This window comes from Phyllobates terribilis, unplaced genomic scaffold (genome assembly GCF_046119375.1).
Source record: "Phyllobates terribilis strain yellow unplaced genomic scaffold, ASM4611937v1 Scaffold_14__1_contigs__length_39327217, whole genome shotgun sequence".
Lineage (NCBI taxonomy): Eukaryota > Metazoa > Chordata > Amphibia > Anura > Dendrobatidae > Phyllobates > Phyllobates terribilis.
Genome location: NW_027362774.1, coordinates 14040739 through 14321883, shown reverse-complemented (window position 1 = coordinate 14321883; position 281145 = coordinate 14040739). Strand labels below are relative to the sequence as shown.

At 48.8% G+C, this 281145-nt stretch overlaps 1 protein-coding gene and 1 long non-coding RNA gene across 4 annotated transcripts; one reads left to right on the top strand and one right to left on the bottom strand.

Moving 5' to 3' along the window:
* Positions 1-41436: 41436 nt before the first annotated feature.
* On the top strand, positions 41437-152758 carry LOC141175770 (fatty acyl-CoA hydrolase precursor, medium chain-like). 3 transcript variants are annotated; one of them, XM_073659707.1, is made up of 14 exons: positions 41437-41524; positions 89297-89425; positions 123224-123428; positions 123520-123658; positions 134524-134657; positions 136193-136346; positions 138656-138769; positions 138858-138953; positions 140183-140323; positions 151238-151315; positions 151402-151549; positions 151837-151986; positions 152240-152312; positions 152404-152758. In XM_073659707.1, the coding sequence occupies exons 2-14, from the start codon at positions 89365-89367 to the stop codon at positions 152567-152569; spliced, it is 1659 nt and encodes a 552-aa protein (XP_073515808.1). In that variant the 5' UTR covers positions 41437-41524; positions 89297-89364; the 3' UTR covers positions 152570-152758. The 3 variants fall into 3 exon arrangements, with proteins under 3 accessions (XP_073515808.1, XP_073515806.1, XP_073515807.1); XM_073659705.1 differs by lacking the exon at positions 41437-41524 and adding an exon at positions 88899-88971; XM_073659706.1 differs by lacking the exons at positions 41437-41524; positions 89297-89425 and adding an exon at positions 100571-100706.
* LOC141175771 (uncharacterized) lies at positions 140932-151064 on the bottom strand. Its single transcript, XR_012253057.1, has 3 exons — positions 150908-151064; positions 149080-149423; positions 140932-142491 (listed from the first exon to the last, which is right to left on the bottom strand). It is a non-coding gene; the product is annotated as an uncharacterized lncRNA (long non-coding RNA).
* Positions 152759-281145: the final 128387 nt, after the last annotated feature.

Here is a 281145-nt window from a genome sequence, read left to right as displayed (position 1 = left end):
TTTTCTGCATCTAGCTGTGAAAAAATATTTGGCCTTCTAGCAATGTGTGGGACTTTCTCTATTAGTCCATCTATACTGACCTCCATCAGGTTGCAAACTGAATATATATTTTTTCTGCATCTACCTCTGAAAAAATATTGGGCTTCTAGCTGTGTGTGGGACTTGTTCTATTAATCCATCTATACAGACCTCCATCAGGTTGCAAACTGAATATATTTTTTTTCTGCATCTACCTCTGAAAAAATATGTGGCCTTCTAGCAGTGTGTGGGACTTGTTCTATTAGTCCATCTATACTGACCTCCATCAGGTTGCAAACTGAATATAATTTTTTTCTGCATCTAGCTCTGAAAAAATAGTTGGCCTTCTAGCAGTGTGTGGGACTTTCTCTATTAGTCCATCTATACTGACCTCCATCAGGTTGCAAATTAAAAATAATTTTTATCTGTATCTAGCTCTGAAAAAATATTTGGCCTTCTAGCAGTGTGTGGGACTTTCTCTATTAGTCCATCTATACTGACCTCCATCAGGTTGCAAATTAAAAATAATTTTTATCTGCATCTACCTCTGAAAAAATATTTGGGCTTCTAGCTGTGTGTGGGACTTGTTCTATTAGTCCATCTATACTGACCTCCATCAGGTTGCAAACTGAATATAATTTTTTTCTGCATCTAGCTCTGGAAAAATATTTGGCCTTCTAGCAGTGTGTGGGACTTTCTCTATTAGTCCATCTATACTGACCTCCATCAGATTGCAAATTAAAAATAATTTTTATCTGCATCTAGCTCTGAAAAAATATTTGGCCTTCTAGCAGTGTGTGGGACTTTCTCTATTAGTCCATCTATACTGACCTCCATCAGGTTGCAAACTGAATATATTTTTTTTCTGCATCTACCTCTGAAAAAATATTGGGCTTCTAGCTGTGTGTGGGACTTGTTCTATTAATCCATCTATACAGACCTCCATCAGGTTGCAAACTGAATATAATTTTTTTCTGCATCTAGCTCTGAAAAAATAGTTGGCCTTCTAGCAGTGTGTGGGACTTTCTCTATTAGTTCATCTATACTGACCTCCATCAGGTTGCAAATTAAAAATAATTTTTATCTGCATCTAGCTCTGAAAAAATATTTGGCCTTCTAGCAGTGTGTGGGACTTTCTCTATTAGTCCATCTATACTGACCTCCATCAGGTTGCAAATTAAAAATAATTTTTATCTGCATCTACCTCTGAAAAAATATTTGGGCTTCTAGCTGTGTGTGGGACTTGTTCTATTAGTCCATCTATACTGACCTCCATCAGGTTGCAAACTGAATATAATTTTTTTCTGCATCTAGCTCTGAAAAAATATTTGGCCTTCTAGCAGTGTGTGGGACTTTCTCTATTAGTCCATCTATACTGACCTCCATCAGGTTGCAAATTAAAAATTATTTTTATCTGCATCTAGCTCTGAAAAAATATTTGGCCTTCTAGCAGTGTGTGGGACTTTCTCTATTAGTCCATCTATACTGACCTCCATCAGGTTGCAAATTAAAAATAATTTTTATCTGCATCTAGCTCTGAAAAAATATTTGGCCTTCTAGCAGTGTGTGGGACTTTCTCTATTAGTCCATCTATACTGACCTCCATCAGGTTGCAAATTAAAAATAATTTTTATCTGCATCTACCTCTGAAAAAATATTTGGGCTTCTAGCTGTGTGTGGGACTTGTTCTATTAGTCCATCTATACTGACCTCCATCAGGTTGCAAACTGAATATAATTTTTTTCTGCATCTAGCTCTGAAAAAATATTTGGCCTTCTAGCAGTGTGTGGGACTTTCTCTATTAGTCCATCTATACTAACCTCCATCAGGTTGCAAATTCAAATTAATTTTTTGTCTGCATCTAGCTCTGAAAAAATATTTGGCCTTCTAGCAGTGTGTGGGAATTTCTCTATTAGTTCATCTATACTGACCTCCATCAGGTTGCAAACTGAATATATTTTTTTTCTGCATCTACCTCTGAAAAAATATTTGGGCTTCTAGCTGTGTGTGGGACTTGTTCTATTTGTCCATCTATACTGACCTCCATCAGGTTGCAAATCGAATATAATTTTTTTCTCCATCTAACCCAGCCAATAGTTTTGGCCTAATACCACAGTTTGGCCACTCAGCTCTGCTCGGTTCCCATCCATTGTTTTTTTGTTCAAACAACTCCAGAGTTGTGAATTAGTTAACCACCAAAATGAGTGGAAAAAGGCCTGCTGCTGGTGGAAAGGGGAATAGGCGTGTTGGGAAGGGGAAAAAAGGTTGTGTCCGTGGGGTAGGTGTTAAAGCAACAGTAACATCTGCAGAAGAAAGACCATCTTCCAGCCAAACTAAAATGTCTACTTCTTTTAGCGGACAATGTGATAAGATCCCTTTCTTACGGCCACGCCAATCGCTACAAATTCCAGATGAGGCACAAAAACAGCAGGTGCTTCAACGGATATCAAGTGCTCCTTTAAGTGGGCTCTCCTCCACATCAACTTCAACATCACAAATACTCCAGTCCTCAAAGGTGTCACCCCAATCGCACTTGCTTCCTCACAGCTCCCAAATCTCCAGCTGCCCGTCTGAGTATGAGGTAGAACAGATGGTTGAGTCTGCAGAGCTGTTTACTCATACTATAGCCTGGGAATCAGAGGTCGACTCCAGCGCTTCTGTGAATCCAGACGAGGAAATGATCTGCACTGATGCCCAGAATCTTTATGAGTCCGATCCAGGACCAGACGCAGAAGGTTCTGACCATAATGTAGACCCTCATACACAAACTGTAACTCCTGTTGGTGGAGACAATGAGGAAGACGATGATGAGACTCAAATACCTGATTGGAGCGACAACTTTAGTTTTTTGTCAGGGCAGGAACAGGTTGGCTCTGAGGACGACGGGTATGATAACGCACAGGGTGATGATGATGAGGTTGGAGATCCCACTTACTGTCAACCCACAGTCAGCCAAGAGATGAGGTCAGCAGAGGAGGTGGAGGAAGATGCTAGTGACGACGAGGTCAGGTTGCGCCTTCCTGGACAGAGACGTAGTACTGGAAGCACGTCAACAACTGCATCCTCAAACACAACTCTGCCTCTCACCACAAGTCGTGGTGGCTCTTCAGGTCGCATGGGTGCTAAGCCTTGCATAGCCTGGGCATTTTTTCAGATCGATAAAGATGACCCAACTCGTGTTATCTGTAACATTTGTCAGCAAAAGCTAAGTAGAGGCCAAAAAATACATAGTTTGAGTACTTCATGCATGAACCGGCACATGGACATGAAGCATAAGTTGCAGTGGGAAGCTCAGTGTGCTACAATGCGGCCTAGCCGGCCGGGCCAACCACCGTCTGCCATATCTTGTGCATCCGCGGCCTCTTCATCCTCTGTGACTGGGGGACAGCAGTCACACCTGTTTTGGGGCGCAGACCTGCCACCTCTTTACCCGCAACAGCCAGCGTGATTGGCAGGTCATCATTTTCTTTGGAGGTGGTAACACCAGCTGGTGTTGAGCGCTGTCCGACATCGATAGCACCACCTTTGGATCAAGGCAACCTAACATGTCCGCCTGCATCTTCCTCACAGACCGGCAGTTTGCCGGGGACACCCTTATCAACCCCGTCTAAGCACAATAGCCAGCCCTCGGTCCCTCAGATGTGGACAAGTAAAAGACCATTTCCTCCTAGCCATGAGAAAGCTAAGAGGTTGAATTTCACCATCTGCAAGCTCTTGGCTACAGAAATGCTGCCTTTCCGCCTGGTGGACACAGAGGATTTTCGAGACCTTATGTCCGTCGCAGTGCCCCAGTACCAGATGCCCAGTCGGCACTACTTCTCAAAGAAAGGTGTGCCTGCGCTCCACCAGCATGTCGCACACAACATCACCGCTTCTTTGAGAAACTCTGTGTGTGACAGGGTGCATTTCACCACAGACACTTGTACGAGTAGGCATGGACAGGGGCGTTACATGTCGCTGACTGGGCACTGGGTAACTATGGTGACAGCAGGACAAGGGGCTGCTGTCCAAGTCTTGCCGTCCCCACGAGTTGTGCGTCAATCCTCTTTATGTCAAAGTTCCTCCACTGCTTCTGCCTCTTCAACCTCCTCTCGGTCTTCCACCTGCACCCAAAGCCTGTCTGGTCATGCCACAAGCTTTCTAACTGCGCAGAAGGGATCCTGCACACCTCCTTACTATGCTGGCAGTAGGGCTCAACGTCATCAGGCGGTTTTTACTTTGAAATGTCTGGGAAATGTGAGTCACACAGCTGAGGAGTTGTGGTCAGCTCTGGAGAACCAATTTCATGAATGGTTGTCTCCACTGGACCTGAAACCAGGGAAGGCCGTGTGCGACAATGCTGCAAACCTGGGTGCGGCCCTTCGCCGGGGCAATGTCACACACGTGCCTTGTATGGCTCACGTGTTGAACCTGGTTGTCCAGCAATTTTTAGCCCACTATCCCAGACTAGATGGCCTTCTGCAGAGGGCACGGTCGCTGTGTGCTCACTTCCGCCGTTCGCATCCCGCAGCTCAGCGACTTACATCTCTACAGAAGTCGTTGGGCCTGCCACTTCACCGGCTAAAATGCGATGTGCCTACCCGGTGGAATTCAACTCTGCACATGTTGCAGCGACTGTGGCAGCACCGACAAGCCCTGGTGCAATACGTTCTGACGTATAGCCTGGGCCAACGAGATCCAGAGATGGGGCAAATCACGCTGGAGGAGTGGTCTCAGATCAGGGACCTATGCACCCTTCTGCACAGTTTTGAAATGGCGACGAAGATGTTTAGTGCTGACGATGCCATTATCAGCATGACTATTCCAGTGATTTACATGCTGGAGCACATGTTAAACAGAATTCGGAGTCAGGTGGTGGCACAAGAGGAGGTGGAGGAAGTAGAGGAGGACGAGTTGTATGCGGAAGGGCTAACATCTGCAAGGTCCAGACGGTCGGCAGTACCAAGGCGGCAGGCATGTGAGGGTGGGGGAGATGGTTTTACCAGGGCGCATGGTAGCAGCCAAACTAGTGAGGAAGGTGCAGGAGCCCAGGAAGAAGTGGAGGACGAACTGATGGAAGACTCATCAGATGAGGGAGACCTTGATCACATTTCTGTTGTGCGAGGTTGGGGGGAGAGGACAGAGGAAGGAAGCATGATTGTTACCTCGCCACCAACACAACAGGGAGTTGGTGCTCCTGGATGCGCAACACACATGAGTGCCTTCTTGCTGCACTACCTGCAACATGACCCTCGAATTGTGAGAATTAGAAATAATCCTGACTACTGGGTTGCCACACTGTTAGATCCCCGGTACAAAAGTAAATTTGCCGAAATTATTCCTGCCATAGAAAGGGATGCACGCATGCAGGAGTATCAGCAGAGACTGTTGCAGAATCTTACATGTGCTTTTCCACAAAACACCAGTGGTGCACGTAGTGAATCTCACAGTTCCAACTTGCCAACCGTGGGACCGTCAAGTGTTCAGCACTCAAACCATAACAGAACCACAGTATCTGCTGGAAGCATCAATTTTGCGGAATCATTTCACCACTTTTTTAGCCCAACCTTTGCAAGGCCACAGGAGACAAGAAGTCTGACACATAGTCAACGCCTAGAGACGATGGTACAGGAGTATCTCCAAGTAAACATTGAAGCCACGACTGTGTCACTGGACCCTTGCTCTTTTTGGGCTTCCAATCTGGATAAATGGCCGGAGCTAGCCACTTACGCCTTGGAGATCTTGTCATGCCCCGCAGCCAGCGTTCTGTCTGAACGTGTGTTCAGCGCTGCTGGTGGTGTGCTGACAGATAAGCGCACGCGGCTCTCCACTGATAATGTAGACAGACTCACGTTCATAAAGATGAACAAATCATGGATCCGAAACGACTTTTCTACCCCTGTGTCATCCTGGGGAGAGTAAAAGCTTGATGATTGGTTAAAATCACCCTACCAACCGTTTTAAGCTTTCAAATTACTAATCATGTTTATCTGTATCTTGGCTGGAAAATAATTTGGGCTTTGTAGCAGTGTGCAGCACTGATTCTATTAGGCCATCTATAATAAGCTCCACCAGATTTAAAATTACTAATCATGTTTATCTGTATCTTGGCTGGAAAATAATTTGGGCTTTGTAGCACTGTGCAGCACTGATCCTATTAGGCCATCTATACTAAGCTCCACCAGATTTAAAATTAATAATAATTTTTAGCTGCATCTAGCCCGGAAAATAATTTTGGGGCTCCGAGATGCGCAAGACACATAAGTGCCTTCTTGCTGCACTACCTGCAACATGACCCTCATATTGTCAGAATTTGAAGTAATCATGACTACTGGGTTGCCACACTCTTAGATCCCCCAAACTTTTCGATCAACCTTTTCATTTTAATAAAGACCAAAAAAATGGTCATTTTTGAAATTATAAGCATTAGCAGGTTATTAGAAACTGAAATCAAACAGTTTTCAACTCAAAACTTTATTCTAGGTGATGTTACATTTTCACATAGGACCCCTTGTTCGAAAGGAGCTTCTGAACTCTCTCGTTCATTGAATTTGTCAGGTTTTGGATGGTTTCTGCTTCAATTGTTTTGCATGAGGACAGAATACCCTCCCAGAGGTGTTGCTTAGATGTGAACTGCCTCCCGCCATCATAGACACTCCTTTTGATGATGCTCCAGAGGTTCTGAATGGGGTAGAGGTCAGGGGAGCATAGGGGTCACACCATAAGTTTGTCCCCTTTTATGCCCATATCAGCCAGAGATGCAGATGTTTTATGTGCAGCATGAGATGGTGCATTATCATGCAAAAAAATGATCTTGCTGTGAAATACACGGTTCTTCTTCTTGAACCATGGCAGGAAGTGCTGTTTGAGAAAATCCACATACATTATGGAGTTCATCTTTAGCGCCTTCAGGGATCCTAAAGGGACCGACAATCTCTCTCCCCATGATTCCAGCCCAAAACATTACTCCACCTCCTCCTTGTTGGCGCTGTAGCCGTGTTTGCGTGGGGTGTCCATCAACCAGCCATCCTCCACTCCATCCATCTGGACCATCGAGCGCTGCATGGCACTCATCCGTGAACAAAACAGTTTTGAAATCAGTCTTCATGTAATGTTTAGCCCACTGGAGCCGTTTCTGCTTGTGTGAAGTGGATAGAGGAGGTCGACAGGATGGTGTATGCACAGCTGCAAACCTCTGAAGGACCCTGCATCTTGTTGTTCGGGGGACGTTGGAGGCACCAGCAGCTTCAAAAACTTGTCTGCTGCTATGACAAGGCTTTTTTGCCGCTGCTCTTTTAACCTGACGTAATTGCCTGTAGGAAAGAGTCCTCAATTTGCCCTTATCAGCACGCACACGTGTGTACTGTGAATCAGCTACATACTTCTTGATTGCCAAGACACTTCATCCTGATCATCGCACAATGTTGATTGTAGTCATGCCTTGACCTAAACACTCCACAATTTGTTGCTTCTCAGCAGCCGACACATCCCTTTTCTTTCCCATTTTGGCAGAAAATGTAGGCTGCTTAATAATGTGAGAGAGCCTTCTTAAGTAGTCTTGCCTTTCATTGGACACACCTGCCAAACTAATTAGCACAGGTGTCTGCAATTGCTTACAGTGATATAAAGAGCCCTGACACACATCACCATCAATGAGTTTAACTGACAAACAAACAAATTCTTCCCTTATCACTCCTAAACACTTTTTGCATAATAATTTGGAACACAGTGTACATGTGCTTTTCCACAAAACACCAGTGGTTCACGTAGTGAATCTTACAGTTCTAACTTGCCAACCATGGTCTGTATGGAGTTGTTCAATAAAGTGCCCAAAATTAAGATAACATAGATGGGAGAGGTCTCTATGAATAGGAATTCCTAAGTATTTGATACCCTGTGAGGGCCAGGCAAAGGGAAAGTTGGACTGGATGGAATCCTATATGGATTTGGGGAGGGAGACATCGAGGGCCTCAGACTTCGCTGCATTGATTTTAAAATTTGACCATGTAACAAAGTGATCTATTTCAGCCATAACAGCATGGATGGATATATGTGATTGAGTGATATATACTAGGACATCATCAGCAAATAGAGAGCACTTGTACTCGGTGCCTCCCACCTCAATCCACCTAATATTGGGGTTATGGCGAATTGATGAGAGCAGGTGCTCCGTCACTAGGATGTATAAGAGAGAGGACAGAGGACATCCCTGCCTTGTCCCATTGGTGATTGTGAAAGGTGATGAAAATGTTCTGATGCACCCCCTGGGCCTTGGGACACCCGGAGCCGGACCCTTTTTGGTGGATGCTGGTGGTTGTAGTCTTCGTGGCGGCGACCCGGTTCCATGGCTCAGGGCGGTCAAACCAGTGGCGGAACTATTTATGTGGTTTTGATGTTTAAATGTCCGACTACGCCACCCGTGGATTGCGGTCAGAGTGAACCGCCGCTGCAGGGCAGACCGCTGAGGCTGGTGTTGTGGGTGCAGCAGAGCGTAGCATAACTCCACACGGGAGGAGTATAGCCTCAGGGCAGTGTATGCAGAGGATGGGGGTGATGGTGCAGGGCAGCAGCAGTAACGACACGGAGTCAGTGATGCAGTTCAGGGCCTTTACTCACAGTTCTTATTATCCAGACCACGTCTGCAGGTAACGGCTGCCCACGTCGTACTGTGCTCACCAGGTGAGGGGCTCAGACAACTCCCAGATAACTTTGGAGCGCTTCACAGGACCCCCTTTGTGTGTCCTTTGTCTGGCCTTTCTTACCAACCCTTCTGTCCGGCTGCCTCGGGCCTCCTCTTGGTAAACTTGGCGCCAGTTTCCCTGACCCTATGTGGTGCCTTCCTAGCGGGTGTAGCGAGGGGCTGCGCCACATAAAATGTCAGAGCCTCCGGTTTCTAGCTGAGGGTCGTTTCCTGCCTCCACTAGTTTCGGGGACCGGTCTCCCCCTTTGGCCTGACCCCTCCACGCAGGTGGATTCGGGCGTGCGGTGGCGACTCGCCCGTCCGCACCCCTGGGATCCCTTCATTCCTCGTTCCTGGTGCCTTCTCCGCTCCTCTTCCTTCCTTCTACCTCTTCCAGGCCTGGGCCTCTGTTACTAGGCCTGCCTCCGGAGCAGAGCTCATGCAGAGCCCCTGCTCCCTGCCACTTCTGCTCAGACTTCTCTGCACTGAACTAAGATGGTGCCCACCTTTTATACTCCCTTCTCAATGCACCCAGGAACTGCTTCCTCCCTGCTCCTGCACTACAGGGTTCCCCTTCCTCAGTGTTCCCTCCCCCCACTCCAGCCAGGGACAGGGACTGTCGTGCCCATCTCAGAGGCATATTGGTCGCCCTGCCCCACGGCAATGTGGTGTAATGCATGCAGGTGTCGGGTCCTGATCCACACTCCATCCTTACCTGAGAGTGAGATATCACACCTCTGGGTGAGGTGCAATACCTCTGTAGCAACCGAGCCCTCAGGGTGCTACAGTTCCATTTATCTTCAGCCTAGGTGACGTATTGTGATACAGGGCCGTGATTTTGGCTATAAAAGGGTCCCCTAGACCCCTACCCCAAGCTTTTTAAGAGAATCATATATGGCGTGCCAGGAGACTCTATGGAATGCTTTCTCAGCATCCAACGAGAGTATCTAATTACAAATTTTTAACTGCATCTAGCCCAGGAAATACTTTGTGCCTAGTAGCAGTGTCTGCTAGTCAGCGGATTATCCCGGCTGTTAAGCAAGCTACACCACCTGTAGTTTGGACACTTAATTTTTTCAAAGGAAATGCTTCGGGACCACGGGATACTCAGTGAAGAGCATCAGAAGGCACCCCAAGGCATAGGGGCTGGGACTGGCAGTAGGTTGCCTTGCGGTGGACAGCCGAGCTCGATCCTTATAAAAGCTTTTTAACTGCAGCAGCTTTAGTGGACGCTACTGGAGCTGGAATTACGCGGCTGCTGGCATGAGACTTGCCCTCCAATAGATCCTTGTAAATGGATTTAAAGTGTATTCATTCAAATTAGAGAGACAATTTAAATTAAAAAGCTTAGAGCTGCCTCCACCACAGGGGGGCTCGCTCGACCCACCAGCGGACAGGCACCAGTATTGGGAGAGGGGGGCTGGCCGTCAGGGTTCACCGCGGCTCTGGCACAAACCCGGCGACACGGAGGTGGCACGGGCAGGAGCGGACTGAACGTGTCGGCTTCTCACTTTTTGGATTTTAGAAGGGCATGACATGCCTATATTTGTGTCTCCCCCTCCTTTTACTCCTCCACCTCTTTTCTTTTCGCATGACTATATGTTCTTGTCACTTTTCCATGTGTTAGTTGTGTCTTCTGAGCAGTTTGGCAGCTTTTGGACACCTTTGAAGGTGTTTTCTATGTGTTTCTATGTGTTTTTGTTTGCCTGCCATTGGTTTTAATGGTGTTCGAAGGTGTTCGACGAACAGTTCGACGAACAGTTCGGCGAACACACGGGTGTTCGACGAACCGAACCGAACTCGAACACTACGGGGGTGGCTCAACACTATCAGAGAGCAGTGAAGACGCAGCACGTCTGTTGCTGTTCTGAGGGCCCCGAGTGTGGCCGAGGCAAGGAGAGAGGAGTTAAGGGGGCAGAGGAGCATCTGAGGCTCACCCCAAGACACAATCCGGACACCGGGTCTGCGCCTATGACGCGCCCCGTGGGCCTGTGCTGTGCAGGGGGATACCCGGAGCCGGATCGCTGGGGGTTGTAGTTCTCCGTGGCGGTGACCCATCCGTGCCCAGGGCGGTCAAACCAGTGGCAGTCTTAAGTAATAACAATGTCCGACTACGCCACCCGTGGATTGCGGTCAGTGGGGACCGCCGCTGCGCTGCAGACCGCTGAGGCTGATGTAATTTGCGCAGCCGAGTATGGAATAACTCCCCACGGGAGAAGTATTGCCTCAAGGCAGCTAGTGTGGATGATGGGAGTGATGGTGTGAGCGTCCCAGTAGTAATGGTGCTGGTGCGGCGATGAAACACAGAGACGTGTGGTGCAGTTCAGGGTCTTTACTGATGGTATAAAGCAGACCCTCCCGAGAGTACTGGTTAGCAGTAGGGGCCTGGTCAGTCTGTGAGCAAGCAGGATCTCTCCTGGCCAGGTGGAGTTGTAGGCCTCCCCGACTATCTGCACTCTTTCCTGGCTACCTTGCTCTATTCGGGTAGAAGTAGCCCACGTCCCTGAGTATACCGTGTGGTGCTCACCCGTATGGCCGGTGACTTGGGGCCTTCCTTTAGCCTCCGCTTCACGATGGCGGTGCTGGTCCCTTGCTTGTGACCGTGTCTTCGGGTTTCTAAGGCCAGAGGACATGGAATCCCCTGCCGGTTGGATTCTGCTGCTGGACCTGGATGTCCCCACAGCCTCGGACTCTGTGTCCGGGTTTAGTGTTTTCAGCCAAGGCGAGCTTTCTAGCTTCCAGCCTCTGGCACTCACTCCTGCTCCTACAGAGCTCCTGTTGTAACTCTCCCTGTGTCTGGAACTTCACTCCAGGCTCTGACTGCTCTGCTTGTTCTACAGGCTCTGTCTGACTTAATCCCGCCCCAGACCCAGTTTATAAGGGCAGATTCCTCCCCTCCCAGGTCTGGGTGGGCCGTGTTGCATGCTTAGGGCTCCTGACCAGAGAAACCTCCCACTTGCTCTCAGACATAATATTTCTATTACTGGGGTAACCAGACCCCTGGGGTGCCACATTCCCCACTTGTAAATTTTAGTACTCTGGGACTAAACACATTTTTTAAAGAAACATAAATGCAGGGTATAACAATAACACAATAACATATTTACAAGAAGCTTTAGTTCTTTAAAGGTCACGGCGTGTCCGCAACCGGGTGTCCATATCACCCAAGGTGAAGTTTTAAGCGAAGTAGGGGACCTGTCCAAAGCAAACCCCTTGCGTTGGCCCTGGGCGTGGCTGCAAGGCTGAAGCTAGCTACTTTGGGCCGCAAGTAGGCCACGCCAGATAGGTTTTCTCTTCCGCGGCCGTCTTCGCAAGAGGCACCAAGGTGCAACTATCTGCAAGAATTGTTCCGGTTATCCAGTGTCCATAACCTGTTAGTCCAAATAAATCTGCAGGGTAACTGAGAGACATAGTTAATAACAGGCAACAAACATAAACCATAAACAGTTAAACAGATAAATTCACAGTGCATTAGTTTAGATTTTCCAGCGAGCGGGCGTCTGACCTCTAGTGACTCTAGTGGACCTACGGAGCTCACTAACTGGTCCTGCACTACAGGGTGTAGGAGGTGTTATGGGCAAGCTGGGCAGCAGTCTGCGTACTCTTTGGCTCACTAGGGGCACGGCAGGCTCACTACTAGCAGAGGGTTGATTCTCCTGCGCTGCTGGTGTGGACTCTTCTGCCTCCTGGGACGGCTGCTCTTCCAGCTCTACCTGGTCTTCTGTAGGCACTTGAGGGGCTGGCTGGAGAAAGGTGAGGACGGGCACCACGATAGCGTTGTTTACTTGTGTCCAGGACCGGGGAAAGTCTCCGAGTACGGTGGTGATCATTTCCTCCTTTTCCTCTACGGGTTGAGGGTCTTCCTGATCTTCATCCGTGCTTTGCAACTTCTCGGGGCACTTTTTCAGGTGGTCTCTGGAGACAGTGGCTGTGGTCTCTCCTCCATCCTTGCTGATGACGTACACCTTTGGATTATTGTGGCTTGAGGGCAGTACGGTGTATGGGTCCTTTTCCCACTGGTCGTCCAACTTATGGAGCCGCCTTTTTCTTTTCAAGACCTGCTCTCCGGGTACCAGGGGAACAGCGGGAGCATGTTGGTTATAAGTCCTCTCCTGCCTTTCTCTTGATTGTCAGAGACTTTGCTCGAAGCTCTCCTGTTCTTTCCGGTACTGCTGCTGCCGTTCTGTATCCCAGTCTGTCTCTGGCGAGGTGTCCTCGGGTATCAGGACTCCCATATCCAGGTCGACAGGCAGCTTACCAGGTCTTGCTCGCATTAGGTAAGCCGGGGTACAGTTGGTGGAACCTACCGGGATGTGGTTATACAGGTCCACCAGATCGGGCAGTTTCTCAGGCCACAGACTGCGTTCTTCCAGGGGCAATGTTTTTAGCAGATCTATCACCACCTGGTTCATTTTCTCGCAGAGTCCATTGGTTTGGGGGTGATAGGGTGTTGTTCTTATCTTCTTGCAGCCATACAGGTTGCAGAACTCCTGGAAGCCCTCTGCTTCGAAGGCTGGTCCTTGGTCCGTCAGCACTTGGTCCGGGTACCCGTGTGGGCGGCAGAAGTGCAGCTGGAAGGCTCTAGCTGCTGTTTGTGCTGTTAAGTCTTTGACGGGGACCACCACTAGGAATCGGGAGTAGTGATCCACGATGGTTAGGGCGTAGACATACCCGCTTCTGCTTGGAGCCAGTTTAACATGGTCCAGAGCGACCAGTTCCAGCGGCTGCTTGGTGATGATGGGCTGCAGGGGAGTCCTCTGGCTGGCACGGTCCCTTCTTCTTAGATTGCACGGGCCACAGTCTCTACACCACCTCTCAATGGCTCCTCTCATGCCTATCCAGTAGAACCGTTCACGCAGCAGGAACTCCAGCTTCTTCCATCCGAAGTGCCCTGCCCCATTGTGGTAGGCCTCCAGCACCATAGCTGCGTCCCGTCTCGGTACCACAACCTGCCAGATCAGTTCATGTGTCCGGGAATTGACCATTCTGCGGCACAACTTCTCCTTGTAGAGAAACAGTCTGCTCTTTTCCGTCCACAGTTGCTTGGTCTCTTTCGGAGCGTCTGGGTCCAGGCGGGCGTCAGCCTGGGTCAGCATCTCCTTCACCAGACGGACTGCGGGGTCACTGTCTTGCGTCTCCGCCCAGTTGTAGTGGGGTAAGGGGTTGAACGTAGCGGATCGCTGGCCCCTCACACGGTGGGAATACTGGGTAATCCCATGACGGTGGAACGCAGGGAGTTCGATCACTTCCAATTCTTCTGGATCCTCCCCTTCGTCCGGTAGGTTTGGCATCCTGGACAGGGCGTCCGCGTTGGTATTAGAGCGTCCTGCCCGGTATTTGATTGTGAACTCAAAATTGGACAGGCGGGCCATCCATCTCTGCTCCAGGGCACCCAGTCGTGCAGTGTCCAAGTGTGTCAACGGGTTGTTGTCCGTGTACACGGTGAACCTGGAAGAGGCAAGGTAATGCTTAAAACGTTCGGTTACTGCCCACACCACTGCCAGGAACTCTAGCTTGAACGAGCTGTAATTCTCAGGGCTTCTTTCTGTGGGTCGCAGTTTTCGGCTGGCGTAAGCAATTACCCGTTCTCTCCCCTGCTGGATCTGGGACAGTACGGCTCCTAGCCCGATGTTGCTTGCGTCCGTGTGGAGGATAAAGGGCTGGCTGTAATCAGGGTAAGCCAGGATTTCATCCCCCGTGAGGGCCATCTTCAGCTGGCGGAAGGACTCCTCTTCCAGCTTTTCCCATTTGAAGGGTGGCTTCTGGTTTTTGGCCTTCCTGGACTGGCCTATCAGGAGGTTCTGCATAGGAGCTGCCTTCTTGGTAAAACCGGGAATGAATCTTCGGTAGTAGCCTACCAACCCAAGGAACTGCCGCACTTCCTTTATGCTGGATGGTCTTGGCCAGTCCTTAATCACGGTGATCTTGTCAGGGTCGGGGGCTACTCCGTCAGCACTCACCACGTGTCCCAGGTACTGTACCTTTGGCTTCAGTAGATGACACTTCGAGGGTTTTACCTTTAGGCCATAGTTTGCCAGGGCTTCAAACACTTCTGCCAGGTGTTCCAGATGGTCCTCATAGGTCTTGGAATAGACGATGACATCGTCCAGGTATAATAGGACCGTCTCGAAGTTCCGGTGTCCCAGACAGCATTCCATCAACCGTTGGAAGGTTCCTGGTGCGTTGCAGACCCTGAACGGCATACAGTTAAATTCGCTGAGTCCCATCGGGGTGGTGAATGCGGTCTTCTCCCGGTCCGCCTCTGCTACAGGAACCTGCCAGTACCCGCTAGTGAGGTCCAAAGTAGAGAAGAAGTTAGCAGATTTTAATGCAGCTAAGGACTCCTCTATCCTTGGTAACGGGTACGCATCTTTGTGTGTGATACGGTTGACCTTCCTGTAGTCTACACACATTCTCATGGTGTTGTCTTTCTTTTTCACTAAGACTAGTGGAGCTGCCCAGGGGCTACAGCTGTCCCTAATTACCCCAGCCTCCTTCATGTCTTTTAGCATCCCCTTGGCGTGTTGATAGTGTGCAGGGGGTACGGGTCGATATCTCTCCTTTATGGGAGGATGGTCTCCCGTGGGGATGTGATGTTCTACCCCCTTTACTCGCCCGAAGTCCAGCGGGAGTTTACTAAACACTCTCTCATACTCTTGAACCACCCGATAGACTCCCTGTTTTTGGTGTGAGGGAGTGGAGTCAGTATCCAAATGCAGTTGCTGACACCAGTCCTCCATTGGTTTCTTAGAGCCGTTACCTTCCTCTGGTTGAGATGGAGGCAAGGGTTCCACGGCCTGTACAGAGTTCTGGTTGATGGTGAACAATTTGGCTAGCGTGACATACCGGGGCAGGTATACTTCTCTCTCCCCGATATTTATGATGCGGACGGGCACCCTCCCATGACGTACATCGACCACCCCCCGTGCTGTCAAAATAGTGGGCCTACTGTCTGAGTAGACGGGTTCTACCATTGCTTGGTAGTCTCTACCTCTTAGACCAATAGCTGCCCGGCACCAAATCATCATCTCACTTTTTGGGGGCATGGCAATAGGGAACGGTTCACACATTCTCACGCTACCTATCTCACCACCAGATAGTTCCACCTGTTGCCGTTTCATCAGTGCCCGGATCTCTTTTTGGAGCACACGCTGCTGGCTGGAACTGGCGTTCTTGGCAACCTGCTGCAAAATAAGAATCACCTCTGCAAGACAGTTTTAGATTACATTAGTACCTAGGGTTATTTTTGGGTGACTCTTGCGACGGTCAATGTCCACAATGATCAGTCCTTGTGCCGGCAGTTCAACTTTACCGACCTTGATGGTCACTTCCTTAAATCCTATCTGTGGCACGGGCTGACCATTGCTGGCTATAATGCTCAGGTCGTCATCTGGGTAGCGGGTTATGTCCGAGTCATTCCAGTACCGCTTAAAGAGCACGTACGGGATGGTGGTGACCTGTGACCCGGTGTCTAGTAGGGCACTCATAGGAATGCCGTCCAGTACCACAGGCAAGACCGGACGTCCCCCTACGTATTTGTCACGCCAGTTTGATGGGCCTGATGATCTTAAGCCTGGGGGTTGGCCCTCTACCCCAGGTTGTGCCCGTTTAAATGACAGTACCTTGCCATATATCCAGGTTGATTGCAGCGGCGGCAGATGGGTCGTCCGTCCTCGTTGTATCTGTCGCTGGGTCTTCCTCTGGCCGGTGGGGTCCTCCTCAGTCGGCGCCACGGGACGTCCTCCGGTCCGGATGCCAGCTGGATCTTTCCTGGAGAAGAGACCTGTAAATACTGCACAGTTCTGGTTAGCGTGGCAACGCTCTTAGTCAGCTCTTGGACCTGATGGTGCAGGTCTGTAGCCGGGTTATTGTTCAAAGCCTGCGCATCAGCTCCCACAGGCCCTGCAGACAAGGGCGCCGCGTCCTGGTGATAAGTGATAGCAGGGCGCCTGTGGGTCACAGCGCCACCTGGTGCCGGTTCTCAGAGCACCCGGATGGCTCTGTCCTTGAACTGTGCAAAGTCCAGGTCAGGGTCCTGTAAGGCCATTGCCCGCAACTGGGTTTGGTGGGCATTGCACAGTAGACCCTCAATAAATTGTTCGGTCAACAGCTTGTCTTCATTTCCCACGCTGTCAGGGTCTGCCTGCTTAATGGCTCTCAGGGCCTCTTGTAGGTTTAGGGCATAGTCTCTTATACTTTCATGTGCCCGCTGTTTGCACCCGTAAAATCTTAGCTTTATTTCGGCTGAGGTTCGGGTATCAAATGAGTCTTTCAGCCGGGCTAGTATCTCTCTGACAGTCCTCTTCTTCCCAGGTGACCAGGACTTTACCTCCCTTTGGGCTGCCCCGATTAACTGGGCCACCAGGATGCTCACTTTTTGCTCTTCTGTGAGGGGGTATACCTGGAAGAGGCTATCCAGTTTTTCCCTAAAATCACTCAGGGTATGTGACTCCCCTGAGTACTGGGGTAGCCAGGTTGCCCCCGGGATATAGGGCATGGTGAATGGCATGACCGCAGCAGCGGTTGCGCTGGCGGTGGCTGTGGCAGTGAAGCTCCCCTCGGTGTCCGACATCCTTCTTCCCCCCTAGTGAACCGTGGCCTACCTTGTGATGCTCTTCTTCCGTAGGCCGCGGCTCCGCAGTCGATCATCGGGGTTGAGGACCTGGCGTCTCGCTCCGATGACGTCAGCGTCACTCTTCCTCCCTTCCAGGACCTTACGCAGCGTCGGAGCGTGGGGCGGAGCGTAGGGCGGAGCTTCGGATCTCGCGCGCTTTCGGCGTCCACGCCCCTCTTCTTCCCGTGCGGCGTCCCAAAGTTGGCGTCCAAAGGCGGGATGCAGCTGCGGATGGCGGGAAGACGGCAGAAGATGGCGGGAAACGGTCCAAGATGGTGTCCAATGGCGGGAAACGACTCCGGACGGCGGGAAACTTCACCACAGGTAAGTTCAAAAGTCTTTTTCAGGCACGCAGTACCCGGTGGTTGCAGGCACGAAATCCTGCCGACTACGCCAAAGTTGACGCGCCCCCTGGGCCTGTGCTGTGCAGGGGGATACCCGGAGCCGGATCGCTGGGGGTTGTATTTCTCCGTGGCGGTGACCCGGTCCGTGCCCAGGGCGGTCAAACCAGTGGCAGTCTTAAGTAATAACAATGTCCGACTACGCCACCCGTGGATTGCGGTCAGTGGGGACCGCCGCTGCGCTGCAGACCGCTGAGGCTGATGTAATTTGCGCAGCCGAGTATGGAATAGTATTGCCTCAACTCAGCTAGTGTGGATGATGGGAGTGATGGTGTGAGCGTCCCAGTAGTAATGGTGCTGGTGCGGCGATGAAACACAGAGACGTGTGGTGCAGTTCAGGGTCTTTACTGATGGTATAAAGCAGACCCTCCCGGGAGTACTGGTTAGCAGTAGGGGCCTGGTCAGTCTGTGAGCAAGCAGGATCTCCCCTAGCCAGGTGGAGTTGTAGGCCTCCCCGACTATCTGCACTCTTTCCTGGCTACCTTGCTCTATGCGGGTAGAAGTAGCCCACGTCCCTGAGTATACCGTGTGGTGCTCACCCGTATGGACGGTGACTTGGGGCCTTCCGTTAGCCTCCGCTTCACGATGGCGGTGCTGGTCCCTTGCTTGTGACCGTGCCTTCGGGTTTCTAAGGCCAGAGGACATGGAATCCCCTGCCGGTTGGATTCTGCTGCTGGACCTGGATGTCCCCACAGCCTCGGACTCCGTGTCCGGGTTTAGTGTCTTCAGCCAAGGCGAGCTTTCTAGCTTCCAGCCTCTGGCACTCACTCCTGCTCCTACAGAGCTCCTGTTGTAACTCTCCCTGTGTCTGGAACTTCACTCCAGGCTCTGACTGCTCTGCTTGTTCTGTAGGCTCTGTCTGACTTAATCCCGCCCCAGACCCAGTTTATAAGGGCAGATTCCTCCCCTCCCAGGTCTGGGTGGGCCGTGTTGCATGCTTAGGGCTCCTGACCAGAGAAACCTCCCACTTGCTCTCAGACATAATATTTCTATTACTGTGGTAACCAGACCCCTGGGGTGCCACACCTACAGTGTCCTCTGTACCCAGTAGGGACTACAAGCATACCAGGAGGCTTCCAGACCCCCTGGTCATCCTGAAGCTACCATCAAATACAGGACTAGGAACCATGAAGGCCCCAGCATCCAGGGACAGTGGTTGCCAGAGAAAAGTCCTACTACCAAGCGGTCAGGTGAGAGAGCAACACAACACAGAAGCTAAGCTAAGTTCCAGGCTGGCCAGAAGCTTAGAGAGAGGAAGACACGGATCAGGAGGCCTTATACCCGCTCACTGGGGAGAAGTCCAGAAGTGCACCCTTCCTGGACCATACCTGCCGTTACACCAGTAAAGGTACTGAAGCGAATCCCCTGTGTGCGTGTCCGTCATTCCCCCAGACCCGACCGGGCTATCTCTCACCTGCATCCCATCCATCAACCCTGCCCCAGGGGCTCGCTCCGCCTGTGGGGAGCAGAAACATCCCAGCTGCCATCCCATCACCCCCGGAGGTCTGCAGCAGCGCCGGTAGCCATTACCGGAAACCACAGGTGGCGTCACGAGACAAACTGTACACTAAAATCCCTTTTAAAGAGTGGTTACCAAGGAGGTAAAGGCCCGGGTACCGAGTCTCCCCCATATCCCCCTGGGCGAGTCATCTCTTCTTGGCGTCACGAACAGGATTTCGTGCCCGTTGCCACTGGGTACTGTGTGCCGTATTTGAACTGTGTTCGAACTGTGGTGAACATTGCTGCCATTACTGCGTCGCCGCGCGGGAAGAAGAGGGGCGTAACCGCGGGAACCAGAGAGGCGTGACTGTTGGAAGCGCGCGAAACTTAAGCCCCACATTGCGCTCTGTCGCAGCACCAGGAAGCGTCAGGTCCTGGAAGGAGACCGTCATCTGCGGAGCTGTGGCCTACCCAAAAAAGGAAAAGAAGGTAGGCTACGGTTTACTAGGGGGGCACAACCATGGCCGACGGCCAGCAAGATGCCGGAGCACCGGTTAACGCTCTCGATGCTCAACTTGCACCCGGCTCTGCTCAGGCCGGAGCGGCTGCCCCACCAGCAGGGGTCGTGACTCCCTTGATACCAATAGCCCTGCCGTATATCCCCGGAGTGAAATGGCTTCCCCAGTATGACGGCAAACCAGACACCCTGTCTGGATTCAAAAGGAAAATATGCGGTGTACTGGACATGTACTCAATGACTAGTAAACAGAGAGCCGCTGTTGTGTTGGGACAATTGACTGGTGCCGCAGAGAGGCAAGTTGAAACCTGGCCAGCCGCAGACCAGGAATCAGTATCCATAATAGTTAAGAGACTGCAAACTGTCTTTGAAAACCTCACTGAGACAGATCTTCGGATGAGGTTCTACCACTGTACCCAGAAACCTGAGGACAGTATCCGGGACTATGCCTGGTGTTTACAAGAGGTACTGCGGGCCCTGAAACAGGTTAGTCCAGCCAGCATACATGATGACAACAAAATGCTGACAGAACAATTCATCCAGGGGTTAAGGTCCCAGGAGGAGAGCAGAACTGTATGGGCGTGGGCCTTAGATCATCCAAATGTCACCTTTGACACCCTGAAGGACATGGCTATTAAGGGCCTTCAACCCCTGGAAACATCAAGTACTGCTATCCAGCGTTACCAGGGTGGGTCCACCCCAATGGCCACAGCACTCACTGCCCCTTCATTAGCGGCTGAGACGAAAGTGCAAACAGCGCCCCATAGCTGGACAGCCTGCGCTCTGAAGTGCGTCAGCTAAGTAAAACCCTGACCACTGTCCTGAGCGCCCTGCAGCTACAGACGGAGTCCGAGCCGGAGGGAAGGATCCTACTCGCCGACAGTCCGGAGGATGTCCCCTGGATGAGGAGAAGAAGAAGGACAACGCCACCCCGTGGGAGGACCAACGACCAATGTCGCCCTCCATGAGAATTCATCTGCTACCGCTGCCACAAGGCAGACCACACCGCACGGATCTGTCCTTTAAACGGGCAAACCCTGGGGCCAAGGGCCGACAACCAGGAGTAGATCAACCAGGCCCATCAAGCTGGTACGACCAGTTTGTAGGAGGAAGGCCTTTCCCGTCCATAGTGCTGGACGGCATAGCAACACCTGCACTACTGGACACCGGCTCACAGGTAACCATCATACCTGATGTCCTCTATAAGAGGTTGTAACGGGTCTGGGAGGCGGAACCTCTGAGCAACTATACAAGGGGGCGGTCCTTGTAAGGAAGCGGGTGGCTCCCAGGGAAGACGGGCAGGTAGTCACGGCAAGTGACAGGGACAGTCTCTGGGTAAAAGGGCAGGTAGTCACGGCAAGTGACAGGGACAGTCTCTGGATAGAAGGGCAGGTAGTCACGGCAAGTGACAGGGACAGTCTCTGGGTAGAAGGACGGGTACTCACGGCAAGTGACAGGGACAGTCTCTGGGTAGAAGGACAGCAGGCAGGTGACTGGTGAGCGCTCCCAGGTGAGCGGGCGAGAGTCTCTGGACAGGCAGGTGGTCACGGCAAGTGACGGCAGAGCCTCCAGGTAGGCTAGCAGGCAGGTAGCAGGTGAGCGCTCCCAGGTGAGCAGGCAACAGTCTCTGGACAGGCAGGTGGTCACGGCAAGTGACGGCGGAGCCTCCAGGTAGGCTAGCAGGCAGGTAGCAGATGAGCGCTCCCAGGTGAGCAGACAAGAGTCTCTGGACAGGCAGGTGGTCACGGCAAGTGACGGCGGAGCCTCCAGGCAGGCTAGCAGGCAGGTAGCAGATGAGCGCTCCCAGGTGAGCGGACAAGAGTCTCTGGACAGGCAGGTGGTCACGGCAAGTGACGGCGGAGCCTCCAGGCAGGCTAGCAGGCAGGTAGCAGATGAGCGCTCCCAGGTGAGCGGGCAGGCTGATCCATAGACAGACTGACAGGTGTCGGAAGGCAGACCGTCGGACCGCAGGCTTGCAAGCAGGTAAACGGATATCAGGCAGGTATCAAGCAGGAATCTGACAGGTGACTGGCAGGTAACTGGTAACGGGACCTGAGGGCTGAAGCAGAGTGAAGGCTTTGCAACAACATTGCTCGGGCACCTCCATTTTGGAGGAGGTGCCTTATATATGGTGAGGTCCTCCGGCCATTGGCCGGGGACTCCTTAGGACGGCGCGCGCAGCCCCTTTAAGAGAGGGGGAGCGCGCGTGCGCGCGCCCTAAGCACAGTGGCCGGGAAGCAGCGCGCGCTGCCAGCAGAGCGGGAGGAGGACGCCGGGCACGGAGTGGAGAGGTGAGGGGAACAGCGTCCCTGCCTAGCAGGAGGCAGGGATGCCGACGCTACAGAGGTACTGGTCCATAGATGAACTCCACCCGCCAGACCCAAACCTCTCTATGTATGCCTCTAACGGCCTTCCTCTATAACTAGTAGGGGTTAAAGACGTGACAGTGAAGGTGGGGAGAGTGGAACTAAAGGACCAAGGACTGATTGTCATAGAATCTAACCCTGGTGATACAAATCCATATATGATACTTGGTACAAATATTGTTGGTAACTGTTTGGGAGAAGTGTTGTTTTTACTCCAACAGATTGCTGACACTGCCAAACCAGGCCAGAGGAGGGCGCTCCAGAGAGAGATTCGAGCCCTCCTGTACCAGCAACAGGTAAAACGAACAGGTGGTGAGATTGGTAATGTGCGGGTGACAGACCCGATACCCTTTGCGACTCCCCCAATGAGTGAGATGTTGATTTGGTGTAGGGCAGCAATAGGTCTCAAGGGACAGAACTACCAGGCGGTAGTGGAGCCCATCAATTCAGAGCACAGACACTCCTAACTGCTAGAGGGGTAGTTCATGTGCGCTATGGGAGGGTGCCCGTACGTCTCCTAAATTGTGGGGAGTAGGAAGTTAAATTGCCAAGATACGCCACTGTTGCCAGATTGTATATTGTGGATAATGATGCCATACACACAGTGGAGTTCTTGACCCCACCAGATACAGTGGAGGACAATGACTCCGAAGCTCAGCTGGAGGATTGGTGTCAACAGCTCCATATTGGAACTGACGCCACTCCTGTCCATTAGAAACATGGTGTTTACAGGCTGGTTCAGGAATATGAACAAGTGTTTAGTAAGCACCCACTTGATTTTGGAAGGGTTAAAGGGGTACAACACCACATACCCACCGGTAACCATCTACCCATTAAGGAGCGTTACCGATCCATACCACCAGCACATTATCAGAAAGCCAAGGAAATGTTGCATGACATGAAGAAGGCAGGGGTAATAAGGGATAGCTGTAGCCCCTGGGCAGCTCCCCTGGTCCTGGTCAGAAAGAAGGACAGTAGCATGAGGATGTGTGTAGATTATAGACAAATTAATCGAATAACACATAAAGATGCATACCCTTTGCCCCGTATAGAGGAATCCCTGGCTGCATTAAAATCTGCCAATTATTTCTCTATATTGGATCTCACTAGCAGGTACTGGCAAGTCTCTGTTGCTGAGGAAGACCGGGAGAAGACAGCCTTCACCACCCCGATGGGATTGTGTGAATTCAACAGTATGCCGTTCGGACTCTGCAACGCACCCGGAACGTTCCAGAGGTTGATGGAGTGTTGCTTGGGACTCCGGAACTTTGAGACAGTGCTGCTGTACCTGGATGACGTTATCGTGTACTCGAGGACATATGAAGACCATCTGAAGCACCTGGCGGAGGTATTTGAGGCATTGTCCCGGTATGGCATGAAACTAAAACCTTCTAAGTGCCACCTGCTCAAACAGAAGGTTCAGTACCTGGGACACATGGTCAGCTCAGAGGGAGTAGCACCAGACCCGTAAAAGGTCACTGCCATCCAGAAGTGGCTTGAACCAAGGAACATCAAAGAGGTACGTCAATTTCTGGGACTGGTCGGGTACTACAGGAAGTTCATTAAGGACTATACCAAAAAGGCAGCACCTCTACAAGATCTCCTGGTAGGACAGTCCAAAAGAGGTAAAAATCCCCCATTCCAGTGGGGCAAAGAGCAGACTGAGTCCTTTGCATTAATGAAGGAAGTCCTAACTGGTGAGGAAATCCTGGCTTATCCCGACTACAGCCAACCTTTCCTGTTGTACACCAACGCCAGCAACGAGGGACTGGGAGCTGTGTTGTCCCAGAAGCAAAACGGCAGAGAGAAGGTAATTGCCTATGCCAGTAGGAAGCTTCGCCCTACTGAGAGGAACCCGGTGAATTTCAGTTCCTTCAAGCTGGATTTCCAGGCCTTGGTCTGGGCTATCACTGAAAGATTCAAGCATTACCTAGCCTCAACCAAGTTCACAGCCTTTACCGACAATAACCCCTTGACACACCTGGACACAGCCAGGTTGGGAGCCATGGAACAGCGTTGGGTGGCCAGATTGTCGAATTATAAGTTCACAATCAAGTACCAGGCAGGTCACAAGAACACCAATGCTGATGCCCTGTCAAGAATGCCCCACCAGTCAGACACCGAGGATGAAGTGGATGACATAGAAGAAATTGAATTACCTATTTTCCACAGAAGCGGAGTGGTCCACGAGCAACACGCCTTGAGAAGACGTTATGGTAGGACGCTGAATCCTCTACCTCATCACAGTTGGAAGGAGACCCAGGACAGTGACTCAGTTGTCAGCCTCATCAAAGGACTGATAACCCAGGAAGGTTCTCACCTGGAGAAGGATGCTCCTCCACAAGCCAAACACCTGTGGAATGAGAGAAGCCGGCTGTTCATCTACAGAGAAAAGCTGTGCAGAAGGTATGTCAACCCCAGAACCCATGAAATGGTGTGGCAGATTGTTGTACCCTGGACGGATATCCAGATGGTGTTAGAGGCCTACCATGACCAAGCAGGTCATTTTGGAAACCCTGCTGAAGGACAGATTCTATTGGGTTGGAATGCGGCGTTCAATAGAAAGGTGGTGCCGGAATTGTGGGCCCTGTAGCCTCAGAAGGAAAGACTACGCCAGCCAGAAAGCACCCTTGCAGTCCATCAAGACAACCCAACCCCTGGAGATTGTCGCTCTGGATCACGTCAAACTGTCACCCAGCTGATCAGGCTATTCCTATGCCCTGACCATGGTGGATCACTATTCCCGGTTCCTGGTGGTAGCCCCTGTCAAGGATCTGACAGCAGAAACTGCAGCAAGAACGTTCCAAGCCTACTTCTGCAGACCTCATGGTATTTGCGAGAAAATGAATAACATCATTATAGACCTGCTAAAAACCCTACCTTTGGAAGAAATGAACCAGTGGCCAGAAAAACTACCTGACCTAGTGGACCTGTATAACCACATACCCGTGAGTTCTACAAATTGTACCCCAGTGTACCTCATGAGAGCAAGACCTGGAAAATTGCCCATGGACCTGGAGCTCGGAGTGGTAGAACCTGCTGCAGATACGTCCACTGAAGATTGGGACACAAGTCGGCAAGAGCAGTACAGGAAAGTACAGGCCTGTGTCGAACAAAGCCTAAACAAAGTCAGGGAAAGACAAGAAGACCAGTATAACAAGCATGCACCAGCAGAACCCTTGGCACCCGGAGAAATAGTGCTAAAGCGGAAAAGAAGAGGTCACAAGCTCGATGACCAGTGGGAAAGAGAGCCCTACACTGTGTTAAATTCCAAATTCGACAACACCAAAACCTGCCTGATCAGCAAGGATGGAGGTAAAACAACCGCAACAGTCTCAAGAGACCACTTGAAATTGTGCCCAGGTCTCCTGAAGACACCGGAGGAAGAAGCACCTCTTATAATACCGGAGAAACCCAAGGAAGATGTACTTCATACAGTTCTAGGAGACTTCCCTGCGGACTGGCCTCAACTTGATGGAGCAGTTATTATACCAGTAATACACTTCTGTCAGCCACCAGAAGAACCTCCACCACAAGAAGAACCTGTGAGCGCCCTGGAAGAACCCGCTCAGGAACAGGAAGAGTCCCCAGTAAGAGGAGGATCACCCGTTGAGGCAGAGCCAGTCCCATAGAGGGATTAAGGCAGTTTTATAATCTACCAGCACGTACACCTGCTAGGTTAACAGAGAGTACATGTACAGACACCAGTATCACCCCAGTGCTACGAAGGTCCACACACAGCACACAAGGCCAAATCCCTGCCAGGTATAGGGAATAAGTACAAAGTCCCTACATTGTAAATAGTTACCCAGTTGGGTAATGCCTACTGTTATTTATTTGTGTGAACTGAAAATAATGTGTTCATTTAGTTACCCGTAAGGGTATAGAGACTTGTAGGCTGAGGACTGTGAGCAGCCAAAAACTTTCCGTTGTAAATAGTTGCACTTATCAAAGTGCCCCCTTATTTGTTTCATAAAAAGACCACAGAACAAAAACCCGTTTGGCGTGGCCGAAGACGTGGTCCAACACCTGGATCACTTACAGTGGTGGCCAAAAGTATTGGCACCCCTGCAATTCTGTCAGATAATACTCAGTTTCTTCCTGAAAATGATTGCAATCACAAATTCTTTGGTATTATTATCTTCATTTAATTTGTCTTCAATGAAAAAACACAAAAAGAATTGTCCTAAAGCCAAATTGGATACAATTCCACACCAAACCTAAAAAAGGGGGTGGACAAAAGTATTGGCACTGTTTGAAAAATCATGTGATGCTTCTGTAATTGGTGTAATTAACAGCACCTGTAACTTACCTGTGGCACCTAACAGGTGTTGGCAATAACTAAATCACACTTGCAGCCAGTTAACATGGATTAAAGTTGACTCAACCTCTGTCCTGTGTCCTTGTGTGTACCACATTGAGCATGGAGAAAAGAAAGAAGACCAAAGAACTGTCTGAGGACTTGAGAAACCAAATTGTGAGGAAGCATGAGCAATCTCAAGGCTACAAGTCCATCTCCAAAGACCTGAATGTTCCTGTGTCTTCCGTGCGCAGTGTCATCAAGAAGTGTAAAGCCCATGGCACTGTGGCTAACCTCCCTAGATGTGGACGGAAAAGAAAAATTGAGGAGAGATTTCAATGCAAGATTGTGCGGATGGTGGATAAAGAACCTCGACTAACATCCAAACAAGTTCAAGCTGCCCTGCAGTCCGAGGTTACAACAGTGTCAACCCGTACTATCCGTCGGCGTCTGAATGAAAAGGGACTGTATGGTAGGATACCCAGGAAGACCCCACTTCTTACCCCGAGACATAAAAAAGCCAGGCTGGAGTTTGCCAAAACTTACCTGAGAAAGCCTAAAACGTTTTGGAAGAATGATCTCTGGTCAGATGAGACAAAAGTAGAGCTTTTTGGGAAAAAGCATCAACATAGAGTGTACAGGAAAAAAAAAGAGGCATTCAAAGAAAAGAACACGGTCCCTACAGTCAAACATGGCAGAGGTTCCCTGATGTTTTGGGGTTGCTTTTCTGCCTCTGGCACTGGACTGCTTGACCGTGTGCATGGCATTATGAAGTCTGAAGACTACCAACAAATTTTACAGCATAATGTAGGGCCCAGTGTGAGAAAACTGGGTCTCCCTCAGAGGTCATGGGTCTTCCAGCAGGACAATGACCCAAAACACAGTTCCAAAAGCACTATAAAATGGTTTGAGAGAAAGCACTGGAGATTTCTAAGGTGGCCAGCAATGAGTCCATACCTGAATCCCATAGAACACCTGTGGAGAGATCTCAAAATGGCAGTTTGGAGAAGGCACCCTTCAAATATCAGGGACCAGGAGCAGTTTGCCAAAGAAGAATGGTCTACAATTCCAGCAGAGCATTGTAAGAAACTCATTGATGGTTACCGGAAGCGGTTGTTCGCAGTTATTTTGGCTAAAGGTTGTGCAACCAAGTATTAGGCTGAGGGTGCCAATACTTTTGTCTGGCTCATTTTTGGAGTTTTGTGTGAAATGATCAATGATTTGATTTTTGCTTCATTCTCTTTTGTGTTTTTTCCTTGCAAGCGAATTAAATGAAGAGAATAATACCAAAGAATTTGTGATTGCAATCATTTTCAGGAAGAAACTGAGTATTATCTGACAGAATTGCAGGGGTGCCAATACTTTTGGCCACCACTGTATGCCCTGTAGCCACGCCCAGGGCCTACGTTGAGGGTTTTCAGACGGGTCCCTCATGCTCCTCTTGTTACACCTTCATCAGTGAAATGGACACCTGGTGACGGGACTTACTGTAACATTGTTATTGTTATTATTATTGTTACTGTTGTTACCTGTTTAAAATGCTTCAGTCCAGGAGTACTGAGTTGTACTAGGGGTGAATGTGGCACCCTGCTATACTACAGGTACCACAGGACCCAAAAGGGTGCATGGATGGACTTCTCCACAAGAGGCCCTCACTACAAACAGACACCTCCACCCTTCTACCTCATACCACCAGAGGGAGCCCTGTTAGGGATATATATATGGAGGGTGGAGCCAGGCAGTTGAGTTCAATAGTTAGTCAGTCAGAAAGCAGTGAAGACACAGCACGTCTGCTGCTGTTCTGAGGGCCCCGAGGGTGGCCGAGGCAAGGAGAGAGGAGTTAAGGGGGCAGAGGAGCATCTGAAGCTCACCCCAAGACACAATCCGGACACCGGGTCCGCGCCTACAGGGTCCTCTATACCCAGTAGGGACTACAAGCATACCAGGAGGCTTCCAGACCCCCTGGTCATCCTGATGCGTCCAGGGATAGTGGTTGCCAGAGAAAAGTCCTACTACCAAGCTGTCAGGTGAGAGAGCAACACAACACAGAAGCTAGGCTAAGTTCCAGGCTGGCCAGAAGCTTAGAGAGAGGAAGACACGGATCAGGAGGCCTTATACCCGCTCACTGGGGAGAAGTCCAGAAGTGCACCCTTCCTAGCAAGTACCCTGGACCATACCTGCCGTTACACCAGTAAAGGTACTGAAGTGAATCCCCTGTGTGCGTGTCCGTCATTCCCCCTGACCCGACCAGGCTATCTCTCACCTGCATCCCATCCATCAACCCTGCCCCGGGGGCTCGCTCCGCCTGTGGGGAGCAGAAACATCCCAGCTGCCATCCCATCACACCCGGAGGTCTGCAGCAGCCCCGGTAGCCATTACCGGAAACCACAGGTGGCGTCACGAGACAAACTGTACACTAAAACCCCTTTTAAAGAGTGACCCCAGGGTACGGGCCCGGGAGCCGACTGCCGTAACATCCCAAGGATGTAAAGGCCCGGGTACCGAGTCTCCCCCATATCCCCCTGGGTGAGTCACTTACATCCTCCGCGGCTGCTGCACTGTGACGTCTCAGGTCAGAGGGCGTGGTGTCGTCTTTACACCGCGCTCTCTCCTGAGCAGTCACAGTGCAGAGCAGGATGACGCCGGCGATGCTGGAGTCCGGAGCAGCGGCAGCAGGTGAGATGTGAGGTGAGTATTTGATTTTTTTTTATTGTATGGAGGCCTGTAGGGAGGGGGGTGGGTGACATACTGCATAGGGCATTATATGGGGTGGTTGTGTGACATCCTGCATGGGGCAGTATAAGGGAGGGGGGTGTGTGACATCCTGTATGAGGAATTATAAGGGGGGTGTGACATCCTGCTTGGGGCATTATATGGGGGGGGTGACATCCTGCATGGGGCATTATAAGGGAGGAGGGTGTGTGACATCCTGCAAGGGCCATTATAAGGGAGGGGGGGATGTGACATCCTGCATGGGGCATTATAAGGGAGGGGGGTGACATCCTGCATGGGGCATTATAAGGGAGGGGGGGTGAAATCCTGCATGGGGCATTATAAGGAAGGGGGGGTTGTCATCCTGCATGGGGCATTATAAGGGGGGGTGACATCCTACAGGGGGCATTATATTGGGGGAACAGCCTGCGTGGGGCATTATGTGGGGGGAACAGCCTGCATGGGGAATTATGTGTGGGGAACAGCCTGTGTGGGGCATTATGTGAGGGGAACAGCCTGCGTGGGGCATTATGTGGGGGGAACAGCCTGTATGAGGCATTATGTGTGGGGAACAGCCTGCATGGAGTGTTATATGGGGGCCAGTATTCTGTATGGAGCGTTATATGGGGGCCACTATCCTGCATGGAGCGTTATATGGGGGCCAGTATCCTGCATGGAGCGTTATATGGGGGCCAGTATTCTGTATGGAGCGTTATATGGGGGCCAGTATCCTGCATGGAGCGTTATATGGGGGCCAGTATCCTGCATGGAGCGTTATATGGGGGCCAGTATTCTGTATGGAGCATTATATGGGGGCCAGTATCTTGTATGGAGCGTTATATGGGAGCCAGTATTCTGTATGGAGCATTATATGGGGGCCAGTATTCTGTATGGAGCGTTATATGGGGGCCAGTATCCTGTATGGAGCGTTATATGGGGACCAGTATCCTGTATGGAGCATTTTATGGGGGCCAGTATCCTGTATGGAGCGTTATATGGGGTCCATTATACTGTATGGAGGACTGCACTGTGTGGAGAGATTCGCTGGTTTCTGAGCTATTGTAGAATTTACAATAGATATCGCTCATGTATTGTAAGAAGTGAAATCTTTGCATTGTACTATATATATATATATTTCTCCGCGGTATCTGTGCATCATGAATCCTGGTATGTGTTAAAGGGGCCCACTGAGACTCTGTCGCTCGGGGCCCACAAAAACCTGGAGCCGGCCCTGCCGCACACACACTTAGATCACTGGCGGTCGCGGCCAGCGAAAGTTCCCTCTGCGGCCGGCCGCAGGTGACTGCTCTGCTCTGCACACGGCGACCGGAACTGCTCAGTGTCACTGCATGGGGTCCGGCCGGGATTACCTTTAATGCACGCTGAGTGACACAGCACGCCACATGTCACCTGATCAGGGTCCTGACTCCTGAGGCGTGCTGACGTAGCACGCTGCCTGCCTCCCCTGTTTCCTGTATCTGAGAATCCCGCCGGAGCAGAGCGCTTGTCCTGTTACTGTGGACCGGCTGCCAGTGACTGTGGCAGCCAGGCAGTGTAAATTACACAATACACTCACTCACTGTGTAATTATTGAAATTTGGAAGGGCCTGGGCCTTGGGAATAGGAACCGGTCCGGACCTGGAGAAAGGACTGGTGGTTAAAGACATTGAAGTGGCTTCACTTTTTGAGGAGGCTAATATTTTTTTCCCTGCAACAAGGCACGCACTCTTCATTTTAAGTGCTTTCCAGTCCACCACAGCTACTGTTGAACGATCTTTCAGTACCCTTCGAAGGGTAAAGACCTGGCTCAGAAGTACAATGGGAGAGGACAGACTGACTGGATTGTGTTTGATGAGCGTCCATCGGAAATTCTTCAAGGAAAATCAGGACTGGATTGAAACTAAAGTTTTGAACATGTTTTCTTCAAACCCAAGAAAAATTATATTAGTATAAGACATGTAATTAGAATAAAAATCAAAAAAATTTGCAAGCAAATAATTGTAATAACTAATAAAGCACTTCTATAATTACATATAAGTTTCTTAAAATTTTCATTTCATTCACCTTTTTCGTTTTAAAATTTTACAACCTGAACGAACATGGCTTGCCCCCCCCCCCCCCCCCCTAGTTTTGATCCTGGGTATGCCCATGCAAATGAGACTGAAAAGCTATAGTAGAGCTGAAGCCTCTGTCACTCCAGCTCTATTCCCCGCTCAGCGCCGCCTCCTCCAGTTTGACTGACGGCTCCTTTGCCTGAAGTCATAAAGCATAGAGGATGCGACACTGGGTGGCAAATAGAGCTGGAGTGACAGAGGCTTCAGATCTACCATAGCTCTTCAGTCTCATTTGCATACAAAGTCAAACGCTGATTTCTCAGTAACTAAGGAGCGGACCGGCCATGTATTGCCGGCCTTGTCTTTGAAAGCTACATGAAACTATAAATAGTTTGGGGTGCGAAATCCTGCTGACCGATTCCTTTTAACAACATTAGCAATGTTTTAAGACTACAAGCCCCAGCTGGCTTGTACCTCGATGGTATTTTGCAACTTTTAGAGCCGGTATAATGAACATTATATCGGCACACAAATCCTGGAAGTGGTCACAAATCTCCACTGGATCATTGGTGTTACCAAAATACTAGTCCACGATGTGAGGAAAGGCCTCTGGCCTCAAACTCCAAAAAATTGACAGTAAATATACAAAAAAAAAAATAGAAAAATTTTCATAGAAAACTAACTGGATAAAGAGAATATAAATGCGCCTTGTCCAGCTTATCTCACCAGTAGACGAAGATTTTGGAGGTTCTTCACCGCAGACTCCCGCGTCATTCCATCTTGTATGTCCGTTATGTTAAATAGCAAAATACAAAGATATATCTTGCATCATAACATAGAAATCACTTTCAAAATGCCACCAAACTGATAAACTTTCATGAATGTTCCTATGTTCTTACATGCAGTACGTTTATAAAATTTCATTCACTGGAGCAGAAGTTTGTGCTCTAGAGCTTTCACTGTTACTGTAACTTAATTAAGGCTGCAGCCATTTAAAAGGAGGTGAAAGACATATAGCTGAAGCCTAAGCAAACGAACGCTGCCATCGTGACCGGAGAGTTTAAGAGAGCAAACAGGAACTAGAAAATGTGTGTGTGTTGCTGGGAAGGAAGCAGAAGCAAGAGACACAAGGTCCTGTGACAAGCAGATATATATAAAGACCCTGCTGACAGGGCAGAGGAGAAGTCATCGGCTGAATCTGTGTCAGGTCAGGCGTGCAGTGCTCGCTGAACTGGATTACAGTCACATCCAAGAGAGTTGAGAACAGCAGGATGAGATCTCCGGCCCAGACAAAGAAGAAGCCTGGTTAAAGGCAGGAGGCCTAATTAAAGGAACAGATGATCTTGTGATCGGTTAAAGACAGGAGGCCTCCTTAAAGATACAGACGGTCAGGTGAGCAAGAAGAGCACGAAGCCTTCTTAACCCCTTTATCCCCGAAGGCTTTTTTCACCTTACTAACCTGGCCAATTTTTACAATTCTAACTACTGTCACTTTATGAGGTAAGAGCTCTTGAACGCTTCAACGGATCCCCCTGATTCTGAGATTGTTTTTTTGCCACATATTGTACTTCATGATAGTGGTAACATTTCTTCAATATGACTTTGCGTTACTTTATGAAAAATTGGAAATTTTACAATTTTCAAACTTTGAATTTTCATGCCTTTAAATCAGAGAGTTATGTCACGCAAATTAGTTAATAAATAACATTTCCCACATGTCTACTTTACATCACCACAATTTTGGAACCCAAATTTTTTTTTGGTAGGAAGTTATAAGGGTTAAAAGTTGACCAGCGATTTCTCATTTTTACAACAAAATTTACAAAACCATTTTTGTAGGGACCACATCACATTTGAAGTGACTTTGAGGGGCCTTTATGACAGAAAATACCCAAAAATGACACCATTCTAAAAACTGCACCACTCAAGGTGCTCAAAACCACATTCAAGAAGTTTATTAACCCTTCAGGTGCTTCACAGGAATTTTTGGAATGTGGAAGAAAAAAATGAACATTTAACTTTTTTCCCAAAAATGTTACTTTAGACCCAATTTTTTTTAATTTTGCAAGGGTAACAGGAAAAAATGGACCACAAAATTAATTTGTTGTGCAATTTCTCTTGAGTACGTCAATACCCCATATGTGGAGGAAAACCACTGTTTGTGCACACAGCAGGGCTCAGAAGGGAAGGAGCACCATTTGACTTCTTGAATGTAAAATTTGCTTGAATATTTAGCAGGTGCCATGTCGCGTTTGGGGAACCCCTGATGTGCCTAAACAGTAGAAGCCCCCCACAAATTACATACTTTTCGAAACTAGACCCCTCAGGGAACTTATCTAGATGTGTGGTGAGCACCTTGAACCCCCAGGTGCTTCACAGAAGTTTATAACCGTCAAAATAAAAAAATACAACTTTTTCCATAAAAATGATCTTGCCTCCTCAATTTTTTTATTTTCACAAGGGTAAAGTGAAAAAATGGACCCCAAAAATTGCTGTGCAGTTTTGTCCCGAGTACGCTGATGCCCCACATGTGGGGAACAACCACTGTTTGGGTGCACCACAAGGTTCAGAAGGGAAGGAGCACTGTGTGACTTTTCAAACTCAAAATTGGCTCGAATGAAGAGCGGACACCATGTCGCATTAAGAGAGCCCCTGATGTGCCTATACAGTGGAAACCCCCCACAAGTGACCCCATTTTGGAAAATAGACACCTCAGGGAACTTATCTAGATGTGTGGTGAGTATCTTCAACCCCCAGGTGCATCACAGAAGTTTATAACATTGAGCCGTAAAAACAAAATTTTCCCATTTTTTCCACAAAAATGTGTTCTTCAGTCCCCGATTTTGCATTTTCATAAGGGTAACAGGAGAAATAGCACCATACCATTTGTTATTCAATTTCTCCTGAGTAAGCAGGTACCCCATATGTGGGGGACCACCACTGTTTGGGCGCACGGCATGACTCAGAAGGGAGTACCGTTTGAATGTAACAGTTGCTTGAATAATTAGCAGACGCAATGTCGCATTTGGGGAGCCCCTGATGCGCCTAAACAGTGGAAGCCGCCCACAAGTGACCCAATTTTGGAAACTAGACCCATCAGGGATTTTATCAAGGAGTATAGTGAACATTTTGAACCCAGAGGTACGACACAGAATTTGAGAACATTAGGTCATCATATTGAATATGAAAAAACAAGGGGAAAGGGAAAGGGAAAACGTATGTCCGCTCACCATGTAATAGCCAGACTCATCCAGTCCCAGCGAAGTCTTGCAGCGGAGACGCCCAGGTCATGGGCTACCAAGGTATCATATTGAATATGTTATCATTAGTCTGGAATGCAAGTGCTCGCTACTTGAGTTTGCATCAGGTACTCGGGTATGCCTCATCTCGAGTCCCCACCCCACATGTTTCACGGTTGTTAGACACCCAAAAAAAACATGCGGGGATTACTAGTGTATGGCAGGCAATCCCTGTGTGTTGTTTTTGGGTGTAGAACAGCCACGAAACATGCAGGGCGGGAACTCGAGCATGTCACTTGAGCACACGCGATACTTGGTGCATACCTGAGCACCCGATGCAAACTCCAGTATCGAGCACTTGTACTCAACACTAGTTGCCATATCGTCATCATTTTTTTCTTTACTTTTAAAAAAATCCCAACCCCAACACAACCCTGATCCTAAACCGTAACCCCAACCCTAATACAACCCTAACCTTAACACAACCCTAACCCCAACACAACCCTAACCCTATCCCGAGGGATCCATTAATTATAATGAGGCAGCAGAGTTACTCTGGACTCCGTCTGGCCTCTGTTTAGCGGTGTAATTTTTTTCAGAGGTTCAAAAAACTGTGGCTGACGGCACTTTTATGCACGCCTAATAAAAAGACAGACACCATGGGATCACAGACCAGACAGCGTCCATGGTGCCTCCATCTGCCTCATTACAGGGAATCTTCCACCAGGGATTCCGTCAGAATCACGTATTTCAGAGATTTACATGGAAACCGCGGTGCAAGCGCTCAGCGCAGAGCGCAGGATAAATGTGAGCAGAGCCTTACTGCGATCTTTGGGAGGCAGAATGAACAAATCAGCAGCAGGTGAAGAATTGGTTTTATTTATTTTTTACGCCTTTCCTCGTGCGGTATAAGTGATTAGACGACTTTATTCTTTGGGTCGGTGCGATTACAGTGATACTAGACTTCATATCGGGTTTTGACAGCTGTCACACACTAAAAGACGCATTTTTTCGCAAAGATTAGTTTTTTACATCGCCATATTTTGAGAGCTATAATTTTTCCATATTTCGGCAGACAGAGTCATGTGACGGCTTGTTTTTTGCAGAACAAATTGACGTTTTTCTTGTTACATTTTTTGATCACTTTCTATTCTGGTTTTTGTGAGGCAGAATAAATAAAAACCAACAATTCAGGAATTATTTATTTTTTTTACGCTGTTCTGTGTGTGGTAAAATTAATAAGGCAGCTTTATACTTCGGGTCAGTACGTTTACACTTTATTCCACTTTTTGTTGGGCGATATGATGATGAAACAATGTTTTTTGCCTTTTTTTTTTTTTTTTTTTTACTGTGTTCACTAAATGGGTTAACTAGTGGGACAGTTTTATATGTCAGGTCGTTCCCAACACGGCAATACCAAATTTTGTAGGAATGGTGTAAATAAGCACCCAGGCAGGCGCATCACTGGAATCACGAGAAGTAAATGCCGCTGTCAGAGATTACTCGCTACATTTAAGTGATTAAACAGCAGTGATCGGAGTGAGCTCTGATCTGTGCTGTTAGATGAAGGTGCTGGCTGTACCACACAGCCGGCATCTGTCTGCTCCTGAGCCGCTCTATGCACTCGTACGACCGCCAGGACTTACAATACCCATTATGCCCAATCTATATGGTCCGGATTACCTCCATAACGATCCCGGCAGAGGAATAACTATGACATTAAAAAAGGAAGCAACTCCAACAACAGAGGAGAGAAAAGCTTAATATACAGGAAAAGAAATGGAAAACTAAAAGAAATTGATTTGGATATTAAACATTGTCCATGTAGTTCCCCGGGCTGCGATACTGTTGTAGTCAGACACGACACCTACCATTTTTTTGGAAATAATATAAATTTCTTCCTCTGATTTCTTCATCAGACAGACAGACATACTTTATGGGGGCAATAAAAGAGAAATCTTGGACTTCAGCAGGAGGAAGATTGCTATGTAAAGGCTGGAAAGTTGTGAGATCTACAAGTTTGGTCGGGTACCAGAACCCGAACTACCATGAGTGCGCTCATCCCTAGTTATAAACTCTCTCATCAGAAGGAGCTCACGTATGGATTAAGGGAAAAAACCCTTAGTAGAAGTAATTTAATTTGGCTGCTTTACTGATGACTCCTTTGGCTGAAGTTACACATCAGTCGAACAGGAGGAGGCGGCGCTGAGCAGAAATAGAGCTGGAGTGACAGAGGCTTCTGATCTACAAATAGCTTTTCATCCTCACTTGCAGGAACAACGTGTATTGCTGTAATTGCCTTAGAGAGCTAGATGCGCATATAAGTAGTCTGGTGGAAGGAATCTTGCTGACAGATTCTGGTACTCTTCTTCCGCTACCTATCCCTGGTAGGCAGGGACACACTTGTCCATGGATTTTATTACTGACCTACCAGTTTTTGCAGGCATAACGGTGGTTTTGGTGGTTGTAGATAGGTTCAGTAAAATGGTTCACTTCGTCGCATTACCTGCACTTCCAAATGTCAAGACACTTGCTCAGGCGTTCATAAATGAGATCGTGAAGCTTCACGGGGTTCCCTCTGATGTGGTGTCAGATCGGGGGACCTAGTTTGTTTCTAAGTTCTGGAAGGCATTCTGGTCTCGACTGGGGGTGCAGCTGTCCTTTTCCTCTGCCTTCCACCCTCAATTAAATGGACAGACCGAGCGTGTCAATCAGACTTTGGAAACCTACCACAGGTGTTTCGTCTCCAAAAATCAGGAGGATTGGGCATCCTACTTACCGCTAGCAGAATTTGCCGTTAATAATCATCGTCAAGAATCCACTGGCAGGTCACCGTTCTTCGGTGCATATGGTTATTGTGTGACGCTGGAAGCCCTACCCTGGGAGATGGGGGACTCGGAGCCGGGTCCTATGTTGTCGATGGGGTGCAGCCGTGGCCCGGACCCGCTCCGTGCCCAGGGCCGTCACATTAAAAAGGGTGGTACGGGCTTATCCAGGTTGAGTGGCTGATGTCGACTACGCCACCTGTGGTACCTGGTGAAGGCCACCAGCGCTGCTGCAGTCTCCTGAGGCGGGATGTTGTGGCAGCCGGCGTTGATACTACTCCCCACAGGCGGAGCAGGGCCTCAGGGCAGAGGGACAGGATGGAGGGGGTGGTAGTGTAGGAGGTCTGGTGCTGCGTAATGCGGTATAGAATAAAGAGTCCGGAGGCCATAGGGGTTAACTTCCAGGGTTTTTACTCATGGTGGAGATTGCAGTTGAAAGGCTTCTCCCTGCTCCACGCGGAGTTCTGAGGTCACCAGAGACGGGGGGGTCCGACAACCTCCGAGTAAGTCAAGTGTTCAATGAGGACCCCGCACCAGACTTCAGACCGGGTCCTTTCCTGTCTGTATGTGTGTAGATAGGCCGGGTCTCCCTCTGGACTTCGCTCAGAAAAAGGGTACGGGTGGCAGCTCCGCTCCTTCCGTTACCCGGTGGGATCCTCAGGGCCTACCGGACTTCCCTGACCAGGACGTAGAGTGGCAAGGTCAGGTGTCGGGGGCCGGTACCCCTCTTGCAGCCGGAATCCCACTGAATAGATCAGGTTGGCGAGGACAGGTGGCGTATACCGCTCCGTCTGCATCCCCCTGGGATCCATTTGTCGTGGAGCTACACTCCTGAGGTTCGGGCCTTCTTGGTCATGGTCCTTGACCGGGTTGAGACATTCATTATCTGCAACCTGCCCCTCGACCCAAGGCCAGGGTACGAGGGCCGTGTCTCCATCTGCTGCAGGTCCACACAGGATCCACGTTCAGGGAGGGAGATCACAATCAAAGAACCCAGAGCCAAGATGGCTGTGTATTATATATCAAATTTAAAGTGTCACTAAAATGTGAATTCTCCACCCTCACCCACTAGTTGGTTCCCCTATCTCTTGGTTCCCCAGTCTCCCAACTTCCAGTAGGGGCAGCCCCTAGTGCCTACTAGCCCCCTCTGATGGGAGAAGTGTGGTTTTGGATGTGGAGGTGGGGTCCTGACCATCGCACTGTTCTTACCTCAAAGGAGGAACACTACACCCCATTAAAGAGGTGCAGCATCCCTGTGGCGGTCGAACCCTCAGGGGCGCCACATTATCATCCACAGTTTGGTACCTTCAGTGGGGGAGGAGCTTCAGGAGTTCCTGAGGAGGAACGGTTTGCATCTTCGCTCTCCTCGATATGGCAGGGTGTGCTGAGTAATTTAAAGATCATGGGAGACAGGTATAAACGTATGGCTGATAGAAAACGCTAGCCAGGTCCGGACCTGAATGTGAATGACTTTCTGTGGTTGTGTACCAGGAATATGAGATTGAAAGTTCCTTCTTGGAAGGTGGAACCTAGGTTTATTTGTCCCTATAAAATAACTTCTTCATTAACCCAGCAGCGTTTCGTCATGAACTTCCTCAGTCCCTTAAGGTCCACAGATTGTTCCACAGGTCCTTACTCAAAAGGTATGTGGAACCTCTTGAGCCCTCACCTCTACCACCACCCCATGTAATGGTTGATGGTAACCTGGAGTTCCAGATTTCGAGGATTGTAGATTCTTGTCTCCAAAGTCGTTCTCTACAACACTTTGTGCGCTGGAAAGCTTATGGTCAAGAGGAGACGATGTGGGTTTCTGCATCAGAGGTGAACGCTTCCAGATTGGTTCATTCATTTCACCCTTCTTATCCTGAGAAACCCAGTCCTGAGTGTCCGGAGGCCACTCGTAGATGGGAGGGTACTGTCACAGGTGTGTCAGAAGTGACAGACAGTCGCCCTGCAGTTGGTTGCAGGAGATCTCTACTTTTGTCATTACAGACATCTTCTTAGAGGCTGGCTGTCTCTAGGACCCAGCAGCTACCTTCCTCTGGCTTATTAACTCCCTGAATTGGATGTATAAATACCTGCTGTGTACAGAGGGAGGTGCCGGCGATATTAATTACTCCTTGTGAGACTTCAGCAAGAGCAGTACTTCCTCCTCTCTGGTGTTTGAGGACATGTGCGCATTTGTCTGGAGTCGTCTATAAGCTAAGCGATTTCCCCTGTTTGTCCTTCCTTTTTGTCTTTTGAGTTCAGTTGAGATCGATTAGTGCTCATCTCCTCCCTTCCCTAGCCTGAGTCTAATGCCCGGGAAAGTCAGGGCGAGGCACGCATGCGGCGACTAGTTAAGAGCCAATACAGGGACGTTAGGGGAGATGGGGTGACGCAAGACCAGACTAGGAGGTCTCCACTCCCCCCTTTCCCTAGTTTCTGGGCTCCCTTTCCCTCTTCCCTCTGTGTTGCACTAAATCTTTCCCACACCTTGCGTGACACCCACACTGCTCTTCTCTATAATGTCTCCCCCCACAATGTCCTTCTCCATAATGTCCCCCACACACTGCCCCTTTCCATTATATCCTCCCATTCTGCACTCCTCCATAATGTCCTCCTCACCCTGTCCCTCTCCATAATACCCTCCTCACACTGTCCCTCTCCATAATACCCTCCTCACACTGTCCCTCTCCATAATACCCTCCCCGCACTGCCATCCTCTATAATGTGCCCCCCCACACTGTCCCTCTCCAAAATATTCCCTATACTGCCCCTCTCATTATGTCACCCCACACCGCCCTTCTCATTAAGTCACCCCACACTGCCCTTCTTCATAATGTTCCCTAACCTGTCCCTCTCCATAATTTCCCCCCACACAGCCTCTCTCTATAACATCCTCCCTATATTGTCCCTCTCCATAATTTTCCTTCCACACTGTCCCTCTCCATAATATCCCCCCACACAGTGCCTCTCCATAATATCCCCCTCACACTGACCTTCTCCATAATTGTATTAGGTAAAATGGTCAAAACCAGAACATTTTCAGTGGGGTTTTTATAAATGGTCATACTCACTGCTGAACACAGACAGAAGAGGCCTCTGTAGAAGGACAAAGTAAGGGCCTTTGCAGCCCAAAGGCTCATTATAATGCACAATGTCACCTGCTTTGGAGGTGGAAATGGGCCTTCTTAAATTTTTGGGCCCTGGTGCAGCTGCATAGGTTGCTGGTGGTAATGCAACCGCGGACCTCCTCTCTCGTTGATATGTACGCCCCTGGTCATATTAGTGAAGTCTGAGGTCAGACCAGTAACCTCAATTAATACTCCTCTTAACTTGAGTTGTGTTATGGTCAAATCAGTTAAATTTCAGTTACATTCCTAGTTGGGGGTAGCGAGATTTAAAAATTGGTAAAAGCTCCTAATTGGAGTTGTATGCGGGAGAAAACAGAGAAATCGTAGTTATGCTCCCTGGTGGAGATGTAGGATGGTGAAAACTTTTAGGTAAAGTAGTATGGAAGTCATGTGAAGGAAGCCAAAAAAAAAAAAAAAGAGAATTTTTCACCATACCTGGCCTTATCCCTTAAGGGGAACTCCAGAGGCTTTTGTGTTAGTGATGGTGTTCCCACTATTTGGGTGCTAAGACGAGAGATTGTGTTCTCCGGGTGCCTGATGCCTTAAGCATTTATGTATGCACTAGATGGTGGCGCCGGTCATCTCCCGGCTGCATCACCGCTGACCTCCGTGCGGCAGATGAGCCGCTAACGGCCGCCATCTTTTTCTGAAATCCCGCGTCGCTGATTGGCCGCGGCCGGACCAATCAGCGACGCGGGATTTCCTGGACAGAAGGACAGAGAGACGGGATAAGACGATTATATATATTAGATGGGTGAAGTATGTCTTCAGATTGAGAAATTGTATTTCTGTGGTTAGGGGGATCTAGATGTCTCTTGCAGAACCTGAGTTTGGTAACTAAATAAGGTTCTTCCACCCAAGATTCTAGGTTCCTTCCTCCGGGAACTTTGGATACTTAAGAAGCTTTTGTCTGTGTTGAATGAACTGATCTCTCTGCTTTTCAGTCTTCAATCGGTGCTTTTCCTTAAATATCAGGGGGGTGAACTTCAGATTTTCAGAGTTTTTCTCTTTTGAGAAAATTATCACAAGCGGTGGTCTCTCCCTAGGGGAACATTTCTATTCTAGCCTCTCATGGGTCCTGTCATGAGTGAAAGAAACAAAATGGAAAAATTACTTTCTCCAGAACCCATGAGGGCACCCTTCCAATTCCCTCCTTTTGGCTTATGATTTGTTTGTCGTATCTGGAGGAGATTGCGCGAGTAGCCTTTTACTTTCGCTCTGGGCTTCCTGTCCAGCTGACGGGTTCTGGAAAATAACATTATCGTAAGTAATTTTTCCCTATTGTATCTAAATTATAAAAACATATCTTATGTCTAATAATGGTAAATTAAATCCAACCCAAAATGTTGTCTTATTTGTAACAAAAAAAGTCCAAGGAACTTCCTTGCTAAGTAACGGCCTTCTACATCTCCCCCTCTTACACCTTCATTAACCTTTTCTATGTCCTATAAGATCATCAGTTTTCACTGCGTGAACCTGAGCAAAGTGTCCGGAAACCACAGAGATGTTATTCCATTATTTTTTTTTCACAGTCAGATATATGTCTACATATCCTGTTTTTTTAGGGTACAACCCACATACAACGGACTAAATATATCACAATATTACTACTAGAGTTAATATACTTTTTTATTGGATACTAGATGGTGGCCCGATTCTAACGCATCGGGTATTCTAGCATATGTCTCCCGACCCTCCTTTATAATGCCCCATGCAGGAAGTCACATCCCCCGTATATAATACCCCATGCATATAATACCCCATGCAGGATGTCACATCCCCCGTATATAATACCCCATGCAGGATTTCACATCCCCCCTATATAATGCCCCATGCAGGAAGTCACATCCCACTATAGTGCCCCATGCAGGATGTCACATCCCACTATAGTGCCCCATGCAGGATGTCACATCCCCCCTATATAATACCCCATGCAGGATGTCACATCCCCCCTATATAATGCCCCATGCAGGATGTCACCTCTCCCCCATATAATGCCCCATGTAGGATGTCACCTCTCCTCCCATATAATGACCCATGCAGGATGTCACCTCTCCCCCCATATAATGCCCCATGCAGGCTGTCACATCCCCCTATATAATACCCCATGCAGGATGTCACATCCCCCCTATTTAATGCCCCATGCAGGATGTCACCTCTCCCCCATATAATGCCCCATGTAGGATGTCACCTCTCCCCCCATATAATGACCCATGCAGGATGTCACCTCTCCCCCCATATAATGCCCCATGCAGGCTGTCACATCCCCCCTATATAATACCCCATGCAGGATGTCACATCCCCCCATAGTGCCCCATGCAGGTCCCCTATGGCCCCATACAAAAAAAATCCAATACTCACCTCACTGCTTCTCTGGACTCCAGCGTAGCTGGCATATTCCCGCTGTGCGCTGTGACTGGTCAGGAGAGAGCGCGGTGTAAAGACGTCAGCGCGGTGTAAAGACGTCACCGCGCCCTCTGACCTGAGACGTCACAGAGCTGCAGCGGAAGACACAGGAGCTGCTGCACAGGCACGGGGAGGGGTAAGTATGACGCCGGGTGCCGGGGTCCAGATCGAGGGATGGGAGGAGAGGGGAGGGGAGGGGAGAGGAGTGGAGGGGAGGGGAGGGGAGAGGAGGGGAGGGGTAAGTATGACGCCGGGTGCCGGGGTCCTGATCGAGCGGGGGGGGGAATGGGAGGAGAGGAGAGGGGAGAGGAGGGGAGGGGAGGGGTAAGTATGACGCCTGGTGCCGGGGTCCTGATCGAGCGGGGGGAGGGACGGGAGGAGAGGGGAGGGGAGAGGAGAGGAGGGGAGAGGAGGGGAAAGGAGGGGAGGGTAGGGGCGTCACACTTGTCCTCGGGAGATAAGCGGCCGTAGCCGCTGATCTTCCGACGATAGCCGCATGTAGGTCAGCGGCGCCTGCGGTCGGGGGACTTATGATGCGAGCAGCCGGCTGCATCTCCCGGCTGCATAGCCGCTGACCTCCGTGCCACACATGAGCCGCTAATGGCCGCCATGTTTTTCTGAAATGCCGCGTCGCTGATTGGCCGCGGCCGGACCAATCAGCGATCCGGGATTTTCAGGACAGACAGACAGAAAGACAGACAGACAGACGGGATAAGACAATTATATAGATAGATGTAAAACCTGTATTTAAAGATCTGAATAACGTTAAAACTATCACCATAATTTGCAAATATTCTGGCCACATTTATGACACTGCAAGGAATTGTTCCCCTACTCTTGACTACTAAAGAAACTGGGAGACAATTTCTGCGACAAATTAAGAACTTTTTTGTTTTAATCATCGTAACCCCTTTTGCATTGAAAAATATATTTGCTTTATTTCATTAAACTCCAAACAATAGGTTAATGGAAACAATGTTATAATATTTTAGCAAAACTACTCTCTCCCCATTGTAACATATCAGATCTATTGTTTTGTTCACCTTTCCTAATTGCTTTATCTATAGGCCAATTTGTTCCTTGAACCTCATGTACACCTTGCTGTATTCATCGTCCCAATCTTTAAGATTGGAGAAATTCCTTTTTTGTCCATGAAATTTGGATGGCAGGGCGATGCATACAGCATGATGTTGCCAGAAACTGGATTCCTAAGACTTGTAGTGATCATGTTTCCTGGAATTTCATCAATCATTATGTTTAAATCTAAAAATTGTATTTATTTGTTTGATTCCATAGTGAAATGCAAATTGATTAATTATTATTAAAATATTCCAATAGATCTGGAAAGGAGGCCACACTGCCTGACCAAATGATAATGTCATCGATGTAACGGCCATTCCACACCATTCTTCCCAACAGGGGATAACCAGAAAGTAAAACATAATGAAACAAAAAAACAAACCATAATATATTTGATCCCATTGAAGTCCCCATCTTCTGTAAACAAAACTGTTTGTCAAACATTAAAAAAATGATAGATTTGAAGATCCAACGTAAAGATTAGATTAAACAAAAGAATAGTGGATATACTGTATCGAGGTGTCTTGGTGTAAGGAATATTATGCACTTTATTCTCAAAGCATTTTTCACAGTACAAACAAACCATATCCCCCACTCAAATTTTCAACTTTAGTGCCTAAACACTCCCAGACACAGTAGGGCTGGTTCTTTTCATCACTGCAAAAGTATTTGCTTTGGGCAACCTGACAGCATTTTATCAATTGTTACTGATCTTTATCACATACATGCTACAAAATCAGAACCAGTTGTAAGTCAATGTGCAGTTTTCAATTTAATCCACTAGATGGTGAAAAATGACTTGTAGGGTCATACATGGTGTATACTGACCGCCCCCTCTGTGTGATTGTAGGGTCATACATGGTGTATACTGACCGCCCCCTCTGTGTGATTGTAGGGTCATACATGGTGTATACTGACCGCCCGCTCCCTGTGATTGTAGGGTCATACATGGTGTATACTGACCGACCGCTGTGTGTGATTATAGTGTCATACATGGTGTATACTGACAGCCCGCTGTGTGTGATTGTAGGGTCATACATGGTGTATACTGACCGCCAGCTGTGTGTGATTGCAGGGTCATACATGGTGTATACTGACCGCCCCCTCTGTGTGATTGTAGGGTCATACATGGTGTATACTGACCGCCCGCTCTGTGTGATTGTAGGGTCATACATGGTGTATACTGACCGCCCGCTGTGTGTGATTGTAGGGTCATACATGGTGTATACTGACCGCCCGCTCTGTGTGATTGTAGGGTCATACATGGTGTATACTGACCGCCCCCTCTGTGTGATTGTAGGGTCATACATGGTGTATACTGACCACCCGCTCCGTGTGATTGTAGGGTCATACACGGTGTATACTGACCGCCCGCTGTGTGTGATTGTAGGGTCATACATGGTGTATACTGACCGCCCGCTGTGTGATTGTAGGGTCAGACATGGTGTATACTGACCGCCTGCTGTGTGTGATTCTAGGGTCATACATGGTGTATACTGACCCCCCGCTGTGTGTGATTGTAGGGTCATACATGGTGTATACTGACCGCACGCTCTGTATAATTGTAGGGTCATACATGGTGCATACTGACCGCCCGCTGTGTGTGATTGTAGGGTCAGACATGGTGTATACTGATCGCCCGCTGTGTGTGATTCTACGGTCATGCATGGTGTATACTGACCGCCCGCTGTGTGTGATTGTAGGGTCAGACATGGTGTATACAGACCCCCCGCTGTGTGTGATTGTAGGGTCATACATGGTGTATACTGACCGCCCGCTGTGTGATTGTAGGGTCATACATGGTGTATACTAACCGCCTGCTGTGTGTGATTGTAGGGTCAGACATGGTGTATACTGACCGCCCGCTGTGTGATTGTAGGGTCATACATGGTGTATACTAACCGCCTGCTGTGTGTGATTATAGGGTCATACATGGTGTATACTGATCGCCCGCTGTGTGTGATTCTAGGGTCATACATGGTGTATACTGACCGCCCGCTGTGTGTGATTGTAGGGTCATACATGGTGTATACTGACCGCCCGCTGTGTGTGATTGTAGGGTCATACATGGTGTATACTGACCGCCCGCTGTGTGTGATTGTAGGGTCATACATGGTGTATACTGACCGCCTGCTCTGTGTGATTGTAGGGTCATACATGGTGTATACTGACCGCCCTCTGTGTGTGATTGTAGGGTCATACATGGTGTATACTGACCGCCCGCTGTGTGTGATTGCAGGGTCAGGCATGGTGTGTACGGACCGCCCGCTCTGTATGATTGTAGGGTCAGACATGGTGTATACTGACCGCCCTCTGTGTGTGATTGTAGGGTCATACATGGTGTATACTGACCGCCCGCTGTGTGTGATTGTAGGGTCATACATGGTGTATACTGACCGCCCACTGTGTGATTGTAGGGTCATACATGGTGTATACTGACCGCCCGCTGTGTGTGATTGTACGGTCATACATGGTGCATACTGACCGCCCGCTGTGTGTTTGTAGGGTCATACATGGTGTATACTGACCGCCCGCTGTGTGTGATTGTAGAGTCATACATGGTGTATACTGACCGCTCGCTCTGTGTGAATGTAGGGTCATACATGGTGTATACTGACCGCCCGCTGTGTGTGATTGTAGGGTCATACATGGTGTATACTGACCGCCTGCTGTGTGTGATTGTAGGGTCATACATGGTGTATAATAACCCGCCTGCTCTGTGGGATTGTAGGGTCATACATGGTGTATACTGACCGCCGCTGTGTGTTATTGTAGGGTCATACATGGTGTATACTGACCGCCTGCTGTGTGTGATTATAGGGTCATACATGGTGTATACTGACCGCCTGCTGTGTGTGATTGTAGGGTCATACATGGTGTATACTGACCGCCTGCTGTGTGTGATTGTAGGGTCATACATGGTGTATACTGACCGCCCACTGTGTGATTGTAGGGTCATACATGGTGTATACTGACCGCCCGCTGTGTGTGATTGTACGGTCATACATGGTGCATACTGACCGCCCGCTGTGTGTTTGTAGGGTCATACATGGTGTATACTGACCGCCCGCTGTGTGTGATTGTAGAGTCATACATGGTGTATACTGACCGCTCGCTCTGTGTGAATGTAGGGTCATACATGGTGTATACTGACCGCCCGCTGTGTGTGATTGTAGGGTCATACATGGTGTATACTGACCGCCTGCTGTGTGTGATTGTAGGGTCATACATGGTGTATAATAACCCGCCTGCTCTGTGGGATTGTAGGGTCATACATGGTGTATACTGACCGCCGCTGTGTGTTATTGTAGGGTCATACATGGTGTATACTGACCGCCTGCTGTGTGTGATTATAGGGTCATACATGGTGTATACTGACCGCCCGCTGTCTGTGATTGTAGGGTCATACATGGTGTATACTGACCGCCCGCTCTGTGCGATTGTAGGGTCATACATGGTGTATACTGACCCCCCGCTGTGTGATTGTAGGGTCATACATGGTGTATACTGACCCCACCGCTGTGTGATTGTAGGGTCATACATGGTGTATACTGACTACCCGCTGTGTGTGATTGTAGAGTCATACATGGTGTATACTGACCGCCTGCTGTGTGCGATTGTAGAGTCATACATGGGGTATAATGACCCGCATGCTCTATGGGATTGTAGGGTCATACATGGTGTATACTGACCGCCTGCTGTGTGTGATTATAGGGTCATACATGGTGTATACTGACCGCCCGCTGTCTGTGATTGTAGGGTCATACATGGTGTATACTGACCCCCCCGCTGAGTGATTGTAGGGTCATACATAGTGTACACTGAACCCCCGCTGTGTGATTGTAGGGTCATACATGGTGTATAGTGACCGCCTGCTGTGTGTGATTTTAGGGTCATGCATGGTGTATACTGACCGCCTGCTCTGTGTGATTGTAGGGTCATACATGGTGTATACTGACCGCCTACGCTGTGTGATTGTAGGGTCATACATGGTGTATAGTGACCGCACGCTGTGTGTGATTGTAGGATCATACATGGTGTATACTGACCGCCCGCTGTGTATGATTATAGGGTCATACATGGTGTATATTGACCGTCCGCTCCATGTGATTTTAGGGTCATACATGGTGTATACTGACCCCCTGCTGTGTGTGATTGTAGGGTCATACATGGTGTATACTGATCGCCCGCTGTGTGTGATTGTAGGGTCATACATGGTGTATACTGAACGCCCGCTGTGTGTGATTATAGGGTCATACATGGTGTATGCTGACCGCCCGCTGTGTGATTGTAGGGTCATACATGGTGTATACTGACTGCCTGCTGTGTGTGATTGTAGGGTCATACATGGTGTATACTGACTGCCCGCTGTGTGTGATTGTAGGGTCATACATGGTGTATACTGACTGCCCGCTGTGTGTGATTGTAGGGTCATACATGGTGTATACTGACCGCCTGCTCTGTGTGATTGTAGGGTCATACATGGTGTATACTGACCGCCTGCTGTGTGTGATTGTAGGGTCATACATGGTGTATACTGAACGCCCGCTGTGTGTGATTGTAGGGTCATACATGGTGTATACTGACTGCCCGCCCTGTGTGATTGTAGGGTCATACATGGTGTATACTGACTGCCTGCTGTGTGTGATTGTAGGGTCATATATGGTGTATACTGACCGCCTGCTCTGTGTGATTGTAGGGTCATACATGGTGTATACTGACCGCCTGCTGTGTGTGATTATAGGATCATACATGGTGTATACTGACCGCCCGCTCTGTGTGATTGTAGGGTCATACATGGTGTATACTGACTGCCCGCTGTGTGTGATTGTAGGGTCATACATGGTGTATACTGACTGCCCGCTGTGTGTGATTGTAAGGTCATACATGGTGTATACTGACCGCCTGCTCTGTGTGATTGTAGGGTCATACATGGTGTATACTGATCGCCTGCTGTGTGTGATTGTAGGGTCATACATGGTGTATACTGAACGCCCGCTGTGTGTGATTGTAGGGTCATACATGGTGTATACTGACTGCCTGCTGTGTGTGATTGTAGGGTCATATATGGTGTATACTGACCGCCTGCTCTGTGTGATTGTAGGGTCATACATGGTGTATACTGACCGCCTGCTGTGTGTGATTGTAGGGTCATACATGGTGTATGCTGACCTCCCGCTGTGTGATTGTAGGGTAATACATGGTGTATACTGACCGCCCGCTGTGTGTGATTGTAGCGTCATAAATGGTGCATACTGACAGCCCGCTGTGTGTGATTGTAGGGTCATACATGGTGTATACTGACCGCCCGCTGTGTGTGATTGTAGGGTCATATATGGTGCAAACTGACCGCCCGCTGTGTGTGATTGTAGGGTCATACATGGTCTATACTGACCGCCCGCTGTGTGTGATTGTAGGGTCATACATGGTGTATACTGACTGCCCGCCCTGTGTGATTGTAGGGTCATACATGGTGTATACTGACTGCCTGCTGTGTGTGATTGTAGGGTCATATATGGTGTATACTGACCGCCTGCTCTGTGTGATTGTAGGGTCATACATGGTGTATACTGACCGCCCGCTGTGTGTGATTGTAGGGTCATATATGGTGCATACTGACCGTCCGCTGTGTGTGATTGTAGGGTCATATATGGTTCATACTGGCGCCTGCTCGGTGCGATTGTAGGGTCAGACATGGTGCATTCTGATCGCCCGCTCCGTGTGATTATAGGGTCATACATGGTATATACTGTCCGCCCGCTCCGTGTGATTATAGGGTCATACATGGTGTATACTGACCGCCTGCTCCGTGAGACTGTAGGGTCATAGATGGTGTATACTGACCGCCCACTCTGTGTTATTGTAGGGTCATACATGGTGTATACTGACAGCCAGCTTCGTGAGATTGTAGGGTCATACATGGTGTATACTGACCGCCTGCTGTGTGTGATTGTAGGGTCATACATGGTGTATACTGAACGCCCGCTGTGTGTGATTGTAGGGTCATACATGGTGTATACTGACTGCCTGCTGTGTGTGATTGTAGGGTCATATATGGTGTATACTGACCGCCTGCTCTGTGTGATTGTAGGGTCATACATGGTGTATACTGACCGCCTGCTGTGTGTGATTGTAGGGTCATACATGGTGTATGCTGACCTCCCGCTGTGTGATTGTAGGGTAATACATGGTGTATACTGACCGCCCGCTGTGTGTGATTGTAGCGTCATAAATGGTGTATACTGACAGCCCGCTGTGTGTGATTGTAGGGTCATACATGGTGTATACTGACCGCCCGCTGTGTGTGATTGTAGTGTCATATATGGTGCAAACTGACCGCCCGCTGTGTGTGATTGTAGGGTCATACATGGTCTATACTGACCGCCCGCTGTGTGTGATTGTAGGGTCATACATTGTGTATACTGACTGCCCGCCCTGTGTGATTGTAGGGTCATACATGGTGTATACTGACTGCCTGCTGTGTGTGATTGTAGGGTCATATATGGTGTATACTGACCGCCTGCTCTGTGTGATTGTAGGGTCATACATGGTGTATACTGACCGCCCGCTGTGTGTGATTGTAGGGTCATATATGGTGCATACTGACCGTCCGCTGTGTGTGATTGTAGGGTCATATATGGTTCATACTGGCGCCTGCTCGGTGCGATTGTAGGGTCAGACATGGTGCATTCTGATCGCCCGCTCCGTGTGATTATAGGGTCATACATGGTATATACTGTCCGCCCGCTCCGTGTGATTATAGGGTCATACATGGTGTATACTGACCGCCTGCTCCGTGAGACTGTAGGGTCATAGATGGTGTATACTGACCGCCCACTCTGTGTTATTGTAGGGTCATACATGGTGTATACTGACAGCCAGCTTCGTGAGATTGTACGGTCATACATGGTGTATACTGACCGCCCGCTCTGTGTGATTGTAGGGTCATACATGGTGTATACTGACCGCGCGCTCCGTGTGATTGTAGGGTCAGACATGGTGTATTCTGATCGTCCGCTGTGTGTGATTGTAGGGTCATACAAGGTGTATACTGACTGCCTGCTCCGTGTGATTGTAGGATCATACATGGTGTATACTGCTCGCCAGCTGTGTGTGATTGTAGGGTCATACATGGTGTATACTGACCGCCCGCTGTGTGTGATTGTAGGGTCATACATGACTTATACTGACTGCCAGCCCCGTGTGATTGTAGGGTCATACATGGTGTATACTGACCGCCCGCTGTGTGTGATTGTAGGGTCATACATGGTGTATACTGACTGCCCGCCCTGTGTGATTGTAGGGTCAGACATGATGTATACTGACCGCCCGCTGTGTGTGATTGTAGGGTCATATATGGTGCATACTGACCGCCCGCTGTGTGTGATTGTAGGGTCATATATGGTTCATACTGGCGCCTGCTCGGTGCGATTGTAGGGTCAGACATGGTTCATTCTGATCGCCCGCTGTGTGTGATTGTAGGGTTATACATGGTGTATATTGACAGCCCGCTGTGTGTGATTGTAGGGTCATATATGGTTCATACTGGCGCCTGCTCGGTGCGATTGTAGGGTCAGACATGGTGCATTCTGATCGCCTGCTCCGTGTGATTATAGGGTCATACATGGTATATACTATCCGCCCGCTCCGTGTGATTATAGGGTCATACATGGTATATACTATCCGCCCGCTCCGTGTGATTGTAGGGTCATACATGGTATATACTGTCCGCCCGCTCCGTGTGATTATAGGGTCATACATGATGTATACTGACCGCCTGCTGTGTGTGATTGTAGGGTCATATATGGTGCATACTGACTGCCCGCTGTGTGTGATTGTAGGGTCATAAATGGTTCATACTGGCGCCTGCTCGGTGCGATTGTAGGGTCAGACATGGTGCATTCTGATCGCCCGCTCCGTGTGATTATAGGGTCATACATGGTATATACTATCCGCCCGCTCCGTGTGATTATAGGGTCATACATGGTGTATACTGACCGCCTGCTCCGTGAGACTGTAGGGTAATACATGGTGTATACTGACCGCCCACTCTGTGTTATTGTAGGGTCATACATGGTGTATACTGACCGCCAGCTTCGTGAGATTGTAGGGTCATACATGGTGTATACTGACCGCCCGCTCTGTGTGATTGTAGGGTCATACATGGTGTATACTGACCGCGCGCTCCGTGTGATTGTAGGGTCAGACATGGTGTATTCTGATCGTCCGCTGTGTGTGATTGTAGGGTCATACAAGGTGTATACTGACTGCCTGCTCCGTGTGATGGTAGGGTCATACATGGTGTATACTGATCGCCCGCTGTGTGTGATTGTAGGGTCATACATGGTGTATACTGACCGCCCGCTGTGTGTGATTGTAGGGTCATACATGGTGTATACTGACTGCCCGCCCTGTGTGATTGTAGGGTCATACATGGTGTATACTGAACGCCCGCTGTGTGTGATTGTAGGGTCATACATGGTGTATACTGACTGCCTGCTGTGTGTGATTGTAGGGTCATACATGGTGTATGCTGACCTCCCGCTGTGTGATTGTAGGGTAATACATGGTGTATACTGACAGCCCGCTGTGTGTGATTGTAGGGTCATATATGGTGCATACTGAACGTCCGCTGTGTGTGATTGTAGGGTCATATATGGTTCATACTGGCGCCTGCTCGGTGCGATTGTAGTGTCAGACATGGTGCATTCTGATCGCCCGCTCCGTGTGATTATAGGGTCATACATGGTATATACTGTCCGCCCGCTCCGTGTGATTATAGGGTCATACATGGTGTATACTGACCGCCTGCTCCGTGAGACTGTAGGGTCATACATGGTGTATACTGACTGCCCACTCTGTGTTATTGTAGGGTCATACATGGTGTATACTGACCGCCAGCTTCGTGAGATTGTAGGGTCATACATGGTGTATACTGACCGCCAGCTTCGTGAGATTGTAGGGTCATACATGGTGTATACTGACCGCCCGCTCTGTGTGATTGTAGGGTCATACATGGTGTATACTGACCGCGCGCTCCGTGTGATTGTAGGGTCAGACATGGTGTATTCTGATCGTCCGCTGTGTGTGATTGTAGGGTCATACAAGGTGTATACTGACTGCCTGCTCCGTGTGATTGTAGGACCATACATGGTGTATACTGATCGCCCGCTGTGTGTGATTGTAGGGTCATACATGGTGTATACTGACCGCCCGCTGTGTGTGATTGTAGGGTCATACATGACTTATACTGACTGCCCGCCCCATGTGATTGTAGGGTCATACATGGTGTATACTGACCGCCCGCTGTGTGTGATTGTAGGGTCATACATGGTGTATACTGACTGCCCGCCCTGTGTGATTGTAGGGTCAGACATGATGTATACTGACCGCCCGCTGTGTGTGATTGTAGGGTCATATATGGCGCATACTGACCGCCCGCTGTGTGTGATTGTAGGGTCATATATGGTTCATACTGGCGCCTGCTCGGTGCGATTGTAGGGTCAGACATGGTGCATTCTGATCGCCCGCTGTGTGTGATTGTAGGGTTATACATGGTGTATATTGACAGCCCGCTGTGTGTGATTGTAGAGTCATATATGGTTCATTCTGATCGCCCGCTCCGTATGATTATAGGGTCATACATGGTATATACTGTCCGCCCGCTCCATGTGATTATAGGGTCATACATGGTGTATACTGACCGCCTGCTCCGTGAGACTGTAGGGTCATACATGGTGTATACTGACAGCCTGCTCTGTGGGATTGTAGGGTCATACATGGTGTATACTGACCGCCTGCTCCGTGAGACTGTAGGGTCATACATGGTGTATACTGACAGCCTGCTGTGTGTGATTGTAGAGTCATACATGGTGTATACTGACTGCCTGCTGTGTGTGATTGCAGAGTCATACATGGTGTATACTGACCACCTGCTGTGTGTGATTATAGGGTCATATATTGTGTATACTGACCGCCTGCTGTGTGTGATTGTAGGGTCATACATGGTGTATACTGACCACCCGCTCCGTGTGATTGTAGGGTCATACATGGTGTATACTGACCGCCAGCTGTGTGTGATTGTAGGGTCATACATGGTGTATACTGACCACCCGCTCCGTGTGATTGTAGGGTCATACATGGGGTATACTGACCGCCCCCTCTGTGTGATTGTAGGGTCATACATGGTGTATACTGACCGCCCCCTCTGTGTGATTGTAGGGTCATACATGGTGTATACTGACCGCCCGCTCTGTGTGATTGTAGAGTCATACATGGTGTATACTGACCGCCCGCTGTGTGTGATTGTAGGGTCATACATGGTGTATACTGACCGCCCCCTCTGTGTAATTGTAGGGTCATACATGGTGTATATTGACCGCCCCCTCTGTGTGATTGTAGGGTCATACATGGTGTATACTGACCCCCCGCTCTGTGTGATTGTAGGGTCATACATAGTGTATACTGACCGTCTGCTGTGTGTGATTGTAGGGTCATACATGGTGTATACTGACCGCCTGCTGTGTGTGATTGTAGGGTCATACATGGTGTATACTGACTGCACGCTCTGTATGATTGTAGGGTCATACACGGTGTATACTGACCGCCCGCTCCCTGTGATTGTAGTTTCATACATGGTGTATACTGACCACCCGCTGTGTGTGATTGTAGGGTCATTCATGGTGTATACTGACCGCCCGCTCTGTATGATTGTAGGGTCAGACATGGTGTATACTGACCGCCCGCTGTGTGATTGTAGGGTCAGACATGGTGTATACTGACCGCCTGCTGTGTGTGATTCTAGGGTCATACATGGTGTATACTGACCCCCCGCTGTGTGTGATTGTAGGGTCATACATGGTGTATACTGACCGCACGCTCTGTATGATTGTAGGGTCATACATGGTGTATACTGACCGCCCGCTGTGTGTGATTGTAGGGTCAGACATGGTGTATACTGATCGCCCGCTGTGTGTGATTCTACGGTCATGCATGGTGTATACTGACCGCCCACTGTGTGTGATTGTAGGGTCAGACATGGTGTATACTGACCCCCCGCTGTGTGTGATTGTAGGGTCATACATGGTGTATACTGACCGCCCGCTGTGTGATTGTAGGGTCATACATGGTGTATACTAACCGCCTGCTGTGTGTGATTGTAGGGTCAGACATGGTGTATACTGACCGCCCGCTGTGTGATTGTAGGGTCATACATGGTGTATACTAATCGCCCGCTGTGTGTGATTCTAGGGTCATACATGGTGTATACTGACCACCCGCTGTGTGTGATTCTAGGGTCATACATGGTGTATACTGACCGCCCGCTGTGTGTGATTGTAGGGTCATACATGGTGTATACTGACCGCCCGCTGTGTGTGATTGTAGGGTCATACATGGTGTATACTGACCGCCCGCTGTGTGTGATTGTAGGGTCATACATGGTATATACTGACCGCCTGCTCTGTTTGATTGTAGGGTCATACATGGTGTATACTGACCGCCCTCTGTGTGTGATTGTAGGGTCATACATGGTGTATACTGACCGCCCACTGTGTGTGATTGTAGGGTCAGGCATGGTGTATACTGACCGCCCTCTGTGTGTGATTGTAGGGTCATGCATGGTGTATACTGACCGCCCACTCTGTATGATTGTAGGGTCAGACATGGTGTATACTGACCGCCCTCTGTGTGTGATTGCAGGGTCATACATGGTGTATATTGACCGCCTGCCGTGTGTGATTGTAGGGTCATACATGGTGTATACTGACCGCCCACTGTGTGATTGTAGGGTCATAGAAGGTGTATACTGACCGCCCGCTGTGTGTGATTGTAGGGTCATACATGGTGTATACTGACCGCCCACTGTGTGTGATTGTACGGTCATACATGGTGCATACTGACCGCCCGCTGTGTGATTGTAGGGTCATACATGGTGTATACTGACCGCCCGCTGTGTGTGATTGTAGAGTCATACATGGTGTATACTGACCGCTCGCTCTGTGTGATTGTAGGGTCATACATGGTGTATACTGACCGCCCGCTGTGTGTGATTGTAGGGTCATACATGGTGTATACTGACCGCCTACTGTGTGTGATTGTAGGGTCATACATGGTGTATACTGACCCCCCCGCTGTGTGATTGTAGGGTCATACATGGTGTATAATGACCCGGCTGCTCTGTGGGATTGTAGTGTCATACATGGTGTATACTGACCGCCGCTGTGTGTTATTGTAGGGTCATACATGGTGTATACTGACCGCCTACTGTGTGTGATTTTAGGGTCACACATCGTGTATACTGACCGCCCGCTGTCTGTGATTGTAGGGTCATACATGGTGTATACTGACCGCCCGCTCTGTGCGATTGTAGGGTCATACATGGTGTATACTGACCCCCCGCTGTGTGATTGTAGGGTCATACATGGTGTATACTGACCCCACCGCTGTGTGATTGTAGGGTCATACATGGTGTATACTGACCGCCTGCTGTGTGCGATTGTAGAGTCATACATGGTGTATAATGACCCGCCTGCTCTATGGGATTGTAGGGTCATACATGGTGTATACTGACCGCCCGCTGTCTGTGATTGTAGGGTCATACATGGTGTATACTGACCGCCCGCTCTATGTGATTGTAGGGTCATACATGGTGTATACTTACCCCCCGCTGTGTGATTGTAGGGTCATACATGGTGTATACTGACCCCCCCGCTGAGTGATTGTAGGGTCATACATAGTGTACACTGACCCCCCGCTGTGTGATTGTAGGGCCATACATGGTGAAAACTGACCGCCTGCTGTGTGTGATTTTAGGGTCATACATAGTGTATACTGACCGCCTGCTCTGTGTGATTGTAGGGTCATACATGGTGTATACTGACCGCCTGCGCTGTGTGATTGTAGGGTCATACATGGTGTATAGTGACCGCACGCTGTGTGTGATTGTAGGATCATACATTGTGTATACTGACCGCCCGCTGTGTATGATTATAGGGTCATACATGGTGTATATTGACCGTCCGCTCCATGTGATTTTATGGTCATACATGGTGTATACTGACCGCCTGCTGTGTGTGATTGTAGGGTCATACATGGTGTATACTGATCACCCGCTGTGTGTGATTGTAGGGCCATACATGGTGTATACTGACCGCCCGCTGTGTGATTGTAGGGTCATACATGGTGTATACTGACTGACTGCTGTGTGTGATTGTACGTTCATACATGGTGTATACTGACCGCCCGCTCTGTGTGATTGTAGGGTCATACATGGTGTATACTGACCGCCCGCTGTGTGTGATTGTAGGGTCATATATGGTTCATATTGGCGCTTGCTCGGTGCGATTGTAGGGTCAGACATGGTATATACTGTCCGCCCGCTCCGTATGATTATAGGGTCATACATGGTGTATACTGACCGCCTGCTCTGTGTGATTGTAGGGTCATACATGGTGTATACTGACCGCCTGCTGTGTGTGATTGTAGGGTCATACATGGTGTATACTGAACGCCCACTGTGTGTGATTGTAGGGCCATACATGGTGTATACTGACTGCTTGCTGTGTGTGATTGTAGGGTCATATATGGTATATACTGACCGCCTGCTCTGTGTGATTGTAGGGTCAAACATGGTGTATACTGACCGCCTGCTGTGTGTGATTGTAGGTTCATACATGGTGTATGCTGACCGCCCGCTGTGTGTGATTGTAGGGTAATACATGGTGTATACTGACCGCCCGCTGTGTATGATTGTAGCGTCATACATGGTGTATACTGACAGCCCGCTGTGTGTGATTGTAGGGTCATACATGGTGTATACTGACCGCCCGCTGTGTGTGATTGTAGGGTCATATATGGTGCATACTGACCGCCCGCTGTGTGTGATTGTAGGGTCATATATGGTTCATATTGGCGCTTGCTCGGTGCGATTGTAGGGTCAGACATGGTATATACTGTCCGCCCGCTCCGTATGATTATAGGGTCATACATGGTGTATACTGACCGCCTGCTGTGTGTGATTGTAGGGTCATACATGGTGTATACTGAACGCCCACTGTGTGTAATTGTAGGGCCATACATGGTGTATACTGACTGCCTGCTGTGTGTGATTGTAGGGTCATATATGGTGTATACTGACCGCCTGCTCTGTGTGATTGTAGCGTCATACATGGTGTATACTGACAGCCCGCTGTGTGTGATTGTAGGGTCATACATGGTGTATACTGACCGCCCGCTGTGTGTGATTGTAGGGTCATATATGGTGCATACTGCCCGCCCGCTGTGTGTGATTGTAGGGTCATATATGGTTCATATTGGCGCCTGCTCGGTGCGATTGTAGGGTCAGACATGGTGCATTCCGATCGCCCGCTCCGTTTGATTATAGGGTCATACATGGTATATACTGTCCGCCCGCTCCGTATGATTATAGGGTCATACATGGTGTATACTGACCGCCTGCTCCGTGAGACTGTAGGGTCATACATGGTGTATACTGACCGCCCACTCTGTGTTATTGTAGGGTCATACATGGTGTATACTGACCGCCAGCTTCGTGAGATTGTAGGGTTATACATGGTGTATACTGACCGCCCGCTCTGTGTGATTGTAGGGTCATACATGGTGTATACTGACCGCGCGCTCTGTGTGATTGTAGGGTCAGACATGGTGTATTCTGATCGTCCGCTGTGTGTGATTGTAGGGTCATACAAGGTGTATACTGACTGCCTGCTCCGTGTGATTGTAGGGTCATACATGGTGTATACTGATCGCCCGCTGTGTGTGATTGTAGGGTCATACATGGTGTATACTGACTGCCCGCTGTGTGTGATTGTAGGGTCATACATGACTTATAATGACTGACCGCCCCGTGTGATTGTAGGGTCATACATGGTGTATACTGACCGCCCGCTGTGTGTGATTGTAGGGTCATACATGGTGTATACTGACTGCCCGCCCTGTGTGATTGTAGAGTCATACATGGTGTATACTGAACGCCCGCTGTGTGTGATTGTAGGGTCATACATGGTGTATACTGACTGCCTGCTGTGTGTGATTGTAGGGTCATATATGGTGTATACTGACCGCCTGCTCTGTGTGATTGTAGGGTCATACATGGTGTATACTGACCGCCCACTCTGTGTTATTGTAGGGTCATACATGGTGTATACTGACCGCCAGCTTCGTGAGATTGTAGGGTCATACATGGTGTATACTGACCGCTAGCTTCGTGAGATTGTAGGGTCATACATGGTGTATACTGACCGCCCGCTCTGTGTGATTGTAGGGTCATACATGGTGTATACTAACCGCCCGCTGTGTGTGATTCTAGGGTCATACATGGTGTATACTGACCACCCGCTGTGTGTGATTCTAGGGTCATACATGGTGTATACTGACCGCCTGCTCTGTGTGATTGTAGGGTCATACATGGTGTATACTGACCGCCCTCTGTGTGTGATTGTAGGGTCATACATGGTGTATACTGACCGCCCGCTGTGTGTGATTGTAGGGTCAGGCATGGTGTATACGGACCGCCCACTCTGTATGATTGTAGGGTCAGACATGGTGTATACTAACCGCCCTCTGTGTGTGATTGTAGGGTCATACATGGTGTATATTGACCGCCTGCTGTGTGTGATTGTAGGGTCATACATGGTGTATACTGACCGCCCACTGTGTGATTGTAGGGTCATACATGGTGTATACTGACCGCCCGCTGTGTGTGATTGTAGGGTCATACATGGTGTATACTGACCGCCCACTGTGTGTGATTGTACGGTCATACATGGTGCATGCTGACCGCCCGCTGTGTGATTGTAGGGTCATACATGGTGTATACTGACCGCCCGCTGTGTGTGATTGTAGATCATACATGGTGTATACTGACCGCTCGCTGTGTGATTGTAGGGTCATACATGGTGTATACTGACCGCCCGCTGTGTGTGATTGTAGGGTCATACATGGTGTATACTGACCAACTGCTGTGTGTGATTGTAGGGACATACATGGTGTATACTGACCCCCCCGCTGTGTGATTGTAGGGTCATACATGGTGTATAATGACCCGCCTGCTCTGTGGGATTGTAGTGTCATACATGGTGTATACTGACCGCCGCTGTGTGTTATTGTAGGGTCATACATGGTGTATACTGACCGCCTGCTGTGTGTGATTATAGGGTCATACATGGTGTATACTGACCGCCCGCTCTGTGCGATTGTAGGGTCATACATGGTGTATACTGACCCCCCGCTGTGTGATTGTAGGGTCATACATTGTGTATACTGACCCCACCGCTGTGTGATTGTAGGGTCATACATGGTGTATACTGACTACCCGCTGTGTGTGATTGTAGAGTCATACATGGTGTATACTGACCGCCTGCTGTGTGCGATTGTAGAGTCATACATGGTGTATAATGACCCGCCTGCTCTATGGGATTGTAGGGTCATACATGGTGTATACTGACCGCCCGCTCTATGTGATTGTAGGGTCATACATGATGTATACTGACCCCCCGCTGTGTGATTGTAGGGTCATACATGGTGTATACTGACCCCCCCGCTGTGTGATTGTAGGGTCATACATGGTGTATACTGACCCCCCGCTGTGTGATTGTAGGGCCATACATGGTGAAAACTGACCGCCTGCTGTGTGTGATTTTAGGGTCATACATGGTGTATACTGACCGCCTGCTCTGTGTGATTGTAGGGTCATACATGGTGTATACTGACCGCCTGCGCTGTGTGATTGTAGGGTCATACATGGTGTATAGTGACCGCACGCTGTGTGTGATTGTAGGATCATACATGGTGTATACTGACCGCCCGCTGTGTATGATTATAGGGTCATACATGGTGTATATTGACCGTCCGCTCCATGTGATTTTAGGGTCATACATGGTGTATACTGACCGCCTGCTGTGTGTGATTGTAGGGTCATACATGGTGTATACTGATCACCCGCTGTGTGTGATTGTAGGGTCATACATGGTGTATACTGAACGCCCGCTGTGTGTGATTGTAGGGTCATACCTGGTGTATGCTGACCGCCCGCTGTGTGATTGTAGGGTCATACATGGTGTATACTGACTGCCTGCTGTGTGTGATTGTACGTTCATACATGGTGTATACTGCCCCGCCCGCTCTGTGTGATTGTAGGGTCATACATGGTGTATACTGACTGCCCGCTGTGTGTGATTGTAGGGTCATACATGGTGTATACTGACTGCCCGCTGTGTGTGATTGTAGGGTCATACATGGTGTATACTGACCGCCTGCTCTGTGTGATTGTAGGGTCATACATGGTGTATACTGACCGCCTGCTGTGTGTGATTGTAGGGTCATACATGGTGTATACTGAACGCCCACTGTGTGTGATTGTAGGGTCATACATGGTGTATACTGACTGCCTGCTGTGTGTGATTGTAGGGTCATATATGGTGTATACTGACCGCCTGCTCTGTGTGATTGTAGGGTCATACATGGTGTATACTGACCGCCCGCTGTGTGTGATTGTAGCGTCATACATGGTGTATACTGACAGCCCGCTGTGTGTGATTGTAGGGTCATACATGGTGTATACTGACCGCCCGCTGTGTGTGATTGTAGGGTCATATATGGTGCATACTGACCGCCCGCTGTGTGTGATTGTAGGGTCATATATGGTTCATATTGGCGCCTGCTCGGTGCGATTGTAGGGTCAGACATGGTGCATTCCGATCGCACGCTCCGTTTGATTATAGGGTCATACATGGTATATACTGTCCGCCCGCTCCATATGATTATAGGGTCATACATGGTGTATACTGACCGCCTGCTCCGTGAGACTGTAGGGTCATACATGGTGTATACTGACCGCCCACTCTGTGTTATTGTAGGGTCATACATGGTGTATACTGACCGCCCGCTCCGTGTGATTGTAGGGTCAGACATGGTGTATACTGACCGCCCACTCTGTGTGATTGTAGGGTCATACATGGTGTATACTGACCGCCCGCTCCGTGAGATTGTAGGGTCATACATGGTGTATACTGACCGCCCGCTCTGTGTGATTGTAGGGTCATACATGGTGTATACTGACTGCGCGCTCCGTGTGATTGTAGGGTCAGACATGGTGTATACTGACCGCCCACTCTGTGTGATTGTAGGGTCATACATGACTTATAATGACTGACCGCCCCGTGTGATTGTAGGGTCATACATGGTGTATACTGACCGCCCGCTGTGTGTGATTGTAGGGTCATACATGGTGTATACTGACTGCCCGCCCTGTGTGATTGTAGGGTCATACATGGTGTATACTGAACGCCCGCTGTGTGTGATTGTAGGGTCATACATGGTGTATACTGACTGCCTGCTGTGTGTGATTGTAGGGTCATATATGGTGTATACTGACCGCCTGCTCTGTGTGATTGTAGGGTCATACATGGTGTATACTGACCGCCTGCTGTGTGTGATGGTAGGGTCATACATGGTGTATGCTGACCTCCCGCTGTGTGATTGTAGGGTAATACATGGTGTATACTGACAGCCCGCTGTGTGTGATTGTAGGGTCATATATGGTGCATACTGACCGTCCGCTGTGTGTGATTGTAGGGTCATATATGGTTCATACTGGCGCCTGCTCGGTGCGATTGTAGGGTCAGACATGGTGCATTCTGATCGCCCGCTCCGTGTGATTATAGGGTCATACATGGTGTATACTGACCGCCTGCTCCGTGAGACTGTAGGGTCATACATGGTGTATACTGACCGCCCACTCTGTGTTATTGTAGGGTCATACATGGTGTATACTGACCGCCAGCTTCGTGAGATTGTAGGGTCATACATGGTGTATACTGACCGCCAGCTTCGCGAGATTGTACGGTCATACATGGTGTATACTGACCGCCCGCTCTGTGTGATTGTAGGGTCATACATGGTGTATACTGACCGCGCGCTCCGTGTGATTGTAGGGTCAGACATGGTGTATTCTGATCGTCCGCTGTGTGTGATTGTAGGGTCATACATGGTGTATACTGACTGCCTGCTCCGTGTGATTGTAGGATCATACATGGTGTATACTGATCGCCCGCTGTGTGTGATTGTAGGGTCATACATGGTGTATACTGACCGCCCGCTGTGTGTGATTGTAGGGTCATACATGACTTATACTGACTGCCCGCCCCGTGTGATTGTAGGGTCATACATGGTGTATACTGACCGCCCGCTTTGTGTGATTGTAGGGTCATACATGGTGTATACTGACTACCCGCCCTGTGTGATTGTAGGGTCAGACATGATGTATACTGACCGCCCGCTGTGTGTGATTGTAGGGTCATATATGGTGCATACTGACCGCCCGCTGTGTGTGATTGTAGGGTCATATATGGTTCATACTGGCGCCTGCTCGGTGCGATTGTAGGGTCAGACATGGTGCATTCTGATCGCCCGCTGTGTGTGATTGTAGGGTTATACATGGTGTATATTGACAGCCCGCTGTGTGTGATTGTACGGTCATATATGGTTCATACTGGCGCCTGCTCGGTGCGATTGTAGGGTCAGACATGGTGCATTCTGATCGCCCGCTCCGTGTGATTATAGGGTCATACATGGTATATACTGTCCGCCCGCTCCGTGTGATTATAGGGTCATAGATGGTGTATACTGACCGCCTGCTCCGTGAGACTGTAGGGTCATACATGGTGTATACTGACCGCCCACTCTGTGTTATTGTAGGGTCATACATGGTGTATACTGACCGCCAGCTTCGTGAGATTGTAGGGTCATACATGGTGTATACTGACCGCCCGCTCTGTGTGATTGTAGGGTCATACATGGTGTATACTGACCGCGCGCTCCGTGTGATTGTAGGGTCAGACATGGTGTATTCTGATCGTCCGCTGTGTGTGATTGTAGGGTCATACAAGGTGTATACTGACTGCCTGCTCCGTGTGATTGTAGGGTCATACATGGTGTATACTGATCGCCCGCTGTGTGTGATTGTAGGGTCATACATGGTGCATACTGACCGCCCGCTGTGTGTGATTGTAGGGTCATACATGACTTATACTGACTGCCCGCCCCGTGTGATTGTAGGGTCATACATGGTGTATACTGACCGCCTGCTGTGTGTGATTGTAGGGTCATACATGGTGTATACTGAACGCCCGCTGTGTGTGATTGTAGGGTCATACATGGTGTATACTGAACGCCCGCTGTGTGTGATTGTAGGGTCATACATGGTGTATACTGACTGCCTGCTCTGTGTGATTGTAGGGTCATACATGGTGTATACTGACCGCCTGCTCTGTGTGATTGTAGGGTCATACATGGTGTATACTGACCGCCTGCTGTGTGTGATTGTAGGGTCATACATGGTGTATGCTGACCTCCCGCTGTGTGATTGTAGGGTCATATATGGTGCATACTGACCGCCCGCTGTGTGTGATTGTAGGGTCATATATGGTTCATACTGGCGCCTGCTCGGTGCGATTGTAGGGTCAGACATGGTGCATTCTGATCGCCCGCTGTGTGTGATTGTAGGGTTATACATGGTGTATATTGACAGCCCGCTGTGTGTGATTGTAGGGTCATATATGGTTCATACTGGCACCTGCTCGGTGCGATTGTAGGGTCAGACATGGTGCATTCTGATCGCCCGCTCCGTGTGATTATAGGGTCATACATGGTATATACTGTCCGCCCGCTCCATGTGATTATAGGGTCATACATGGTGTATACTGACCGCCTGCTCCGTGAGACTGTAGGGTCATACATGGTGTATACTGACTGCCTGCTGTGTGTGATTGCAGAGTCATACATGGTGTATAATGACCCGCCTGCTCTGTGGGATTGTAGGGTCATACTTGGTGTATACTGACTGCCGCTGTGTGTGATTGTAGGGTCATACATGGTGTATACTGACCACCTGCTGTGTGTGATTATAGGGTCATATATTGTGTATACTGACCGCCTGCTGTGTGTGATTGTAGGGTCATACATGGTGTATACTAACCCCCTGCTGTGTGTGATTGTAGGGTCATACATAGTGTATACTGACCACCCGCTCCGTGTGATTGTAGGGTCATACATGGTGTATACTGACCGCCAGCTGTGTGTGATTGTAGGGTCATACATGGTGTATACTGACCACCCGCTCCGTGTGATTGTAGGGTCATACATGGGGTATACTGACCGCCCCCTCTGTGTGATTGTAGGGTCATACATGGTGTATACTGACCGCCCCCTCTGTGTGATTGTAGGGTCATACATGGTGTATATTGACCGCCCCCTCTGTGTGATTGTAGGGTCATACATGGTGTATACTGACCCCCCGCTCTGTGTGATTGTAGGGTCATACATGGTGTATACTGACCGCCCGCTGTGTGTGATTGTAGGGTCAAACATGGTGTATACTGACCGTCTGCTGTGTGTGATTGTAGGGTCATACATGGTGTATACTGACCGCCTGCTGTGTGTGATTGTAGGGTCATACATGGTGTATACTGACCGCCTGCTGTGTGTGATTGTAGGGTCATACATGGTGTATACTGACCGCACGCTCTGTATGATTGTAGGGTCATACACGGTGTATACTGACCGCCCGCTCCCTGTGATTGTAGGGTCATACATGGTGTATACTGACCACCCGCTGTGTGTGATTGTAGGGTCATACATGGTGTATACTGACCGCCCGCTCTGTATGATTGTAGGGTCAGACATGGTGTATACTGACCGCTCGCTGTGTGATTGTAGGGTCAGACATGGTGTATACTGACCGCCTGCTGTGTGTGATTCTAGGTTCATACATGGTGTATACTGACCGCCCGCTGTGTGTGATTGTAGGGTCATACATGGTGTATACTGACCCCCCGCTGTGGGTGATTGTAGGGTCATACATGGTGTATACTGACCGCACGCTCTGTATGATTGTAGGGTCATACATGGTGTATACTGACCGCCCGCTGTGTGTGATTGTAGGGTCAGACATGGTGTATACTGATCGCCCGCTGTGTGTGATTCTACGGTCATGCATGGTGTATACTGACCGCCCACTGTGTGTGATTGTAGGGTCAGACATGGTGTATACTGACCCCCCGCTGTGTGTGATTGTAGGGTCATTCATGGTGTATACTGACCGCCCGCTGTGTGATTGTAGGGTCATACATGGTGTATACTAACCGCCTGCTGTGTGTGATTGTAGGGTCAGACATGGTGTATACTGACCGCCCGCTGTGTGATTGTAGGGTCATACATGGTGTATACTAACCGCCCGCTGTGTGTGATTCTAGGATCATACATGGTGTATACTGATCGCCCACTGTGTGTGATTCTAGGGTCATATATGGTGTATACTGACCGCCCACTGTGTTGGATTGTAGGGTCATACATGGTGTATACTGATCGCCCGCTGTGTGTGATTGTAGGGTCATACATGGTGTATACTGACCGCCCGCTGTGTGTGATTGTAGGGTCATACATGGTGTATACTGACCGCCCGCTGTGTGTGATTGTAGGGTCATACATGGTGTATACTGACCGCCCGCTGTGTGTGATTGTAGGGTCATACATGATGTATACTGACCGCCTGCTCTGTGTGATTGTAGGATCATACATGGTGTATACTGACCGCACTCTGTGTGTGATTGTAGGGTCATACATGGTGTATACTGACCGCCCGCTGTGTGTGATTGTAGGGTCAGACATGGTGTATACGGACCGCCCGCTCTGTATGATTGTAGGGTCAGACATGGTGTATACTGACCGCCCTCTGTGTGTGATTGTAGGGTCATACATGGTGTATACTGACCGCCTACTGTGTGTGATTGTAGGGTCATACATGGTGTATACTGACCGCCCACTGTGTGATTGTAGGGTCTTACATGGTGTATACTGACCGCCCGCTGTGTGTGATTGTAGGGTCATACATGGTGTATACTGACCGCCCGCTGTGTGTGATTGTTGGGTCATACATGGTGTATACTGACCGCCTGCTCTATGTGATTGAAGAGTCATACATGGTGTATACTGACCGCCCGCTGTGTGTGATTGTAGGGTCATACATGGTGTATACTGACCGCCCGCTCTGTGTGATTGTAGGGTTATACATGGTGTATACTGACCCCCCCCTGCTGTGTGATTGTACGGTCATACATGGTGTATAATGACCCGCCTGCTCTGTGGGATTGTAGGGTCATACATGGTGTATACTGACCGCCGCTGTGTGTTATTGTAGGGTCATACATGGTGTATACTGACCGCCTGCTGTGTGTGATTATAGGGTCATACATGTTGTATACTGACCGCCCGCTGTCTGTGATTGTAGGGTCATACATGGTGTATACTGACCGCCCGCTCTGTGCGATTGTAGGGTCATACATGGTGTATACTGACCCCCCGCTGTGTGATTGTAGGGTCATACATGGTGTATACTGACCCCACCGCTGTGCGATTGTAGGGTCATACATGGTGTATACTGACTACCCGCTGTGTGTGATTGTAGAGTCATAAATGGTGTATACTGACCGCCTGCTCTGTGTGATTATAGGGTCATACATGGTGTATACTGACCGCCCGCTGTCTGTGATTGTAGGGTCATACATGGTGTAAACTGACCGCCCGCTCTATGTGATTGTAGGGTCATACATGGTGTATACTGACCCTCCGCTGTGTGATTGTAGGGTCATACATGGTGTATACTGACCCCCCCGCTGAGTGATTGTAGGGTCATACATAGTGTACACTGACCCCCCGCTGTGTGATTGTAGGGCCATACATGGTGAAAACTGACCGCCCGCTGTGTGTGATTTTAGGGTCATACATGGTGTATACTGACCGCCTGCTCTGTGTGATTGTAGGGTCATACATGGTGTATAGTGACCGGACGCTGTGTGTGATTGTAGGGTCTTACATGGTGTATACTGACCGCCTGCGCTGTGTGATTGAAGAGTCATACATGGTGTATACTGACCGCCCGCTGTGTGTGATTGTAGGGTCATACATGGTGTATACTGACCGCCCGCTCTGTGTGATTGTAGGGTTATACATGGTGTATACTGACCCCCCCTGCTGTGTGATTGTACGGTCATACATGGTGTATAATGACCCGCCTGCTCTGTGGGATTGTAGGGTCATACATGGTGTATACTGACCGCCGCTGTGTGTTATTGTAGGGTCATACATGGTGTATACTGACCGCCTGCTGTGTGTGATTATAGGGTCATACATGGTGTATACTGACCGCCCGCTGTCTGTGATTGTAGGGTCATACATGGTGTATACTGACCGCCCGCTCTGTGTGATTGTAGGGTCATACATGGTGTATACTGACCCCCCGCTGTGTGATTGTAGGGTCATACATGGTGTATACTGACCCCACCGCTGTGTGATTGTAGGGTCATACATGGTGTATACTGACTACCCGCTGTGTGTGATTGTAGAGTCATACATGGTGTATACTGACCGCCTGCTCTGTGCGATTGTAGAGTCATACATGGTGTATACTGACCGCCTGCTCTGTGTGATTATAGGGTCATACATGGTGTATACTGACCGCCCGCTGTCTGTGATTGTAGGGTCATACATGGTGTATACTGACCGCCCGCTCTATGTGATTGTAGGGTCATACATGGTGTATACTGACCCCCCGCTGTGTGATTGTAGGGTCATACATGGTGTATACTGACCCCCCCGCTGAGTGATTGTAGGGTCATACATAGTGTACACTGACCCCCCGCTGTGTGATTGTAGGGCCATACATGGTGAAAACTGACCGCCCGCTGTGTGTGATTTTAGGGTCATACATGGTGTATACTGACCGCCTGCTCTGTGTGATTGTAGGGTCATACATGGTGTATAGTGACCGGACGCTGTGTGTGATTGTAGGGTCTTACATGGTGTATACTGACCGCCTGCGCTGTGTGATTGTAGGGTCATACATGGTGTATACTGACCGCCCGCTCCCTGTGATTGTAGAGTCATACATGGTGCATACTGACCGCCCGCTGTTTGTGATTGTAGGATCATACATGGTGTATACTGACCGCCCGCTGTGTATGATTATAGGGTCATACATGGTGTATATTGACCGTCCGCTCCATGTGATTTTAAGGTCATACATGGTGTATACTGACCCCCTGCTGTGTGTGATTGTAGGGTCATACATGGTGTATACTGATCGCCCGCTGTGTGTGATTGTAGGGTCATACATGGTGTATACTGACCTCCCGCTGTGTGATTGTAGGGTCATACATGGTGTATACTGACTGCCTGCTGTGTGTGATTGTAGGGTCATACATGGTGTATACTGACCTCCTGCTGTGTGATTGTAGGGTCATACATGGTGTATACTGACCGCCCGCTCCGTGTGATTTTAGGGTCATACATGGTGTATACTGACTGCCTGCTGTGTGTGATTGTAGGGTCATACATGGTGTATACTGAACACCCGCTGTGTGTGATTGTAGAGTCATACATGGTGTATACTGACCGCCCGCTGTGTGATTGTAGGGTCATACATGGTGTATACTGACTGCCTGCTGTGTGTGATTGTAGGTTCATACATGGTGTATACTGACCGCCCGCTCTGTGTGATTGTAGAGTCATACATGGTGTATACTGAATGCCCGCTGTGTGTGATTGTAGGGTCATACATGGTGTATACTGACTGCCCGCTGTGTGTGATTGTAGGGTCATACATGGTGTATACTGACCCCCCGCTGTGTGTGATTGTAGGGTCATACATGGTGTATGCTGACCGCCCGCTCTGTGTGATTGTAGGGTCATACATGGTGTATACTGACAGCCCGCTGTGTGTGATTGTAGGGTCATACATAGTGTATACTGACCCCCCGCTGTGTGTGATTGTAGGGTCAGACATAGTGTGTTCTGATCGTCAGCTGTGGGTGATTGTACGGTCAAACTTGGTGTATACTGACCGCCTGCTGTGTGTGATTGTAGGGTCATACATGGTGTATACTGACCGCCCGCTGTGTGTGATTGTAGGGTCATACATGGTGTATACTGATCGCCCGCTGTGTGTGATTGTAGGGTCATACATGGTGTATAATGAACGCCCGCTGTGTGTGATTGTAAGGTCATACATGGTGTATACTGACAGCCTGCTGTGTGTGATTGTAGGGTCATACATGGTGTATGCTGACCTCCCGCTGTGTGATTGTAGGGTCATACATGGTGTATACTGACCGCACGGTGTGTGTGATTGTAGGGTCATACATGGTGTATACTGACCACCCACTCTGTGTGATTGTAGGGTCATACATGGTGTATACTGACCGCCTGCTGTGTGTGATTGTAGGGTCATACATGGTGTATGCTGACCTCCCGCTGTGTGATTGTATGGTCATACATGGTGTATACTGACCGCCCTCTGTGTGTGATTGTAGCGTCATACATGGTGTATACTGACAGCCCGCTGTGTGCGATTGTAGGGTCATACATAGTGTATACTGACCCCCCGCTGTGTGTGATTGTAGGTTCAGACATAGTGTATACTGACCGCCTGCTCTGTGTGATTGTAGGGTCATACATTGTGTATACTGACCGCCTGCGCTGTGTGATTGTAGGGTCATACATGGTGTATAGTGACCGCACGCTGTGTGTGATTGTAGGATCATACATGGTGTATACTGACCGCCCGCTGTGTATGATTATAGGGTCATACATGGTGTATATTGACCGTCCGCTCCATGTGATTTTAGGGTCATACATGGTGTATACTGACCCCCTGCTGTATGTGATTGTAGGGTCATACATGGTGTATACTGATCGCCGCTGTATGTGATTGTAGGGTCATACATGTTGTATACTGACCTCCCGCTGTGTGATTGTAGGGTCATACATGGTGTATACTGACTGCCTGCTGTGTGTGATTGTAGGGTCATACATGATGTATACTGACCGCCCGCTCCGTGTGATTTTAGGGTCATACATGGTGTATACTGACTGCCTGCTGTGTGTGATTGTAGGGTCATACATGGTGTATACTGAACGCCCGCTGTGTGTGATTGTAGGGTCATACATGGTGTATACTGACCGCCCGCTGTGTGATTGTAGGGTCATACATGGTGTACACTGACTGCCTGCTGTGTGTGATTGTAGGTTCATACATGGTGTATACTGACCGCCCGCTCTGTGTGATTGTAGAGTCATACATGGTGTATACTGAATGCCCGCTGTGTGTGATTGTAGGGTCACACATGGTGTACACTGACAGCCCGCTGTGTGTGATTGTAGGGTCATACATGGTGTATACTGACCGCCTGCTCTGTGTGATTGTAGGGTCATACATGGTATATACTGACCGCCTGCTGTGTGTGATTGTAGAGTCATACATGGTGTATACTGACAGCCCGCTGTGTGTGATTGTAGGGTCATACATGGTGTATACTGACCGCCTGCTCTGTGTGATTGTAGGGTCACACATGGTGTATACTGACCGCCTGCTGTGTGTGATTGTAGGGTCATACATGGTGTATACTGACCACCCGCCGTGTGTGATTGTAGAGTCATACATGGTGTATACTGGCCGCCTGCTGTGTGTGATTGTAGGGTCATACATGGTGTATACTGACAGCCCGCTGTGTGTGATTGTAGGGTCATACATGGTGTATACTGACCGCCTGCTCTGCGTGATTGTAGGGTCATACATGGTGTATGCTGACCTCCCGCTGTGTGATTGTAGGGTCATACATGGTGTATACTGACCGCCCGCTGTGTGTGATTGTAGCGTCATACATGGTGTATACTGACAGCCCGCTGTGTGTGATTGTAGGGTCATACATGGTGTATACTGACCGCACGCTGTGTGTGATTGTAGGGTCATACATGGTGTATGCTGACCACCCGCTGTGTGATTGTAGGGTCATACATGGTGTATACTGACCGCCCTCTGTGTGTGATTGTAGCGTCATACATGGTGTATACTGACAGCCCGCTGTGTGTGATTGTAGGGTCATACATGGTGTATACTGACCGCCTGCTGTGTGTGATTGTAGGGTCATACATGGTGTATGCTGACCTCCCGCTGTGTGATTGTAGGGTCATACATGGTGTATACTGACCGCCCTCTGTGTGTGATTGTAGCGTCATACATGGTGTATACAGACAGCCTGCTGTGTGTGATTGTAGGGTCATACATAGTGTATACTGACCCCCCGCTGTGTGTGATTGTAGGGTCAGATATAGTGTGTCCTGATCGTCCGCTGTGCGTGATTGTACGGTCAAACTTGGTGTATACTGAACGCCCGCTGTGTGTGGTTGTAGGGTCATACATGGTGTATACTGATCGCCCGCTGTGTGTGATTGTAGGGTCATACATGGTGTATACTGAAAGCCCGCTGTGTGTGATTGTAGGGTCATACATGGTGTATACTGACCGCCTGCTGTGTGTGATTGTAGGGTCATACATGGTGTATGCTGACCTCCCGCTGTGTGATTGTAGGGTCATACATGGTGTATACTGACCGCCCTCTGTGTGTGATTGTAGCGTCATACATGGTGTATACTGACAGCCCGCTGTGTGCGATTGTAGGGTCATACATAGTGTATACTGACCCCCCGCTGTGTGTGATTGTAGGGTCAGACATAGTGTATACTGACCGCCTGCTCTGTTTGATTGTAGGGTCATACATGGTGTATACTGACCGCCTGCGCTGTGTGATTGTAGGGTCATACATGGTGTATAGTGACCGCACGCTGTGTGTGATTGTAGGATCATACATGGTGTATACTGACCGCCCGCTGTGTATGATTATAGGGTCATACATGGTGTATATTGACCGTCCGCTCCATGTGATTTTAGGGTCATACATGGTGTATACTGACCCCCTGCTGTGTGTGATTGTAGGGTCATACATGGTGTATACTGATCGCCCGCTGTGTGTGATTGTAGGGTCATACATGGTGTATACTGAACGCCCGCTGTGTGTGATTGTAGGATCATACATGGTGTATACTGACCGCCCGCTGTGTGATTGTAGGGTCATACATGGTGTATACTGACTGCCTGCTGTGTGTGATTGTAGGTTCATATATGGTGTATACTGACCGCCCGCTCTGTGTGATTGTAGAGTCATACATGGTGTATACTGAGTGCCCGCTGTGTGAGATTGTAGGGTCATACATGGTGTATACTGACTGCCCGCTGTGTGTGATTGTAGGGTCATACATGGTGTATACTGACCGCCTGCTCTGTGTGATTGTAGGGTCATACATGGTGTATACTCACCGCCTGCTGTGTGTGATTGTAGGGTCATACATGGTGTATACTGACCGCCTGCTGTGTGTGATTGTAGGGTCATACATGGTGTATACTGACCGCCTGCTCTGTGTGATTGTAGGGTCATACATGGTGTATACTGACCGCCTGCTGTGTTTGATTGTAGGGTCATACATGGTGTATACTGACCGCCTGCTCTGTGTGATTGTAGGGTCATACATGGTGTATACTGACCGCCTGCTGTGTGTGATTGTAGGTTCATACATGGTGTATACTGACCGCCTGCTGTGTGTGATTGTAGGGTCATACATGGTGTATACTGACCGCCCGCTCCCTGTGATTGCAGGGTCATACATGGTGTATACTGACTGCCCGCTGTGTGTGATTGTAGGGTCATACGTGGTGTATACTGACAGCCCGCTGTGTGTGATCGTAGGGTCATACATGGTGTATACTGACCGCCTGCTCTGTGTGATTGTAGGGTCATACATGGTGTATACTGACCGCCTGCTGTGTGTGATTGTAGGGTCATACATGGTGTATGCTGACCTCCCACTGTGTGATTGTAGGGTAATACATAGTGTATACTGACCGCCCGCTGTGTGTGATTGTAGCGTCATACATGGTGTATACTGACAGCCCGCTGTGTGTGATTGTAGGGTCATACATGGTGTATACTGACCGGCCGCTGTGTGTGATTGTAGGGTCATACATGGTGTATGCTGACCTCCCGCTGTGTGATTGTAGGGTCATACATGGTGTATACTGACCGCCCTCTGTGTGTGATTGTAGCGTCATACATGGTGTATACTGACAGCCTGCTGTGTGTGATTGTAGGGTCATACATGGTGTATACTGACCGCCTGCTGTGCGTGATTGTCGGGTCATACATGGTGTATGCTGACCTCCCGCTGTGTGATTGTAGGGTCATACATGGTGTATACTGACCGCCCTCTGTGTGTGATTGTAGCGTCATACGTGATGTATACTGACAGCCCGCTGTGTGTGATTGTAGGGTCATACATAGTGTATACTGACCCCCCACTGTGTGTGATTGTAGGTTCAGACATAGTGTGTTCTGATCGTCCGCTGTGTGTGATTGTAGGGTCAAACTTGGTGTATACTGAACGCCCGCTGTGTGTGATTGTAGGGTCATACATGGTGTATACTGATCGCCCGCTGTGTGTGATTGTAGGGTCATACATGGTGTATACTGAACGCCCGCTGTGTGTGATTGTAGGGTTATACTTGGTGTATACTGACCGCCTGCTGTGTGTGATTGTAGGGTCATACATGGTGTATGCTGACCTCCCGCTGTGTGATTGTAGGGTCATACATGGTGTATACTGACCGCCCTCTGTGTGTGATTGTAGCGTCATACATGGTGTATACTGACAGCCCGCTGTGTGCGATTGTAGGGTCATACATAGTGTATACTGACCCCCCGCTGTGTGTGATTGTAGGGTCAGACATAGTGTGTTCTGATCGTCCGCTGTGTGTGATTGTAGGGTCAAACTTGGTGTATACTGACCGCCTGCTGTGTGTGATTGTAGGGTCATACATCGTGCATACTGACCGCCCGCTGTGTGTGATTGTAGGGTCATACATGGTATATACTGACCCCCTGCTGTGTGTGATTGTACGTTCATACATGGTGTATACTGACCGCCCGCTGTGTGTGATTGTAGGGTTATAATTGGTGTATACTGACCGCCCGCTGTGTGTGATTGTAGGGTCATACATGGTATATACTGACCCCCTGCTGTGTGTGATTATAGGTTCATACATGATGTATACTGACCGCCTGCTCCCTGTGATTGTAGGGTCATACATGGTGTATACTGACCGCCCGCTCCATGTGTGTTTGTAGGGTCATACATGGTGTATACTGACCGCCCGCTCCGTGTGTGATTGTAGGGTCATACATGGTGTATACTGACTGCCCGCTGTGTGTGATTGTAGGGTCATACATGGTGTATACTGAACGCCCGCTGTGTGTGATTGTAGGGTAATACATGGTGTAAACTGACCGCCTGCTGTGTGTAATTGTAGGGTCATATATGGTGTATACTGACCACCCGCTCCGTGTGATTGTAGGGTCATACATGGTGTATACTGACCGCCAGCTGTGTGTGATTGTAGGGTCATACATGGTGTATACTGACCGCCCGCTCCGTGTGATTGTAGGGTCATACATGGTGTATACTGACCGCCCACTGTGTGTGATTGTAGGGTCATACATGGTGTATACTGACCGCCCGCTCTGTGTGATTGTAGGGTCATACATGGTGTATACTGACTGCCCGCTGCGTGTGATTGTAGGTTCATACATGGTGTATACTGACCTCCCGCTGTGTGATTGTAGGGTCATACATGGTGTATATTGACCGCGTGCTCCGTGTGTTTATAGGGTCATACATGGTGTATACTGACCGTCTGCTCCATGAGACTGTAGGGTCATACATGGTGTATACTGACCGCCCACTCTGTGTTATTGTAGGGTCATACATGGTGTATACTGACCGCCAGCTTCGTGAGATTGTAGGGTCATACATGGTGTATACTGACCGCCCGCTCTGTGTGATTGTAGGGTCATACATGGTGTATACTGACCGCCCGCTGTGTGATTGTAGGGTCATACATGGTGTATACTGACCTCCCGCTGTGTGATTGTAGGGTCATACATGGTGTATACTGACCGCCCTCTGTGTGTGATTGTAGCGTCATACATGGTGTATACTGACAGCCCGCTGTGTGCGATTGTAGGGTCATACATAGTGTATACTGACCCCCCGCTGTGTGTGATTGTAGGGTCAGACATAGTGTATACTGACCGCCTGCTCTGTTTGATTGTAGGGTCATACATGGTGTATACTGACCGCCTGCGCTGTGTGATTGTAGGGTCATACATGGTGTATAGTGACCGCACGCTGTGTGTGATTGTAGGATCATACATGGTGTATACTGACCGCCCGCTGTGTATGATTATAGGGTCATACATGGTGTATATTGACCGTCCGCTCCATGTGATTTTAGGGTCATACATGGTGTATACTGACCCCCTGCTGTGTGTGATTGTAGGGTCATACATGGTGTATACTGATCGCCCGCTGTGTGTGATTGTAGGGTCATACATGGTGTATACTGAACGCCCGCTGTGTGTGATTGTAGGATCATACATGGTGTATACTGACCGCCCGCTGTGTGATTGTAGGGTCATACATGGTGTATACTGACTGCCTGCTGTGTGTGATTGTAGGTTCATATATGGTGTATACTGACCGCCCGCTCTGTGTGATTGTAGAGTCATACATGGTGTATACTGAGTGCCCGCTGTGTGTGATTGTAGGGTCATACATGGTGTATACTGACCGCCTGCTCTGTGTGATTGTAGGGTCATACATGGTGTATACTCACCGCCTGCTGTGTGTGATTGTAGGGTCATACATGGTGTATACTGAGTGCCCGCTGTGTGTGATTGTAGGGTCATACATGGTGTATACTGACTGCCCGCTGTGTGTGATTGTAGGGTCATACATGGTGTATACTGACCGCCTGCTCTGTGTGATTGTAGGGTCATACATGGTGTATACTCACCGCCTGCTGTGTGTGATTGTAGGGTCATACATGGTGTATACTGAGCGCCTGCTGTGTGTGATTGTAGGGTCATACATGGTGTATACTGACCGCCTGCTCTGTGTGATTGTAGGGTCATACATGGTGTATACTGACCGCCTGCTGTGTGTGATTGTAGGGTCATACATGGTGTATACTGACCGCCTGCTCTGTGTGATTGTAGGGTCATACATGGTGTATACTGACCGCCTGCTGTGTGTGATTGTAGGGTCATACATGGTGTATGCTGACCTCCCACTGTGTGATTGTAGGGTAATACATAGTGTATACTGACCGCCCGCTGTGTGTGATTGTAGCGTCATACATGGTGTATACTGACAGCACGCTGTGTGTGATTGTAGGGTCATACATGGTGTATACTGACCGGCCGCTGTGTGTGATTGTAGGGTCATACATGGTGTATGCTGACCTCCCGCTGTGTGATTGTAGGGTCATACATGGTGTATACTGACCGCCCTCTGTGTGTGATTGAAGCGTCATACATGGTGTATACTGACAGCCCGCTGTGTGTGATTGTAGGGTCATACATGGTGTATACTGACCGCCTGCTGTGCGTGATTGTAGGGTCATACATGGTGTATGCTGACCTCCCGCTGTGTGATTGTAGGGTCATACATGGTGTATACTGACCGCCCTCTGTGTGTGATTGTAGCGTCATACGTGATGTATACTGACAGCCCGCTGTGTGTGATTATAGGGTCATACATGGTATATACTGACCCCCTGCTGTGTGTGATTATAGGTTCATACATGATGTATACTGACCGCCTGCTCCCTGTGATTGTAGGGTCATACATGGTGTATACTGACCGCCCGCTCCATGTGTGATTGTAGGGTCATACATGGTGTATATTGACCGCCCGCTGTGTGTGATTGTAGGGTCATATATGGTTCATACTGGCGCCTGCTCTGTGTTATTGTAGGGTCATACATCGTGTATACTGTCCGCCCGCTCCGTGTGATTATAGGGTCATACATGGTGTATACTGACCGCCTGCTCCGTGAGACTGTAGGGTCATACATGGTGTATACTGACCGCCCACTCTGTGTTATTGTAGGGTCATACATCGTGTATACTGACCGCCCGCTTCGTGAGATTGTAGGGTCATACATGGTATATACTGTCCGCCCGCTCCGTGTGATTATAGGGTCATACATCGTGTATACAGACCGCCTGCTCCGTGAGACTGTAGGGTCATACATGGTGTATACTGACCGCCCACTCTGTGTTATTGTCGGGTCATGCATGGTGTATACTGACCGCCCGCTTCGTGAGATTGTAGGATCATACATGGTGTATACTGATCGCCCTCTCTGGTGATTGTAGGGTCATACATGGTGTATACTGAGCGCCCGCTGTGTGTGATTGTAGGGTCATACATGGTGTATACTGACCTCCCGCTGTGTGATTGTAGGGTCATACATGGTGTATACTGACCGCCTGCTGTGTGTGATTGTAGAGTCATACATGGTGTATACTGACCGCCCGCTGTGTGTGATTGTAGGGTCATATATGGTGCATACTGACTGCCCGCTGTGTGTGATTGTAGGGTCATATATGGTGTATACTGACCGCCCGCTCCATGTGATTGTAGGGTCATACATGGTGTATACTGATCGCCCGCTCCCTGTGATTGTAGGGTCATACATGGTGTATACTGACCGCCGGCTCCGTGTGATTGTAGGGTCATACATGGTGTATACAGGCCGCCCGCTCCGTGTGATTGTAGGATCATACATGGTGTATATTGACCGCCCGCTCTGTGTGATTGTAGGGTCATATATGGTGTATACTGACTGCCCGCTGTGTGTGATTGTAGGGTCATATATGGTGTATACTGAGAGCTCGCTCTGTGTGATTGTAGGGTCATACATAGTGTATACTGACCCCCCGCTGTGTGTGATTGTAGGGTCACACATAGTGTATACTGAGAGCTCGCTCTGTGTGATTGTAGGGTCAAACATGGTGGTGTGTACTGACCGCGCACTTCGTGTGATTGTAGGGTCATACATGGTGTTTACTGACCGCTCGCGGTGTGTGATTGTAGGGTCATACATGGTGTATACTGACCGCCCGCTCCCTGTGATTGTAGGGTCATACATGACTTATACTGATCGCACGCTGTGTGTGATTGTAGGGTCATACATGGTGTATACTGACCGCCCAATGTGTGTGATTGTAGGGTCATCTATGGTGTATACTGACAGCCCGCTCTCTGTAATTGTAGGGTCATACATGGTGTATACTGAATACCCGCTGTGTGTGATTGTAGGGTCATCTATGGTGTATACTGACCGCCCGCTCTGTGTAATTGTAGGGTCATACATGGTGTATACTGAATGCACGCTGTGTGTGATTGTAGGGTCATACATGGTGTATACTGACCGCCTGCTGTGTGTGATTGTAGGGTCATACATGGTGTATACGGACCGCCCGCTGTGTGTGGTTGTAGGGTCATATATGGTGAATACCTACCGCCTGCTGTGTGTGATTGTAGGGTCATACATGGTGTATACTGAACGCCCGCTGTGTGTGATTGTAGGGTCATCTATAGTGTATACTGACCGCCTGCTGTGTAATTGCAGGGCCATACAGGGTGTATACTGACCGCCCGCTCCGTGTGACTGTAGGGTCATACATGGTGTATACTGACCGCCCGCTGTGTGTGATTGTAGGGTCATACATGCTGTATACTGACCGCCCGCTGTGTGTGATTGTAGGGTCATACATGGTGTATACGGACCGCCCGCTGTGTATGGTTGTAGGGTCATATATGGTGTATACTGACCGCCGGCTCTGTGTTATTGTAGAGTCATACATGGTGTATACTGACCTCCCGCTGTGTGTGATTGTAGGGTCATCTATAGTGTATACTGACCGCCCGCTGTATGATTGTAGGGTCATACATGGTGTATACTGACCGCCTGCTCTGTGTGATTGTAGGGTCATACATGGTGTATACGGACCGCCCGCTGTGTGTGATTGTAGGGTCATCTATGGTGTATACTGACCGCCCGCTGTGTGATTGTAGGGTCATACAGGGTGTATACTGACCGCCCGCTCCGTGTGATTGTACGTTCATCTATGGTGAATACTGACCGCCCGCTCTGTATGATTGTAGGGTCATACATGGTGTAGACTGATCGCCCGCTCTGTGTGATTGCAGGGTCATACATGGTGTATGCTGACCGACCGCTGTGTGGTTGTAGGCTCATACATGGTGTATACTGACCCCCCGCTGTGTGTGATTGTAGGTTCATACATGCTGTATACTGATCGCCCGCTGTGTGTGATTGTAGGTTCAAACATGGTGTATACTGACCTCCCGCTGTGTGATTGTAGGGTCATACATGGTGTATACTAACCGCCCGCTCCGTGTGATTGTACGGTCATACATGGTGTATACTGACCGCCTGCTGTGTGTGATTGTAGGGTCATACATGGTGTATACTGATCGCCCTCTTTGGTGATTTTAGGGTCTTACATGGTGTATACTGACCGCCTGCTCCGTGTGATTGTAGGGTCATACATGGTGTATACTGACCGCCCGCTCCCTGTGATTGTAGGGTCATACATGGTGTATACTGACCGCCCGCTCCCTGTGATTGTCGGGTCATACACGGTGTATACTGATCGCCCGCTCCCTGTGATTGTAGGGTCATACACGGTGTATACTGATCGCCCGCTGTGTCTGATTGTAGGGTCATACATTGTGTATACTGACCTCCCTCTGTGTGTGATTGTAGGGTCATACATCGTGTATACTGACCTCCCTCTGTGTGTGATTGTAGGGTCATACATGGTGTATACTGAGCCCCCGCTGTGTGTGATTGTACAGTCATACATGGTATATACTTACCGCCAGCTCCGTGTGATTGTAGGGTCATACATGGTGTATACTGACCGCCCGCTGTGTGTGATTGTAGGGTCATACATGGTGTATACTGACCGCCCGCTCTGTGTGATTGTAGGGTCATACATGGTGTATACTGACCTCCCGCTGTGTGTGATTGTAGGGTAATACATGGTGTATACTGACCCCCTGCTGTGTGTGATTGTAGGGTCATACATGGTGTATACTGACCGCCCACTCTGTGTGATTATGGGGACATACATGGTGTATACTGACCGCCCGCTCCCTGTGATTGTAGGGTCATACATGGTGTATACTGACCGCCCGCTGTGTGTGATTGTAGGGTCATAAATGGTGTACACTGACCGCCCGCTGTGTGTGATTGTAGGGTCATAAATGGTGTACACTGACCGCCCGCTGTATGTGATTGTAGGGTCATACATGGTGCTGTGTACTGACCGCCCACTCCGTGTGATTGTAGGATCATACATGGTCTATACTGACCGCCCGCTCCGTGTGATTGTAGGGTCATACATGGTGTTTACTGACCGCCCGCTCTGTGTGATTGTAGGGTCATACATGGTGTATACTGACCGCCCGCTGTGTGAGATTGTAGGGTCACACATGGTGTATACTGACCGCCTGCTCCCTGTGATTGTATGGTCATACATGGTGTATAGTGACCGCCCGCTCTGTGTGATTGTAGGGTCATACATTGTGTATACTGACCGCCCGCTCTGTGTGATTGTAGGGTCATACATGGTGTATACTGACCGCACGCTGGGTGTGATTGTAGGGTCATACATGGTGTATACTGACCGCCCGCTCTCTGTGATTGTAGGGTCATACATTGTGTATACTGACCGCCCGCTCTGTGTGATTGTAGGGTCATACATGGTGTATACTGACCGCCCACTCTGTGTGATTGTAGGGTCATACATGGTGTATACTGACCGCCCCCTCTGTGTGATTGTAGGGTCATACATGGTGTATACTGACCGCCCGCTGTGTGTGATTGTAGGGTCATACATGGTGTAGACTGACTGCCCGCTGTGTGTGATTGTAGGGTCATACATTGTGTATACTGACCGCCCGCTCTGTGTGATTGTAGGGTCATACATGGTGTATACTGACCGCCCGCTGTGTGTGATTGTAGGGTCATACATTGTGTATACTGACCGCCCGCTCTGTGTGATTGTAGGGTCTTACATGGTGTATACTGACCGCCCGCTGTGTGTGATTGTAGGGTCATACATGGTGTATACTGACCGCCCGCTGTGTGTGACTGTAGGGTCATACATGGTGCTGTGTACTGACCGCCCACTCCGTGTGATTGTAGGATCATACATGGTGTATACTGACCGCCCGCTGTGTGTGATTGTAGGGTCATACATGGTGTATAGTGACCGCCCTCTCTTTGTGATTGTAGGGTCATACATGGTGTATACTGACCGCCCGCTCCCTGTGATTGTAGGGTCATACATGACTTATACTGATCGCACGCTGTGTGTGATTGTAGGGTCATACATGGTGCATACTGACCGCCCGCTGTGTGTGATTGTAGGGTCATACATGTTGCATACTGACCGCCCGCTGTGTGTGATTGTAGGGTCATATATGGTGTATACTGACCGCCCGCTCTCTGTGATTGTAGAGTCATGCATGATGTATACTGAACGCCCGCTGTGTGTGATTGTAGGGTCATACAAGGTGTATACTGACCGCCCGCTGTGTGTCATTGTAGGGTCATCTATGGTGTATACTGACCGCCCGCTCTGTATGATTGTAGGGTCATCTATGGTGTATACTGACCGCCCGCTCTGTATGATTGTAGGGTCATACATGGTGTATACTGACCGCCCGCTCTCTGTGCTTGTAGGTTCATACATGGTGTACACTGGCCGCCCGCTCTGTGTGATTGTAGGGTCATACTTGGTGAATACTGACCGCCCGCTGTGTGTGATTGTAGGTTCATACATGGTGTATACTGACCTCCCGCTGTGTGATTGTAGGGTCATTCATGGTGTATACTGACCGTCCGCTCCGTGTGATTTTAGGGTCATACATGGTGTATACTGTCCGCCCGCTGTGTGTGATTGTAGAGTCATACATGGTGTATACTGAGCGCCCGCTGTGTGTGATTGTAGGGTCATACATGGTATATACTGACCGCCCGCTCTGTGTGATTGTAGGGTCATACATGGTGTATACTGACCGCCCGCTGTGTGTGATTGTAGGGTCATACATATTGTATACTGACCTCTTGCTTTGTGTGATTGTAGGTTCATACATGGTGTATACTGACCCCCTGCTATGTGTTATTGTAGGGTCATACATGGTGTATACTGACCGTCTGCTGTGTGTGATTGTAGCGTCATACATGGTGTATACTGACCGCCCGCAGTGTTTGATTGTAGGGTCATATATGGTGTATACTGACCGCCCGCTGTGTGTGATTGTAGGGTCATACATGGTGTATACTGACCGCCCGCTGTGTGTGATTGTAGGGTCATATATGGTGTATACTGACCGCCCGCTGTGTGTGATTGCAGGGTCATACATGGTGTATACTGACCGCCCGCTCTCTGTGATTGTAGAGTCATGCATGATGTATACTGAACGCCCGCTGTGTGTGATTGTAGGGTCATACAAGGTGTATACTGACCGCCCGCTGTGTGTCATTGTAGGGTCATCTATGGTGTATACTGACCGCCCGCTCTGTATGATTGTAGGGTCATCTATGGTGTATACTGACCGCCCGCTCTGTATGATTGTAGGGTCATACATGGTGTATACTGACCGCCCGCTCTCTGTGCTTGTAGGTTCATACATGGTGTACACTGGCCGCCCGCTCTGTGTGATTGTAGGGTCATACTTGGTGAATACTGACCGCCCGCTGTGTGTGATTGTAGGTTCATACATGGTGTATACTGACCTCCCGCTGTGTGATTGTAGGGTCATTCATGGTGTATACTGACCGTCCGCTCCGTGTGATTTTAGGGTCATACATGGTGTATACTGTCCGCCCGCTGTGTGTGATTGTAGAGTCATACATGGTGTATACTGAGCGCCCGCTGTGTGTGATTGTAGGGTCATACATGGTATATACTGACCGCCCGCTCTGTGTGATTGTAGGGTCATACATGGTGTATACTGACCGCCCGCTGTGTGTGATTGTAGGGTCATACATATTGTATACTGACCTCTTGCTTTGTGTGATTGTAGGTTCATACATGGTGTATACTGACCCCCTGCTATGTGTTATTGTAGGGTCATACATGGTGTATACTGACCGTCTGCTGTGTGTGATTGTAGCGTCATACATGGTGTATACTGACCGCCCGCAGTGTTTGATTGTAGGGTCATATATGGTGTATACTGACCGCCCGCTGTGTGTGATTGTAGGGTCATACATGGTGTATACTGACCGCCCGCTGTGTGTGATTGTAGGGTCATATATGGTGTATACTGACCGCCCGCTGTGTGTGATTGCAGGGTCATACATGGTGTATACTGACTGCCCGCTGTGTGATTGTAGGGTCATACAGGGTGTATACTGACCGCCCGCTCCGTGTGATTGTATGGTTATCTATGGTGTATACTGACCGCCCGCTGTGTGTGATTGTAGGGTCATACATGGTGTATACTGACCGCCCGCTGTGTGTGATTGTAGGGTCACACATGGTGTATACTGACCGTCCGCTCTGTGTGATTGTAGGGTTATCTATGGTGTATACTGACCGCCGGCTCTGTATGATTGTAGGGTCATACATGGTGTAGACTGATCGCCTGCTCTGTGTGATTGTAGGGTCATACATGGCGTATACTGACCGCCCGCTGTATGATTGTAGGGTCATACATGGTGTAGACTGATCGCCCGCTCTGTATGATTGTAGGGTCATACATGCTGTAGACTGATCGCCCGCTGTGTGTGATTGTAGGGTCATACATGGTGTATACTGACCGCCCGCTCCGTGTGATTGTAGGGTCATACATGATGTATACTGATTCCCCTCTTTGGTGATTTTAGAGTCATACATGGTGTATACTGTCCGCCCGCTCTGTGTGATTGTAGGGTCATACATGGTGTATACTGAGCACCCGCTGTGTGTGATTGTAGGGTCATACATGGTATATACTTATCGCCCGCTCCGTGTGATTGTAGGGTCATACATGGTGTATACTGACCGCCCGCTGTGTGTGATTGTAGGGTCATACATGGTGTATACTGACCGACCGCTCTGTGTGATTGTAGGGTCATACATGGTGTATACTGACCGCCCGCTGTGTGTGATTTTGGGGACATACATGGTGTATACTGACCCCTCGCTCTGTGTGATTGTAGGGCAATACATGGTGTATACTGACCGCCCGCTGTGTGGGATTATAGGGTCATACATGGTGTATACTGACCGCCCGCTCTGTGTGATTTTGGGGACATACATGGTGTATACTGACCGCCCGCTCCCTGTGATTGTAGGATCATACATGGTCTTTACTGACCGCCCGCTCCGTGTGATTGTAGGGTCATACATGGTGTATACTGACCGCCCGCTCTGTGTGATTGTAGGGTCATACATGGTGTATACTGACCGCCCGCTGTGTGTGATTGTAGGGTCATACATGGTGTATACTGACCGCCCGCTCTGTGTGATTGTAGGGTCATACATGGTGTATACTGACCGCCCGCTGTGTGAGATTGTAGGGTCACACATGGTGTATACTGACCGCCCGCTCCCTGTGATTGTTGGGTCATACATGACTTATACTGATCGCCCGCTGTGTGATTGTAGGGTCATACATGACTTATACTGATCGCCCGCTGTGTGTGATTGTAGGGTCATACATGACTTATACTGATCGCACGCTGTGTGTGATTGTAGGGTCATACATGGTGTATACTGACCACCTGCTGTGTGTGATTGTAGGGTCATACATGACTTATACTGATCGCACGCTGTGTGTGATTGTAGGGTCATACATGCTGTATACTGATCGCCCGCTGTGTGTGATTGTAGGGTCATACATGGTGTATACTGACCTCCCGCTGTGTGATTGTAGGGTCATACATGGTGTATACTGACCGCCCACTGTGTGTGATTGTAGGGTCATACATGGTGTATACTGATCGCTCTCTTTGGTGATTTTAGGGTCATACATGGTGTATACTGACCGCCCGCTCCGTGTGATTGTAGGGTCATACATGGTGTATACTGATCGCTCTCTTTGGTGATTTTAGGGTCATACATGGTGTATACTGACCGCCTGCTGTGTGTGATTGTAGGGTCATACATGGTGTATACTGACCGCCTACTCCCTGTGATTGTAGGGTCTTACATGTTGTATATTGACCGCCCGCTGTGTGTGATTGTAGGGTCATACATGGTGTATACTGACCGCACGCTCCGTGTGATTGTAGGGTCATACATGGTGTATACTGACCGCCCGCTGTGTGTGATTGTAGGGTCATACATGGTGTATACTGACCGCCCGCTGTTTGTGATTGTAGGGTCATACATGGTGTATAGTGACCGCCCGCTCCCTGTGATTGTAGGGTCATACATGGTGTATACTGACCGCCCGCTCCCTGTGATTGTAGGGTCATACACGGTGAATACTGATCGCCCGCTGTGTGTGATTGTAGGGTCATACAATGTGTATACTGACCGCCCGCTGTGTGTGATTATAGTGTCATACATGGTATATACTGACCGCCCGCTCTGTGTGATTGCAGGGTCATACATGGTGTATACTGACCTCCCGCTGTGTGTGATTGTGGGGTCTTCCATGGTGTATACTGACCGCCCGCTCCCTGTGATTGTAGGGTCATACATGGTGTATACTGACCGCACGCTCCCTGTGATTGTAGGGTCATACACGGTGAATACTGATCGCCCGCTGTGTGTGATTGTAGGGTCATACAATGTGTATACTGACCGCCCGCTCTGTGTGATTGCAGGGTCATACATGGTTTATACTGACCTCCCGCTGTGTGTGATTTTGGGGTCTTCCATGGTGTATACTGACCTCTCGCTGTGTGTGATAGTAGGGTCATACATGGTGTATACTGACCGCCCGCTCTGTGTGATTATAGTGTCATACATGGTGTATACTGACCGCCTGCTCTGTGTGATTGTAGGATCATACATGGTGTATACTGACCGCCCGCTGTGTGTGATTGTAGGGTCGTACAGGGTGTATACTGACCGCCTGCTGTGTGTGATTGTAGGTACATACATGGTGTATACTGACTGCCCGCTCTGTGTGATTGTACGGTCATACATGGTGCATACTGACCTCCCGCTCCTTGTGATTGTAGGGTCATACATGGTGTATACTGACCTCCCGCTGTGTGTGATTGTAGGGTCATACATGGTGTATACTGATCGCCTGCTGTGTGTGATTGTAGGGTCATACATGGTGTATACTGACCGCCCGCTCTGTGTGATTATAGTATCATACATTGTATACTGACCGCCCGCTGTGTGTGATTGTAGGGTCATACATGGTGTATACTGGCCGCCCGCTCTGTGTGATTGTAGTGTCATACATGGTGCATACTGACCTCCCGCTCCTTGTGATTGTAGGGTCATACATGGTGTATACTGACCGCCCGCTCTGTGTGATTGTAGGGTCATACATGGCAAATACTGACCACCCGCTCTGTTTGATTGTAGGGTCATAAATGGCAAATACTGACCGCCTGCTCTGTGTGATTGTAGGGTCATACATGGTGTATACTGACACCCCCCCCCCGCTCCGTTTGATTGTAGTGTCATACATGGTGTATACTGACCGCCCTCTGTGTGTGATTGTAGGGTCATACATGGTGTATACTGACCGCCCGCTGTGTGTGATTGTAGGGTCATACAAGGTGTATACTGATCGCTCTCTTTGGTGATTTTAGGGTCATACATGGTGTATACTGACCGCCTGCTGTGTGTGATTGTAGGGTCATACATGGTGTATACTGACCGCCTGCTCCCTGTGATTGTAGAGTCATACATGGTGTATACTGACCGCCCGCTGTGTGTGACTGTAGGGTCATACATGGTGTATACTGACCACCTGCTGTGTGTGATTGTAGGGTCATACATGGTGTATACTGACCGCCCGCTGTGTGTGATTGTAGGGTCATACATGGTGTATACTGATCGCTCTCTTTGGTGATTTTAGGGTCATACATGGTGTATACTGTCCGCCTGCTGTGTGTGATTGTAGGGTCATACATGGTGTATACTGACCGCCTGCTCCCTGTGATTGTAGAGTCATACATGGTGTATACTGACCGCCCGCTGTGTGTGACTGTAGGGTCATACATGGTGTATACTGACCACCTGCTGTGTGTGATTGTAGGGTCATACATGGTGTATACTGACCGCCCGGTCTGTGTGATTGTAGGGTCATACATGGTGCATACTGACCTCCCGCTCCTTGTGATTGTAGGGTCATACATGGTGTATACTGACCGCCCGCTCTGTGTGATTGTAAGGTCATACATGGTGTATACTGACCGCCCGCTCGGTGTGATTGTAGGGTCATACATGGTGTATACTGACCTCCCGCTGTGTGATTGTAGGGTCATACCTGGTGTATACTGACCGCCTGCTCGGTGTGATTGTAGGGTCATACATGGTGCATACTGACCTCCCGTTCCTTGTGATTGTAGGGTCATACATGGTGCATACTGACCTCCCGTTCCTTGTGATTGTAGGGTCATACATGGTGCATACTGACCTCCCGCTCCTTGTGATTGTAGGGTCAGACATAGTGTATACTGTCCGCCCGCTCTGTGTGATTGTAGAGTCATACATGGTGTATACTGACCGCCCGCTCTGTGTGATTGTAGGGTCATACATGGTGTATTCTGACCGCCTGCTCGGTGTGATTGTAGGGTCATACATGGTGCATACTGACCTCCCGCTCCTTGTGATTGTAGGGTCATACATGGTGTATACTGACCCCCCGCTGTGTGTGATTGTAGGGTCATACATGGTGTATACTGACCGCCTGCTGTGTGTGATTGTAGGGTCATACATGGTGTATACTGACTGCCCGCTCAGTGTGATTGTGCGGTCTCCTAGCTTCAGTCACTTAGTTGCCCTAACTCTGCTATCACTGGGTTCTTCCGCAGTCTTCACAGAGTCTGAATCCTGACAAATACACATCTGCTGCTCCAAGGTGCAGCCCCCACACTCATCTTTGCTTTATCAAGGTGCCTATTTGCAATCTGACTCTTCTTTTTGCACTCTCTGCTCTACTTCATGTAGGTGCCTGTCTGCTGTTCGCACACTCGGCTCTGCTATAACAATGCGACTGTCTGCTACCATGGTTCTGGTCCTCCATAGTGTCAGTCTGCACATCCTCTTCCACAGTTCTAAGTGCCTTCCAACATCTCCAGCTCTACTGATCCTTATTTCAGCACAGGCCGGCCAGCCGACCCAGCTACACTGCTGCCATGCCTCTGTTACACGCAGCTCACCCTGACCTACGGCTTAGAGAATCCACCTCACCAGGTGAGCCATAAAAAAGCCGGAAATGGCAACAGTGGCAGTACCATAGACAAGGCATGCAACCATAGCAGAGATATCACCCTATAAAAAAACAAATCAGTGAATGTTAAATGAGAAACTTTTGCTCCATGAAACAAAGGAGTTCCTGCTCCGGGGTTAAAGAGGCGCTGCATCCACGGTATAGTGCATACGGGCAGGTGTCCACACGTTGGATTGTAGATATAGTGGGTGCAGCCGTTGCTTGGCTATTAATGCCACTGCTGGCAGATCTGCAATTTTACTCTGATTTGTTAAACAGTAACGAGAACTTTATCATCATTGACCTCAGATCACACTGCAAATAAAAACTCTGGAACAGAAGAACAGTGTCCACCGGGTGACTGCAGCGCACGGGACATGGAGACTCTGCCGCAACTTCTGCTTCTTACCGCCTTGTTTCTAACTGCAATCGGAACAGGTGAGAATCGAGGAACAAGATGCTAAAACATAGTGTGAAAAGATGGATTCCCACATGTAGATTGTATTCTGCCCAGCAGCAGGGAGTTAATAGGGATAGGTAGGGTTAACAGTTGGGACAAGCCCAGGGTGGGAGAGGCTGTGGTGAAAGTGATGCGCCCCTGGGCCTGCTGTGTCGCGCAGCGTCTCGCGCTCGGGGGCTTACCCGGAACCGGATCAGATGAGGGTTGTAGTCTCCGAGTGGCGGGGACCCGGTCCGTGCCCAGGGAGTCAAACTCAGTGTGTGGCAGTCTTGATAGGTGTTATTTGAGTGTCGACTACGCCACCCGTTGATTTGCAGCTATGGAGCTGCCGCTGCAGGGCAGACCGCTGAGGCCGATGTAGAATTGTGCAGCGTGATAGTATAACCCCCAACGGGAGGGGTATGGCCTCAGGGCAGCCGACGTGGAAGATGGGGGTAGCAGGAACCACTCAGAGACGGTGCGGTGTAATTCAGGGTCTTTACTGGTAACAACGATAGACCCTCCAGGAGTGCTTGCTAGCGAACGGGGCCTGGTCAGTCCTTGAGCAGATGGGATCTCCCCTGGCCAGGCGGAGTTGTAGGCCTCCCAAACTGACTGTACTCTTCTGGCTACCTTGCTAGAAGCGGATATAAGTAGCCCACGTCCCTGAGTGTGCCGTGTGGTGCTCACCCGTATGGCCGGTGACTCGGGGCCTTCTAATGGCTTCCGCTCCACGATGGCGGTGCTGGTCCCACGCGTGTGACCTTGCCTTCGGGTTTCTGGGCCTGAGGACCTGAAATCCCCTGCCGGTCGGCTTCTGCTGCTGGGTAAGAGTTAGTCCCCACAGCCTCGGACGCCGGGTCCGGTAAGAAAGCTTCTCAGTCAGGGCGAGCTCTGCAGCTGCCAGCCCCTGACTCGTAGTAGTATTGCTCCCACTGAGCTTCTGCTGTTTCTTCCTATGACTGTTTCTTGTCTCTGCTTCTTCTCTACTCCTAACCCTGCCTCAGCCCCGGGTTTATATAGGGGAAGTTCTTCCCCTCCCAAGACTGGGCAGGAGGTGTGGCATGCACAGGATCCCTGACCAAAGGACCTCCCACCTGCTCTCAGACATAACATTACATTACTGTGGAAACCAGACCCCTGGGGTGCCACATTCCCCCCTAGTGAAATTTAGTACTCCGGGACTAAACATATTTTAGAAAAACATAACAAGATATAACAACAATAATAGTACAATAAGAAGAAACACATAAAGGTGGTCACGGATATCCGTAACCGGGTGCAGTCTTTGAAGAAAGCAAAGTGTCCATTTCACCAAAACAGGGAGACGTAACCAGGTAGGGGTCTGTTCTGCCCCGAGTCCTTAACAGTCTTTAGTCCGTCCTGGGTTACGCTCCAACTATGTACACAGGATTCCCGGTAAATCCACCAAAGACTCCTATAAACAACTAGAAACACATAATTATACACAAGCAATAAGAAAAACAGGTAACCACAAATAAAACAACTTATACATTTCAAATCCTCCAACGTGCGGGTAACTGGCCTCTAGTGGCCCTAGTGGACCTACGGAGCTGACTGTCTAGCCCTGAACTACAGGGTGTAGGAGCTGTCAAGGGTAAACTGGGCAGCTGTCTACCGGCTCTTTGGCTCACTAGGGGTACGGCAGGCTCACTATAAGCAGAGGGTTGATCCTCCTGTTCTGCTTGTGTGGAGTCTTCTGCCTCCTGGACCGGCTGCTCTTCCAGCTCTACCTGTCGCTCCGTAGGTGCTTGGGATGCGGGTTGGAGGAAGGTGAGTACGGGTACCACAACTGCGCCATTGACTTGAGTCCAAGACCGAGGGAAGTCTCGGAGCACAGTACTAACCATGTCTTCCCTTTCCTCTACGGGTCGAGGGTCTTCTTGTTCCTCTTCAGGGTTCCGTAGCTGTTCGGGACACTTCTTCAGGTGATCCCGGGATACAATGGTTGTGGTTTCCCCTCCGTCTTTACTGATGGTACAGACCTTTGGGTTGTCGTGGCTTGAGGGCAGTACGGTGTACGGGTCCTTCTCCCACTGGTCGTCCAACTTGTGGAGCCGTCTTTTTCTCTTCAAGACCTGCTCTCCGGGTACCAGGGGAACAGCGGGAGCATACTGGTTGTAAGTTTTCTCTTGTCTTTCCCTAGCCTGACAGAGACTTCGCTCCACGCTCTCCTGTACTCTCCGGTACTGCTGCTGCCTCTCTGTGTCCCAGTCTGCTTCTGGTGAAGTGTCCTCGGGTGTCAGGACTCCCATTTCCAGGTCAACAGGTAACTTACCAGGTCTCGCCCTCATTAGGTAAGCCGGGGTACAGTTGGTGGAACCTACCGGGATGTGGTTGTATAGGTCCACCAGATCGGGCAGCTTCTCAGGCCACAGACCGCGTTCTTCCAGGGGCAACGTTTTCAGAAGATCCATTACCACCTGGTTCATTTTCTCACAAAGTCCATTAGTTTGCGGATGATAGGGTGTCGTCCTTATCTTCCGGCAGCCATACAGAGTGCAGAATTCTTGGAAGACCTCCGCTTCAAAGGCAGGTCCCTGGTCTGTCAACACTTGGTCCGGGTACCCGTGTGGACGGCAGAAATGCTGCTGGAAGGCTCTAGCTGCTGTTCGAGCTGTTAAGTCCTTGACGGGGACGACAACCAAGAACCGGGAGTAGTGATCCACGATGGTTAGTGCGTAGACGTAGCCACTTCTGCTTGGGGTCAGTTTTACATGATCCAAGGCTACCAGTTCCAACGGCTGCCGGGTGACGATGGACTGCAGGGGAGTCTTCTGGCTGGCACGGTCCTTCCTTCTTAGGTTGCACGGGCCACAGTCTCTGCACCACCTCTCGATGGTTCCCCTCATGCCTACCCAGTGGAACCGCTCGCGCAGCAGGAACTCCAGCTTCTTCCATCCGAAGTGTCCAGCCCCGTCGTGGTATGCCTCCATCACCATGGCTGCGTCTCTTCGTGGCACCACTACTTGCCAGATTAGTTCATGCGTCCGGGAGTTAACCATTCTGCGGCACAACTTCCCCTTGTAAAGGAACAGTCTACTCTTTTCTGCCCACAGTTGCTTGGCTTCCTCCGGAGCGTCTGGGTCAAGGCGAGCCTCTGGCCGAGTCAGCATCTCCTTTACCAGCTGGACGGCAGGGTCGCTGTCTTGCGTTTCCGCCCAGTTGTAGTGAGGCAAGGGGTTAAACGTAGCGGCTTGCTTACTCCCTACCCGGTGGGAACACTGGATAGTCCCATGACGGTGGAACGCAGGGAGTTCGACTTCTTCCAGTTCCTCTGGATCTTCTCCTACGTCCGGTAGATTTGGCATCCTGGACAGGGCGTCCGCGTTGGTATTGGAGCGTCCTGCCCGGTATTTGATTGTGAACTCGTAGTTGGACAGACAAGCCATCCATCTCTGCTCTAGGGCACCGAGTCTTGCTGTGTCCAGGTGCGTCAACGGGTTGTTATCCGTGTACACGATGAACCGGGAAGAAGCGAGGTAGTGCTTAAAGCGTTCGGTGACTGCCCACACCACTGCCAGGAACTCTAGCTTAAAGGAGCTGTAATTCTCCGGGTTTCTCTCGGTGGGTCGCAGTTTTCGGCTGGCGTAAGCGATTACTCGTTCTTTCCCCTGCTGGATCTGGGACAGCACAGCTCCTAGCCCAATGTTACTTGCGTCAGTGTAGAGGATAAAGGGCTGGCTGTAATCGGGGTACGCCAGGATTTCATCCCCCGTGAGGGCCATCTTCAGCTGGCGGAAGGACTCTTCTTCTAACTTCTCCCATCTGAAGGGTGGCTTCTGGTTCTTGGACTTCCGGGACTGGCCTATCAGGAGGTCCTGCATGGGAGCTGCCTTTTTGGTGAAACCGGGGATGAATCTGCGGTAATAGCCTACCAACCCAAGGAACTGCCGCACTTCCTTTATACTGGAGGGACTTGGCCATTCCTTAATTGCGGTGATCTTATCAGGGTCGGGAGCCACTCCGTCAGCGCTCACCACGTGTCCCAGGTACTGCACCTTTGGCTTCAGGAGGTGACACTTAGAGGGTTTCACCTTCAGGCCGTAACTTGCCAGGGCTTCGAACACTTCCGCCAGATGTTTCAGGTGGTCCTCATAAGTCTTGGAATATACGATGACATCGTCCAGGTACAACAGGACCGTCTCGAAGTTTTTGTGTCCCAGACAGCACTCCATTAATCGTTGGAAGGTTCCGGGTGCGTTACAAAGTCCAAACGGCATACAGGTAAACTTGCTAAGTCCCATCGGGGTGGTGAATGCGGTCTTCTCCCGGTCCGCCTCTGCTACAGGAACCTGCCAGTACCCGCTAGTGAGATCCAAGGTAGAGAAGAAGTTAGCAGATCTTAAAGCAGCCAAAGACTCCTCTATCCTTGGTAAAGGGTACGCATCCTTGTGTGTGATACGATTGATTTTCCGGTAATCTACACACATCCTCATAGTGTTGTCTTTCTTTTTGACTAAAACTAGTGGGGCTGCCCAGGGGCTACAGCTATCCCGGATTACCCCAGCCTCCTTCATGTCTCTAAGCATCCCCTTGGCGTGTTGGTAATGTGCAGGGGGTACGGGTCGATACCTCTCTTTTATGGGAGGATGATCTCCCGTGGGGATGCGGTGTTCTACCCTCTTAACTCGCCCGAAGTCTAACGGGTGTTTACTAAACACTCTCTCATACTCTTGAACCACCCGGTAGACTCCCTGTTTCTGGTGGGAGGGAGTGGAGTCAGTTCCCAAGTGTAGTTGCTGACACCAATCCTCCATTACTTTCTTAGAGCCGTTACCTTCCTCCGGGTGAGATGGAGGCAAGGGTTCCACAGACTGTATAGAGTTTTGGTTGATGGTATATAATTTGGCTAGCGTGGCATACCGGGGTAGGTATACTTCCCTCTTCCCGATATTTATTAGGCGAACGGGCACCCTCCCATGGCGTACATGAACCACCCCCCGTGCTGTCAAAATGGTGGGCCTACTGTCTGAGTAAACTGGTTCTACCATTGCCTGGTAATCCCTACCTCTCGGACCAATAGCTGCCCGGCACCAAATCATCATTTCACTTTTTGGGGGCATGGCAATAGGGAAAGGGTCACACATTCTTACGCTACCAATCTCACTGCCGGAGAGTTCCACCTGTTGCCGTCGCATCAGTGCCCGGATCTCTTTCTGGAGCACTCGCTGCTCGCCGGAGCTGGCGTTCTTGGCAACCTGTTGTAAAAGGAAAATCACCTCTGCAAGACAATTTTCAATTACATTAGTTCCTAGCGTTATCTTTGGGTGACTCTCGTGTTTGTCAATGTCTACAATAATCAGTCCCTGTGCTGCCAGTTCGACTCTACCAATTTTAATGGTCGCCTCTTTAAATCCGATCTGTGGCACGGGCTGACCATTGCTGGCGATGATACTCAAGTCGTCGTCAGGGTAGCGGGTTATATCCGAGTCATTCCAGTACTGCTTGAAGAGCACGTACGGGATGGTGGTGACCTGTGACCCGGTCTCCAGTAGGGCACTCATAGGGATGCCATCCAGTACCACAGGCAAGACTGGACGCCCTCCGACATATTTGTCGCGCCAGTTCGATGGGCCTGGTGGTCTTTTTCCTGGGGGTTGGCCCTCTACCCCCAGGTTGTGCCAGTTTAAAGGACAGTACCTTGCCATATGTCCGGGTTGATTGCAGCGGCGGCAGATGGGTCGTCCGTCCTCGTTGTACCGGTCACTGGGTCTTCCTCTGGCCGGTGGGGTCCTCCTTGGTCGACGCCACGGGATGTCCTCCGGTCCGGATGCCAGCTGGATCTTCCCTGGAGTGGAAACCTGTAAAGACTGCACAGTTCGGGTTAACGCAGCAACGCTTTTAGCTAGCTCTTGGACCTGATGGTGCAGGTCTGGAGCCGGGTCATTGTTCAAAGCCTGCGCATCAGCCCCTACAGGCCCTGCCGACAAGGGCGCCGCCTCCTGGTGGTAAGTGATAGCTGGGCGCCTGTGGGTCACAACGCCATCCGGTGCCGGTTCTCGGAGCACCCGGATGGCTCTGTCCTTGAACTGTGCAAATCCCAGATGAGGGTCCTGTAGGGCCATTGCCCGCAACTGGGTTCGGTGGGCATTGTAATATAAACCCTCTATAAATTGTTCAGTCAACAGCCTGTCCTCGTCTCCCACGCCGTCAGGGTCGGTCTGCTTAACGGCTCTCAGGGCCTCTTGTAGGTTCAGGGCATAGTCCCTTATACTCTCATGGGCCCGCTGTTTGCACCCGTAGAATCTAAGCTTGATCTCGGCTGAGGTGCGGGTATCAAAGGTGTCCCTCAGCCGGGTTAGTATCCCTGCGACAGTCCTCCCCCCAGGTGGCCAGGACTTTACCTCCCTTCGGGCTGCTCCGGTTAATTGGGCCACCAGGATGCTCACTTTTTGCTCTTCTGTGAGGGGGTACACCTGGAAGAGGCTATCCAGCCTTTCTCTAAAGTCCTGCAGGGTATGTGACTCCCCTGAGTACTGGGGTAGTCAGGCTGCCCCCGGGATATAGGGCATGGTGAAAGGCATGACCGCGACAGCGGTGGCGCTGGCGGGGGTTGAAGCGGTGAAGCTCTCCTCCATATCCGACATCCTTCTCCCCCCTAGTGGACCGTGGCCTACCTTGCGATGATCCTCTTCCGTAGGCCGCGGCTCCGCAGTGGATCGTCAGGGTTGAGGACCTTCCGTCGCGCTCCGGTGACGTCGGCGTCTGCTGGGCTCCTTCCAGGACCTTACGCAACGTCCGGACGTGAGGCGGGGCTTCAGTTCTCGCGGGCTTTTCGGAGTCCACGCCCCTCTTCTTCCCGCGCGGCGTCCTCAAGATGGCGTCCAACGGCGGGAAAACTCCACGGATGGCGGGAAGAAGGCTGAAGATGGCGCCGGATGGCGGGAATCTTCACAGATGGCGGGAAGAAGGCTGAAAATGGCGCCGGATGGCGGGAATCTTCACCACAGGTGAGTTTGAAAGTCTCTTTTTCAGGCACGCAGTACCCGGTGGTTGCGGGCACGAAATCCTGCCGACAACGCCAAAGTTGACGCGCCCCTGGGCCTGCTGTGTCGCGCAGCGTCTCGCGCTCGGGGGCTTACCCGGAACCGGATCAGATGAGGGTTGTAGTCTCCGAGTGGCGGGGACCCGGTCCGTGCCCAGGGAGTCAAACTCAGTGTGTGGCAGTCTTGATAGGTGTTATTTGAGTGTCGACTACGCCACCCGTTGATTTGCAGCTATGGAGCTGCCGCTGCAGGGCAGACCGCTGAGGCCGATGTAGAATTGTGCAGCGTGATAGTATAACCCCCAACGGGAGGGGTATGGCCTCAGGGCAGCCGACGTGGAAGATGGGGGTAGCAGGAACCACTCAGAGACTGTGCGGTGTAATTCAGGGTCTTTACTGGTAACAACGATAGACCCTCCCGGAGTACTTGCTAGTGAACGGGGCCTGGTCAGTCCTTGAGCAGATGGGATCTCCCCTGGCCAGGCGGAGTTGTAGGCCTCCCAAACTGACTGTACTCTTCTGGCTACCTTGCTAGAAGCGGATATAAGTAGCCCACGTCCCTGAGTGTACCGTGTGGTGCTTACCCGTATGGCCGGTGACTCGGGGCCTTCTAATGGCTTCCGCTCCACGATGGCGGTGCTGGTCCCACGCGTGTGACCTTGCCTTCGGGTTTCTGGGCCTGAGGACCTGAAATCCCCTGCCGGTCGGCTTCTGCTGCTGGGTAAGAGTTAGTCCCCACAGCCTCGGACGCCGGGTTCGGTAAGAAAGCTTCTCAGTCAGGGCGAGCTCTGCAGCTGCCAGCCCCTGACTCGTAGTAGTATTGCTCCCACTGAGCTTCTGCTGTTTCTTCCTATGACTGTTTCTTGTCTCTGCTTCTTCTCTACTCCTAACCCTGCCTCAGCCCCGGGTTTATATAGGGGAAGTTCTTCCCCTCCCAAGACTGGGTAGGAGGTGTGGCATGCACAGGATCCCTGGCCAAAGGACCTCCCACCTGCTCTCAGACATAACATTACATTACTGTGGAAACCAGACCCCTGGGGTGCCACAAAAGGACAGAGGGATTTTCCTGTCAGGAGATAAGATAGAGCCCAGCGTGCAGTAGAAGCAGACCTATGGTCTGACCAGTGAGCAGACCCGCATGAAGTGGGTGTCTCTGAAGTGAGAGGAGACCGAGGCAACAGATAGCGTGATCCATAGAAAAGATGAGGAAAAGTGATTGAAGGATTGAGTGATCCTCCGGAGAAGGGATCTGGGGCAGTAGGGCTAGCGGGACGGTCCAAGCCAAAGAGGATTCAAGACAAAGAAAGTGCTCTGGGTGATAGCTCCGAAGTCTCAACAATCAGAGAAGCTAAGTAATGGCCATTGTGGCAGAAGTAGCGGGAAAAGGACTCTGAACCGTGGGATGAGAATTAGGACTCTCGCTTACTGGACTGTGGTGCCATTATGAGGGACAAAGGCAGCTCCCGGAGTTGGGCTGCGGTGAAGACAGAGGAAATAACTGAGGCAGAATCGAGCGAGTTTAGGAAGGAAAGAAAGAACGGGTATAAAGATGTTCCGTGTGTTAAGAGAAACGTCCATGGAACATTTGGAACAAGAAATTTGCAACTTCTTCGTCTTAACTCCTCTACATTAGTCATTTATCTGTCGGTCTCTTCTCTCAAGCAGCGGGCAACTCCATTTAATAGATGTTAATAACACTGATTTTAGAATTCAGTTGATACTAAGTTTACTATGTATACATTGGTCAATTCTTGACCACATACTGCTCCTTTGTTATTTTTTAGTTTTGTTTTTTTGCTGTTTCCCCTTTGTCCTATTTATCCCTTTCCCTTTATTAAACTTCAACTTTAACACCATTTTGGTTTTAGTTAAGATTTCTTTCCTCTTGCATTCACCCTCACCCTTTTCACCCTTAAGCTACTAATTGATATGTTGTTATTATTTGCTTCCCCGTGTTAAAATTCTAATTGAATAACAATTACTTGCAAAAAAAAAGAAAAGAGAAACAATCATGAAGTTTTGCACCCGCAATCCATTGTACATACCCCTCCCCACATTATAGTTCAGTTAAAGACTCTATAATAACATCTAGTCCTGGCCAGCCAAAGTCCATGCGGCCTGCAAGGGGCGAAACGCAGGGCCGGAAAGGCCGCGGTCAGCGCTGTAACCGGGCCCAGCGGGTGAGGGACCAGCCAATGCCAGCTGAAGTATATTGCAGGATACAAACCCATCAGGTCCGTCTACGCTGCAATACACACTGCCGACCAATCAGAGGCCAGCAGATGACGTTGGCGAGCAGGTGACCGGGGGCGCATAGCAGTGACATCATTCCCTCCCATCGCACACCAAAGTAAGCTGCCGTCATCAGAAGTGGACGCCGCACATAATGGGAACGTTGGGAAGGTGAGTAGGAGCGTTTATTGTAGTTATATTCTTGTACATAGGAGCAGTATTATAGTAGTTATATTCTTGTACATAGAGAGCAGTATTATAGTAGTTATATTCTTGTACATAGGGGGCAGTATTATAGTAGTTATATTCTTGTACATAGGGGGCAGTATTATAGTAGTTATATTCTTGTACATAGGGGCAGTATTATAGTAGTTATATTCTTGTACATAGGGGCAGTATTATAGTAGTTATATTCTTGTACATAGGGGCAGTATTATAGTAGTTATATTCTTGTACATAGGGGGCAGTATTATAGTAGTTATATTCTTGTACATAGGGAGCAGTATTATAGTAGTTATATTCTTGTACATAGGGGGCAGTATTATAGTAGTTATATTCTTGTACATACGAGCAGTATTATAGTAGTTATATTCTTGTACATAGGGGGCAGTATTATAGTAGTTATATTCTTGTACATAGGAGCAGTATTATAGTAGTTATATTCTTGTACATAGGGGGCAGTATTATAGTAGTTATATTCTTGTACATAGGGGGCAGTATTATAGTAGTTATATTCTTGTAAATAGGGGCAGTATTCTAGTAGTTATATTCTTGTACATAGGAGCAGTATTATAGTAGTTATATTCTCGTACATAGGAGCAGTATTATAGTAGTTATATTCTTGTACATAGGAGCAGTATTATAGTAGTTATAGTCTTGTACATAGGAGCAGTATTATAGTAGTTATATTCTTGTACATAGGGGGCAGTATTATAGTAGTTGTATTCTTGTACATAGGGGCAGTATTATAGTAGTTATATTCTTGTACATAGGGGGCAGTATTATAGTAGTTGTATTCTTGTACATAGGGGCAGTATTATAGTAGTTATATTCTTGTACATAGGAGCAGTATTATAGTAGTTATATTCTTGTACATACGAGCAGTATTATAGTAGTTATATTCTTGCACATAGGGGGCAGTATTATAGTAGTTATATTCTTGTACATGGGGCAGTATTATAGTAGTTATATTCTTGTATATAGGAGCAGTATTATAGTAGTTATATTCTTGTACATAAGGGGCAGTATTATAGTAGTTATATTATTGTACATAGGGGCAGTATTCTAGTAGTTATATTCTTGTACATAGGGGCAGTATTCTAGTAGTTATATTCTTGTATATAGGAGCAGTATTATAGTAGTTATATTCTTGTACATAGGGGGCAGTATTATAGTAGTTATATTCTTGTACATAGGGGGCAGTATTATAGTATTTATATTCTAGTACATAGGGGCAGTATTATAGTAGTTATATTCTTGTATAGAGGGGCAGTATTATAGTAGTTATATTCGTGTACATAGGGGGCAGTATTATAGTAGTTATATACTTGTACATAGGGGCAGAATTATAGTAGTTATATTCTTGTACATAGGGGGCAGTATTATAGTAGTTATATTCTTGTACATAGGGAGCAGTATTACAGTAGTTGTATTCTTCTACATAGGGGCAGTATTATAGTAGTTATATTCTTGTACATAGAGGCAGTATTATAGTAGTTATATTCTTGTACACAGGAGCAGTTTTATAGTAGTTATATTCTTGTACTTAGGAGCAGTATTATAGTACTTATATTATTGCACACAGGAGCAGTATTATAGTAGTTATATTCTTGTACATAGGGGCAGTATTATAGTAGTTCTATTCTTGTCCATAGGAGAGGATAGACGTGTGCTTGAGAGCTCTCAGCAGGGCGGAGGCATGGCTTCTGACCCAGGTGGAGGGGAGGGGAGCTGGGCTGATGATCCAGGGAAAGCCCCTGGTCTGGAGTCCGGCCTGCAGCCTGCACCTGATGGTAATGGAAAGCTGGAGATGGTGGCTGGTGAGTCTTCTAAACCTGCTTGTTATGTTGGAGGATTAAATGCTAAAGTTACAAGGCAAAGTATATTTAAGCTGGAATTGCATATCAGCAAACTAAAAGAAGAAATTAAGAAAGAGACTGATCCTAAGGTAAAACTGATGAAGTGCGAGTGTCTGGATGATTGCAGCCGAGAGCTGCTGATCAGGAAAGAAAAACTGGAGAAAGGTTTAATCTCTGTGCCCAGAAAGGAGACTTGGGCTAAAGAGAAAAAAAAAGAATCCAGAGCCCAGACTGTGAGCAGAAAACGCTTCATAGGGAATAAGGACATTAAATATAAAACTGTGTACAGCATTGTGGAGCAAGGAAGCCCAGTGAGAAGTGCAGCGCTGATATCAGGGGCACAATGTGAGGGGTCCGAGACACCAGAAAGTGCTGCAGAGGAAAGTGTGCCAGCAAACGAGGGGTTAACTGCAGTGACCTCTGTATGCAGCAATGAAGTGAGCTCAGCTGCTGAGAGTGAGAAAGAAAGTGCACCCTGTACTGATACTGTGAGTGAGACCCCCCTCAGCGCTGTGAGTGAGACCCCGCTCACTGGTGCTAGTGAATGTCTGTCTGCAACAGATAATACAAATATTATAATGGACTCTGAACCATCCATGTCAGTGAATGGAGACAATACTGTGCAGCAATCAGTGGTGATGGACTCTATGTCATGTATGTCAGCGGATGGAGACCACACTGCAGTGGTAATGGACTCTGAGCCCTCCATGTCAGTGAATGGAGACAATACTGTGCAGCAATCAGTAGTAGATCTGGGCGTTGTTGCAGCACAGTCAGGTGTCAGTAATCATGGAGCTAGGGAGAGCTCCAGCACTAATCCTCCAGCAGCGGTGGAGATCTCCAGCACTAATCCTCCAGCAGCGGTGGAGATCTCCAGCACTGATCCACCTGCGGCTGGTGAAAGCTCCGGCACTGACCCATCTGCGGCTGGTGAAAGCTCCGGCACTGACCCATCTGCGGCTGGTGAAAGCTCCGGCACTGACCCATCTGCGGCTGGTGAAAGCTCCGGCACTGACCCATCTGCTGACCATCAGTTCAGGAGACTGTTCTCTAATGTCACCAGACCAGTGAACCCCCCGCCTCAGAGGAGAAACGCAGTCAGGATAAAATACACAGGACCAGAGGAATCATAGAATCATAGAATCATATCATAGAATGGTAGAGTTGGAAGGGACCTCCTGGGTCATCTGGTCCAACCCCCTGCTCAAAGCAGGATTCACTAGATCATCTCAGACAGATGTCTGTCCAGCCTCTGTTTGAAGACGTCCATTGAAGGGGAACTCACCACCTCTCGTGGCAGCCTGTTCCACTCATTAATCACCCTAACTGTCAAAAAGTTTTTTCTAATATCTAATCTGTGTCTCCTCCCATTTAGCTTCATCCCATTGCTTCTAGTCTTTCCTTGTGCAAATGAGAATAAAGATGATCCTTCTACAATGTGACAGCCCTTGACATATTTGTAGACAGCTATTAAGTCTCCTCTCAGTCTTCTTTTTTGCAAGCTAAACATTCCCAAATCCTGCAACCGTTCCTCATAGGACATGGTTTGCAGACCAGTCACCATTCTGGTCGCTCTTCTCTGAACTTGCTCCAGTTTGTCTATGTCTTTTTTAAAATGTGGTGCCCAGAACTGTACACAGTATTCCAGATGAGGTCTGACCAAAGAGGAGTAAAGACCGATAATGACTTCACGTGATCTAGACTGTATGCTTCTGTTAATACATCCCAGAATTGTATTTGCCTTTTTTGCTGCTGCATCACACTGTTGACTCATGTTCAGTCTATGATCTATTAGTATACCTAAGTCTTTTTCACATGTACTGTTGCTTAGCTCTATTCCTCCCATTCTGTATATGCTTTTTTCATTTTTATTGCCCAGATGTAGTACTTTGCATTTTTCCCTGTTAAAAACCATTCTGTTGGTTGCTGCCCACTGCTCCAGTTTATTTAGGTCTTTTTGAATCCTCTCTCTCTCTTCTCTAGTATTAGCTATCCCTCCTAGCTTTGTGTCATCAGCAAATTTAATCAGTTTACCCTCAATTCCTCCATCTAAATCATTGATAAAGATGTTGAACAATACAGGTCCCAGGACGGAGCCCTGTGGTACCCCATTTGAAACATTCATCCAGCTGGATGTGAAGCCATTTACAACCACCCTTTGAGTCCAATCACTAAGCCAGTTATGAATCCACCTAACAGTTGCCTGGTCCATTGCATACTTGGTCATTTTTTCAATAAGGATGATGTGAGATACTTTGTCAAATGCTTTGCTGAAGTCAAGATATACTATATCTACAGCATTTCCCTGATCCACCCAGTCAGTGATTCTGTCATAGAAGGAAATTAAGTTAGTCTGACATGACTTGTTAGTTACAAACCCATGCTGACTCTGGTTAATCACTTCATTCTTATCCATGTACTTACATACATGTTGTTTAATAATTTGTTCAAAGATCTTTCCTGGTATAGAAGTCAGACTCACCGGCCTATAGTTCCCTGGGTCCACCTTCTTCCCCTTTTTGAAGATAGGAACAACATTTGCTCTTCTCCAGTCTTCTGGGACTTCTCCTGTTCTCCAAGAATTTTCAAAGATTATGGAGAGTGGTTCTAAAATTTCTTCTACAATCTCCTTCAGTACTCTGGGGTGTAATTCATCTGGACCTGGAGACTTGAACTCATTTATGTTAGCTAAATATTCCCTCACAATCTTTCTGTTTACTGATAACTTGGATTCCTCTATTCCTTTAAAAGGACAGTGAAGATCAGTTGATGTTACATTTTCTTTCTGAGAGAAAACAGATGCAAAATAGGAATTAAAAAGTTCGGCCTTCTCAACATCCTCTCTTACCATTTCTCCATTTTCATCCTGTAAAAATCCTATAGCATCTTTGACTTTTCTTTTACTTTTGACATACCCCCAAAATCCTTTTTTATTGCTTTTGACATCTCTTGCAAGCCTTAATTCATTGTCAGCTTTAGCTAACCTGATACGTGCCCTGCAGGATCTGCAGACTGCATTATAATCTTCTTTAGATATGCCTCCCTCTTTCCATTTAATAAACATTTCTTTCTTTCTTTTTAGCATGTGTTTAAGTTCTGTGTTCATCCATCCTGGTTTCCTTAAATGCTTCCCATTCTTCCTACTTTTCGGGATTGTTAACGATTGTGCTTTGAGAATCTCATTTTTAAAAATTTCCCATCCTTCCTGGACATTTTTGTCCTTAAGGACATCCAGCCATTGGATCCCTCCTATTCTCTTTCTGAGTCTCTTAAAATCTGCCTTTCTAAAATCTAACCTTGAAGTTTGAGTCTTCACATGTCTTCCTCCTCTAGTTATCCAAAATTCTATAATAGCATGATCGCTGCCTCCTAGGGTCCCAGCCACCTTTACCTCCTCAACCATTTCCTCCCTGTTTATAAGAATTAGATCCAAAGTAGCAGATCCCCTTGTTTTCTCCCCTACCTTTTGGAAGATAAAGTTGTCAGCAAGAGAGGATAAGAATTTGCTTGACCTGTTAGTTTTACTTGAGAGAGATTCCCAACAAATGTCTGGATAGTTGAAATCTCCCATGACCACTACGTCATATTTTTTGGAGAACTTGGTCATTTGATACATAAAGAGTTCATCCATATCTTCAGCTTGCCCAGGTGGCCTGTAGTAAATGCCTACAATGGTGTCCTTTCCGTTGTTCTCTCCTTGTATTCTTACCCAAACAGTTTCCACAGAACTCCCAGTCTCTGAAGCTTCAATCTCTGTGCAGATATACGCTTTTCTAACATACAATGCAACACCTCCTCCTCGTTTATCAAGTCTGTTTCTTGCAAATAAGTTGTATCCTTTTAGCCTTTTATTCCAATCATGTGTATCGTCCCACCAAGTTTCAGTGATTCCAATGACATCATATTCCTTTTCCTGCGTTAGTACTTCCAATTCTCCTTGTTTGTTGCCCATGCTTTGTGCATTTGTATAAAAACATTTTAGTTTGTGATTGGTTTCTCTTCCTCCCATATTTTTATTATTTAGATTTTTTTGTCTTTGTTCTTCCTTTCCACTTCCAGTAGCAGAGATCTCAATAGTATTTGTCAGCTGTATGGCTTTTTCTGGCCTTTTGCTTCCCTTCCCACATTGCTCTAGTATAAAGCTCTTCTGATGAGTGTAGCAAGGCGACTTCCAAATACATGTTTTCCAGTCTTCGTAAGGTGCACCCCATCTCTAGCAAGTAGTCCATCGTATAGGTAATTCATTCCGTGATCCAGAAATCCAAATCCTTGTTGACGGCACCATCGACGTAGCCAGTTGTTCACCTGTAGAATCTTATTCCACCTCATTGTTCCATGGCCATCCACTGGGAGGATGGATGAGAAGACCACCTGCGCTCCCAATTCTCTCACTTTCTTGCCTAAGTCTTCAAAGTCACTGCAGATGGTTTCCAGGTCCTTTCTTGCGGTGTCATTTGTCCCCACATGTATTAGCAGGAATGGGTAGTGATCTGTAGGTCTGAAGAGTCTTGATATCCTGTCAGACACGTCTTTAATTTTTGCTCCTGGAAGACAGCACATTTCTCTTGAGGTTATGTCTGGTCTGCAGATAGCGGCCTCTGTTCCTCTTAACAGGGAATCCCCCATGACCACCACTCTCCGTTTTTTCTTCACAACATTCTTCTTTCTCCATCCAGGAGGATTCTGAGGGCTTACAAGGTTATTCATTGCTGGCAAAGTCTTATCTTGCTGTATTTCTTCATGGTTCTCCTGCGTGAGAGCCTGGTACTGGTTCCTGAGCAGTATGGGTGCTGACTGCCTCTCGATCCTCCGGCTTCTGTGGGTCACAGGCTTCCATTCCTCTGTTTCCTCAGGTGCAGAGAGAATTTCTTCTCTTTCTGAATCATGAAGAGATAATTCTGCTCTGTCTAAGAACTCTTCACCTTCCTTAATGATTTTCAAGGTAGTTAACCTCTCTTCTAGATTTCGCAACTTTTCCTCCAACAGGGACACAAGCTTGCATTTCTGGCATGTGAAGTCTGGCTTTTCCACTGGCAAGTCTGTGAACATGTAGCAGGATATGCAGCTCACCAAATGGCTCCTGGACTCTTCCATGTTCTTATTGTTAATGTTCTGAAAACAGTGAAAAAAGCTTAAAAAAAAGCTTCAAAATGCGCGCGCCGGTAGGCGCGCGGTTTACCGATGTCCTCTTTTCAGCTCCAACAGCCAAAATCCAGTGTTCTTTGAGCTCGCGGAGACTCTTCACTTACCCCAAAATGCAGTGGGAATATGCAAATTATCTCCTCAGGACTCCTCCCCTGGTTTACCGATGTCCTCTTTTCAGCTCCAACAGCCAAAATCCAGTGTTCTTTGAGCTCGCGGAGACTCTTCACTTACCCCAAAATGCAGTGGGAAAATGCAAATTATCTCCTCAGGACTCCTCCCCTGGTTTACCGATGTCCTCTTTTCAGCTCCAACAGCCAAAATCCAGTGTTCTTTGAGCTCGCGGAGACTCTTCACTTACCCCAAAATGCAGTGGGAAAATGCAAATTATCTCCTCAGGACTCCTCCCCTGGTTTACCGATGTCCTCTTTTCAGCTCCAACAGCCAAAATCCAGTGTTCTTTGAGCTCGCGGAGACTCTTCACTTACCCCAAAATGCAGTGGGAATATGCAAATTATCTCCTCAGGACTCCTCCCCTGGTTTACCGATGTCCTCTTTTCAGCTCCAACAGCCAAAATCCAGTGTTCTTTGAGCTCGCGGAGACTCTTCACTTACCCCAAAATGCAGTGGGAATATGCAAATTATCTCCTCAGGACTCCTCCCCTGGTTTACCGATGTCCTCTTTTCAGCTCCAACAGCCAAAATCCAGTGTTCTTTGAGCTCGCGGAGACTCTTCACTTACCCCAAAATGCAGTGGGAAAATGCAAATTATCTCCTCAGGACTCCTCCCCTGGTTTACCGATGTCCTCTTTTCAGCTCCAACAGCCAAAATCCAGTGTTCTTTGAGCTCGCGGAGACTCTTCACTTACCCCAAAATGCAGTGGGAAAATGCAAGTTATCTCCTCAGGACTCCTCCCCTGGTTTACCGATGTCCTCTTTTCAGCTCCAACAGCCAAAATCCAGTGTTCTTTGAGCTCGCGGAGACTCTTCACTTACCCCAAAATGCAGTGGGAATATGCAAATTATCTCCTCAGGACTCCTCCCCTGGTTTACCGATGTCCTCTTTTCAGCTCCAACAGCCAAAATCCAGTGTTCTTTGAGCTCGCGGAGACTCTTCACTTACCCCAAAATGCAGTGGGAATATGCAAATTATCTCCTCAGGACTCCTCCCCTGGAGAACATCCCATCCAGAATTTACATTGGGAAAGTTCTCCTAAAAGACTTCATGAAGTTCAATGCGTCTGAGGTCTACGCTCTGATCCATATCCCATCCAGCAGGATCTATGACATCAGCTTTAAGCTCCAGTGCGATCTGGATTTGTTCTGGAACATCTATAATGACACCAGAGAAGATGAGATCTGGGATCACCTCCATTGTATCCAGCTGTCTAAGCCGCAGGAGATAACGGCCACTGTCCTGTTCCAGTCTGAGGTGGTGGCGGTGGCGGATCTGCAGCACTGGCTGAACCGGCAGTGCATAGTGAGAAGTCATCCTGACAAGATCTATGATGAGGAGCAGATATGGAATGGAGGATATACACTGAAAATCCAGCTGATACAAGAGAGCGGTGTGACCAGACATCTGCCGCACTCCTTCTACCTGGGCTCAGAGAGGGGGATCTGCTACTACCCTGGTCAGCCACGTCTGTGCCATAGATGTGGGGGCCGGCATCTCGCCATAAACTGCTCTCGTATCACATGCTCATTATGTGGACAGTCAGGTCATACAAAGGACAAATGCACAGGACCCGTCATCTGTAATCTGTGCTCAGAACCAGGGCATACGTTCCGGGACTGCCGGCATGCAGAACACAATAAATATAATGGCCAGACTTCCTCAGAAGTTGTACAGGAAGATGTCACCAGAGGTTCTGATGTTGTCCCAGAAGCCGGTATGGATGAGGACAGAAGTGACATTATCAGTGAACCTGCTCCAGAGTCTCATGTATTAACGGATGCTGCACTACTAGGACCACCAGCCACTGAAGAACCATCTAAAGGCCCACCAGCCACTAAAGAAAGACCTAAAGCGTCATCAGCCAATATAATAAGACCTAAGCTTCGATCAGCCACTAAAGTAGGGCCTAAAACGCCAGTTGTTAAAGAGAGGCCTAAGGTGTCCAGAAAGCCTGTCACCAAACCATCCAAACATCAGCCCAGTACATCTGTGGAAGCAGTTAGTCCGCCTGCACTGTCCAGTGTGGATGAGGAAGGATTTGTGACCGTAAAAAGAAAAAATGCATCTGTGGATCCCACCAGAAAAGTCACAACAGTACAGAAAACCTCTGAGCCTCCAGTGCTGGCGATAAGTTCTGGACATTACAATGTGCTGGGAGAAGACCAAGATGAAGAGTCACAAATGGAGCAAAGTCCTTCATGCGTCCTAGAAAACGTCTCTGATGAGGTGGATCCTGACCCTCCCGTGTCCACAAAGAGATGGGGCACTACAGGTGACAGCAGTGGAAGGAGGAAGAAGACTAAAAAGTCTAAGTGATCAGGATGCGGCTGAGAATAAACTCCACTAATGTGAACAGTGTGAGGACTGCGAGCCGGCGCCAGGCGATTTACCAGCTTTTATCTGACGAGAGATCTGACGTCTTCTTCTTGCAGGAGACGTATTTGAAGAGCAATGCTCATGTGTATGCTGCTAAGAGAGACTGGAGACTTGGGCCGTCATACTGGTCCTTCGGTCTGGAGAGAAATGACGGTGTGGGGGTCCTCTTTAATACCATGAATGTCCAGGTGGACAGAGTCCTGGAGATCTGTCCGGGTCGCTGTCTGATGCTGGACTTTACATTGGACTCCATCCATTATAGAGCGATAAACATTTATGCTCCGCAGACCAGGAAAGAGCGGAGGGAACTATTTGACCACATGAAACCATATTGCTTTACATCTAAAGTATTTATATTGTGTGGGGACTTTAATAATGTGTCCTGTAATGTGGACAGATCCAGTAGTCATAAGCAACTAAGATATGATGAGACGTTCCTTAATAATATAGTCCAGCAGGCCCACCTAGTAGACCCCTATGGGTCTCATCATACCAGTAAGACGTACACTTACCATAAGGGTGGTAATGCCAGTAGGATAGACCGGGTGTATATAAAGAGGGAGGTGAGATGCTCTCAGTACAGGATCAGCCCCCTGGAGTATTCGGACCATTGTATGGTGAGTGTGACGCTGGATTTGGCCCAAGCTGTGGTCTGTGGAAAGGGGTACTGGAAGGTGAACAGCTCTGTAGTCCAAGATCCTCGGTTCAGAGAGGCCTTCACCACATTCTATAATGAGCGTAGGACCACCCAATGTATGTGTGATGACACAGCCGAGTGGTGGGAGATCATGAAGAGTGACATCAAGCAGTTTATTGTAGGAGCAGCCAGGAGACGTAGTAATATGGATTATATGAGATACACAGCCCTGAGACTGCACCTCAGCCGGCTATACAGCAGGATGAATGGTGGAGAGAAGGTGGATGGACGGAGCATCAGCCATATAAAGCAGCGGATGAGGGAGCTGCAGTACGATCGCCTCAAGTCTCTCAAGGCGGAGGGACAGTTTGATAGTTGGGGCGTCCATAATCCAGATCCCTTTATTGCCTGTAAGAACAGGGTCAGTAAGAAGCTGATCATTGGCTTGTTAGATGAGAATGGGGTGGAGCAGTCAGAGCCGGAGAAAGTCCACAGGATCATTGGTGATTATTATAGAGATCTGTATAAAGGGGCTCATATTGATAAGGATGACATTAAAGCCTATCTGAAGGGGGTGTCCCTACCAACGTTAGACCTGGTGCAGGCAGATAGTATGGCCGATCCCATAACTGAGGATGAGGTGAAGAGGAGCATTGACTCCTTAAAGGCCAACAAGAGCCCAGGACTGGACGGCCTGACCAGCGAGTTTTACAAAGAGTTCAGGGACTTGTTGGCTCCGGACCTGGTGCAGGTTTATAATGATTGCCTCTCTGCAGGGAAGCTCCTACAGTCCCAGTATAGATCTGTTCTGGTTCTCTTAGCAAAGAAGGGAAATCTAAAAGATGTAAAGAACTGGCGTCCACTGTCTTTGCTAAACACTGACTATAAAATCCTGGCCAAGATCTTGTATTATCGGCTGAGCGAGGTGGCGGGTGAGCTGATCATCGCCAACCAGACGTGTGGTGTGAAGGGTCGGACGATAGAGGACTCATTGCTGCTGGTGAGAGAAGCAGTGACGTACATTAAGCAGCACAATGTGGGGGCGTATATTGTGGGCTTAGACCAGTGTAAAGCCTTTGATAGAGTTCATCATGACTACCTGTACCAGGTGTTGTTACACTATGGCCTCCCGCTGCGGTTTGTGCAATGGCTGCAGGTTCTGTATAAGGAGGCTGTAAGCCTGCCGCTGATTAATGGTCACTTGGCTGAGCCCTTCAGGATCATGTCAGGGGTGAGGCAGGGCTGTCCTCTCAGCCCATTGTTGTATGTCTTTAGTCTGGATCCTTTCCTCAGAAAAGTGCAGGATCATAGAGGTTTCACAGGGCTGAGGTGTCGCCTGCAGAGTACAGTGGAGGATGTAAAGTTCTGCGCCTATGCGGATGACGTGTCGGTGGTGGTGTCGTCTAGAGATGACTGTGCGGCTCTACAGCAGGAGATCACAGCCTTCTCCAATGTGTCTAACTCCTCTGTGAACATGGAGAAGAGCGAGGCGTTGTGGTTGGGGGGTGACAGTGATGTCTTCTCTGTGCCCTTCAGAACAGTTCAGGGTCAGATAAAGATTTTGGGAGTAGTGTTTGGAGCTGTAGATGATGGGAAGGTGAACTGGGAGGAGAAGCTGGTGGTGTGTGAGCAGAAGGTGCAGAGCTGGAGACACTGGAAGCTGACGTATCTGGAGAAGGTCCGCCTGCTGAAGACCTTCCTGCTCCCGCTCTTCCTCTATATCAGTGTGGTGTTCCCGGTGCCCGATGTGTTACTCCCCAGACTTACCAATGTCTTCTTTCACTTCTTGTGGGGTAACAGAGTGAATGTGGTCAGGAGAAACATTGTCTATCTCCCCCATAAGGAGGGTGGTCTCTCCATGCCCTGTCCTGAGCTCTTCTTTAATCTCATGTTTATTATGAAGAATTTTTCATTTTGTAAGAATTCAGAGAAGACGCCATGGTCTTGTTTGTTTAAGAGCCAGATCCAGCAGTTTGTGTCCGTGTGGTCGGTAGGGGACCCCATCAAGAGAATCTCAGGACGACTAAAGAATAATGTTTCTTGGTATGGTGTCCATGTAATAAGTAAGGTTATTAGATGGAGGATCCTGTATGAGGACGTCAGGCAGCTCAGTAGGAAGCAGTTGTATAAGAACGTGCTGTCATCTCACTTTAGTGTCCATGTTCAATTGAGGGGCGCCCCAAGTCTAGATGTAAAACAGGCTGCAAAAAACGTACTAGATCCCAGAATTCCCCCTCATATGAGAGATGTGGCGTGGCTGGGGCTCCATGGTAAGATGTACGTCAGAGACAACCTAAAGTGCAGGAATGTATCAGACAGATCCTGTCCTAGGGAAGAGTGTCCCCATATACAGGAGACAATGGAGCATCTGCTGCTAGAGTGTCCCTTCAGTATGCAGGTATGGGAGTCTGTGTCCTTGTCCCTAAAGTTACTGCACCTGGTGGGACAGTCGTATGGTCAGCTGCTGTACGGAGACTTCCAGCCTGAGCTCAGGGCGTATAACCGAAGCTCACTATATGTAATAAATGTGGTGACCATCTATCATCTGTGGTGTGCACGGTGCTGCCTGCTCATCAATAAGGAGGTCCTGTCCTGTGATAGTGTCAGGTATAAGATCCTGGAAAGTCTCAAGTCAGTGTATAAGAAGGACATAAAGATTAACTCAGGTAATGTGAACTGGAGGAACATTCATGTGGCGGGATTTATTAATGTTATCTAATATTATTGTGTAAGTGATGTAACAACACAGTATTTATTTTCTTTAATATTTATTATTTTGTGATTTTAATGTAATTATTCTGTAATATTTGGTTGTCAGTTTTAAATAAAAAGATCATTATAGTAGTTATATTCTTGCACATAGGGGGCAGTATTATAGTAGTTATATTCTTGTGACGCGCCCCTGGGCCTGTGTCGCGCTGCGATGAGCACGCGGGAGCTTACCCGGAGCCGGATCTCTTGAGGGTTGTAGTCTCGTGGCGGCGACCCGGTCCGTGCCCAGGGAGTCAAACTGAGCGGCGATGTACTAGCAGTAGATGGTTGGTGACTACGCCACCCGTTGAATGCAGCTATGGAGCTGCCGCTGCGGGGCAGACCGCTGAGGCCGGTGGAAGGATGGTGCAGCGTGGATGGTATAACCCCCAACGGGAGGGGTATGGCCTCAGGGCAGCCGACGTGGATGATGGGGGTAGCAGGAACCACTCAGAGACGGTGCGGTGTAGTTCAGGGTCTTTACTGGTGACAAAGATAGACCCTCCCGGAGTACTTGCTAGTGATAGGGGCCTGGTCAGTCCTTGAGCAGATGGGATTTCCCCTGGCCAGGCGGAGTTGTAGGCCTTCCCAACTAACTGTACTCTTCTGGCTACCTTGCTAGAGGCGGGAATAAGTAGCCCACGTCCCTGAGTGTACCGTGTGGTGCTCACCCGTATGGCCGGTGACTCGGGGCCTTCTAATGGCTTCCGCTCCACGATGGCGGTGCTGGTCCCACGCGTGTGACCGTGCCTTCGGGCTTCTGGGCCAGAGGACCTGAAATCCTCTGCCGGACGGTTTCTGCTGCTGGGTAGGAGTTAGTCCCCACAGCCTCGGACTCCGGGTCCGGTTAGAAATCTTCTCAGTCAGGGCGAGCTCTGTAGCTGCCAGCCCCTGACTCGTTGTAACACTGCTCCCCACAGAGCTCCTGATGTTTCTTGCTATGCTGCTTCTCTTCTCTACTCTTGTTCTGTCTTCTTTCTCACTCACTCTGCCTCAGCCCCGGGTTTATATAGGGGAAGTCCTTCCCCTCCCAAGACTGGGCAGGAGGTGTGGCATGCACAAGATCCCTGACCAAAGGACCTCCCACCTGCTCTCAGACGTAATATCTCTATCACTGTGGCAACCAGACCCCTGGGGTGTCACATTCCCCCCTAGTGAAATTTAGTACTCCGGGACTAAACATATTTTTTAGAAAAACATAACAAGGTATAGCAATAACAATACAACAAGAAAAACACATAAGATGGTTACGGCGTGTCCGCAACCGGGTGCAGTTTTGAAAAGCAAGGTGTCCATTTCACCAAAACAGGGAGACGTAACAAGGTAGGGGCCTGTCCTGCCCCGAGTCCTTAACAGTCTTTAGTCCATCCTGGGTTACGCTCCAACTATGTACAAGGATTCCCGGTAAATCCACCAAGGACTCCTAAAAAGAACTAGAAACACAAAATTATACACAAGCAACTATAAACAAGTAAACATTATAAGATAGCTTAAACATTTAGATCCTCCAACGTGCGGGTAGCTGGCCTCTAGTGGCCCTAGTGGACCTACGGAGCTGACTGTCTGGCCCTGAACTACAGGGTGTAGGAGCTGTCAAGGGTAAACTGGGCAGCTGTCTATGGGCCCTCTGGCTCACTAGGGGTATGGCAGGCTCACTATAAGCAGAGGGTTGACTTTCCGGGTCTGCTTGTGTAGAGTCTTCTGCCTCCTGGACCGGCTGTTCTTCCAGCTCTACCGGTTGCTCCGTAGGTTCTTGGGATGATGGTTGGAGGAAGGTGAGTACGGGTACCACAACTGCACCATTGACTTGAGTCCAAGACCGAGGGAAGTCCCCGAGCACGGTACTAACCATATCTTCCCTTTCCTCTACGGGTCGATGGTCTTCTTGTTCCTCTTCAGGGTTCCTCAGTTGTTCGGGACACTTCTTCAGGTGGTCCCGGGATACAATGGCTGTGGTTTCCCCTCCGTCTTTACTGATGGTACAGACCTTCGGGTTTTCGTGGCTTGAGGGCAGTACGGTGTACGGGTCCTTCTCCCACTGGTCGTCCAACTTGTGGAGCCGTCTCTTCCTCTTCAAGACCTGCTCTCCGGGTACCAGGGGAACAGCGGGAGCATACTGGTTATAAGTTTTCTCTTGTCTTTCCCTAGCCTGACAGAGACTTCGCTCCACGCTCTCCTGTACTCTCCGGTACTGCTGCTGCCTCTCTGTGTCCCAGTCTGTTTCTGGTGAAGTGTCCTCGGGTGTCAGGACTCCCATTTCCAGGTCAACAGGTAACTTACCAGGTCTTGCCCTCATTAGGTAAGCCGGGGTACAGTTGGTGGAACCTACCGGGATGTGGTTGTATAGGTCCACCAGATCAGGCAACTTTTCAGGCCACAGACTGCGTTCTTCCAGGGGCAACGTTTTTAGAAGATCCATCACCACCTGGTTCATTTTTTCACAAAGTCCATTAGTCTGCGGATGGTAGGGTGTCGTCCTTATCTTCCGGCAGCCATACAGATTGCAGAATTCCTGGAAGACCTCCGCTTCAAAGGCAGGTCCCTGGTCCGTCAGCACTTGGTCCGGGTACCCGTGTGGACGGCAAAAGTGCTGCTGGAAGGCTCTAGCTGCTGTTTGAGCCGTTAAGTCCTTGACGGGGACGACAACCAGAAACCGGGAGTAATGATCCACGATGGTTAACGCGTAGACGTAGCCACTTCTGCTTGGGGTCAGTTTTACATGATCCAAGGCTACCAGTTCCAACGGTTGCCGGGTGACGATGGACTGCAGGGGAGTCTTCTGGCTGGCGCGGTCCTTCCTTCTCAGGTTGCACGGGCCACAGTCTCTGCACCACTTCTCAATGGTTCCCCTCATGCCTACCCAGTGGAATCGCTCGCGCAGCAGGAACTCCAGCTTCTTCCACCCGAAGTGTCCAGCTCCGTCGTGGTATGCCTCCATCACCATGGCTGCGTCTCTTCGTGGCACCACTACTTGCCAGAGTAATTCATGCGTCCGGGAGTTAACCATTCTGCGGCACAACTTCCCTTTGTAAAGGAACAGTCGACTCTTCTCTGCCCATAGTTGTTTGGCTTCCTCCGGAGCGTCTGGTTCAAGGCGAGCCTCCGGCCGAGTCAGCATCTCCTTCACCAGTCGGACGGCAGGGTCGCTGTCTTGCGTTTCCGCCCAGTTGTAGTGAGGTAAGGGGTTCAACGTAGTAGCCTGCTTACTCCTTACCCGGTGGGAATACTGGATAGTCCCATGACGGTGGAACGCAGGGAGTTCAATTTCCTCCAGTCCCTCCGGATCTTCTCCTTCGTCCGGCAGGTTGGGCATCCTGGACAGGGCGTCCGCGTTAGTATTGGAGCGCCCTGCCCGGTATTTGATTATGAACTCGTAGTTGGACAGACGGGCCATCCACCTCTGCTCCAGGGCACCGAGTCTTGCCGTGTCCAGGTGTGTCAACGGGTTGTTATCCGTGTACACGGTGAACCGGGAAGAAGCAAGGTAATGCTTAAAGCGCTCAGTGACTGCCCATACCACGGCCAGGAACTCTAGCTTAAATGAGCTATAATTCTCGGGGTTCCTTTCGGTGGGTCGCAGTTTTCGGCTGGCGTAGGCGATTACTCGTTCTTTCCCCTGCTGGATCTGGGACAGTACGGCTCCTAGCCCGATGTTACTGGCGTCGGTGTAGAGGATGAAGGGCTGGCTATAATCCGGGTACGCCAAGATTTCATCCCCCGTGAGGGCCATCTTCAGCTGGCGGAAGGACTCTTCTTCTAGCTCTTCCCATTTGAAGGGCGGCTTCTGGTTCTTGGCCTTCCGGGACTGGCCTATCAGGAGGTCCTGCATAGGCGCTGCCTTTTTGGTGAAACCGGGAATAAACCTTCGGTAGTAGCCTACCAACCCGAGGAACTGCCGCACTTCTTTTACGCTGGAGGGGCTTGGCCATCCCTTAATTGCGGTGATCTTATCGGGGTCGGGAGCCACTCCGTCAGCGCTCACCACGTGTCCCAGGTACTGCACCTTTGGTTTCAGGAGGTGACACTTGGAGGGTTTCACCTTTAGGCCGTAACTCGCCAGAGCTTCGAACACCTCCGCCAGGTGTTTCAGGTGGTCCTCATAAGTTTTGGAGTATACGATGACATCGTCCAGGTACAACAGGACCGTCTCGAAGTTTCTGTGGCCCAGACAGCACTCCATTAATCGTTGGAAGGTTCCTGGGGCGTTGCAGAGTCCGAACGGCATGCAGGTGAACTCACTAAGTCCCATCGGGGTGGTGAATGCGGTCTTCTCCCGGTCCGCCTCTGCTACAGGAACCTGCCAGTACCCGCTAGTGAGATCCAAGGTAGAGAAGAAGTTAGCAGATCTTAAAGCAGCCAATGACTCCTCTATCCTTGGTAAGGGGTACGCATCCTTGTGTGTGATACGGTTGATTTTCCGGTAATCTACACACATCCTCATGGTGTTGTCTTTCTTTTTGACTAAAACTAGCGGGGCTGCCCAGGGGCTACAGCTATCCCGGATTACCCCAGCCTCCTTCATGTCTCTAAGCATCCCCTTGGCGTGTTGGTAATGTGCAGGGGGTACGGGTCGATACCTCTCTTTTATGGGAGGATGATCTCCCGTGGGGATGCGGTGTTCTACCCCCTTGACTCGCCCGAAGTCTAACGGGTGTTTACTAAACACTCTCTCATACTCTTGAACCACCCGGTAGACTCCCTGTTTCTGGTGGGAGGGAGTGGAGTCAGTTCCCAAGTGTAGTTGCTGACACCAATCCTCCATTACTTTCTTAGAGCCGTTACCTTCCTCCGGGTGAGATGGAGGCAAGGGTTCCACAGACTGTATAGAGTTTTGGTTGATGGTATATAATTTTGCTAGCGTGGCATACCGGGGCAGGTACACTTCCCTCTCCCCGATATTGATTATGCGAACGGGCACCCTCCCATGGCGTACATTGACCACCCCCCGTGCTGTCAAAATGGTGGGCCTACTGTCTGAGTAAACTGGTTCTACCATTGCCTGGTAATCTCTACCTCTCAGACCAATAGCTGCCCGGCACCAAATCATCATTTCGCTTTTTGGGGGCATGGCAATAGGGAAAGGGTCACACATTCTTACGCTACCAATCTCACCGCCGGAGAGTTCCACCTGTTGCCGTCGCATCAGTGCCCGGATCTCTTTCTGGAGCACTCGCTGCTCGCCGGAGCTGGCGTTCTTGGCAACCTGCTGTAGAAGGAAAATCACCTCTGCAAGACAATTCTCAATTACATTAGTTCCTAGAGTTATTTTTGGGTGGCTCTCATGTTTGTCAATGTCTACAATGATCAGTCCCTGTGCTGCCAGTTCGACTCTACCGATTTTGATGGTCACCTCTTTAAATCCGATCTGTGGCACGGGCTGGCCATTGCTGGCGATGATACTCAAGTCGTCGTCAGGGTAGCGGGTAATATCCGAGTCATTCCAGTACTGCTTAAAGAGCACGTACGGGATAGTGGTGACCTGTGACCCGGTGTCCAGTAGGGCACTCATGGGAATGCCATCCAGTACCACAGGCAAGACTGGACGTCCTCCCACATATCTGTCGCGCCAGTTCGATGGGCCTGGTGATCTTTTTCCTGGGGGTTGGCCCTCTACCCCAGGTTGTGCCCGTTTAAAGAACAGTACCTTTCCATATGTCCGGGTTGATTGCAGCGGCGGCAGATGGGTCGTCCGTCCTCGCTGTATCGGTCACTGGGTCTTCCTCTGGCCGGTGGGGTCCTCCTTGGTCGACGCCACGGGATGTCCTCCGGTCCGGATGCCAGCTGGATCTTCCCTGGGGTGGAAACCTGTAAAGACTGCACAGTTCGGGTTAGCGCAGCAACGCTCTTAGCTAGCTCTTGGACCTGATGGCGTAGGTCTGGAGCCGAGTCATTGTCCAAAGCCTGCGCATCAGCTCCCACAGGCCCTGCCGACAAGGGCGCCGCCTCCTGGTGGTAAGTGATAGCTGGGCGCCTGTGGGTCACAACGCCACCCGGTGTCGGTTCTCGGAGCACCCGGATGGCTCTGTCCTTGAACTGTGCAAAGTCCAGATGGGGATCCTGTAAGGCCATTGCCCGCAACTGGGTTCGGTGGGCATTGCAATATAAACCCTCTATAAATTGTTCAGTCAACAGCCTGTCCTCGTTTCCCACCCCATCAGGGTCGGTCTGCTTTATGGCCCTCAGGGCCTCTTGTAGGTTTAGTGCATAGTCCCTTATACTCTCATGCGCTCGCTGCTTGCACCCGTAGAATCTAAGCTTAATCTCGGCTGAGGTGCGGGTATCAAAGGTGTCCTTCAGCCGGGTTAGTATCCCTGCGACAGTCTTCCTCCCAGGTGGCCAGGATTTTACTTCCCTTTTGGCTGCCCCAGTTAGTTGGGCCACCAGGATGCTCACTTTTTGCTCTTCTGTGAGGGGGTACACCTGGAAGAGGCTATCCAGCTTTTCTCTAAAGTCATGCAGGGTATGTGACTCCCCTGAGTACTGGGGTAGCCAAGCTGCTCCCGGGATATAGGGCATGGTGAAGGGCATAACTGCAGCAGCGGTGGCGCTGGCGGGGGTTGAGGCAGTGAAGCTCTCCTCCGTATCCGACATCTTCCTCCCCCCTAGTGGACCGTGGCCTACCTTGCGATGATCCTGTTCCGTAGGCCGCGGCTCCGCAGTGGATCGTCAGGGTTGAGGACCTTCCGTCGCGCTCCGGTGACGTCGGCGTCTGCTGGGCTCCTTCCAGGACCTTACGCAACGTCCGGACGTGAGGCGGGGCTTCAGTTCTCGCGCGCTTTCGGAGTCCACGCCCCTCTTCTTCCCGCGCGGCGTCCTCAAGATGGCGTCCAATGGCGGGAAAACTCCACGGATGGCGGGAAGAAGGTCGAAGATGGCGCCGGATGGCGGGAAAACTTCGCGGATGGCGGGAAGAAGGTAGAAGATGGCGCCGGATGGCGGGAAACCTCCACGGATAGCGGGAATCTTCACCACTGGTAAGTTTGAACAGTCTTTGCTTTTCAGGCACGCAGTACCCGGTGGTTGCGGGCACGAGATCCTGCCGACTACGCCAAAGTTGACGCGCCCCTGGGCCTGTGTCGCGCTGCGATGCGCACGCGGGAGCTTACCCGGAGCCGGATCTCTTGAGGGTTGTAGTCTCGTGGCGGCGACCCGGTCCGTGCCCAGGGAGTCAAACTGAGCGGCGATGTACTAGCAGTAGATGGTTGGTGACTACGCCACCCGTTGAATGCAGCTATGGAGCTGCCGCTGCGGGGCAGACCGCTGAGGCCGGTGGAAGGATGGTGCAGCGTGGATGGTATAACCCCCAACGGGAGGGGTATGGCCTCAGGGCAGCCGACGTGGATGATGGGGGTAGCAGGAACCACTCAGAGACGGTGCGGTGTAGTTCAGGGTCTTTACTGGTGACAAAGATAGACCCTCCCGGAGTACTTGCTAGTGATAGGGGCCTGGTCAGTCCTTGAGCAGATGGGATTTCCCCTGGCCAGGCGGAGTTGTAGGCCTTCCCAACTAACTGTACTCTTCTGGCTACCTTGCTAGAGGCGGGAATAAGTAGCCCACGTCCCTGAGTGTACCGTGTGGTGCTCACCCGTATGGCCGGTGACTCGGGGCCTTCTAATGGCTTCCGCTCCACGATGGCGGTGCTGGTCCCACGCGTGTGACCGTGCCTTCGGGCTTCTGGGCCAGAGGACCTGAAATCCTCTGCCGGACGGTTTCTGCTGCTGGGTAGGAGTTAGTCCCCACAGCCTCGGACTCCGGGTCCGGTTAGAAATCTTCTCAGTCAGGGCGAGCTCTGTAGCTGCCAGCCCCTGACTCGTTGTAACACTGCTCCCCACAGAGCTCCTGATGTTTCTTGCTATGCTGCTTCTCTTCTCTACTCTTGTTCTGTCTTCTTTCTCACTCACTCTGCCTCAGCCCCGGGTTTATATAGGGGAAGTCCTTCCCCTCCCAAGACTGGGCAGGAGGTGTGGCATGCACAAGATCCCTGACCAAAGGACCTCCCACCTGCTCTCAGACGTAATATCTCTATCACTGTGGCAACCAGACCCCTGGGGTGTCACACTTGTACATAGGGGGCAGTATTATAGTAGTTATATTCTTGTACATAGGAGCAGTATTATAGTAGTTATATTCTTATACATAGGGGCCGTATTATAGTAGTTATATTCTTATACATAGGGGCAGTATTATAGTAGTTATATTCTTGTACATAGGGGACAGTATTATAGTAGTTATATTCTTATACATAGGAGCAGTATTATAGTAGTTATATTCTTGTACATAGGAGCAGTATTATAGTAGTTATATTCTTGTACATAGGGGGCAGTATTATAGTAGTTATATTCTTGTACATAGGGGCAGTATTAGAGTAGTTATATTCTTGTATAGAGGGGCAGTATTATAGTAGTTATATTCTTGTACATAGGGGGCAGTATTATAGTAGTTATATTCTTGTACATAGGAGCAGTATTATAGTAGTTATATTCTTGTACATAGGGGGCAGTATTATAGTAGTTATATTCTTGTACATAGGGGCAGTATTATAGTAGTTATATTCTTGTACATAGGGGCAGTATTATAGTAGTTATATTCTTGTACATAGGGGCAGTATTATAGTAGTTATATTCTTGTACATAGGGGGCAGTATTATAGTAGTTATATTCTTGTACATAGGAGCAGTATTATAGTAGTTATATTCTTGTATAGAGGAGCTGTATTATAGTAGTTATATTCTTGTACATAGAGGCAGTATTATAGTAGTTATATTCTTGTATAGAGGGAGCAGTATTATAGTAGTTATATTCTTGTACATAGGGTGCAGTATTATAGTAGTTATATTCTTGTACATAGGGGCAGTATTATAGTAGTTATATTCTTGTATAGAGGGGCAGTATTATAGTAGTTATATTCTTGTACATAGGGTGCAGTATTATAGTAGTTATATTCTTGTACATAGGGTGCAGTATTATAGTAGTTATATTCTTGTACATAGGGGCAGTATTCTAGTAGTTATATTCTTGTACATAGGAGCAGTATTATAGTAGATATATTCTTGCACATAGGGGTCAGTATAATAGTACATATATTCTTGTACATAGGGGGCAGTATTATAGTAGATATATTCTTGTACATAGGGGGCAGTATTATAGTAGTTATATTCTTGTACATAGGGGCAGTATTATAGTAGTTATATTCTTTTACATAGGGGGCAGTATTATAGTAGATATATTCTTGTACATAGGGGGCAGTATTATAGTAGATATATTCTTGTACATAGGGGGCAGTATTATAGTAGATATATTCTTGTACATAGGGGGCAGCATTATAGTAGATATATTCTTGTACATAGGGGGCAGTATTATAGTAGTTATATTCTTGTACATATGGCGCAGTATTATAGTAGTTATATTCTTGTACATATGGCGCAGTATTATAGTAGTTATATTCTTGTACATAGGGGCAGTATTATAGTAGTTATATTCTTGTATAGAGGGGCAGTATTATAGTAGTTATATTCGTGTACATAGGGGGCAGTATTATAGTAGTTATATTCTTATACATAGGGGCAGTATTATAGTAGTTATGTTCTTGTACATAGGGGGCAGTATTATAGTAGTTATATTCTTGTACATAGGGGCAGTATTATAGTAGTTATATTCTTGTACATAGGGGGCAGTATTAGAGTAGTTATATTCTTGTACATAGGAGCAGTATTATAGTAGTTATATTCTTGTACATAGGGGCAGTATTATAGTAGTTATGTTCTTGTACATAGGGGGCAGTATTATAGTAGTTATATTCTTGTACATAGGGGGCAGTATTATAGTAGTTATATTCTTGTACATAGGGGGCAGTATTATAGTAGTTATATTCTTGTACATAGGAGCAGTATTATAGTAGTTATATTCTTATACATAGGGGCAGTATTATAGTAGTTATATTCTTGTACATAGGGGACAGTATTATAGTTGTTATATTCTTGTACATAGGGGCAGTATTATAGTATTTATATTCTTGTACATAGGGGCAGTATTATAGTAGTTATATTCTTGTATAGAGGGGCAGTATTATAGTAGTTATATTCTTGCACATAGGGTGCAGTATTATAGTAGTTATATTCTTGTACATAGGGGCAGTATTATAGTAGTTATGTTCTTGTACATAGGGGGCAGTATTATAGTAGTTATATTCTTGTACATAGGGGGCAGTATTATAGTAGTTATATTCTTGTACATAGGAGCAGTATTATAGTAGTTATATTCTTGTACATATGAGCAGTATTATAGTAGTTATATTCTTGTACATAGGGGCAGTATTATAGTATTTATATTCTTGCACATAGGGGACAGTATTATAGTAGTTATTTTCTTGTACATAGGGGCAGTATTAGAGTAGTTATATTCTTGTACATAGGAGCAGTATTATAATATTTATATTCTTGTACATAGGGGCAGTATTATAGTAGTTATATTCTTGTATAGAGGGGCAGTATTATAGTAGTTATATTCTTGTACATAGGGTGCAGTATTATAGTAGTTATATTCTTGTACATAGGGGGCAGTATTATAGTAGTTATATTCTTGTACATAGGGGGCAGTATTATAGTATTTATATTCTTGTACATAGGGGCAGTATTATAGTAGTTATATTCTTGTATAGAGGGGCAGTATTATAGTAGTTATATTCTTGTACATAGGGTGCAGTATTATAGTAGTTATATTCTTGTACATAGGGGGCAGTATTATAGTAGTTATATTCTTGTACATAGGGGGCAGTATTATAGTAGTTATATTCTTGTACATAGGGAGCAGTATTATAGTAGTTATATTCTAGCTGAGCTGAGCTAGGCTAGGCCATGCGCTGCAACTTCATGCTGAGCTGAGCTGGGCTAGGCGCTGTAACCTCGGGCTGAGCTGGGCTTGGCATTTCAACTTTGGGATGAGCTGATCTGGGCCGGGCACTGCAACCTCCGGCTGAGCCAAGCGGGGCTGGGTCGGGCGGTGTGGCCACGACTAGTAAAACCTGTCTGCTTTCTTCTAAAAACAGTGTCACATTTGTCCACAGATTGGATAGTATTCTGCCATCCGTTGGCTCCCCCTTGCATTGTCTTCCCTTCATTATTTTGTGTCTCTCATCAGGCCTCCCCTTGCTTTCATTGCTTCTTGATTTTAATTATTATCTTTTTATTTTTATTCTATAGTTGTGTACCCCAATAAAACATTTATTGTTTATGTACATTTGTTTTATTTCTGGTGATTATGGAGTGACACTGATATTTTAAAAAAATATATCAATAGTACGAGCTGTATGTAATATCAGGAGGAGCCGCTGAGGACAAGAGACTAATAAAACATTAATAGTATCATTAATTGTCCCCAATAATATTTTTGATTCTAGGTGTGAAAGCTGAAAGGCCATTCGTGACCACTAAGTATGGAGACCTGCGGGGCATCACGGTGCCAGTGAAGGAGACATCTAGGGCCATAGATGCATTTTTTGGAGTTCCTTTTGCGAAACCTCCTGTGGGATCACGGAGATTTGGTAACCCAGAACCTCCGGAGCCCTGGAAATCTGTAAGAGACGCCTCCGAGTTTCCTCCCATGTGAGTCTTGTGTATTTGTAGTGAAGTATAGGTTTACTGGACCATTACAGGGACAAAATGTTCTTATTCTCATTGATTCTGTATATTTCAGGTGCTTACAGGTAGAAGACACCATGAGGGAGTTAGGAGAATATTACCAAGCCTCTTTTAAGCTGCCCCGTTCCTCAGAAGATTGCCTGTACCTGAATGTGTTTACTCCGGCCGACAGAGAAAAGAAATCTAAGTTACCTGTAAGTATCTGCAGTGTTTCCCCATATTAATGCCCCGAGGGTCCTCACAGCTGCGTGCACCCGGGGCCCGTTGCAAATTTGTACTTATTCTTGTTTTCAAGTTTTATTTCTATTATTAAAGAGGTTGTTTCATTGTTAAAAACTTTCACCCATTTAACTGCTTTTAAAAAAATGTGTTACTTCCCCTCCCCAGGTCCAGCATTGAGTCTCCTTCACTGGTACGGTCTGTGTTAATTGGCTGCTGCGGTGATATCATGTCGACAGCGCTGCAGTCAATCATGCCATCTAAATTAGCAGAGCTCAGTTATTTTACTGCAGCCAAACAACAGACCGGGCCAGCAGCAGAGACTCATTGCTGGACCTGATGAGGGTGAGTAAATATCGTTTTTCTGATTTTATTTATTTTTTTACAACTGAACAAAAGGTCATAGTTTCTTGCAATGGGGTAACCTTTCTGAACTTACAACTAAGTGTTTAATTCAATGCATGTAATATATATAATTGTCTTATCCTGTCTGTCTGTCTGTCTGTCTAGGAAATCCCACGTCGCTGATTGGTCAGGCCGCGGCCAATCAGCGACGCGGGATTTCAGAACAAGATGGCAGCCGTTAGCGGCTCACCCTCACACGCTCACCCTCACCCGCTCACACACTCACCCTCACACCCTCAGACGCTCACACTCTGACGCTCACGCTCTCACGCTCACGCTCGGTCGCTCACGCTTCGACACTCACGCTCACGCTTGGATGCTCACGCTCGGACGCTCACGCTCGGATGCTCACGCTCAGACACTCACGCTCTGACGCTCACACTCGGACGCTCACGCTCGGACCCTCACACTCGGACTCTCACGCTCACGCTCTGACGCTCACGCTCTGACGCTCACACTCACGCTCAGACGCTCACGCTCTGACACTCACGCTCACGCTCTGACACTCACGCTCACGCTCTGACACTCACGCTCACGCTCGGACGCTCACGCTCGGACGCTCAGGCTCTGACGCTCAGGCTCTGACGCTCATGCTCACGCTCTGACGCTCACGCTCTGACGCTCACGCTCATGCTCACGCTCTGACGCTCACGCTCGGACACTCACGCTCATGCTCTGACACTCACGCTCACGCACTGACGCTCACGCACTGACGCTCACGCTCGGAAGCTCACGCTCACGCTCTGACAATCGCGCTCGGACACTCACGCTCAGACGCTCACGCTCTGACGTTCACGCTCTGACGCTTACGCTCACGCACTGACGCTCACGCACTGACACTCATGCTCGGACGCTCACGCTCACACTCTGACACTCACGCTCGGACACTCACGCTTGGACGCTCACGCTCTGACGCTCACGCTGTGACGCTTACGCTCAGGCTCTGACGCTCAGGCTCTGACGCTCACGCTCTGACGCTCATGCTCTGACGCTCACGCTCATGCTCTGACGCTCACGCTCCTGCTCGGACGCTCACGCTCGGACGCTCCCGCTCGGACGCTCACGCTCTGACGCTCACGCTCGGACGCTCAGGCTCTGACGCTCACACTCACTCTCTGACGCTCACGCTCGGACACTCACGCTCTGATGCTCACGCTCACGCTCTGACGCTCACGCTCGGACACTCACGCTCTGACGCTCACGCTCTGACGCTCACACGCTCACGCTCGGACGCTCACGCTCTGACGCTCACACGCTCACGCTCGGACGCTCACGCTCGGACGCTCACGCTCTGACGCTCATGCTCACGCTCTGACGCTCACACTCGGACACTCACGCTCGGACGCTCACACTCACACTCGGACACTCACGCTCGGACGCTCACGCTCTGACGCTCACGCTCTGACGCTCACGCTGTGACGCTTACGCTCAGGCTCTGACGCTCAGGCTCTGACGCTCACGCTCTGACGCTCACTCTCCCGCTCGGACGCTCCCGCTCGGACGCTCACGCTCTGACGCTCACGCTCGGACGCTCAGGCTCTGACGCTCACACTCACTCTCTGACGCTCACGCTCACGCTCGGACACTCACGCTCTGATGCTCACGCTCACGCTCTGATGCTCACGCTCGGACACTCACGCTCTGACGCTCACGCTCTGACGCTCACACGCTCACGCTCTGACGCTCACGCTCGGACGCTCACGCTCGGACGCTCATGCTCACGCTCTGACGCTCACACTCGGACACTCACGCTCGGACGCTCACACTCACACTCGGACACTCACGCTCGGACGCTCACACTCACGCTCGGACGCTCACACTCACGCTCTGACGCTCACGCTCGGACGCTAACGCTCGGACGCCCACGCTCTGACGCTCAAGCTCGGATGCTCACAATCACGCTCGGACGCTCTCGCTCTGACGCTCACGCTCACACTCTGACGCTCACGCTCGGACGCCGCTCATGCTCTGACGCCACTCACACTCACGCTCTGACGCTCACGCTCGGACGCCACTCACGCTCACGCTCTCGCTCATGCTCTGACGCTCACGCTCGGACGCTAACACTAGGACGCCCACGCTCTGACGCTCACGCTCGGATGCTCACAATCACGCTTGGACGCTCACGCTCGGACGCTCTCGCTCTGACGCTCACGCTCACGCTCGGACGATCACGCTCGGACACTCACGCTCTGACGCTCACACTCACGCTCTGACGCTCACGCTCGGACGCCGCTTACTCTCTGACGCTCACGCTCTCGCTCACGCTCTGACGCTCACGCTCGGACGCTCACGCTCGGACGCTCACGCTCTGACGCTCACGCTCGGACGCTCACACTCACGCTCTGACGCTCACGCTCGGACGCTAACGCTCGGACGCCCACGCTCTGACGCTCACGCTCGGATGCTCACAATCACGCTCGGACGCTCTCGCTCTGATGCTCACGCTCACACTCTGACGCTCACGCTCGGACGCCGCTCACGCTCTGACGCCGCTCACACTCACGCTCGGACGCCGCTCACGCTCTGACGCTCACGCTCACGCTCTCGCTCACGCTCTGACGCTCACGCTCGGTCGCTCACGCTCGGACGCTAACACTCGGACGCCCACGCTCTGACGCTCACGCTCGGATGCTCACAATCACGCTCGGACGCTCACGCTCGGACGCTCTCGCTCTGACGCTCACGCTCACGCTCGGACGCTCACGCTCGGACACTCACGCTCTGACGCTCACACTCACGCTCTGACGCTCACGCTCGGACGCCGCTCACTCTCTGACGCTCACGCTCTCGCTCACGCTCTGACGCTCACGCTCGGACGCTCACGCTCGGACACTGACGCTCACGCTCTTGCTCGGACGCTCACGCTCGGACGCTCACGCTCGGACGCTCAGGCTCACACGCTCTAGCTCGGACGCTTACGCTCAGACTCTCACGCTCACGCTCGGACACTCACGCTCAGACGCTCACGCTCAGACGCTCAGATGCTCACGCTCAGACGCTCAACGCTCGGACACTCATGCTCAGACGCTCACACGCTCGGACGCTCACGCTGTGACGCTCACGCTCGGACACTCACACTCACACACTCTAGCTCGGACGCTCATGCTCAGACTCTCACGCTCACGCTCGGACGCTCACACTCAGACGCTCAGATGCTCACGCTCAGACGCTCACGCTCGGACACTCACGCTCGGACACTCATGCTCAGACGCTCACGCTCAGACGCTCACGCTGTGACGCTCACGCTGTGACGCTTACGCTCACGCTCTGACGCTCAGGCTCTGACGCTCAGGCTCTGACACTCACGCTCTGACGCTCATGCTCTGACGTTCACGCTCACGCTCTGACGCTCACGCTCCTGCTCGGACGCTCCCGCTCGGACGCTCCCGCTCGGACGCTCACGCTCTGACGCTCACGCTCGGACGCTCAGGCTCTGACGCTCACACTCACTCTCTGACGCTCACGCTCTCGCTCACGCTCTGACGCTCACGCTCGGACGCTCACGCTCGGACACTCACGCTCACGCTCTGACGCTCACGCTCTGACGCTCACACTCACGCTCGGACGCTCACGCTCGGACGCTAACGCTCGGACGCCCACGCTCTGACGCTCACGCTCGGATGCTCACAATCACGCTCGGACGCTCTCGCTCTGACGCTCACGCTCTCGCTCTGACGCTCACGCTCACACTCTGACGCTCACGCTCGGACGCCGCTCACGCTCTGACGCCGCTCACGCTCTGACGCTCACGCTCGGACGCCGCTCACGCTCTGACGCTCACGCTCACGCTCTCGCTCATGCTCTGACGCTCACGCTCGGTCGCTCACGCTCGGACGCTAACACTCGGACGCCCACGCTCTGACGCTCACGCTCGGATGCTCACAATCACGCTCGGACGCTCACGCTCGGACGCTCTCGCTCTGACGCTCACGCTCGGACGCTCACGCTCGGACACTCACGCTCTGACGCTCACACTCACGCTCTGACGCTCACGCTCGGACGCCGCTCACTCTCTGACGCTCACGCTCTCGCTCACGCTCTGACGCTCACGCTCGGACGCTCACGCTCGGACACTGACGCTCACGCTCTTGCTCGGACGCTCACGCTCAGACGCTCACGCTCGGACGCTCAGGCTCACACGCTCTAGCTCGGACGCTTACGCTCAGACTCTCACGCTCACGCTCGGACACTCACGCTCAGACGCTCACGCTCAGACGCTCAGATGCTCACGCTCAGACGCTCACGCTCGGACACTCATGCTCAGACGCTCACACGCTCGGACGCTCACGCTGTGACGCTCACGCTCGGACGCTCACACTCACACACTCTAGCTCGGACGCTCACGCTCAGACTCTCACGCTCACGCTCGGACGCTCACACTCAGACGCTCAGATGCTCACGCTCAGACGCTCACGCTCGGACACTCACGCTCAGACGCTCACGCTCGGACGCTCACGCTGTGACGCTTACGCTCAGGCTCTGACGCTCAGGCTCTGACACTCACGCTCTGACGCTCATGCTCTGACGCTCACGCTCACGCTCCCGCTCGGACGCTCACGCTCTGACGCTCATGCTCGGACGCTCAGGCTCTGACGCTCACACTCACTCTCTGACGCTCACGCTCGGACACTCACGCTCTGATGCTCACGCTCACGCTCTGACGCTCACGCTCGGACACTCACGCTCACGCTCTGACGCTCACACGCTCACGCTCTGACGCTCACTCTCGGACGCTCACGCTCGGACGCTCACGCTCTGACGCTCATGCTCACGCTCTGACGCTCACACTCGGACACTCACGCTCGGACGCTCACACTCACACTCGGACACTCACGCTCGGACGCTCACACTCACGCTCTGACGCTCACGCTCGGACGCTAACGCTCGGACGCCCACGCTCTGACGCTCAAGCCCGGATGCTCACAATCACGCTCGGACGCTCTCGCTCTGACGCTCACGCTCACACTCTGACGCTCACGCTCGGACGCCGCTCACGCTCTGACGCCACTCACACTCACGCTCTGATGCTCACGCTCGGACGCCGCTCACGCTCGGACGCCGCTCACGCTCTGACGCTCACGCTCTCGCTCATGCTCTGACGCTCACGCTCGGTCGCTCACGCTCGGACGCTAACACTCGGACGCCCACGCTCTGACGCTCACGCTCGGATGCTCACAATCACGCTCGGACGCTCTCGCTCTGACGCTCACGCTCACGCTCGGACGATCACGCTCGGACACTCACGCTCTGACGCTCACACTCACGCTCTGACGCTCACGCTCGGACGCCGCTCACTCTCTGACGCTCACGCTCACGCTCTGACGCTCACGCTCTGACGCTCACGCTCGGACGCTCACGCTCGGACACTCACGCTCACGCTCTGACGCTCACGCTCTGACGCTCACGCTCGGACGCTCACACTCACGCTCTGACGCTCACGCTCGGACGCTCACGCTCGGACGCTAACGCTCGGACGCTAACGCTCGGACGCCCACGCTCTGACGCTCACGCTCGGATGCTCACAATCACGCTCGGACGCTCTCGCTCTGACGCTCACGCTCACACTCTGACGCTCACGCTCGGACGCCGCTCACGCTCTGACGCCGCTCACACTCACGCTCTGACGCTCACGCTCGGACGCCGCTCACGCTCTGACGCTCACGCTCACGCTCTCGCTCATGCTCTGACGCTCACGCTCGGTCGCTCATGCTCGGACGCTAACACTCGGACGCCCACGCTCTGACGCTCACGCTCGGATGCTCACAATCACGCTCGGACGCTCACGCTCGGACGCTCTCGCTCTGACGCTCACGCTCACGCTCGGACGCTCACGCTCGGACACTCACGCTCTGACGCTCACACTCACGCTCTGACGCTCACGCTCGGACGCCGCTCACTCTCTGACGCTCACGCTCTCGCTCACGCTCTGACGCTCACGCTCTGACGCTCACGCTCGGACACTGACGCTCACGCTCTTGCTCGGACGCTCACGCTCAGACGCTCACGCTCGGACGCTCACGCTCGGACGCTCAGGCTCACACGCTCTAGCTCGGACGCTTACGCTCAGACTCTCACGCTCACGCTCGGACACTCACGCTCAGACGCTCACGCTCAGACGCTCAGATGCTCACGCTCAGACGCTCACGCTCGGACACTCATGCTCAGACGCTCACACGCTCGGACGCTCACGCTGTGACGCTCACGCTCGGACGCTCACACTCACACACTCTAGCTCGGACGCTCACGCTCAGACTCTCACGCTCACGCTCGGACGCTCACACTCAGACGCTCAGATGCTCACGCTCAGACGCTCACGCTCGGACACTCACGCTCAGACGCTCACGCTCGGACGCTCACGCTGTGACGCTCACACACTCGGACGCTCAAGCTCACGCTCTGACGCTCACGCTCGGACACTCACGCTGTGACGGTCTGACGCTCACGCTCTGACGCTCACGCTCCGGCGCTCACGCTCACGCTCTGACGCTCATGCTCGGACGCTCACGCTCGGACGCTCACACTCATACTCTGACGCTCACGCTCTGACACTCACGCTCACGCTCGGACGCTCACGCTCACGCTCTGACACTCACGCTCGGACACTCACGCTTGGACGCTCACGCTCACGCTCTGACGCTCACGCTGTGACGCTTACGCTCAGGCTCTGACGCTCAGGCTCTGACGCTCACGCTCGGACGCTCACGCTCTGAAGCTCACGCTCTGACGCTCACGCTCACGCTCTGACGCTCACGCTCACGCACTGACGCTCCCGCTCGGACGCTCAGGCTCTGACGCTCACACTCACTCTCTGACGCTCTGACGCTCACGCTCGGACACACACGCTCTGATGCTCACCCTCACGCTCTGACGCTCACGCTCGGACACTCACGCTCTGACGCTCACGCTCTGACGCTCACACGCTCACGCTCTGACGCTCACGCTCTGACGCTCATGCTCACGCTCTGACGCTCACACTCGGACACTCACGCTCGGACGCTCACACTCACACTCGGATACTCACGCTCGGATGCTCACACTCACGCTCTGACGCTCACGCTCGGACGGTAACGCTCGGACGCCCACGCTCTGACGCTCACACTCGAATGCTCACAATCACGCTCGGACGCTCTCGCTCTGACGCTCACGCTCACACTCTGACGCTCACGCTCGGACGCCGCTCACGCTCTGACGCCGCTCACGCTCGGACGCCGCTCACGCTCTGACGTCGCTCACGCTCACGCTCTGACGCTCACGCTCGGACGCCGCTCACGCTCTGACGCTCACGCTCTGACGCTCACGCTCGGACGCTCACGCTCGGACGCTAACACTCGGACGCCCACGCTCTGACGCTCACGCTCGGATGCTCACAATCACGCTCGGACGCTCTCGCTCTGACGCTCACACTCTGACGCTCACGCTTGGACGCCGCTCACGCTCTGACGACGCTCACGCTCGGACGCCGCTCACTCTCTGACGCTCACGCTCTCGCTCACGCTCTGACGCTCACGCTCGGACGCTCACGCTCTGACGCTCACGCTCGGACGCCAACGCTCGGACGCTCACGCTCGGATGCTCACAATCACGCTCTGACGCTCTCGCTCTGACGCTCACGCTCGGACGCCGCTCACGCTCTGACGACGCTCACGCTCGGACGCCGCTCACTCTCTGACGCTCACGCTCTCGCTCACGCTCGGACGCTCACGCTTGGACGCTCACGCTCTGACGCTCACACTCACGCTCTGACGCTCACGCTCTCGCTCGGACGCTCACGCTCGGACGCTCACGCTCAGATGCTCACGCTCGGACGCTCACGCTCGGACGCTCAGGCTCACACGCTCTAGCTCGGACGCTTACGCTCAGACTCTCACGCTCACGCTCGGACACTCACGCTCGGACGCTCACGCTCAGATGCTCACACTCGGACACTCACGCTCAGACGCTCACACGCTCGGACGCTCACGCTGTGACGCTCACACACTCGGACGCTCAAGCTCACGCTCGGACACTCACGCTGTGACGCTCTGACGCTCACGCTCCGGCGCTCACGCTCACGCTCTGACGCTCATGCTCGGACGCTCATGCTCGGACGCTCACACTCATGCTCTGACGCTCAAGCTCACGCTCTGACGCTCACGCTCGGACACTCACGCTGTGACGGTCTGACGCTCACGCTCTGACGCTCACGCTCGGACGCTCACGCTCGGACGCTCACACTCATGCTCTGACGCTCACGCTCACGCTCTGACACTCACGCTCACGCTCGGACGCTCACGCTCTGACACTCACGCTCGGACACTCACGCTTGGACGCTCACGCTCACGCTCTGACGCTCACGCTGTGACGCTTACGCTCACGCTCTGACGCTCATGCTCTGACGCTCACGCTCACGCTCTGACGCTCACGCTCACGCACTGACGCTCCCGCTCGGACGCTCCCGCTCGGACGCTCCCGCTCGAACGCTCAGGCTCTGACGCTCACACTCACTCTCTGACGCTCTGACGCTCACGCTCGGACACTCACGCTCTGATGCTCACCCTCACGCTCTGACGCTCTCACGCTCTGACGCTCACACGCTCACGCTCTGACGCTCATGCTCACGCTCTGACGCTCACACTCGGACACTCACGCTCGGACGCTCACACTCGGACACTCACGCTCGGATGCTCACACTCACGCTCTGACGCTCACGCTCGGACGCTAACGCTCGGACGCCCACGCTCTGACGCTCACACTCGAATGCTCACAATCACGCTCGGACGCTCTCGCTCTGACGCTCACGCTCACACTCTGACGCTCACGCTCTGACGCCGCTCACGCTCTGACGCCGCTCACGCTCACGCTCGGACGCTAACGCTCGGACGCCCACGCTCTGACGCTCACGCTCGGATGCTCACAATCACGCTCGGACGCTCTCGCTCTGACGCTCTCGCTCTGACGCTCACACTCTGACGCTCACGCTCTGACGCCGCTCACGCTCTGACGCCGCTCACGCTCACGCTCTGACGCTCACGCTCGGACGCCACTCACTCTCTGACGCTCTCGCTCACGCTCTGACGCTCACGCTCGGACGCTCACGCTCTGATGCTCACACTCACACTCTGACGCTCACGCTCTCGCTCGGACGCTCTCGCTCGGATGCTCACGCTCGGACGCTCACGCTCAGATGCTCACGCTCGGACGCTCAGGCTCACACGCTCTAGCTCGGACGCTTACGCTCAGACTCTCACGCTCACGCTCGGACACTCACGCTCAGACGCTCACGCTCAGACGCTCAGATGCTCACGCTCGGACACTCACGCTCAGACGCTCACACGCTCGGACGCTCACGCTGTGACGCTCACGCTCGGACGCTCACACTCACACACTCTAGCTCGGACGCTCACGCTCAGACTCTCAAGCTCGGACGCTCACGCTCAGACGCTCAGATGCTCGCTCTCGGACACTCACGCTCAGACGCTCACACGCTCGGACGCTCACGCTGTGACGCTCACACACTCGGACGCTCAAGCTCACGCTCTGACGCTCACGCTCGGACACTCACGCTGTGACGCTCTGACGCTCACGCTCTGACGCTCACGCTCTGACACTCATGCTCGGACGCTCACGCTCGGACGCTCACGCTCACACGCTCTAGCTCGGACGCTCACGCTCGGACGCTCACGCTCAGACTCTCATGCTCACGCTCGGACGCTCACGCTCGGACGCTCACGCTCAGACGCTCAGATGCTCACGCTCTGATGCTCACCCTCAGACTCTCACACGCTCACCCTCACACGCTCACCCTCACACGCTCACCCTCACATTCTCACGCTCACTTTCTCACGCTCCCACACTCACCCTCACATGCTCCCACGCTCACCCTCACATGCTCCCACGCTCACCCTCACACGCTCCCATGCTCACCCTCACACGCTCCCATGCTCACCCTCACACCCGCTCCCACGCTCACCCGCTCCCATGCTCACCCTCACTTTCTCACCCTCCCACGCTCACCCGCTCCCACGCTCACCCTCACATGCTCCCACGCTCACCCTCACACGCTCACCCTGTGCTAGCCGGTCATCTCCCGGCTACTCGCAGCAGAAGTACCCCAACCGGCGGCCTCGCTCCCTGGTCCTCCAAAATTCATTAGGGGCCCCGGGGGGATACATTGGGGGGTTAATTTAAAGTAGTGCACAACCCATTTAAACACTGCCTCGCTGATTAGTCGTGCCCGGTCGGCCGCATACATATTCTAGAATACCAGATGTGTTAGAATCGGGCCACCATCTAGTTTATCATAGTTTCCTACTTTTTTTCTTTATGTTGCATAATTGGAATCAATGTGAACTGTGTCTTATAGAGTAACATGAAAATAAGAAACTCTGTATTATATCTTATCAGAGATTCTGCTTCTGTCTCCTCCAGGACTGATTTTTTTCTGTTCCCTTAGGTCATGGTTGTTATACATGGTGGTGGGCTGCTGATCGGGCTCGCCAGTATGTTTGATGGCTCCGCACTTAGCGCCTATGAGAACGTCGTGGTTGTAAGCATTCAGTACAGGCTGGGGATCCTGGGGTTCATCAGGTAAAGATATTCACAGTCCTCCGCACCAGCAGAATAGTGAGTGCAGCTCTGGAGTATAATACAGGAGGTAACTCAGGATCAGTAATGTAATGTATGTACACAGTGACTGCACCAGCAGAATAGTGAGTGCAGCTCTGGAGTATAATACAGGATGTAACTCAGGATCAGTAATGTAATGTATGTACACAGTAACTGCACCAGCAGAATAGTGAGCGCAGCTCTGGAGTATAATACAGGAGGTAACTCAGGATCAGTAATGTAATGTATGTACACAGTGACTGCACCAGTAGAATAGTGAGTGCAGCTCTGGAGTATAATACAGGAGGTAACTCAGGATCAGTAATGTAATGTATGTACACAGTAACTGCACCAGCAGAATAGTGAGCGCAGCTCTGGAGTATAATACAGGAGGTAACTCAGGATCAGTAATGTAATGTATGTACACAGTGACTCCACCAGGAGAATAGTGAGTGCAGCTCTGGGGTATAATACAGGATGTAACTCAGGATCAGTAATGTAATGTATGTACACAGTGACTGCACCAGCAGAATAGTGAGTGCAGCTCTGGAGTATAATACAGGATGTAACTCAGGATCAGTAATGTAATGTATGTACACAGTGACTGCACCAGCAGAATAGTGAGTGCAGCTCTGGAGTATAATGCAGGAGGTAACTCAGGATCAGTAATGTAATGTATGTACACAGTGACTGCACCAGCAGAATAGTGAGTGCAGCTCTGGAGTATAATGCAGGAGGTAACTCAGGATCAGTAATGTAATGTATGTACACAGTGACTGCACCAGCAGAATAGTGAGTGCAGCTCTGGAGTATAATACAGGAGGTAACTCAGGATCAGTAATGTAATGTATGTACACAGTGACTGCACCAGCAGAATAGTGAGTGCAGCTCTGGAGTATAATACAGGATGTAACTCAGGATCAGTACAGGATCAGTAATGTAATGTATGTACACAGTGACTGCACCAGTAGAATAGTGAGTGCAGCTCTGGAGTATAATACAGGAGGTAACTCAGGATCAGTAATGTAATGTATGTACACAGTAACTGCACCAGCAGAATAGTGAGCGCAGCTCTGGAGTATAATACAGGAGGTAACTCAGGATCAGTAATGTAATGTATGTACACAGTGACTCCACCAGGAGAATAGTGAGTGCAGCTCTGGGGTATAATACAGGATGTAACTCAGGATCAGTAATGTAATGTATGTACACAGTGACTGCACCAGCAGAATAGTGAGTGCAGCTCTGGAGTATAATACAGGATGTAACTCAGGATCAGTAATGTAATGTATGTACACAGTGACTGCACCAGCAGAATAGTGAGCGCAGCTCTGGGGTATAATACAGGATGTAACTCAGGATCAGTAATTTAATGTATGTACACAGTGACTGCACCAGCAGAATAGTGAGTGCAGCTCTGGAGAATAATACAGGCTGTAATAGAGGATTGTTATATAAATGTATTTATGTGGCCTATCGAATGGTGATCAGGGGTAATTTTTGGTTCTTTTTTTCAGTTCTGGAGACAAACGATTATGTGGCAATTATGCGTTTCTGGACCAAGTTGCCGCCCTCCAATGGATACAGGAAAATATTGCAGATTTTGGGGGTGATCCCTCATCTGTCACTATATTCGGTGAATCTGCTGGTGGCATCAGCGTTTCCGCTCTGGTAAATTCTGTTTCATGTTTGTTGACCTCTCATCCCTGGATACATCATCTCATCATCCAGCCTACGTCTCCATCTGCTAACAGTCCTCATTAGAGATCGTCTCTGTCCTTATAAATAAGAGGTTAATGCTGACAGAGAGAATCTGTGACATGCAGAAGTGGTGCTGTTGCTTCAAAAGCATCCAGCAACTGTTACAAATAACACAAGCACAGGAGACAGGAAGTGTTGTGCTTCAGAAGCATCCAGCATCTAGGGGGGTTAATACAGTCACAGGAGACAGGAAGTGTTGTGCTTCAGAAGCATCCAGCATCTAGAGGGGTTAATACAGTCACAGGAGACAGGAAGTGTTGTGCTTCAGAAGCATCCAGCAACTAGAGGGGTTAATACAGTCACAGGAGACAGGAAGTGTTGTGCTTCAGAAGCATCCAGCATCTAGAGGGGTTAATACAGTCACAGGAGACAGGGAGTGTTGTGATTCAGAAGCATCCAGCAACTAGAGGGGTTAATACAGTCACAGGAGACAGGAAGTGTTGTGCTTCAGAAGCATCCAGCAACTAGAGGGGTTAACACAGTCACAGGAGACAGGGAGTGTTGTGCTTCAGAAGCATCCAGCAACTAGAGGGGTTAACACAGTCACAGGAGACAGGGAGTGTTGTGATTCAGAAGCATCCAGCAACTGTTACCAATAACACAAGCACAGGAGACAGGAAGTGTTGTGCTTCAGAAGCATCCAGCAACTAGAGGGGTTAATACAGTCAGAGGAGACAGGAAGTGTTGTGCTTCAGAAGCATCCAGCAACTAGAGGGGTTAATACAGTCACAGGAGACAGGAAGTGTTGTGCTTCAGAAGCATCCAGAAACTAGAGGGGTTAATACAGTCAGAGGAGACAGGAAGTGTTGTGCTTCAGAAGCATCCAGCAACTAGAGGGGTTAATACAGTCACAGGAGACAGGAAGTGTTGTGCTTCAGAAGCATCCAGCAACTAGAGGGGTTAATACAGTCACAGGAGACAGGAAGTGCTGTGCTTCAGAAGCATCCAGCAACTAGAGGGGTTAATACAGTCACAGGAGACAGGAAGTGTTGTGCTTCAGAAACATCCAGCAACTAGAGGGGTTAACACAGTCACAGGAGACAGGGAGTGTTGTGCTTCAGAAGCATCCAGCAATTAGAGGGGGTTAAGCAGGGAGTGTTGTGATTCAGAAGCATCCAGCAACTAGAGGGGTTAACACAGTCACAGGAGACAGGTAGTGTTGTGATTCAGAAGCATCCAGCAACTAGAGAGGTTAACACAGTCACAGGAGACAGGAAATGTTGTGCTTCAGAAGCATCCAGCAACTAGAGGGGTTAACACAGTCACCCGAGACAGGGAGTGTTGTGATTCAGAAGCATCCAGCAACTAGAGGGGTTAACACAGTCACAGGAGACAGGGAGTGTTGTGATTCAGAAGCATTCAGCAACTAGAGGGGTTAACAGTCACAGGAGACAGGGAGTGTTTTAGCAGAGCCCCAGGGGAATTGTGGGGAACTTGCTATTGAAGTCTGTCTGAAGACTAAGAGAAAGGTGGTGTGTTATCTGGATCTGACAGAAGGCAACTGAACAGGATTCAGATCAGAAGAGAAACTAAACACAGGTCAGATAAACTCCCTGAACTAACAGTACAGAGTATTATCAGGCAGGAAGATAAGGACTGGGAGGAATAGTGTCACAGGGATCATCTCCCTCATCAAACCCCCCAACCCTCCATCTCCATGCAGGATAAAGAATGCTGTGTACTATTGTGTCCTTGTGAAGGAAAAGCCTGTGGTTGTGTATGCATAGAGGTGTGCTGCTAAGAGATCTAATCTGTGCTGAATTGTTCTACTGAAGAGACTAATACTGTGCCTTGTGAAGAAACTACTGTATTGTTACTGAAGCCGGGTGCTCAAGAAACTCAGACTGTACTGTAATGAAGATTGTTGCTGTAATATCCCTGAATTGCACTGGCCGTGCTTCACATTAAATTGCACTGTAGAACTGTTGAAAAAGACTCTTGTCAGATGTGTCTGGTCAGCAACTGAATCTATCGTGTGCCTGAGAGAAGCTGCAGCCTATGGTCTATGGTCGCCCTGAGTAACGGTTCCCCCAGGATTCCAAAGAATTAATGAAACCCGTCTCCCCCTATCTGAACCTAGCGGCGTGCGTGTAACAAATTCTTACATTTTTTCTATGATGGGAATTGATCAAATTTCAAAAACTGATGAATAATTGACAAAACATGTGTCCACTCCTGGAGATAAAGACCACCATAACCTGGATTGTCTCCTCTTCTAGGTGGCGTCTCCTTTAGCAAAAGGTCTGTTCCACCGCGCCATCTCAGAGAGCGGAACCGTGGCTATGACCAGCATGGTGGTCAGCACGTCTGAAGAGCTCATCCCCTTCAGAAATGTAATTATAACCCCCCCCCCAGGAGTTACATAATAATAGAGGTGGGGGGGGGGGAAACACTGCTCTATAAGACCATTTTTCTCTGCAGAAAATATCGGAGTTATCGGGCTGCGATCTCACCTCCATAGCCGACTGTCTGATGAAGAAATCAGAGGAAGAAATTTACACTATTACCAAAAAAATGGTAGGTCTCGTGTCACACTGCAACAGTACCGCCGCCCGGTACCCAGATCCAGAGACCCTGATTCCAGCGATGTGTCACTTACTGGGCTGCTTGTTATAGTTTAAAAAAAAAGTGTTTTATCAGCAGGAGATTATCATTGCAGGACCAGTTGTCTTGTGCCATGTAGTCCTCTTACGGTGCAAGCCCGCCCCCTTCACTGATTGACAGCTGTACAGTGTGCACAGAAAGCTGGCAATCACTGGAATCAGAGTCTCTTCCCTACATCATGCTGCTCTGATGGGGAAGCAAGAACATGTTGGCAGTTCACTTTATGTATGACAACCATTTATATCCCAGGGTCATTGAATACAATGTCTTCTGTGTTTGAAATAAATATCTCTTCATGCTTTTTTTTTTTAAATTTTAAAACACTAATATTTTGTTGAAATTTCGTGAACTGTGGCGGGCAGCGTAAGGGGGCATCTGTGGCGGGCAGCGTATAGGGGGCATTTGTAGTGGGCAGTGTACTGGGCATCTGTGGCGGGCAGCGTACAGGGCATCTGTGGCGGGCAGCGTAAGGGGGGCATTTGTAGCGGGCAGCGTACAGGGCATCTGTGGCGGGCAGCGTATGGGGCATCTGTGGCGGGCAGCGTACTGGGCATTTGTGGGGGCAGCATACAGAGCATCTGTGGCGGGCAGCGTATGGGGCATCTGTGGCGGGCAGCGTACTGGGCATTTGTGGGGGCAGCATACAGAGCATCTGTGGCGGGCAGTGTATGGGGCATCTGTGGCGGGCAGCGTACGGGGCATCGGTGGCGGGCAGCGTACAGGGCATCTGTGGCGGGTAGCGTAGGGGGGGCATTTGTAGCGGGCAGCGTACGGGGCATCATTTGTAGCGGGCAGCATACAGGGCATCTGTGGTGGGCAGCCAATGGGGCATCTGTGGCGGGCAGTGTATGGGGCATCTGTGGCGGGCAGCGTACGGGGCATCGGTGGCGGGCAGCGTACAGGGCATCTGTGGCGGGTAGCGTACGGGGGCATCTGTGGCGGGCAGCATACGGGGGCATCTGTAGCGGCAGTGTATGGGGGCATCTGTGGCGGCAGTGTACGGGGGCATTTGCGATTTCACATCAATGTCTGTTTGTTGCATATGTGAGTGCACGTACCCACTGATCCACCACAGATGTGTGCAGCTCTACAGCACAGCTTATGTGACTGGTCAGTGCCTGACGTGCCGCCTGTTTCCGCAGGGCTTACTGTTTCTTCCTGCCTGTGCGGACGGCATTTTTCTCCCTAAACCACCGGTGACGATTTTGGCTAACAAGGAAAGTAACAAGGTCCCGTTCCTCCTAGGAATGAACAATCAGGAGTTCGGCTGGCTATTCCTATCGGTAAGTGGCAGCTCATTAATATTGGCGCCCCCTACAATGGTGGCTACAGATGTGATCATCGGGACCAGGGAAAGGGGTCTCAAAAAACGCATAGTGGAATCCAAATGTATCAAGCGTTTCATAATTGGAAAGAACCCGCACCTCAACACCCCTGACGTCACTGTTACATCAGACAGATCACGTAATGCGGTCTCCCCACTTTCCTCAACGTTCTGCACCCCCTTGGGACTCGTAAGGTCAGATTGGTACAGTTTTACACAGGGGCCCAGGGAGACACGGGGATTGAGAGGATGTGGCCCACGTGCCGCCCCACTCGCCCACAACCCTGACGGGCTGAGAGGCCCCTTTCACTAGCACCAGTGAAACAGAGATTGCCAGCCCAGTATAGCTGCCCCCAGTTCCTCATTTGATATATGGTTTGTCCGTTAACATGGTTATATCGGGTCAGAAACCAGCACCGGTAGCATGGAAAGTTAAACAGAGAAACAAATTTGTGGATCGAGATAAAAAAGCAGCCCAAAGTTAAATTATATATTTAATTGCCTTAAGGGCACACTAGACAATACACTATATACACAATGGATATACATATACAATGGTCAGATATACAAATACAATAGTGGGAGGACAAAAGATATAAGCAGATGGATCATGTCAATTAACAGTGTGATGCTCGACCATGTGTGTGCTCGGCCAAATGGGAGCCTGGGCTACCAACTAGGTCCTTCACAGCATATTAATTGATGTGACCCCCAGTTCTAAGTGGACTGCATGAATCAGAGAGAGAGCACATGGCCTTACACTAGCTTTTATCCCCTTTTGGGTCACTCCCCTCCTGCCCTCAGGGTTGAACCTAAGTTTCCTCCTCGTGCCACTGGCAGCTGAAAACTCCAAAACTTCAGATGGGTCATAACTCCATAATGGACAGCCCTAGGGAGGCGGTTCTGGTGTCATCAGATCCAGACGAGCCTCTGCTACATGTTCAGACCAAACACAGCTTTGCTATCTGTTTCCTACTAGCTATTCTACTTATTTCCCTACCCTGTGAGGCCAGAACAGATCGAGACCCTGGAAGGCGTTCGATCCAGTCTGGGGATATTGGAAATCTGCGCGATAAATGGCTAGGGCGTACGATAAGTCCATATTCTTCTTATGAAATTATAGCTGACTTACAGCAATTTAGACCACATGATATCCACATGGCAAGCAAGCCTTTTGTTCTGCTCTGAGCTGGTCAAGGTGTGAGATCTGTCACTCACAGCCCTTTGACTCTCAACTGCCTCTGTGGCTGGGTGTTCAGTTACAACTCCACACTGAAGGAGTTTTTATAATCCCCTGCCAAATAGGATACAAGTGATTGACATGGAATTGCATCTCCAATATTCTTCACAATAAGTATAGCAAAAAGTATAAAGAATGACGCCAGTAGGGTCAGCAGGATGGAAGTCAGGGGGTCACACAGATAATGGAGGCTCACCTTTGTGCAGTTATAGGCACAACATAGAGGGCCATATAGTGGGGGGCAGTGCAGTCTGATATCAGGACTCTTCCTGCAGGAATTGCTGAGGTCGGAGCAACCAGATACACGACTTGGATCAGTTTCCGATCTGGCCAAGATTGGTGCAAATGATCAGGAAATATGATGAAGGCGGGTTGCCCTTACTCAGTCTGATGAATACAACGCGTTTCGCAGCCCCAATGCGTCTTCATCCAGTATAGAGAGACATATACACAGATGGGGGCTTTTTGAGACAGTGAATAAAGAATCACCTTCTTCATCGCGCTGCTGCTGATGAGTTTTACCTAATGTTTCCGGATTATTTGGGCCTTAAGGATGTTGCTCCGCTTTGGACGGAGGAGGTGACGGACGATTGTCGCCCATTAGTCGTATTGACGCCGGTGCTCCCCATAATAACTGAGCGTTCTAGCGACATGCACAAGAACGCTTCCTGATTTGCTGCCCTTCAGTCGGTTTCGGAGGCTCCCGTGAGCTTTGCCGCTTCCTCCTGGAGTCGGGGAGATCTTCCCTTTTTTTTCAGTAAACTTTTAAAACTTTCCGGGAGAGTTGTAAAGTATGAGACAGAGTTCTTCAGAATTGTATTTCGGCCTGACCGGGTGACCGCTTTCCATACCCATCATTTTGGCTGATGATTGCTGCAACTTCCTGCCTTAAATTACAAGAGGAAAAACAGCTGTGAAGCACAAACTGCTGCTCCAATAAATAAAAATACTGTGCAGAATAATAAACCAGGAAGACTGTGAGGACCCTCAACCAAACCTGGACGCTCAGCCCCCCTACCGCTCTCCCCCCTTTAACAATACAATAATGTAACTCTTACAACTGGATGGGTGAGGATCGGTCACAGCTTTATTAACTCTTTACACTCATTCCATTAGAAAGGCATTTTATTCCACAATAATTCCGCTTGTTGCAGCATGCCCTGTGTCTCCACACCGGCAAGTTGGCCAACAAGTGTAACTGTTCAACATGTCCTTTCTATTTCCAGGCCACGGAGGATCCTGCGTACTCGTAGGCAGGACTCCGACCCCCACCCATCATCATTAACGCTTGTTCCACTCTGTCCTGGAGTCCTGGCAGGAATATGTCCAGTCCCATATCGGTTAGGTGAACCCCATTGGGCCGTATGAGGCCTGCTCTATCTCCTTCCAGCTCTCGGTGTCGTATCACTACACCACCTATTTCTTTTACAAATTTTGCCATCCGAATATTTATTAGCCGCCTTGTCCGTTCAATGGTCGTGATGTCTCGCGCACCTCGCCATACCGCTCTCGGCACTATCTCCGACCATACTATCGTTAGTTTTCCAAAAAATGCTCTGAAGCGCTCAGTGTCTAGCTTCATTATTGCCATTAGTTCTGCGCTCTTGTAATGACCGAGGTCATTTCCCCCGGCGTGTATAACTAATATGACAGGACCTGATGCTTCTCTCCCTACCTTGATTACCTCCATTAGCACCTGTGGCCATCGCAGGCCTCTAATACCTCTCCAGTTGAAATATGTGTTATGAAACCCCATATTTCTCCCGCCTGATCGGACTTTCGCCCTTTTTTCTGCCCAGTATATGTATGAGTGGCCTATCACCCACACTGTTGGCTTTGTGTCACCTGTAAAACCACATTAGGATAACAAGTCCGGTCTTATGTATCTTGCAAAACACGTGGATCGCCATCTCCCTATCCTCTGAACTTCCGTTTCTGACAGTCCTGCTCTTGCTGCTTCCGTGGCCGCGCCTATGCGGAATGAGTGTGTCCCATAATCTTTGGGGTGGTTCCCTGCCGATGTTATGCATTTATTAAATATAGCTTGGAACTGGTATCTTGATAATGGAGTTCCGTCAATGTGTGATTGGAAGAAATTACTTTGTGGCCTGATGGCTGTATATGTTTTTACTATTGTTACCAGACACAGTGTACTGTTAGTGGGTTGTAAAAGCACCCAAGTGCCCCTGCCCGCTGGGTCCATTTTCGATTGGTGTATGCGTAGACGTATTGCATTATTGGCTATGACTACGTCCTGGTGTAATAAGCCCCCACTGGTGGTAATTTTGGATTGAGGGACTAATTCGCTTATGCATAGCTCCCCGAAGAAGGCGATCGCAAATGCAGTAGACAGTAGTGTTGCTTCAAATTGTGAGTGTCATGTTAATGGTGTTAGGGATATGATGTGAGAAATCAGTTTTAGTGACACTGGACGGGACGTCTACACTCCTGACTTGGCTGACCCCTTTTATGGATTGTCTGATGATGAATCTCTTTGTCACATCTCCCCAATTCAGTATTTGGAAGTGAAATGCTGCTCTGGTCAGACACCGCTGCGCTGACGCCCCTGATATGCCCCTCATCATTAGCTGGTGGAGAAATTCTATGGTGACTTGTAATCTGGCTTGTTCACATTGGTCAACCCGTCTGCCTGCTACTAGTCGTGTCCACTCTTCCCATGCCTTACCATATGCTTGCCACGTCGACGGGGCGACTGACTCTTATTAATGGCATCAGCTGTTCGCCACTATATCCCAGAAGGATTGGGGGCAAGTGGTGCCCAACGGGTGGGCGTTGGGGAGGAGCTGTCTGAAAACCTGGCAATTGAATTTGATAAAGCGTTAGCAGCAGCGTTAGACCCCTCAGCATCGTGGCTCGCGCGGACCCATACATTGTGTTTTAGGCACAGGAATGCTAGCCGGCGTAGTAGGCCTAGCAATGGGAGAGACGATAATGCCATTGTAACATACCTGGCAGCGTCCTTGCATAGTGGTCCATCTCCCACTGTGCAAGAGCGCGCACTTGATCTCCAGTCCAGTCTGCTAGCCTGGCTTCCCTCCATGCTGTCTGCTTGCCTCTGTTTTTGCTGCTTAAGGGCGGCGCCCGATCACTTCCTGTTTCTTGTACCTGCTGCAGACACACCCCTTGTGCGTCCTCAGCCTATTGCTGTCTGTCACCTGGTATTTAACCCAGCTCCTCCCAAGAAACCCTGCCTGAGCATTGTGTTCTGTCAGTTGGCTTCTGGTCACTGATATGCCAGGTCCCGTTTATGTTTCCTGCCTTCGGTATCAGTTCCCGTGTCTGAACTGTGTCCTGTCTGTATTATCTTCTAGCCTGTTGTCTTCTGCCTATCCTGGAGGCTGTATTTCCAGGCCTGTGTGTACACGCTCCTAGCCTGTTCGTTCCGCCTTCTAGGGGGCGCATACCTAGACCCGCTCCTGTATCTTGCTGCTGTGTCTGTTCTTGTCTGAATACTCTCCTAGCCTGTTTCCTGTTTTTCTCTCTGTCCGTACCTTCCCTTTTCCTGCAGAATCTGATCCCGTACCTATCTCCTACTCGTTGTCTCTGTACTCCCGTTTGTGAGTTTAGAGTCCACTCGCTACTTCATTGCAAGTATCCTGTGTGTACCTGGTTCTGCCTTTCCCTTCAAGTCTGTTCCGTGTGAACAGAGCCCTGTCCCCTCTGCTCTGCCTTGCTTACCGCTCCGGCGGTTCTTGCCCACTCTGCCCTGTCCATCGCGTCTGCGGTTTCGCTTTGCTCAGCCCTGTCCACCGCGTCTGCGGTTTCGCTTTGCTCAGCCCTGTCCACCGCGTCTGCGGTTTCGCTTTGCTCAGCCCTGTCCACCGCGTCTGCGGTTTCGCTTTGCTCAGCCCTGTCCACCGCGTCTGCGGTTTCGCTTTGCTCAGCCCTGTCCACCGCGTCTGCGGTTTCGCTTTGCTCAGCCCTGTCCACCGCGTCTGCGGTTTCGCTTTGCTCAGCCCTGTCCACCGCGTCTGCGCTTTGCTCAGCCCTGTCCACCGCGTCTGCGGTTTCGCTTTGCTCAGCCCTGTCCACCGCGTCTGCGGTTTCGCTTTGCTCAGCCCTGTCTACCGCGTCTGCGGTTTCGCTTTGCTCAGCCCTGTCCACCGCGTCTGCGGTTTCGCTTTGCTCAGCCCTGTCCACCGCGTCTGCGGTTTCGCTTTGCTCAGCCCTGTCCACCGCGTCTGCGGTTTCGCTTTGCTCAGCCCTGTCCACCGCGTCTGCGGTTTCGCTTTGCTCAGCCCTGTCCACCGCATCTGTGGTTTCGCTTTGCTCAGCCCTGTCCACCGCGCCTGCGGTTGCGCTTTGCTCAGCCCTGTCCACTGCGTCTGCGGTTTCGCTTTGCTCAGCCCTGTCCACCGCGTCTGCGATTTCGCTTTGCTCAGCCCTGTCCACCGCGTCTGCGGTTTCGCTTTGCTCAGCCCTGTCCACCGCGTCTGCGGTTTCGCTTTGCTCAGCCCTGTCCACCGCGTCTGCGGTTTCGCTTTGCTCAGCCCTGTCCACCGCGTCTGCGGTTTCGCTTTGCTCAGCCCTGTCCACCGCGTCTGCGGTTTCGCTTTGCTCAGCCCTGTCCACCGCGTCTGCGGTTTCGCTTTGCTCAGCCCTGTCCACCGCGTCTGCGGTTTCGCTTTGCTCAGCCCTGTCCACCGCGTCTGCGGTTTCGCTTTGCTCAGCCCTGTCCACCGCGTCTGCGGTTTCGCTTTGCTCAGCCCTGTCCACCGCGTCTGCGGTTTCGCTTTGCTCAGCCCTGTCTACCGCGTCTGCGGTTTCGCTTTGCTCAGGCCTGTCTACCGCGTCTGTGGTTTCGCTTTGCTCAGCCCTGTCCACCGCGTATGCGGTTTCGCTTTGCTCAGCCCTGTCTACCGTGTCTGCGGTTTCTCTTTGCTCAGCTTGTCTACCGCGTCTGCGGTTCTGCTCTGCTCAGCCTGTCTACCGCGTCTGCGGTTCTGCTCTGCTCAGCCTTGTCTACCGCACCTGCGGTTTCGCTTTACTCTGTTTGTTTACCGCATCTGCGGCTCTGAATTTGTCTCCCAGTCTGTACTGGATCCTACCCAGCTTGCGCTCTAGTCTGCCTGTTCCTGTATTCCCCGGTGTGGGTCAACAGCCGTGTCCGGAGTCTGACCTGGAGTAGACCCTGGTCCCTCTGCTCGGTTCCTCCCTGGTGCACTGGCGTCGTATGCCGTCGTGCGACCTTGGTCGGATCGGGCAGATACTTAGTTATGCCCCTCCAGGCACTCTCCGGTTCATGGCACAGTGGAACCACTAAACACGCACACGCCAGTCAGTCTGGGCGTGTGCATTGCAGCCATATTATTAATGAAGTGCGCTAGGCTGGTGTTATTTGTTATGAAGCGTATATTTACGTGCCCCATATTTCTATTGCTACCACTATTGGGAAGAGTTCTAGTAGTGTGTGGTTATTTGTCAACCCTTGTTCAGACCAATACGGAGGCCATAAGCCCGTGCTCCATTGGTTATTTAGTATCGCTGCATATCCGCCTGATTCTGCCGCCCCGGTGAATAATCTTAATTCAATGTTGGACTGTTCCGCTGACATAAATAACGTGTGACCGTTGAATGATTGTAAGAAGGTTTTCCACACCTCTAAGTCCGCCCGAAGCTGCCTGCTGATTCTGATTGTATGACTCGGTTTTAATGCACGTTTTGTTGCGAGGGATAAGCGACGAGAAAACACCCTTCCGACTGGCATCACCCGGCTCGCGAACACGAGGAGACCTAGTAACACTTGCATCTGCTGTAGTGTTACTTTTCGTGCCGTGCAAAATCCCTCAATGAGGTGTAGTGTTTTTTGTATTTTTTTCCGTTGGGAGGCGGAACAACCTTGCTGTGGTGTCGATTTCGATGCCTAAGAACGACAGCTTTGCTGTGGGGCCTATGGTTTTTGTTGGGCATAATGGGACTCCGAACCGTCGCGAGATGTTGTGAATTCGTTGAGTAGTGATTGGCATTGATTTGAATTTTTGGGTCCGACGAATAGGAAGTCATCTAGGTAATGTGTGACGGACCTACTGCCGGTTTCGTACCTCAGCACCCATTCTAGGAAAGAACTGAATAGCTCAAAGTAGTAACAGGATATAGAACAACCCATTGGGAGGCAAGTGTCGTAGAAGTATTCATTGTCCACTTGGCATCCCAGCAGGTGGTAGCGGTCTGGGTGCACCGGAAGTAAGCGAAAGGCAGATTCTATGTCGGATTTAGCGAGCTGCGCTCCGGGCCCCGCATCGCGTATTAACATTACTGCTCTGTCGAACGACGCGTAGGTGACAGAGGCGTCTTCAGACGTAATACCGTCATTTACAGACTCTCCTTTTGGGTAAGATAAATGATGGACTAGACAGAATGAGCCTGGCTCTTTTTTGGGGATTATTCCCAGAGGGGAAACTCTTAGGTTACTGAATGGTGGTGTTGGGAAGGGGCCCACTACTCAGCCTAGGGCTACTTCTTTTTGTATTTTTTTCCTATGTATTTCAGGGTGCTCTCTTGCAGATTTAAGGTTATTTGCAAAGGAGGACGTTTTATTAAGTTTGAAGGGGATGAAAAAAACGTATGTGAAACCAAAATGTAAGTGCCCCGCTGCGTCTTTCTTAGGATATTGGTCTAGCCAGGGGCCCATCGCGTTTACGCTCACCGGGGTCCTTGGATTCTGACTGTGGGAGTTTAATTGATAATTTGCTTGCGGGGCGAGAACATCTCGCTGCAGGGTGGGCTGCACCACAGGCTGAGCATTCATGGTTGTATCTGCATAAGGCGTGAAAGCGACAATGTCCCTCGTTGTACTGCCAGCAGGCCCCGGGTCTACATACGACCACTGAATTTTGGCCTGCTGTTGCCGGTTGTCCAGTAGCCGTTGTTGGAAAGGGGTGGTGTTTCTGTGACAGCATTAATCGCAACCATAAGTCTGTAGCTTTTACCCCCCAGCCCAGCTGTGGTTGCAGGGCCAACCGCCTCCGGAACTCTTCGTCGTAGTGCCACCATGCTGAACCGCCGTGGGCTTTGTACGAGTTATACACCGTGTCCTGATATATGAATAGTTCCGAGCAGCGTTCCGGATGCTTTTGGCCCATTATACAACCCAGCACAGAAAATGCCTGTAACCAGTTACTCATTGTCTTTGCGACCTTTTACCTGTTTCTGTCGAATGGTCTGTCGGCTACCCTTTTCTCTTTGTCTGTAGTATGTTGGTCCGTGGATACTAGTGACCAAATGTCGATGTAGTCATTATTCCAAATTTTAATTCTTGTTTCCTCGTCTATGTGTGAACCTAGTGGGCTAATCCCGCAAAAGAATGCGTCCTTGTGTACGCTGGCTAATAGTGGAGTTGTTTTCGTAGAATAATGTATTGCGCCTGGTGGATAGTTGTTCGACCAGGGCCTTAAGGGCCACTATTAAGTTGGTGTTACTATTTCCCTTTTCAGTTATCATCATATTGCACTCACCAATTCCTGCTGCTGGAGCAGGGTCTCCGATGTGTGGAGGAACTCCGGCACCAGACTCGAGCGGTGTGAGCGGCGTGCCTCTGCTCGTAGACCTGCGTGAAATCGATGCATCGTGCAGGCTGTAAGCTCTGGAGGCTGCCATTGTACTATTTATGTCCCCCGGAGGACGGGATCGGTGCGGGTGGCTATTGGGGCTCGACGATGCGCTCGACATCTCTGAAGCGGAGGATGGTGCGCGCCACCTAGAGGACCTTGACCTGTGACCCCTCCTGTGGGATGCCGATCTCCGCTTCATTTGATACGACCGCTTCCTTTGCCGGTGACTCGTGTGCGATGGCATAGATCTGTCGGAGGAGAAACTACAGCGAGTTTGCCTGGAGCGAGTACGCCTGGAGTCTCTCTGTGCCTGAGGGTGTATGGGGGGTTCTGCGCCATTTACAAGCGTCCCGCCGGGACATGTCGGTGCTATTTGTGGCCAGCTGGAGGGCGTCAGGGGAACATTAACTGATAAATTATCAAATGGGCGCTGCAATGCTATAGCGGTGTCCAGCGCGTGCGTCGCTGCGCTATTATAGGGGTATATGGAGGAGGCGAGGATGGGCGCTGAAGCGTTTAAGCTGCGCGTAGTGTCCATCAGGGGGGTATTGATACCGGGAATGGGCGATAGATGGGCTCCGGTGATTACAGGGGCCGCTATGTCCCCTGATTGTGTAATGTCATGTGTTCTGTTTTGGGAACTTTTTCTGTTATTTTTATTAGAGGGGTTTCTGCGGGGGGTGTTTGGGGGGAGGCAGAGCACAGCCCCCCCAGCAGAGGATTCCTGCCCAGAGCTCTGCTCTGCCACAGCCCCTGCTGTGTGTTGAGGGGCTGGGGACTGAGTAATGTTTGGATGGCAGCTTCTTCTGTGACGCTGCGGGGTGCTGTGCCTAAAGCGCTCTGGAGGATGGGAGTGCCGGCTGGACCTCCGCTCTCCAGGGCGCTCCTCGGCGGGATGTGGGACAGGAGTGGTCTTGGGGGTGGGGAACAATGGGCTCTGTGCTGTCCCCAGAGCCGGCGGCGGGCAGGAGCACTGAATCCGCTCTGCACCCACCACCGACCCTGCAGACAGCACACCTTCGGGTATTAGTGCAGCGGAGCCCTGCGCCCGCTGTGAGTGAGGCGCAGGGCCCGCCGCCGCATGAGGAGCAGCCTCCTCCTCTGCCCCGCAGCATCCTGGACTGGGGGGCGCGGCCTGCCGAGTCACGTAATGCGCTACAGGCTCTCTAGCCACCCCTCCCCCAGTAAGCATATCCGGGCCAGAGGAGTCGCGCGACCGCTGCTCAAAACCCCCCAGCACCTCGCCGGCCAGCGCCCGTCGCACCGCCGCAGCTGAGCGCCCCCCCCCCCCCGCTGGCATGCGCCCAACGGACCGACGCGGCCGCCCGCTCCCCGGCGCCAGCGCGCGCACGACACTTCAAAGCAGCCGCCAGCTCCCCAGCGCCGGGGCGCGCAGCCACCTGAGACCTCTGCCGCTGTATGACTACAGTGGTCGGGCGAGAACGGGGGACAGGACCGGGCAGTGGCAGCAATGAAGCCCCAAGTCCCAGGTGTGGGTATCGCCAAACTGTGGGTAATTCCTCCTGCTGGAGTGGGTGAGTTGGCCCAAGGGGTGAGGGGAGTGGGTCTGGGGAGCAAGATAGTCCCATGAGAGGTTGAGGGCCTGGGGCAGGATGATCCGGGGATTTAAAGCTGGGGCCAGGGAGATGAGCGCTGAGCCGAGACATGAGGGCCTGTAACCAGCGCTCGCCCCCCTGTGCAAACCCAGCCTGGAGGACCTCAGCAATCTGACCTGATCCAGGATTGTCCATAGCGACGTTCTGCTCCGGGACTAACAAAGAAAGGGAGGAAGGTGGGATGTCCCGGTGTTTATGTATCCCTGGGACGGCTTGTAGCAGCCATCCCTTCCGCTCTATTGGACCCTTCCGGGGACTTCAGGATCACTGGTCAGTAAGGGGCAACGAAGGGGGGTCACCAATCGCCACGGCCCGGGGAGGGGCCACCACAGTCAGTGACTCCTTCCTTATTTAGTATGGAGTCTACCAGACTCCTCAATATGGAGAAAGGTCATTTTTTGTAAGATGTTTCTCTGTTATAATCCAAGATTTATCTTTGCGTTTAGCTATTGAATATGACGGAGGTAGCAGCCGGAATGACGCGGGAGACTGTGGCGAAGAAGCTGCAGAACGTTCTTCTGCTGGTGAGAGAAGACGAACACGGCGCATTTATGCTCTTATTATCCAATTCCTTATCAAGGTATATTATTCTGGCTGTGAATTATTTTAGGGTCTGAGGCCGGAGGCCATTCCTCACGTGGTGGATGAGTATATTGGTGACGCCACGGATCCAGAGGAGATTCGTGACCGCTTCCAGGATTTGTGCGGCGATCTCATGTTCGTAATACCGGCTCTAAAAATTGCTAAATCTCATCGAGGTACAAGCCGGTCACATTCTAACTCATAGATAATGATTCCCCCCTTCTATACTGCCTATTACTGACTGAAGAATGATCTATCTGACAATTGTTCAGTGAGCTCCTCTCAGATAATTTATGAAAGCTGAGAGTAGCTCAGAAGAACAAAAGTAAGAGTTACCAACTCTCCAGCTCACTATAAGGTTCTCAGTTAACTCATTCTCCAGCCAACAGTAGTCAGTGTAGCCTGGAGGCTCTATAAGGTATAATAACACTGCAGATTGTATATTATCATTATTTCTCCATAGATATGGGGCTCCCTGTGTATTTCTATGAGTACCAGCATCCACCAAGCATACTACAACACGTGAGACCAGACTTTGTGAAGGCCGATCACACCGACGAGCTCTTTTTTGTGTCCGGAGGAGCCTTCCTGAGGGACGGCGTCATCTACTCTGGTGAGTCGTTGTATAGTAGCGGGATAGGAGCACAGCGCATTTCTGCCCGACATATCACTTACACGAGGGGATGTGGCTCCAGAAGAGAGGCTGCGGATGAGATTGCCTATCCAGAGGCCACGGCAAAAAATGAAGTCTACTCTACCAACTGACTCGGCTTCATCAGGGGTTCTGTCCGGATCTGATGTTTTGGTTGTTCTGATGGTAACGTAATGTGAACACGGCCTTATACTGATGCTGTTTTCTCTCTCAGGACCTGCAACCGAGGAAGAGAAACGCCTGGCCAAAACCATAATGAAATATTTTGCAAACTTCGCTCGTACTGGGTAAGACCATGCACTATACAAGAGCATTCGCTGCGCTGCCGTCACCTTATTATTCTGCTCAATAATAATGATGCCATATTGTGCACTACAGGAACCCCAACTGTCCCGGTCTGACAACGTGGCCGGAGTACGGCGCAGACGAGCGCTACCTAGAGATCAATTTGAAGCAGAAATCGTCTTCAAAACTGAAGGAGGAAAAATTCATATTCTGGACGGAGATCCTTCCAAAGAAAATCCGCTCCAAGTCCGAGCTGTAGAATCTCACAAAGAAGTTTCTACACGTGAGAGAAGAAAACGCGCAACCTGAGGATCCCGAGGTGCGGTATACCTGAGAATCAAAACCGCACATTGTTTCCACTTTAATAAATTTCACCTTTATCAAATTTCATTTTTATGTTTTTGCACATTGATTTCTATCTTCTATAATAAAGTTGTTTTACCCCAAAGATCACTGACCTCCTAAAATACTCTGTGCTGCTGGAGACCCTGCTCCTTCCGCTATATCAGTGCCCGTATGTGGCTTCACACGTTATTAGTTACCCTTCTCCTAAAATCCTCCATTATACTAATGATCCTGCTCCTGACACTATATGAGTCAGTCAGTGACCACCCCACAAGGTCCGCACACAATACTCGGTGCTGCTGGGAACCCTGCGTCTCGGTTGCTTCATTCGGAGGTACAGGTACTATGAGTTATGCCACCAGGAGGCTGACAGCAATAACGGAAAAGTATTGTCTCCTCCTGTTCAGACTGCGCTGGCCTCCTGGCACCGAGTTAGCATATCATCAGGCATCCAAGAAATCAGTCTGGAAGATAGCAATCTTCGTGATACATATCTCCCCTCACTTACATTGCCAGTGACCTTGTCACATATCCTCCCCCTCTGTCCAAAGCCAGGGGGTTTGGCACCTTCAAACACCAAACAGGGAATTCTGGAGAGGGTATCAGTGTTACCTTGTAACTTCTCAAATCTATGCTCTAGGTGGAAACCAAAGTCCTGGAGGTCTAAGAACCACCACTTCAACCGGGCATTCTCACCCTTTTTTTCTCTTAACCATTTCAGAGGGGCATGGTCTGACACTGGTTTAAACCTACGGCCTAGTTGGTAATACTTCAGCAAATCAATGGCCCATTTGATGGCTAAGCACTCTTTCTCGACAATGGCATAGCTTTTCTCACAGGAAGAGAGCTTCCGGCTCAGATAAAGGATGGGATATTCTTCACCATTTATCTCTTGGGACAACACGGCTCCCAAGCCGACTTCTGTCTGGACCAAAAATTCAGGTGAGACCAGTACCAGCTGTTTACATAGTACCAGCTTCAGCTCTGGGAATGACATCTCTGTCTCAGTAGTCCATATGGCCATCGTCCATTTGGTGCCTTTAAGGATATCTGTCAGCGGTGCTGTAATTATGGTGAAATTTGGGATAAACCGCCGATAATATCCCACAATACCAAGAAACGTTCTCACCTGTTTCTTGGAAAGCGGTTGGGGCCACTTCTGGATTGCCTCGACTTTTCAGTCAGGAAATATAGTGTTCTCTGTAGCAGCTACACGTGTTCGTGGAACGCTGCCCACATTCAAAACACCAACTGTGGTAATGCTACTCACTCGACTGCTCACACAGGTAGACACAGGAACATTTCTTCTGCAGGTTTGAACTCCGCTTTCCTTATTCACATCACCGTGAGGCACTGATGCTGCGCTATGGATGCCAGGCAGAACGGTTGCATCATGCCAACAATGCATCTAGATGTAGCAGAGCTAGACTCGTCACAGGACAAATGGATTATCTTCTCGTCGGACAGGTGAGGAATATGGTGGTTTATTATTTTTCCTTTTTCCATAATAAATGGGTAAAGGAGAGACGGGGAGTGTTTATTTCAATAAAGGTGTCAGTGTCATTATTTCAAATAAAGGACTTTATTCTGACTGTATTTTCTACAATAAGACTATGGGGGTTAGTAATAGGGGTGTCTTATAGACGCCTCTCCATTACTAATCCCTGGGCTTGATGTCAGCTGCCAATACAAAGCTGACATCAACCCCACTACTATTACCCCACTTGACACCGCACCAGGGCAAGTGGGAAGAGCGGCGGTTAAGCGCCAGATTTATGAGGTGGCTGAGAGCTGATGTTTTTAGTCTTGTAGGTGGCCAATCTCCATGGCCCCTTCCTAGCCTATTAATATAAAACCGCATCTGTCTGCTTAGGCTTTGCTGGTTATTAATTATTGGGGGATCCTATAATTTTTATAAATTCTTTATTGGATTGCACTCTTCCGTTTTTCTCACAGATGAGTATGAGCTCTAAGGATGCTGCTGGACAGGTCCTGGATGGGAAGTATGTGTCACCAAGGTGGTTAGCCTCGGTAATGTGAAGCCTGGAAAGAAGGCTTCAATGACAATAAATTGCTGAGATTTGAAATGGGCCTGGAATTTGGAGTCCGGGTTTTAGGAGCGGCCAGAACTGCTGGGTGGGACTCATGGGCGTACCCACCGTGGGGCAGGGGGGGGCAGCTGCCCTCCCTAGAAGCAGGGACGCACGCCGTACACCAGGGCCAGCGTCAGCACCCGGCGCACCCTGGCAAATGCCGGGGCCCTGAGCAGGCAGGGGGGCCCCTCACCGTCAGCGCCCGCTCCCCCCCGCTTGCTCAGGGCCTCAGCACCCGGCAGAATACTTACCCCTCCCCGTGCCTCCGCAGCAGGTCCTGTCTCTTCCGCGGCTGCTGCACTGTGACGTCTCAGGTCAGAGGGCGCGGTGACGTCTGTACACTGCGCTCTCTCCTGAGCAGTCACAGCGCACAGTGGGATGAGGCCTGCGACGCTGAGGGGTCCGGAGCAGCGGCAGCAGGTGAGATGTGAGGTGAGTATTTGATTTTTTTTTTTTATTGTATGGAGGCCTGTGGCAGTATAAGGGAGGGGGGTGAGGTGGGGGTGTGTGACATCCTGCATGGGGCATTATAAGGGGGGGGAGACATCCAGCATGGGGCATTATAAGGGAGGGTGACATCCTGCATGGGGCATTATAACGGGGGGGGGAGTGACATCCTGCAGGGGCATTATAAGGGGGGGTGACATCCTGCATGGGGCATTATATGGGGGGGGTGACATCCTGCATGGGGCATTATAAGGGGGGGGGGAGACATCCAGCATAGGGCATTATAAGGGGGGGGGTGACATCCTGCATGGGGCATTATAACGGGGGGGGTGTGACATCCTGCAGGGGTATTATAAGGGGGGGTGACATCCTGCATGGGGCATTATAAGGGAGGGGGGGTGTGTGACATCCTGCATGGGGCATTATAAAGGAGGGGGGGTGACATCCTGCATGGGGCATTATAAGGGGGGGTGACATCCTGCATGGGGCATTATAAATGGGGGTGACATCCTGCATGGGGCATTATAAGGGGGGGGTGACGTCCTGCATGGGGCATTATAAGGGAGGGGGGGTGTGACATCCTGCATGGGGCATTATAAGGGAGGGGGGTGTGTGTGATATCCTGCATAGGGCATTATAAGGGAGGGGGGGTGACATCCTGCATGGGGCATTATAAGGGAGGGGGGGTGTGACATCCTGCATGGGGCATTATAAGGGAGGGGGGGTGTGACATCCTGCATGGGGCATTATAAGGAAGGGGGGTGTGTGTCATCCTGCATGGGGCATTATAAGGGGGGGTGACATCCTACATGGGGCATTATATGGGGGGGAACAGCCTGCATGGTGCATTATGTGGGGAAGAACAGCCTGCATGAGGCATTATGTGTGAGGAACAGCCTGCATGGAGTGTTATTTGGGGGCCAGTATTCTGTATGGAGCGTTATATGGGGGCCAATATTCTATATGGAGCGTTATATGGGGGCCAGTATCCTGCATGGAGCATTATATGGGGGCCAGTATCCTGCATGGAGCGTTATATGGGGGCCAGCATTCTCTATGGAGCATTATATGGGGGCCAGTATCCTGTATGGAGCGCTATATGGGGGCTAGTATTCCGTATGGAGCGTTATATGGGGGCCAGTATCCTGTATGGAGTGTTATATGGGGGCCAGTATTCCGTATGGAGCGTTATATGGGGGCCAGTATCCTGTATGGAGTGTTATATGGGGGCCAGTATTCTGTATGGAGCGTTATATGGGGGCCAGTATTCTGTTTGGAGCCTTATATGGGGGCCAGTATCCTGTATGGAGCGTTATATGGGAGCCAGTATTCTGTATGGAGTGTTATATGGGGGCCAGCATTCTCTATGGAGCATTATATGGGGGCCAGTATCCTGTATGGAGCGCTATATGGGGGCTAGTATTCCGTATGGAGCGTTATATGGGGGCCAGTATCCTGTATGGAGTGTTATATGGGGGCCAGTATTCCGTATGGAGCGTTATATGGGGGCCAGTATCCTGTATGGAGTGTTATATGGGGGCCAGTATTCTGTATGGAGCGTTATATGGGGGCCAGTATTCTGTTTGGAGCATTATATGGGGGCCAGTATCCTGTATGGAGCGTTATATGGGAGCCAGTATTCTGTATGGAGTGTTATATGGGGGCCAGTATCCTGCATGGAGCGTTATATGGGGCCAGTATCCTGCATGGAGCGTTATATGGGGGCCAGTATTCTGTATGGAGCGTTATATGGGAGCCAGTATTCTGTATGGAGCGTTATATGGGGGCCAGTATTCAGTATGGAGCGTTATATGGGGGCGAGTATTCTGTATGGAGCGTTATATGGGAGCCAGTATTCTGTATGGAGCGTTATATGGGGGCCAGTATCCTGTATGGAGCGTTATATGGGGACCAGTATCCTGTATGGAGCATTTTATTGGGGCCAGTATACTGTGTGGAGCGATTCGCCGGTTTCTGAGCTATTGTGGAATTTACAATAGATATCACTCATGTAATGTAAGTGTGGCGACCCTGAGGGTTCAGTCGCCACAGGGGTACTGCACCTCAGCTTGAGGTGTGGTATCTCCTCTTCCAGGTAAGGATGGAGCACTTCTCAGGACACCACTTCACCATTCAACACTACACCACTCCTGTCCTGTAGGGCAGAGGTCCCCAACCGCCGGTCCGCGGACCAGGACCGGGCCGTTGGGGTTTTTCAGCCAGTCCGCGGCACCGCTGACAGCTAGCTCCGCGGCCCTGCGCCTGGTCAGAGCTCGCTCTGTGTGGATTTATAATGTTTTCTGCCATAGCCGTGACAGCTCGCAGCTCCTGGCAGAGAACATTATGCAGGACGGGGTGGGGCGTCGGGCGGGTCTTAGTGACGCGGCCCTCCACAGCACAGCATGGTGTGTTCCTGACGGGGTGGGGCGGCAGGCTCTCCTCACTGACACGCCCCCGGCAGAACATGTTATGTGGGGCGTGCTGGGGCAGCAGACTGGCTTCAGTGACGCGGCTCCCGGTACCGGTGTTCAGTGTGTAGCGCTGCTAAGCAGCAGCGCTGTATACACTGACGCTCAATGTACAATGCTGCTACTTAGCAGCGCTGTACACCGAGGTCCCGCCAGCATCCTCCCCATACAGCTCCACCCCTCCATAACCCCACCCCCATATGACCAAAGCCCCGCCCCCACCCCCACCGGGCCATGGAAAACTGGTCTTCCTTATAGCCGGTCCCTGGTGCAAAAAAGGGTGGGGACCTCTGCTGTAGGGGGCCTAAATGCACCAGGGTGCTACCCCGGCCCGGGATAGAGGAGATGGGGGGAACCAAAGTTAGGGGGAACCATGTAGTGGGTGAGGGTGGAGAACACACTTTTAGGTTACACTTATTCATTCATATTTAATCTACGGCCATCTTAGGTTCAAGGTCTTTGATTGTGGTCCTCTGTTAGAACCTGCAGCCTATTGAAGATACACGGTCCTCATTCTCTGGCCTTGAGACGAGGAGCGGGTCAGAGTTAACGGCTGTCTCTACCCGGTCAAGGTCCTGACCTAAGAAGGCCTGGAGGGGAGCGGAGGAGATAGGCTCCACAGGCAAAAGGATCCCAGGGGGATACGGACGGAGCGGAGTCGCCACTTGTATTCTTTATTCTGGCCTAGTCAGAGGGATTCCTACTGCAAGAGGGGTGACCGGCCCCCGATATCTGACTTTGTCACTTCAAGTCTTAGTCAGAAAAGCCCGGAGGCTTAGTGGACCCCAGGGGGATACGGACGGAGCGGAGTCGCCACCTGTAACTCTCTACCTGCGTTTATCCAGGGGGACCCGGCCTTACACCATGTTCTAACCACACAAACAGGAGAAGACTTAGTGGGAGAACTTTCCAAGGAGAGGAACACACGCCAGAGGGGTCTCGACAGGTGCTCCTGATCTACCTGGAAAGTGCTGGACCCTCTCCCCGGTGGCCTCTGTACGCCGCGAGGAGCAGAGGGAAGCTTTGTGGCTGAAAGTTCATCCCAAGTGAGTAAAGATCCGGATGACTTCGCACACCGCCTCAGCCTGTTATTTCCTGCGCGGCACTGCACCCACCATTCCTCCTCACACTGCCCTGAGGCCTGCTCCGCCTGCGGGGAGCCGTCCCATCTCAGCTGCCCGTAACACCGGCCTCAGTGGACTGAAGCAGCGCTGGTGCTCATCACCGGAAACCGCAGGTGGCGTAGTCGAAATACCACTCTTACTTGAAAGCCCAATTTTTAATGAGGCAGCCCTGGGCACGGACCGGGTCCAGGCCATGACTGCATCCCCCGTAACACCTACACCGACCCGGCTCCGAGTAACCCCGCAGCTCAGGGAGGGCGTCTCATAAGAAGTGAAATCTTTGCATTGTAGTATATATATATTTCTCTTCGGTATCTGTGACCATGGCTTGCCCCCCTAGTTTTGATCGATCCTGGATACGCCCATGGTGGGACTGACTGCTCTCTTCCATTCCAGGTTTTGGCGGGGCTAGTTAAGAAAGCTGAACTGCCTCAGAAAGTGTCTGTGTGGAGAGACCTGTGTGTGCTGGCCAGTCTCTGCTCATTTCTCTTGTAGAGGTAGGCCCAAATTGCTATTTGTGTTTATATCCACCTTTATGCTTGAGAAAGGCTGCCAGTTTTGTTTTACCTGGAGGTTTTATGACCTTCAATAAAACCTCCTGTTTTTCACATGAGACCGTGCTGCCTCTGTGAATGATAACTGCTGCCAAAGAGTAAAATCCCTGCCGCACATTCTGGACGTTCGGGAGGGTGCACACTTTTGCATCGGCGGATCAGGTCTCGTCAGGAAGGTGCTGCAGCTGGCTGTGTCTCAGCCTGTTAGCTGCTCTTGACTGTGGGGACCCCCCCCCCAAAAAAAAAAACGACGCTCAACCCCCCTACCCTCCTCCCTTTCCTTGCCAATACAATAATGTAACACGTACAACTGGATGGGTGAAGATCGGACACAGCTTTATTAACTCATTATATTTATTTCATTAGAAAGGCATTTAATTTTCCAAAAATCAGCTTGTTGCAGCATGTCCTGTGTCTCCACACCGGCAAGTTGGCCAAAAAGTCTAACTCTCCAAACATGTCCTTTCTATTTCCAGGCCGCTGTGACTTGAAAAGTCTATAATTGTCCTTTCCGGGACCACCAGGGAAAGGAAGGACGGTGGGACATCTCTGTGTTTATGTATCCATGGGACGGGAAAGGTCCCGTTGTAACGGGTCTGGGAGGCGGAACCTCTGAGCAACTATACAAGGGGGCAGTCCTTGTAAGGAAGCGGGTGGCTCCCAGGGAAGACGGGCAGGTAGTCACGGCAAGTGACAGGGACAGTCTCTGGGTAGAAGGGCAGGTAGTCACGGCAAGTGACAGGGACAGTCTCTGGGTAGAAGGACAGCAGACAGGTGGCTGGTGAGCGCTCCCAGGTGAGCGGGTGAGAGTCTTTGGACAGGCAGGTGGTCACGGCAAGTGACGGCAGAGCCTCCAGGTAGGCTAGCAGACAGGTAGCAGGTGAGAGCTCCCAGGTGAGCGGGCAAGAGTCTCTGGACAGGCAGGTGGTCACGGCAAGTGACGGCAGAGCCTGCAGGTAGGCTAGCAGACAGGTAGCAGGTGAGCGCTCCCAGGTGAGCGGGCAAGAGTCTCTGGACAGGCAGGTGGTCACGGCAAGTGACGGCGGAGCCTCCAGGTAGGCTAGCAGACAGGTAGCAGGTGAGCGCTCCCAGGTGAGCGGGCAAGAGTCTCTGGACAGGCAGGTGGTCACGGCAAGTGACGGCAGAGCCTGCAGGTAGGCTAGCAGACAGGTAGCAGGTGAGCGCTCCCAGGTGAGCGGGCAAGAGTCTCTGGACAGGCAGGTGGTCACGGTAAGTGACGGCGGAGCCTCCAGGTAGGCTAGCAGACAGGTAGCAGGTGAGCGCTCCCAGGTGAGCGGGCAGGCTGGTCCATAGACAGACTGACAGGTGTCGGAAGGCAGACCGTCAGACCGCAGGCTTGCAAGCAGGTAAACGGATATCAGGCAGGTATCAAGCAGGAATCTGGCAGGTGACTGGCAGGTAACTGGTAACGGGGCCTGAGGGCTGAAGCAGAGTGAAGGCTATGCAACAACATTGCTCGGGCACCTCCATTTTGGAGGAGGTGCCTTATATATGGTGAGGTCCTCCGGCCATTGGCCGGGGACTCCTTAGGACGGCGAGCGCGGCCCCTTTAAGAGAGGGGGAGCGCGCGCGCTCTAAGCACAGTGGCCGGGAAGCAGCGCGCGCTGCCAGCAGAGCGGAAGGAGGACGCCGGGCACGGAGTGGAGAGGTGAGGGGAACAGCGTCCCTGCCTAGCAGGAGGCAGGGACGCCGACGCTACAGTACCCCCCCCTTTAGGCCCCCCCTTTTTTAGGCCAGACAGAAATTTATCAAGGATGAGAGGGGCATGGATGTTCTCCGGGGGCTCCCACGTTCTCTCCTCAGGACCAAACCCCTTCCAATCTACCAGAAAAAAGGTTTTTCCTCTTACCCTTTTGGTGGCCAGAATGTTCTCTACCTCAAACTCGTTTTCAGCGGAAACCAGAGCAGGAGGCATACCTGTAGACTTGGAAAAAGAGTTAAGTACCACGGGTTTGAGGAGAGATACATGGAAGGAGTTAGGGATCCGCAAGTTGGCCGGGAGTTTCAATTTATAGGCCACTGGGTTGATTTGTTTGATAACCTCCAGCGGGCCGATGAACCGAGGCCCTAACTTGTAGGAAGGAATCTTGAGCCGGACATACTTGGGCGAGAGCCAGACTTTATCTCCAGGACGGAATTGTGGAGGATCCAGACGTCTTTTGTCAGCGTGTTTTTTCATCCGCTCGGACGACTGAAGGAGTGCGGATCAGGTACTCTCCCAAATGGAGGAAAATTTGCTAACGAGAGATTCCGCAGCCGGATTGTCCACCGAGGTGGAGACGTAAAATGGGATCCGAGGATGCTGACCGAAGACTACAAAAAACGGGGATTTGGAGGAAGATTCGCTCTCGTGATTATTGTAAGAGAATTCGGCCCATGGCAGGAGATCCACCCAGTCTGAATGGTGGGCATTAACGAAGTGCCGGAGGTAACTGGTCAGGATCTGATTGATCCGCTCCACTTGACCATTGGACTGTGGGTGGTATGCGGAGGAGAAGTCCAGGGTGACGTCTAGCAGCTTACATGTGGCTCTCCAGAAGCGTGAGGTGAACTGAACCCCACGATCCGACACGATGTGGAGGGGCAGGCCATGGAGACGGAAGATGTGGCGGATAAAGTCTTTAGCCAGCTCGGGTGCAGACGGGAGGCCTGGCAGGGGAATGAAATGAGCCATTTTGGAAAAGCGGTCAGCGACCACCCAAATGACCGTACAACCGGCAGAGACAGGGAGATCTGTTATGAAGTCCATAGCTATATGCTGCCAGGGGGCAGCAGGTACTGGAAGAGGAAGGAGGCGACCGGCTGGCAGGTGTCTCGGAACCTTGTTGCGGGCGCAGGACACACAGGCAGAAACAAAGTCTATTACGTCCTTGTGCAGGGTAGGCCATCAGTAGTGCCGGGTGATAAGCTGGAGTGTCTTTTTCTGACCGGCATGGCCAGCAAGCTTAGACGAGAGACCCCAGTGTAGGATCTTCTCCCGATCAGGTACCGTTACGAACGTCTTACCGGGAGGGAGACGATTTAGACTCACGGGGGCCACCTGCATTACTCTGGCGGGATCGATTATGTGTTTAGGTTCCTCCTCAAGATCAGACACCAGGAAGGATCGGGACAAGGCGTCAGCTTTGATGTTTTTGTCAGCCGGGCGAAAATGAAGAACAAAATCAAAGCGAGCAAAAAACAAGGACCACCGGGCTTGGTGCGGGTTAAGTCTCTGGGCACTCTGGAGGTAAGCCAAGTTCTTGTGGTCCGTGTAAATTATTACCGGGTGAAGAGCCCCCTCGAGCAGGTAACGCCACTCCTCCAATGCCAGCTTAATGGCCAATAACTCTCGGTCTCCTATAGAATAGTTGCGCTCGGAAGAGGAGAAGAGTTTGGAGAAGAAGCCGCAAGTTACCATTCTCCCGGAAGACGATTTTTGGGTAAGTACCGCTCCGGCTCCAGAGGAGGAGGCGTCAACTTCCAGGAAGAATTGCTTGTTGCCGTCCGGGCGATGCAGCACCGGGGCGGAAGAGAAAGCCTGTTTTAAGGAAAGAAAGGCTTCCTCAGCTTCGGGCGGCCATTCTCTGGGATTAGTGCCCTTACGGGTGAGCGCAGAGATTGGGGCAGTCCGGGAAGAGAAGTGCGGTATGAAGAGGCGGTAGTAGTTGGCGAAGCCCAGGAACCGCTGAATAGCCTTCAACCCCTCTGGTCGAGGCCACTTCTCGATGGCAGACAGTTTCTCAGGATCCATTCGTAGGCCGGTCTGAGAAATTATGTAGCCCAAAAACGGAAGCGAGGTCTGCTCAAAGAGGCACTTCTCATATTTAGCGTAGAGGTGGTTCTGCCTGAGCCTGAGCAGAACCTGACGAACATCCCTCCGGTGTGTGGGGAGATCCGGAGAGAAGACCAAGATGTCGTCCAGGTACACCACTACGCAGGAGTAGAGAAGGTCCCGGAAGATGTCATTGACCAACTCTTGAAAGACGGCGGGAGCGTTACAGAGACCGAAGGGTATTACCAGGTATTCATAGTGGCCGTCCCGGGTGTTGAATGCCGTCTTCCATTCATCCCCCTGACGGATACGGACCAGGTTATACGCCCCACTGAGGTCCAGCTTGGTGAAGATTCTAGCCCCCCTCAGACGGTCAAATAATTCCGGAATGAGCGGAAGGGGGTATTTATTCTTCACCGTGATCTGGTTAAGGCCTCTATAGTCTATACAGGGACGGAGTGAGCCATCCTTCTTTTTGACGAAGAAGAAGCCTGCTCCCGCTGGGGAAGTAGATTTCCGGATGAATCCCCGGGCCAGATTCTCCTCAATATATTCTGACATGGATCGGGTCTCAGCAGCGGACAAAGGGTAAATGCGCCCACGGGGAGGAGTAGAGCCGAGCATCAGGTCGATTGGGCAGTCGTATGGTCTATGAGGGGGTAATGTCTCTGCTTCCCTTTTATTAAAGACGTCCGCATACGACCAATAAGGAGCCGGAAGACCAGGTAGATTGGCTGGAGTAGGAGAAGGACGGACAGGATGGACGGGAACTAAACAAGTCTTATGGCAGTCCTGTCCCCAGCGAAGGACTTCTCCGGTCTGCCAATCAAGCACGGGTGCATGGCTCTGAAGCCAAGGTAGGCCTAGTAAGAGGGCGTGAGAGAGTCCAGGCAGAACATGAAAGAAGATGCTCTCAGAGTGCAGCATTCCCCTCAGGGTTATGGATTCGGTGATGAGTTGGATGGGGCGTGGTAAGAGCCCCCCATCCACGGCAGCGACAGATAAGGGTACGGCCAGAGGTTTGGTGGGAATGCGGTATTTCTCTACCAGAGACTGAGAAATGAGATTTCCGGCAGCTCCAGAGTCAAGTTGGGCCAGTTCAAAATAACGGTTCTCCCCGCAGATGATAGAGACCGACAGCAACAGAGATGGAGAGGGTTTACTCTTGTCTAGGACGACCTCTCTGAGCGATCCTAGACACAGGCGTTTCCCGACCTCTCCGGGCAGGAACGGATCCGGTGCTCCTTACTGCCACAGTAGAAGCAGCTCCCCTCGGCACGGCGTAACTCTTGACGGGTTTTGACCATCTTGGTCTGGTCGACCTGCATAGGCTCGGGTGAGTGCGCCTGGGGAGTAGCGGGAGAAGTGACAGGTTTCTGAAAGGTAGAGGCTAGATGTGGAAACCTCCTCTCACGGGTGACCTCTTTGGCGCGTTCCTGGAACCGGATGTCAATCCGGGTGGCAAGAGTTATTAAGTCGTCGAGAGTGGTAGGTATGTCCTGACCGGCGAGTTCATCTTTAATAAGGACGGACAGACCCTCCCAAAAGACAGATACCAGGGCGTCGTTATCCCAGGCCAGCTCCGAAGCAAGGGTACGGAACCGTATGGCATATTGGCCCACGGTGAGATTTCCTTGATGGAGGCGTAGCAGAGATGATGCGGATGAGGTCTTCCGTCCGGGTTCGTCGAAGACTTTCCGGAAAGCCGTGAGAAAGGCTGGCAGGTTGGACACCAGGGGGTCTCCTCTCTCCCATAGAGGATTTAGCCAAGCCAGTGCCTCCCCCGTGAGATGGGACATGATGAAGGCTACTTTGGCCCGGTCGGAGATAAACTGGTGGGACAGGAGTTCAAAGTGCAGGGTGCACTGGTTTATGAAGCCCCGAGCTTGAGCGGGGTCGCCTCCGAAGCGTGGAGGTGCAGAAAGCCGGGGTCCAGGGCAGGATGCCATGGTATTGGTGGGCAGCGGCGCTGCCGGGCTGCGAGTCATGACACTAGCGGTGGTTGCTGGTGGAGCAGTCAGAGTGTCCAGGCAAGAGTTGACATTCCGCAGATGACTCAGGATGGACTCCTGTTGGGACCTCTGACGGGACAGTTCATGACATAGGTCCGAGAGCGAGGGAGCTTGGGTGCCACCGGGTTCCATGGCCCGAGCAAACTGTAACGGGTCTGGGAGGCGGAACCTCTGAGCAACTATACAAGGGGGCGGTCCTTGTAAGGAAGCGGGTGGCTCCCAGGGAAGACGGGCAGGTAGTCACGGCAAGTGACAGGGACAGTCTCTGGGTAGAAGGGCAGGTAGTCACGGCAAGTGACAGGGACAGTCTCTGGGTAGAAGGACAGCAGACAGGTGGCTGGTGAGCGCTCCCAGGTGAGCAGGCAAGAGTCTCTGGACAGGCAGGTGGTCGCGGCAAGTGACGGCAGAGCCTCCAGGTAGGCTAGCAGGCAGGTAGCAGGTGAGCGCTCCCAGGTGAGCAGGCAAGAGTCTCTGGACAGGCAGGTGGTCACGGCAAGTGACGGCGGAGCCTCCAGGTAGGCTAGCAGACAGGTAGCAGGTGAGCGCTCCCAGGTGAGCAGACAAGAGTCTCTGGACCGGCAGGTGGTCACAGCAAGTGACGGCGGAGCCTCCAGGTAGGCTAGCAGACAGGTAGCAGGTGAGCGCTCCCAGGTGAGCGGGCAGGCTGGTCCATAGACAGACTGACAGGTGTCGGAAGGCAGACCGTCGGACCGCAGGCTTGCAAGCAGGTAAACGGATATCAGGCAGGTATCAAGCAGGAATCTGGCAGGTGACTGGCATGTAACTGGTAACGGGACCTGAGGGCTGAAGCAGAGTGAAGGCTATGCAAAAACATTGCTCGGGCACCTCCATTTTGGAGGAGGTGCCTTATATATGGTGAGGTCCTCCGGCCATTGGCCGGGGACTCCTTAGGACGGCGCGCGCGGCCCCTTTAAGAGAGGGGGAGAGCGCGCGCGCGTGCCCTAAGCTCAGTTGCCGGGAAGCAGCGCGCGCTGCCAGCAGAGAAGGAGGAAGACGCGGGGCACGGAGCGGAGAGGTGAGGGGAACAGCGTCCCTGCCTAGCAGGAGGCAGGGACGCCGACGCTACACCCGTGTTCACAATAAAGTGACCTCGTTTTGGTGATCGCCATGAATTCCCTCTTATTCCCTTCATTGGGGACCACAACATCATCTTTACTGCACTTTCATGAGGGATTCTGTTCTCTAAGTTGACTTCTTTGTATGTAGCTTTCTCATCTGCTCTCCATTAACTGGTGATTTTTCCATCATATCCACTAGATGGCGACAAATGACTGGTAATGAGACATCTGCACCTGTTCTGTGTGATTGTAGGGTCATACATGGCGTATACTGACCGCCCACTGTGTGTGATTGTAGGGTCATACATGGTGTATACTGACCGCCCGCTGTGTGTGATTGTAGGGTCATACATGGTGAATACTGACCCCCCCCTGTGTGTGATTGTAGGGTCATACATGGTGTATACTGACCGCCCGCTGTGTGTGATTGTAGGGTCATACATGGTGTATACTGACCGCCCGCTGTGTGTGATTGTAGGGTCATACATGGTGTATACTGACCGCCCGCTGTGTGTGATTGTAGGGTCATACATGGTGTATACTGACCGTCTGCTGTGTGTGATTGCAGGGTCATACATGGTGTATACTGACTGTCTGCTGTGTGTGATTGTAGGGTCATACATGGTGAATACTGACCCCCCCGCTGTGTGTGATTGTAGGGTCATACATGGTGTATACTGACCGCCCGCTGTGTGTGATTGTAGGGTCATACATGGTGTATACTGACAGCCCGCTGTGTGTGATTGTAGGGTCATACATGGTGATACTGACCGCCCGCTGTGTGTGATTGTAGGGTCATACATGGTGTATACTGACAGCCCGCTGTGTGTGATTGTAGGGTCATACATGGTGTATACTGACCGCCCGCTGTGTGTGATTGTAGGGTCATACATGGTGATACTGACCGCCCGCTGTGTGTGATTGTAGGGTCATACATGGTGTATACTGACCGTCTGCTGTGTGTGATTGCAGGGTCATACATGGTGTATACTGACTGTCTGCTCTGTGTGATTGTAGGGTCATACATGGTGAATACTGACCCCCCGCTGTGTGTGATTGTAGGGTCATACATGGTGTATACTGACCGCCCGCTGTGTGTGATTGTAGGGTCATACATGGTGTATACTGACCGCCCGCTGTGTGTGATTGTAGGGTCATACATGGTGTATACTGACCGCCCGCTGTGTGTGATTGCAGGGTCATACATGGTGTATACTGACTGTCTGCTGTGTGTGATTGTAGGGTCATACATGGTGTATACTGACCGTCTGCTGTGTGTGATTGTAGGGTCATACATGGTGTATACTGACCGCCCGCTGTGTGTGATTGTAGGGTCATACATGGTGTATACTGACCGCCCGCTGTGTGTGATTGTAGGGTCATACATGGTGTATACTGACCGCCCGCTGTGTGTGATTGTAGGGTCATACATGGTGTATACTGACCGCCCGCTGTGTGTGATTATAGGGTCATACATGGTGTATACTGACCGCCCGCTGTGTGTGATTGTAGGGTCATACATGGTGTATACTGACCGCCCGCTGTGTGTGATTGTAGGGTCATACATGGTGTATACTGACCGCCCGCTGTGTGTGATTGTAGGGTCATACATGGTGTATACTGACCGCCCGCTGTGTGTGATTGTAGGGTCGTACATGGTGTATACTGACCGCCCGCTGTGTGTGATTGTAGGGTCGTACATGGTGTAAACTGACCGCCCACTGTGTGTGATTGTAGGGTCATACATGGTGTATACTGACAGCCCTCTGTGTGTGATTGTAGGGTCATGCATGGTGTATACTGACCGTCTGCTGTGTGTGATTGCAGGGTCATACATGGTGTATACTGACCGTCTGCTGTGTGTGATTGTAGGGTCATACATGTTGTATACTGACCGCCCGCTGTGTGTGATTGTAGGGTCATACATGGTGTATACTGACCGCCCGCTGTGTGTGATTGTAGGGTCGTACATGGTGTATACTGACCGCCCGCTGTGTGTGATTGTAGGGTCATACATGGTGTAAACTGTCCGCCCACTGTGTGTGATTGTAGGGTCATACATGGTGTATACTGACAGCCCTCTGTGTGTGATTGTAGGGTCATACATGGTGTATACTGACCGCCTGCTGTATGTGATTGCAGGGTCATACATGGTGTATACTGACCGCCCACTGTGTGTGATTGTAGGGTCATACATGGTGTATACTGACCGTCTGCTGTGTGTGATTGCAGGGTCATACATGGTGTATACTGACCGTCTGCTGTGTGTGATTGTAGGGTCATACATGGTGTATACTGACCGTCTGCTGTGTGTGATTGCAGGGTCATACATGGTGTATACTGACCGTCTGCTGTGTGTGATTGCAGGGTAATACATGGTGTATACTGACCGTCTGCTGTGTGTGATTGTAGGGTCATACATGGTGTATACTGACCGTCTGCTGTGTGTGATTGTAGGGTCATACATGGTGTATACTGACCGCCCGCTGTGTGTGATTGTAGGGTCATACATGGTGTATACTGACCGCCCGCTGTGTGTGATTGTAGGGTCGTACATGGTGTATACTGACCGCCTGCTGTGTGTGATTGTAGGGTCATACATGGTGAAAACTGACCGCCCACTGTGTGTGATTGTAGCGTCATACATGGTGTATACTGACAGCCCTCTGTGTGTGATTGTAGGGTCATACATGGTGTATACTGACCGTCTGCTGTGTGTGATTGCAGGGTCATACATGGTGTATACTGACCGTCTGCTGTGTGTGATTGTAGGGTCATACATGTTGTATACTGACCGCCCGCTGTGTGTGATTGTAGGGTCATACATGGTGTATACTGACCGCCCGCTGTGTGTGATTGTAGGGTCATACATGGTGTATACTGACCGCCCGCTGTGTGTGATTGTAGGGTCGTACATGGTGTATACTGACCGCCCGCTGTGTGTGATTGTAGGGTCATACATGGTGTAAACTGACCGCCCACTGTGTGTGATTGTAGGGTCATACATGGTGTATACTGATCGTCTGCTGTGTGTGATTTTAGGGTCATACATGTTGTATACTGACCGCCCGCTGTGTGTGATTGTAGGGTCGTACATGGTGTATACTGACCGCCCGCTGTGTGTGATTGTAGGGTCATACATGATGTATACTGACCCCCCGCTCCGTGTGATTGTAGGGTCATACATAGTGTATACTGACCACCCGCTCCCTGTGATTGAAGGGTCATACATGGTGTATACTGACCGCCTGATCCCTGTGATTGTAGGGTCATACATGGTGTATACTGACCGCCCGCTCTGTGTGATTGTAGGGTCATACATGGTGTATACAGACCGCCAGCTCCCTGTGATTGTAGTGTCATACATGGTGTATACTGACCGCCTGCTCTGTGTGATTGTAGGGTCATACATGGTGTATACTGACCGCCCGCTCCCTGTGATTGTAGGGTCATACATGGTGTATACTGACCGCCCGTTCCCTGTGATTGTAGGGTCATACATGGTGTATACTGACCGCCCGCTCCGCGTGATTGTAGGGTCATACATGGTGTATACTGACCGCCTGCTGTGTGTGATTGTATGGTAATACGTGGTGTATACTGACTGCCTGCTGTGTGTGATTGTAGGGTCATACATGGTGTATACTGACCGCCCGCTCCCTGTGATTGAAGGGTCATACATGGTGTATACTGACCGCCCACTCCCTGTGATTGTAGGGTCATACATGGTGTATACTGACCGCCCGCTGTGTGTGATTGTAGGGTCATACATGGTGTATACTGACCGTCTGCTGTGTGTGATTGTAGGGTCATACATGGTGTATACTGACCCCCCGCTGTGTGTGATTGTAGGGTCATACATGGTGTATACTGACCCCCCGCTGTGTGTGATTGTAGGGTCATACATGGTGTATACTGACCGCCCGCTGTGTGTGATTGTAGGGTCATACATGGTGTATACTGACCCCCGCTGTGTGTGATTGTAGGGTCATACATGGTGTATACTGACCGCCTGCTGTGTGTGATTGTAGGGTCATACATGGTGAATACTGACCCCCCGCTGTGTGTGATTGTAGGGTCATACATGATGTATACTGACCGCCTGCTGTGTGTGATTGTAGGGTCATACATGGTGTATACTGACCCCCCGCTGTGTGTGATTGTAGGGTCATACATGGTGTATACTGACCGCCCGCTGTGTGATTGTACGGTCATACATGTTGTATACTGACCGCCCGCTGTGTGTGATTGTAGGGTCATACATGGTGTATACTGACCGCCCGCTCTGTGTGATTGTAGGGTCATACATGGTGTATACTGACCGTCTGCTGTGTGTGATTGCAGGGTCATACATGGTGTATACTGACCGTCTGCTGTGTGTGATTGTAGGGTCATACATGTTGTATACTGACCGCCCGCTGTGTGTGATTGTAGGGTCGTACATGGTGTATACTGACCGCCCGCTGTGTGTGATTGTAGGGTCATACATGGTGTATACTGACCGCCCGCTGTGTGTGATTGTAGGGTCATACATGGTGTATACTGACAGTCTGCTGTGTGTGATTGTAGGGTCATACATGGTATATACTGACCCCCCGCTGTGTGTGATTGTAGGGTCATACATGGTGTATACTGACCGCCCGCTGTGTGTGATTGTAGGGTCATACATGGTGTATACTGACCGCCCGCTGTGTGTGATTGTAGGGTCATACATGGTGTATACTGACAGTCTGCTGTGTGTGATTGTAGGGTCATACATGGTGTATACTGACCCCCCGCTGTGTGTGATTGTAGGGTCATACATGGTGTATACTGACCGCCCGCTCCGCGTGATTGTAGGGTCATGCATGGTGTATACTGACCCCCCGCTGTGTGTGATTGTAGGGTCATACATGGTGTATACTGACCGCCCGCTCCGCGTGATTGTAGGATCATACATGGTGTATACTGACCGCCCACTCCCTGTGATTGTAGGGTCATACATGGTGTATACTGACCCCCCGCTGTGTGTGATTGTAGGGTCATACATGGTGTATACTGACCGCCCGCTGTGTGTGATTGTAGGGTCATACATGGTGTATACTGACCCCCCGCTGTGTGTGATTGTAGGGTCATACATGGTGTATACTGACCGCCTGCTGAGTGTGATTGTAGGGTCTTACATGGTGTATACTGACCGCCCGCTCCGTGTGATTGTAGGGTCATACATGGTGTATACTGACCGCCTGCTGTGTGTGATTGTAGGGACATACATGGTGTATACTGACCGCCCACTGTGTGTGATTGTAGGGTCATACATGGTGTATACTGACCCCCCCGCTGTGTGTGATTGTAGGGTCATACATGGTGTATACTGACCGCGCGCTGTGTGATTGTACGGTCATACATGTTGTATACTGACCGCCCGCTGTGTGCGATTGTAGGGTCATACATGGTGTATACTGACCCCCGCTGTGTGTGATTGTAGGGTCATACATGGTGTATACTGACCCCCCGCTGTGTGTGATTGTACGGTCATACATGGTGTATACTGACCGCCCGCTGTGTGATTGTACGGTCATACATGTTGTATACTGACCGCCTGCTCTGTGTGATTGTAGGGTCATACATGGTGTATACTGACCGTCTGCTGTGTGTGATTGCAGGGTCATACATGGTGTATACTGACCGTCTGCTGTGTGTGATTGTAGGGTCATACATGTTGTATACTGACCGCCCGCTGTGTGTGATTGTAGGGTCGTACATGGTGTATACTGACCGCCCGCTGTGTGGGATTGTAGGGTCGTACATGGTGTATACTGACCGCCCGCTGTGTGTGATTGTAGGGTCGTACATGGTGTATACTGACCGCCCGCTGTGTGTGATTGTAGGGTCATACATGGTGTAAACTGACCGCCCACTGTGTGTGATTGTAGGGTCATACATGGTGTATACTGACAGCCCTCTGTGTGTGATTGTAGGGTCATACATGGTGTATACTGACCGCCTGCTGTGTGTGATTGCAGGGTCATACATGGTGTATACTGACCGCCCACTGTGTGTGATTGTAGGGTCATACATGGTGTATACTGACCGTCTGCTGTGTGTGATTGTAGGGTCATACATGGTGTATACTGACCGTCTGCTGTGTGTGATTCTAGGGTCGTACATGGTGTATACTGACCGCCCGCTGTGTGTGATTGTAGGGTCGTACATGGTGTATACTGACCGCCCACTGTGTGTGATTGTAGGGTCATACATGGTGTATACTGACCGTCTGCTGTGTGTGATTGTAGGGTCATACATGGTGTATACTGACCGTCTGCTGTGTGTGATTCTAGGGTCGTACATGGTGTAAACTGACCGCCCACTGTGTGTGATTGTAGGGTCGTACATGGTGTATACTGACCGCCCGCTGTGTGTGATTGTAGGGTCATACATGGTGTAAACTGACCGCCCACTGTGTGTGATTGTAGGGTCATACATGGTGTATACTGACCGCCCTCTGTGTGTGATTGTAGGGTCATACATGGTGTATACTGACCCCCCGCTGTGTGTGATTGTAGGGTCATACATGATGTATACTGACCGCCTGCTCTGTGTGATTGTAGGGTCATACATGGTGTATACTGACCGCCCGCTCCCTGTGATTGTAGGGTCATACATGGTGTATACTGACCGCCCGTTCCCTGTGATTGTAGGGTCATACATGGTGTATACTGACCGCCCGCTCCGCGTGATTGTAGGGTCATACATGGTGTATACTGACCGCCTGCTGTGTGTGATTGTAGGGTCATACATGGTGTATACTGACCAACCGCTCCCTGTGATTGTAGGGTCATACATGGTGTATACTGACCGCCCGCTCTGTGTGATTGTAGGGTCGCACATGGTGTATACTGACCGCCCGCTGTGTGTGATTGTAGGGTCATATGTAGCACCCTGAGGATTCGGCTGCTACAGGGGTATTGCACCTCAACCCAGAGGTGTGATATTCCACTCCCGGGTAAGGATGGAGTGTGGAACTGAGCTCGGTAGGCTGCATGCACTACACACATCCCATTTCCGAGGAGCAGACCAACGGTACTCCCACTTAGAAATGTGCAGGTACGACCGAGTCTGTTCCTGGCTGGAGTGGGAGGGGGGTGGTACATCTCAAGTAGTGTAGGGGCAGATAGGGGGAGCAGCCTGGGTAAAGATAGGAGCTCATTGGGTGCTGGTCACCTGAGCTCACACATAGAGGGATATATAAGGTGGGCACCAACTAAGAACAGGGTCAGTTGCAGAGAGAAAGTCAGCGAGCAGAGGAGAAGAGAGACCCAGAGTGAGAGTGGAGGAAGAGAGACCCAGAGGGGGAAACAGAGAAGAGGACTCTAAGAACCCAAATTAAATCCCCGGGTGAAGAGTCGGCATCAGGGTACCGGAACCCAAGCTGGTGGGGGCAAAGACACACCCCAGCCAGAGACCGGAGGCCGTGGGCAGCGTCTGCCACGGCCACCCACCACATCCACCACGAAGGCATACCACGTGGAGGGTCAGGGAACCCAAGGCCAAGGGTCTCCCAACAGAAGGCCCGAGGGAGCTGGACCTGGGTGGATCAATAGTGGGGACGGCCAGAGAAAGGACAGAAGGAGAGCTCAGGGTCACGCTCCGGACTTATTTGGGGGTTGGCTGGATCCAGAACCTGGTGGACGCAGCACGGCTCGGGAGGTCACTCGAAGCTGGAGTGACCAGAACATCAGCAGTGAGTAAACATCCTAAACTGCATAACCCGACTCTGTCTCTGATTGCCGTCTACACTGCATCACCACAACCCCCATCCTCTGCACCTGATCCCCCTGAGGCTATACCCCACCCGTTGGGGGTTATATCATCAAAAGCTGCACCTACACCATCAGCCTCAGCGGACCCTGCTGCAGCGGCGGCCATAGTGACCGCAATACAACGGGTGGCGTAGTCGACAAAAAGAACTTAACATCTGTAGGACTGCCACATACAACTGAGTTTGACACCCTGGGCACGGACCGGGTCACAGCCACTCGGAAGACTACAACTCCCATCTGATCCGGCTCCGGATATTCCCCCTAAAGAATATGGCCCAGGGGGCGCGTCAACTTTGGCGTAGTCGGCAGGATTACGTGCCCGCAACACCCAGGTACTGCGTGCCTGAAGAAAAGAATGAGTTTACCTCAGAACGAAGTCTCCTGCCGGTTCCGGAGGGTCCCCGCCATCGGACCCCATCACCAGTCGATTTCAGCCGGTTGTCCGCCATTAACAGCGTTTTCCCGCCATCTGCAGAGTTTCCCGCCACTGGGAAGCGATTCCCGCCATTTCCAAAGGTTTCCCGCCTTGGAAGAGCGGACGCCATTATGGGCGTGCCAGAGGGTGGCGAGAGGCCACCTCCCATCGTGGGCCAGGACCGAAAATGGCGCCAAAAGTGGAAACCGCCCCCACCAACAGAGACTGTGATGCTAGAGGTGTCTGTCAGCGTGAAAGAACTGCCCCTGGAGCTGACAGTCACCAAGTGGCCCCGGGACCGCCCTCGAAGGGGGAGGAGACGAAAGGAGAGAACAAAGATGGGTGCCGCCTGGAGCAGTCTAGAGCGAGCGCACCCGGAGGCAAGAAGCCTGGAGAAGAGTATCGGAGGAGCTTACCCGGAGATGGCGAGAAAGCAGAGCAGCACCGGCCCGTTGGCCAGGAGCCTGCTAGAAACAGAGGAGGGAGAGCAGAGCAGCACCGGCCCGCTGGCCAGGAGCCTGCTGGAGACGACTGTAGGAGAGCAGAGCAGCACCGACCCGTTGGTCAGGAGCCTGCTGGAAACAACGACCCCACTAGGCCTAGTGGAGGTCCTAGCACAGCTCCCCCGAGACCGGGAGTGTGCACAGACCGCTCTGGAGGGCCTCGCAAGGAGGATGGCCCGGGTACAGCGAGAGACGTTGGCGGAGTGGAGCCGAGAGATGGCCCAGCAAACCAAGACCCGGAGCACGCCAGCCAAGATGAGGAGACAGACCGCCTCTGAGGATGGCGCGGGAGGACCCAAGGCCGGAGACGGCGCCGAGAAGGGAGCCGAACGAGTGGAGGCAGGTAAAGGGGACGTCTATACCCCAAACCGGGAAACCGCCTACCTGCCCCAGCTCCCCGTCGCAGAGCCCGAAAGTCCCCCTGCTGTGCCCGAAAACGCCATGTCACCGACGCAGACTAGGCCCCAACCGGAAGCCGCCGCCGCGACCCCTGTGACGCCATGCGCAACGACCCCGAGCGTGGCAAAACAGGAAGCAACACCAGCCTGGTCGCAAGGCCTAGTACCCCCGGGCGCCGCAATACCAACAGCGCCCCCTACCTCCGCGGAGCCCCCGGCCTGGTCGCAGGGCCAAGTAGCCCAGGGCGCCGCCGTCCTTACGGTGCCCTTTACCTTCCAGATACCCCAGGCCTGGCCGCAAGGCCCGGGCAACCCGGGCGCTACCACCACCGCGCCCATAAGACCAAGAGTGCCGCATCTGGGAGAAGATCTGTTCGCCCAACATACGTGCCCGAACGGGTCTGAAACTGAAACTGTCCACAAAGAAAGAGCAGGAGGACGCCGTCGTTGAGTACGGTAGTATAGAGACTGTATATAGTTGCCCGTCGGGGCACAGTGAACTGTTGCTGCTATTATAGTCCCCGTTGGGACCAGCGAATTGAACTGTTACCCGTATTTCCCTTAATCCCTCTGACCGAGGACTGAGAGCGGTCATCCCTTTCCTAAATACCTGGCCGAGGACTGAGAGCGGCCATATCCCCTTGTATATAGTTGCGCGTCCTAAAGCGCCCCCTACCGGTTTTATAGGAAAACCAGTTTTCCAGAGAGACTGTCGCACTTTACCCGGTCACACGTTGCACAGTGACCGGAGGAGGAGCCAGAGGCGACGAGAATGTTTTATAATGTTTTATATATATATAATGTTTTATATGTTTGATATGTTTATGCAAAAATTTGTATGTTTTTGGTGTTATGTCTTACAGCCCGAGGAAGTGCTGTGATTTACCAGGGGGGAATGTAGCACCCTGAGGATTCGGCTGCTACAGGGGTATTGCACCTCAACCCAGAGGTGTGATATTCCACTCCCGGGTAAGGATGGAGTGTGGAACTGAGCTCGGTAGGCTGCATGCACTACACACATCCCATTTCCGAGGAGCAGACCGACGGTACTCCCACTTAGAAATGTGCAGGTACGACCGAGTCTGTTCCTGGCTGGAGTGGGAGGGGGGTGGTACATCCCAAGTAGTGTAGGGGCAGATAGGGGGAGCAGCCTGGGTAAAGATAGGAGCTCATTGGGTGCTGGTCACCTGAGCTCACACATAGAGGGATATATAAGGTGGGCACCAACTAAGAACAGGGTCAGTTGCAGAGAGAAAGTCAGCGAGCAGAGGAGAAGAGAGACCCAGAGTGAGAGTGGAGGAAGAGAGACCCAGAGGGGGAAACAGAGAAGAGGACTCTAAGAACCCAAATTAAATCCCCGGGTGAAGAGTCGGCATCAGGGTACCGGAACCCAAGCTGGTGGGGGCAAAGACACACCCCAGCCAGAGACCGGAGGCCGTGGGCAGCGTCTGCCACGGCCACCCACCACATCCACCACGAAGGCATACCACGTGGAGGGTCAGGGAACCCAAGGCCAAGGGTCTCCCAACAGAAGGCCCGAGGGAGCTGGACCTGGGTGGATCAATAGTGGGGACGGCCAGAGAAAGGACAGAAGGAGAGCTCAGGGTCACGCTCCGGACTTATTTGGGGGTTGGCTGGATCCAGAACCTGGTGGACGCAGCACGGCTCGGGAGGTCACTCGAAGCTGGAGTGACCAGAACATCAGCAGTGAGTAAACATCCTAAACTGCATAACCCGACTCTGTCTCTGATTGCCGTCTACACTGCATCACCACAACCCCCATCCTCTGCACCTGATCCCCCTGAGGCTATACCCCACCCGTTGGGGGTTATATCATCAAAAGCTGCACCTACACCATCAGCCTCAGCGGACCCTGCTGCAGCGGCGGCCATAGTGACCGCAATACAACGGGTGGCGTAGTCGACAAAAAGAACTTAATAACATCTGTAGGACTGCCACATACAACTGAGTTTGACACCCTGGGCACGGACCGGGTCACAGCCACTCGGAAGACTACAACTCCCATCTGATCCGGCTCCGGATATTCCCCCTAAAGAATATGGCCCAGGGGGCGCGTCACATACATGGTGTATACTGACCGCCTGCTGTGTGTGATCGTAGGGTCATACATGGTGTATACTGACCGTCCGCTCTGAAAGATTGTAGGGTCTTACATGGTGTATATTGACCGCCCACTGTGTGTGATTGTAGGGTCATACATGGTGTACAGTGACCGCCCGCGCCCTGTGATAGTAGGGTCATACATGGTGTATACTGACCGCCCGCTGTGTGTGATTGTAGGGTCATACATGGTGTATACTGACTGCCCGCTCCCTGTGATTGTAGGGTCATACATGGTGTATTCTGACAGCCCGCTGTGTGTGATTGTAGAGTCATACATGGTGGATACTGACCGCCTGCTGTGTGTGACTGTAGGGTCATCCATGTAGGATACTGACCGCCCGCTGTGTGTGACTGTAGGGTTATACATGGTGTATACTGACTGCCCGCTGTGTGTGATTGTAGGGTCATACATGGTGTATACTGACCGCTTGCTGTGTGTGATTGTAGGGTCATACATGGTGTATACTGACCGCCTGCTGTGTGTGATTGTAGGGTCATACATGGTGTATACTGACCGCCAGCTGTGTGTGATTGTAGGGTCATACATGGTGTATACTGACCGACCGCTGTGTGTGATTGTAGGGTCATACATGGTGTATACTGACCGCCCGCTGTGTGTGATTGTAGGGTCATACATGGTGTATACTGACCGCCCGCTCGCTCTGATTGTACAGTCATACATGGTGTATACTGACCGCCCGCTCCCTGTGATTGTAGGGTCATACATGGTGTATACTGACCACCTGCTGTGTGTGATTGTAGGGTCATACATGGTGTATACTGACCGCCTGCTGTGTGTGATTGTAGGGTCATACATGGTATATACTGACAGCCCGCTGTGTGTGATTGTAAGGTCATACATGGTGTATACTGACAGCCCGCTCTGTGTGATTGTAGGGTCATACATGGTGTATAGTGACCGCCTGCTGTGTGTGATTGTAGGGTCATACATGGTGTATACTGACAGCCCGCTCTGTGTGATTGTAGGGTCATACATGGTGTATACTGACCGCCCGCTGTGTGTGATTGTAGGGTCATACATGGTGTACACTGACCGCCCGCTGTGTGTGATTGTAAGTTCATACATGGTGTATACTGACAGCCCGCTCTGTGTGATTGTAGGGTCATACATGGTGTACGGTGACCGACTGCTGTGTGTGATTGTAGTGTCATACATGGTGTACATTGACCGCCCGCTGTGTGTGATTGTAGGGTCATACATGGTATATACTGACAGCCCGCTGTGTGTGATTGTAAGGTCATACATGGTGTATACTGACAGCCCGCTCTGTGTGATTGTAGGGTCATACATGGTGTATACTGACCGCCCGCTCCCTGTGATTATAGGGTCACACATCGTGTATACTGACCGCCCGCTCCCTGTGATTGTAGGGTCTACATGGTGTATACTGAGCGCCCTCTCTGTGTGATTGTAGGGTCATACATGGTGTATAGTGACCGCCTGCTGTGTGTGATTGCAGGGTCATACATGGTGTATACTGACCGCCCGCTCCCTGTTATTGTAGGGTCATACATGCTGTATACTGACTCCCCGCTGTGTGTGATCGTAGGGTCATACATGGTGTATACTGACTGCCCGCTGTGTGTGATTGTAGGGTCATACATGGTGTATACTGACCCCCCGCTGTGTGATTGTAGGGTCATACATGGTGTATACTGACCGCGTGCTGTGTGATTGTAGGGTCATACATGGTGTATACTGACCGCCTGCTGTGTGTGATTGTAGGGTCATACATGGTGTATACTGACCGCCCGCTCCCTCTGATTGTAGGGTCATACATGGTGTATACTGACCGCCCGCTCCCTGTGATTGTAGGGTCATACATGGTGTATACTGACCACCTGCTGTGTGTGATTGTAGGGTCATACATGGTGTATACTGACCGTCAGCTGTGTGTGATTGTAGGGTCATACATGATGTATACTGACCGCCTGCTGTGTGTGATTGTAGGGTCATACATGGTGTATACTGACTGCCCGCTGTGTGTGATTGTAGGGTCATACATGGTATATACTGACAGCCCGCTGTGTGTGATTGTAAGGTCATACATGGTGTATACTGACAGCCCGCTCTGTGTGATTGTAGGATCATACATGGTGTATAGTGACCGCCTGCTGTGTGTGATTGTAGGGTCATACATGGTGTATACTGAGCGCCCGCTCTGTGTGATTGTGGGGTCATACATGGTGTATACTGACCGCCCGCTCCCTGTGATTGTAGGGTCATACATAGTGTATACTGACCGCCCACTCCCTGTGATTGTAGGGTCTACATGGTGTATACTGAGCGCCCTCTCTGTGATTGTAGGGTCATACATGGTGTATACTGACCGCCCGCTCCCTGTTATTGTAGGGTCATACATGGTGTATACTGACCGCCTGCTGTGTGATTGTAGGGTCATACATGGTGTATACTGACCGCCCGCTCCCTCTGATTGTAGGGTCATACATGGTGTATACTGATTGCCCGCTCCCTATGATTGTAGGGTCATACATGGTGTATACTGACCACCTGCTGTGTGTGATTGTAGGGTCATACATGGTGTATACTGACCGCCCGCTCCGTGTGATTGTAGGGTCATACATGGTGTATACTGACCGCCCGCTCCCTGTGATTGTAGGGTCATACATGGTGTATACTGACCGCCTGCTGTGTGTGATTGTAGGGTCATACATGGTGTATACTGACCAACCGCTCCCTGTGATTGTAGGGTCATACATGGTGTATACTGAGCGCCCGCTCTGTGTGATTGTAGGGTCATAAATGGTATATACTGACCGCCTGCTCCCTGTTATTGTAGGGTCATACATGGTGTATACTGACCCCCCGCTGTGTGTGATTGTAGGGTCATACATGGTGTATACTGACTGCCCGCTGTGTGTGATTGTAGGGTCATACATGGTGTATACTGACCCCCCGCTGTGTATGATTGTAGGGTCATACATGGTGTATACTGATCCCACGCTGTGTGTGATTGTAGGGTCATACATGGTATATACTGACCGCCTGCTGTTTGTGATTGTAGGGTCATACATGGTGTATACTGACCGTCCGCTCTGAAAGATTGTAGGGTCTTACATGGTGTATATTGACCGCCCGCTGTGTGTGATTGTAGGGTCATACATGGTGTACAGTGACCGCCCGCACCCTGTGATAGTAGGGTCATACATGGTGTATACTGAACGCCTGCTGTGTGTGATTGTAGGGTCATACATGGTATATACTCACCGCCTGCTGTCTGTGATTGTAGGTTCAAACATGGTGTATACTGACCGCCCGCTGTGTGTGATTGTAAGGTCATACATGGTGTATACTGACAGCCCGCTCTGTATGATTGTAGGGTCATACATGGTGTATACTGACTCCCTGCTCTGTGTGATTGTAGGGTCATACATGGTGTATACTGTCTCCCTGCTCTGTGTGATTGTAGGGTCATACATGGTGTATACAGACCGCCCGCTGTGTGTGATTGTAGGGTCATACATGGTGTATACTGACCGCCCGCTCTGTGTGATTGTAGGGCCATACATGGTGTATACTGACCACCCCGCTGTGTGTGATTGAAGGGTCATACATGGTGTATACTGACGGCCCGCTGCGTGTGATTGTAGGGTCAAACATGCTGTATACTGACCGCCCACTCTGTGTGATTGTAGGGTCATACATGGTGTATACTGACCGCCCGCACCGTGTGATTGTAGGGTCATACATGGTGTATACTGACCGCCTGCTGTGTGTGATTGTAGGGTCATACATGGTGTATACTGACAGCCCGCTGTGTGTGATTGTAGGGTCTTACATGGTGTATACTAACCCCCCGCTCTGAGTGATTGTAGGGTCAAACATGGTGTATATTGACCGCCCGCTGTGTGTGATTGTAGGGTCATACATGGTGTATACTGAACGCCTGCTGTGTGTGATTGTAGGGGCATACATGGCGTATACTGACCGCCTGCTGTGTGTGATTGTAGGGTCATACATAGCGTATACTGACCGCCTGCTGTGTGTGATTCTAGGGTCGTACATGGTGTAAACTGACCGCCCACTGTATGTGATTGTAGGGTCGTACATGGTGTATACTGACCGCCCGCTGTGTGTGATTGTAGGGTCATACATGGTGTAAACTGACCGCCCACTGTGTGTGATTGTAGGGTCATACATGGTGTATACTGACCGCCCTCTGTGTGTGATTGTAGGGTCATACATGGTGTATACTGACCCCCCGCTGTGTGTGATTGTAGGGTCATACATGATGTATACTGACCGCCTGCTCTGTGTGATTGTAGGGTCATACATGGTGTATACTGACCGCCCGCTCCCTGTGATTGTAGGGTCATACATGGTGTATACTGACCGCCCGTTCCCTGTGATTGTAGGGTCATACATGGTGTATACTGACCGCCCGCTCCGCGTGATTGTAGGGTCATACATGGTGTATACTGACCGCCTGCTGTGTGTGATTGTAGGGTAATACGTGGTGTATACTGACCGCCCACTCCCTGTGATTGTAGGGTCATACATGGTGTATACTGACCGCCCGTTGTGTGTGATTGTAGGGTCATACATGGTGTATACTGACCGACCGCTCCCTGTTATTGTAGGGTCATACATGCTGTATACTGACTCCCCGCTGTGTGTGTTTGCAGGGTCATACATGGTGTATACTGACTGCCCGCTGTGTGTGATTGTATGGTCATACATGGTGTATACTGACCCCCCGCTGTGTGATTGTAGGGTCATACATGGTGTATACTGACTGCCTGCTGTGTGATTGTAGGGTCGTACATGGTGTATACTGACCGCCTGCTGTGTGTGATTGTAGGGTCATACATGGTGTATACTGACCGCCCGCTCCCTCTGATTGTAGGGTCATACATGGTGTATACTGACCGCCCGCTCCCTGTGATTGTAGGGTCATACATGGTGTATACTGACCACCTGCTGTGTGTGATTGTAGGGTCATACATGGTGTATACTGACCGCCCGCTCCGTGTGATTGTAGGGTCATACATGGTGTATACTGACCGCCCGCTCCCTGTGATTGCAGGGTCATACATGGTGTATACTGACCACCTGCTGTGTGTGATTGTAGGGTCATACATGGTGTATACTGACCGTCAGCTGTGTGTGATTGTAGGGTCATACATGATGTATACTGACCGCCTGCTGTGTGTGATTGTAGGGTCATACATGGTGTATACTGACTGCCCGCTGTGTGTGATTGTAGGGTCATACATGGTATATACTGACAGCCCGCTGTGTGTGATTGTAAGGTCATACATGGTGTATACTGACAGCCCGCTCTGTGTGATTGTAGGATCATACATGGTGTATAGTGACCGCCTGCTGTGTGTGATTGTAGGGTCATACATAGTGTATACTGACCGCCCACTCCCTGTGATTGTAGGGTCTACATGGTGTATACTGAGCGCCCTCTCTGTGTGATTGTAGGGTCATACATGGTGTATACTTACCGCCCGCTCCCTGTTATTGTAGGGTCATACATGCTGTATACTGACTCCCCGCTGTGTGTGATTGTAGGGTCATACATGGTGTATACTGACTGCCCGCTGTGTGTGATTGTAGGGTCATACATGGTGTATACTGACCCCCCGCTGTGTGATTGTAGGGTCATACATGGTGTATACTGACCGCCTGCTGTGTGATTGTAGGGTCATACATGGTGTATACTGACCGCCCGCTCCCTCTGATTGTAGGGTCATACATGGTGTATACTGATTGCCCGCTCCCTGTGATTGTAGGGTCGTACATGGTGTATACTAACCACCTGCTGTGTGTGATTGTAGGGTCATACATGGTGTATACTGACCGCCCGCTCCGTGTGATTGTAGGGTCATACATGGTGTATACTGACCGCCCGCTCCCTGTGATTGTAGGGTCATACATGGTGTATACTGACCACCTGCTGTGTGTGATTGTAGGGTCATACATGATGTATACTGACCGCCCGCTGTGTGTGATAGTAGGGTCATACATGATGTATACTGACCGCCCGCTCCCTCTGATTGTAGGGTCATAAATGTTGTATACTGACCGCCCGCTGTGTGTGATTGCAGGGTCATACATGGTGTATACTGACCACCTGCTGTGTGTGATTGTAGGGTCATACATGGTGTATACTGACCGCCCGCTGTGTGTGATTGTAGGGTCATAAATGTTGTATACTGACCGCCAGCTGTGTGTGATTGTAGGGTCATACATGGTGTATACTGACCGACCGCTGTGTGTGATTGTAGGGTCATACATGGTGTATACTGACAGCCCGCTGTGTGTGATTGTAGGGTCATACATGGTGTATACTGACCGCCTGCTGTGTGTGATTGTAGGGTCATACATGGTGTATACTGACCGCCAGCTGTGTGTGATTGTAGGGTCATACATGGTGTATACTGACCGACCGCTGTGTGTGATTGTAGGGTCATACATGGTGTATACTGTCCGCCCGCTGTGTGTGATTGTAGGGTCATACATGGTGTATACTGACCGCCCGCTCGCTCTGATTGTAGGGTCATACATGGTGTATACTGACCACCTGCTGTGTGTGATTGTAGGGTCATACATGGTGTACACTGACCGCCTGCTGTGTGTGATTGTAGGGTCATACATGGTATATACTGACAGCCCGCTGTGTGTGATTGTAAGGTCATACATGGTGTATACTGACAGCCCGCTCTGTGTGATTGTAGGGTCATACATGGTGTACGGTGACCGACTGCTGTGTGTGATTGTAGTGTCATACATGGTGTACACTGACCGCCCGCTGTGTGTGATTGTAGGGTCATACATGGCATATACTGACAGCCCGCTGTGTGTGATTGTAAGGTCATACATGGTGTATACTGACAGCCCGCTCTGTGTGATTGTAGGGTCATACATGGTGTATACTGACCGCCCGCTCCCTGTGATTGTAGGGTCACACATAGTGTATACTGACCGCCCGCTCCCTGTGATTGTAGGGTCTACATGGTGTATACTGAGCGCCCTCTCTGTGTGATTGTAGGGTCATACATGGTGTATAGTGACCGCCTGCTGTGTGTGATTGCAGGGTCATACATGGTGTATACTGACCGCCCGCTCCCTGTTATTGTAGGGTCATACATGTTGTATACTGACTCCCCGCTGTGTGTGATCGTAGGGTCATACATGGTGTATACTGACTGCCCGCTGAGTGTGATTGTAGGGTCATACATGGTGTATACTGACCCCCCGCTGTGTGATTGTAGGGTCATACATGGTGTATACTGACCGCGTGCTGTGTGATTGTAGGGTCATACATGGTGTATACTGACCGCCTGCTGTGTGTGATTGTAGGGTCATACATGGTGTATACTGACCGCCCGCTCCCTCTGATTGTAGGGTCATACATGGTGTATACTGACCGCCCGCTCCCTGTGATTGTAGGGTCATACATGGTGTATACTGACCACCTGCTGTGTGTGATTGTAGGGTCATACATGGTGTATACTGACCGCCCGCTCCGTGTGATTGTAGGGTCATACATGGTGTATACTGACCGCCCGCTCCCTGTGATTGTAGGGTCATACATGGTGTATACAGACCACCTGCTGTGTGTGATTGTAGGGTCATACATGGTGTATACTGACCGTCAGCTGTGTGTGATTGTAGGGTCATACATGATGTATACTGACCGCCTGCTGTGTGTGATTGTAGGGTCATACATGGTGTATACTGACTGCCCGCTGTGTGTGATTGTAGGGTCATACATGGTATATACTGACAGCCCGCTGTGTGTGATTGTAAGGTCATACATGGTGTATACTGACAGCCCGCTCTGTGTGATTGTAGGATCATACATGGTGTATAGTGACCGCCTGCTGTGTGTGATTGTAGGGTCATACATGGTGTGTACTGAGCGCCCGCTCTGTGTGATTGTGGGGTCATACATGGTGTATACTGACCGCCCGCTCCCTGTGATTGTAGGGTCATACATAGTGTATACTGACCGCCCACTCCCTGTGATTGTAGGGTCTACATGGTGTATACTGAGCGCCCTCTCTGTGTGATTGTAGGGTCATACATGGTGTATACTGACCACCCGCTCCCTGTTATTGTAGGGTCATACATGCTGTATACTGACTCCCCGCTGTGTGTGATTGTAGGGTCATACATGGTGTATACTGACTGCCCGCTGTGTGTGATTGTAGGGTCATACATGGTGTATACTGACCCCCCGCTGTGTGGTTGTAGGGTCATACATGGTGTATACTGACCGCCTGCTGTGTGATTGTAGGGTCATACATGGTGTATACTGACCGCCCGCTCCCTCTGATTGTAGGGTCATACATGGTGTATACTGATTGCCCGCTCCCTGTGATTGTAGGGTCATACATGGTGTATACTGACCACCTGCTGTGTGTGATTGTAGGGTCATACATGGTGTATACTGACCGCCCGCTCCGTGTGATTGTAGGGTCATACATGGTGTATACTGACCGCCCGCTCCCTGTGATTGTAGGGTCATATATGGTGTATACTGACCACCTGCTGTGTGTGATTGTAGGGTCATACATGATGTATACTGACCGCCCGCTCCCTCTGATTGTAGCGTCATAAATGTTGTATACTGACCGCCCGCTGTGTGTGATTGCAGGGTCATACATGGGGTATACTGACCGCCAGCTGTGTGTGATTGTAGGGTCATACATGGTGTATACTGACCGCCCGCTGTGTGTGATTGTAGGGTCATACATGGTGTATACTGACCGCCCGCTCCCTGTGATTGTAGGGTCATACATGGTGTATACTGACCACCTGCTGTGTGTGATTGTAGGGTCATACATGGTGTACACTGACCGCCTGCTGTGTGTGATTGCAGGGTCATACATGGTGTACACTGACCGCCTGCTGTGTGTGATTGTAGGGTCACACATGGTATATACTGACAGCCCGCTGTGTGTGATTGTAAGGTCATACATGGTGTATACTGACAGCCCGCTCTGTGTGATTGTAGGGTCATACATGGTGTATAGTGACCGCCTGCTGTGTGTGATTGTAGGGTCATACATGGTGTACACTGACCGCCCGCTGTGTGTGATTGTAAGGTCATACATGGTGTATACTGACAGCCCGCTCTGTGTGATTGTAGGGTCATACATGGTGTACGGTGACCGACTGCTGTGTGTGATTGTAGTGTCATACATGGTGTACACTGACCGCCCGCTGTGTGTGATTGTAGGGTCATACATGGTATATACTGACAGCCCGCTGTGTGTGATTGTAAGGTCATACATGGTGTATACTGACAGCCCGCTCTGTGTGATTGTAGCGTCATACATGGTGTATACTGACCGCCTGCTGTGTGTGATTGTAGGGTCATACATGGTGTATAGTGACCGCCCGCTCCCTGTGATTGTAGGGTCATACATGGTGTATACTGAGCGCCCGCTCTGTGTGATTGTAGGGTCATACATGGTGTATACTGACCGCCCGCTCCCTGTGATTGTAGGGTCACACATAGTGTATACTGACCGCCCGCTCCCTGTGATTGTAGGGTCTACATGGTGTATACTGAGCGCCCTCTCTGTGTGATTGTAGGGTCATACATGGTGTATAGTGACCGCCTGCTGTGTGTGATTGCAGGGTCATACATGGTGTATACTGACCACCCGCTCCCTGTTATTGTAGGGTCATACATGCTGTATACTGACTCCCCGCTGTGTGTGATCGTAGCGTCATACATGGTGTATACTGACTGCCCGCTGTGTGTGATTGTAGGGTCATACATGGTGTATACTGACCCCCCGCTGTGTGATTGTAGGGTCATACATGGTGTATAATGACCGCGTGCTGTGTGATTGTAGGGTCATACATGGTGTATACTGACCGCCTGCTGTGTGTGATTGTAGGGCCATACATGGTGTATACTGACCGCCCGCTCCCTCTGATTGTACGGTCATACATGGTGTATACTGACCGCCCGCTCCCTGTGATTGTAGGGTCATACATGGTGTATACTGACCACCTGCTGTGTGTGATTGTAGGGTCATACATGGTGTACACTGACCGCCTGCTGTGTGTGATTGTAGGGTCATACATGGTGTACAATGAATGCCTGCTGTGTGTGATTGTAGGGTCATACATGGTGTATACTGACCGTCCGCTGCGTGTGATTGTAGGGTCATACATGGTGTATACTGACCGCCCGCTGTGTGTGATTGTAGGGTCAGACATGGTGTAGACTGATCGCCCGCTGTGTGTGATTGTAGGGTCATACATGGTGTATATTGACCGCACGCTCCTTGTGATTGTAGGGTCATACATGTTGTATACTGACCGCCCGCTGTGTGTGATTGTAGGGTCATACATGATGTATATTGACCGCCCGCTGTGTGTGATTGTAGGGTCATACATGGCGTATACTGACCGCCAGCTGTGTGTGATTGTAGGGTCATACATGATGTATACAGACCGCCCGGTCCGTGTGATTGTAGGGTCAAACATGGTGTATACTGACCGCCCGCTCCCTGTGATTGTAGAGTGATACATGGTGTATACTGACCGCCTGCTGTGTGTGATTGTAGGGTCATACATGGTGTATCCTGACCGCCCGCTGTGTGTGATTGTAGGGTCATACATGGTGTATACCGACCGCCTGCTCCCTGTGATTGTAGGGTCACACATGATATATACTGACCGCCCGCTGTGTGTGATTGTAGGGTCATACATGGTGTATACTGACTCCCTGCTCTGTGTGATTGTAGGGTCATACATGGTGTATACTGTCTCCCTGCTCTGTGTGATTGTAGGGTCATACATGGTGTATACAGACCGCCCGCTGTGTGTGATTGTAGGGTCATACATGGTGTATACAGACCGCCCGCTGTGTGTGATTGTAGGGTCATACATGGTGTATACTGACCGCCCGCTCTGTGTGATTGTAGGGTCATACATGGTGTATACTGACGGCCCGCTGCGTGTGATTGTAGGGTCAAACATGGTGTATACTGACCGCCCACTCTGTGTGATTGTAGGGTCATACATGGTGTATACTGACCGCCCGCACCGTGTGATTGTAGGGTCATACATGGTGTATACTGACCGCCTGCTGTGTGTGATTGTAGGGTCATACATGGTGTATACTGACAGCCCGCTGTGTGTAATTGTAGGGTCATACATGGTGTATACTGTCCCCCCACTGTGTGTGATTGTAGGGTCTTACATGGTGTATACTAACCCCCCGCTCTGAGTGATTGTAGGGTCAAACATGGTGTATATTGACCGCCCGCTGTGTGTGATTGTAGGGTCATACATGGTGTATACTGAACGCCTGCTGTGTGTGATTGTAGGGTCATACATGGCGTATACTGACCGCCTGCTGTGTGTGATTGTAGGGTCATACATAGCGTATACTGACCGCCTGCTGTGTGTGATTGTAGGGTCATACATGGTGTATACTGACCGCACGCTCCCTGTGATTGTAGGGTGATACATGGTGTATACTGACCGCCCGCTGTGTGTGATTGTAGGGTCAAACATGGTGTATACTGACCACCCGCTCCCTGTGATTGTAGGGTGATACATAGTGTATTCTGACCCCCCCCCCCCGCTGTGTGTGATTGTAGGGTCATATATGGTGAATACTGACGGCCTGCTCTGTGTGATTGTAGGGACATACTTGGTGTATACTGACCGCCCGCTGTGTGTGATTGTAGGGTCATACATGGTGTATACTGACCACCTGCTGTCTGTGATTGTAGGGTCAAACATGGTGTATACTGACCGCCCGCTGTGTGTGATTGTAGGGTCATACATGGTGTATACTGACCGCCTGCTCTGTGTGATTGTAGGGTCGCACATGGTGTATACTGACCGCCTGCTGTGTGTGATTGTAGGGTCATACATGGTGTATACTGACCGCCTGCTGTGTGTGATCGTAGGGTCATACATGGTGTATACTGACCGTCCGCTCTGAAAGATTGTAGGGTCTTACATGGTGTATATTGACCGCCCACTGTGTGTGATTGTAGGGTCATACATGGTGTACAGTGACCGCCCGCGCCCTGTGATAGTAGGGTCATACATGGTGTATACTGACCGCCCGCTGTGTGTGATTGTAGGGTCATACATGGTGTATACTGACTGCCCGCTCCCTGTGATTGTAGGGTCATACATGGTGTATTCTGACAGCCCGCTGTGTGTGATTGTAGAGTCATACATTGTGGATACTGACCGCCTGCTGTGTGTGACTGTAGGGTCATCCATGTAGGATACTGACCGCCCGCTGTGTGTGACTGTAGGGTTATACATGGTGTATACTGACTGCCCGCTGTGTGTGATTGTAGGGTCATACATGGTGTATACTGACCGCTTGCTGTGTGTGATTGTAGGGTCATACATGGTGTATACTGACCGCCTGCTGTGTGTGATTGTAGGGTCATACATGGTGTATACTGACCGCCAGCTGTATGTGATTGTAGGGTCATACATGGTGTATACTGACCACCTGCTGTGTGTGATTGTAGGGTCATACATGGTGTACACTGACCGCCTGCTGTGTGTGATTGTAGGGTCATACATGGTGTACAATGAATGCCTGCTGTGTGTGATTGTAGGGTCATACATGGTGTATACTGACCGCCCGCTGCGTGTGATTGTAGGGTCATACATGGTGTATACTGACCGCCCGCTGTGTGTGATTGTAGGGTCAGACATGGTGTAGACTGATCGCCCGCTGTGTGTGATTGTAGGGTCATACATGGTGTATATTGACCGCACGCTCCTTGTGATTGTAGGGTCATACATGTTGTATACTGACCGCCCGCTGTGTGTGATTGTAGGGTCATACATGATGTATATTGACCGCCCGCTGTGTGTGATTGTAGGGTCATACATGGCGTATACTGACCGCCAGCTGTGTGTGATTGTAGGGTCATACATGATGTATACAGACCGCCCGGTCCGTGTGATTGTAGGGTCAAACATGGTGTATACTGACCGCCCGCTCCCTGTGATTGTAGAGTGATACATGGTGTATACTGACCGCCTGCTGTGTGTGATTGTAGGGTCATACATGGTGTATCCTGACCGCCCGCTGTGTGTGATTGTAGGGTCATACATGGTGTATACCGACCGCCTGCTCCCTGTGATTGTAGGGTCACACATGATATATACTGACCGCCCGCTGTGTGTGATTGTAGGGTCATACATGGTGTATACTGACTCCCTGCTCTGTGTGATTGTAGGGTCATACATGGTGTATACTGTCTCCCTGCTCTGTGTGATTGTAGGGTCATACATGGTGTATACAGACCGCCCGCTGTGTGTGATTGTAGGGTCATACATGGTGTATACAGACCGCCCGCTGTGTGTGATTGTAGGGTCATACATGGTGTATACTGACCGCCCGCTCTGTGTGATTGTAGGGTCATACATGGTGTATACTGACGGCCCGCTGCGTGTGATTGTAGGGTCAAACATGGTGTATACTGACCGCCCACTCTGTGTGATTGTAGGGTCATACATGGTGTATACTGACCGCCCGCACCGTGTGATTGTAGGGTCATACATGGTGTATACTGACCGCCTGCTGTGTGTGATTGTAGGGTCATACATGGTGTATACTGACAGCCCGCTGTGTGTAATTGTAGGGTCATACATGGTGTATACTGTCCCCCCACTGTGTGTGATTGTAGGGTCTTACATGGTGTATACTAACCCCCCGCTCTGAGTGATTGTAGGGTCAAACATGGTGTATATTGACCGCCCGCTGTGTGTGATTGTAGGGTCATACATGGTGTATACTGAACGCCTGCTGTGTGTGATTGTAGGGTCATACATGGCGTATACTGACCGCCTGCTGTGTGTGATTGTAGGGTCATACATAGCGTATACTGACCGCCTGCTGTGTGTGATTGTAGGGTCATACATGGTGTATACTGACCGCACGCTCCCTGTGATTGTAGGGTGATACATGGTGTATACTGACCGCCCGCTGTGTGTGATTGTAGGGTCAAACATGGTGTATACTGACCACCCGCTCCCTGTGATTGTAGGGTGATACATAGTGTATTCTGACCCCCCCCCCCCCCGCTGTGTGTGATTGTAGGGTCATATATGGTGTATACTGACCGCCCGCTGTGTGTGATTGTAGGGTCATACATGGTGTATACTGACCACCTGCTGTCTGTGATTGTAGGGTCAAACATGGTGTATACTGACCGCCCGCTGTGTGTGATTGTAGGGTCATACATGCTGTATACTGACCGCCTGCTCTGTGTGATTGTAGGGTCGCACATGGTGTATACTGACCGCCTGCTGTGTGTGATTGTAGGGTCATACATGGTGTATACTGACCGCCTGCTGTGTGTGATCGTAGGGTCATACATGGTGTATACTGACCGTCCGCTCTGAAAGATTGTAGGGTCTTACATGGTGTATATTGACCGCCCACTGTGTGTGATTGTAGGGTCATACATGGTGTACAGTGACCGCCCGCGCCCTGTGATAGTAGGGTCATACATGGTGTATACTGACCGCCCGCTGTGTGTGATTGTAGGGTCATACATGGTGTATACTGACTGCCCGCTCCCTGTGATTGTAGGGTCATACATGGTGTATTCTGACAGCCCGCTGTGTGTGATTGTAGAGTCATACATGGTGGATACTGACCGCCTGCTGTGTGTGACTGTAGGGTCATCCATGTAGGATACTGACTGCCCGCTGTGTGTGACTGTAGGGTTATACATGGTGTATACTGACTGCCCGCTGTGTGTGATTGTAGGGTCATACATGGTGTATACTGACCGCCTGCTGTGTGTGATTGTAGGGTCATACATGGTGTATACTGACCGCCAGCTGTATGTGATTGTAGGGTCATACATGGTGTATACTGACCGACCGCTGTGTGTGATTGTAGGGTCATACATGGTGTATACTGACCGCCCGCTGTGTATGATTGTAGGGTCATACATGGTGTATACTGACCGCCCGCTCGCTCTGATTGTACAGTCATACATGGTGTATACTGACCGCCCGCTCCCTGTGATTGTAGGGTCATACATGGTGTATACTGACCACCTGCTGTGTGTGATTGTAGGGTCATACATGGTGTACACTGACCGCCTGCTGTGTGTGATTGTAGGGTCATACATGGTATATACTGACAGCCCGCTGTGTGTGATTGTAAGGTCATACATGGTGTATACTGACAGCCCGCTGTGTGTGATTGTAGGGTCATACATGGTGTATAGTGACCGCCTGCTGTGTGTGATCGTAGGGTCATACATGGTGTATACTGACAGCCCGCTCTGTGTGATTGTAGGGTCATACATGGTGTATACTGACCGCCCGCTGTGTGTGATTGTAGGGTCATACATGGTGTACACTGACCGCCCGCTGTGTGTGATTGTAAGGTCATACATGGTGTATACTGACAGCCCGCTCTGTGTGATTGTAGGGTCATACATGGTGTACGGTGACCGACTGCTGTGTGTGATTGTAGTGTCATACATGGTGTACACTGACCGCCCGCTGAGTGTGATTGTAGGGTCATACATGGTATATACTGACAGCCCGCTGTGTGTGATTGTAAGGTCATACATGGTGTATACTGACAGCCCGCTCTGTGTGATTGTAGGGTCATACATGGTGTATACTGACCGCCCGCTCCCTGTGATTATAGGGTCACACATCGTGTATACTGACCGCCCGCTCCCTGTGATTGTAGGGTCTACATGGTGTATACTGAGCGCCCTCTCTGTGTGATTGTAGGGTCATACATGGTGTATAGTGACCGCCTGCTGTGTGTGATTGCAGGGTCATACATGGTGTATACTGACCGCCCGCTCCCTGTTATTGTAGGGTCATACATGCTGTATACTGACTCCCCGCTGTGTGTGATCGTAGGGTCATACATGGTGTATACTGACTGCCCGCTGTGTGTGATTGTAGGGTCATACATGGTGTACACTTGCCCCCCGCTGTGTGATTGTAGGGTCATACATGGTGTATACTGACCGCGTGCTGTGTGATTGTAGGGTCATACATGGTGTATACGGACCGCCTGCTGTGTGTGATTGTAGGGTCATACATGGTGTATACTGACCGCCCGCTCCCTCTGATTGTAGGGTCATACATGGTGTATACTGACCGCCCGCTCCCTGTGATTGTAGGGTCATACATGGTGTATACTGACCACCTGCTGTGTGTGATTGTAGGGTCATACATGGTGTATACTGACCGTCAGCTGTGTGTGATTGTAGGGTCATACATGATGTATACTGACCGCCTGCTGTGTGTGATTGTAGGGTCATACATGGTGTATACTGACTGCCCGCTGTGTGTGATTGTAGGGTCATACATGGTATATACTGACAGCCCGCTGTGTGTGATTGTAAGGTCATACATGGTGTATACTGACAGCCCGCTCTGTGTGATTGTAGGATCATACATGGTGTATAGTGACCGCCTGCTGTGTGTGATTGTAGGGTCATACATGGTGTATACTGTGCGCCCGCTCTGTGTGATTGTGGGGTCATACATGGTGTATACTGACCGCCCGCTCCCTGTGATTGTAGGGTCATACATAGTGTATACTGACCGCCCACTCCCTGTGATTGTAGGGTCTACATGGTGTATACTGAGCGCCCTCTCTGTGATTGTAGGGTCATACATGGTGTATACTGACCGCCCGCTCCCTGTTATTGTAGGGTCATACATGGTGTATACTGACCGCCTGCTGTGTGATTGTAGGGTCATACATGGTGTATACTGACCGCCCGCTCCCTCTGATTGTAGGGTCATACATGGTGTATACTGATTGCCCGCTCCCTGTGATTGTAGGGTCATACATGGTGTATACTGACCACCTGCTGTGTGTGATTGTAGGGTCATACATGGTGTATACTGACCGCCCTCTCCGTGTGATTGTAGGGTCATACATGGTGTATACTGACCGCCCGCTCCCTGTGATTGTAGGGTCATACATGGTGTATACTGACCGCCTGCTGTGTGTGATTGTAGGGTCATACATGGTGTATACTGACCAACCGCTCCCTGTGATTGTAGGGTCATACATGGTGTATACTGAGCGCCCGCTCTGTGTGATTGTAGGGTCATAAATGGTATATACTGACCGCCTGCTCCCTGTTATTGTAGGGTCATACATGGTGTATACTGACCCCCCGCTGTGTGTGATTGTAGGGTCATACATGGTGTATACTGACTGCCCGCTGTGTGTGATTGTAGGGTCATACATGGTGTATACTGACCCCCCGCTGTGTATGATTGTAGGGTCATACATGGTGTATACTGATCCCACGCTGTGTGTGATTGTAGGGTCATACATGGTGTATAATGACCGCCTGCTGTTTGTGATTGTAGGGTCATACATGGTGTATACTAACCGTCCGCTCTGAAAGATTGTAGGGTCTTACATGGTGTATATTGACCGCCCGCTGTGTGTGATTGTAGGGTCATACATGGTGTACAGTGACCGCCCGCACCCTGTGATAGTAGGGTCATACATGGTGTATACTGAACGCCTGCTGTGTGTGATTGTAGGGTCATACATGGTATATACTCACCGCCCGCTGTGTGTGATTGTAAGGTCATACATGGTGTATAGTGACAGCCCGCTCTGTGTGATTGTAGGGTCATACATGGTGTATACTGACTCCCTGCTCTGTGTGATTGTAGGGTCATACATGGTGTATACTGTCTCCCTGCTCTGTGTGATTGTAGGGTCATACATGGTGTATACAGACGGCCCGCTGTGTGTGATTGTAGGGTCATACATGGTGTATACTGACCGCCCGCTCTGTGTGATTGTAGGGCCATACATGGTGTATACTGACCCCCCCCGCTGTGTGTGATTGAAGGGTCATACATGGTGTATACTGACGGCCCGCTGCGTGTGATTGTAGGGTCAAACATGGTGTATACTGACCGCCCACTCTGTGTGATTGTAGGGTCATACATGGTGTATACTGACCGCCCGCACCGTGTGATTGTAGGGTCATACATGGTGTATACTGACCGCCTGCTGTGTGTGATTGTAGGGTCATACATGGTGTATACTGACAGCCCGCTGTGTGTGATTGTAGGGTCTTACATGGTGTATACTAACCCCCCGCTCTGAGTGATTGTAGGGTCAAACATGGTGTATATTGACCGCCCGCTGTGTGTGATTGTAGGGTCATACATGGTGTATACTGAACGCCTGCTGTGTGTGATTGTAGGGGCATACATGGCGTATACTGACCGCCTGCTGTGTGTGATTGTAGGGTCATACATAGCGTATACTGACCGCCTGCTGTGTGTGATTGTAGGGTCATACATGGTGTATACTGACCGCACGCTCCCTGTGATTGTAGGGTGATACATGGTGTATACTGACCGCCCGCTGTGTGTGATTGTAGGGTCAAACATGGTGTATACTGACCACCCGCTCTCTGTGATTGTAGGGTGATACATAGTGTATTCTGACACCCCCCCCCGCTGTGTGTGATTGTAGGGTCATATATGGTGAATACTGACGGCCTGCTCTGTGTGATTGTAGGGACATACATGGTGTATACTGACCGCCAGCTGTGTGTGATTGTAGGGTCATATATGGTGTATACTGACCGCCTGCTGTCTGTGATTGTAGGGTCAAACATGGTGTATACTGACCGCCCGCTGTGTGTGATTGTAGGGTCATACATGGTGTATACTGACCGCCCGCTCTGTGTGATTGTAGGGTCGCACATGGTGTATACTGACCGCCCGCTGTATGTGATTGTAGTGTCATACATGGTGGATACTGACCGCCTGCTGTGTGTGACTGTAGGGTCATCCATGTAGGATACTGACCGCCCGCTGTGTGTGACTGTAGGGTTATACATGGTGTATACTGACTGCCCGCAGTGTGTGATTGTAGGGTCATACATGGTGTATACTGACCGCTTGCTGTGTGTGATTGTAGAGTCATACATGGTGTATACTGACAGCCCTCTGTGTGTGATTGTAGGGTCATACATGGTGTATACTTACTGCCCGCTCTGTGTGATTGTAGGGTCATACATGGTGTATACTGACCGCCTGCTGTGTGTGATTGTAGGGTCATACATGGTGTATACTGACCGCCTGCTGTGTGTGATTGTAGGGTCATACATGGTGTATAGTGACCGCCCGCTCCCTGTGATTGTAGGGTCATACATGGTGTATACTGAGCGCCCGCTTTGTGTGATTGTAGGGTCATACATTGTATATACTGACCCCCCGCTGTGTGTGATTGTAGGGTCATACATGGTGTATACTGACTGCCCGCTGTGTGTGATTGTAGGGTCATACATGGTGTATACTGACCCCCCGCTGTGTGTGATTGTAGGGTCATGCATGGTGTATACTGATCCCACGCTGTGCGTGATTGTAGGGTCATACATGGTGTATACTGATCCCACGCTGTGTATGATTGTAGGGTCATACATGGTGTATACTGACCCCCCGCTGTGTGTGATTGTAGGGTCATACATGGTGTAAACTGACCGCCCGCTGTGTGTGATTGTAGGGTCATATATGGTGTATACTGACCGAACGCTGTGAGTGATTGTAGGGTCATACATGGTGTATACTGACCGCCCGCTGTGTGTGATTGTAGGGTCATACATGGTGTATACTGACCGCCCGCTGTGTGTGATTGTAGGGTCATACATGGTGTATACTGACCGCCAGCTGTGTGTGATTGTAGGGTCATACATGGTGTATACTGACCGACCGCTGTGTGTGATTGTAGGGTCATACAATGTGTATACTGACCGCCCGCTGTGTGTGATTGTAGGGTCATACATGGTGTATACTGACCGCCCGCTCCCTCTGATTGTACGGTCATACATGGTGTATACTGACCGCCCGCTCCCTGTGATTGTAGGGTCATACATGGCGTATACTGACCACCTGCTGTGTGTGATTGTAGGGTCATACATGGTGTACACTGACCGCCTGCTGTGTGTGATTGTAGGGTCATACATGGTGTACACTGACCGCCTGCTGTGTGTGATTGTAGGGTCATACATGGTGTATACTGACCGCCCGCTGCGTGTGATTGTAGGGTCATACATGGTGTATACTGACCGCCTGCTGTGTGTGATTGTAGGGTCAGACATGGTGTAGACTGATCGCCCGCTGTGTGTGATTGTAGGGTCATACATGGTGTATACTGACCGCCCGCTCCTTGTGATTGTAGGGTCATACATGTTGTATACTGACCGCCCGCTGTGTCTGATTGTAGGGTCATACATGATGTATATTGACCGCCCGCTTTGTGTGATTGTAGGGTCATACATGGCGTATACTGACCGCCAGCTGTGTGTGATTGTAGGGTCATACATGATGTATACAGACCGCCCGCTCCGTGTGATTGTAGGGTCAAACATGGTGTATACTGACCGCCCGCTCCCTGTGATTGTAGAGTGATACATGGTGTATACTGACCGCCCGCTGTGTGTGATTGTAGGGTCATACATGGTGTATACTGACCGCCCGCTGTGTGTGATTGTAGGGTCATACATGGTGTATACTGACCGCCTGCTCCCTGTGATTGTAGGGTCATACATGATATATACTGACCGCCCGCTGTGTGTGATTGTAGGGTCATACATGGTGTATACTGACTCCCTGCTCTGTGTGATTGTAGGGTCATACATGGTGTATACTGACGGCCAGCTCTGTGTGATTGTAGGGTCATACATGGTGTATACAGACCGCCCGCTGTGTGTGATTGTAGGGTCATACATGGTGTATACTGACCGCCCGCTCTGTGTGATTGTAGGGCCATACATGGTGTATACTGACCCTCCCGCTGTGTGTGATTGAAGGGTCATACATGGTGTATACTGACGGCCCGCTGCGTGTGATTGTAGGGTCAAACATGGTGTATACTGACCGCCCACTCTGTGTGATTGTAGGGTCATACATGGTGTATACTGACCGCCCGCTGTGTGAGATTGTAGGGTCACACATGGTGTATACTGACCGCCCGCACCGTGTGATTGTAGGGTCATACATGGTGTATACTGACCTCCTGCTGTGTGTGATTGTAGGGTCATACATGGTGTATACTGACAGCCCGCTGTGTGTGATTGTAGGGTCATACATGGTGTATACTGACCGCCCGCTGTGTGTGATTGTAGGGTTATACATGGTGTATACTGTCCCCCCACTGTGTGTGATTGTAGGGTCTTACATGGTGTATATTGACCGCCCGCTCCTTGTGATTGTAGGGTCATACATGGTGTATACTGTCCCCCCACTGTGTGTGATTGTAGGGTCTTACATGGTGTATATTGACCGCCCGCTGTGTGTGATTGTAGGGTCATACATGGTGTATACTGAACACCTGCTGTGTGTGATTGTAGGGTCATACATGGCGTATACTGACCGCCTGCTGTGTGTGATTGTAGGGTCATACATGGTGTATACTGACCGCACGCTCCCTGTGATTGTAGGGTGATACATGGTGTATACTGACCGCCCGCTGTGTGTGATTGTAGGGTCATACATGGTGTATACTGACCGCCCGCTCTGTGTGATTGTAGGGTCAAACATGGTGTATACTGACCGCCCGCTCCCTGTGATTGTAGGGTCATACATGGTGTATACTGACCGCCTGCTCTGTGTGATTGTAGGGTCATACATGGTGTATACTGACCGCCTGCTCTGTGTGATTGTAGGGTGATACATAGTGTATTCTGACACCCCCCCCCCCCGCTGTGTGTGATTGTAGGGTCATATATGGTGAATACTGACGGCCTGCTCTGTGTGATTGTAGGGTCATACATGGTGTATACTGACGGCCCGCTGTGTGTGATTGTAGGGTCATACATGGTGTATACTCACCGCCTGCTGTCTGTGATTGTAGGGTCAAACATGGTGTTTACTGACCGCCCGCTGTGTGTGATTGTAGGGTCATACATGGTGTATACTGACCGCCCGCTGTGTGTGATTGTAGGGTCACACATGGTGTATACTGACCTCCCGCTGTGTGTGATTGTAGGGTCATACATGGTGTATACTGACCGCCTGCTGTGTGTGATTGTAGGGTCATACATGGTGTATACTGACTGTCCGCTCTGAAAGATTGTGCGGTCTTACATGGTGTATATTGACCGCCCGCTGTGTGTGATTGTAGGGTCATACATGGTGTATACTGACCGCCTGCTCCCTGTGATTGTAGGGTCATACATGATATATACTTACCGCCCGCTGTGTGTGATTGTAGGGTCATACATGGTGTATACTGACGGCCAGCTCTGTGTGATTGTAGGGTCATACATGGTGTATACAGACCGCCCGCTGTGTGTGATTGTAGGGTCATACATGGTGTATACTGACCGCCCGCTCTGTGTGATTGTAGGGCCATACATGGTGTATACTGACCCTCCCGCTGTGTGTGATTGAAGGGTCATACATGGTGTATACTGACGGCCCGCTGCGTGTGATTGTAGGGTCAAACATGGTGTATACTGACCGCCCACTCTGTGTGATTGTAGGGTCATACATGGTGTATACTGACCGCCCGCTGTGTGAGATTGTAGGGTCACACATGGTGTATACTGACCGCCCCCACCGTGTGATTGTAGGGTCATACATGGTGTATACTGACCTCCTGCTGTGTGTGATTGTAGGGTCATACATGGTGTATACTGACAGCCCGCTGTGTGTGATTGTAGGGTCATACATGGTGTATACTGACCGCCCGCTGTGTGTGATTGTAGGGTTATACATGGTGTATACTGACCGGCCTTTCTATGTGATTGTAGGGTCATACATGGTGTATACTGTCCCCCCACTGTGTGTGATTGTAGGGTCTTACATGGTGTATATTGACCGCCCGCTGTGTGTGATTGTAGGGTCATACATGGTGTATACTGAACGCCTGCTGTGTGTGATTGTAGGGTCATACATGGCGTATACTGACCGCCTGTTGTGTGTGATTGTAGGGTCATACATGGTGTATACTGACCGCACGCTCCCTGTGATTGTAGGGTGATACATGGTGTATACTGACCACCCGCTGTGTGTGATTGTAGGGTCATACATGGTGTATACTGACCGCCCGCTCCGTGTGATTGTAGGGTCAAACATGGTGTATACTGACCGCCCGCTCCCTGTGATTGTAGGGTCATACATGGTGTATACTGACCGCCTGCTCTGTGTGATTGTAGGGTCATACATGGTGTATACTGACCGCCCGCTGTGTGTGATTGTAGGGTCATACATGGTGTATACTGACCGCCCGCTGTGTGTGATTGTAGGGTCACACATGGTGTATACTGACCGCCCGCTCTGTGTGATTGTAGGGTCACACATGGTGTATACTGACCGCCCGCTGTGTGTGATTGTAGGGTCATACATGGTGTATACTGACCGCCTGCTGTGTGTGATTGTAGGGTCATACATGGTGTATATTGACCGCCCGCGCCCTGTGATAGTAGGGTCATACATGGTGTATACTGAACGCCTGCTGTGTGTGATTGTAGGGTCATACATGGTGTATACTGACTGTCCGCTCTGAAAGATTGTGGGGTCATACATGGTGTATACTGAACGCCTGCTGTGTGTGATTGTAGAGTCATATATGGCGTATACTGACCGCCTGCTGTGTGTGATTGTAGGGTCATACATGGTGTATACTGACCGCACGCTCCCTGTGATTGTAGGGTGATACATGGTGTATACTGACCGCCCGCTGTGTGTGATTGTAGGGTCATACATGGTGTATACTGACCGCCCGCTCCATGTGATTGTAGGGTCATACATGGTGTATACTGACCGCCTGCTGTGTGTGATTGTAGAGTCATACATGGCGTATACTGACCGCCTGCTGTGTGTGATTGTAGAGTCATACATGGTGTATACTGACCGCCTGCTGTGTGTGATTGTAGGGTCATACATGGTGTATACTGACCGCCCGCTGTGTGTGATTGTAGGGTCATACATGGTGTATACTGACCGCCTGCTGTGTGTGATTGTAGAGTCATACATGGCGTATACTGACCGCCTGCTGTGTGTGATTGTAGAGTCATACATGGTGTATACTGACCGCCTGCTCTGTGTGATTGTAGGGTCATACATGGTGTATACTGACCCCCTGCTGTGTGTGATTGTAGGGTCATACATGGTGTATACTGACCGCCCGCTCCATGTGATTGTAGGGTCATACATGGTGTATACTGACCGCCTGCTGTGTGTGATTGTAGAGTCATACATGGCGTATACTGACCGCCTGCTGTGTGTGATTGTAGGATCATACATGGTGTATACTGACCGCCCGCTCCATGTGATTGTAGGGTCAAACATGGTGTATACTGACCGCCCGCTCCCTGTGATTGTAGGGTGATACATAGTGTATTCTAGAAAAAAGAGAGGGGTCGCTCACTGGTCTATTCGGGTGCTCTGAAGAAAAAAGTAATCTCAATTGCAAAAAGAACTTCGGCACTCCATACATGAAAATATAAGAAATATTGTATCTGGACTAATGTCACTTTGAAAAATGAAGGTTTTTTGCGCATAATTTGGCCAATTTATGTGTGCCCATCAACCATGACAAGGTCACCTTCGTATGATGGGAAACTATGCTACACTACCACTGGATATGCCACTCTTGGGCTGTAAGCCTGTACGGACAATATGTCTCTGCTTGGGCTTTTAACCTACAATGTATGGGCTGGTAGAGCTAGTTAAAACCACCTGTGACTGAATGGGAGGGACACATGGTCAGAAAAAAGGCTGTCAAACTTCTAATAGTGTGAACACGTACCTGCTGCAATGCTCCAGGAGCGGGATCCCAAAAATGATTAATAGAAAAAAGAGAGGGGTCGCTCACTGGTCTATTCGGGTGCTCTGAAGAAAAAAGTAATCTCAATTGCAAAAAGAACTTCGGCACTCCATACAAAGTGACATTAGTCCAGATACAATATTTCTTATATTTTCATGTATGGAGTGCCGAAGTTCTTTTTGCAACATAGTGTATTCTGACACCCCCCCCCCGCTGTGTGTGATTGTAGGGTCATATATGGTGAATACTGACGGCCTGCTCTGTGTGATTGTAGGGTCACACATGGTGTATACTGACCGCCCGCTCTGTGTGATTGTAGGGTCATACATGGTGTATACTGACCGTCCGCTCTGAAAGATTGTAGGGTCTTACATGGTGTATATTGACCGCCCGCTGTGTGTGATTGTAGGGTCATACATGGTGTACAGTGACCGCCCGCACCCTGTGATAGTAGGGTCATACATGGTGTATACTGACCGCCTGCTGTGTGTGATTGTAGGGTCATACATGGTGTATACTGACCGCACGCTCCCTGTGATTGTAGGGTGATACATGGTGTATACTGACCGCCCGCTGTGTGTGATTGTAGGGTCATACATGGTGTATACTGACCGCCCGCTCTGTGTGATTGTAGGGTCAAACATGGTGTATACTGACCGCCCGCTCCCTGTGATTGTAGGGTCATACATGGTGTATACTGACCTCCTGCTGTGTGTGATTTTAGGGTCATACATGGTGTATACTGACAGCCCACTGTGTGTGATTGTAGGGTCATACATGGTGTATACTGACCGCCCGCTGTGTGTGATTGTAGGGTTATACATGGTGTATACTGACAGCCCACTGTGTGTGATTGTAGGGTCATACATGGTGTATACTGACCGCCTGCTGTGTGTGATTGTAGGGTCATACATGGTGTATACTGACCGTCCGCTCTGAAAGATTGTAGGGTCTTACATGGTGTATATTGACCGCCCGCTGTGTGTGATTGTAGGGTCATACATGGTGTACAGTGACCGCCCGCACCCTGTGATAGTAGGGTCATACATGGTGTATACTGACCGCCTGCTGTGTGTGATTGTAGGGTCATACATGGTGTATACTGACCGCACGCTCCCTGTGATTGTAGGGTGATACATGGTGTATACTGACCGCCCGCTGTGTGTGATTGTAGGGTCATACATGGTGTATACTGACCGCCCGCTCTGTGTGATTGTAGGGTCAAACATGGTGTATACTGACCGCCCGCTCCCTGTGATTGTAGGGTCATACATGGTGTATACTGACCTCCTGCTGTGTGTGATTGTAGGGTCATACATGGTGTATACTGACAGCCCACTGTGTGTGATTGTAGGGTCATACATGGTGTATACTGACCGCCCGCTGTGTGTGATTGTAGGGTTATACATGGTGTATACTGACCGGCCTTTCTATGTGATTGTAGGGTCATACATGGTGTATACTGTCCCCCCACTGTGTGTGATTGTAGGGTCTTACATGGTGTATATTGACCGCCCGCTGTGTGTGATTGTAGGGTCATACATGGTGTATACTGAACGCCTGCTGTGTGTGATTGTAGGGTCATACATTGCGTATACTGACCGCCTGCTGTGTGTGATTGTAGGGTCATACATGGTGTATACTGACCGCACGCTCCCTGTGATTGTAGGGTGATACATGGTGTATACTGACCGCCCGCTGTGTGTGATTGTAGGGTCATACATGGTGTATACTGACCGCCCGCTCCCTGTGATTGTAGGGTCATACATGGTGTATACTGACCGCCTGCTCTGTGTGATTGTAGGGTCAAACATGGTGTATACTGACCGCCCGCTCCCTGTGATTGTAGGGTCATACATGGTGTATACTGACCGCCTGCTCTGTGTGATTGTAGGGTCATACATGGTGTATACTGACCGCCTGCTCTGTGTGATTGTAGGGTGATACATAGTATATTCTGACACCCCCCCCCGCTGTGTGTGATTGTAGGGTCATATATGGTGAATACTGACGGCCTGCTCTGTGTGATTGTAGGGTCATACATGGTGTATACTGACCGCCCGCTGTGTGTGATTGTAGGGTCATACATGGTGTATACTCACCGCCTGCTGTCTGTGATTGTAGGGTCAAACATGGTGTATACTGACCGCCTGCTGTGTGTGATTGTAGGGTCATACATGGTGTATACTGACCGCCCGCTGTGTGTGATTGTAGGGTCACACATGGTGTATACTGACCGTCCGCTGTGTGTGATTGTAGGGTCATACATGGTGTATATTGACCGCCTGCTGTGTGTGATTGTAGGGTCATACATGGTGTATACTGACTGTCCGCTCTGAAAGATTGTGGGTTCTTACATGGTGTATATTGACCGCCCGCTGTGTGTGATTGTAGGGTCATACATGGTGTATACTGACCGCCTGCTCCCTGTGATTGTAGGGTCATACATGATATATACTGACCGCCCGCTGTGTGTGATTGTAGGGTCATACATGGTGTATACTGACTCCCTGCTCTGTGTGATTGTAGGGTCATACATGGTGTATACTGACGGCCAGCTCTGTGTGATTGTAGGGTCATACATGGTGTATACAGACCGCCCGCTGTGTGTGATTGTAGGGTCATACATGGTGTATACTGACCGACCGCTCTGTGTGATTGTAGGGCCATACATGGTGTATACTGACCCTCCCGCTGTGTGTGATTGAAGGGTCATACATGGTGTATACTGACGGCCCGCTGCGTGTGATTGTAGGGTCAAACATGGTGTATACTGACCGCCCACTCTGTGTGATTGTAGGGTCATACATGGTGTATACTGACCGCCCGCTGTGTGAGATTGTAGGGTCACACATGGTGTATACTGACCGCCCGCACCGTGTGATTGTAGGGTCATACATGGTGTATACTGACCTCCTGCTGTGTGTGATTGTAGGGTCATACATGGTGTATACTGACAGCCCGCTGTGTGTGATTGTAGGGTCATACATGGTGTATACTGACCGCCCGCTGTGTGTGATTGTAGGGTTATACATGGTGTATACTGACCGGCCTTTCTATGTGATTGTAGGGTCATACATGGTGTATACTGTCCCCCCACTGTGTGTGATTGTAGGGTCTTACATGGTGTATATTGACCGCCCGCTGTGTGTGATTGTAGGGTCATACATGGTGTATACTGAACGCCTACTGTGTGTGATTGTAGGGTCATACATGGCGTATACTGACCGCCTGCTGTGTGTGATTGTAGGGTCATACATGGTGTATACTGACCGCACGCTCCCTGTGATTGTAGGGTCATACATGGTGTATACTGACCGCCCGCTCCGTGTGATTGTAGGGTCAAACATGGTGTATACTGACCGCCCGCTCCCTGTGATTGTAGGGTCATACATGGTGTATACTGACCGCCTGCTCTGTGTGATTGTAGGGTCATACATGGTGTATACTGACTGCCTGCTCTGTGTGATTGTAGGGTGATACATAGTGTATTCTGACACCCCCCCCCCGCTGTGTGTGATTGTAGGGTCATATATGGTGAATACTGACGGCCTGCTCTGTGTGATTGTAGGGTCATACATGGTGTATACTGACCGCCCGCTGTGTGTGATTGTAGGGTCATACATGGTGTATACTCACCGCCTGCTGTCTGTGATTGTAGGGTCAAACATGGTGTATACTGACCGCCCGCTGTGTGTGATTGTAGGGTCATACATGGTGTATACTGACCGCCCGCTGTGTGTGATTGTAGGGTCATACATGGTGTATACTGACCGCCCTCTGTGTGTGATTGTAGGGTCACACATGGTGTATACTGACCGCCCGCTCTGTGTGATTGTAGGGTCACACATGGTGTATACTGACCGCCCGCTGTGTGTGATTGTAGGGTCATACATGGTGTATACTGACCGCCTGCTGTGTGTGATTGTAGGGTCATACATGGTGTATACTGACTGTCCGCTCTGAAAGATTGTGGGGTCTTACATGGTGTATATTGACCGCCCGCTGTGTATGATTGTAGGGTCATACATGGTGTACAGTGACCGCCCGCGCCCTGTGATAGTAGGGTCATACATGGTGTATACTGACCGCCTGCTGTGTGTGATTGTAGAGTCATACATGGCGTATACTGACCGCCTGCTGTGTGTGATTGTAGAGTCATACATGGCGTATACTGACCGCCTGCTGTGTGTGATTGTAGGGTCATACATGGTGTATACTGACCGCCCGCTGTGTGTGATTGTAGGGTCATACATGGTGTATACTGACCGCCTGCTGTGTGTGATTGTAGAGTCATACATGGCGTATACTGACCGCCTGCTGTGTGTGATTGTAGAGTCATACATGGTGTATACTGACCGCCCGCTGTGTGTGATTGTAGGGTCATACATGGTGTATACTGACCGCCCGCTCCATGTGATTGTAGGGTCAAACATGGTGTATACTGACCGCCCGCTCCCTGTGATTGTAGGGTGATACATAGTGTATTCTAGAAAAAAGAGAGGGGTCGCTCACTGGTCTATTCGGGTGCTCTGAAGAAAAAAGTAATCTCAATTGCAAAAAGAACTTCGGCACTCCATACATGAAAATATAAGAAATATTGTATCTGGACTAATGTCACTTTGAAAAATGAAGGTTTCTTGCGCATAATTTGGCCAATTTATGTGTGCCCATCAACCACGACAAGGTCACCTTCGTATGATGGGAAACTACGCTACACTACCACTGGATATGCCACTCTTGGGCTGTAAGCCTGTACGGACAATATGTCTCTGCTTGGGCTTTTAACCTACAATGTATGGGCTGGTAGAGCTAGTTAAAACCACCTGTGACTGAATGGGAGGGACACATGGTCAGAAAAAAGGCTGTCAAACTTCTAATAGTGTGAACACGTACCTGCTGCAATGCTCCAGGAGCGGGATCCCAAAAATGATTAATAGAAAAAAGAGAGGGGTCGCTCACTGGTCTATTCGGGTGCTCTGAAGAAAAAAGTAATCTCAATTGCAAAAAGAACTTCGGCACTCCATACAAAGTGACATTAGTCCAGATACAATATTTCTTATATTTTCATGTATGGAGTGCCGAAGTTCTTTTTGCAACATAGTGTATTCTGACACACCCCCCCCGCTGTGTGTGATTGTAGGGTCATATATGGTGAATACTGACGGCCTGCTCTGTGTGATTGTAGGGTCATACATGGTGTATACTGACCGCCCGCTCTGTGTGATTGTAGGGTCATACATGGTGTATACTGACCGTCCGCTCTGAAAGATTGTAGGGTCTTACATGGTGTATATTGACCGCCCGCTGTGTGTGATTGTAGGGTCATACATGGTGTACAGTGACCGCCCGCACCCTGTGATAGTAGGGTCATACATGGTGTATACTGACCGCCTGCTGTGTGTGATTGTAGGGTCATACATGGTGTATACTGACCGCACGCTCCCTGTGATTGTAGGGTGATACATGGTGTATACTGACCGCCCGCTGTGTGTGATTGTAGGGTCATACATGGTGTATACTGACCGCCCGCTCTGTGTGATTGTAGGGTCAAACATGGTGTATACTGACCGCCCGCTCCCTGTGATTGTAGGGTCATACATGGTGTATACTGACCTCCTGCTGTGTGTGATTGTAGGGTCATGCATGGTGTATACTGACAGCCCACTGTGTGTGATTGTAGGGTCATACATGGTGTATACTGACCGCCCGCTGTGTGTGATTGTAGGGTTATACATGGTGTATACTGACAGCCCACTGTGTGTGATTGTAGGGTCATACATGGTGTATACTGACCGCCTGCTGTGTGTGATTGTAGGGTCATACATGGTGTATACTGACCGTCCGCTCTGAAAGATTGTAGGGTCTTACATGGTGTATATTGACCGCCCGCTGTGTGTGATTGTAGGGTCATACATGGTGTACAGTGACCGCCCGCACCCTGTGATAGTAGGGTCATACATGGTGTATACTGACCGCCTGCTGTGTGTGATTGTAGGGTCATACATGGTGTATACTGACCGCACGCTCCCTGTGATTGTAGGGTGATACATGGTGTATACTGACCGCCCGCTGTGTGTGATTGTAGGGTCATACATGGTGTATACTGACCGCCCGCTCTGTGTGATTGTAGGGTCATACATGGTGTATACTGACCTCCTGCTGTGTGTGATTGTAGGGTCATACATGGTGTATACTGACAGCCCACTGTGTGTGATTGTAGGGTCATACATGGTGTATACTGACCGCCCGCTGTGTGTGATTGTAGGGTTATACATGGTGTATACTGACCGGCCTTTCTATGTGATTGTAGGGTCATACATGGTGTATACTGTCCCCCCACTGTGTGTGATTGTAGGGTCTTACATGGTGTATATTGACCGCCCGCTGTGTGTGATTGTAGGGTCATACATGGTGTATACTGAACGCCTGCTGTGTGTGATTGTAGGGTCATACATTGCGTATACTGACCGCCTGCTGTGTGTGATTGTAGGATCATACATGGTGTATACTGACCGCACGCTCCCTGTGATTGTAGGGTGATACATGGTGTATACTGACCGCCCGCTGTGTGTGATTGTAGGGTCATACATGGTGTATACTGACCGCCCGCTGTGTGTGATTGTAGGGTCATACATGGTATATACTGACCGCCTGCTCTGTGTGATTGTAGGGTCAAACATGGTGTATACTGACCGCCCGCTCCCTGTGATTGTAGGGTCATACATGGTGTATACTGACCGCCTGCTCTGTGTGATTGTAGGGTCATACATGGTGTATACTGACAGCCTGCTCTGTGTGATTGTAGGGTGATACATAGTGTATTCTGACACCCCCCCCCCCCGCTGTGTGTGATTGTAGGGTCATATATGGTGAATACTGACGGCCTGCTCTGTCTGATTGTAGGGTCATACATGGTGTATACTGACCGCCCGCTGTGTGTGATTGTAGGGTCATACATGGTGTATACTCACCGCCTGCTGTCTGTGATTGTAGGGTCAAACATGGTGTATACTGACCGCCTGCTGTGTGTGATTGTAGGGTCATACATGGTGTATACTGACCGCCCGCTGTGTGTGATTGTAGGGTCACACATGGTGTATACTGACCGCCCGCTGTGTGTGATTGTAGGGTCATACATGGTGTATACTGACCGCCTGCTGTGTGTGATTGTAGGGTCATACATGGTGTATACTGACTGTCCGCTCTGAAAGATTGTGGGGTCTTACATGGTGTATATTGACCGCCCGCTGTGTGTGATTGTAGGGTCATACATGGTGTATACTGACCGCCTGCTCCCTGTGATTGTAGGGTCATACATGATATATACTGACCGCCCGCTGTGTGTGATTGTAGGGTCATACATGGTGTATACTGACTCCCTGCTCTGTGTGATTGTAGGGTCATACATGGTGTATACTGACGGCCAGCTCTGTGTGATTGTAGGGTCATACATGGTGTATACAGACCGCCCGCTGTGTGTGATTGTAGGGTCATACATGGTGTATACTGACCGACCGCTCTGTGTGATTGTAGGGCCATACATGGTGTATACTGACCCTCCCGCTGTGTGTGATTGAAGGGTCATACATGGTGTATACTGACGGCCCGCTGCGTGTGATTGTAGGGTCAAACATGGTGTATACTGACCGCCCACTCTGTGTGATTGTAGGGTCATACATGGTGTATACTGACCGCCCGCTGTGTGAGATTGTAGGGTCACACATGGTGTATACTGACCGCCCGCACCGTGTGATTGTAGGGTCATACATGGTGTATACTGACCTCCTGCTGTGTGTGATTGTAGGGTCATACATGGTGTATACTGACAGCCCGCTGTGTGTGATTGTAGGGTCATACATGGTGTATACTGACCGCCCGCTGTGTGTGATTGTAGGGTTATACATGGTGTATACTGACCGGCCTTTCTATGTGATTGTAGGGTCATACATGGTGTATACTGTCCCCCCACTGTGTGTGATTGTAGGGTCTTACATGGTGTATATTGACCGCCCGCTGTGTGTGATTGTAGGGTCATACATGGTGTATACTGAACGCCTACTGTGTGTGATTGTAGGGTCATACATGGCGTATACTGACCGCCTGCTGTGTGTGATTGTAGGGTCATACATGGTGTATACTGACCGCACGCTCCCTGTGATTGTAGGGTCATACATGGTGTATACTGATCGCCCGCTCCGTGTGATTGTAGGGTCAAACATGGTGTATACTGACCGCCCGCTCCCTGTGATTGTAGGGTCATACATGGTGTATACTGACCGCCTGCTCTGTGTGATTGTAGGGTCATACATGGTGTATACTGACCGCCTGCTCTGTGTGATTGTAGGGTGATACATAGTGTATTCTGACACCCCCCCCCGCTGTGTGTGATTGTAGGGTCATATATGGTGAATACTGACGGCCTGCTCTGTGTGATTGTAGGGTCATACATGGTGTATACTGACCGCCCGCTGTGTGTGATTGTAGGGTCATACATGGTGTATACTCACCGCCTGCTGTCTGTGATTGTAGGGTCAAACATGGTGTATACTGACCGCCCGCTGTGTGTGATTGTAGGGTCATACATGGTGTATACTGACCGCCCGCTGTGTGTGATTGTAGGGTCATACATGGTGTATACTGACCGCCCTCTGTGTGTGATTGTAGGGTCACACATGGTGTATACTGACCGCCCGCTCTGTGTGATTGTAGGGTCACACATGGTGTATACTGACCGCCCGCTGTGTGTGATTGTAGGGTCATACATGGTGTATACTGACCGCCTGCTGTGTGTGATTGTAGGGTCATACATGGTGTATACTGACTGTCCGCTCTGAAAGATTGTGGGGTCTTACATGGTGTATATTGACCGCCCGCTGTGTGTGATTGTAGGGTCATACATGGTGTACAGTGACCGCCCGCGCCCTGTGATAGTAGGGTCATACATGGTGTATACTGATCGCCCGCTCCGTGTGATTGTAGGGTCAAACATGGTGTATACTGACCGCCCGCTCCCTGTGATTGTAGGGTCATACATGGTGTATACTGACCGCCTGCTCTGTGTGATTGTAGGGTCATACATGGTGTATACTGACCGCCTGCTCTGTGTGATTGTAGGGTGATACATAGTGTATTCTGACACCCCCCCCCGCTGTGTGTGATTGTAGGGTCATATATGGTGAATACTGACGGCCTGCTCTGTGTGATTGTAGGGTCATACATGGTGTATACTGACCGCCCGCTGTGTGTGATTGTAGGGTCATACATGGTGTATACTCACCGCCTGCTGTCTGTGATTGTAGGGTCAAACATGGTGTATACTGACCGCCCGCTGTGTGTGATTGTAGGGTCATACATGGTGTATACTGACCGCCCGCTGTGTGTGATTGTAGGGTCATACATGGTGTATACTGACCGCCCTCTGTGTGTGATTGTAGGGTCACACATGGTGTATACTGACCGCCCGCTCTGTGTGATTGTAGGGTCACACATGGTGTATACTGACCGCCCGCTGTGTGTGATTGTAGGGTCATACATGGTGTATACTGACCGCCTGCTGTGTGTGATTGTAGGGTCATACATGGTGTATACTGACTGTCCGCTCTGAAAGATTGTGGGGTCTTACATGGTGTATATTGACCGCCCGCTGTGTGTGATTGTAGGGTCATACATGGTGTACAGTGACCGCCCGCGCCCTGTGATAGTAGGGTCATACATGGTGTATACTGACCGCCTGCTGTGTGTGATTGTAGAGTCATACATGGCGTATACTGACCTCCTGCTGTGTGTGATTGTAGAGTCATACATGGCGTATACTGACCGCCTGCTGTGTGTGATTGTAGGGTCATACATGGTGTATACTGACCGCCCGCTGTGTGTGATTGTAGCGTCATACATGGTGTATACTGACCGCCTGCTGTGTGTGATTGTAGAGTCATACATGGCGTATACTGACCGCCTGCTGTGTGTGATTGTAGAGTCATACATGGTGTATACTGACCGCCCGCTGTGTGTGATTGTAGGGTCATACATGGTGTATACTGACCGCCCGCTCCATGTGATTGTAGGGTCAAACATGGTGTATACTGACCGCCCGCTCCCTGTGATTGTAGGGTGATACATAGTGTATTCTAGAAAAAAGAGAGGGGTCGCTCACTGGTCTATTCGGGTGCTCTGAAGAAAAAAGTAATCTCAATTGCAAAAAGAACTTCGGCACTCCATACATGAAAATATAAGAAATATTGTATCTGGACTAATGTCACTTTGAAAAATGAAGGTTTCTTGCGCATAATTTGGCCAATTTATGTGTGCCCATCAACCACGACAAGGTCACCTTCGTATGATGGGAAACTACGCTACACTACCACTGGATATGCCACTCTTGGGCTGTAAGCCTGTACGGACAATATGTCTCTGCTTGGGCTTTTAACCTACAATGTATGGGCTGGTAGAGCTAGTTAAAACCACCTGTGACTGAATGGGAGGGACACATGGTCAGAAAAAAGGCTGTCAAACTTCTAATAGTGTGAACACGTACCTGCTGCAATGCTCCAGGAGCGGGATCCCAAAAATGATTAATAGAAAAAAGAGAGGGGTCGCTCACTGGTCTATTCGGGTGCTCTGAAGAAAAAAGTAATCTCAATTGCAAAAAGAACTTCGGCACTCCATACAAAGTGACATTAGTCCAGATACAATATTTCTTATATTTTCATGTATGGAGTGCCGAAGTTCTTTTTGCAACATAGTGTATTCTGACACCCCCCCCCCGCTGTGTGTGATTGTAGGGTCATATATGGTGAATACTGACGGCCTGCTCTGTGTGATTGTAGGGTCACACATGGTGTATACTGACCACCCGCTCTGTGTGATTGTAGGGTCATACATGGTGTATACTGACCGCCCGCTCTGTGTGATTGTAGCGTCACACATGGTGTATACTGACCGCCCGCTGTGTGTGATTGTAGGGTCATACATGGTGTATACTGACCGCCTGCTGTGTGTGATTGTAGGGTCATACATGTTGTATACTGACCGCCTGCTGTGTGTGATTGTAGGGTCATACATGGTGTATACTGACCGTCCGCTCTGAAAGATTGTAGGGTCTTACATGGTGTATACTGACCGCCCGCTGTGTGTGATTGTAGGGTCATACATGGTGTACAGTGACCGCCCGCACCCTGTGGTAGTAGGGTCATACATGGTGTATACTGACCGCCTGCTGTGTGTGATTGTAGGGTCATACATGGTGTATACTGACCGCACGCTCCCTGTGATTGTAGGGTGATACATGGTGTATACTGACCGCCCGCTGTGTGTGATTGTAGGGTCATACATGGTGTATACTGACCGCCCGCTCCATGTGATTGTAGGGTCAAACATGGTGTATACTGACCGCCCGCTCCCTGTGATTGTAGGGTGATACATAGTGTATTCTGACACACACACCCCCCGCTGTGTGTGATTGTAGGGTCATATATGGTGAATACTGACGGCCTGCTCTGTGTGATTGTAGGGTCATACATGGTGTATACTGACCGCCCGCTGTGTGTGATTGTAGGGTCATACATGGTGTATACTCACCGCCTGCTGTCTGTGATTGTAGGGTCAAACATGGTGTATACTGACCGCCCGCTGTGTGTGATTGTAGGGTCATACATGGTGTATACTGACCGCCCGCTCTGTGTGATTGTAGGGTCACACATGGTGTATACTGACCGCCCGCTGTGTGTGATTGTAGGGTCATACATGGTGTATACTGACCGCCTGCTGTGTGTGATTGTAGGGTCATACATGGTGTATACTGACCGCCTGCTGTGTGTGATTGTAGGGTCATACATGGTGTATACTGACCGTCCGCTCTGAAAGATTGTAGGGTCTTACATGGTGTATATTGACCGCCCGCTGTGTGTGATTGTAGGGTCATACATGGTGTACAGTGACCGCCCGCACCCTGTGATAGTAGGGTCATACATGGTGTATACTGACCGCCTGCTGTGTGTGATTGTAGGGTCATACATGGTGTATACTGACCGCACGCTCCCTGTGATTGTAGGGTGATACATGGTGTATACTGACCGCCCGCTGTGTGTGATTGTAGGGTCATACATGGTGTATACTGACCGCCCGCTCCATGTGATTGTAGGGTCAAACATGGTGTATACTGACCGCCCGCTCCCTGTGATTGTAGGGTGATACATAGTGTATTCTGACACACACCCCCCCCGCTGTGTGTGATTGTAGGGTCATATATGGTGAATACTGACGGCCTGCTCTGTGTGATTGTAGGGTCATACATGGTGTATACTGACCGCCCGCTGTGTGTGATTGTAGGGTCATACATGGTGTATACTCACCGCCTGCTGTCTGTGATTGTAGGGTCAAACATGGTGTATACTGACCGCCCGCTGTGTGTGATTGTAGGGTCATACATGGTGTATACTGACCGCCCGCTCTGTGTGATTGTAGGGTCATACATGGTGTATACTGACCGCCTGCTGTGTGTGATTGTAGGGTCATACATGGTGTATACTGACCGTCCGCTCTGAAAGATTGTAGGGTCTTACATGGTGTATATTGACCGCCCGCTGTGTGTGATTGTAGGGTCATACATGGTGTACAGTGACCGCCCGCGCCCTGTGATAGTATGGTCATACATGGTGTATACTGAACGCCTGCTGTGTGTGATTGTAGGGTCATACATGGTGTATACTGACCGCACGCTCCCTGTGATTGTAGGGTGATACATGGTGTATACTGACCGCCCGCTGTGTGAGATTGTAGGGTCATACATGGTGTATACTGACCGCCCGCTCCGTGTGATTGTAGGGTCAAACATGGTGTATACTGACCGCCCGCTCCCTGTGATTGTAGGGTGATACATAGTGTATTCTGACACCCCCCCCCCCCCCGCTGTGTGTGATTGTAGGGTCATATATGGTGAATACTGACGGCCTGCTCTGTGTGATTGTAGGGTCATACATGGTGTATACTGACCGCCCGCTGGGTGTGATTGTAGGGTCATACATGGTGTATACTGACCGCCTACTGTCTGTGATTGTAGGGTCAAACATGGTGTATACTGACCGCCCGCTCTTTGTGATTGTAGGGTCACACATGGTGTATACTGACCGCCCTCTGTGTGTGTTTGTAGGGTCATACATGGTGTATACTGACCGCCTGCTGTGTGTGATTGTAGGGTCATACATGGTGTATACTGACCGTCCGCTCTGAAAGATTGTAGGGTCTTACATGGTGTATATTGACCGCCCGCTGTGTGTGATTGTAGGGTCATACATGGTGTACAGTGACCGCCCGCGCCCTGTGATAGTAGGGTCATACATGGTGTATACTGACCGCCCGCTGTGTGTGATTGTAGGGTCATACATGGTGATACTGACTGCCCGCTCCCTGTGATTGTAGGGTCATACATGGTGCATACTGACCGCCCGCTCCCTGTGATTGTAGGATCATACATGGTGCATACTGACCGCCCGCTCCCTGTGATTGTAGGATCATACATGGTGCATACTGACCGCCCGCTCCCTGTGATTGTAGGGTCACACATGGTGTATTCTGACCGCCCGCTCTTTGTGATTGTAGGGTCACACATGGTGTATACTGACCGCCCGCTGTGTGTGATTGTAGGGTCATACATGGTATATACTGACCGCCTGCTGTGTGTGATTGTAGGGTCATACATGGTGTATATTGACCACCCGCTGTGTGTGATTGTAGGGTTATACATGGTGTACAGTGACCGCCCGCGCAATGTGATAGTAGGGTCATACATGGTGTATACTGAACGCCTGCTGTGTGTGATTGTAGGGTCATACATGGCGTATACTGACCGCCTGCTGTGTGTGATTGTAGGGTCATACATGGTGTATACTGACCGCACGCTCCCTGTGATTGTAGGGTGATACATGGTGTATACTGACCGCCCGCTGTGTGTGATTGTAGGGTCATACATGGTGTATACTGACCGCCCGCTCCATGTGATTGTAGGGTCAAACATGGTGTATACTGACCGCCCGCTCCCTGTGATTGTAGGGTGATACATAGTGTATTCTGACACCCCCCCCCCCCCCCGCTGTGTGTGATTGTAGGGTCATATATGGTGAATACTGACGGCCTGCTCTGTGTGATTGTAGGGTCAAACATGGTGTATACTGACCGCCCGCTCTTTGTGATTGTAGGGTCACACATGGTGTATACTGACCGCCCGCTGTGTGTGATTGTAGGGTCATACATGGTGTATACTGACCGCCTGCTGTGTGTGATTGTAGGGTCATACATGGTGTATACTGACCGTCCGCTCTGAAAGATTGTAGGGTCTTACATGGTGTATATTGACCGCCCGCTGTGTGTGATTGTAGGGTCATACATGGTGTACAGTGACCGCCCGCGCCCTGTGATAGTAGGGTCATACATGGTGTATACTGACCGCCCGCTGTGTGTGATTGTAGGGTCATACATGGTGATACTGACTGCCCGCTCCCTGTGATTGTAGGGTCATACATGGTGCATACTGACCGCCCGCTCCCTGTGATTGTAGGATCATACATGGTGCATACTGACCGCCCGCTCCCTGTGATTGTAGGGTCACACATGGTGTATACTGACCGCCCGCTGTGTGTGATTGTAGGGTCATACATGGTGTATACTGACCGCCTGCTGTGTGTGATTGTAGGGTCATACATGGTGTATACTGACCGTCCGCTCTGAAAGATTGTAGGGTCTTACATGGTGTATATTGACCACCCGCTGTGTGTGATTGTAGGGTCATACATGGTGTACAGTGACCGCCCGCGCAATGTGATAGTAGGGTCATACATGGTGTATACTGAACGCCTGCTGTGTATGATTGTAGGGTCATACATGGCGTATACTGACCGCCTGCTGTGTGTGATTGTAGGGTCATACATGGTGTATACTGACCGCACGCTCCCTGTGATTGTAGGGTGATACATGGTGTATACTGACCGCCCGCTGTCTGTGATTGTAGGGTCATACATGGTGTATACTGACCGCCCGCTCCGTGTGATTGTAGTGTCAAACATGGTGTATACTGACCGCCCGCTCCCTGTGATTGTAGGGTGATACATAGTGTATTCTGACACCCCCCCCGCTGTGTGTGATTGTAGGGTCATATATGGTGAATACTGACGGCCTGCTCTGTGTGATTGTAGGGTCATACATGGTGTATACTGACCGCCCGCTGTGTGTGATTGTAGGGTCATACATGGTGTATACTGACCGCCTGCTGTCTGTGATTGTAGGGTCAAACATGGTCTATACTGACCGCCCGCTGTGTGTGATTGTAGGGTCATACATGGTGTATACTGACAGCCCGCTGTGTGTGATTGTAGGGTCACACATGGTGTATACTGACCGCCCGCTGTGTGTGATTGTAGGGTCATACATGGTGTATACTGACCGCCTGCTGTGTGTGAATGTAGGGTCATACATGGTGTATACTGACCGTCCGCTCTGAAAGATTGTAGGGTCTTACATGGTGTATATTGACCGCCCGCTGTGTGTGATTGTAGGGTCATACATGGTGTACAGTGACCGCCCGCGCTCTGTGATAGTAGGGTCATACATGGTGTATACTGACCGCCCGCTGTGTGTGATTGTAGGGTCATACATGGTGTATACTGACTGCCCGCTCCCTGTGATTGTAGGGTCATACATGGTGCATACTGACCGTCCGCTGGGTGTGATTGTAGGGTCATCCATGTAGGATACTGACTGCCCGCTGTGTGTGACTGAAGGGTTATACATGGTGTATTCTGACAGCCCGCTGTGTGTGATTGTAGGGTCATACATGGTGTATACTGACCGCCTGCTGTGTGTGATTGTAGGGTCATCCATGTAGGATACTGACCGCCCGCTGTGTGTGACTGTAGGGTTATACATGGTGTATACTGACTGCCCGCTGTGTGTGATTGTAGGGTCATGCATGGTGTATACTGACCGCGTGCTGTGTGTGATTGTAGGGTCATACATGGTGTATACTGACTGCCCGCTCTGTGTGATTGTAGGGTCATACATGGTGTAAACTGACAGCCCGCTGTGTGTGATTGTAGGGTCATACATGGTGTATACTGACAGCGCGCTCTGTGTGATTTTAGGGTCATACATGGTGTATACTGACCGCCCGCTCGCTCTGATTGTACAGTCATACATGGTGTATACTGACCGCCCGCTCCCTGTGATTGTACGGTCATACATGGTGTATACTGACCACCTGCTGTGTGTGATTGTAGGGTCATACATGGTGTACACTGACCGCCTGCTGTGTGTGATTGTAGGGTCACACATGGTATATACTGACAGCCCGCTGTGTGTGATTGTAAGGTCATACATGGTGTATACTGACAGCCCGCTCTGTGTGATTGTAGGGTCATACATGGTGTATAGTGACCGCCTGCTGTGTGTGATTGTAGGGTCATACATGGTGTACACTGACCGCCCGCTGTGTGTGATTGTAAGGTCATACATGGTGTATACTGACAGCCCGCTCTGTGTGATTGTAGGGTCATACATGGTGTACGGTGACCGACAGCTGTGTGTGATTGTAGTGTCATACATGGTGTACACTGACCGCCCGCTGTGTGTGATTGTAGGGTCATACATGGTATATACTGACAGCCCGCTGTGTGTGATTGTAAGGTCATACATGGTGTATACTGACAGCCCGCTCTGTGTGATTGTAGCGTCATACATGGTGTATACTGACCGCCTGCTGTGTGTGATTGTAGGGTCATACATGGTGTATAGTGACCGCCCGCTCCCTGTGATTGTAGGGTCATACATGGTGTATACTGAGTGCCCGCTCTGTGTGATTGTAGGGTCATACATGGTGTATACTGACAGCCCGCTCCCTGTGATTGTAGGGTCACACATAGTGTATACTGACCGCCCGCTCCCTGTGATTGTAGGGTCTACATGGTGTATACTGAGCGCCCTCTCTGTGTGATTGTAGGGTCATACATGGTGTATAGTGACCGCCTGCTGTGTGTGATTGCAGGGTCATACATGGTGTATACTGACCGCCTGCTCCCTGTTATTGTAGGGTCATACATGCTGTATACTGACTCCCCGCTGTGTGTGATCGTAGGGTCATACATGGTGTATACTGACTGCCCGCTGTGTGTGATTGTAGGGTCATACATGGTGTATACTGACCCCCCGCTGTGCGATTGTAGGGTCATACATGGTGTATACTGACCGCGTGCTGTGTGATTGTAGGGTCATACATGGTGTATACTGACCTCCTGCTGTGTGTGATTGTAGGGTCATACATGGTGTATACTGACCGCCCGCTCCCTCTGATTGTAGGGTCATACATGGTGTATACTGACCGCCCACTCCCTGTGATTGTAGGGTCATACATGGTGTATACTGACCACCTGCTGTGTGTGATTGTAGGGTCATACATGGTGTATACTGACCGCCCGCTCCGTGTGATTGTAGGGTCATACATGGTGTATACTGACCGCCCGCTCCCTGTGATTGTAGGGTCATACATGGTGTATACTGACCACCTGCTGTGTGTGATTGTAGGGTCATACATGGTGTATACTGACCGCCCGCTGTGTGTGATTGTAGGGTCATACATGGTGTATACTGACCGCCCGCTCCCTCTGATTGTACGGTCATACATGGTGTATACTGACCGCCCGCTCCCTGTGATTGTAGGGTCATACATGGTGTATACTGACCACCTGCTGTGTGTGATTGTAGGGTCATACATGGTGTACACTGACCGCCTGCTGTGTGTGATTGTAGGGTCATACATGGTGTACACTGAATGCCTGCTGTGTGTGATTGTAGGGTCATACATGGTGTATACTGACCGCCCGCTGCGTGTGATTGTAGGGTCAGACATGGTGTAGACTAATCGCCCGCTGTGTGTGATTGTAGGGTCATACATGGTGTATACTGACCGCACGCTCCTTGTGATTGTAGGGTCATACATGTTGTATACTGACCGCCCGCTGTGTGTGATTGTAGGGTCATACATGATGTATATTGACCGCCCGCTGTGTGTGATTGTAGGGTCATACATGGCGTATACTGACCGCCAGCTGTGTGTGATTGTAGGGTCATACATGATGTATACAGACCGCCCGCTCCGTGTGATTGTAGGGTCAAACATGGTGTATACTGACCGCCCGCTCCCTGTGATTGTAGAGTGATACATGGTGTATACTGACCGCCCGCTGTGTGTGATTGTAGGGTCATACATGGTGTATCCTGACCGCCCGCTGTGTGTGATTGTAGGGTCATACATGGTGTATACCGACCGCCTGCTCCCTGTGATTGTAGGGTCATACATGATATATACTGACCGCCCGCTGTGTGTGATTGTAGGGTCATACATGATGTATACTGAACGCCCGCTCTGTGTGATTGTAGGGTCATACATGATGTATATTGACCGCCCGCTGTGTGTGATTGTAGGGTCATACATGGTGTATACTGACTGCCCGCTCCCTGGGATTGTAGGGTCATACATGGTGCATACTGACCGCCCGCTCCCTGTGATTGTAGGGTCATACATGGTGTATACTGACCGCCCGCTGTGTGTGATTGTAGGGTCATACATGGTGTATACTGACTGCCCGCTCCCTGTGATTGTAGGGTCATACATGGTGCATACTGACCGCCCGCTCCCTGTGATTGTAGGGTCATACATGGTGCATACTGACCGCCCGCTCCCTGTGATTGTAGGGTTATACATGGTGTATTCTGACCGCCCGCGCCCTGTGATAGTAGGGTCATATATGGTGTATACTGAACGCCTGCTGTGTGTGATTGTAGGGTCATACATGGCGTATACTGACCGCCTGCTGTGTGATTGTAGGGTCATACATGGTGTATAGTGACAACCCGCTGTGTGATTCTAGGGTCATACATGGTGTATACTGACCGACCGCTGTGTGTGATTGTAGGGTCATACATGGTGTATAGTGACAGCCCGCTGTGTGATTCTAGGGTCATACATGGTGTATACTGACCGCTCTCTGTGTGTAATTGTAGGGTCATACATGGGGTATACTGACCGCCCGCTCCATCTGATTGTAGGGTCATACATGGTGTATACTGACCGTCTGCTGTGTGTGATTGTAGAGTCATACATGGTGTATACTGACCGCCCGCTCCGTGTGATTGTAGGGTCATGCACGGTGTATACTGACCACCTGCTGTGTGTGATTGTAGGGTCATACATGATGTATACTGACCGCCCGCTGTGTGTGATTGTAGGGTCCTACATGATGTATACTGACCGCCCGCTGTGTGTGATTGTAGGGTCATACATGATGTATACTGACCGCCCGCTCCCTCTGATTGTAGGGTCATACATGGTGTATACTGACCGCCCGCTGTGTGTGATTGTAGGGTCATACATGGTGTATACTGACCGCCAGCTGTGTGTGATTGTAGGGTCATACATGGTGTATACTGACCGCCCGCTCCCTCTGATTGTAGGGTCATACATGGTGTATACTGACCGCCCGCTCCCTGTGATTGTAGGGTCATACATGGTGTATACTGATCCCACGCTGTGTGTGATTGTAGGGTCATACATGGTGTATACTGACCGACCACTGTCTATGATTGTAGGGTCATACATGGTGTATACTGACCGCCCGCTGTGTGTGATTGTAGGGTCATACATGGTGTATACTGACCGCCCGCTGTGTGTGATTGTAGGGTCATAAATGGTGTATACTGACCGCCCGCTGTGTGTGATTGTAGGGTCATACATGGTGTATACTGACCGCCCGCTGTGTGCGATTGTAGGGTCATACATGGTGTATACTGACCGCCCGCTGTGTGTGATTGTAGGGTCAAACATGGTGTATACTGACAGCCCGCTGTGTGTGATTATAGGGTCATACATGGTGTATACTGACTGCCCGCTCTGTGTGATTGTAGGGTCATACATGGTGTATACTGACCGCCTGCTGTGTGTGATTGTAGGGTCATACATGGTGTATAGTGACCGCCCGCTGCCTGTGATTGTAGGGTCATACATGGTGTATACTGAGCGCCCTCTCTGTGTGATTGTAGGGTCATACATGGTGTATACTGACCGCCCGCTGTGTGTGATTGTAGGGTCATACATGGTGTATACTGACAGCCTGCTTTGTGTGATTGTAGGGTCATACATGGTGTATACTGACTGCATGCTGTGTGTGATTGTAGGGTCATACATGGTGTATACTGACCCCCCGCTGTGTGTGATTGCAGGGTCATACATGGTGTATACTGACCGCCTGCTCCGTGTGATTGTAGGGTCAAGCATGGTGTATACTGACCGCCCGCTGTGTGTGATTATAGGGTCATACATGGTGTATACAGACTGCCTGCTGTGTGTGATTGTAGTGTCATACATGGTGAATACTGACCGCTCCCTGTGTGTGATTGTAGGGTCATACATGGTGTATACTGACCGCCTGCTGTGTGATTGTAGGGTCATACATGGTGTATAGTGACAGCCCGCTGTGTGATTGTAGGTTCATACATGGTGTATACTGACCGCCTACTGTGTGATTGTACGGTCATAAATGGTGTATACTGACCGCCTGCTGTGTGTGATTGTAGGGTCATACATGGTGTATACAGACCGACCGCTGTGTGTGATTGTAGGGTCATACATGGTGTATACTGACCCCCCACTGTGTGTGATTGTAGGGTCATACATGGTGTATACTGACCGCCCGCTGTGTGTGATTGTAGGGTCATACATGGTGTATACTGACCGCCCTCTGTGTGTGATTGTAGGGTCATACATAGTGTATACTGACCGCCTGCTCTGTGTGATTGTAGGGTCATACATGGTGTATACTGACCGCCTGCTTTGTGTGATTGTAGGGTCATACATGATGTATACTGACTGCGCGCTGTGTGTGATTGTAGGGTCATACATGGTGTATACTGACCGCCCGCTGTGTGTGATTGTAGGGTCATACATGGTGTATACTGACCGCCCGCTGTGTGTGTGATTATAGGGTCATACAGGGTGTATACTGACTGCCGGCTCTGTGTGATTGTAGGGTCATACATGGTGTATACTGACCGCCTCCTGTGTGTGATTGTAGGGTCATACATGGTGTATAGTGACCGCCCGCTCTCTGTGATTGTAGGGTCATACATGATGTATACTGACCGCCCGCTCACTGTTATTGTAGGGTCATACATGGTGTATACTGACCCCTCTCTGTGTGTGATTGTAGGGTCATACATGGTGTATACTGACCGCCCGCTCACTGTTATTGTAGGGTCATACATGGTGTATACTGACCCCTCTCTGTGTGTGATTGTAGGGTCATACATGGTGTATACTGACCGCCCGCTGTGTGTGATTGTAGGGTCATACATGGTGTATACTGACCCCCCGCTGTGTGTGATTGTAGGGTCATACATGGTGTATACTGACCGCCCGCTGTGTGTGATTGTAGGGTCATACATGGTGTATACTGACCGCCTGCTGTGTGTGATTGTAGGGGCATACATGGTGTATACTGACCGCTTACTGTGTGTGATTGTAGGGTCATACATGGTGTATACTGACCGCCTGCTGTGTGACTGTAGGGTCATACATGGTGTATAGTGACAGCCCGCTGTGTGATTGTAGGTTCATACATGGTGAATACTGACCGCCTGCTGTGTGATTGTAGGGTCATACATGGTGTATACTGACCGCCTGCTGTGTGTGATTGTAGGGTCATACATGGTGTATACAGACCGCCCGCTCCCTCTGATTGTAGGGTCATACATGGTGTATACTGACCGCCCGCTCCGTGTGATTGTAGGGTCATACATGGTGTATACTGAGCGCCCGCTCCCTCTGATTGTAGGGTCATACATGGTGTATACTGACCGCCCGCTCCCTGTTATTGTAGGGTCATACATGGTGTATACTGCCCCCCCGCTGTGTGTGATTGTAGGGTCATACATGTAGTAAACTGACTTCCCGCTGTGTGTGATTGTAGGGTCATACATGGTGTATACTGACCGCCCGCTCCCTCTGATTGTAGGGTCATACATGGTGTATACTGACCGCCCGCTCCCTGTTATTTTAGGGTAATACATGGTGTATACTGACCGCCCGCTGTGTGTGATTGTAGGGTCATACATGGTGTATACTGAACGCCCACTCCGTGTCATTGTAGGGTCATACATGGTGTATACTGACCGCTCTCTGTGTGTGATTGTAGGGTCATACATGGTGTATAGTGACAGCCCGCTGTGTGATTGTAGGGTCATACATGGTGTATACTGACCGCCCGCTGTGTGTGATTGTAGGGTCATACATGGTGTATACTGACCGCCCGCTGTGTGTGATTGCAGGGTCATACATGGTGCGTACTGAACTCCCGCTCCGTGTCATTGTAGGGTCATACATGGTGTATACTGACCGCTCTCTGTGTGTGATTGTAGGGTCATACATGGGGTATACTGACCGCCTGCTGTGTGTGATTGTAGGGTCATACATGGTGTATACTGACCGCCCTCTGTGTGTGATTGTAGGGTCATACATGGTGTATGCTGACCGCCCACTCCCTCTGATTGTAGGGTCATACATGGTGTATACTGACCGCCCACTCCCTCTGATTGTAGGGTCTTACATGGTGTATGCTGACCGCCCGCTGTGTGTGATTGTAGGGTCCTACATGGTGTATACTGACCGCCCGCTCCGTGTGATTGTAGGGTCATACATGGTGTATACTGACCGCCCGCTGTGTGTGATTGTAGGGTCATATATGATGTATACTGACCGCCCGCTGTGTGTGATTGTAGGGTCCTACATGATATATACTGACCGCCCGCTGTGTGTGATTGTAGGGTCATACATGATGTATACTGACCGCCCGCTCCCTCTGATTGTAGGGTCATACATGGTGTATACTGACCGCCCGCTCCCTGTTATTGTAGGGTCATACATGGTGTATACTGCCCCCCCGCTGTGTGTGATTGTAGGGTCATACATGGAGTAAACTGACTTCCCGCTGTGTGTGATTGTAGGGTCATACATGGTGTATACTGACCGCCCGCTCCCTCTGATTGTAGGGTCATTCATGGTGTATACTGACCGCCCGCTCCCTGTTATTTTAGGGTCATACATGGTGTATACTGACCGCCCGCTGTGTGTGATTGTAGGGTCATACATGGTGTATACTGAACGCCCACTCCGTGTCATTGTAGGGTCATACATGGTGTATACTGACCGCTCTCTGTGTGTGATTGTAGGGTCATACATGGTGTATAGTGACAGCCCGCTGTGTGATTGTAGGGTCATACATGGTGTATACTGACCGCCCGCTGTGTGTGATTGTAGGGTCATACATGGTGTATACTGACCGCCCGCTGTGTGTGATTGCAGGGTCATACATGGTGCGTACTGAACTCCCGCTCCGTGTCATTGTAGGGTCATACATGGTGTATACTGACCGCTCTCTGTGTGTGATTGTAGGGTCATACATGGGGTATACTGACCGCCTGCTGTGTGTGATTGTAGGGTCATACATGGTGTATACTGACCGCCCTCTGTGTGTGATTGTAGGGTCATACATGGTGTATGCTGACCGCCCACTCCCTCTGATTGTAGGGTCATACATGGTGTATACTGACCGCCCACTCCCTCTGATTGTAGGGTCATACATGGTGTATGCTGACCGCCCGCTGTGTGTGATTGTAGGGTCCTACATGGTGTATACTGACCGCCCGCTCCGTGTGATTGTAGGGTCATACATGGTGTATACTGACCGCCCGCTGTGTGTGATTGTAGGGTCCTACATGATATATACTGACCGCCTGCTGTGTGTGATTGTAGGGTCATACATGATGTATACTGACCCCCCGCTGTGTGTGATTGTAGGGTCCTACATGATATATACTGACCGCCCGCTGTGTGTGATTGTAGGGTCATACATGATGTATACTGACCGCCCGCTCCCTCTGATTGTAGGGTCATACATGGTGTATGCTGACCGCCCGCTGTGTGTGATTGTAGGGTCATACATGGTGTATACTGCCCCCCCCCCCTGTGTGTGATTGTAGGGTCATACATGGTGTAAACTGACTTCCCGCTGTGTGTGATTGTAGGGTCATACATGGTGTATACTGACTCCCCGCTGTGTGTAATTGTAGGGTCATACATGGTGTATACTGACCGCCCGCTGTGTGTGATTGTAGGGTCATACATGGTGTATACTGACCGCCCGCTGTGTGTGATTGCAGGGTCATACATGGTGCATACTGAACGCCCGCTCCGTGTCATTGTAGGGTCATACATGGTGTATACTGACCGCTCTCTGTGTGTGATTGTAGGGTCATACATGGTGTATACTGACCGCCTGCTGTGTGATTGTAGGGTCATACATGGTGTATACTGACCGCCGGCTCCCTGTTATTGTATGGTCATACATGGTGTATACTGACCCCCCGCTGTGTGTGATTGTAGGGTCATACATGGTGTATACTGACCCCCCGCTATGTGTGATTGTAGGGTCATACATGGTGTATACTGACCCCCCGCTGTGTGTGATTGTAGGATCATACATGGTGTATACTGACCGCCCGCTGTGTGTGATTGTTGGGTCATACATGGTGTATACTGACCGCCTGCTGTGTGTGATTGTAGGGTCATACATGGTGTATACTGACCCCCCGCTGTGTGTGATTGCAGGGTCATACATGGTGTAGACTGACAGCCAGCTGTGTGTGATTGTAGGGTCATACATGGTGTATACTGACAGCCCGCTGTGTGTGATTGTAGGGTCACACATGGTGTATACTGACAGCCCGCTGTGTGTGATTCTACGGTCATACATGGTAGATACTGACCGCCCGTTGTGTGTGATTATAGGGTCATACATGGTGTATACTGACCCCCCGCTGTGTGTGATTGTAGGGTCATACATGGTGTATACTGACTGCCCGCTCTGTGTGATTGTAGGGTAATACATGGTGTATACTGACCGACCGCTCCCTGTGATAGTAGGGTCATACATGATGTATACTGAGCGCCCGCTGTGTGTGATTGTAGGGTCATACATGGTATATACTGACCGACCGCTCCCTGTGATTGTAGGGTCATACATGGTGTATACTGACCGCCCGCTGTGTGTGATTGTAGGGTCATACATGGTGTCTACTGACCCCCCGCTGTGTGTGATTGTAGGGTCATACATGGTGTATAGTGACAGCCCGCTGTGTGATTGTACGTTCATACATGGTGTATACTGACCGCCTGCTGTGTGTGATTGTAGGGTCATACATGGTGTATACAGACCGCCCGCTCCCTCTGATTGTAGGGTCATACATGGTGTATACTGACCACATGCTGTGTGTGATTGTAGGGTCATTCATGGTGTATACTGACCACCTGCTCTGTGTGATTGTGGGGTCATACATGGTGTATACTGACAGCCCGCTGTGTGTGATTGTACGGTCATACATGGTGTATACTGACCCCCCCGCTGTGTGTGATTGTAGGGTCATACATGGTGCACACTGACCGCCCGTTGTGTGTGATTATAGGGTCACACATGGTGTATACTGACCCCCCACTGTGTGTGATTGTAGGGTCATACATGGTGTATACTGACCGCCCGCTGTGTGTGATTGTAGGGTCATACATGGTGTATACTGACCGCCCGCTCCCTGTGATTGTAGGGTCATGCATGGTGTATACTGACCGACCGCTCCCTGTGATTGTAGGGTCATACATGATTTATACTGACCGCCCGCTCTGTGTGATTGTAGCGTCATACATGGTGTATACTGACCACCTGCTGTGTGTGATTGTAAGGTCATACATGGTGTATACTGACCGACCGCTCCCTGTGATTGTAGGGTCATACATGATTTATACTGACCGCCCGCTCTGTGTGATTGTAGCGTCATACATGGTGTATACTGACCGCCCGCTCTGTGTGATTGTAGGGTCATACATGGTGTATACTGACCACCTGCTGTGTGTGATTGTAGGGTCATACATGGTGTATACTGACCGCCCGCTGTGTGTGATTGTAGGGTCACACATGGTGTACACTGACCGCCCGCTCCCTGTTATTGTAGGGTCATACATGGTGTATACTGACCCCCCGCTGTTTGTGATTTTAGGGTCATACATGGTGTATACTGACAGCCCGCTGTGTGTGATTGTAGGGTCATACATGGTGTATACTGACCGCCCGCTGTGTGTGATTGTAGGGTCATACATGGTGTATACTGACCACCTGCTGTGTGTGATTGTAGGGTCATACATGGTGTATACTGACCGCCCGCTGTGTGTGATTGTAGGGTCATACATGGTGTATACTGACCGCCCTCTGTGTGTGATTGTAGGGTTATCATGGTGTATACTGACCACCTGCTGTGTGTGATTGTAGGGTCATACATGGTGTATACTGACAGCCCGCTGTGTGTGATTGTAGGGTCATACATGGTGTATACTGACAGCCCGCTGTGTGTGATTGTAGAGTCACACATGGTGTACACTGACCGCCCGCTGTGTGTGATTGTATGGTCATACATGGTGTATACTGACCGCCCGCTGTGTGTGATTGTAGGGTTATACATGGTGTATACTGACTGCCTGCTCCCTGTGATTATAGGGTCATACATGGTGTATACTGACCGCCTGCTGTGTGTGATTGTGGGGTCATACATGGTGTATACTGACCACCCGCTGTGTGTGATTGTAGGGTCATACATGGTGTATACTGACCGCCCGCTGTGTGTGATTGTAGGGTTATCATGGTGTATACTGACCACCTGCTGTGTGTGATTGTAGGGTCATACATGGTGTATACTGACAGCCCGCTGTGTGTGATTGTAGGGTCATACATGGTGTATACTGACCGACCGCTGTGTGTGATTGTAGGGTCATACATGGTGTATACTGACCGCCCTCTGTGTGTGATTGTAGGGTTATCATGGTGTATACTGACCACCTGCTGTGTGTGATTGTAGGGTCATACATGGTATACTGACAGCCCGCTGTGTGTGATTGTAGGGTCATACATGGTGTATACTGACAGCCCGCTGTGTGTGATTGTAGGGTCACACATGGTGTACACTGACCGCCCGCTGTGTGTGATTGTATGGTCATACATGGTGTATACTGACCGCCCGCTGTGTGTGATTGTAGGGTTATACATGGTGTATACTGACTGCCTGCTCCCTGTGATTATAGGGTCATACATGGTGTATACTGACCGCCTGCTGTGTGTGATTGTGGGGTCATACATGGTGTATACTGACCACCCGCTGTGTGTGATTGTAGGGTCATACATGGTGTATACTGACCGCCCGCTGTGTGTGATGTAGGGTCATACATGGTGTATACTGACCGCCCGCTGTGTGTGATTGTAGGGTCATACATGGTGTATACTGACCGCCCGCTGTGTGTGATTGTAGGGTTATACATGGTGTATACTGACCGCCCGCTGTGTGTGACTGTAGGGTCATACATGGTGTATACTGACCGCCCGCTCCGTGTGATTGTAGGGTCATACATGGTGTATACTGACCGCCCGCTGTGTGTGATTGTAGGGTCATACATGGTGTATACTGACCGCCCGCTGTGTGTGATTGTAGGGTCATACATGGTGTATACTGACCGCCCGCTGTGTGTGATTGTAGGGTCATACATGGTGTATACTGAGCGCCCGCTGTGTGTGATTGTAGGGTCATATATGGTGTATACTGACCGCCCGCTCTGTGTGATTGTAGGATCATACATGGTGTATACTGACCGCCCGCTGTGTGTGACTGTAGGGTCATACATGGTGTATACTGACTGCCCGCTGTGTGTAACTGTAGGGTCATACATGGTGTATACTGACCGCCCGCTGTGTGTGACTGTAGGGACATACATGGTGTATACTGACCGCCCGCTCCGTGTGATTGTAGGGTCATACATGGTGTATACTGACCGCCCGCTGTGTGTGATTGTAGGGTCATACATGGTGTATACTGACCGCCCGCTGTGTGTGATTGTAGGGTCATACATGGTGTATACTGACCGCCCGCTGTGTGTGATTGTAGGGTCGCACATGGTGTATACTGACCACCTGCTGTGTGTGATTGTAGGGTCATACATGGTGTATACTGACCGCCCGTTGTGTGTGACTGTAGGGTCATACATGGTGTATACTGACCGCCTGCTGTGTGTGATTGTAGGGTCATACATGGTGTATACTGACCGCCCTCTGTGTATGATTGTAGGGTCATACATGGTGTATACTGACCGCCCGCTGTGTGTGATTGTAGGGTCATACATGGTGTATACTGACCGCCCGCTGTGTGTGATTGTAGGGTCATACATAGTATATACTGACCGCCCTCTGTGTGTGATTGTAGGGTCATACATGGTGTATACTGACCGCCCGCTGTGTGTGTTTGTAGGGTCATACATGGTGTATACTGACCGCCCGCTGTGTGTGATTGTAGGGTCATACATGGTGTATACTGACCCCCTGCTGTGTGTGATTGTAGGGTCATACATTGTGTATACTGACCCCCTGCTGTGTGTGATTGTAGGGTCATACATTGTGTATACTGACCCCCTGCTGTGTGTGATTGTAGGGTCATACATGGTGTATACTGACCGCCTGCTGTGTGTGATTGTAGGGTCATACATGGTGTATACTGACCCCCTGCTGTGTGTGATTGTAGGGTCATACATTGTGTATACTGACCCCCTGCTGTGTGTGATTGTAGGGTCATACATTGTGTATACTGACCCCCTGCTGTGTGTGATTGTAGGGTCATACATGGTGTATACTGACCGCCCGCTGTGTGTGATTGTAGGGTCATACATGGTGTATGTCACCTGCTCTGGGGTGAGTGTGTATACGGTAGGTGAGTGTATATATATATATATATATATATATATATATATATATATATCCTCTTCTAGGATCAGGTCACTGAACATGTAGAGGATGACTCTGCTGCCTCGTCACCTTTATCGTGCAGAGATGGCGTCTCGCTTTCCACGCCTGTTCCTGATGACCCACAAGGTGGCGCTGCCGTCTGCAGCTGACATTATTATAAAGCGAGACATTGTTCATCTGTGGTGACTTCCCGGGAAGGTCCCACCTTGGAGATCGTCCCCTGATGAGATGGTGGAACCACATTCCTCCCAGGATCAACCGAGGGCCTAGAAGAAACCGAACCGACCGGCTCTACTCGCTTCACTTCTGTATTTTATGACTGAGCCGTGTATCTAATTCTATCCTGTGTGATACTGTCTGCTGAGCAGTGTATCTAATCCTCTCCTGTGTGATACTCTCTGCTGAGCTGTGTATCTAATCCTATCCTGTGTGATACTGTCTGCTGAGCTGTGTATCTAATCCTCTCCTGTGTGATACTGTCTGCTGAGCTGTGTATCTAATCCTATCCTGTGTGATACTGATTCCTCAGCCGTGTATCTAATCCTCTCCTGTGTGATACTGTCTACTGAGCTGTGTATCTAATCCTCTCCTGTGTGATACTGTCTGCTGAGCCGTGTATCTAATCCTCTCCTGTGTGATACTGTCTGCTGAGCCGTGTATCTAATCCTCTCCTGTGTGATACTGTCTGCTGAGCTGTGTATCTAATCCTATCCTGTGTGATACTGTCTGCTGAGCTGTGGATCTAATCCTATCCTGTGTGATACTGTCTGCTGAGCCGTGTATCTAATCCTATCCTGTGTGATACTGTTTGCTGAGCCGTGTATCTAATCCTATCCTGTGTGATACTGTCTGCTGAGCCATGTATCTAATCCTGTGATACTGTCTTCTGAGCCGTGTATCTAATTCTATCCTGTGTGATACTGTCTGCTGAGCCGTGTATCTAATCCTGTGATACTGTCTTCTGAGCCGTGTATCTAATCCTATCCTGTGTGATACTGTTTGCTGAGCCGTGTATCTAATCCTATCCTGTGTGATACTGTCTGCTGAGCCATGTATCTAATCCTGTGTGATACTGTCTGCTGAGCTGTGTATCTAATCCTCTCCTGTGTGATACTGTCTACTGAGCCGTGTATTTAATACTCTCCTGTGTGATACTGTCTGCTGAGCCGTGTATCTAATCCTCTCCTGTGTGATACTGTTTGCTTAGCCGTGTATCTAATCCTATCCTGTGTGATACTGTCTGCTGAGCCGTGTATCTAATCCTATCCTGTGTGATACTGTCTGCTGAGCTGTGTATCTAATCCTATCCTGTGTGATACTGTCTGCTGAGCCGTGTATCTAATCCTATCCTGTGTGATACTATCTGCTGAGCCGTGTATCTAATCCTATCCTGTGTGATACTGACTGCTGAGCCGTGTATCTAATCCTATCCTGTGTGATACTGTCTTCTGAGCCGTGTATCTAATCCTATCCTGTGTGATACTATCTGCTGAGCCGTGTATTTAATCCTCTCCTGTGTGATACTGACTGCTGAGCCGTGTATCTAATCCTATCCTGTGTGATACTGTCTGCTTAGCCGTGTATCTAATCCTATCCTGTGTGATACTGACTGCTGAGCCGTGTATCTAATCCTATCCTGTGTGATACTGTCTGCTGAGCCATGTATCTAATCCTATCCTGTGTGATACTGTCTGCTGAGCCGTGTATCTAATCCTATCCTGTGTGATACTGACTGCTGAGCTGTGTATCTAATCCTCTCCTGTGTGATACTGTCTACTGAGCCGTGTATTTAATACTCTCCTGTGTGATACTGTCTGCTGAGCCGTGTATCTAATCCTCTCCTGTGTGATACTGTTTGCTTAGCCGTGTATCTAATCCTATCCTGTGTGATACTGTCTGCTGAGCCGTGTATCTAATCCTATCCTGTGTGATACTGTCTGCTGAGCCGTGTATCTAATCCTATCTTGTGTGATTCTGTTTGCTGAGCCGTGTATCTAATCCTCTCCTGTGTGATACTGTTTGCTTAGCCGTGTATCTAATCCTCTCCTGTGTGATACTGTCTGCTGAGCTGTGTATCTAATCCTATCCTGTGTGATGCTGTCTGCTGAGCTGTGTATCTAATCCTGTGTGATACTGTCTGCTGAGCCGGGTATCTAATCCTATCTTGTGTGATACTGTCTGCTGAGCTGTGTATCTAATCCTATCCTGTGTGATACTGTCTGCTGAGCTGTGTATCTAATCCTATCCTGTGTGATACTGTCTGCTGAGCTGTGTATCTAATCCTGTCCTGTGTGATACTGTCTGCTGAGCTGTGTATCTAATCCTATCCTGTGTGATACTGTCTGCTAAGCTGTGTATCTAATCCTATCCTGTGTGATACCGTTTGCTGAGCTGTGTATCTAATCCTACCCTGTGTGATACTGTTTGCTTAGCCGTGTATCTAATCCTCTCCTGTGTGATACTGTCTGCTGAGCTGTGTATCTAATCCTATCCTGTGTGATACTGTTTGCTTAGCCGTGTATCTAATCCTCTCCTGTGTGATACTGTCTGCTGAGCTGTGTATCTAATCCTGTGTGATACTGTCTGCTGAGCTGTGTATCTAATCCTGTGTGATACTGTCTGCTGAGCTGTGTATCTAATCCTATCATGTGTGATACTGTCTGCTGAGCCGTGTATCTAATCCTATCCTGTGTGATACCGTTTGCTGAGCTGTGTATCTAATCTTCTCCTGTGTGATACTGTCTGCTGAGCTGTGTATCTAATCCTGTGTGATACTGTCTGCTGAGCTGTGTATCTAATCCTGTGTGATACTGTCTGCTGAGCTGTGTATCTAATCCTGTGTGATACTGTCTGCTGAGCTGTGTATCTAATCCTATCATGTGTGATACTGTTTGCTGAGCCGTGTATCTAATCCTCTCCTGTGTGATACTGTCTTCTGAGCCGTGTATCTAATCCTGTCCTGTTTGATACTGTCTGCTGAGCCGTGTATCTAATCCTGTCCTGTTTGATACTGTCTGCTGAGCCGTGTATCTAATCCTATCCTGTGTGATACTGTCTGCTGAGCCGTGTATCTAATCCTATCCTGTGTGATACTGTCTGCTGAGCCGTGTATCTAATCCTATCCTGTGTGATACTGTCTGCTGAGCCGTGTATCTAATCCTCTCCTGTGTGATACTGTCTGCTGAGCCGTGTATCTAATCCTCTCCTGTGTGATACTGTCTGCTGAGCCGTGTATCTAATCCTATCCTCTGTGATTCTGTCTGCTGAGCCGTGTATCTAATCCTATCCTGTGAGATAATGTGTCTGAGCCATGTATCTAATCCTCTCCTGTGTGATACTGTCTGCTGAGCTGTGTATCTAATCCTATCCTGTGTGATACTATTTGCTGAGCCGTGTATCTAATCCTATCCTGTGTGATACTATTTGCTGAGCCGTGTATCTAATCCTATCCTGTGTGATACTGACTGCTGAGCCATGTATCTAATCCTCTCCTGTGTGATACTGTCTGCTGAGCCGTGTATCTAATCCTATCCTGTGTGATGCTGTCTGCTGAGCTGTGTATCTAATCCTCTCCTGTGTGATACTGTCTGCTGAGCCGTGTATCTAATCCTCTCCTGTGTGATACTGTCTGCTGAGCTGTGTATCTAATCCTCTCCTGTGTGATACTGTCTGCTGAGCTGTGTATCTAATCCTATCCTGTGTGATACTATTTGCTGAGCCGTGTATCTAATCCTATCCTGTGTGATACTGACTGCTGAGCCATGTATCTAATCCTATCCTGTGTGATGCTGTCTGCTGAGCTGTGTATCTAATCCTGTGTGATACTGTCTGCTGAGCTGTGTATCTAATCCTGTGTGATACTGTCTGCTGAGCTGTGTATCTAATCCTGTGTGATACTGTCTGCTGAGCTGTGTATCTAATCCTATCATGTGTGATACTGTTTGCTGAGCCGTGTATCTACTCCTCTCCTGTGTGATACTGTCTGCTGAGCCGTGTATCTAATCCTGTCCTGTTTGATACTGTCTGCTGAGCCGTGTATCTAATCCTATCCTGTGTGATGCTGTCTGCTGAGCTGTGTATCTAATCCTCTCCTGTGTGATACTGTCTGCTGAGCCGTGTATCTAATCCTCTCCTGTGTGATACTGTCTGCTGAGCTGTGTATCTAATCCTCTCCTGTGTGATACTGTCTGCTGAGCTGTGTATCTAATCCTATCCTGTGTGATACTATTTGCTGAGCCGTGTATCTAATCCTATCCTGTGTGATACTGACTGCTGAGCCATGTATCTAATCCTATCCTGTGTGATGCTGTCTGCTGAGCTGTGTATCTAATCCTGTGTGATACTGTCTGCTGAGCTGTGTATCTAATCCTGTGTGATACTGTCTGCTGAGCTGTGTATCTAATCCTGTGTGATACTGTCTGCTGAGCTGTGTATCTAATCCTATCATGTGTGATACTGTTTGCTGAGCCGTGTATCTACTCCTCTCCTGTGTGATACTGTCTGCTGAGCCGTGTATCTAATCCTGTCCTGTTTGATACTGTCTGCTGAGCCGTGTATCTAATCCTATCCTGTGTGATACTGTCTGCTGAGCCGTGTATCTAATCCTATCCTGTGTGATACTGTCTGCTGAGCCGTGCATCTAATCCTATCCTGTGTGATACGGTCTGCTGAGCCGTGTATCTAATCCTCTCCTGTGTGATACTGTCTGCTGAGCCGTGTATCTAATCCTATCCTCTGTGATACTGTCTGCTGAGCCGTGTATCTAATCCTATCCTGTGTGATACTGTCTGCTGAGCCGTGTACCTAATCCTATCCTGTGTGATACTGTCTGCTGAGCCGTGTATCTAATCCTATCCTGTGTGATACCGTTTGCTGAGCTGTGTATCTATTCTTGTCCTGTGTGATACTGTCTGCTGAGCTGTGTATCTAATCCTGTGTGATACTGTCTGCTGAGCTGTGTATCTAATCCTGTGTGATACTGTCTGCTGAGCTGTGTACCTAATCCTATCATGTGTGATACTGTTTGCTGAGCCGTGTATCTACTCCTCTCCTGTGTGATACTGTCTGCTGAGCCGTGTATCTAATCCTGTCCTGTTTGATACTGTCTGCTGAGCCGTGTATCTAATCCTATCCTGTGTGATACTGTCTGCTGAGCCGTGTATCTAATCCTATCCTGTGTGATACTGTCTGCTGAGCCGTGTATCTAATCCTATCCTGTGTGATACTGTCTGCTGAGCCGTGCATCTAATCCTATCATGTGTGATACGGTCTGCTGAGCCGTGTATCTAATCCTCTCCTGTGTGATACTGTCTGCTGAGCCGTGTATCTAATCCTATCCTGTGTGATACTGTCTGCTGAGCCGTGTATCTAATCCTATCTTGTGTGATACTGTCTGCTGAGCCGTGTATCTAATCCTCTCCTGTGTGATACTGTCTGCTGAGCCGTGTATCTAATCCTATCCTGTGTGATACTGTCTGCTGAGCCGTGTATCTAATCCTATCTTGTGTGATACTGTCTGCTGAGCCGTGTATCTAATCCTCTCCTGTGTGATACTATCTGCTGAGCCGTGTATCTAATCCTATCCTGTGTGATACTGTCTGCTGAGCTGTGTATCTAATCCTATCCTGTGTGATACTGTCTGCTGAGCCGTGTATCTAATCCTATCCTGTGTGATACTGTCTGCTGAGCCGTGTATCTAATCCTCTCCTGTGTGATATTATCTGCTGAGCCGTGTATCTAATCCTATCCTGTGTGATACTGTCTGCTGAGCTGTGTATCTAATCCTATCCTGCGTGATACTGTCTGCTGAGCCATGTATCTAATCCTATCCTGTGTGATACTGACTGCTGAGTTGTGTATCTAATCTTGTGTGATACTGTCTGCTGAGTTGTGTATCTAATCCTGTGTGATACTGTCTGCTGAGCTGTGTATCTAATCCTCTCCTGTGTGATACTGTCTGCTGAGCTGTGTATCTAATCCTATCCTGTGTGATACTGTCTGCTGAGCTGTGTATCTATTCCTGTGTGATACTGTCTGCTGAGCTGTGTATCTAATCCTCTCCTGTGTGATACTGACTGCTGAGATGTGTGTCTAATCCCATCCTGTGTGATACTGTCTGCTGAGCCGTGTATCTAATCCTCTCCTGTGTGATACTCTCTGCTGAGCCATGTATCTAATTCTCTCCTGTGTGATACTGTCTGCTGAGCCGTGTATCTAATCCTCTCCTGTGTGATACTCTCTGCTGAGCCATGTATCTAATTCTCTCCTGTGTGATACTGTCTGCTGAGCCGTGTATCTAATCCTATCCTGTGTGATACTGTCTGCTGAGCTGTGTATCTAATCCTATCCTGTGTGATACTGTCTGCTGAGCTGTGTATCTAATCCCATCCTGTGTGATACTGTCTGCTGAGCTGTGTATCTAATCCTCTCCTGTGTGATACTCTCTGCTGAGCCATGTATCTAATTCTCTCCTGTGTGATACTGTCTGCTGAGCCGTGTATCTAATCCTATCCTGTGTGATACTGTCTGCTGAGCTGTGTATCTAATCCTATCCTGTGTGATACTGTCTGCTGAGCTGTGTATCTAATCCTATCTTGTGTGATACTGTCTGCTGAGCTGTGTATCTAATCCTATCCTGTGTGATACTGTCTGCTGAGCTGTGTATCTAATCCTGTCCTGTGTGATACTGTCTGCTGAGCTGTGTATCTAATCCTATCCTGTGTGATACTGTCTGCTGAGCTGTGTATCTAATCCTGTGTGATACTGTCTGCTGAGCTGTGTATCTAATCCTATCCTGTGTGATACTGACTGCTGAGATGTGTATCTAATCCTATCCTGTGTGATACTGTCTGCTGAGCCGTGTATCTAATCCTCTCCTGTGTGATACTCTCTGCTGAGCTGTGTATCTAATCCTGTGTGATACTGTCTGCTGAGCCGTGTATCTAATCCTATCCTGTGTGATACTGTCTGCTGAGTTGTGTATCTAATCCTGTGTGATACTGTCTGCTGAGCCGTGTATCTAATCCTATCCTGTGTGATACTGTCTGCTGAGCTGTGTATCTAATCCTATCTTGTGTGATACTGTCTGCTGAGCTGTGTATCTAATCCTATCCTGTGTGATACTGTCTGCTGAGCTGTGTATCTAATCCTATCCTGTGTGATACTGTCTGCTGAGCTGTGTATCTAATCCTGTGTGATACTGTCTGCTGAGCTGTGTATCTAATCCTGTCCTGTGTGATACTGTCTGCTGAGCTGTGTATCTAATCCTATCCTGTGTGATACTGTCTGCTGAGCTGTGTATCTAATCCTATCCTGTGTGATACTGTCTGCTGAGCTGTGTATCTAATCCTGTGTGATACTGTCTGCTGAGCTGTGTATCTAATCCTGTCCTGTGTGATACTGTCTGCTGAACTGTGTATCTAATCCTATCCTGTGTGATACTGTCTGCTGAGCTGTGTATCTAATCCTATCCTGTGTGATACTGTCTGCTGAGCTGTGTATCTAATCCTGTGTGATACTGTCTGCTGAGCTGTGTATCTAATCCTATCCTGTGTGATACTGTCTGCTGAGCTGTGTATCTAATCCTGTGTGATACTGTCTGCTGAGCTGTGTATCTAATCCTATCCTGTGTGATACTGTCTGCTGAGCTGTGTATCTAATCCTGTGTGATACTGTCTACTGAGCCGTGTATCTAATCCTCTCCTGTGTGATACTCTCTGCTGAGCTGTGTATCTAATCCTATCCTGTGTGATACTGACTGCTGAGCTGTGTATCTAATTCTATCCTGTGTGATACTGTCTGCTGAGCTGTGTATCTAATCCTGTCCTGTGTGATACTGTCTGCTGAGCCGTGTATCTAATCTTGTCCTGTGTGATACTGTCTGCTGAGCTGTGTATCTAATCCTATCCTGTGTGATACTGACTGCTGAGCTGTGTATCTAATCCTATCCTGTGTGATACTGACTGCTGAGCTGTGTATCTAATTCTATCCTGTGTGATACTGTCTGCTGAGCTGTGTATCTAATCCTGTCCTGTGTGATACTGTCTGCTGAGCCGTGTATCTAATCCTATCCTGTGTGATACTGTCTGCTGAGCTGTGTATCTAATCTTGTCCTGTGTGATACTGTCTGCTGAGCTGTGTATCTAATCCTATCTTGTGTGATACTGTCTGCTGAGCTGTGTATCTAATCCTGTGTGATACTGTCTGCTGAGCTGTGTATCTAATCCTATCCTGTGTGATACTGACTGCTGAGATGTGTATCTAATCCCATCCTGTGTGATACTGTCTGCTGAGCTGTGTATCTAATCCTATCCTGTGTGATACTGTCTGCTGAGCTGTGTATCTAATCCTGTCCTGTGTGATACTGTCTGCTGAGCCGTGTATCTAATCCTATCCTGTGTGATACTGTCTGCTGAGCTGTGTATCTAATCTTGTCCTGTGTGATACTGTCTGCTGAGCTGTGTATCTAATCCTATCTTGTGTGATACTGTCTGCTGAGCTGTGTATCTAATCCTGTGTGATACTGTCTGCTGAGCCGTGTATCTAATCCTCTCCTGTGTGATACTCTCTGCTGAGCCATGTATCTAATCCTATCCTGTGTGATACTGTCTGCTGAGCCGTGTATCTAATCCTATCCTGTGTGATACTGTCTGCTGAGCTGTGTATCTAATCCTATCCTGTGTGATACTGTCTGCTGAGTTGTGTATCTAATCCTGTGTGATACTGTCTGCTGAGCTGTGTATCTAATCCTATCTTGTGTGATACTGTCTGCTGAGCTGTGTATCTAATCCTATCCTGTGTGATACTGTCTGCTGAGCTGTGTATCTAATCCTATCCTGTGTGATACTATCTGCTGAGCCGTGTATCTAATCCTATCCTGTGTGATACTGTCTGCTGAGCTGTGTACCTAATCCTATCCTGTGTGATACTGTCTGCTGAGCCATGTATCTAATCCTATCCTGTGTGATACTGACTGCTGAGATGTGTATCTAATCCCATCCTGTGTGATACTGTCTGCTGAGCTGTGTATCTAATCCTCTCCTGTGTGATACTGACTGCTGAGATGTGTATCTAATCCCATCCTGTGTGATACTGTCTGCTGAGCCGTGTATCTAATCCTCTCCTGTGTGATACTCTCTGCTGAGCCGTGTATCTAATCCTATCCTGTGTGATACTGTCTGCTGAGCTGTGTATCTAATCATATCCTGTGTGATACTGTCTGCTGAGCCATGTATCTAATCCTATCCTGTGTGATACTGACTGCTGAGATGTGTATCTAATCCCATCCTGTGTGATACTGTCTGCTGAGCCGTGTATCTAATCCTCTCCTGTGTGATACTGACTGCTGAGATGTGTATCTAATCCCATTCTGTGTGATACTGTCTGCTGAGCCGTGTATCTAATACTCTCCTGTGTGATACTGTCTGCTGAGCCGTGTATCTAATCCTATCCTGTGTGATACTGTTTGCTGAGCCGTGTATCTAATCCTATCCTGTGTGATACTGTCTGCTGAGCTGTGTATCTAATCTTATCCTGTGTGATACTGTCTGCTGAGTTGTGTATCTAATCCTGTGTGATACTGTCTGCTGAGTTGTGTATCTAATCCTCTCCTGTGTGATACTGTCTGCTGAGATGTGTATCTAATCCTATCCTGTGTGATACTGTCTGCTGAGATGTGTATCTAATCCTCTCCTGTGTGATACTGTCTGCTGAGATGTGTATCTAATCCTATCCTGTGTGATACTGTCTGCTGAGCTGTGTATCTAATCCTGTGTGATACTGTCTGCTGAGCTGTGTATCTAATCCTCTCCTGTGTGATACTGTCTGCTGAGCTGTGTATCTAATCCTGTGTGATACTGTCTGCTGAGATGTGTATCTAATCCTCTCCTGTGTGATACTGTCTGCTGAGATGTGTATCTAATCCTATCCTGTGTGATACTGTCTGCTGAGCTGTGTATCTAATCCTGTGTGATACTGTCTGCTGAGCTGTGTATCTAAACCTGTCCTGTGTGATACTGTCTGCTGAGCTGTGTATCTAATCTTGTCCTGTGTGATACTGTCTGCTGAGCTGTGTATCTAATCATATCCTGTGTGATACTGTCTGCTGAGCTGTGTATCTAATCCTGTGTGATACTGTCTGCTGAGCTGTGTATCTAATCCTGTCCTGTGTGATACTGTCTGCTGAGCTGTGTATCTAATCCTATCCTGTGTGATACTGTCTGCTGAGCTGTGTATCTAATCCTCTCCTGTGTGATACTGTCTGCTGAGCTGTGTATCTAATCCTGTGTGATACTGTCTGCTGAGCTGTGTATCTAATCCTGTCCTGTGTGATACTGTCTGCTGAGCTGTGTATCTAATCCTATCCTGTGTGATACTGTCTGCTGAGCTGTGTATCTAATCCTGTGTGATACTGTCTACTGAGCTGTGTATCTAATCCTATCCTGTGTGATACTGACTGCTGAGATGTGTATCTAATCCTATCCTGTATGATACTGTGTGCTGAGCCGTGTATCTAATCCTCTCCTGTGTGATACTCTCTGCTGAGCTGTGTATCTAATCCTATCCTGTGTGATACTGACTGCTGAGCTGTGTATCTAATTCTATCCTGTGTGATACTGACTGCTGAGCTGTGTATCTAATTCTATCCTGTGTGATACTGTCTGCTGAGCTGTGTATCTAATCTTGTCCTGTGTGATACTGTCTGCTGAGCTGTGTATCTAATTCTATCCTGTGTGATACTGACTGCTGAGCTGTGTATCTAATTCTATCCTGTGTGATACTGACTGCTGAGCTGTGTATCTAATCCTGTCCTGTGTGATACTGTCTGCTGAGCTGTGTATCTAATCTTGTCCTGTGTGATACTGTCTGCTGAGCTGTGTATCTAATCCTATCCTGTGTGATACTGTCTGCTGAGCTGTGTATCTAATCCTGTGTGATACTGTCTGCTGAGCTGTGTATCTAATCCTATCCTGTGTGATACTGACTGCTGAGATGTGTATCTAATCCCATCCTGTGTGATACTGTCTGCTGAGCCGTGTATCTCATCCTCTCCTGTGTGATACTCTCTGCTGAGCCATGTATCTAATCCTATCCTGTGTGATACTGTCTGCTGAGCCGTGTATCTAATCCTCTCCTGTGTGATACTGTCTGCTGAGCTGTGTATCTAATCCTATCCTGTGTGATACTGTCTGCTGAGTTGTGTATCTAATCCTGTGTGATACTGTCTGCTGAGCTGTGTATCTAATCCTATCTTGTGTGATACTGTCTGCTGAGCTGTGTATCTAATCCTATCCTGTGTGATACTGTCTGCTGAGCTGTGTATCTAATCCTATCCTGTGTGATACTATCTGCTGAGCCGTGTATCTAATCCTGTGTGATACTGTCTGCTGAGCCGTGTATCTAATCCTATCTTGTGTGATACTGTCTGCTGAGCCTTGTATCTAATCCTATCCTGTGTGATACTATCTGCTGAGCTGTGTATCTAATCCTCTCCTGTGTGATACTATCTGCTGAGCTGTGTATCTAATCCTATCCTGTGTGATACTGTCTGCTGAGCCGTGTATCTAATCCTGTCCTGTGTGATACTGTCTGCTGAGCAGTGTATCTAATCCTCTACTGTGTGATATTATCTGCTGAGCCGTGTATCTAATCCTATCCTGTGTGATACTGTCTGCTGAGCTGTGTATCTAATCCTATCCTGTGTGATACTGTCTGCTGAGCCATGTATCTAATCCTATCCTGTGTGATACTGACTGCTGAGATGTGTATCTAATCCCATCCTGTGTGATACTGTCTGCTGAGCCGTGTATCTAATCCTCTCCTGTGTGATACTGACTGCTGAGATGTGTATCTAATCCCATCCCGTGTGATACTGTCTGCTGAGCCATGTATCTAATCCTCTCCTGTGTGATACTCTCTGCTGAGCCGTGTATCTAATCATATCCTGTGTGATACTGTCTGCTGAGCCATGTATCTAATCCTATCCTGTGTGATACTGACTGCTGAGATGTGTATCTAATCCCATCCTGTGTGATACTGTCTGCTGAGCCGTGTATCTAATCCTCTCCTGTGTGATACTGACTGCTGAGATGTGTATCTAATCCCATCCTGTGTGATACTGTCTGCTGAGCCGTGTATCTAATACTCTCCTGTGTGATACTGTCTGCTGAGCCGTGTATCTAATCCTATCCTGTGTGATACTGTTTGCTGAGCCGTGTATCTAATCCTATCCTGTGAGATACTGTCTGCTGAGACGTGTATCTAATCCTATCCTGTGTGATACTGTCTGCTGAGCTGTGTATCTAATCCTCTCCTGTGTGATACTGTCTGCTGAGATGTGTATCTAATCCTATCCTGTGTGATACTGTCTGCTGAGTTGTGTATCTAATCCTCTCCTGTGTGATACTGTCTGCTGAGATGTGTATCTAATCCTATCCTGTGTGATACTGTCTGCTGAGATGTGTATCTAATCCTCTCCTGTGTGATACTGTCTGCTGAGCTGTGTATCTAATCCTCTCCTGTGTGATACTGTCTGCTGAGATGTGTATCTAATCCTATCCTGTGTGATACTGTCTGCTGAGCTGTGTATCTAATCCTGTGTGATACTGTCTGCTGAGCTGTGTATCTAATCCTCTCCTGTGTGATACTGACTGCTGAGATGTATATCTAATCCCATCCTGTGTGATACTGTCTGCTGAGCCGTGTATCTAATCCTCTCCTGTGTGATACTGTCTGCTGAGCTGTGTATCTAATCCTTTCCTGTGTGATACTGTCTGCTGAGCTGTGTATCTAATCCTATCTTGTGTGATACTGTCTGCTGAGCTGTGTATCTAATCCTATCCTGTGTGATACTGTCTGCTGAGCTGTGTATCTAATCCTATCTTGTGTGATACTGTCTGCTGAGCTGTGTATCTAATCCTATCCTGTGTGATACTGTCTGCTGAGCTGTGTATCTAATCCTGTCCTGTGTGATACTGTCTGCCGAGCTGTGTATCTAATCTTGTCCTGTGTGATACTGTCTGCTGAGCTGTGTATCTAATCCTATCCTGTGTGATACTGTCTGCTGAGCTGTGTATCTAATCCTGTGTGATACTGTCTGCTGAGCTGTGTATCTAATCCTATCTTGTGTGATACTGTCTGCTGAGCTGTGTATCTAATCCTATCCTGTGTGATACTGTCTGCTGAGCTGTGTATCTAATCCTCTCCTGTGTGATACTGTCTGCTGATCCGTGTATCTAATCCTATCCTGTGTGATACTGACTGCTGAGATGTGTATCTAATCCTATCCTGTGTGATACTGTCTGCTGAGCCGTGTATCTAATCCTCTCCTGTGTGATACTGTCTGCTGATCCGTGTATCTAATCCTATCCTGTGTGATACTGACTGCTGAGATGTGTATCTAATCCTATCCTGTGTGATACTGTCTGCTGATCCGTGTATCTAATCCTATCCTGTGTGATACTGACTGCTGAGATGTGTATCTAATCCTATCCTGTGTGATACTGTCTGCTGAGCCGTGTATCTAATCCTCTCCTGTATGATACTGTCTGCTGATCCGTGTATCTAATCCTATCCTGTGTGATACTGACTGCTGAGATGTGTATCTAATCCTATCTTGTGTGATACTGTCTGCTGAGCTGTGTATCTAATCCTGTCCTGTGTGATACTGTCTGCTGAGCTGTGTATCTAATCCTCTCCTGTGTGATACTGTCTGCTGATCCGTGTATCTAATCCTATCCTGTGTGATACTGACTGCTGAGATGTGTATCTAATCCTATCCTGTGTGATACTGTCTGCTGAGCCGTGTATCTAATCCTCTCCTGTGTGATACTCTCTGCTGAGCTGTGTATCTAATCCTATCTTGTGTGATACTGTCTGCTGAGTTGTGTATCTAATCCTGTGTGATACTGTCTGCTGAGCTGTGTATCTAATTTTATCCTGTGTGATACTGTCTGCTGAGCTGTGTATCTAATCCTGTCCTGTGTGATACTGTCTGCTGAGCTGTGTATCTAATCTTGTCCTGTGTGATACTGTCTGCTGAGCTGTGTATCTAATCCTATCCTGTGTGATACTGTCTGCTGAGCTGTGTATCTAATCCTGTGTGATACTGTCTGCTGAACTGTGTATCTAATCCTCTCCTGTGTGATGCTGTCTGCTGAGCTGTGTATCTAATCCTCTCCTGTGTGATACTCTCTGCTGAGCTGTGTATCTAATCCTATCTTGTGTGATACTGTCTGCTGAGTTGTGTATCTAATCCTGTGTGATACTGTCTGCTGAGCCGTGTATCTAGTCCTGTCCTGTGTGATACTGTCTGCTGAGCTGTGTATCTAATCCTATCCTGTGTGATACTGTCTGCTGAGCTGTGTATCTAATCCTGTGTGATACTGTCTACTGAGCTGTGTATCTAATCCTATCCTGTGTGATACTGACTGCTGAGATGTGTATCTAATCCTATCCTGTGTGATACTGTCTGCTGAGCCGTGTATCTAATCCTCTCCTGTGTGATACTCTCTGCTGAGCTGTGTATCTAATCCTATCCTGTGTGATACTGACTGCTGAGCTGTGTATCTAATTCTATCCTGTGTGATACTGTCTGCTGAGCTGTGTATCTAATCCTGTCCTGTGTGATACTGTCTGCTGAGCTGTGTATCTAATCTTGTCCTGTGTGATACTGTCTGCTGAGCTGTGTATCTAATCCTATCCTGTGTGATACTGTTTGCTGAGCTGTGTATCTAATCCTGTGTGATACTGTCTGCTGAGCTGTGTATCTAATCCTATCCTGTGTGATACTGACTGCTGAGATGTGTATCTAATCCCATCCTGTGTGATACTGTCTGCTGAGCCGTGTATCTAATCCTCTCCTGTGTGATACTCTCTGCTGAGCCATGTATCTAATCCTATCCTGTGTGATACTGTCTGCTGAGCCGTGTATCTAATCCTATCCTGTGTGATACTGTCTGCTGAGCTGTGTATCTAATCCTATCCTGTGTGATACTGTTTGCTGAGCTGTGTATCTAATCCTGTGTGATACTGTCTGCTGAGCTGTGTATCTAATCCTCTCCTGTGTGATACTCTCTGCTGAGCCATGTATCTAATCCTATCCTGTGTGATACTGTCTGCTGAGCTGTGTATCTAATCCTATCCTGTGTGATACTGTTTGCTGAGCTGTGTATCTAATCCTGTGTGATACTGTCTGCTGAGCTGTGTATCTAATCCTCTCCTGTGTGATACTCTCTGCTGAGCCGTGTATCTAATCCTATCCTGTGTGATACTGTCTGCTGAGCTGTGTATCTAATCCTATCCTGTGTGATACTGTTTGCTGAGCTGTGTATCTAATCCTGTGTGATACTGTCTGCTGAGCCGTGTATCTAATCCTCTCCTGTGTGATACTCTCTGCTGAGCCATGTATCTAATCCTATCCTGTGTGATACTGTCTGCTGAGCCGTGTATCTAATCCTATCCTGTGTGATACTGTCTGCTGAGCTGTGTATCTAATCCTATCCTGTGTGATACTGTTTGCTGAGTTGTGTATCTAATCCTGTGTGATACTGTCTGCTGAGCTGTGTATCTAATCCTATCTTGTGTGATACTGTCTGCTGAGCCGTGTATCTAATCCTCTCCTGTGTGATACTCTCTGCTGAGCCATGTATCTAATCCTATCCTGTGTGATACTGTCTGCTGAGACGTGTATCTAATCCTATCCTGTGTGATACTGTCTGCTGAGCTGTGTATCTAATCCTATCCTGTGTGATACTGTTTGCTGAGTTGTGTATCTAATCCTGTGTGATACTGTCTGCTGAGCTGTGTATCTAATCCTCTCCTGTGTGATACTGTCTTCTGAGCTGTGTATCTAATCCTATCCTGTGTGATACTGTCTGCTGAGCTGTGTATCTAATCCTATCCTGTGTGATACTGTCTGCTGAGCTGTGTATCTAATCCTATCCTGTGTGATACTGTCTGCTGAGCTGTGTATCTAATCTTGTCCTGTGTGATACTGTCTGCTGAGCTGTGTATCTAATCTTGTCCTGTGTGATACTGTCTGCTGAGCTGTGTATCTAATCCTATCCTGTGTGATACTGTCTGCTGAGCTGTGTATCTAATCCTGTGTGATACTGTATGCTGAGCTGTGTATCTAATCCTGTGTGATACTGTCTGCTGAGCTGTGTATCTAATCCTGCGTGATACTGTCTGCTGTGCTGTGTATCTAATCCTATCATGTGTGATACTGTCTGCTGAGCTGTGTATCTAATCCTATCCTGTGTGATACTGTCTGCTGAGCTGTGTATCTAATCCTCTCCTGTGTGATACTGTCTGCTGAGCTGTGTATCTAATCCTATCCTGTGTGATACTGTCTGCTGAGCTGTGTATCTAATCCTATCCTGTGTGATACTGTCTGCTGAGCTGTGTATCTAATCCTCCCCTGTGTGATACTGTCTGCTGAGCTGTGTATCTAATCCTATCCTGTGTGATACTGTCTGCTGAGCCGTGTATCTAATCCTATCCTGTGTGATACTGTTTGCTGAGCCGTGTATCTAATCCTATCCTGTGTGATACTGTCTGCTGAGCCATGTATCTAATCCTATCCTGTGTGATGCTGTCTGCTGAGCTGTGTATCTAATCCTATCCTGTGTGATACTGTCTGCTGAGCCGTGTATCTAATCCTATCCTGTGTGATACTGTCTGCTGAGCTGTGTATCTAATCCTATCCTGTGTGATACTGTCTGCTGAGCCGTGTATCTAATCCTGTGTGATACTGTCTGCTGAGCCGTGTATCTAATCCTATCCTGTGTGATACTGTCTGCTGAGCCGTGTATCTAATCCTGTGTGATACTGTTTGCTGAGCCGTGTATCTAATCCTATCCTGTGTGATACTGTCTGCTGAGCCATGTATCTATTCCTGTGTGATACTGTCTGCTGAGCTGTGTATCTAATCCTATCCTGTGTGATACTGTCTGCTGAGCCGTGTATCTAATCCTGTGTGATACTGTTTGCTGAGCCGTGTATCTAATCCTATCCTGTGTGATACTGTTTGCTGAGCCGTGTATCTAATCCTATCCTGTGTGATACTGTCTGCTGAGCCATGTATCTAATCCTGTGTGATACTGTCTGCTGAGCTGTGTATCTAATCCTATCCTGTGTGATACTGTCTGCTGAGTTGTGTATCTAATCCTGTGTGATACTGTCTGCTGAGCTGTGTATCTAATCCTATCCTGTGTGATACTGTCTGCTGAGCTGTGTATCTAATCCTGTGTGATACTGTCTGCTGAGCTGTGTATCTAATCCTATCCTGTGTGATACTGTCTGCTGAGCCGTGTATCTAATCCTGTGTGATACTGTCTGCTGAGCTGTGTATCTAATCCTATCTTGTGTGATACTGTCTGCTGAGCTGTGTATCTAATCCTATCCTGTGTGATACTGTCTGCTGAGCTGTGTATCTAATACTGTCCTGTGTGATACTGTCTGCTGAGCTGTGTATCTAATCTTGTCCTGTGTGATACTGTCTGCTGAGCTGTGTATCTAATCCTATCCTGTGTGATACTGTCTGCTGAGTTGTGTATCTAATCCTGTGTGATACTGTCTGCTGAGCTGTGTATCTAATCCTGTGTGATACTGTCTGCTGAGCTGTGTATCTAATCCTGTGTGATACTGTCTACTGAGCTGTGTATCTAATCCTATCCTGTGTGATACTGACTGCTGAGATGTGTATCTAATCCTATCCTGTGTGATACTGTCTGCTGAGCCGTGTATCTAATCCTCTCCTGTGTGATACTCTCTGCTGAGCTGTGTATCTAATCCTATCCTGTGTGATACTGACTGCTGAGCTGTGTATCTAATTCTATCCTGTGTGATACTGTCTGCTGAGCTGTGTATCTAATCCTGTCCTGTGTGATACTGTCTGCTGAGCTGTGTATCTAATCTTGTCCTGTGTGATACTGTCTGCTGAGCTGTGTATCTAATCCTATCCTGTGTGATACTGTTTGCTGAGCTGTGTATCTAATCCTGTGTGATACTGTCTGCTGAGCTGTGTATCTAATCCTATCCTGTGTGATACTGACTGCTGAGATGTGTATCTAATCCCATCCTGTGTGATACTGTCTGCTGAGCCGTGTATCTAATCCTCTCCTGTGTGATACTCTCTGCTGAGCCATGTATCTAATCCTATCCTGTGTGATACTGTCTGCTGAGCCGTGTATCTAATCCTATCCTGTGTGATACTGTCTGCTGAGCTGTGTATCTAATCCTATCCTGTGTGATACTGTTTGCTGAGCTGTGTATCTAATCCTGTGTGATACTGTCTGCTGAGCTGTGTATCTAATCCTATCCTGTGTGATACTGACTGCTGAGATGTGTATCTAATCCCATCCTGTGTGATACTGTCTGCTGAGCCGTGTATCTAATCCTCTCCTGTGTGATACTCTCTGCTGAGCCATGTATCTAATCCTATCCTGTGTGATACTGTCTGCTGAGCCGTGTATCTAATCCTATCCTGTGTGATACTGTCTGCTGAGCTGTGTATCTAATCCTATCCTGTGTGATACTGTTTGCTGAGTTGTGTATCTAATCCTGTGTGATACTGTCTGCTGAGCTGTGTATCTAATCCTATCTTGTGTGATACTGTCTGCTGAGCCGTGTATCTAATCCTCTCCTGTGTGATACTCTCTGCTGAGCCATGTATCTAATCCTATCCTGTGTGATACTGTCTGCTGAGACGTGTATCTAATCCTATCCTGTGTGATACTGTCTGCTGAGCTGTGTATCTAATCCTATCCTGTGTGATACTGTTTGCTGAGTTGTGTATCTAATCCTGTGTGATACTGTCTGCTGAGCTGTGTATCTAATCCTCTCCTGTGTGATACTGTCTGCTGAGCTGTGTATCTAATCCTATCCTGTGTGATACTGTCTGCTGAGCTGTGTATCTAATCCTATCCTGTGTGATACTGTCTGCTGAGCTGTGTATCTAATCCTATCCTGTGTGATACTGTCTGCTGAGCTGTGTATCTAATCTTGTCCTGTGTGATACTGTCTGCTGAGCTGTGTATCTAATCTTGTCCTGTGTGATACTGTCTGCTGAGCTGTGTATCTAATCCTATCCTGTGTGATACTGTCTGCTGAGCTGTGTATCTAATCCTGTGTGATACTGTATGCTGAGCTGTGTATCTAATCCTGTGTGATACTGTCTGCTGAGCTGTGTATCTAATCCTGCGTGATACTGTCTGCTGTGCTGTGTATCTAATCCTATCATGTGTGATACTGTCTGCTGAGCTGTGTATCTAATCCTATCCTGTGTGATACTGTCTGCTGAGCTGTGTATCTAATCCTCTCCTGTGTGATACTGTCTGCTGAGCTGTGTATCTAATCCTATCCTGTGTGATACTGTCTGCTGAGCTGTGTATCTAATCCTATCCTGTGTGATACTGTCTGCTGAGCTGTGTATCTAATCCTCCCCTGTGTGATACTGTCTGCTGAGCTGTGTATCTAATCCTATCCTGTGTGATACTGTCTGCTGAGCCGTGTATCTAATCCTATCCTGTGTGATACTGTTTGCTGAGCCGTGTATCTAATCCTATCCTGTGTGATACTGTCTGCTGAGCCATGTATCTAATCCTATCCTGTGTGATACTGTCTGCTGAGCTGTGTATCTAATCCTATCCTGTGTGATACTGTCTGCTGAGCCGTGTATCTAATCCTATCCTGTGTGATACTGTCTGCTGAGCTGTGTATCTAATCCTATCCTGTGTGATACTGTCTGCTGAGCCGTGTATCTAATCCTGTGTGATACTGTCTGCTGAGCCGTGTATCTAATCCTATCCTGTGTGATACTGTCTGCTGAGCCGTGTATCTAATCCTGTGTGATACTGTTTGCTGAGCCGTGTATCTAATCCTATCCTGTGTGATACTGTCTGCTGAGCCATGTATCTATTCCTGTGTGATACTGTCTGCTGAGCTGTGTATCTAATCCTATCCTGTGTGATACTGTCTGCTGAGCCGTGTATCTAATCCTGTGTGATACTGTTTGCTGAGCCGTGTATCTAATCCTATCCTGTGTGATACTGTTTGCTGAGCCGTGTATCTAATCCTATCCTGTGTGATACTGTCTGCTGAGCCATGTATCTAATCCTGTGTGATACTGTCTGCTGAGCTGTGTATCTAATCCTATCCTGTGTGATACTGTCTGCTGAGTTGTGTATCTAATCCTGTGTGATACTGTCTGCTGAGCTGTGTATCTAATCCTATCCTGTGTGATACTGTCTGCTGAGCTGTGTATCTAATCCTGTGTGATACTGTCTGCTGAGCTGTGTATCTAATCCTATCCTGTGTGATACTGTCTGCTGAGCCGTGTATCTAATCCTGTGTGATACTGTCTGCTGAGCTGTGTATCTAATCCTATCTTGTGTGATACTGTCTGCTGAGCTGTGTATCTAATCCTATCCTGTGTGATACTGTCTGCTGAGCTGTGTATCTAATACTGTCCTGTGTGATACTGTCTGCTGAGCTGTGTATCTAATCTTGTCCTGTGTGATACTGTCTGCTGAGCTGTGTATCTAATCCTATCCTGTGTGATACTGTCTGCTGAGCTGTGTATCTAATCCTGTGTGATACTGTCTGCTGAGCTGTGTATCTAATCCTGTGTGATACTGTCTGCTGAGCTGTGTATCTAATCCTGCGTGATACTGTCTGCTGTGCTGTGTATCTAATCCTATCATGTGTGATACTGTCTGCTGAGCTGTGTATCTAATCCTATCCTGTGTGATACTGTCTGCTGAGCTGTGTATCTAATCCTCTCCTGTGTGATACTGTCTGCTGAGCTGTGTATCTAATCCTATCCTGTGTGATACTGTCTGCTGAGCTGTGTATCTAATCCTATCCTGTGTGATACTGTCTGCTGAGCTGTGTATCTAATCCTCCCCTGTGTGATACTGTCTGCTGAGCTGTGTATCTAATCCTATCCTGTGTGATACTGTCTGCTGAGCCGTGTATCTAATCCTATCCTGTGTGATACTGTTTGCTGAGCCGTGTATCTAATCCTATCCTGTGTGATACTGTCTGCTGAGCCGTGTATCTAATCCTATCCTGTGTGATACTGTCTGCTGAGCTGTGTATCTAATCCTATCCTGTGTGATACTGTCTTCTGAGCCGTGTATCTAATCCTATCCTGTGTGATACTGTCTGCTGAGCCGTGTATCTAATCCTATCCTGTGTGATACTGTCTGCTGAGCCGTGTATCTAATCCTGTGTGATACTGTTTGCTGAGCCGTGTATCTAATCCTATCCTGTGTGATACTGTCTGCTGAGCTGTGTATCTAATCCTATCCTGTGTGATACTGTCTGCTGAGCTGTGTATCTAATCCTCTCCTGTGTGATACTGACTGCTGAGCCGTGTATCTAATCCTATCCTGTGTGATACTGTTTGCTGAGCCGTGTATCTAATCCTATCCTGTGTGATACTGTCTGCTGAGCTGTGTATCTAATCCTATCCTGTGTGATACTGTCTGCTGAGCTGTGTATCTAATCCTATCCTGTGTGATACTGTCTGCTGAGCTGTGTATCTAATCCTATCCTGTGTGATACTGTCTGCTGAGCCGTGTATCTAATCCTATCCTGTGTGATACTGTCTGCTGAGCTGTGTATCTAATCCTATCCTGTGTGATACTGTCTGCTGAGCCGTGTATCTAATCCTGTGTGATACTGTCTGCTGAGCCGTGTATCTAATCCTATCCTGTGTGATACTGTCTGCTGAGCCGTGTATCTAATCCTGTGTGATACTGTTTGCTGAGCCGTGTATCTAATCCTATCCTGTGTGATACTGTCTGCTGAGCCGTGTATCTAATCCTATCCTGTGTGATACTGTCTGCTGAGCTGTGTATCTAATCCTATCCTGTGTGATACTGTCTGCTGAGCTGTGTATCTAATCCTATCCTGTGTGATACTGTCTGCTGAGCTGTGTATCTAATCCTGTCCTGTGTGATACTGTCTGCTGAGCCGTGTATCTAATTCTATCCTGTGTGATACCGTCTGCTGAGCCGTGTATCTAATCCTCTCCTGTGTGATGCTGTCTGCTGAGCCATGTATCTAATCCTCTCCTGTGTGATACCGTCTGCTGAGCCGTGTATCTAATCCTATCCTGTGTGATACCGTCTGCTGAGCCGTGTATCTAATCCTGTGTGATACTGTTTGCTGAGCCGTGTATCTAATCCTATCCTGTGTGATACTGTCTGCTGAACCGTGTATCTAATCCTATCCTGTGTGATACTGTCTGCTGAGCTGTGTATCTAATCCTATCCTGTGTGATACTGTCTGCTGAGCCGTGTATCTAATCCTGTGTGATACTGTTTGCTGAGCCGTGTATCTAATCCTATCCTGTGTGATACTGTCTGCTGAGCCGTGTATCTAATCCTATCCTGTGTGATACTGTCTGCTGAGCCGTGTATCTAATCCTATCCTGTGTGATACTGTCTGCTGAGCTGTGTATCTAATCCTATCCTGTGTGATACTGTCTGCTGAGCTGTGTATCTAATCCTGTCCTGTGTGATACTGTCTGCTGAGCCGTGTATCTAATCCTATCCTGTGTGATACTGTCTGCTGAGCCGTGTATCTAATCCTATCCTGTGTGATACTGTCTGCTGAGCTGTGTATCTAATCCTATCCTGTGTGATACTGTCTGCTGAGCTGTGTATCTAATCCTATCCTGTGTGATACTGTCTGCTGAGCCGTGTATCTAATCCTATCCTGTGTGATACTGTCTGCTGAGCCGTGTATCTAATCCTCTCCTGTGTGATACTGACTGCTGAGCCGTGTATCTAATCCTGTGTGATACTGTCTGCTGAGCCGTGTATCTAATCCTATCCTGGATGATACTGTCTGCTGAGCCGTGTATCTAATCCTATCCTGTGTGATACTGACTGCTGAGCTGTGTATCTAATTCTCTCCTGTGTGGTACTGTCTGCTGAGCTGTGTATCTAATCCCATCCTGTGTGATACTGTCTGCTGAGCCGTGTATCTAATTCTATCCTGTGTGATACCGTCTGCTGAGCCGTGTATCTAATCCTATCCTGTGTGATGCTGTCTGCTGAGCCGTGTATCTAATCCTATCCTGTGTGATGCTGTCTGCTGAGCCGTGTATCTAATCCTCTCCTGTGTGATACTGTCTGCTGAGCTGTGTATCTAATCCTCTCCTGTGTGATACTGTCTGCTGAGCCATGTATCTAATCCTATCATGTGTGATACTGTCTGCTGAGCCGTGTATCTAATCCTATCCTGTGTGATACTGTCTGCTGAGCCATGTATCTAATCCTCTCCTGTGTGATACTGTCTGCTGAGCCGTGTATCTAATCCTATCCTGTGTGATACTGTCTGCTGAGCCGTGTATCTAATCCTCTCCTGTGTGATACTATCTTCTGAGCCGTGTATCTAATCCTCTCCTGTGTGATACTGTCTGCTGAGCCGTGTATCTAAGCCTGCTCTGTGTGGTACTACACGTCCTCACCAGGTGTGACAGCTCTGATACAGCGATATCTACGTCCGTGTTTCCAGGGTGGGATCTGCGTGTGGACAGTAGGGGGCGCTCTGCTTGTCAATCTTCAGGTCCTCTCTGCCCCATGGGCTCGGGGTACGGTCACGTTCACACGTTCAGTATTTGGTCTGTATTTCACATCAGTATTTGTGATGAGTTCTTCAGTGGTGACTGTTTCTATTCTCCTTTTCCTCTGATTGTTCCTCCTGGTGTGAACACGTCCTTAGGGTCAGGCGCTCGCTCTTATCTGCCCGTCTCTGCGGTCACACGCTGTGATGTCATTTATGGCCCTGACAGTCGTTACAGCAGGAAGGGTCGATTTCAGCGTGACGGAGCAGATACAATGTATCTGACGTGTGATTGTCAGCAGCGTGAATCCACGGAGGACCGCGGACGTGAGATCATCCTGGATATACAGGCAGTGGAGGTGGCTGCCGCCGATCAGGGACCTGGTGAAGCTGGATCCCAGCCCCTGCGAGCCATCTCGTGGCCGAGAAACTGATCACTCAGCTTTCCCAGAAACAGACAAATCTCTGCTACAACCGGGATTTTATGTGACACAAAGTATCAAGTATTTGTGATGTGTAAAGGAAATATGAGGTTTTCTAAATATTATAAAAATATAAATCTTAAAATTATGATTTGCATTTGAATTCAGCCCCTTGTAGTCTGATGCCCCTAAATAAAATCGCCCCCAGAAGTCACATCATTAGTACATTGCGTCCACCTGGATGTGATTTCTTCTCAGTATAACTACAGCTTTTCTGTGAAGGCCTCAGAGTTTTGTGTGAGAACATTACCGAACAAACAGCATCATGAAAACCAAGTAACCCACCAGACAGGTCAGGAATAAAGCAGAAAACCAAGGAGCACACCAGACAGGTCAGGGATAAAGCTTAAAACCAAGGAGCCCACCAGACAGGTCAGGGATAAAGCTGAAAACCAAGGAGCCCACCCGACAGGTCAGGGATAAAGCTGAAAACCAAGGAGCCCACCAGACAGGTCAGGGATAAAGCTGAAAACCAATGAGCCCACCCGACAGGTCAGGGATAAAGCTGAAAACCAAGGAGACCACCAGACAGGTCAGGGATAAAGCTGAAAACCAAGGAGCACACCAGACAGGTCAGGGATAAAGCTGAAAACCAAGGAGCACACCAGACAGGTCAGGGATAAAGCTGAAAACCAAGGAGACCACCAGTCAGGTCAGGGATAAAGCTGAAAACCAATGAGACCACCAGACAGGTCTGGGATAAAGCTGAAAACCAAGGAGACCACCAGACAGGTCAGGGATAAAGCTGAAAGCCAATGAGACCACCAGACAGGTCAGGGATAAAGCTGAAAACCAAGGAGACCACCAGACAGGACAGGGATAAAGCTGAAAACCAAGGAACCCAGCAGACATGACAGGGATAAAGCTGAAAACCAAGGAGACCCACCAGACAGGTCATGGATAAAGCTGAAAGCCAATGAGACCACAAGACAGGTCAGGGATAAAGCTGAAAACCAAGGAGACCACCAGACAGGTCAGGGATAAAGCTGAAAACCAAGGAACCCAGCAGACATGACAGGGATAAAGCTGAAAACCAAGGAGACCACCAGACAGGTCAGGGATAAAGCTGAAAACCAAGGAACCCACCAGACATGACAGGGATAAAGCTGAAAACCAAGGAGACCACCAGACAGGTCAGGGATAAAGCTAAAAACCAAGGAGCCCACCAGACAGGACAGGGATAAAGCTGAAAACCAAGGAGCCCACCAGACAGGTCAGGTATAAAGCTGTGGGGAAGAGGAAAGCAGGGTTAGGTTATAAAAAAAAATAGCCAATGCTCTGAACATCTAACGGAGCACTGTGCAATCAATCATCAAAAAATGGAAGGAGCATGGCACAATGCAAACCTACCAAGACACGGATGTCCACCTAACCTGAGAGTACTAATTAGAGAAGCAGCCATGGTCATTGAGGAGAACCTGAAGAGATCCACAGCTCAGGGGGAGAATCTGTCCACAGGAGAACTTTTAGTCATAGACTCAACAAATCTGGTCTTTATGGAAGAGTGGCAAGAAGGAAGACATTTTTGAAAACCATAAGTCTCATCTGCAGTTTGCAAAGAGCCATGTAGGGGACACAGTGAACATGTGGAAGAAGGGGCTCTGATCAGATGAGACCAACGGAGAACGTTTGGGCTAAATACAAAACACTACGTGTGGCTGAAAAATAACACTGGACATCATCCTGAAAACACCATCCCAACTGTCACACATGGTGGTGGCAGCATCCTGCTGTGGGGAGGCTTTTCTTCAGCAGGGGCAGGGAAGTTGGTCAGTGGTGATGGGAAGATGGATGGAGCTAAATACAGGACAATCCTGGAAGGGAAACCTGTTAGAGGCTGCAGAAGACTTAAGACTTTGGCGTAGGTTCACCGTCCCGCAGGACAACGACCCTAAACATCCTGCCAGAGCTACAATGGATGGTTTCGATCAGGGCATATTCCTGTGTGTGAACGGCCCAGTCACAGTCCAGACCCAAATCCCAGAGAATGGGGCAAGACGTGCTGATGAAGAACCTCTTTTCATACCCCAGATCCGCCTCATTTACAGAACTAGTGAAGGGGATGAGTTGTTTTTTTTTTTTTTTTTATAACCTGGATCTCCATCCCCCTCGGCAGACTCCTTGGTGTTGGTGGAGCAGAGGATCACCTGCACTTCTGTCTTGTCCTGGATCCCAGTAAGGCGGGGGGGGCAGCACGCTGAAAGTTAAAGATCCCCAAAGGTGCAGATGTCAGAGGATGACTACAGCAGCACAACGGCTCGTTGCTCTCTCGAATCCACGCCATGACATTTTTCTGCTAGCTTTACATGCAGCAGCCTGACATTGCAGTGTGTTTTTTTTTGCTGCGATCATCTGGGATTTGCTATAAGATTTGATCTAACTCATCCTAATGAATCATTTTATGAAGATGTCGCTGTTTGTCGGAGTAAATAATTAGCAGTTTCACTATCGATCTTAAGGTGCGGTATTCCTGGGTGATTCAGCCCCGGATTATGGGCACGTAGCACAGACTACGCCTCAATAATGGTGACACCCTGCTGTACTTATCCTGGGTTATTCCTGGGAGGGTTTTTCTATTTTTATCCTCATATTCCTAAAATAATTTTTTATTTCATTCTCAAGAACAAAGGGATTTTTAAGCGTCTAGTTTATTGCTCGTTGGAAAGGTTACCGGCCACTGCTGCAGCCTATCAGAGGTGGTCGGTCTCCTGGAGGAGGAGCGACGCTTACAAGCTCTTGGCTATACAGTTTGAAGTGTCAGTGCTGCCGAGGTGAAGCAGTCTCTGCAGCACAATGATGCCGAGGTGAAGCAGTCTCTGCAGCACAATAATGCCGAGGCGAAGCGGTCTCTGAAGCGCAATGATGCCGAGGCAAAGCGGTCTCTGCAGCACAATGATGCCGAGGCGAAGCGGTCTCTGCAGCGCAATGATGCCGAGGCGAAGCGGTCTCTGCAGCGCAATGATGCCGAGGCGAAGTGGTCTCTGCAGCGCAATGATGCCGAGGCAAAGCGGTCTCCGCAGCACAATGATGCCGAGGTGAAGCGGTCTCTGCTGCTCAATGATGCCGAGGCGAAGCGGTCTCCGCAGCACAATGATGCCGAGGCGAAGCGGTCTCTGCTGCTCAATGATGCCGAGGTGAAGCGGTCTCTGCTGCTCAATGATGCCGAGGCGAAGCAGTCTCTGCTCCTCAATGATGCCGAGGCGAAGCGGTCTCTGCTGCTCAATGATGCCGAGGCGAAGCGGTCTCTGCTGCTCAATGATGCCGAGGCGAAGCGGTCTCTGCAGCACAATGATGCCGAGGCGAAGCGGTCTCTGCAGCACAATGATGCTGAGGTGAAGCGGTCTCTGCAGCACAACGATGCTGAGGCGAAGCGGTCTCTGCAGCACAACGATGCCGAGGCGAAGCGGTCTCTGCAGCACAACGATGCCGAGGCGAAGCGGTCTCTGCAGCACAATGATGCCGAGGCGAAGCGGTCTCTGCAGCACAACGATGCCGAGGTGAAGCGGTCTCTGCAGCACAATGATGCCTCTGCTCTGACCTGTCAATCACCGGAGACCACTGACCCTGGCGAACTGGAGGCAGGAGAGCACTGCGTTCCTGAAGAAAAACCCTTCAAATAAAATGTGCAACAATGTATCAAGAGGATTGTGTAGACTGGATACAATTGTTACAAACCCTCAGCCGTTTGCATTCACTCAGGGCGGATTTTCATTATGTATTTACATAACAATAAGAGGAAAGTCCCCTTAATCAGCGGACGCTGGGCATCATGGGAGCGTAATTTTGTGCTTTTGCTGCTTGTTGACTATGGAGGAGAAGGGGAAACGAGCCGGTTAATCGACCCAGTCACATTTACTCATACAGGATGTGCTTTTTTTTGGGTTGTTCTTTTAGTGGTGTGCACACCTCGCTGAGCCGCGTGGATCAGTGGGAAGGTGCACTGTCATGAGTGACTCGGCTGATGGCAGGGAGTGCCGGTGGTTGCTGCTATGGTAGGTTTTTGTCACTGGTGGCACTATGTGACAAGCTCTCGTGTTTGGACAGTGAGTCAGTCGCCCCTCGTGGCTCCGGCCGTGGGTTGTGCCGGAAATCCATATAATCCGGCCCGCGGTCCATAGGTTACTTATATATATTCCCTCGCACGGCTAATTAATTACCTTTAGGTTATTAAAGGTCGCGGGTTGTGGGAACTGATCGACAGATGACGCAGAATTTCATCATTATTCTATTATCTAATAGGGATTATTCACTCGTCTCAATTCTGCGGTGAGCTAAGATCTCATTGCAGAGTATGGTAGTCTTGAATTAGGAAAACAGTGCCACACTTGTACACTGGTCAAGCCCGGTATTGCAGCCCAGCCCCATGTTAGTGAATAGGGCACATAAAACCTCTTAAAAAAAAAAAAATTGCAGGAAAAAAAATATTTTTTTGATTATTACACAAGTTCCAAAGCAGCAAAAGGTTTAATGCAGCTTTGGATGTGACTGGAGTAAAGGAAAGGATTAGTTGGCGACAACATCACAACACGGTGCTGGATATATATCGCTGAACTCTATATATACGTTAGTGGGTCGTACCAGACTAATAGACACCTTTTTGTTTGGGGGGCAATTTTTATTTCGTTCCTAAATGCATGAATTTTAGGATAAAATAATTTTTGCAATTTGCTCCAATTAAAAAAAAAAAATGGAACCTTTTTGGATCTTAGAGGGGGTTATCCTGCGCCGCGCACTTCTGCATGTAAATCCGGCGAGGTCAATGGGGTTACGACTTCTCCCAATGCCGAGATGCACGATCAGCAGGTATTGTGCCCCTGTCTGGGTCGACGCTGGATGACCCGTAGAGACCGGATGACCCGCAGAGACCGGATGGCCCGCACAGACCGGATGACCCGCAGAGACCGGATGGCCCGCACAGACCGGATGACCCGCAGAGACCGGATGACCCGTAGAAACCGGATGACCCGTAGAGACCGGATGACCCGCAGAGACCGGATGGCCCGCAGAGACCGGATGACCCGCACAGACCGGATGGCCCGCAGAGACCGGATGACCCGCAGAGACCGGGTGACCTGCCAGAGACCGGATGACCCGCAGAGACCGGATGGCCCGCAGAGACCAGATGGCCCGCAGAAACTGGATGACCCGTAGAGACCGGATGAACCGCAGAGACCGGATGACCCGCAGAAACTGGATGACCCGTAGAGACCGGATGAACCGCAGAGACCGGATGACCCGCAGAAACTGGATGACCCGCACAGACCGGATGACCCGCAGAGACCGGATGGCCCGCAGAGACCGGATGGCCCGCACAGACCGGATGACCCGCACAGACCGGATGACCCGCCAGAGACCGGATGACCCGCAGAGACCGGATGACCCGCAGAGACCGGATGTGATCGCTGATTGTGCGGGGGGCCGGACCCCATTGATCTGATATTTTAGGATAGTATAATTAGCTGAGACGACCCCCTAAACCTTCCCTGGAGGCGGTCATATCGCAGACCTTCCTCTCCCGTACAGAAGGGTGAAGTCTCGGTTTTACAGTCTCCTCTATGCAGCCCCTTCTCCGGGGCCTACGGAGCCTTGTCGGTGTATACAGTATATAGTGTTGCTCTCCTCCCTTATCCGGGCTCTTAGCGGTACAATACAGCTGCCATTAACTCACTTTCTCTCTAACGACATGACTCCGCTCATTCTGTACCAGTATATACGGCAAAGCAAGGGAAATTGAAAGCAGCTTATGATGTAAAGATTTTTTTTTTTTTTAATTGAAAAATCCTATAAAAATGAAAATTTCAGATTAAAATATTGTGTAACTTTCCTTCTAACCTATTGATCTGTCTTGTGTTTTATTGGGGGGTTATTGAATGGATGATGGTGGTGATAATCATATGGAGTAATAAACTGTATTTATGGCTGGGTCGATAGTACATGACGAGCGGTGGAAGCTGCACGAATCCTGTGGGTTTCTTTCCACGGAGAATGGATGTGCCCATAGGGGAGTAGAGCGAATGTCGGGGCGGGGACGGCTGTGCCGCCATTATTGCTGCTCACATAGAGGAAATTCTCGACTCATCCAAAAGTATTGATTTCCTCATGGCGCACGTGACCAATATATATCACCTATTTACAGGACGGATCTATGATCATTGGGACCCTCATCAATCATGATAACGGGGGGTCCTACAGTCCTCTGTGTGAATGCAGTGGTAGTGAGCATGTGCGACCACTGGTCCATTCTATAGAAGTGGTCGCACATGCTCACTACTGCTCCATTCATACAGGGGGTCTTTGTCCTCTGGAGCTGTAATGGTGGCATTCTAGGTAGTCACCCAGCTTTCCCAGGAATGGATAGAACCCGGATCTGCTGAATAGTATGTTGAGTTCTGTGCCCGCTGGTATTTAAGGGGTTATTAGGCCACGGCGAGGACTCTCTGCACTCAGGTATGCGGCTCCCAACTTTATAGCTGTTGTCTCCATAAACTGCAACTATTTCACCTGCAAACGTTCAAAGTTCTCTCCCCACAGGGCCCGGTAATGGGCCGAGCAGGTGACAGTGCCGGCTAATTATTTACCATCTCTCGCTGCCCAGAGATTTATGACCCCCATGTAATGGCCGGGCCGATGACCTTGACTGATGCTCCAAGGATCAGATCTCGACTTAGACTTTCTTCTTTCCACGTCTTCATCAGATGGAGCCCGATATAACGCGATTACCGAGCCGTCTCCTGGCACCGTACGTCACGTACATAGCGGTGCCACGCGTGGCCCGCTATAACCGTGCAGTGGTCAAAAAATGCAACTCGGACCCCGGGGCCAAGTGCAATGATGGCTGTGCTGTCCTGACCTTAGTGACGCGCGTCAGGTATATTGTACAGGTGCCAGTAATAATAGGGGTTTATGTAGGGTCGACTTCCATAGAGGTGCTTGATGTTATAATGCTTTGATCTTGGGTAAATATCGTGCACCCCGAGGCTTCGCTCAGTTGCATTTTATAGCACCTTGTTATATGGTGCCGCTGCAGGGCTGTCGGCTCCATTCATTGTCTATGGGACTGATGGAAATTCAGAACCTTCCCCGGCAGTCCCATAGACAATGAATGGAGCGGAGGCTGCGGCTCCATTCAGGATGGAGCAGAGGCTGCGGCTCCATTCAGGATGGAGCTCTGTACATGGACCAGAAAGTTGGATCTTGGATTTTGGAAATCCCTCCCGCCCTAAACAACACCATGTATCTCAATGTGCAGTAAATATACAATTATATCCATGCTCCATAGAGCGGTTTTATGCCTGGAAGTAGTTATGTGGCTGTATGGGCACGCCAAAATATAAAAAAATAATCCTTTAAAAACTCAAATGCAAATCAGGCTGGAAGTGCACCAGGGGCGTGTCAATCCACTTGGAAGAAGCTGTCCTTGTGCGCGGACACGCCCCCAGTGCACTTCCAGCCTGATTTGCATATTGCACATTGGAGCTCTGCAAAATGTATCCCGTAAGGTTCCACCATCGCATGTACATGATGACATCACTGATCTGTGCCGCGGATGAGCCCTGGAGACAGATATGGCGGCTCATGTATCGAAGGTCAGGGTATAGGAGGCAGAGGCTGCTTTATGAATTTCGCTCCGGGAGATTATGTAGTAATAAATACCAAACTAGTGATCCATGTACATAATGATGCATTAATTCTGAAGGAGCCGGAGGATCATAAACCAGAAGTGATGACCTCGGCTTTCTCCTATCTAATCTGCAGCGCACAGATTGACAGGAGTCAGCATCATCCAGCAGGTGATCACCGAGTGATCCGCAGCCATAAACCACAGCCTGATCTGGGAGCAGAGCTGCACTGTAAAGTAAGGAGGCTGCAGCGACATTAACAAGCCATAGTGGCGGCTACATCTTTAATGCACGTTTAATAGACCCGTTCCCGCCTGTGAAAGATGGGGGTGGTCTGGTTGTACCCCCCCCCCACTCCTCCATATACAATGCTGCGCATACAATGACCCGTTCTCTTCAGTTTACAAGCAAACAGGTCACTATTAACCAAGACCAGTGCAGAGCGAGCAGCCGTGAGCCGGACAACAAGGCCCAGAAAAAACAGTCCGGCAACCATTGTACCACTGAGCATGAAGAAAACCGCTGGGAGGACAAAGATCACACTTTATCTACAGAGAAAACATGAAGTGAACTGCAAAGTAATGAGAAGCTATAATCACAGGGCGAATACATGGGGGCAGTATTATAGTAGTTATATTCTTCTACATAGGGGGCAGTATTATAGCAGTTATATTCTTGTACATAGGGAGCAGTATTATAGTAGTTATATTCTTCTACATAGGGGGCAGTATTATAGTAGTTATATTCTTGTACATAGGGGCAGTATTATAGTAGTTATATTCTTGTACATAGGGGGCAGTATTATAGTAGTTATATTCTTGTACATAGGAGGCAGTATTATAGTAGTTATATTCTTGTACATAGGGGGCAGTATTATAGTAGTTATATTCTTGTACATAGGGGCAGTATTATAGTAGTTATATTCTTGTACATAGGGGGCAGTATTATAGTAGTTATATTCTTGTACATAGGAGGCAGTATTATAGTAGTTATATTCTTGTACATAGGGGCAGTATTATAGTAGTTATATTCTTGTACATAGGGGCAGTATTATAGTAGCTATATTTCTGTACATAGGGGGCAGTATTATAGTAGTTATATTCTTGTACATAGGAGCAATATTATAGTAGTTATATTCTTGTACATAGGAGCAATATTATAGTAGTTATATTCCTGTACATAGGGGGCAGTATTATAGTAGTTATATTCTTGTACATAGGGGCAGTATTATAGTAGCTATATTCCTGTACATACGGGGCAGTATTATAGTAGTTATATTCTTGTACATAGGGGCAGTATTATAGTAGTTATATTCCTGTACATAGGGGGGCAGTATTATAGTAGTTATATTCTTGTACATAGGGGGCAGTAATATAGTAGTTATATTCTTGTACATAGGGGCAGTATTATAGTAGTTATATTCTTGTACATAGGGGCAGTATTATAGTAGTTATATTCCTGTACATAGGGGGCAGTATTATAGTAGTTATATTCTTGTACATAGGAGGCAGTATTATAGTAGTTATATTCTTGTACATAGGGGGCAGTATTATAGTAGTTATATTCTTGTACATATGGGGCAGTATTATAGTAGTTATATTCTTGTACATAGGGGCAGTATTATAGTAGTTATATTCTTGTACATAGTGGCAGTATTATAGTAGTTATATTCTTTTACATAGGAGCAGTATTATAGTAGTTATATTCATGTACATAGGAGCAGTATTATAGTAGTTATATTCTTGTACATAGGAGCAGTATTCTAGTAGTTATATTCTTGTACATAGGGAGCAGTATTATAGTAGTTATATTCTTGCACACAGGAGCAGTATTATAGTAGTTATATTCATGTACATAGGAGCAGTATTATAGTAGTTATATTCTTGTACATAGGGGCAGTATTATAGTAGTTATATTCTTGTACATAGGGGCAGTATTATAGTAGTTATATTCTTGTACATAGGGGCAGTATTATAGTGGTTAAATTCTTGTACATAGGGGCAGTATTATAGTAGTTATATTCTTGTACATAGGAGCAGTATTATAGTAGTTATATTCTTGTACATAGGGGGCAGTATTATAGTAGTTATATTCTTGTATATAGGTGGCAGTATTATAGTAGTTATATTCTTGTACATAGGAGCAGTATTATAGTAGTTATATTCTTGTACATAGGGGCAGTATTATAGTAGTTATATTCTTGTACATAGGGAGCAGTATTATAGTAGTTATATTCTTGTACATAGGGGCAGTATTATAGTAGTTATATTCTTGTACATAGGGGGAAGTATTATAGTAGTTATATTCTTGTACATAGGGGCAGTATTATAGTAGTTCTATTCTTGTACATAGGGGCAGTATTATAGTAGTTCTATTCTTGTACATAGGGGCAGTATTATAGTAGTTATATTCTTGTATATAGGGGGCAGTATTATAGCAGTTATATTCTTGTACATAGGGGGCAGTATTATAGTAGTTATATTCTTGTACATAGGGGCAGTATTATAGTAGTTATATTCTTGTACATAAGGGCAGTATTATAGTAGTTATATTCTTGTACATGGGGGCAGTATTATAGTAGTTATATTCTTGTACATAGGAGCAGTATTATAGTAGTTATATTCTTGTACATAAGGGCAGTATTATAGTAGTTATATTCTTGTACATGGGGGCAGTATTATAGTAGTTATATTCTTGTACATAGGAGCAGTATTATAGTAGTTATATTCTTGTACATAAGGGCAGTATTATAGTAGTTATATTCTTGTACATGGGGGCAGTATTATAGTAGTTATATTCTTGTACATAGGGGCAGTATTATAGTAGCTATATTCCTGTACATAGGAGGCAGTATTATAGTAGTTATATTCTTGTACATAGGGGCAGTATTATAGTAGTTATATTCTTGTACATAGGGGCAGTATTATAGTAGTTATATTCTTGTACATAGGGGGCAGTATTATAGTAGTTATATTCTTGTACATAGGAGGCAGTATTATAGTAGTTATATTCTTGTACATAGGGGGCAGTATTATAGTAGTTATATTCTTGTACATAGGGGGCAGTATTATAGTAGCTATATTCCTGTACATAGGGGGCAGTATTATAGTAGTTATATTCTTGTACATAGGGGCAGTATTATAGTAGTTATATTCTTGTACATAGGGGCAGTATTATAGTAGTTATATTCTTGTACATAGGGGGCAGTATTATAGTAGTTATATTCTTGTACATAGGAGGCAGTATTATAGTAGTTATATTCTTGTACATAGGGGGCAGTATTATAGGAGTTATATTCTTGTACATAGGAGCTGTATTATAGTAGTTATATTCTTGTACATAGGGGGCAGTATTATAGTAGCTATATTCCTGTACATAGGGGGCAGTATTATAGTAGTTATATTCTTGTACATAGGGGCAGTATTATAGTAGTTATATTCTTGTACATAGGGGCAGTATTATAGTAGTTATATTCTTGTACATAGGGGGCAGTATTATAGTAGTTATATTCTTGTACATAGGAGGCAGTATTATAGTAGTTATATTCTTGTACATAGGGGGCAGTATTATAGTAGTTATATTCTTGTACATAGGGGGCAGTATTATAGTAGTTATATTCTTGTACATAGGGGCAGTATTATAGTAGTTATATTCTTGTACATAGGGGCAGTATTATAGTAGCTATATTTCTGTACATAGGGGGCAGTATTATAGTAGTTATATTCTTGTACATAGGAGCAATATTATAGTATATTCTTGTACATAGGAGCAATATTATAGTAGTTATATTCCTGTACATAGGGGGCAGTATTATAGTAGTTATATTCTTGTACATAGGGGCAGTATTATAGTAGCTATATTCCTGTACATACGGGGCAGTATTATAGTAGTTATATTCTTGTACATAGGGGCAGTATTATAGTAGTTATATTCCTGTACATAGGGGGGCAGTATTATAGTAGTTATATTCTTGTACATAGGGGGCAGTATTATAGTAGTTATATTCTTGTACATAGGGGCAGTATTATAGTAGTTATATTCTTGTACATAGGGGCAGTATTATAGTAGTTATATTCCTGTACATAGGGGGCAGTATTATAGTAATTATATTCTTGTACATAGGAGGCAGTATTATAGTAGTTATATTCTTGTACATAGGGGGCAGTATTATAGTAGTTATATTCTTGTACATAGGGGGCAGTATTATAGTAGTTATATTCTTGTACATAGGGGCAGTATTATAGTAGTTATATTCTTGTACATAGTGGCAGTATTATAGTAGTTATATTCTTGTACATAGGAGCAGTATTATAGTAGTTATATTCATGTACATAGGAGCAGTATTATAGTAGTTATATTCTTGTACATAGGAGCAGTATTCTAGTAGTTATATTCTTGTACATAGGGAGCAGTATTATAGTAGTTATATTCTTGCACACAGGAGCAGTATTATAGTACTTATATTCATGTACATAGGAGCAGTATTATAGTAGTTATATTCTTGTACATAGGGGCAGTATTATAGTAGTTATATTCTTGTACATAGGGGCAGTATTATAGTAGTTATATTCTTGTACATAGGGGCAGTATTATAGTGGTTAAATTCTTGTACATAGGGGCAGTATTATAGTAGTTATATTCTTGTACATAGGAGCAGTATTATAGTAGTTATATTCTTGTACATAGGGGGCAGTATTATAGTAGTTATACTCTTGTATATAGGTGGCAGTATTATAGTAGTTATATTCTTGTACATAGGGAGCAGTATTATAGTAGTTATATTCTTGTATATAGGTGGCAGTATTATAGTAGTTATATTCTTGTACATAGGAGCAGTATTATAGTAGTTATATTCTTGTACATAGGGGCAGTATTATAGTAGTTATATTCTTGTACATAGGGAGCAGTATTATAGTAGTTATATTCTTGTACATAGGGGCAGTATTATAGTAGTTATATTCTTGTACATAGGGGGAAGTATTATAGTAGTTATATTCTTGTACATAGGGGCAGTATTATAGTAGTTCTATTCTTGTACATAGGGGCAGTATTATAGTAGTTCTATTCTTGTACATAGGGGCAGTATTATAGTAGTTATATTCTTGTATATAGGGGGCAGTATTATAGCAGTTATATTCTTGTACATAGGGGGCAGTATTATAGTAGTTATATTCTTGTACATAGGGGCAGTATTATAGTAGTTATATTCTTGTACATAAGGGCAGTATTATAGTAGTTATATTCTTGTACATGGGGGCAGTATTATAGTAGTTATATTCTTGTACATAGGAGCAGTATTATAGTAGTTATATTCTTGTACATAAGGGCAGTATTATAGTAGTTATATTCTTGTACATGGGGGCAGTATTATAGTAGTTATATTCTTGTACATAGGAGCAGTATTATAGTAGTTATATTCTTGTACATGAGGGCAGTATTATAGTAGTTATATTCTTGTACATGGGGGCAGTATTATTGTAGTTATATTCTTGTACGTAGGGGCAGTATTATAGTAGTTATATTCTTGTACGTAGGGGCAGTATTATAGTAGTTATATTCTTGTACGTAGGGGCAGTATTATAGTAGTTATATTCTTGTACATAGGGGCAGTATTATAGTAGTTATATTCTTGTACATAGGGGGCAGTATTATAGTAGTTATATTCTTGTACATAGGGAGCAGTATTATAGTAGTTATATTCTTGCACATAAGGCAGTATTATAGTAGTTATATTCTTGTACATAGGGGCAGTATTATAGTAGTTATATTCTTGTACATAGGGGCAGTATTATAGTAGTTATATTCTTGTACAGAGGAGGCAGTATTATAGTAGTTATATTCTTGTACATAGGGGCAGTATTATAGTAGTTATATTCTTGTACACTGGAGCAGTATTATAGTAGTTATATTCTTGTACATAGGGGGCAGTATTATAGTAGTTATATTCTTGTACATAGGGAGCAGTATTATAGTAGTTATATTCTTGCACATAAGGCAGTATTATAGTAGTTATATTCTTGTACATAGGAGGCAGTATTATAGTAGTTATATTCTTGTACATAGGGGGCAGTATTATAGTAGTTATATTCTTGTACATAGGGGGCAGTATTATAGTAGTTATATTCTTGTACATAGGGGCAGTATTATAGTAGTTATATTCTTGTACATAGGGGCAGTATTATAGTAGCTATATTTCTGTACATAGGGGGCAGTATTATAGTAGTTATATTCTTGTACATAGGAGCAATATTATAGTAGTTATATTCTTGTACATAGGAGCAATATTATAGTAGTTATATTCCTGTACATAGGGGGCAGTATTATAGTAGTTATATTCTTGTACATAGGGGCAGTATTATAGTAGCTATATTCCTGTACATACGGGGCAGTATTATAGTAGTTATATTCTTGTACATAGGGGCAGTATTATAGTAGTTATATTCCTGTACATAGGGGGGCAGTATTATAGTAGTTATATTCTTGTACATAGGGGGCAGTATTATAGTAGTTATATTCTTGTACATAGGGGCAGTATTATAGTAGTTATATTCTTGTACATAGGGGCAGTATTATAGTAGTTATATTCCTGTACATAGGGGGCAGTATTATAGTAGTTATATTCTTGTACATAGGAGGCAGTATTATAGTAGTTATATTCTTGTACATAGGGGGCAGTATTATAGTAGTTATATTCTTGTACATAGGGGGCAGTATTATAGTAGTTATATTCTTGTACATAGGGGCAGTATTATAGTAGTTATATTCTTGTACATAGTGGCAGTATTATAGTAGTTATATTCTTGTACATAGGAGCAGTATTATAGTAGTTATATTCATGTACATAGGAGCAGTATTATAGTAGTTATATTCTTGTACATAGGAGCAGTATTCTAGTAGTTATATTCTTGTACATAGGGAGCAGTATTATAGTAGTTATATTCTTGCACACAGGAGCAGTATTATAGTAGTTATATTCATGTACATAGGAGCAGTATTATAGTAGTTATATTCTTGTACACAGGGGCAGTATTATAGTAGTTATATTCTTGTACATAGGGGCAATATTATAGTAGTTATATTCTTGTACATAGGGGCAGTATTATAGTGGTTAAATTCTTGTACATAGGGGCAGTATTATAGTAGTTATATTCTTGTACATAGGAGCAGTATTATAGTAGTTATATTCTTGTACATAGGGGGCAGTATTATAGTAGTTATATTCTTGTATATAGGTGGCAGTATTATAGTAGTTATATTCTTGTACATAGGAGCAGTATTATAGTAGTTATATTCTTGTACATAGGGGCAGTATTATAGTAGTTATATTCTTGTACATAGGGAGCAGTATTATAGTAGTTATATTCTTGTACATAGGGGCAGTATTATAGTAGTTATATTCTTGTACATAGGGGGAAGTATTATAGTAGTTATATTCTTGTACATAGGGGCAGTATTATAGTAGTTCTATTCTTGTACATAGGGGCAGTATTATAGTAGTTCTATTCTTGTACATAGGGGCAGTATTATAGTAGTTATATTCTTGTATATAGGGGGCAGTATTATAGCAGTTATATTCTTGTACATAGGGGGCAGTATTATAGTAGTTATATTCTTGTACATAGGGGCAGTATTATAGTAGTTATATTCTTGTACATAAGGGCAGTATTATAGTAGTTATATTCTTGTACATGGGGGCAGTATTATAGTAGTTATATTCTTGTACATAGGAGCAGTATTATAGTAGTTATATTCTTGTACGTAGGGGCAGTATTATAGTAGTTATATTCTTGTACGTAGGGGCAGTATTATAGTAGTTATATTCTTGTACGTAGGGGCAGTATTATAGTACTTATATTCTTGTACATAGGGGCAGTATTATAGTAGTTATATTCTTGTACATAGGGGGCAGTATTATAGTAGTTATATTCTTGTACATAGGGAGCAGTATTATAGTAGTTATATTCTTGCACATAAGGCAGTATTATAGTAGTTATATTCTTGTACATAGGGGCAGTATTATAGTAGTTATATTCTTGTACATAGGGGCAGTATTATAGTAGTTATATTCTTGTACAGAGGAGGCAGTATTATAGTAGTTATATTCTTGTACATAGGGGCAGTATTATAGTAGTTATATTCTTGTACACAGGAGCAGTATTATAGTAGTTATATTCTTGTACATAGGGGCAGTATTATAGTAGTTATATTCTTGTACATAGGGAGCAGTATTATAGTAGTTATATTCTTGTACATAGGGAGCAGTATTATAGTAGTTATATTCTTGTACATAGGAGCAGTATTATAGTAGTTATATTCTTGTACATAGGAGCAGTATTATAGTAGTTATATTCTTGTACATAGGGAGCAGTATTATAGTAGTTCTATTCTTGTACATAGGAACAGTATTATAGTAGTTCTATTCGTGTACATAGGGGGCAGTATTATAGTAGTTCTATTCTTGTACATAGGGGGAGTATTATAGTAGTTCTATTCTTGTACATAGGGGGGCAGTATTATAGTAGTTCTATTCTTGTACATAGGGGCAGTATTATAGTAGTTCTATTCTTGTACATAGGGGCAGTATTATAGTAGTTCTATTCTTGTACATAGGGGCAGTATTATAGTAGTTATATTCTTGTACATAGGGGGCAGTATTATAGCAGTTATATTCTTGTACATAGGGGGCAGTATTATAGTAGTTATATTCTTGTACATAGGAGCAGTATTATAGTAGTTATATTCTTGTACATAAGGGCAGTATTATAGTAGTTATATTCTTGTACATGGGGGCAGTATTATAGTAGTTATATTCTTGTACGTAGGGGCAGTATTATAGTAGTTATATTCTTGTACGTAGGGGCAGTATTATAGTAGTTATATTCTTGTACGTAGGGGCAGTATTATAGTAGTTATATTCTTGTACATAGGGGCAGTATTATAGTAGTTATATTCTTGTACATAGGGGGCAGTATTATAGTATATTCTTGTACGTAGGGGCAGTATTATAGTAGTTATATTCTTGTACATAGGGGCAGTATTATAGTAGTTATATTCTTGTACATAGGGGGCAGTATTATAGTAGTTATATTCTTGTACATAGGGAGCAGTATTATAGTAGTTATATTCTTGCACATAAGGCAGTATTATAGTAGTTATATTCTTGTACATAGGGGCAGTATTATAGTAGTTATATTCTTGTACATAGGGGCAGTATTATAGTAGTTATATTCTTGTACATAGGGGCAGTATTATAGTAGTTATATTCTTGTACAGAGGAGGCAGTATTATAGTAGTTATATTCTTGTACATAGGGAGCAGTATTATAGTAGTTATATTCTTGTACATAGGAGCAGTATTATAGTAGTTATATTCTTGTACATAGGGGGCAGTATTATAGTAGTTATATTCTTGCACATAAGGCAGTATTATAGTAGTTATATTCTTGTACATAGGAGCAGTATTATAGTAGTTATATTCTTGTACATAGGGGCAGTATTATAGTAGTTATATTCTTGTACAGAGGAGGCAGTATTATAGTAGTTATATTCTTGTACATAGGGGCAGTATTATAGTAGTTATATTCTTGTACATAGGGGCAGTATTATAGTAGTTATATTCTTGTACATAGGGGCAGTATTATAGTAGTTATATTCTTGTACAGAGGAGGCAGTATTATAGTAGTTATATTCTTGTACATAGGGAGCAGTATTATAGTAGTTATATTCTTGTACATAGGAGCAGTATTATAGTAGTTATATTCTTGTACATAGGGGGCAGTATTATAGTAGTTACAGTGCCTACAAGTAGTATTCAACCCCCTGCAGATTTAGCTGGTTTGATAAGATGCAAATAAGTTAGAGCCTTCAAACTGCAAACGAGAGTAGGTTTTATGAACAGAAGCATAAATCTTACAAACCAAAAAGTTATGTTGCTCAGTTAAATTTTATTAAATTTTAAACATAAAAGTGTGGGTCAATTATTATACAACCCCTATGTTTAATATTTTGTGGAATAACCCTTGTTTGCAATTACAGCTAATAATCGTCTTTTATAAGACCTGATCAGGCCGGCACAGGTCTGTGGAGTTATCTTGGCCCACTCCTCCATGCAGATCTTCTCCAAGTTATCTAGGTTCTTTGGGTGTCTCATGTGGACTTTATTCTTGAGCTCCTTCCACAAGTTTTCAATTGGGTTAAGGTCAGGAGACTGACTAGGCCACTCCAACACCTTGACTTTTTCCCTCTTGAACCATGCCTTGGTTTTCTTGGCTGTGTGCTTTGGGTCGTTGTCTTGTTGGAAGATGAAATTACGACCCATCTTAAGATCCTTGATGGAGGAGCGCAGGTTCTTGGCCAAAATCTCCAGGTAGGCCGTGCTATCCATCTTCCCATGGATGCGGACCAGATGGCCAGGCCCCTTGGCTGAGAAACAGCCCCACAGCATGATGCTGCCACCACCATGCTTGACTGTAGGGATGGTATTCTTGGGGTCGTATGCAGTGCCATCCAGTCTCCAAACGTCACGTGTGTGGTTGGCACCAAAGATCTCGATCTTGGTCTCATCAGACCATAGAACCTTGAACCAGTCTGTCTCAGAGTCCTCCAAGTGATCATGAGCAAACTGTAGACGAGCCTTGACATGACGCTTTGAAAGTAAAGGTACCTTACGGGCTCGTCTGGAACGGAGACCATTGCGGTGGAGTACGTTACTTATGGTATTGACTGAAACCAATGTCCCCACTGCCATGAGATCTTCCCGGAGCTCCTTCCTTGTTGTCCTTGGGTTAGCCTTGACTCTTCGGACAAGCCTGGCCCCGGCACGGGAGGACACTTTCAAAGGCTGTCCAGGCCGTGGAAGGCTAACAGTAGTTCCATAAGCCTTCCACTTACGGATGATGCTCCCAACAGTGGAGACGGTAGGCCCAACTCCTTGGAAAGGGTTTTGTACCCCTTGCCAGCCTTGTGACCCTCCACGATCTTGTCTCTGATGGCCTTGGAATGCTCCTTTGTCTTTCCCATGTTGACCATGTCTGAGTGCTGTTCACAAGTTTGGGGGGGGTCTTAAATAGTCAGAAAAGGCTGGCAAAAGAGATCTTTAATCCACACATGTGAAGCTCATTATTCTTGGTGCCTGAACTACTTCTTAATACTTTAGGGGAACCAAACAGAATTCTTGTGGTTTGAGGGGTTGAATAATAAATGACACTCTGAATTAACTTTTCACGTTTTAAAACAAAAAAACAAAAAAAAAAAAAAAACAATATTTGCTGCAGTGCATTTCCCACTTCCAGGCTGATCTACAGTACAAATGTCACAATGCCAAGTTAATTCCGCATGTGTCAACCAGCTAAATCTGCAGGGGGTTGAATACTACTTGTAGGCACTGTATATTCTTGTACATAAGGGCAGTATTATAGTAGTTATATTCTTGTACAGAGGGAGCAGTATTATAGTAGTTATATTCTTGTACATAGGGGCAGTATTATAGTAGTTATATTCTTGTACATAGCGGCAGTATTATAGTAGTTCTATTCTTATACATAGGGGGCAGTATTATAGTAGTTATATTCTTGTACATAGGAGCAGTATTATAGTAGTTATATTCTTGTACATAGGGGGCAGTATTATAGTAGTTATATTCTTGTACATAGGAGCAGTATTATAGTAGTTATATTCTTGTACATAGGAGCAGTATTATAGTAGTTATATTCTTATACATAGGAGCAGTATTATAGTAGTTATATTCTTGTACATAGGGGGCAGTATTATAGTTGTTATATTCTTGTACATAGGAGCAGTATTATAGTAGTTATATTCTTGTACATAGGGGCAGTATTATAGTAGTTATATTCTTGTACATAGGGAGAAGTATTATAGTAGTTATATTCTTGTACATAGGGAGCAGTATTATAGTAGTTATATTCTTGTACATAGAGGGCAGTATTATAGTAGTTATATTCTTGTATATAGGAGCAGTATTATAGTAGTTATATTCTTGTACATAGGAGCAGTATTATAGTAGTTATATTCTTGTACATAGAGGGCAGTATAATAGTAGTTATATTCTTGTATATAGGGGCAGTATTATAGTAGTTACATTCTTGTACATAGGGAGCAGTATTATAGTAGTTATATTCTTGTACATAGGGAGCAGTATTATAGTAGTTATATTCTTGTACAGAGGGAGCAGTATTATAGCAGTTATATTCTTGTACATAGGAGGCAGTATTATAGTAGCTACATTCTCCTACATAGGAGCAGTATTTTAGCAGTTATATTCTCGTACATAGGGGGCAGTATTATAGTAGTTATATTCTCATACATAGGGGGCAGTATTATACTAGTTATATTCTTGTACATAGTGGGCAGTATTATAGCAGTTATATTCTTGTACATAGGGGCAGTATTATAGTAGTTATATTCTTGTACATAGGGGCAGTATTATAGAAGTTATATTCTTGTACATAGGGGCAGTATTATAGTAGTTATATTCTTGTACATAGGGAGCAGTATTATAGTATTTATATTCTTGTACATAGGGGGCTGTATTATAGTAGTTATATTCTTGTACATAAGGGCAGTATTATAGTAGTTATATTCTTGTACATGGGGGCAGTATTATAGTAGTTATATTCTTGTACATAGGAGCAGTATTATAGTAGTTATATTCTTGTACATAAGGGCAGTATTATAGTAGTTATATTCTTGTACATGGGGCAGTATTATAGTAGTTATATTCTTGTACATAGGAGCAGTATTATAGTAGTTATATTCTTGTACATAAGGGCAGTATTATAGTAGTTATATTCTTGTACATGGGGGCAGTATTATAGTAGTTATATTCTTGTACGTAGGGGCAGTATTATAGTAGTTATATTCTTGTACGTAGGGGCAGTATTATAGTAGTTATATTCTTGTACGTAGGGGCAGTATTATAGTAGTTATATTCTTGTACATAGGGGCAGTATTATAGTAGTTATATTCTTGTACATAGGGGGCAGTATTATAGTAGTTATATTCTTGTACATAGGGAGCAGTATTATAGTAGTTATATTCTTGCACATAAGGCAGTATTATAGTAGTTATATTCTTGTACATAGGGGCAGTATTATAGTAGTTATATTCTTGTACATAGGGGCAGTATTATAGTAGTTATATTCTTGTACAGAGGAGGCAGTATTATAGTAGTTATATTCTTGTACATAGGGGCAGTATTATAATACTTATATTCTTGTACACAGGAGCAGTATTATAGTAGTTATATTCTTGTACATAGGGGCAGTATTATAGTAGTTATATTCTTGTACATAGGGAGCAGTATTATAGTAGTTATATTCTTGTACATAGGGAGCAGTATTATAGTAGTTATATTCTTGTACATAGGAGCAGTATTATAGTAGTTATATTCTTGTACATAGGGAGCAGTATTATAGTAGTTCTATTCTTGTACATAGGAACAGTATTATAGTAGTTCTATTCGTGTACATAGGGGGCAGTATTATAGTAGTTCTATTCTTGTACATAGGGGGCAGTATTATAGCAGTTATATTCTTGTACATAGGGGGCAGTATTATAGTAGTTATATTCTTGTACATAGGAGCAGTATTATAGTAGTTATATTCTTGTACATAGTGGCAGTATTATAGTAGTTATATTCTTGTACATAGGGGCAGTATTATAGTAGTTATATTCTTGTACATGGGGGCAGTATTATAGTAGTTATATTCTTGTACGTAGGGGCAGTATTATAGTAGTTATATTCTTGTACGTAGGGGCAGTATTATAGTAGTTATATTCTTGTACGTAGGGGCAGTATTATAGTAGTTATATTCTTGTACGTAGGGGCAGTATTATAGTAGTTATATTATTGTACATAGGGGGCAGTATTATAGTAGTTATATTCTTGTACATAGGGAGCAGTATTATAGTAGTTATATTCTTGCACATAAGGCAGTATTATAGTAGTTATATTCTTGTACATAGGGGCAGTATTATAGTAATTATATTCTTGTACATAGGGGCAGTATTATAGTAGTTATATTCTTGTACATAGGGGCAGTATTATAGTAGTTATATTCTTGTACAGAGGAGGCAGTATTATAGTAGTTATATTCTTGTACATAGGGAGCAGTATTATAGTAGTTATATTCTTGTACATAGGAGCAGTATTATAGTAGTTATATTCTTGTACATAGGGGGCAGTATTATAGTAGTTACAGTGCCTACAAGTAGTATTCAACCCCCTGCAGATTTAGCTGGTTTGATAAGATGCAAATAAGTTAGAGCCTTCAAACTGCAAACGAGAGTAGGTTTTATGAACAGAAGCATAAATCTTACAAACCAAAAAGTTATGTTGCTCAGTTAAATTTTATTAAATTTTAAACATAAAAGTGTGGGTCAATTATTATACAACCCCTATGTTTAATATTTTGTGGAATAACCCTTGTTTGCAATTACAGCTAATAATCGTCTTTTATAAGACCTGATCAGGCCGGCACAGGTCTGTGGAGTTATCTTGGCCCACTCCTCCATGCAGATCTTCTCCAAGTTATCTAGGTTCTTTGGGTGTCTCATGTGGACTTTATTCTTGAGCTCCTTCCACAAGTTTTCAATTGGGTTAAGGTCAGGAGACTGACTAGGCCACTCCAACACCTTGACTTTTTCCCTCTTGAACCATGCCTTGGTTTTCTTGGCTGTGTGCTTTGGGTCGTTGTCTTGTTGGAAGATGAAATTACGACCCATCTTAAGATCCTTGATGGAGGAGCGCAGGTTCTTTTCCAAAATCTCCAGGTAGGCCGTGCTATCCATCTTCCCATGGATGCGGACCAGATGGCCAGGCCCCTTGGCTGAGAAACAGCCCCACAGCATGATGCTGCCACCACCATGCTTGACTGTAGGGATGGTATTCTTGGGGTCGTATGCAGTGCCATCCAGTCTCCAAACGTCACGTGTGTGGTTGGCACCAAAGATCTCGATCTTGGTCTCATCAGACCATAGAACCTTGAACCAGTCTGTCTCAGAGTCCTCCAAGTGATCATGAGCAAACTGTAGACGAGCCTTGACATGACGCTTTGAAAGTAAAGGTACCTTACGGGCTCGTCTGGAACGGAGACCATTGCGGTGGAGTACGTTACTTATGGTATTGACTGAAACCAATGTCCCCACTGCCATGAGATCTTCCCGGAGCTCCTTCCTTGTTGTCCTTGGGTTAGCCTTGACTCTTCGGACAAGCCTGGCCCCGGCACGGGAGGACACTTTCAAAGGCTGTCCAGGCCGTGGAAGGCTAACAGTAGTTCCATAAGCCTTCCACTTACGGATGATGCTCCCAACAGTGGAGACAGGTAGGCCCAACTCCTTGGAAAGGGTTTTGTACCCCTTGCCAGCCTTGTGACCCTCCACGATCTTGTCTCTGATGGCCTTGGAATGCTCCTTTGTCTTTCCCATGTTGACCATGTCTGAGTGCTGTTCACAAGTTTGGGGGGGGTCTTAAATAGTCAGAAAAGGCTGGCAAAAGAGATCTTTAATCCACACATGTGAAGCTCATTATTCTTGGTGCCTGAACTACTTCTTAATACTTTAGGGGGACCAAACAGAATTCTTGTGGTTTGAGGGGTTGAATAATAAATGACACTCTGAATTAACTTTTCACGTTTTAAAACAAAAACAAAAACAAAAAAAAAAACAATATTTGCTGCAGTGCATTTCCCACTTCCAGGCTGATCTACAGTACAAATGTCACAATGCCAAGTTAATTCCGCATGTGTCAACCAGCTAAATCTGCAGGGGGTTGAATACTACTTGTAGGCACTGTATATTCTTGTACATAAGGGCAGTATTATAGTAGTTATATTCTTGTACAGAGGGAGCAGTATTATAGTAGTTATATTCTTGTATATAGGAGCAGTATTATAGTAGTTATATTCTTGTACAGAGGGAGCAGTATTATAGTAGTTATATTCTTGTATATAGGAGCAGTATTATAGTAGTTATATTCTTGTACATAGGGGGCAGTATTATAGAAGTTATATTCTTGTATATAGAGGGCAGTATTATAGTAGTTATATTCTTGTACATAGGAGCAGTATTATAGTAGTTATATTCTTGTACATAGGGGGCAGTATTATAGTAGTTATATTCTTGTATATAGGAGCAGTATTATAGTAGTTATATTCTTGTACAGAGGGAGCAGTATTATAGTAGTTATATTCTTGTATATAGGAGCAGTATTATAGTAGTTATATTCTTGTACATAGGGGGCAGTATTATAGTAGTTATATTCTTGTACATAGGGGCAGTATTATAGTAGTTATATTCTTGTACATAGGGGCAGTATTATAGTAGTTCTATTCTTGTACATAGGGGGCAGTATTATAGTAGTTCTATTCTTGTACATAGGGGCAGTATTATAGTAGTTATATTCTTGTACATAGGAGCAGTATTATAGTAGTTATATTCTTGTACATAGGGGGCAGTATTATAGTAGTTATATTCTTGTACATAGGGGGCAGTATTATAGTTGTTATATTCTTGTACATAGGAGCAGTATTATAGTAGTTATATTCTTGTACATAGGGGCAGTATTATAGTAGTTATATTCTTGTACATAGGGAGAAGTATTATAGTAGTTATATTCTTGTACATAGGGAGCAGTATTATAGTAGTTATATTCTTGTACATAGAGGGCAGTATTATAGTAGTTATATTCTTGTATATAGGAGCAGTATTATAGTAGTTATATTCTTGTACATAGGAGCAGTATTATAGTAGTTATATTCTTGTACATAGAGGGCAGTATTATAGTAGTTATATTCTTGTATATAGGGGCAGTATTATAGTAGTTACATTCTTATACATAGGGAGCAGTATTATAGTAGTTCTATTCTTGTACATAGGGAGCAGTATTATAGTAGTTATATTCTTGTACAGAGGGAGCAGTATTATAGCAGTTATATTCTTGTACATAGGAGGCAGTATTATAGTAGCTACATTCTCCTACATAGGAGCAGTATTTTAGCAGTTATATTCTCGTACATAGGGGGCAGTATTATAGTAGTTATATTCTCGTACATAGGGGGCAGTATTATACTAGTTATATTCTTGTACATAGTGGGCAGTGTTATAGCAGTTATATTCTTGTACATAGGGGCAGTATTATAGTAGTTATATTCTTGTACATAGGGGGCAGTATTATAGTAGTTATATTCTTGTATATAGGGGGCAGTATTATAGTAGTTATATTCTTGTACATAGGGAGCAGTATTATAGTAGTTATATTCTTGTACATAGGGAGCAGTATTATAGTAGTTATATTCTTGTACAGAGGGAGCAGTATTATAGTAGTTATATTCTTGTACATACGAGGCAGTATTATAGTAGCTACATTCTCGTACATAGGAGCAGTATTTTAGCAGTTATATTCTCGTACATAGGGGGCAGTATTATAGTAGTTATATTCTCGTACATAGGGGGTAGTATTATACTAGTTATATTCTTGTACATAGTGGGCAGTATTATAGTAGTTATATTCTTGTACATAGGGGGCAGTATTATAGTAGTTATATTCTTGTACATAGGGGCAGTATTATAGTAGTTATATTCTTGTACATAGGGGGCAGTATTATAGAAGTTATATTCTTGTATATAGAGGGCAGTATTATAGTAGTTATATTCTTGTACATAGGGGGCAGTATTATAGTAGTTATATTCTTGTACATAGGGGCAGTATTATAGTAGTTATATTCTTGTACATAGGGGGCAGTATTATAGAAGTTATATTCTTGTATATAGAGGGCAGTATTATAGTAGTTATATTCTTGTATATAGGGGGCAGTATTATAGTAGTTATATTCTTGTATATAGGGGGCAGTATTATAGTAGTTATATTCTTGTACATAGGGAGCAGTATTATAGTAGTTATATTCTTGTACATAGGGAGCAGTATTATAGTAGTTATATTCTTGTACAGAGGGAGCAGTATTATAGTAGTTATATTCTTGTACATAGGAAGCAGTATTATAGTAGCTACATTCTCGTACATAGGAGCAGTATTTTAGCAGTTATATTCTCGTACATAGGGGGCAGTATTAGAATAGTTATATTCTCGTACATAGGGGGCAGTATTATACTAGTTATATTCTTGTACATAGTGGGCAGTATTATAGTAGTTATATTCTTGTATATAGGGGGCAGTATTATAGTAGTTATATTCTTGTATATAGGGGGCAGTATTATAGTAGTTATATTCTTGTATATAGGGGGCAGTATTATAGTAGTTATATT

Bases quoted from the DNA above. Each gene is read 5' to 3' on its own strand.
- LOC141175770 (XM_073659705.1), top strand. From the start codon at position 88,914: ATGCCTCTGTTACACGCAGCTCACCCTGACCTACGGCTTAGAGAATCC. The intron at 123,659-134,523 runs GTAAGTATCTGC...CTGTTCCCTTAG, and splicing joins AAAAGAAATCTAAGTTACCT to GTCATGGTTGTTATACATGG. The intron at 134,658-136,192 runs GTAAAGATATTC...TCTTTTTTTCAG, and splicing joins GGGATCCTGGGGTTCATCAG to TTCTGGAGACAAACGATTAT.